The 288358-nt window shown below is 47.4% G+C and overlaps 2 protein-coding genes and 1 long non-coding RNA gene across 3 annotated transcripts; 2 read left to right on the top strand and 1 right to left on the bottom strand.

Annotated features, from left to right (window-relative positions):
* The first annotated feature begins 22711 nt into the window (after positions 1–22711).
* Positions 22712–25518, top strand: LOC125942944 (uncharacterized). The gene is made up of 2 exons (XR_007465436.1): positions 22712–22786; positions 25353–25518. It is a non-coding gene; the product is annotated as an uncharacterized LOC125942944 (long non-coding RNA).
* A 42518-nt stretch (positions 25519–68036) lies between these two features.
* LOC119441376 (alkaline phosphatase, tissue-nonspecific isozyme) lies at positions 68037–191521 on the bottom strand. Its single transcript, XM_037705987.2, has 8 exons — positions 191299–191521; positions 118274–118609; positions 116890–117123; positions 102641–102833; positions 91437–91577; positions 90539–90730; positions 80753–80860; positions 68037–68718 (listed from the first exon to the last, which is right to left on the bottom strand). Exons 2-8 carry the CDS (start codon positions 118496–118498, stop codon positions 68432–68434), a joined length of 1380 nt encoding a protein of 459 aa, XP_037561915.1. The 5' UTR covers positions 118499–118609; positions 191299–191521; the 3' UTR covers positions 68037–68431.
* Positions 142362–144543, top strand: LOC119439940 (uncharacterized; the record flags this gene model as incomplete). The annotated part of the gene is given in 2 exon segments (XM_037704902.2): positions 142362–143105; positions 143107–144543. Coding segments are annotated over 2 exon segments (2181 nt in total), but the record flags the coding sequence as incomplete, so codon positions are not given.
* Positions 191522–288358: the final 96837 nt, after the last annotated feature.

Here is a 288358-nt window from a genome sequence, read left to right as displayed (position 1 = left end):
GGCAGACAGTACTGCATAGGCTTCTGCGGTGAAAATGCTTGTTAGGGGGTTCAATACGTCGGATTTAGAAAAAGAGGGGCCAACCGCGGCGTAAGATACGCCAGCATGGGACTTGGATGCGTCGGTATAGAATTCCGAGCACGAGTACTTCGATTGAAGTTCGCGGAAATGCATTGCAATTTCGAGGTCGGGAGCATGCTTTGTGACCTCTACAAAGGATAGATCACATTCTATCACCTGCCACTCCCAGGGCGGTGACAGCTTAGCTGGAGGCATTAGGCGATGTTCTAGAAGTGGGATATCCATCTCTTCGCTAAGTTCTTATACACGCAGTGAGAAAGGCCGCCTCATAGAGGGTCGATTATAGAAAAGCGTTGAACACTTCAAATCATTAAGGGTTGTAAAACAAGGATGTTCCCGATCGGAGTGCACTTTGAGAAAATAGGTGAAGCTGATGTATGTTCTCTGGAGGTGGAGTGACCACTCATTCGATTCCACGTATAAACTTTCGACGGGGCTTGTTCTGAATGCGCCAGTGGCCAGGCGGATACCTAGATGGTGGACAGGATCTAGTATTTTTAGCGCGCTAGGGGCGGCAGAGTGATATACTACGGCACCATAGTCCAATCGTGACCGAATGAGGCTCTTGTGAAGATTCATTAAACACTTCCTGTCGGTGCCCCAGGATGTGTGAGATAAAATTTTCAGTAAGTTCATTGTTCTTAGGCATTTCGCCTTGAGATGTTTTATGTGGTTGATGAAAGTAAGCTTACAGTCAAGTATGATGCCTAAAAATTTGTGATCTTTGTTTATAGGTATTTGTTGTCCATGCATTTCGTCAGTGGGATCTGCAACGAGACCTTTCTTCCTGGTGAAAAGAACACAAGAACTTTTGTGGGGGTTTATTTTGAACCCGTTTTCGTCTGCCCACTTTGACACTTTGTTCAACCCCTGCTGTACCTGTCTCTCGCACACTGCGAGGTTACAGGACTTGAATCCTAATTGTATATCGTCCACATAGATGGAATAAAAAATATCGGGTGGTAACGAAGCACAAAGCGTGTTCATTTTAACGATAAAGAGTGTGCAGCTGAGCACGCCTCCCTGGGGTACACCAGTTTCCTGCACAAAAGGTCGTGATAGAACATTGCCAACTCGAACACGGAATGTGCGATTCAGCAGATAACTTTCAATCATATTTAACATATTACCACGTATACCAAAGTGGGAGAGGTCTCTCAGTATTCCAAACCGCCATGTGGTGTCATAGGCCTTTTCCATGTCTAGGAATACAGACAGAAAGAACTGTTTGTGAACAAAAGCTTCGCGTATCTGCGCCTCGATACGTATCAAATGGTCAGTGGTGGACCGACCCTCGCGAAAGCCGCACTGGTATGGGTCAAGCAGTTTGTTTGATTCAAGGAAATGTAATAGGCGACGGTTTATCATTTTTTCGAAGACTTTGCAGAGACATCTTGTTAGCGCTATCGGCCGATAACTCGATACAGACGATGGATCCTTCCCCTGCTTCAGGATAGGGATCACTATGGCCTCTTTCCAGGCAGAGGGGATCTCGCCGGAAATCCATATAGAGTTATACAGACAGAGAAGGGTTTTCTTCGTTTCAGAAGGCAGGTTCTTCAACATTTCATATAATATGCGGTCAGGGCCTGGGGCAGATTGGTTGCAACAGGTGAGTGATGCCTGAAGCTCTGCTAAAGAGAAAGGCAAGTTATAAGGCTCGTTCCCGGTGCTCTTTCGGTCTAGTTTTTGTTTTTCTATTGCTGCTTTGTGTTTTGTAAATTCTGGGGAATAGTGCAATGAACTGGACACATGTTCAAAGTGTGCACCCAGGTGGTTTGCTTGGTCTTCCAAGCTGTCGCCCTGTGTGTTTACCAAAGGGAGTGAATATGTTTGTCGTCCTCTCACCTTGTTAACCCTGTTCCAGACTTTGGCCTCATCTGTATACGAGTGTATACCTGATAAAAACTTCTGCCAGCTCTCTCTTCTGGCCTGTCGGCGCGTTCTCCTGCCTTCGGACTTTACCTTCTTAAAATTGATAAGATTCTCCGCAGTAGGAGAATCGCGTAGCAACCCCCACGCTTTGTTCTGTTTTCTACGAACGTTCCTACATTCGTCGTTCCACCATGGGACACGGCGTTTGCATGCCGCACCACTTATTTCGGATATGCATTTAGAAGCGGCATCAATTATGAGGGAAGTAAAATATTCCACAGCAGCATCAGTTCCTAACGAAGACATGTTGGCCCAGGAGATGCTACTAGTAAGATTTCGAAATTTCTCCCAATCGGCTGTGTCAATCTTCCATCGAGGGGCTTGTGGTGACGGCTCAGTTTTGGTTGTTCGCAGTAGTATTGGGAAGTGATCGCTCCCGTACGGATTTTTGGTAACTTCCCATTTAAGTTCAGATAATAGAGACGGGGAAGCTATGCTAAGATCAATAGAAGAAAAGGTTCTGTTGTTAGAAGAAAAGACACGCGCCAGAGGAGAAAAGAAATTGTTCAACAAGACGACCTCGCGCATCGATACGAGAGTCGCCCCACAGACTACTGTGCGCATTGAAATCGCCAAGAACAAGATAGGGTTCTGGCAATTCATCTATAAGGGACTGAAATTCATGTTTATGTAAGTGGTAATGGGGGGGGTATGTAAAGTGAGCAGATGGTGATGAGCTTGTTTAGAAGAACAAGTCGAACTGCCACTGCTTCAAGGGGCGTTTGTAGCTGCAAACGTTGACATGCTATGCTTTTGTGAATTACAATGGCAACACCACCTGATGATGCGAGAGCATCATCGCGATCTTTACGAAACGTATCATACTGTCGGAGAAAATTTGTATGTTTCGATTTTAAGTGCGTTTCCTGTACACACAGCACTTTTGGATTGTGTTGGTAAATAAGTTCTTGGACATCGTCGAGGTTCCTAAGAAGGCCTCTGACGTTCCATTGAATGATTTGTGTATCCATAATTAAAGTAAATTGGTGCTGTGTGTACTAAAAAAGGAAATGTTGCTTTAGATTACAGAGCCCTTTCCAGGCCCTGTAACGCGGGATTTGTCCTTTCTGAAGCGGTCGAGGGAACCTCGCCGCTCCTTAGGCGCTTGGTGCGCCGTCGGGATGGGTGTGGTGTCCATTGCTTCTTGTGAAGCGCCGGACACGCGCTCTTGCGAGCGAGAAGTTTCGCGGGAAAGTCTCCCCTCGAAGGACGAGGCATTCGCGCCCACCAGCCCTGAGGTCGATGGTGCTGCCTTTGGGCCTGAGCTGCGCCGGCTGTTGCTAGCGCCAGCAGGGGCCGATGAGGGTGAGGCAGCCTTGACTGCACCCACCGTGGGAGCTGCTGGCGGGCCTGCGGGTTCGCTACACGAAGCGCAGGCTGCCACCGAGGACTGTTGTTGTGCCGGCAACCCAAGGGTAACCGGGCGTGTTTGCTGGTTGGGTGGAGTAGGCTTAGCGCCTTCCACCCTGGGGGCAGAAGCCACAAGCGACAGCTCGCTGCGTGCGGGCTGTACAGGTGGCATTAGCCGCTGCGACGCTGCCCCTTGACGCGCCACATCAGCATAAGTAGTCGTGTGGAATGGTGAGCACCTTTTGCGTGCTTCCCTGAACGATATGTTTGCACGGACTTTCAGTGTTATAATTTCCTTCTCTTTTTTCCAACTTGGACAAGACCGGGAGTACGCTGGATGCTCACCATCGCAATTAACGCAGTGAGGTGTGGCCTCGCAATTGTCTGAGGCATGACCTTGTACTCCACACTTAGCACAGGTGAGTGACCACGGCAGCTCTGCGAGCCATGGCCGAATCTTTGACATTGGTAGCAACGCCTAGGGTTTGGTATGTAAGGTCTTACAGCTATGTTTGTGTAGCCTGTTTCAATGGTTTGTGGCAATTCGCTCAATTCAAAGGTAAGTATCAGATGTTTCGTGGGGATTTCTTTGTTGTCCCGTCTCATAACAATGCGCTGCACATTCGTGACGTTTTGCTCCTTCCATCCTTCCAACAGTTCAGTTTCAGATAGGTCGATGAGGTCTGCTTCTGATACTACACCCCGTACTGTGTTCATGGACCGATGCGCTGAAACGGTAACTGGGACATCACCAAAAGTAACAAGTTTTCCGAGTCTATTGTATTGTTCTTTGTCACGTAGTTCAAGAAGAAGGTCCCCGCTTGGCATTTTGGTAACCTTGTAGCCAGGGCCTAGCGTGTTGGTCAAGCTTTTTGCAACTACAAATGGGGATATGGTTCTTGCTAGTTTTTCGGTTCTTTGACTATGTACTACTTGGAATCGAGGGAAAATGTCTTTTGGTCTGGTGAACAAGTTTAGAATATCATCGGTGCGTCCCCTCTTCTGAGGGAGACGACCAAGAAGTCGGGGAAAAGCGGGTGTTCCCATAGCAGTTTGGTGTATTTCGGCAGCAATGGCAGCCACCCACCACGGAGTCCAACAAGGGGACGCTGCAGCACTTAACGTGTAAGGCTGCAGGCGCCAGCCGTACATTGCCGCTATAACCTTATATATAAACCCAAGGGAGGGCACCTACACAAGGTTAACCCAAGCCACCTATGGAAATTTAGGAAGTAACAGAAGAGAAGAGATGACAGGACAGTGAAGACAGAAAAATAGAGCAGAGAAAGATCGGAGAGGGGGACAGGAAAAGGCGACCACCGATTTCCCCCGGGTGGGTCAGTCCGGGGGTGCCGTCTACATGAAGCGGAGGCCAAAGAGGCCTGTTGCCTCCGCCGAGGGGCCATAAAGGTCCGAACACCCGGCATCGGCTCAACCCCCAGGATCCTCTTTTCCCCGGACACGGCTAAGCCGCGCAAGGCTACACGCGGGAGGGGCCAACCCCCATGTGCTCGGGTCCGTGGTGTCGCAACACACCAAACGCCTGCTGACGCAGACGCCCCTGCGGGGCCTCTATGAGGAGGTGGTGGGCAATGCTCCTGCGAATGCGGTACAGCTGCCCCCACCACAGAGGCCTCCAGTCCCCATCGCCACGGAGCTTCCCGGGACTTCCAAGAGGCGTTCGCCTACCTGCGCCCTGCAGCAGACGGCCGCCTGCCTCCTGGAGGAGACCCTCGGAGACAACCTCCTGGTGTTCGTCGACGGATCGGTGGTATCGGAAACCGGCTCTGCCACGGCGGCCTGCACGGCACCAGCCCTGTAGAAGAGCAGGCAGTGTCGACTGCCCAGACACGCCAGCTCGACTGCAGCGGAGGTGGCAGGCCTCCACCTGGCCGTCGACCTACTCTCCGAGGAACTCCCTGAGGTACCGGCGGCTATCCTCTGCGACTCCAAGGCAGCCCTCCTCGGCCTGCAGAGGCCAGAAAGCGCCAGTCTTGGAGTCGCACTGCTGTCCACCCGGCTGACAGCGCTGCATGACGCAGGCCACCCGGTGTCCCTGCACTGGATCCCCGCCCACGTAGGGATCCCGGGCAACGAGGCAGTCGACACCCTGGCGAAGGACGCCCACCACATAACTGTGCCCCTAAGTCGGGCCGTGACGGAGGGCGACTTCACAGGACTGAGGCTGCGGCGACACCTGGCGACCCACCACCCAGACAAACGGGTGGCACTGGGATGCCCCCCACGTCCACTCCCCCAGCGAGGCCTGGCTCGCAGGGAGACCTCACTCCTTCTCCGGCTCCGCATCGGCTGCAGCTGGACGGCAGCACGCAGCCACCGACTAGGTCGAGCGACGTCCCCGGCCTGCTCTTCCTGCGGGGAGCCGGAGACCACCGAGCATCTCCTGCTGGCCTGCCCGGCGTACCTCCAGCAGCGGGGCCCACTCCTGCAGGAGTTCCGCCGCCTGGGCCTCCCCTCTGGCAAGGAGGAAGACCTCCTCTTCCCCGGCCGACACCACCTTCCTGCACTTCGAGGCGTCGTGGAGTACCTTGACTCGTCAGGGCTCTCCGCACGCCTCTAAGACATCATTTCTGCAAGCGGGACGGCCTCGCGGCCTCCCACCCCACCCCGGGCCTAACAGGTCCGGAACAACACCCCCTGCAGTCTCTGCGGCACACCAAGGCCTTCCATCCCGGCCTGATACGTGCCGCCACAGCCTGCCGGTTTTGCTTCGCCCAGCCATGGCGACTCCACCCTATCCTCCTTTCTCCCCCAATTACCCCTTCCCGTTGGCGCTGAGCCGTGCTCCCTCAAGGGCTGCAGAAGATAGCGTCAACATTTCCCCTTTCCACATGAACCACTTACTACTACTACGAGAGAGAGAGGCGTTTTAATGGCAGAAAGGTGTAGAGGTCGGCCTGAGTGAAGTGCCTCTAGCCTGTTGGTCCACGCTGGGGAGGGGGACCAATGCGTATTTATATAAAAACGTTGCGAGGCGAGAAGGTGGGTAAGATTTCCGACGCTGCTAGACGAGTATCCCATTCTGATCTCGTCGAAAGCCTCCGAGCGGCCCCCAGAGGCACTGGCAACAGTCACCAACTCCGCGCGCGTTCGGTGCGAACGCGGGCAAAACGCCGACGGCGTCGACAACAGTTCTGCGCGCTGCTGGTACTGCTGCATGTCCAAGCAACGCCTCCTAAATCTTTTTATAGGAGGCGTTTGTCCAAGTTTATACAGCTCATAAAACTACTATCCTTACTCCGTATAGCTCTCTACTAATTTGCTATCGCAACTGACCCTTCGCCTTTCGGGAGAAACTGCGACAATTTTTATTACAATGTTCTGCAATTTTAGGGGCATATTATATATACGGTAACAGAGACAATTCATGTCGTTGGGAGTTACGTTGTCTGGCAACCCGGAAAACGCGGCGCGAAAGTACAGAGGCTAGAACGCTGGTGAAAGCGCCGCTCCATTTTCTCGTGCGGTGCTCGCGCGTCGGCGGCAACGCGGGCGTTCGTAGGGATGGTCGATTAATTATTTTATTCGATTAACGATTAATCGTTTATCGTTTTAGCCTTTAAACGATTAATTGCTTTCGATGCAGGGTTTTTCATCGATTAATCGAAATTTTTGCCGGACACTTTCAAGAAGGCTGAAACGCCGTTATCTACTTTTGTAGGGCCCTATTTTAATATTTGATAGGTGGAACCAAGTTTGAAACACAAGTGTATAAACGTTTGATAAAGGTAATCTTTACGTGGTTGAAGGTTAATTATAGTTGGCACTATACTCGCGGACAACTTTCTGTGGCAATGAAGGGAAAGCTACGGAGGCAAATCGTGCTAGAGCACTGCACGGGCCGATTTTTGCGGCCCGGGCCCGGCCCGGGCCCGTTTTTACATTGGGCGGCCCGCCCGAGCCCGATCAAAACATTTATGGCGAGACCCGAGCCCGGCCCGGGCCCGGAAATAATCTACGTTACCCGCCTGGCCCAGCCCGCCACCCCTTTACCTTAAGCCCGAGCCCGGACCGAGCCCGACTCGAAACCGGCTCGCGAACCCGGCCCGAGACCTAAAAATGCATGTTTTTCAGAGTTGAGAAGCCCGAGAATAACTCGCAGAAAGCCCGAGCCCGGCCCGGGCCCGCGTCAAAAAACCCGAGCCCGGCCCGGGCCCGCGTCAAAAAACCCGAGCCCGGCCCGGGCCCGGGTCAAAAAGCACACGCCGTGCCCGAGCCCGGCCCGAGCCCGTGAGAAAACTCCTCTACCCGGCCCGGGCTTTCGGGTGAGCCCGAGCCCGTGCAGTGCTCTAAATCGTGCACAAGTGAGAGCGCTACTGAAAAGAGTCCCGCGTTTTAATCCAGGTTCGTTTAGGCTGGGGAAGAAAAAACATAAACAGCTTATTAGTAACAGTTAAATAAGACAGAACACACCACTGAGTGTAAAAGTTTTCTTATTTTGCGGCATTTCCCTTCCGCGTCTGGGCAAACGCGAAACCGTCGCACGTGAAAGCTGCGTTGATTCAGCGTCTGTTCGTAGCAACCAAAAGCACTCTCAAACGCTGCCGGACTACTTGGCGCGGTAACCCATGTGCAGCATCCACGCGCACGTAGCTTTCCCTTTATTGCCACAGAAAGTTGTCCGCGAGTATAGTGGCTTTTGACAAGATCACCAATATATGTTATAAAATGGCACTTAGTCCAGAATAAAAAAAAATGTCGGCCCTACCACTCCGTGAAGATGGTTAATCAGCGAAGCTGAAACTTGCGGCCCCGGTATTTATCACTGGGTCAATCCCTAGAGTTCATTAAAGTATTTCTCAATTATGAGCCATAACCGTTGGACAACTAAAGTTTATTCCTATCCTATCCTACGAGGTTACACACACGTTCGGCTGCGACGGAGAGAACGTCACTGACGGTATGCCCGCTGTTCGCCGTTGTCGCTTGCGTTCGATGTTTCGAGTTTGCTCGGTGGCGTGGTTAGCAGCATTCGCCCGCCATTGCCGCTTGCGGTTCTTCGAAATCAAATTGCTTCAAAAATTAAATCTGTCCGTCATGTAAAACAATAAATGGCTCATACCCCCTTGCGCTCATAGCGCCGTAAACGCGGCCTCCCCATTGCGATGACAGAAGAGAAGTTAATTCTATGCTGTGTAAGGAAGAAGTGCGTCGTGTGGAGCTCCGCAGCCGGATCGCCAGCGCTACTGAAGTGGCGCTCGCGCTCGACGCTGTTCCCGGTGCGCCTGGCTAAACCTACGCTGTTTTGTCTTCCTGTCGGCGTCCTTCGTGTCGCCCACAGGCGTGCTAGACTTCCTTGTCATAATTGGTGGAGGTTTGCTGGGTCTCCTGTAATCCTGGAATTGCGCAGCAGCCGGATCCTTCCTGCCATCATGACCTCCGCAAGCACCACAAGCTTACTACCACCTGCTCCCCAGTCCTCCGTATGCCCCGGCACACTCCGTCAGCGGGACCCTCCCACCTTTAGCGGTGCTGATGACCACGACGTTGATGACTGGCTGTCATCATACGAACGCGTCAGTCTTAACAACAAATGGGATGACACCACGAAATTGACCACCGTCTCTTTTTACCTCACCGCAATTGCCCACTTGTGGTTTCGCAACCACGAAAGCGAAGTCCCAAGCTGGACTGTGTTCAAGACAAAGTTCAGCGAGGTCTTCGGCCGCCCTGCTGTTCAAAAGCTTCGTTCCGAACAGCGTCGGCAGTCGCGCTCCCAGCAGCCTGGTGAGACCTTTACGAGCTGTAAAGCTCGTAAAGGTCTCTGCAAACGCGTCGATGCATCCATGACTGAGGGCAATAAAATCAAGCATGTACTGAAGGCCGTCGACGAGGACGCGTTTCAGATGCTGCTTTCAAAGAGCCCCTCTACTGTAGCCCAAGTTATTGAGCTCTGCCAAAGCTACGACGAGCTCCGCTGTCAACGCCTCCTCAAACGCCGTCCAGTTCCCCATCAGGAATCGTTGTCCGGCTTGACCTCTCCTTTTCACAATTCCAACCTCCTCTCGCAGATCAAGGCTTTCGTCCGGGAAGAAGTTGCTCACCAGCTCTCCCTTATCTCCTACCCGCCGGAGTCCAATTCGTTCCTTAGTCCGACCCTACGACACGTTATAGAAGAAAAGTGTCCGAGGCCCTTCCTATGGAGCTGGCGCCTCAACTTACCGCCCCACTGACTTACGCCGACGCCGTCGCACGAACACGCCCACCGACGTTCGGGCTCCGCCTCCGATGCCTAGCCCTGTTTTTACGTCCACACCACCACGACCTCCAGTCCATCGAGCAATTAATCCCTGGCGCACAGCGGAAAATCGGCCCATCTGCTATTCTTGTGGTATTCCCGGACACGTTGCACGCCTGTGCCGCCCCCGTCCACTTCATCCACGTGACGACCCACACATAGCAGCGTACGACCATCCGTTGTCTTACGCTCCAGACTGAAATTTACCTCTTCCCCGCCTAAGCCTTCGCCAAGTTTCTGACCGCCGTTCTGCTTCTCCTCGTCGTCGCTCGCTCTCCCCGATGCGTCGACGTCCCTCTACCGCTGACACGGAAAACTAAGTGGTGCAGTTCCCGAGGCAAGAACTGCGTAATCGTCGCAACGCTCAAGCCCCCTTCTTTCGCCGCCCAACGTTATTGATGTCGCTGTTGAAGGTGTCTCTGTGCTTGCCGTCATTGACACAGGTGCCGCCATATCTGTGATTGCCGAAAAACTATGCCGTTCAATACGAAAAGTCACGACGCCTTTCTTCGGTCCATTACTCCGCACGGCCACAGCACAGAACGTCCAGCCGGTGGCTGCGTGCACCGCCAGACTTGAAACTCAAGGAGTGCTCTACATCGTCGAGTTCATCGTTCTTCCCCACTGTTCCCACGATATTATTTTAGGTTGGGATTTTCTCTCTCGTCACCAAGCTGTCATTGATTGCTCCCGTGCAGAAGTCGCCTTCTCTTCGCTTGGCAACGCCATATCTGACGACGTTTCGCTTTCCTGCACCAAGTTATCCCTCACTGACGACATCCAGATACCTCCGCACGCATCCGTTCTCGCACCTGTATCCCGTTCTATTGCCTCCGACTCTACCGTACTCTTCACACCTTCCACTGCTTTCGTTCGTCGCCACATCTCACCACTCCCAACAGCGCTGCTTGGTCTTCACGCAGGTGCTACTCACCTTCCTGTCTACAACCACTTCCCATTCCCGATTACGTTGCTTCGCAGTGAATCTCTCGCACTGTGGAGCCTGACGACACCATTACCACGTTGGAACTTCCTAATGGATCGTCCGAGGTCAACACCCTCTCCAGTAGTCCCGTACCTGCCACATCGCCTGAAGACGTTTTCAGCCACGTCATCGACAACGCCTTAAACCCCAAGCATTGCCATGACCTCCTCCGTCTTCTCGACAAATTTCGCCTTGATTTTGACAGCCATAGCACTTCTCTGGGTCAAGCGACGACTGTATGCCACCGGATTGACACCGGTGCTTACTCACTGCTACGGCAGCGACCATACCGCGTATCTTCGACACAACGACGCATCAATGATGAGCAAGTAGGTGAAATGCTCAAGCGTGGTGTCATTGAACCGTCCGACAGTCCATGTGCATCGCCAGTTGTTTTAGTTAAAAAGAAGGATGGCTCGATCCGTTTTTGCGTGGACTACCGTCGCCTAAACAAAATAACCCGAAAGGATGTTTATCCATTGCCACGGATCGATGACGCCTTAGACTGCTTACAAGGTGCAGAGTTCTTTTCCTCCCTCAATCTACGCTCTGCATGGTTATTGGCAGGTGCCTATGGCTGAAGACGATAAGCCTAAAACAGCTTTCATCACACCAGATGGCTTATACGAATTTCGTGCGATGCCATTTGGCCTTTGCAACGCGCCCGTGACTTTTGAGCGGATGATGGATACTATTCTTCGAGGCCTCAAATGGAACACGTGCTTGTGTTATTTGGATGATGTAGTAGTGTTTGCACCAGATTTTCCTACTCACCTTGATCGCTTGGAGCCGGTTTTACGCTGTCTCAGTGACGCTGGCCTCCAACTCAACCTGAAAAAAATTTCACCTTGGGGCACGCAAGCTGACAATTATCGGACATGTCGTGTCGAAGGCGGCATTCTCCCCGATGGCGCAAAGCTCCGTGCTGTTAAAGAATTCCCAAGACCAACGTCTCTAAAAAACTTGCGTAGTTTCATTCGCCTCTGCTCGTACTTCCGCCGCTTCATTCGATTTCGCTTCGATTATGGCACCGCTGACAGAGCTACTTAAGGCAGACCCCAATCTTTCCGCGTGGTCCCCGGATTGCGACGAGGCCTTCGTGACGCTACGTCACCTGCTTACAACACCACAGATGCTGCGCCATTTTAGATCCAACTGCTCCCACGAAAATCCATGCGGATGCTAGCGGCGTTGGTCTTGGCGTTGTGCTCGCCCAGCGACAGCCCGGCTACCAAGAATATGTTGTTGCTTACGCAGGGCGCACTCTTACGAAAGCTGAAGCTAATTATTCAGCCACGGAAAAGAAATGTCTAGCGATCATTTGGGACATTACAAAATTTCGTCCATACCTGTACGGCCGGTCCTTCGATGTCGTTACCGATCACCACGCACTTTGCTGGTTGTCGTCCCTCAAGGATCCCTGCGGCCGCCTAGCGCGGTGGCGCTGAGGCTCCAAGAGGCTCCAACATCCGGGTTGTCTACCGCTCAGGCAAGAAACACGCCGATGCCGATGCTCTTTCGCGATCACCGGTCCACACCGTCATTGTCAGTGTCTCCGTCCTAGACGACCCACTTCCCCCATTCGATTCTGTCGACATGCCTTTGGAACAGCGCAAGGACTCCTGGATTTCATCTTTGATAGATTACATCTCTGATTCACCTGAACGCCCACCATCCCGAGCGCTACGCCGGCAAGCTTCGCACTTCGCCATCCGCGACGGCATCGTCTATCGCCGTAACTACAGTTCCGACGGCCGCAAATGGCTGCTTGTAATACCCCGGCAGCTCCGCACTGATGTATGTGCCGCTTTCCACGCGGACCCTCAGTGTGCACACGCTGGTCTCTTCAAGACCTACACCAGACAACGTCATAGGTTTTATTGGCGCGGTATGTACACATTTGCGCAAAAGTACATTCGCTCTTGCACAGAATGTCAACGCCGCAGGTCAGCTATGCAAGCAGACGATGACGACGAACGCAGGAGCAGTGGCACGAGTGCATGCCGAGCACGAGCGCGAGCGCAACCCGAGGGGCGCCAACGAGCCAGCTGCGGAAGACGACGACGACGCTCGAGCAAATGCTGATGATTATAGTTTTGTGTACACAGGCGATTTCGCCTCGCCATATACGATTTCGCCATAGAAGTATACAAATTTAATAGCAGCAGTTGGCAAAAAAGGCAGTCGGACTGCGCAGGGTTGTTTTACTCCGCCAGCCAATCACAGAAGCACACAAAATCTTCGTCATGCGACGTTTTCAAAATGGCGTCATACTTGACACGACTGTACTTGTCGTGCTTGTACCTTCTACTATAATAGTTAAGTCAAATTTTATTTTTATGGTTACCCTTATTTAGGTAACAGGGAATCTTTGAAGTACGAACTATTTGGAGCCTCGCGGAGGAACATGCAGTGGCCGGCGGTTATGAGGGCGTGGGCGGGGCTTCACTGCAGACTTAAGTTGTATCCGACTATAGACATATAAAGCTTCGCTTTATTAAGGTACATTGCACTAGTGAATCCCAGCACAGTACAGTTAAAGAAGAATAAGAAAAATGGCAAAAGTGAAAGGTGAAGTTCAACAGAAATATGCACAATGTACACAGGGGAATAGAAAGTCAGTGGTTTAGGATTTTAAACCACATTTTTTTTCTACAGAACGAAGGAATGTCAATTGGCTGGCATGTTTGGGTGAAACCGACACCTACTTTGAATGGCACACAACCAGCATGCGAGAATATAGAACCCCATCGCTATGTCAAATACATGGTCTAAGCCGGCGCGAATTCTGTGAAACATTTTTAGTGGACTGGTAGTGGCACTACGATCGACGACTGGGTTAGCCTCCGCCCCCGCGCGGCGTGGTGACGTGTGCGAAGGGGGGGGGGGGAGAGAGGGGAGACGCTCAGGTTGGCATCACTCTGGACTAGGAAAGACAGTCGACAGTCGCTCTACCCCAGCCGCACAGACACTGCTCGTGGGCCGCCATTCCAGTATGATTTCAACATTCTCGTGCCACTCCTGTCGAACGCTCGAAAACGATTAATCGAACAGGCCTAGTCGATTAAGTCGATTAAATGAAAGGTGGAATTCAATTAAGATCAATCGTTTTGCGGGATACTTTTAATCGAATAATTCTTCATGAATTGTTCGCTCGCGAAAAGCGCGCTATGCGGTTCCAGCTTTTAGGGGAGAGGCGGGCGAGAGCCCAGAGAGTGTCGGCGGGATAGGCGGCAGAGGCCGGCAGAGCTGCGCTTAGCTGCGCTACGGTGGCGTTTAGTCACCGTAGCTGCGCTCATGCGCCGCCGTGGCAGTGTTGCCAGGTCCGACGAGCCGGCGTAGCCAAAAACTAGAGAAGTTGTAGCCCAAATGTAGCCAAACACAAAAAGTGCAAAAAATTTCGTAGCCAAATATAGCCATTTTTATTTGCAGTGTTGTTTGTGTATACATTTTCACATTAGACTACGGCACTCCTTTTTATTGCGATAGCAATTATATGGACACTCCAAAGCAGATTTCTGCCGTCGGCGTCGCCGTTGCCGTCGCCGTCGCCGTGAGGTTCCGTATGACGTCAATGGAGATGAAATCGTCGCCGCGTGCCGCCGAACGCTGTATGTGCGAGTGAAAGGGCGCGAGGGACGCGCGCTTTCACGGGGAGTGAACGCACGGCGGAGAACAAACGCGCGTTCCGCGCCGTGCTCGCTTAAGGGCTGCAGAAGTAGGCGTCTCTTTCCTCCTTTACAATCACCATATATGTAGAGCAAACGCGTAGAGCAAACGCGCCCCCCTCCCCCACGCCAGGGCGTGGGGGAGGGGGGGTGGGGGGGGGGAAGGGAGGCGACGTTTAGCTGCGGCACCAAGTACCTATTTACATCAGAGGCTCCGGCAACAGTCACCAACGCCGCACGCATTTTGTGCGAACGTGGGCAAAACGCCGACGGCGTCGACAACAGTTCTGCGTGTTGCCGGTGCTGCTGCATGTCCAAGTTTATACAGCTGATAAAGCTACTATCGTTACTCCGTATAGCTCTCTACAAATTTGCTATCGCAATTGATGCTTCGCCTTTCAGGTGAAACTGCGACAACTTTTTTTGCTCCACCCGTCGTAACAAAATGTCCGTGCCGCTGTGACGGTCGGCCATGACATCAACAACAGCGACATCATGCTTGCACAGAACATTTTATTGCGATAGCAATTATATGGACACTCCAAAGCAGATCTCTGCCGTCGGCGTCGTCGTCGCCGTCGCCGTGAGGTTCCGTATGACGTCAATGGAGATGAAATAGTCGCCGCGCGCCGCCGAACGCTGTATGTGCGAGTGAAATGGCGCGAGGGACGCGCGTTTCACGGGGAGTGAACGCACGGCGGAGAACAAACGCACGTGCAGCGCCGTGCTCCCTTAAAGGCTGCAGAATTAAGCGTCTCTTCTATACAATCACCATATATGTAGAGCAAACGCGACTTCGTCAGACACGCGAGAGGCCGCGGGGGGGGGGGCAAAGACTTCAAAGAAGGTGGCAAAGACTTCCGACGCTGCTCGACGAGTGTCCCGTTCTGATCTCGTCGAAAACCTCCGAGCCGCCCCCAGAGGCTCCTGCACCAGTCACCAACGCCGCGCGCGTTTTGTGCGAACGCGGGCAAAACGCCTGTGTGTTGCCGGTGCTGCTGCATGTCCAAGTTTGAACAGCTGATAAAACTATTATCCTTATTCCGTATAGCTCTCTACAAATTTGCTATCGCAATTGATGCTTCGCCTTTCGGGTGAAACTGCGACAACTTTGTTTATATACATTTCCAATAAACTGCTTATCAGCAAACCCCAGCAGCGAGTGTTTATAGAATAACATTGCCTGCCGAAACATAGTTGGCAAAATGTGGTGTATTATCTAGTATATATGGTGTCCCAGTAATTTTAGCCAAGCTGGTCAATGAAAATGAAAGGTTAAAAAACAACACGGTGCAAGATATATGATCATAAAAAGACCTACAGGTCAGACCTCTGAATTCAAGGCCAAATGCATGCCATTGGTCTTAAAATCGGATCTTATTTTTTGGTTGGCCGGGAAGCTCTTAAGTTCCAGCGATTCGCTGCAGAGGGCTAATCAGTGCTTTTATTTTATGACAGATAGTATTAAGTTATTATTATTTAGTTAGTTACAGTAATGTGAACTACGAACTTTGCTTTTTAGCTGTCGTGAACGCGAAGTAATGTTTACAGTCATCGATCTCTCACGTCATATCTGCCTACGGCGTAGAAATTCAGCTGTCCACTGCAGCGATCTGCGACATGCTGACGGCTTGTTTTTATTGCGATAGCAATTATATGGACACTCAAAAGCAGATTTCTGCCGTCGGCGTCGCCGTCACCGTGAGGTTCCGTATGACGTCAATGGAGATGAAATCGTCGCCGCGCGCCGAACGCTGTATGTGCGAGTGAAAGGGCGCGAGGGGCGCGGGCTTTCACGGGGAGTGAACGCACGGCGGAGAACAAACGCGCGTTCTGCGCCGTACTCGCTTAAGGGCTGCAGAAGTAGGCGTCTCTTTCCTCCTTTACAATCACCATATATGTAGAGCAAACGCGCCTTCTTTCGACGCGCGAGAGGCCGTGGGGGAGGGGGAGGGAAGGGAGACGACGTTTAGCTGCGGCACCAAGTGCCTATTTATATCAGAGGCTCCGGCAACAGTCACCAACGCTGTACGCATTTTGAGCGATCGCGGGCAAAACGCCGACGGCGTCGACAACATGTCCTGCGGCATGTCCAAGTTTATACAGCTGATAAAGCTAATATCATTACTCCGTATAGCTCTCTACAAATTTGCTATCGCAATTGATGCTTCGCCTTTCAGGTGAAACTGCGACAACTTTTTTATGAGTCTTTCGCGCTATGATATCTCGTGTTATTTGTCTCATCATCCTCTCTCGTTTCCTTGTTTTTTTCTTCTAAGTTAGCTTGGCCCCGTTTAGCTGGTACATGCTGTATATACATCCATTTACATCAACCCGGCCGCCATCTTAGGTCTCTAGCACGGCAAGAACATGCGTTAAAACAAAGTGTCAGACAACAGATGCCACTCGCTTTCTGAATAAGTGTAAGCGAAGCTTTTTATTAAAGGATTACTGCGCAAAACGGCACACCAGTGTAAAAAGCGCGCAGTCATTTTCTGCGACGAGCACGTCCCGAACGTAACTCGCTCGAAATGGTAAAAGCCGCGACGGCACACAAAGAGCAAATGTAAACAGCAAATTGATAACAGTGGTTATGCTGTGAGAGCCGGTTACTGTCAAAAAGCAAACCATGTTGATGTGCTAATAAAGTTTTAGAATAGGGGCCCCCAAAGTTTGGGGCCCCAAAGAGCTTTGCGGGTGTTAGCGTTGGGGCATGTAGGAGTGAAGAGTTTTAGAATAGGCGTTTCGCTAGGGTGGCTAGAATGACAGGAAAAAAGTTTTGGCGTCGACTTGGACGAGTTGGCTATCTGGCTATATTTGGGCTACTGAAAATCTGCGACTTGGCTTTGTTTGGGCTATAGGATCCCTTACAAAAATTTTTGTAGAACGTCTATATAAAGTGTATAGACATTTGTCTATGAAGTCAAGACTTTTTGTAGACATTTCTTCAGACTAGTCTACAGACAGTCTATGGACTTATGGTCATACACTAATAGTAGACTAGTGTACAAAATGTCTGAGTATTTAGACTGACTATAGACTGTCTACAGATCAATGAAATTTCACTTTTGTAGACAAATGTCTGTAGAATGTCTATAGACAAAAGTCTATGGGCTTATATTGTTCTGCTTCTGTAAAAATAAGTCCATAAAATGTCTATAGACAGATGTCTAAGGACTATCTATAGACTATTCCTATAGACCAGTCTATAGACAGTCTATGGACTTATGACCATACACTTTTTGTAGACTAGTCTACAAAATGTCTGAGTCTATCGACTGACTACAGACGGCCTATATATCAATGAAAATTCACTTTTGTAGACAAATGTCTGCAGAGTGTCTATAGTCAAGTCTATAGGCTTATATAGTTTTACTTTTGTAGACATAAGTCTATGAAATGTCTATAGACTATAAACTATTCCTATAGACCAGTCTAAAGTCTGTCTATGGCCTTACACTTTTTGTAGAATGTGGTACAGTCTCTCTACAGAGAGTTCCTGTAGATCAGTCTATAGCTAATCTATAGACTTCAGCCTTACAATTTTACAGGGTGTCCCAGCTAACTTAAATTTAGTGAAGCTGTTCAATGAAAAATAACATTAAGAAAAGACGGTGCAATAAGATCCGATTTTAAGACCAATGGCGTGCATTCGGCCTTGAATTCAGAGGTCTGACCTGTAGGTCTTTTTATGATCATATATCTTGCACCGTGTTGTTTTTTAACCTTTGATTTTCATTGACCAGCTTGGCTAAAATTACTGGGACACCATATATACTAGATAATACACCACATTTTGCCAACTATGTTTCGGCAGGCAATGTTATTCTATAAACACTCGCTGCTGGGGTTTGCTGATAAGCAGTTTATTGGAAATGTATATAAAAAATTGTCGCAGTTTCACCCGAAAGGCGAAGCATCAATTGTGATAGCAAATTTGTAGAGAGCTATATGGAATAAGGATAGTAGTTTTATCAGCTGTTCAAACTTGGACATGCAGCAGCACCGGCAACAGACAGAACTGTTGTCGACGCGGTCGGCGTTTTGCCCGCGTTCGCACAAAACGCGCGCGGCGTTGGTGACTGTTGCAGGAGCCTCTGGGGGCGGCTCGGAGGTTTTCGACGAGATCAGAACGGGACACTCGTCGAGCAGCGTCGGAAGTCTTTAAGTCTTTGCCATCTTCTTTGAAGTCTTTGTCCCCCCACGGCCTTTCGCGTGTCTGACGAAGTCGCGTTTGCTCTACATATATGGTGATTGTAAAGGAGGAAAGAGACGCTTAATTCTGCAGCCTTTAAGGGAGCACGCCGCTGCACGCGCGTTTGTTCTCCGCCGTGCGTTCACTCCCCGTGAAAGCGTCCCTCGCGCCCTTTCACTCGCACATACAGCATTCGGCGGCGCGCGGCGACTATTCATCTCCAGTGACGTCATACGGAACCTCACGGCGACGGCGACGACGACGCCGACGGCAGAAATCTGCTTTGGAGTGTCCATATAATTGCTATCGCAATAAAGTTTATTGTATCCAGTATGCATATGGGAACATACATAGGGAACTGTACATAGAAAAGCATGCATGCAGATGGAAGCAGTCCCAAATCTAAAATGTATGCAGCAGTGAATCATTAAGTAAAGCTGCATGAGCATTTCTGTAATTGCACATTGAAGAAAGTTTAGTCGCATGCAATGCATTCGCTTGAATGAAATCTACTATCTACAAGTTAGTTAAAATTTTTGTTTACATATGGCGGCAACAAAATTTTGAACGTATATTATGCATGTGTACCTGTTGCTTCCCATCTGCATTTATGCATTCATGTTACTAGATTAATAATGATCCTGAACCAGCTGCACTCTCATATGTTGCAGAAACAAATAGTTCAAGCAATTCCACTAGTGCAGACTCATGCAGTGCAAAAAAGAAAACAAGTGCACCGATATTGAATTAACTGTTATTATTGAACGATATAATACATTAATTTATTAAAATGCATGTCTTATGCTATCATTAAAAGAGAATATTTACATATTTACAGCTGCTTCCCCTTGGCAAGCACGGTTGCCAGGCTGGCCTTGACTTTCGTGTCAGCCGTTCCGAAGGTGCTGCAGGTGCATGCTGCAAATATGTACATACAACCATGTGAGGCAAAAACAACAAATGTGTATTCTTTGTACGTTCATTAATCAGCTTAATATATTCGTTCAAACCACTTAAGTCAATCCTTAATACGGTTTAACTATGCCTAATGGCTGCTTGTCAATACAAAACAGTACTATCGCATAATGTTTCACTCACCGTATGATGAACAATTAAACTGTTAAAATTGCTGCTGGCGCTAGCAACAGTATGTTACTTTTTATGAGAAGGCCATATAACACATTAATGTACTTAATTAACCCAAACGATCTCTATATTAATTGCTGAAACTAGGCTACCCAGTTGGACTGTTTACATTTTTGGCTGGTAATTAAATATACCGGCGCGGAATGATATGATCAGAAGAGTGACGAGTATTGAACGTATCATGCCAAAGATTGTAATTTTCCTTAATACACATTTAAATGTCTTTCTCGTACTCTTAACTGATACATCATTGGCCATAACTTCAATAGAAGGCAGGTGGATTGATTGTGTTGATATGGTCACTTCGTTTCCTATAGATAATCATATCTTTTGGGCATGCTGACACGGTTGCAAGTTAGGTATACCACATGAACACCAGAAATACCCCGTGAGCACTTTCTGTGTTATGGCACGACACATATGCACCTCCTGGGAAACAAAACTGAAACTGTCATTACAATAAATGCTATCACAGTAAATAATTTAAGGCGCTCTATAACATAAGTATTTTTACTAGTAGAGTTTCGAGGTTCAGGACACTTAGGTAATGCAGAAAGATTGAGTAAGAAATGTCCCCCCCCCCCCCCATGTGATGCATCCTTCACTTTCATTTCTTTTTCAGAAAATGGTACCAATTTATAATTTTTTGGGAGGTGAAATGCTTCAAAAATATGCTTTAGGCAGCGATTCTGTTGAAACATTGTATGGAAATAACAAGACAGCATACCTATGTTGACATTTTCATTTTCCCTGATCTTTTTCCAAGCTTTCACTGGCTGTTTTCATGAAAATTCCCTGGCAGTCTATGACACCCGCAGTTTAGGGGCAATAAAAATATTGTGGTTTAATGCTTGCCAAATTACTGCCAGGACATAATTGTAATTATAACGAATAACACGTCAGTCACTTGAAATGCACTATAAGATTCAGCTGAATTGAAGGACTTGTTTAATAAAGCTGACAAGGGCTTGGCCAAGTTCGTAATTCATGGCAACACGAGCACAGCACATAAAATCTTCAAACTCTCTTTAAACCCATTGGCTTCAGTTTCAAACGTGTAAAGGGTGCTTCCCCGAGCCACTAATTTATTGTTCTCCAATTCTTTCGGTTAAGTTGCAAAGCTGCGATTGACTGAGCTTATCGCGAGTTTCGTGCTCTGAAAGCTTTTGCGGTTATATATATTTATACTGGTTGCCAGGAGCCCCATAAATACTTCTACTTTTGACTTACGAAAACGGCAGCACACGCTGCTGATGCATGCCTCGAAACACGGCCTTTCATCTGAGTACGCTAGCATTTATTCAACTGTACGTCTCTTTTAGACAATTCGTCACTCTAGCATAATTCCGAGGTATATACATAAAGCGCTTTAGACGAGTTTTATTAGACAGGCAGCGCAGCGTTTATGGCCGCCGATCGAGCGCCACAAAACGAGACCTGCCCACAGTACGCCGCTTAACACACACAATCCGCGCTTATTTCTGCTCAGTATCCACGTTAAACATGGTGTATTTCCTTTTTCACGGACACTGACAATCACGGTAAAATGAACAAGCGCGAGCGATCGGTTGCGGTTAAACATTCCCTATACTAGAATCGAGAACCCGAGCGCGTTTACAAACCAAACGACAAATCGACACTACGCCCGAGCAACGCCTCCTATAAAGTCTTCATAGGAGGCGTTGGCCCGAGTCGCCTACATTACATGATCGCCGGTTCGCGCTACGAAATACGCTCACCTAGTCATGAGCTAGTGCCGGAAAACATCTTCGCTAAAACTTACCGTTCAGTGTAGTTGACGTGTGATGCCACAAAGTCGAGACGAATACACAGACACCAAGGTGCAGGCAGCTCACCAGCAGCAACAAGCGTTCACTTGCCTGGCGCAGCCGTTGGGAATTCAAATCGACGCGGACAGATGGCGCGCCGCCGTTGCTGCCGCTGCGCAGGCGCAGCCGCTCCGGCCGATGACGGCGTGCGTGCTTCGAGAAATCCGAGCGCCTTTGCCCTTTTCTTTTCATTTTTTAACACGAAAGTGTTTTATGCCGGGGTCCACCAAGACTTCACTGACGTATTTCCGTCACGGAAATACGTCAGGTTACAATGTACACGAACATAATACAAAGAAAGAAACCAGAAGAAAAAGTTCCACAAACATGCAAAATTCGGAAATCGAACCCACGACCTCTCGGTCCGCGACGATAGATCGCCGAGCGTTTAACCCATTGCGCCACAAACGCATTTGCAGAGAGCTACACAGACGCGCCTTATATATCTAACACTCCTCCGTGTACCCGCGCTCTTGCTCGGGGCGGTGCCGCCGCCTACGAGCAGAAAAGAAAAGTACTGCATTATGACACTAACGCGCACCGACAGTGAAAGCTTCGGTGGTCTCAGCACTACGACGCCTCGATGCCAGCATTCGAAGGGACGCTGGCATCAAGAAGCACTACCAACGCCACCTAGGTGGCGTTCACCGTACTCAGCACAGCGGAGCGTGGCCTCCGCAATTAGCTCTGAAAATGTTTCTGAAGTTGATCGCGGAGGCTGCAATTACGACGCGCTGTACGCGCTGATTTGACTCGGTGACGATTCAGTTACGTGCTTTGTCTTGCGCGTTGTATTAGTGTGTCAGTTACGTGCTTCGTCTTTCGCGTTGTGCTAGCGTGTGCAGCGTAGTGCAGCTTCCATATGCACGACGGTTGCTCATGGTCATCGACGTTGGTAGTCGTGATGGAGGAGACGTGCCACCAGGCGTCAGCGTGGGTGCATCAACGCCTAAGGGCGCTTTAGCCACAAAACACCAATAGACATTATATATCAATGTGCAATAAACATTACACTACTTCTGTGAAGACACGTTTCACTTTCGTGTTCTATACCGATTCCTATATAAGAGGGATCAACCACATTTTTTAAATGTCGCTTTCTCTCTCTCTGCGTTCCATGCACGCGAAACCGGTTGCTTTTACTAGAGTGTGCTAAGATAAGGCCGTGACTGCTGCGACCAGGGTCGCAGCAAACAAAAGGTGCCCAAAACGTTTGCTGCAACCCATGACGTCACGTCCGCTATAACCCATGATGTCACGTCCGTTTATTTTCATGGCGGCTGTTTTTCGGGGCCGGTCGCGTTGTGAAGCGGTCCGTATTGCGTGCCTTCTTACAGAGTAAGTAATCCATTTTACCACTCTATATGCATCTAATAAAAGGTTGGGGCTGTCAGCTGCTTGATGTGTTGCCGTTAGTTATCTTGCGCGCATATTTTGCCTCGTGGCCGCGTCAAATTGCAGCCGGCCCGTGGAATGGGCCGTGGCATCCCATATAAAGCTATAAAGCTGATCCTCCGTCAGGATCGTTAGTACGTGTACAGAACCATCCAGTAGTGTGGTTCAGTGAATGATGCGTGAGAAAACGAGGACGCAAGAAAATCCTGGCATGGTGAGCTGTTCCGCCAGATCGTGTTTTTGCGCGAGATGGTCGAACAGCTTTGCTACTGCTTTTCTACAGCTTTGCTGCATTTCATTTAATCATCACCTGCATTCTTTTTAATAAGACAAATGGCATTACTGCGCGAAAGAGCGTCTCGGAAGTTTCCCAACAGCCAATGCCGCCGTGCCTGTTGCATGCACGCTAACCAGCTACACGCTGTCCTGATGCAGTTGGAACGATTATGACGCAGTATCAGCCTGCTACTGCGGGCTGCAGGATCACGATGACAATAAAATTAAAATAACTAAAGAAACTAATGCAGTAAGTGTGGTGTTCAAACGTTGCCAAGCGTGATAAGCCGACCTGCCTCGGAAGATGCGTTGAATGAATCGGCTTTCTAAAGTCAGCTTCGCCGCAGTAGACGTGTTACGCGGTGAAGCTTACCCAAAATTTATTGCAGTGAAGCATACCAAAAGTGAAAGGGGCCGCTATCACGGGACATGTATATGTTCCTTAACTACGTACGCGCGCACTCGCCTTCGCCCATCACATTACGCGCGCCCAGGAGCGTAATAAGTGTATTGGCAGGTGTACTCACACATATGAAAACTGCCAAGAAAAGCTGGTTAAGGCAAGCTCTCTTGTCGAAACGTTTGCACCAGCCTGTTCGACCACTGTTATATCACCGCAGTTTGTGTATTGCGGTGAAGCATACCGATAGTGGGTAGGGGTCACGCGAATCGGGAGTGTAGGGTTTCAGCCAGCGACGAATCCTACCATTCTCAACGTTCTAGTCTCAAGAAAGCTCATTTTTGCGCCAGGATGACGTTTCGACAACTTTTGTTGGCTGTTGGTGATGACACAACTCTTTTACAGATAACATTCTCTAAGCCTTTTGAAATGACAGGGAGCACTGACACCGGACGATAATTTGACATGTCATTTCTGTCCCCTGATTTAAACAGTGCAGTCAGCTTCGCCTGTTGCATTTTTGTAGGGTAAACGCCAGTAGACAAGCAAACATTGAATACGTGGGTGAAAACAGGCACTTTGCTTTGTTCAGTACCTGTCATACTGCTATTAAATTTTCCTTTCCTTTTAAAGTGCTTACGTACATCACATCGCAAGGAGTCACTGTGTAATTAGTGGCCTCGTCATGTTAAAAAACCAGGCTCTACTCAAGAGAGGTTGGGGTTAAGTACCTGTGAATTTTTTTTAGAGGGGTAGTTTTCTGAGAAGAAATCAGATGCCAGAAACAGACCTGTGGTATCCTGGGTTTGAGTATTTAACAGTGGAAAGGATACAAAATACATTATATTTCTTGTCTGAAACCAACAAGTAAGTGAAATATGTAAATATATTAAATAGCGTCCATGGAGCAACTGCAAGCTGTGCACACCTAGACCCAAAACGCGCTTCTCTTGCTCCAGTCCATGCAGGCTGTCAGCTGCTTTGTTGAAGCCTCTAGTACATTCTCAGTGGTGCAGTAATTTTTGTCTGCATTTTGCTCAAGTGTGCCCTAGACATAATTGAGTGATTTGCAGTTGCAACTGGACTGCAGCCTCAGCTTGGGAGACCAGTGGTAGGGCACATTTTGTAAAACTAAGCTACACATAGCATTACCAGTTTGAGCAGAGACCTGTTTATATATGTGTCGTCTTTAGCATCTAGATTTTTTACCATGAATTTAGAAAAATGTCCAGCACATCGAGTCCCTAGATTTGAAATGCTGTATAAGTTGTCTTCTTGTTCATTGCGGTTGCGCATAACTTCTGTCCAAATAGGAGAGCACTTCTGCATAGCACATCAAGGACCATTCTTATTAACATGCCTTCCTTTTATTTATCTTACCTACAATCAAGAGCACACGTATATAGCACATGAATGTGCTGTGCTTGAACTTGACTTACATTGCCATGTTTAGTAGCACAGTGCTCATAGTCGTTGTTGGTTCATTCAAGCTAAGCATTACTACAACCTTTAACTGTAGGTATTATGGTGTGAGAGCAGAGAAATGGATATGAAAAGACAGTTGAGCACATTAAGGTAACATCTTTTTGTGTGTGAAAAGGTGAAAGATACACAAAATGGGATAGAACACGTGCACTTTCATCTTTTCTCACAACAACAACAACAACAAAAAAAAAAAACGTCGGAGGAATAAGGTTCCTTCACTGTGCCATAGAAACTATATGTTTGCTCTCAAATGTAATTCTGATTCGTTGGATTTGTTCTTGTGCTGTTTTTCTTGAGTGTGCTTTACTTTTTACACGTCAATGTTTCAAACTCGTTTTTTTTTGACAGACTGAACATCCCACGTCTTGGTTTGACTTCCTGGTACAGGATACTTGCAGTTGGCATGGAGTGGTGAAGCAGCATGGTGTACTTTTATTAAAAGCACAGATTTCACCAGTATAGAAGCAGTTCATCAAAAAAAACATGTGTGCTGAAAATAAAGTGTTCCTACCCAGATTCCTCAGTGTCTAATTATGCTTGTATCTCTGTGTTCTCTTCAGCAAAACCACTTATATGGGGAATTGATTGTGATAAGTGCTTGTGAGAGTTTTCAGGAAGAGCTTTGGACCCTTTTTACTGGTGCACAGGTAAAATGTGCACATGCTGTAAAATTGAAACACCAGGTGGAGTAGCAAACACCAATGCTTGATGTGGCATTTGTCGGGCTTGTGTGTCGGCACATTTTCCATACAACGATATACTCTAGGACAGCATGCTAGCACTACAAAGCACCCATCTTTTATGTTAGGTATAAATTACTGCAAGCTCTTTAAAGATGGTCACAAGAGAAATGCTGGCTTTAATTCAAAACTAAAGGTGAAGGAAGCTGTGCAAATGTATTGAGAAATTATGCAATCTGTGCCGTTTACTCAGTTCAGGTAACGTCCAAACGTGCCATAAGGCCTTGATAGCTGAAACCTGAGTAACAACTGGTAATGGCAATTAAAGAATCTTGTTACACCTCTAAAAATGAGGCAGTGAAATGAAATTAGTGTCACCATTCCTTTTTGTTAGGACTTCGTTTGGGTTGAATATACTGATTGTAACAACACAAAGTGGAGGGGGTGATGCACATTAGAGAAATGCTAGTATATTTTTATATTCCACCTTCTCTACATTCCAAGTGCAGTAAAGTTACCATGGAAAGCTACAGTCCCTATTGCAAAAACCAGCGTCTTCCAGTGCCTTCCAGCGTGAAACCAGCGCGTTTTTTGACACTGGGTGGCACTGGGAACGCTGGCGCACGCTGGCGCACGCTGGAGTCACTGGGAGTCACTGCGACACTGGTGAGATTGCTGGAGAAGTGCTGGGTCACACTGGACGAGACGCTGGTGTCACTGCTATGACGCTGGGGCGCACTGGTGTGCGCTGTACACGCGCTGGAGTTCGCTGGCTCGTACTGGGGACTGCGCTGGTTTCGTTTGTGCTGCACTGCCGGAGTATAGGCGCTGTTAAATATTAAATGCTTGATACAATTTTATGGGCATCTCCTGTCCAAAAACAGACTCCTGTCCTAAATATAGCGCTATAAGTTGGGATCATAAATGTCTATTTCGTGTCGGCGGTGCTGCAGCTTGGAATAAAGGTGCGTGATGCTAGCCCATGCATATGCTACACTTGAGATCACTTTCGCTTTGTACATTTCCCTTTTGACTGTGAGGATAGCTGTATTCGGGAACGAAATTACGCAAACGCAGATAACGCCTCGTTTTCTAGTAGTTTGTACGCAATCGATGACTGCGAGTTGTCGCAGTGTTGTACAGTCGACACGAAACCGAGCAGCCGTTCAGCCGCGTTCGAACGGACCTCAGAAAGCCTGCCGCTGATTGATATTATCGCACCGACAACAAAGCCGGGATGATTCGTGCGCTTCCACTTTCCCTGCTGTACTAAAAATAATAGTTAAAAGGTTCTGAATCTCAAATACAAACATTTTCGCATCCGCCCGGTACCCACACCGAGATCGTTCGCTTCAACCGAAGGTTAAGCCTACCGTACGTGACCGCCGAGTTTGTCTACACTCTATCGGCCCGTCTGGGCTGAGGAATCAACAAGTCTAACGAGTCTAATCACTCTGTAGTTCACCTTTCCCATCGGTGTTTTTAAACAGACCATTATTTCGTTTGTACAGTGTCAGCATAACAAGCGATGAGCACCGATATGACGTTATAAACATACCTATATGTGCTCTCGCCGAAGGCTGTCAACCGCATTAACCGACCGTTTCTCTTACGGAGATATGTGCTTAAACATACGTGTCGATGGAAAAGCATTGTCGAGTTATGGAAATGTTGCATGACCGTTGCGCGAAGAATAAGAAACGGCTGTAAAAATTGGCAGTAACGGCCCGTACAACATTCCGGGTGGGCGGTTCATTTAAGACTTTTTTTGTTGTTAATATACCAATCGCAAAAGCAAATCAGTGTTGCAGCACTTCCAGGCATACTATGCAATACGGACAACTTTTTCGTTCTGATAGAGGCGTAAGTTTTAGTTGAAGGCGATATTGCATCTACCATGTCTGTGCGAGACCTCTGCGCAAAGCTACAAATGTGTCTGCGCGTTGACATGGCAAAATATGAAGGTGTAACCGTCGATCACCTTTGCTGTTCGCACTTTATCTCGAACCGCTCTGTTTGGCCATTGACCACAGTGAAGCTATTACGGGTTTCAGGCTGCAGACAGCACACGTAAAGATGTTGGCTTACGCAGATGATGTTGCCGTATTCTGCTCGGACAGTGAGAGCATCAAACAAGCCACTAATATCGTTTGTGAATTTTGTGACTGCACCGGTGCCCAAATAAACTGGGATAAGAGTTACGGGTTTTGGCATGACGACTGGAATGTCACGCCAGAGCACTTCTCTCGCTTACGTTGGTCGACAACTCCAACGCGTTACCTAGGCGTGCCACTTGAATCTTATCGTGAGCCAGAAGCGTACTGGTCTGACCAGGCGCAATGCGCGAAAGAAAAGTCTACTGCGTGGCAAGGCAGGCAATTGTCTATTTTTTCACGGGCTACTGTCTGCAACATTTTTCTCATTTCGAAAATCTGGTATGTGATGAATGTGTTATGTGCATCCCGAATTAGCATACAAAAACTCCACCGTGTTTTTGCTGTTTTTATTTGGGCATCCACCTGGGAGCGGACTAGCCGAACAAATTTGTTTCGCCCTGTTAAGAAAGGAGGGCTTGGTCTTGTTCATTTGTTTTTGAGCCAGGTTGTCTCACGATTTGTGTATTTACGGGATCAAAATCACCAGTTCCTCCGTACTGTCATGCAATTGAGGCTGCGGCGACTACTCCCGGAACTTATAGTGTCGTCGCGTGAAATGATTAACGGTTCTGTAACCGGGTACCTACGCGAAGTGGTTCTCTCGTTCAGGTTGCTGAACGCACGATTTTCTTTAGAGTATTTATTTAATGTTAGGAAGGAAAAACTATATAAGGACCTAGTGGAAAACATGCTCCCAGAGCCCTTGTACCGTATCCCACATAGCGGAGGCCCAGGACAAGATGTGCTCAAACGAGTAAAGAAAATGCTTATACAACCATCAGTTAAAACCTTCTTCTTTCAGTTGCACACGAACACACTAGCTGTTAAAACCTGGCTTAAAGATAAAGGCATCTTTGTACCCTGGACTACTGACTGCTCCTTATGCAAGAAACCAGAAACGATCGAGCACGCATTTCTAGATTGTTGGGACCCAATCTTTCACTGGGATGTGCTTCAGCGCACATTAAAGAAACAATTACCCCTTGACCCATATGGCATTCGTTTCTTGCCGGTAGACGTATCCGAGGATATTCCGTACGATTTGATCATGGTCCTGGGACTCCACGCCTTGTGGAAAACGAGAATGGAATATCGGCATGCTGATGAAAATGTACGCCCTGTTCGCGAACATTTTATCGAAAGTGTTGTGCGTGTGCGAGATGTGTATCGTGCTCTAGCCGATCCACCAGACTGGATCCCTGTATTTGATGTGTTGGCTTGTATGAAAAGATTTTAATGCCGCGGTAGCCAAAGTCTGGCTGCCACGTTTTGTTCCCTGTAACGTGTTATTTCGGCAATAAAGAAAAAGAAAATCGGTGTGGCGTAGTGGTCAGATACTCGGATTGGGATCTGTAGGGCGGAGGTTCGAATCCTGGCGAACGTTTTTTTTGTTTTACTTTTTTTTCTTCTTTTTTTATTGCGTTACAACGTTCTCTGTTTCTTTCTGTATTCGAAAAAATATATAAAGTAGCCAGGCATCACGTATTTCTCGCTCTAGAGCTGCATTTCGCACCAGTACCCCGCGCCCAGCGCCTCCCAGTATGCCGCGCCTTGCCAGCGTCCCAGTATCGAGCGCGCGACACTGGGCCCATAATCAGGCATGGCACTGGGCACTGGATACTGGGTTTTGCAATAGGGGTGAAGCCATTGGTTGAGTCTGTATGGTGGCAATCACCAACCTAACTGCTTTGGGTTTATAGTGCCTTACTTGTACATACCTATTTAAGCGTTGAGCTATTTCAACATTGATTAAGGTAACCAACATATGAACAAGTAGTTTACTGAGTAAATTACATGGGGAAGGGCAGAAACATAGGACAGAGCACAGGGGGTGTATTCTGCAAGTGTCAACCAAATGGACATAACCATTTCAACTGCTGCTTAAGTTCTGATTGGCTGGGCTGGGGCACACGTGAGAGGGAGACAGGTGCCCCAGTCAATCAGCGTTTCAGCAACAGATGAAACGGATGTGTCCACTAGATGAATACATTCAGAACACCCCCCCCCCCCCCCGCAGTTCTGTCTGTGACCAACATGCCTGGTATGGCACCCTTGCTTTCAATATCCGTCTTTATCAGCAAAAGTGGGAAAGAGCCACGTTTGTGCATGAAACGTTTTCCTGAGGTTGTCTGCCTTGAAGCCCATGGTGGTAATCACAGGAAACAGGGCGGATCCAGAGTAGCACCAAAGGAGAAGCCTTTATCAAGACAAATATGGAGGGGGGTTACTGCATGCTCAAATTTGTGAGCTCACAAGTTTGCCAAGGCCGCGTCGTGTCGGTAGTTGATGAAGACTACATGAGAGAGAGAGAGAGATAAATGAGATGCGAAAGGCAGGGAGGTTAACCGGAAGGTAACTATCCATTAACATGGTTAATGAATAACCACATAGGCTAAAATTATTTAGGTACTGTTTAGGAGGACTACATATTTGCTGGAAATCTCTGAAAATAATTGTGCAAGCGCAGAATAACACCCTCCACTAGTGGTGACGTCCTTGAAGGAATGAATATGTATCAGTTGTACCTGTGTGTTGAATAAAGTAACATAAAAAAACTTGGCAATAGAAACTAAATTCAGAGTAGTGCTCCAAATACATTGCCTCTTCTTTAGGACTAGATGAATGCAATTATATTATAATAAACAATTGAAAATCGAATGCCAACCACAAAAAAATGTTATAAATGTTTTAGCTCCAACTGAGAGCCATGATTGTGAACAAAGCTCCAGTTGAACCATCTCTAATTTTTCATTTTCATGATTTGTGTTTAAACTACTTACCATGCCTCTTTCGACCAGACCAGACGAGCTTTCGTCAAACTCTTTACTACTTCAATGCAAATAATTAGAGGTTGGCAAATGTAATTTTTTTCTAATGGGAATAGGAAGTGTCGAATAGTCGAATACAGATGAATACATTTACAGCAGGCTTATTTATCTTGATATAATTAAGCACCGTGCTTGTACCGACTACAAAAAAAAGAAAAATACTGATAAGAATCAGGGAAGATTAGGATTACTTTTAAACACAAGTTCACTAATTGTGATTTAAAAAACTGCACAAACACCTCTCAAAATTTTTAGGGCCTGGTGGCAAACAAGAGTTCTAAGAATAAATAGCTGCTGTATGACTAGCTGATAAAGGTACTAAATAAATGGTTGTGGCAGAAAAAAAAACGGAAGACAAAAGCTGCAGAAGGACTATTTTGCTGTAAAGACATGTAAAAGGACAGGTTGCAAGGAAAAAATCACTGGTTATAAAAAATTTACATGCTCAGACTGTGAATAAAAAGAAATGATAGGCTATAATCAAAAATCAGGAGTTGTCATGTAGCCTTCCATCATGAAACCAAAAACACAGTTTGCATTACTAATTTTGTTTCTGCATTGCTTCGAAAACTTTTGTTGTTTCACTTGTGATAATTTGGATCACTTTGTTAGCAGATGGTGAACAGTAACAACTTTAACAGTCGGTTACTGCGAAGTATTTGGCTAGTTTTATTTAATCAAAAATGCTGAATAGTTGATTATTTTAGAATACGAATAGTTAGCATGTAACGTTCGATTCATATCCAAAACTTCAAATATTCTTCCACCCCTACAAATAATACTTCCTTTACCAGTGTTCATGCCAAAGCACCCCCCTCCCCCCTCCTTAATATGTACTCGGCATCCACCTCTACAATCCTGAGGCATACTGACATTATGCCGTGTGGCAACCCAAGCAAATAAAAAAAATCCTGAGGCATGATTAGATTTGCATTGTGTGGTAAGTACCAGTCTGCAATAGTTTGGATCTGTCGGCTGTGCTGAGTAATTGTACATCACATACTTGTAACAGTCAAGTAGTGCTTCTCAAGAATCGTGTTCGAACTGCACGCACTAAAACATAAGCTGGGATATTCAAAAGACAAGTACGTGTTTTGCTTGCCAATCAACGTTTAGTGTGCTCATTTATGTTAGGTGTGCTGTTAAACGAATATTGTAATTTGCTAATGCAAAGAAAAAACAAGCCAGTATCTCTTGCTTTATAAATATATGCACTGAACCAAGCAAGTAATTAACGAAGAAGAACATCAGAAATAAACACAAATATGTGTGCGCTTACCGGCATAAAATAATTCTCAATGCAATATTTCATTGAGGCATGCAACTTGAATTAAAGCCAGGTCACAGGCTTTCCAAAGCATTCCCTAACTTGTATGTGTTGCTCAGCAACATTCAAGAAGCTTTCACCAGGTTGATTTTTATTTTGAATAACTTAATAGTAAATGAAAGGGAAGCCATCAGGGTAAGTCATAGAGAAGACGGATACCTAGGTTCAATGATAAACTAAAACACCAAAATGGAACTATTAGACAGTCCAGAGGATCAGCAAAACTGACATAGATTGGAAAAACTGGAAAGATGCATCATGGTGTATATTTATGTCATACAGGTACCAGTCAAGTTGAAAGATTTTTACTTTCTAATAAACTTATACGGCAATACATGGCCAACAATACTGTTTAGGGAACTGAAACAATTTTAATAAAGTCATCTAGAAGTCAGGGCAGAGAAGGGACGGAAGTGAGGATGCTAAAGTGGATGAAGTGGAAGCAGAATGTGAAGATACGCCTTAAAAAATGACATCCAACACACGCATAAAGGTGGCAAAGTTTGGACTCAATGTTCAAGAAGAAGTTGAATATGACAATTTATTAGAATACATACATGAGAGGGCAGCAGCAATACAGCCGACATAACTGTCATGCAAGAGGAAAGGATGCTAGTCTAAACATTAACAGTTGATCAGAAAATGATTAAGCATGGGTGCAGTCTTATGTAGAATTCCGTATGGTATGCACGATGTCAGAGGTGAATCTCATAAAGAACCGTGGCCTTACACGCCTCAAATATAAAATGATGTGGGCTAAGATGAGTGTATAATTAAGTACAGCATCAAGAGGGGGCGTCCTCCAAAAAAGAGAACAAGAGGGAGAGAGATTTTCGACGTAACAGATACAAGTCATACGTATCACAATCAACTCCAACATGTCTCGGGGAAGACACAAACTGAATCTGCCAATGGTGTAGCAAAATGGTGTGTGTATATATATATATATATATATATATACATACATATATATACACACATACGTACATACATACAAACATACATACATACATACATGCATACATACATACATAGATACATACATACATATATTCCGGTGTGATAGGCGTAAAGTACTATATTTTTTCATACTGCGTTACCCTTTGAACTTGGGCCATTGCTGTTTTAATATAGCAGTTGCCAACTGGCAGATAAAACGTAAATCTGCGCAACTAAGTCTACGACTGGAATATAATAATATAGCCATTTGCTGCTTGTAATTAATAACCACCTCTTTCTTTTTGCACGCAAATAGTACGCTGATATTCCCGAAAGAGCATCATACAGTAGCTTATTTGTGTTTGTTAAATAGGGTACAAAAATGCTTTACTCAAATCTGCATACTATATTTGTTTGTACGATTGATTAGTTGGTGAACTTGTCGATGAGGACTTTATATTTACTGCTGCAGCAAGATACTGGCAATGTTACATGACTGAAATGTTGCGATCTCACTCATTATGTACATGGCCCCTTCATACATGACTGACGGCGCACTGTCAATAAATGTGTCGAAGTCAGATAATTTTATTCCATGGAGCTGGATAATCTCTTTAAAGGATGCAGAGAAGACAGGAATATCCTTTGTTGCATTGTTTAGGGAGTCCTTGTTTAATTCGGAGTAATAAAATTTTGGCTTGATGTACAGTCAGTATAATGCCACATTTTTTCATAAAAGATTTAAATTACTGGCCCAAACCACATGAACAAGTTAATTACTAGCTGCAGGCATAACAAGAATTAAGGAAAAACTGCTACTTAACCATAGCTGACACAACACAGCATTGAACATCTGCGAAAAAGTGCCTTTGTGCGGTCTCTTTAGTAAAGCTATGATGCGTAGCAGTACAGTATTATCATATGTATCATGTTTAGCAGTAGTGGGAGGTCTTAAATAAGAAAAATGAAGCACCTAAACACTTAGCCTAATGGCATGCCAGAAGTTACAAAAGACAGATTTGTGAATTGGGGTTGTAAACATATACAAATTGTACTTGGTCACGAAGTAAGCATTCAGTGCATTTTAGTAATTGCAATCAGTCAATATTAATTTCACTTAACTTCAGGAGAAGGAGTCAGTGGCACAATGTATCAGACGTTCGAAAGCTAAAAGGATACATTCAACGCAAGAACCAAGTTCAAGAGTGGAGATCAAGTTAGTGAACATGACAATAGTTGTGTTTTGCATGAGAGAGAAGGTTCTTATGGCAATTATGCTGACATTTGCTGAAGAAACCATTTTGTTACTGAGTTAAGTATTACTGTGGAGCTTGAAATAAGTGATGTAGTGGTGGGTCGTAGCAGCAGGGAGGCTTGGCCTGGTGATCAAGGCCAGCAATTGCTCTGCCCGAGTGTCTCCTACGATACTACTGCGGTACGTCACCACATGCATTCTGTTCTAGAACCTTAGAGGCAATGCTGATCAGGGTGATTGACCTGTCGAATGCCGACTACAGTATGATTATGCCAGTGTGAGAACGATCGTATGTTTGACGATGGGATCACAATTCTTGAGTCACGACGACTCAGGCATAATGACCATGGGATGACGGCTGCATGCGTGACGACGACTGCGTCATCTACGACACAGCGTGAAGGCCGTGTCAAAGGGGTGATAATACGATGAATTCTAAATGGCAACACAATGCCAACCACAGTGTGAAGACAGTAATCGGTGACGGTGAACGATGACGCGTCCGAGGACATGTCCAATTGAATGTCGGTGAGCAGTTCTTCGAATTTTGCACTGTGAGTAATGTACCATAGTGGTATGTGCTGCCCGAGCCAGCAAGCAGCAGCAACAGCTTGCGATGCCAACGCCATATGCCACCAACGTCCTGCATGTCGACAGACCGAGGATGTAGCAGCGGTCACCAAGGCCGGCAGGCGCGCGCAGCAGCTAAGCCAAGTGGGCATGAGAAAGAGAGAGAGATACGGACCGCGCGCTCACTTGTGAGAGGGAGGATGACGTGGCGTTGAGGCGATGCCCTCTCCTCTCCCGCAATACCTGAGGCCCTAGCGAGCAGCAGGTGTTCCCTTTCGTTGGGCCCGCTCTACCCCGTCGAGGCGCGTTTGTGACGTGGCATCCCCAGCCAATGACAATTTAGATGCCGTTTCGCCGAGACGACAGATGCCGGCTTTTTCGCTCAATGGGCTATTTGATGCTTTCGCATCAATCATCGCCACAGAATAACGACGATGGCGTGTTTATGTAGAGCTCACGTACGTTCGCGCTTCGTCTGCGCGCGCTGTTTAATACAAATTGCTTATAAGCAATGTTTATAAGCAATTGCTTATAAGCAATTGCTTATCGCAACCGCGGCGGCTGTAGCTGCTTTGATTGGATACTTTGGTTATAAAGTACAGTAAGTCTAGTTAATGAATTTTATTGGTATATATCTGACGTTTTATAATTTTGTTAAATCAAGAACTTCGTTAAATCGAAACAACTTGATTAGATCATGCAACATACTATAAAATGTATGCCAGAGCCAAAAGTATGTCTTTTTTGCCTACATTCGCACTAATTGTAGCAGTTGAGCCTGCACTCTGCCTTCATGGGAGAAATAATTAAACATTCTTAAAAGCTATATACGTCAATGATGCTAAAATCACCAGAATTCAATTAGACCTACTATACACATATTTTGCTTTTTAATTATAGTAAATCAGGCACGACGTTTTGATACTAGGTTTCCAGTGCTCATGAATGTGACAGCTAGAGTATCGAGTGGCATGTAGTGCAGCGCAGTGAAAACAAGGATACGAGAAGAAACGGAACGCAGACATAATTAATTGCTTATGTCTGTGTTTCGTTGCTTATGGTATCCTTGCTTTTGCTGCAGTACACTACATGCCATTCCATGATGATCAACCAACAAGCCTACATTGCCACCCTTGTAGAGAACAGAAAATTTAATTTAATCAATATTTGAATGTGTATATATATCTTGTTGTACAGCTCCTTGAGTCATGGTGCCCACATCATTTGTGGGTGCAAATTCTTTTTGTCAATTCTGTCCAATATAGCGGCAAGAAAAAAAATCACAGCATATCCACGGGGTGAATGATGATGAGTGGGCGAAGCTCCGGAGGGAATCATCGGATCTCCCGCTTAAGGGGACGCTAGCACAAACGCGTTAGAAACGTGCAGTACTCTCTAGAAAGGGGGAGCGGCCACAGCGTCTTACGCAGCCATTTACACATGCCGGAGCGTGCACCGCGTTTGCCGACGCCATCACATGACTGCTGAGAGAGTATACCCCCCCGTAGAGATGGGCAAAACGGCTCACTTCAGTGAGCGGCTCGGAACGGCTCCGCTCACTGAAATGAACCGGTTCATTTGAACGGCTCACCAGTTCACTTAAACGTGTAACCTGTGTTATGCATATTCTATAGTTATGTGGCTTTGAAAAAAAAAACGATATATGCATAATTTAATAACCGTGTTATTGGTATTTTCGCTATGTTTAGAGAATATTTTTACATATATTAAAAGCGTGAATGCTTAGTTGTAATGAAGCTTTCTTTTCTGATATTGGGGATAAGATGCTTATGATACTGTGACAGGCAGAATGCGACGTACTTTTTTCAAAAAGAAAAAAAAAACAATGTAACTTCATCGTCATTAAAGAAGCTTGTCCGTTCTCGTGGTACTTTAAAATCACCTTTTGTCAAACTAAGAACACAAAATGATTGTACATTATGTGTCAACTTTATTCATTCATTCACATACGCACGTTCACTATAATATCAGTAAGCTGTAAGGGCATGCAAAATGAATGTAGAAATCATTTCTTGAAGTACAATACAAAAATCATACGAAAGATCCACAAAACTGCCGCACGTACCTTTCGTTTTTTGTTTTTCTCTTGAGTGCACGCGCGATACTGGCGATCATGCCATCATGCACCAGGACAAAAAAGAAAAAAAAAAGAGAAATGAAGTTCTATTACAAAACAACAGATCACTGGCCTCGTTTTATTGACGTGCTAATGATACGCGCTCAGAAAATGCACGGCAGGTGGATGTCATGGGCGACATTTTCATGACTACACTAATTAGCCCAAATGACGACCAGGACGTAAACTGTACGTTCATCTCTTGTCGTTAAAGGGCCCCTAAACCACCCAGAGGTCGAAATTTAGTTGTGGTGTTGCAGTTGTGCACGAGTCTACAACGAACACGTAGCCGCGAGAATTCTTCGAAATGGTGCCGTAATAGCGGAGTTACACGCGTTTGATGATCGAAAAACGGTCCTCGCTCGTTTCGCTCTTTCCTTCGCTACTCTCCTCATCGGCTAGTCTCCCCTCCTCGCCGAGTGCTCCTCGAAAGGTCACGTGACATACGTCATCGCCAACGCGCTTCTCAAAACACTGCATACTTCCGGTCACGTCCACGCTAGCGGCACATATACCGACGGCGAACCAACCGTCCACCAGTGCCGTAGAACGTCTGCCGCGCGAGAGGTGTCCAAAGTAGACGGCAGTTCGGCCGGCGCCCCGCCCGCTGCACCATCAATGGCCCAATCGACGACCGCGAACCTGCGCGCCTCCGCCACCGGCAACTAAAACATCAGCTGCAGCCGGGAGACGACGGGCTCGGCTGTGCTCGCATCGCATCCGACGGCGCCGCTAATATCAGCGTATTTTTCTTCTTTGTGTATTGTATTTTTCTTCTTTCTTCAGCGCACGATGTGCGATCGGTGAGAGTCGTGCAACATCCTTCGAACAGCAGCAGGCAACGAACAGTACCATCCTTTGCCAATTAAGACTTCTTTTCTTCTCCCCTCGGTGGCATCGGGTGCCACACCATAAGAAGCACAAAAACCAAGGGGACTGCTGCGCACACCACACACTGCGAGCGAGTACCAGTAGCGCGAGTCGGCCCACACCAGCCACCATTCGTCGGTCAGAAATCTAAAAACATCGAAACCCAGCAGAAGACCCAGCTCTGACGGAACGGTTCGGCACGGCTCATTCAAGAAGAGAGAACCGGCTTCCTCACTCCGAAAGAACCGCCAATCACTTACTCAACCACGGCTCCCTCGGTCTTCAAAAGAGCGGCCCGCTCCTGAGCGCTCAGGAGCGAGCCGGGTCTTTTGAAGAGCGAGTGAGCCGTGGCGAAAAGAGCGGCTGGCTCCTGAGCGCTCAGGAGCGAGCCGGGTCTTTTGAAGAGCGAGTGAGCCGTGGCGAAAAGAGCGGCTGGCTCCTGAGCGCTCAGGAGCGAGCCGGGTCTTTTGAAGAGCGAGTGAGCCGTGGCGAAAAGAGCGGCTGGCTCCTGAGCGCTCAGGAGCGAGCCGGGTCTTTTGAAGAGCGAGTGAGCCGTGGCGAAAAGAGCGGCTGGCTCCTGAGCGCTCAGGAGCGAGCCGGGTCTTTTGAAGAGCGAGTGAGCCGTGGCGAAAAGAACGGCTGGCTCCTGAGCGCTCAGGAGCGAGCCGGGTCTTTTGAAGAGCGAGTGAGCCGTGGCGAAAAGAGCGGCTGGCTCCTGAGCGCTCAGGAGCGAGCCGGGTCTTTTGAAGAGCGAGTGAGCCGTGGCGAAAAGAGCGGCTGGCTCCTGAGCGCTCAGGAGCGAGCCGGGTCTTTTGAAGAGCGAGTGAGCCGTGGCGAAAAGAACGGCTGGCTCCTGAGCGCTCAGGAGCGAGCCGGGTCTTTTGAAGAGCGAGTGAGCCGTGGCGAAAAGAGCGGCTGGCTCCTGAGCGCTCAGGAGCGAGCCGGGTCTTTTGAAGAGCGAGTGAGCCGTGGCGAAAAGAGCGGCTGGCTCCTGAGCGCTCAGGAGCGAGCCGGATCTTTTGAAGAGCGAGTGAGCCGTGGCGAAAAGAGCGGCTGGCTCCTGAGCGCTCAGGAGCGAGCCGGGTCTTTTGAAGAGCGAGTGAGCCGTGGCGAAAAGAGCGGCTGGCTCCTGAGCGCTCAGGAGCGAGCCGGATCTTTTGAAGAGCGAGTGAGCCGTGGCGAAAAGAGCGGCTGGCTCCTGAGCGCTCAGGAGCGAGCCGGATCTTTTGAGCCGCTCTTTTGATGAGCGGCGGTTCTTTCGTTCTTCAGCCGAAGGCGAGGGGGTGAAGGCGACTCTCGCGAGGAAGGGCGGGAGGGCAGTTGCTTTCTCATACCGCCAATAGATGGCGCGGAAGTCGCACCCAGCAGAAGAGCCGGCTCTGACGGAACGCATCGGCACGGCTCTCTGAACGCGTGAGAACCGAATCCCTTTCTCCAAAAGAACCGCCGCTCATTTTTACTGAACGGCCGCTCACTCGCTCTTTAAAAAGAGCCGCTCACAAGATCCGGCTCGCTCCTGAGCGACCCATCTCTACCCCCCCGTATTCATAAACGCTCCTCGACTTGAACTTGACTTGCCACCGCCTTGGGCAGCGCGTTCGAAACGCGTTGAAGGTAAGGCGGACAGGCCACAGCGTCTTACACCAGCTTCTTACACGGGCCGTAACGCGCTAGCACAAACGCGTTAGAAACGCGCTAGAAACGCGGCCTTTCGTTAATATTGGGTATTTATTGCCATCGTTGTGCGTGTGTCTATGTGCGCTTCGTGGCGTAGTGGGCTAACGCCGCGCGCTCGGAAGCGAGGGGTCCCTGGGTTCGATTCCGCGCTACGGACACAACTTCGGATTTTTCTTTCTCATTTTTCTCAGACTGGTTACACACTACTACTACGACGACGGGGACGGAACGGGTGCCGCTATAAGGAGCTTCGCTCCTAAAAACAAATACAGAAACTGAGCTCGGGTCAATTGATGCTGTTTACCCAGTGTTACTCCAGTTCATTCAATCAGGCTGCAGAGTACTGCTATACACATGACAGCTTTACTAAAGGGACCACACAAAGGCACTTTTCCGCACATGTTCAATGCTGTGTTGTGTCAGCTATGGTGAAGTAGCAGTTTTTCCTTAATTCTTGTTATGCCTGCAGCTAGTAATTAACTTGTTCATGTGGTTTGGGCCAGTAATGTAAATCTTTTATGAAAAAATGTGGCATTATACTGACTGTAAATCAGGCCAAAATTTTATCACTCCGTATTAAACAAGGACTCCCTAAACAATGCAACAAAGGGTATTCCTGTCTTCTCTGCATCCTTTAAAGAGATTATCCAGCTCCATGGAATAAAATTATCTGACTTCGACACATTTATTGACAGTGCGCCGTCAGTCATGTATGAAGGGGCCATGCACATACTGAGTGAGATCGCAACATTTCAGTCATGTAACATTGCCAGTATCTTGCTGCAACAGTAAATATAAAGTCCTCATCGACAAGTTCACCAACTAATCAATCATACAAACAAATATAGTATGCAGATTTGAGCAAAGCATTTTTGTACCCTATTTAACAAACACAAATAAGCTACTGTATGATGCTCTTTCGGGAATATCAGCGTACTATTTGCGTGCAAAAAGAAAGAGGTGGTTATTAATTACAAGCAGCAAATGGCTATATTATTATATTCCAGTCGTAGACTTAGTTGCGCAGATTTACGTTTTATCTGCCAGTTGGCAACTGGTATATTAAAACAGCAATGGCCCAAGTTCAAAGGGTAACACAGTATAAAAAAAATATAGTACTTTAAGCCTATCACACCGGAATATATGTATGTATGTATCTATGTATGTATGTATGTATGTATGTATGTATGTATGTATGCATGTACGTATGTGTGTATATATATATATATATATATATATATATATATATACACACACCATTTTGCCTACACCATTGGCAGATTCAGTTTGTGTCTTCCCCGAGACATGTTGGAGTTAATTGTGATACGTATGACTTGTATCTGTTACGTCGAAAATCTCTCTCCCTCTTGTTCTCTTTTTTGGAGGAGGCCCCCTCTTGATGCTATCCTTAATTATACACTCATCTTAGCCCACATCATTTTATATTTGAGGTGTGTAAGGCCACGGTTCTTTATGAGATTCAACTCTCACATCGTGCATACCATACGGAATTCTACATAAGCCTGCACCTATGCTTAATCATTTTCTGATCAACTGTTAATGTTTAGACTAGCATCCTTTCCTCTTGCATGACAGTTATCTCGGCTGTATTGCTGCTGCCCTCTCATGTATGTATTCTAATAAATTGTCATATTCAACTTCTTTTTGAACATTGAGTCCAATCTTTGCCACCTTTATGCGTGTGTTGGATGTCATTTTTTAAGACGTATCTTCACATTCTGCTTCCACTTCATCCACTTTAGCATCCTCACTTCAGTCCCTTCTCTGTCCTGACTTCTAGATGACTTTATTAAAATTGTTTCAGTTCCCTAAACAGTATTGCTGGCCATGTATTGTCGTATAAGTTTATTAGAAAGTAAAAATCTTTCAACTTGACTGGGACCTCTATAACATAAATACACACCATGATGCATCTTTCCAGTTTTTCCAATCTATGTCAGTTTTGCTGATCCTCTGGATTGTCTAATAGTTCCATTTTGGTGTTTTAGTTTATCATTGAACCTAGGTATCCGTCTTCTCTATGACTTACCCTCATGGCTTCCCTTTCATTTACTATTAAGTTATTCAAAAGAAAAATCAACCTGGTGAAAGCTTCTTGAATGTTGCTGAGCAACACATACAAGTTAGAGAATGCTTTGGAAAGCCTGTGACCTGGCTTTAATTCAAGTTGCATGCCTCAATGAAATATTGCATTGAGAATTATTTTATGCCGGTAAGTGCACACATATTTGTGTTTATTTCTGATGTTCTTCTTCGTTAATTACTTGCTTGGTTCAGTGCACATATTTATAAAGCAAGAGATACTGGCTTGTTTTTTCTTTCCATTAGCAAATTACAATATTCGTTTAACAGCACACCTAACATAAATGAGCACACTAAACGTTGATTGGCAAGCAAAACACGTACTTGTCTTTTGAATATCCCAGCTTATGTTTTAGTGCGTGCAGTTCGAACACGATTCTTGAGAAGCACTACTTGACTGTTACAAGTATGTGATGTACAATTACTCAGCACAGCCGACAGATCCAAACTATTGCAGACTGGTACTTGCCACACAATGCAAATCGAATCATGCCTCAGGATTTTTTTTTATTTGCTTGGGTTGCCACACGGCATAATGTCAGTATGCCTCAGGATTGTAGAGGTGGATGCCGAGTACATATTAAGGAGGGGGGGGGGGCTTTGGCATGAACACTGGTAAAGGAAGTATTATTTGTAGGGGTGGAAGAATATTTGAAGTTTTGGATATGAATTGAACGTTACATGCTAACTATTCGTATTCTAAAATAATCAACTATTCAGCATTTTTGATTAAATAAAACTAGCCAAATACTTCGCAGTAACCGACTGTTAAAGTTGTTACTGTTCACCATCTGCTAACAAAGTATCCCAAATTATCACAAGTGAAACAACAAAAGTTTTCGAAGCAATGCAGAAACAAAATTGGTAATGCAAACTGTGTTTTTGGTTTCATGATGGAAGGCTACATGACAACTCCTGATTTTCGATTATAGCCTATCATTTATTTTTATTCACAGTCTGAGCATGTAAATTTTTTATAACCAGTGATTTTTTTCTTGCAACCTGTCCTTTTACATGTCTTTACAGCAAAATAGTCCTTCTGCAGCTTTTGTCTTCCGTTTTTTTTTCTGCCACAACCTTTTATTTAGTACTTTTTTACAGCTAGTCATACAGCAGCTATTTATTCTTAGAACTCTTGTTTGCCACCAGGCTCTAAAGATTTTGAGAGGTGTTTGTGCAGTTTTTTAAATCACAATTAGTGAACTTGTGTTTAAAAGTAATCCTAATCTTCCCTGATAGTTAGCAGTATTTTTCTTTTTTTTGTAGTCAGTACAAGCACGGTGCTTAATTATATCAAGATAAATAAGCCTGCTGTAAATGTATTCATCTGTATTCGACTATTCGACACTTACTATTCCCATCAGAAAAAACTTACATTTGCCAACCTCTAATTATTTGCATTGAAGTAGTGAAGAGTTTGAAGAAAGCTCGTCTGGACTGGTCGAAAGAGGCATGGTAAGTAGTTTAAACACAAATCATGAAAATGAAAAATTAGAGATGGTTCAACTGGAGCTTTGTTCACAATCATGGCTCTCAGGTAGGAGCTAAAACATTTATAACATTTTTTTTGTGGTTGGCATTCGATTTTCAATTGATTATTATAATTAATTGCATTCATCTAGTCCTAAAGAAGAGGCAATGTATTCGGAGTACTACTCTGAATTTAGTTTCTATTGCCAAGTTTTTTATGTAACTTTATTCACCACACAGGTACAACTGATACATATTCATTCCTTCAAGGACGTCACCACTAGTGGAGGGTGTTATTCTGCGCTTGCACAATTATTTTCAGAGATTTCCAGCAAATATGTAGTCCTCCTAAACAGTACCTAAATAATTTTAGCCTATGTGGTTATTCATTAACCATGTTAATGGATAGTTACCTTCCGGTTAACCTCCCTGCCTTTCGCATCTCATTTATCTCTCTCTCATGTAGTCTTCCTCAACTACCGACACGACGCGGCCTTGGCAAACTTGTGAGCTCACAAATTTGAGCATGCAGTAACCCCCCTCCATATTTGTCTTGATAAAGGCTTCTCCTTTGGTGCTACTCTGGATCCGCCCTGTTTCCTGTGATTACCACCATGGGCTTCAAGGCAGACAACCTCAGGAAAACGTTTCATGCACAAACGTGGCTCTTACCCACTTTTGCTGATAAAGACGGATATTGAAAGCAAGGGTGCCATACCAGGCATGTTGGTCACAGACAGAACTGTGGGGGGGGGGGGGTGTTCTGAAAGTATTCATCTAGTGGACACATCCATTTCATCTGTTGCTGAAACGTTGATTGACTGGGGCACCTGTCTCCCTCTCACGTGTGCCCCAGCCCAGGCAATCAGAACTTAAGCAGCAGTTGAAATGGTTATGTCCATTTGATTGACACTTGCAGAATACACCCCCTGTGCTCTGTCCTATCATTCTGCCCTTCCCCATGTAATTTACTCAGTAAACTACTTGTTCATATGTTGGTTACCTTAATCAATGTTCAAATAGCTCAACGCTTAAATAGGTATGTACAAGTAAGGCACTATAAACCCAAAGCAGTTAGGTTGGTGATTGCCACCATACAGACTCAACCAATGGCTTCACTGTAGCTTTCCATGGTAACTTTACTGCACTTTGAATGTAGAGAAGGTGGAATATAAAAATAGACTAGCATTTCTCTAATGTGCATCACCCCCTCCACTTTGTGTTGTTACAATCAGTATATTCAACCCAAACGAAGTCCTAACAAAAAGGAATTATGACACTAATTTCATTTCACTGCCTCATTTTTTAGAGGTGTAACAAGATTCTTTAATTGCCATTACCAGTTGTTACTCAGGTTTCAGCTATAAAGGCCTTATGGCACGTTTGGACGTTACCTGAACTGAGTAAACGGCACAGATTGCATAATTTCTAAATACATTTGCACAGCTTCCTTCACCTTTAGTTTTGAATTAAAGCCAGCATTTCTCTTGTGACCATCTTTAAAGAGCTTGCAGTTTTTTATACCTAACATAAAAGATGGGTGCTTTGTAGTGCTAGCATGCTGTCCTAGAGTATATTGTTGTATGGAAAATGTGCCGACACACAAGCCCGACAAATGCCACATTAAGCATTGGTGTTTGCTACTCCACCTGGTGTTTCAATTTTACAGCATGTGCACATTTTACCTGTGCACCAGTAAAAAGGGTCCAAAGCTCTTCCTGAAAACTCTCACAAGCACTTATCACAATCAATTCCCCATATAAGTGGTTTTGCTGAAGAGAACACAGGGATACAAGCATAATTAGACACTGAGGAATCTGGGTAGGAACACTTTATTTTCAGCACACATGTTTTTTTTTTGATGAACTGCTTCTATACTGGTGAAATCTGTGCTTTTAATAAAAGTACACCATGCTGCTTCACCACTCCATGCCAACTGCAAGTATCCTGTACCAGGAAGTCAAACCAAGACGTGGGATGTTCAGTCTGTCAAAAAAAAACGAGTTTGAAACATTGACGTGTAAAAAGTAAAGCACACTCAAGAAAAACAGCACAAGAACAAATCCAACGAATCAGAATTACATTTGAGAGCAAACATATAGTTTCTATGGCACAGTGAAGGAACCTTATTCCTCCGACGTTTTTTTTTGTTGTTGTTGTTTTGAGAAAAGATGAAAGTGCACGTGTTCTATCCCATTTTGTGTATCTTTCACCTTTTCACACACAAAAAGATGTTACCTTAATGTGCTCAACTGTCTTTTCATATCCATTTCTCTGCTCTCACACCATAATACCTACAGTTAAAGGTTGTAGTAATGCTTAGCTTGAATGAACCAACACCAACTATGAGCACTGTGCTACTAAACATGGCAATGTAAGTCAAGTTCAAGCACAGCACATTCATGTGCTATATACGTGTGCTCTTGATTGTAGGTAAGATAAATAAAAGGAAGGCATGTTAATAAGAATGGTCCTTGATGTGCTATGCAGAAGTGCTCTCCTATTTGGACAGAAGTCAAGCGCAACCGCAATGAACAAGAAGACAACTTATACAGCATTTCAAATCTAGGGACTCGATGTGCTGCACATTTTTCTGAATTCATGGTAAAAAATCTAGATGCTAAAGACGACACATATATTGTCACGCGCTAAGGCAAGATCAATCAACAGTGCTAGCAGCCAGACCCGAAGAATGCCAGACACGAAAAGACGGTTCTCCAGCTGGCGCGGGATCTTCGACTTCGTCGTCTTCTTCGCCGTTCTTGCTGGGCACGCAATGCTGATCGTTTGCTGGCTCAAAACACCAGGTGGCATTATTCCCCCTCCCAATGAAGCATCGACTCGATGCTCAACCACAAGACGTACACGGAAAGTACATAAATTAGGTAAGACACACACACACAAAAAAAATGGAAACGCGCTAGCCCACATACGGACATGAACACGAGGCGAAAAATGCGTTCTGTGGTCGGGAACAAAAAAAACAATCGCTTCGCAGTTCTTCGGAGGACGTCGCGACTACAGCAAAAAAAGAAAAAAAAAGTTTGTTTACCACTACACTGTATGAACATCACTGTGTGAAATACGGCTTGAGGCGGACGACATGTACAATCTCTGGGCGTGGTAATCGGCGCTTGGGTGATGACAGGTCTCCGTCTGGAATCACTTCATAGTTCACGTCACTGACACGCCTTAATACTCTGTACGGTCCGAAGTACTTGCTCAGGAGTTTCTCGCTGAGGCCTCGCCGTCTAATGGGGGTCCAAACCCAAACTTGGTCACCGGGCTCATAGGTAACTTGTCGATGGTGGAGATTGTACCTTATTGCATCTGTACACTGCTGCTGTCTTATGTGCACACGGGCCAGTTGACGTGCTTCCTCGGCGCGCTGAATGTACTCCTCGACGTCAGGGGCTAACTGGTCGGGCTGATCGATGTCGTCATACGGAATCATGGCGTCGAGCATAGTTTGAACATCTCGACCATAAACGAGGCGAAACGGCGTGAATCGTGTAGTTTCCTGCGTGGCAGTGTTGTACCCAAACGTTACGTACGGCAGGATTTCGTCCCACGTTTTGTGCGGCACATCCACGTACATAGAGATCATGTCTGCCAGTGTTCTGTTTAGTCTTTCTGTCAAGCCGTTAGTCTGAGGGTCGTATGCAGTGGCCTTTCGATGACTCGTGTAACTCAACTTAAAGATGTCGTCCAGAAGCTTCGCCGTAAACGCCGTCCCTCGGTCAGTGATGATGAATGACGGTGCGCCATGCCGAAGCACAATGTGATGCATAAAAAACTGGGCAACCTCAGATGCTGTCCCGCGTGGTAGTGCCTTCGTCTCAGCGTAACGCGTCAAGTAATCGGTTGCGACAATGATCCACTTATTGCCGGAGGAAGACAAGGGAAATGGGCCAAGAAGGTCCATTCCAACTTGATCAAACGGCGTACGCGGGGGGTCGATGGGTTGTAGAAGGCCTGCAGGCTTGAAGGGTGGTGACTTGCGGCGCTGGCATTCACGACATCCTTTCACGTAGCGTTTGACGCAAGCAGTCAGTCTAGGCCAGTAGTACAGTTGTCGTACCCTGTCCAGAGTCCTTGAGTAGCCCAAGTGACCAGATGGCGGCTCGTCGTGGCAGGCTAATAGGATGTCGTCGCGAAGGTCTTGAGGCACTACTAGAAGATGTGGTTTGTCGCCGGCACCTGTGTTTCTTTTGTATAAGATGCCCTCTCGTAGGCAAAATGACGACAACCGTCGCGAAATAGGGCGAGGAATGGACGCGATGTCGCCTTCTAAGTGATCGATGATGGGCCTTAACTCAGCGTCCGATCGCTGTTTAGCGAGCAGATCCGGACGGCTGAGGGCTCCCAGGAAGGCGCTGTCATCTTCCTCGTCAGGATTCTGGGATTCAACAGGTGCTCGTGAGAGCGTGTCAGCATCTTCATGTTTTCTGCCAGACTTGTATACGATGGTGATGTTAAATTCCTGGAGTCGCAGACTCCAACGTGCCAATCGTCCAGAAGGGTCTCGGAGGTTGGCCAACCAGCACAAAGCGTGATGATTGGTCACAACTTTAAATGGCCGCCCGTAGAGATACGGCCTAAACTTTGTAGTAGCCCAAATGACCGCGAGGCACTCCTTCTCTGTGGTGGAATAAATGGACTCGGCGCGTGACAGAGTGCGGCTCGCGTAAGCTATAACTCGTTCAGTCCCGTCTTGCCTTTGCACCAGGATAGCTCCGAGACCAATATTGCTGGCGTCAGTGCGTACTTCTGTGTCAGCGTCCTCATCGAAATGACCGAGCACGGGAGGAGAAGACAATCGACGTTGTAGCTCGGCAAAGGCGGTCTGTTGTTCATCAGTCCAGAGGAATGGCGAGTCGTCACGCGTAAGGCGAAATAGCGGCTCTGCAATCTTCGAAAAATTTTCAATGAAGCGTCGATAATATGCGCACAAGCCCAAAAATCGTCTGACACTTTTCTTGTCGGTTGGAGCTGGAAAAGCAGCTACGGCAGCAGTCTTCTCGGGATCGGGCCGAACACCTGCCGCGCTCACGACGTGACCGAGAAACTTCAGTTCCTCGTAACCGAAATGGCATTTCTCTGGCTTGAGGGTAAGGTCAGCCGATCGAATGGCTTCGAGTACGTTCCGAAGGCGTCGAAGGTGCTCGTCAAAAGTTTCCGAAAAGACAACGACATCATCGAGATAGACGAGGCAGCTTTTCCATTTGAGGTCAGCGAGAACGGTATTCATCATTCGCTGGAATGTGGCTGGAGCGGAACAGAGGCCGAAAGGAAGTACTCTAAATTCGTAAAGGCCGTCCGGAGTCACAAAGGCAGTTTTCTCGCGGTCCCGCTCATCTACTTCAATTTGCCAGTAGCCACTTTTCAGATCGATAGAGGAGAAATACTTCGCGCGCCTCAGCCTGTCCAGAGAATCGTCGACACGAGGCAGGTCTCTGCTCAAACTGGTAATGCTATGTGTAGCTTAGTTTTACAAAATGTGCCCTACCACTGGTCTCCCAAGCTGAGGCTGCAGTCCAGTTGCAACTGCAAATCACTCAATTATGTCTAGGGCACACTTGAGCAATGCAGACAAAAATTACTGCACCACTGAGAATGTACTAGAGGCTTCAACAAAGCAGCTGACAGCCTGCATGGACTGGAGCAAGAGAAGCGCGTTTTGGGTCTAGGTGTGCACAGCTTGCAGTTGCTCCATGGACGCTATTTAATATATTTACATATTTCACTTACTTGTTGGTTTCAGACAAGAAATATAATGTATTTTGTATCCTGTCCACTGTTAAATACTCAAACCCAGGATACCACAGGTCTGTTTCTGGCATATGATTTCTTCTCAGAAAACTACCCCTCTAAAAAAATTTCACAGGTACTTAACCCCAACCTCTCTTGAGTAGAGCCTGGTTTTTTAACATGACAAGGCCACTAATTACACAGTGACTCCTTGCGATGTGATGCACGTAAGCACTTTAAAAGGAAAGAAAAATTTAATAGCAGTATGACAGGTACAGAACAAAGCAAAGTGACTGTTTTCACCCACGTATTCAATGTTTGCTTGTCTACTGGCGTTTACCCTACAAAAATGCAACAAGCGAAGCTGACTGCACTGTTTAAATCAGGGGACAGAAATGACATGTCAAATTATCGGCCGGTGGCAGTGCTCCCTGTCATTTCAAAAGGCTTAGAGAATGTTATCTGTAAAAGAGTTGTGTCATCACCAACAGCCAACAAAAGTTGTCGAAACGTCATCCTGGCGCAAAAATGAGCTTTGTTGAGACTAGAACGTTGAGACTGGTAGGATTCGTCGCTGGCTGAAACCCTACACTCCCGATTCGCGTGACCCCTACCCACTATCGGTATGCTTCACCGCAATACACAAACTGCGGTGATATAACAGTGGTCGAACAGGCTGGTGCAAACGTTTCGACAAGAGAGCTTGCCTTAACCAGCTTTTCTTGGCAGTTTTCATATATGTGAGTACACCTGCCAATACACTTATTACGCTCCTGGGCGCGCGTAATGTGATGGGCGAAGGCGAGTGCGCGCGTACATAGTTAAGGAACATATACATGTCCCGTGATAGCGGCCCCTTTCACTTTTGGTATGCTTCACTGCAATAATTTTTGGGTAAGCTTCACCGCGTAACACGTCTACTGCGGCGAAGCTGACTTTAGAAAGCCGATTCATTCAACGCATCTTACGATGCAGGTCCGCTTATCACGCTTGGCAACGTTTGAACACCACACTTACTGCATTAATTTCTTTAGTTATTTTAATTGTATTGTGATCGTGATCCTGCAGCCCGCAGTAGCAGGCTGATACTGCGTCATAATCGTTCCAACTGCATCAGGACAGCGTGTAGCTGGTAAGCGTGCATGCAACAGGCACGGCGGCATTGGCTGTTGTTGGGAAACTTCCGAGACGCTCTTTCGCGCAGTAATGCCATTTGTCTTATTAAAAAGAATGCAGGTGATGATTAAATGAAATGCAGCAAAGCTGTAGAAAAGCAGTAGCAAAGCTGTTCGACCATCTCGCGCAAAAACACGATCTGGCGGAACAGCTCACCATGCCAGGATTTTCTTGCGTCCTCGTTTTTTCACGCATCATTCACTGAACCACACTACTGGATGGTTCTGTACACGTACTAACGATCCTGACGGAGGATCAGCTTTATAGCTTTATATGGGATGCCACGGCCCATTCCACGGGCCGGCTGCAATTTGACGCGGCCACGAGGCAAAATATGCGCGCAAGATAACTAACGGCAACACATCAAGCAGCTGACAGCCCCAACCTTTTATTAGATGCATATAGAGTGGTAAAATGGATTACTTACTCTGTAAGAAGGCACGCAATACGGACCGCTTCACAACGCGACCGGCCCCGAAAAACAGCCGCCATGAAAATAAACGGACGTGACATCATGGGTTATAGCGGACGTGACGTCATGGGTTGCAGCAAACGTTTTGGGCACCTTTTGTTTGCTGCGACCGGGTCGCACCAATGGCGGCCGCTAGATGAAGGTCGAGTGGGCCGAACGGCGCTCTCCCGCTGAGGCGCCGCGTGTGGACAAATTATGCGAGGGTGCTGCGAGCGAACTGGATTGGGGCGGAGACGCGCTCCGCGGCATATTCAACGTACTTTCGCTGCGGGCGCCGAGGGCGATTGCGTATAGTACGCTCTTAAAATAGTGCTTTATTTTAACTGCAAATTTATGTTTACACCATCTTGCTAAACATATATATTTGAGGCATTGATTATACAACCTGTCGTCTTCGGTTTTGCTGTCGTTGTCAAGCGCGTCGTCTGCTAGCGAGCGCGCGTTCGCTACGCGGATGCTGGCGGCGCCCAGTTTTTCTCGCAGAACGTGTGTGTAGTACATTTTTTTTTGTTTTAGTTGGTTTGGTGCGCCCATGACTCTTGACGGCGGGCACCAAAGGTAGTTTTAGCCAAGTGAACCATTGTTTTTAACACTGCCTTCTAAAGCAACTGGCATCTCTGCAACATGAAGCTACGTAGGAAAATTTTATTACTGATAGCGTGTCATTTTACGCGCGCTTCTTGTCGGTGGATATTGATCAGGAACAATGATCTAAGAAAACAATATTAAAGTGCAATAAACCAGGTTTATTAGCTGCGTGGCGCGAAGAATGACCGATGTATTTCTGCGTAAAGAAATCAAAGGGTACATTGAGAATGGTACAAATGGTACAGTGAGAACTCCCGACCGTGCACGTTTGCATACGAAACACACGTATTAGTGAATACTGCACATAAAACTCTCATTAGCAGAATTAATATTCATAGCAGGCAATTAAAACTATATATATATATATATATATATGTATATATATATATTGTTACAGTGCGTCAAAGGTAGTGGAGCGGCAGCATCAGCAGCAACAACATTAGGAGAGCAGCGAGGAAGAGAAGGACGACGTGTAGTATCGGCACCCTCTTGCCCTACGGCTCTCTGCAATAAACGCCTTCTACACACCCCCGTAACAGAGTGGTGGAAGGTGCTGGGTATCTAAGCACCCAACGACGGAATCGCTACCCCCTGAACCTCGTCGCAGCCGTCGACTGGCGGGACTTCCACCATCCTCAACAGCAGGCATGTCCCGAGAAACTGAAGCTCCGAGACCGACGGGCTCTTCGCAACCGTACAAGGAGCCACCCAGCTTTGCCGGGACTGGCGGTGAGGATGTGGACGAGTGGTTGAAGCAGTACCGACGGGTGAGCAAACGGCTGGGACTCCACCTCTCAGCTGTCAAATGTTGTGTTCTCGCTCACGAACACTGCTCTCATGTGGTACGACAACCACGAGAACACGCTTACGACCTGGGATACATTTGTCCAAGAACTGAAAAGGTGCTTTGGGGATTCCGCAGCGAGGAAGAAGCGAGCTGAACAGACTCTGTCCCAAAGGGCCCAACTCTCTGGCGAGACATGTACCATGTACATAGAAGAGGTCCTCAAGCTATGTAGACTCGTGGATTCAAGCATGTCTGATGAAGATAAGGTGGGTCATCTTCTCAAGGGCATAGCTGAAGATGTATATCAGTTCTTGATTGCTAAAGAAAACCTGACATCTGTGGCCGACGTCATCCAACATTGTCGCACGTTTGAAGCACTGAAGATGCGTCGCGTGGCACCGAAATTTGGCCGTTTGGCTAATGTGCCGACATTGGCCTGCGTTGACGCGAGCACACCATCCGATCTCTCGTCTACAATACGACAGATAGTTCGGGAAGAGCTCCTCCGGTGCCACGAAATCGGCCGTTATGGTAGCGGCGACTCACGAGGCAACGAACCCGGACTACCAGCTACGTCGTGGCAACCCTCTATTAATGTGGCGAACGTGGACGATTATAGAGCTGTGCTTCCGTCTGCACCCACCAACCGGCCACGCTTCAACAACGAGCAGCAGCACCCCACTTCTTATCCGGCGCAGCGGTACCGTACCACTTATTCGGGGTACAGAGAATACGACGATCATGACCGATACCCCATGCTCGGTGGCGGAAATGAAGGCTTTGAGCAGCACCGTGAATTTCGGCCTCCTCGTGTGTGCTATAGTTGCGGGGTCCCTGGCCACATCGCCAGGTTTTGCGACCGCCGCCGACCTTTCCGAGAACCTTCACGAGCGACGTACCAGTCAAATTATCGACCCTTTTCCGCGTCATGGCCTCCACGCCCGCCAACCAATCATGGAATTCGCCAAGGTAGCTTCCGGAACCCGTCACCAGCCTCCGATCGCAGCTTAACGCCACCGCCTGCTCCACGTACTCGGCGGTCTCCATCGCCGCGGCGTCGCCGGCTATCCCCACCACCGGAAAACTAGGCAGTGCGGCCGATGGGGGTGAGGTCGCTGGATACCGTTCGCTGCCAGCCGACATTCCTCCGCCAGTTTTCATGCTGAAAAACAAAGTGCACGTGCTTGTTGACGATATACCTACAATGGCTCTTGTGGATACTGGGGCAACAATTTCCGTGATGAGCTTAAATTTTAAAGCCCTACTGGGACAAAAAGTGATGTTTTCGTGGAACAATATTTCCACGTTTCGTAGTGTTAGTGGTGACACGCTGTGCCCGATTGGTGTTTGTACTGCGGATGTGTGTTTGTGTGGCAAAGTATTTACCACTGAATTCGCCGTTATTCCTCGATCCACGCATGATGTTATTTTAGGCATCGATTTCTTGCAGGAGTGTGGTGCAACCGTTGACTGTCGAAGTGGGGAGCTTTCGGTACAACGCGAGGTTATAACAGGACTCATGGAGAACTCGCCACGTGAAGAAGGTGCCTTTTGTGTTTCGGAGGACATCGTCATTCCCCCACTATGCGCTGTATGCGTTCCGGTCATTTGCTTTGGTGCCAACCCCGCCACATTTGATGCCGCGACGGAGCCGCTTCATTCGGCCTGTGTAAAGAAGAACGTTTTGGTTCCGCATTGTTTAGTATCGGTAGTTGAAGGACACTCTGGATTATGGGCAATGAACTATGCGGCCCAGCCCATACTTCTCCCTTCTGGCATGAAGCTCGCTCTCTTCAAAGAAGAGACACCGGCGTTACTGGCTGTACTCGGAGCTGCAGACGAGTCCCTCGATCCCTGCCCATCGGACTCGAAACTACTTCAGATGGTGAGCAAGTCGCTTAGCACGAGTGAGCGCTACACGTTACTGGCTGTTCTATCCAAGCACTCGCAAGTGTTTGACTTTTCGCAGACTGACACGACGTCCCAAATTCCGACATCTCGAGTACGCCATCGTATAAATACCGGATCAGCGCACCCTATACGACAGAAGCCGTACAGAGTATCCCCGACTGAGCGCAAGATAATTGGCGAGCAAGTTCAGGAAATGCTGAACAGAGGGATAATTCAGGTGTCCGCGAGTCCCTGGGCTGCACCTGTCATCCTCGTTAAAAAGAAAGATGACAGTTGGCGATTTTGTGTTGATTATCGGCGGCTAAACAATGTTACCAAGAAAGATGTCTACCCACTTCCGCGTATAGATGATGCCTTAGACTGCCTTCATTCGGCTTCTTACTTTTCTTCTGTAGACTTGAGATCCGGCTACTGGCAAATCCCGATGCATACCGAGGATAAGGAAAAAACAGCGTTCGTAACACCCGATGGACTTTTTGAATTCAATGTCATGCCGTTCGGCTTGTGCAACGCACCCGCCACCTTCGAACGATTCATGGATACTATTCTGCGAGGTCTAAAGTGGGAAATATGCATGTGCTACCTCGACGATGTTATTATTTTTGGACGCACATTTCACGAGCACAACACGCGCCTTGGTATTGTACTCAGCTGCATACAGAAGGCTTGTCTTGTGCTCAACTCTAAAAAGTGTCATTTTGGTGAGCGCCAAGCCTTGGTGTTGGGACATCTTGTGGACAAAGACGGCGTCAGGCCTGACCCTGCGAAGACAGAGGCTGTTGAAGCGTTTGAACCACCTCAGTCCGTCAAACAACTTCGCAGCTTTTTAGGACTCTGCTCCTATTTTCGACGGTTCATTCCTCGATTTGCTGACGTCGCTTATCCCTTGACCAGCCTCCTGCACAAGAACGCCGCTTTCGAGTGGACGCCTGATTGTTCTGCTTCCTTTCGACAGCTGAAGTTTCTGCTGACGTCGCGACCAATCCTCCGACACTTCAATCCTTCCGCGCCAACAGAAGTCCACACAGATGCGAGTGGTGTAGGTCTTGGTGCTGTTCTGATTCAGCGCGTTGATGACAAAGAACACGTCATCGCCTACGCAAGATGGTCATTATGCAAACCCGAGCGTAACTACACGTTGACTGAGCAGGAATGTCTTGCTGTCATTTTTGCGGTGCAGCGATTTCGATCGTACCTGTATAGGCGTCACTTTACGATCGTCACAGACCATCATTCTTTGTGCTGGCTCGTGAATCTTCGCGATCCATCTGGACGCCTTGCACGATGGGCCCTGCGTCTGCAAGAGTACAGCTTCACTGTATCCTACAAGAGCGGCCGACGACATGCTGATGCCGATTGCCTTTCCCGGATGCCTCTTAGTACAACGGAATGCGACGCCGAAAGTTTCGACCACCTCATCGCATCCGTACACCGTGATTTCCCAGATGCCACAACCTTCGCAAGAGAGCAACGTGATGACCCGAGTTTAAAGCCACTTTTCTCTGCAGCGAAAGAGTCGACATCATGTAGTTTTTGTGTTCGGGATGGACTCTTGTATAAGAAGAATTTTTCCGCGATAGGTGCACCGTTTCTTCTGGTGGTGCCAGAAGCCCTCCGCTCTTCTGTTTTGCGCGTCGTGCACGATGATCCAACTTCAGGTCATTTAGGCTCCACGCGGACACTCCATCGAGCCAAAGAAAGGTTTTACTGGCCTCAAATGCGCAAGACCACGGAGACATACGTAGCCACTTGCGCCGAGTGTCAAAGTCACAAGAGACCTACTGCAGCTCCAGCCGGTTTCTTACAGCCTGTGGTGCCACCCAGTTCCCCCTTTGAGCAAGTCGGCATTGATCTCATAGGACCGTTCCCACGTTCTTCCACAGGCAACCGCTGGATCATAGTATGTGCCGACTACCTGACTCGGTTCTGCGAGACGGCAGCACTACCCTCTGCAACTGCAGGCGAGGTTTCCCAGTTTATGCTACATTGCATTATACTTCGGCATGGTCCACCTCGAGTGATCATTAGCGACCGTGGCCGTCAGTTCACAGCTGATGTTGTTGAAGAACTTCTACGTTTGTGCGCCTCCAACCTGCGACACTCAACGCCTTACCACCCGCAAACTAATGGGCTGACAGAACGCACGAACAGAACACTTGTGAACATGATTTCCATGTACGTAAGCTCGGACCACAAGAACTGGGACGAAGTATTGCCGTTCGTCACATACGCATACAACACCGCGCAACATGAGACCACTGGATACAGTCCGTTTTTCCTGCTCTACGCTCGTCCGCCGAGGTACACTTTGGACACGATCTTCCCTTTTGGCAGTCACGACGACGCTTGTATCGCGGAAACTCTCTGCCGAGCAGAGGAGGCTCGGCGCATCGCTCGATTACGTACTCTAGCTTCGCAAAAGCAGTACAAATCCCGATACGATAGTCGACATCGGCAAGTCACTTACGAACCGGGTGACCTCGTGTGGCTATGGACTCCCGTGCGTAAACGCGGTCTATGTCAAAAACTGCTCGCTGACTATGGTGGACCGTTTATTGTGCTTGAACGTCTCAGCGAGGTGAATTATAGAATTGCGCGCCTCACTTCCAGTGGGAGACGGTCATCCAGGACCGACATCACGCATGTAGCCCGCCTGAAGCCGTTTATTCAACGAAAGCCCCACTGACCACTCGCCCGGAGGGCTTCGTCTGCGAGAGGAGCCATGTTACAGTGCGTCAAAGGTAGTGGAGCGGCAGCATCAGCAGCAACAACATTAGGAGAGCAGCGAGGAAGAGAAGGACGACGTGTAGTATCGGCACCCTCTTGCCCTACGGCTCTCTGCAATAAACGCCTTCTACACACCCCCGTAACAATATATATATATATATATATATATATATATATATATATATATATGCAAGTGTTATTGATAAGCTGTACGACGCCGAACAGTCGTTTCCGTACGAATGTAAGGCATAACAGCACTATTGCAGTCTCAAAGGCGAGTTACCGATGCAAGTGCGGACTGTTATTCCGAATGATTGTGCTGCCGGAGAGTTGTGGCTGTTGCGCAGAGGCGCAGTTCCTGAGAGAATTAACGCAGGGGTGTTAATAAGTCCGGCTAATAAGCTGCTAATAAGCCCTGCTAATAAGTGTAATAAGCTGTCATTCAATATAAATGCCCCGTTTTGGGGCAGCCTGTAAATCTGCTAACTTGATTCAGGCAAGGAAAACTTTTTTTTGACAGTCTCACCATCTTTGCAACCCATTAAAACTGGGTGCCCCATGTGGTACCACACTTATCTTCTTGAGCGAACGCAGCAGATCTACACATATCTGTACGTGTATGTGAGGTAGGCCGTTTCTCTAATTGCTTCATTATTGTCGTTATGATAGTGCGCTGAATAACTGAAAGCAGCCGTTTATAATATACAAGCTGCTTAGTTGAGCGGACAGACATTTGGGAATGGCATTACATTTATGTATGAAATATAGGATAAGCGTAACATGTTTTTCTCGGAAATCAGACTCGAGAATAATTTATTTTGTTTACACTCCTAGAAAAAAGACGAAGAACGCAGCCACCTGTCTTTTTATTTTTTAGTTCAAACAAATTTGTGGGTTTCGATGGAGGCGAAATGCAAAAACGCCCGTGTGCTTGCGTTGTAGTGCACGTTAAAGAACCCCAGGTGGTCAAAATTAATCCGGAGCCCTCCACTACGGCGTGCCTCATAATCAGAACTGGTTTTGGCACGTAAAACCCCAGAATCAATCAATCAATCAAATTTGTGGGTTTTATGTGGCAAAACCACGATATGAGTATGAGGCACCCGGTTTAGATTTCCCCACCTGGGGCTTTTTAACGTGCACCTAAATAGAAGTACACGAGTGTTTTCCATTTGTTCCCATCGAATTCCGCGACGGATTGAACCCGCGAGCTCCAGTTTAGCAGCGCAACGCCGTATCCACTATACCGGGTGTTCGAAATAAAGGGTTAGGGAATTTTTTAAAATCTCCTGTGGCAGTTAGCACAATTCTCATTGTTGAGCTGGATTATTTGAAGAGGCGGACATTAGTAGCACGAGAAATCGAAACACCTATTCAACTTATTAACAAAATTGATTAATGAGCTTCTTAGTTAATTACTTTACGACACATATTGGAATTTACGAATCGTAGCCGGTGAGGTTGCAAAACGCATCCACTTGAAATGAATTTCCAGAATGACACCGACCGCGATAAAGGACCCCGTACCAATTACTCCGCATTCTGTTACGCGAGTAAGGCGGAAACTTAAATAGAATGTTGCGCTGCAGTTTTTTTCAATAACAATGCTTCCCGTAAATATGAGTACCAGCCGCGGGGGCTCAGTTAGCTAAGGCGTTGCGCTGCTGAGGACGAGGTCGCGGAATCGAATCCCGGCCGCGGCGGCCGCATTTCGGTGGAGGCGAAATGCAAGAAGCCCGTGTGCTTGCGTTGTAGTGGACATTAATGAACCCCAGGTGGTCAAAATTAATCCGGAGCCCTCCACTACGGCGTACCTTATAATCAGCTAGAACTGGTTTTGGCACGTAAAAAAACCCAAAAGAAGAAAGAAATATGAGTACAAGGTACCGGATGGGGCAGATATGCTTTACTTGTTTGAAGCGGCAAGCAGCAAGGTTACATATGTTTCTGCGTTTGCGTTTCGCAAGACCTACTGATGGAAAACTTTATGCGGAACAATACACACGAGAGATACATGCTGCTTGAAGAACGAGAAAAATATTTGTTCTCCAAAGGGAACCGTACAATAGCATAGTAGAATGAAAGCCGACACTGCGGCCGCAATGCACGCGCATCACCGAGCGGCATTAAAAAATAAAATGAAGAGAAAGAAAGGCATTTATTCTTAAGACATATATACATGTCATATTCGATTATGAACACCATTTGAGAGGTCTTAACGCAAATACCAGCGCGCGAAGTAGTGCGAATGACCCTGCTGAGCAGTATCGCCAGCAGTTTCCAACGGCGCGACCTTGATGAGGCCCAATCCAGTTCGATCGCAGCGCCGCCACAGTATTTTTCCACGTCGGGCGCCTCACTGCAAAGCATGCGCCGCCCCAGCCGCTCGTCCCACTCGACCATATTCTAGTACACTCTACTTTTACCTTCCATTTTTCAGTTCTTTCGATGGGAGAAGGAAATGCCTTGGCGCGCTGTATTACAAACGCTGTGGGCTATCGCATGGAGCAGGAGCGCACACTTGGATGAACGCAGTGTTTGTAAAAACCGTTAGCACGCACGTTAGGCGCTAGCATTAGGGCCAACGACGATTAGTAATGCAGTGCATTTTTAGCATAGCTTCCAACGTACCGCCAAATGGGATACCTGCGCACATGTTAGGGCACATTTGTCTGTTCCGGTGATATGTCAAAGCAATCAATACACTAATGACGTACGCATATGCTCGGCCGCACACGCATATAACGCCTGGAAAGGACTGGATGGGCTCAGAGTATCTGGCGCACACTGTAAGTGAACGAGAAGCTTTATTGAATTTATAACGCGGGATATCAGTCTGCGTGAACCACCCGATTTAAGTGATGCAGCCTAGATATGGGGAGAACCTAAAGAGTATCTGAGAATCAGACGACACATAAGGCGCACACCACATACGCGACATCGGTTCATCGCACACTAACAAATTCTGCGTTGTCAGCATACACATTACAAGTCTCTGTGCTGTTAACATGATGCCTGTTTGTAATGCGCTTCTCGCAAAAACTGGCATTCATAACCTCTATTTAGATGATTGGATCGGCATTTTGCTTTCTTTATTTTACTGCCGCAAAAGTAATGCTATGAAAAACAACTGTAAAGACTGTCTTGGGATTGCCGAGAGCGACTACGGAGGTCATATAATGTGGTGAACAAATGCGAAAGTATATACACCATGTCTATAATAAACTCTACAAAAAGGCTTTAAAGAAATGTCAGCAGTATATACAATCCCAGTGGCTTATATCAAACGTAGATCCGTATTATCCGCCTGTACCTCCGCTTGGTTACAGCGTACACGGGTTGGGCCGAGTTTAACGACTTTTTTCTATAGACGGCAAGTAAACCTGAAGCAATCAGACTTTTACAATATCGGCTGTCCTTTCGTTCATCTCACAGCTTACCGCAATCGGTATACGATCTGTTCGCTCGAGTTAACATGATCTTTGGTGATGTCCCACCCTATAGCCTTCATCGGGGGGGGGGGGGGGTATAGGAAACCATTAAAAATAATTTCAAACACACAGAAGTATTTATTCCGCCTCCGTGTGGTTCGCAAGGAAAAATTATTGTCGGGGATGCATTCCCGACTAACTAGGGTGCCGGGCCCGGAGGTTACATGTTAAAAACCAGTGCAATACTGGATGAAACTCGCCGAGCAGACTCTTAAACACCTAATTATCTGGTAAAATAATAATTAAGGACTGCGTAATTCAATGACAGAGATGCCATGGTGACCTTTATTGCTTTTCTCGGTAGACATTCTATAAACTGGCAATCGGCTAAAGAAATAGCAAATAGAAAAACTTTTGCATATAAACGGCGTATAGACCGCTAATATAGACAAAAAAGAACACAGTTTAACGACTTTTGTGAAGACTCAATTTATAGACGGGGAATAGATAAAAGAAGTAGACACCTTATCAACTTTCGCATATAGAAAATCTATAAACCGGGCGTATCAACACCTTATCGACTGTCGCCTATAGACAGTCCTTAGACACAGAATGAACAAGAATAAACAGACACGGTATCGACTTTGGTCAATAGGTAGTCTATAGAGCGGAAGATCACAATAAGAAACAAAGAACTTATCGACTTCTTTCTGTAGACCGACTATAGAATGGAAATAGACAAAAAGAAATAAAAATCTTATTAACTTTTGTCTGTGGACAGTCTATAGACAATGTATGGACAAGAATAAATAGAGACCGTATCGACTTTTTTCTATGGGTTGTCTATAGAGAAGTAGACAAAAATGAACAAACATCTTATCGACTTCTTTCTGTAGACCGACTATAGAATGAGAGCAGACAAAAAGAAATAAAAATCTTATTAACATTTGTCTACAGGCGGTCTATAGACAATGAATGGACAAGAATAAATAGAGGCTGTATAGACATTTTTCTATAGATAGTCTATAGAGAGGAAGTAGACACAAAGAAACAGACATCTTATCGACTTTTTTCTATAGACTGTCTATAGAATGTGAGTAGACAAAATGAAATAAAAATATGATCAACTTTTGTCTATAGACAGTCTATAGATTATTTATCAACAAAAGAACAAAAGAAAGGGAAAGTTGTCTACAAGAAGTCTATAGACATTCTACAGTAAGTCTAAACTCATTTTTGTAAGGGCATGGCGCCCTAATCTACGCTCCAGCGGTGTCTCTGATCGAGTAGAAAGAAATCTCGAAGGCTATGTTTTAGCCGTCTGAGCCGGCAGCGCGGTTGTGCCTTAGTGCGTGCGCAAAATGCCCACTGCCCCCCTCCCCTCACTCTCTGCACCGTTGTCTGAGCCGGTGGCTTTGATCTTTGATGCACTTAAACTTACAGCACGCTTCATCGTCAGACACCCGATCTCCGGGTGTCGGGATAAGCCTGGGAGCAGAGGGTTTTTCACAGTACATTGTACTAGCATGGCTATGCTCAGAAAGGGAGAGCAACAAATTAGGGTCAGGCAGTCGTGGCGCCGACGTGGGGGAAAGGAAGGGAAGTAGAAGAGACGCTCCAGCGTGTTCACGGTCATGGTTTCTGGGTGAAATATCGCGCGGCGCACGAGCTTTCGACCTTTCAATCTCAAGCTTTCGATCTCACGATAAGCTTTACTGCAATTTTCCTTTTCTGCGAGATGAACTTTCGTTCGTGCTTACATTCGAGATTCATTTGGATAGGTTGTACTTAAGATCGGATCCTCCTCGGAGAGGAGAATCGAACCTTGGGGAAGTGGGCCGAGTATGCGAGAAATTATAAAAAAGAATGAGAAAAAGACCCCGAGTTCAAAGGAGGGTCCTGATGCTTCTACTTATAGATGGCTTGCCCGTAACGTCATAGATGCAGGTACTCATTGTGCTAATATCGAAACATGTTTCCCACGATGACATCAGTGCACCACGTCACTTGAACGTCACCTACCGTGTTAGCATAGCAGCTGTGGTGTCATGCTGGTGGCTCGAAGACGCGGGTTTGGTTCCTGCCACGGCAGCCGCATTTCGATCGAGGCGAAATGCAGCAACGCCCGTGTACTTCGATTTAGGTGCACGTTAAGGAAACCCAGATGGTCAAAATTAACCCGGAGTCCCCCACTGCGTCATGCCTCCCAATCATATCATGGTTTTGGTACGTAGACCCCCAGCACATCAACACAGCTTGCTTCTTCACAGTAACCGGTTTTCACGGGATAAACACTGTTCTCGATTTGTCGTTTACATTTGCTCTTTGCGCGCCGTTGCGGCTTTTACCATTTCGAGCGAGTTATGTTTGGGACGTGCTCATCGCCAAAAACGACTGCGCACTTTTTCACCGGTGTGCCGTTCTGCGCAGTAATATTTTAAAACTTCGCTTACATCGATTCAGGCACATCTGTTACATCGAGTGGCGCATCTGTTGTCCGTCACTTTTTTAACGCATGTTCTTGCCGTGCTAGAGACCTAAGATGACGGCCAGGTAGATGTAAATGGACAGTATATAGAGCACGTACCAGCTAATCTGGGACCGGCTAACTGAAAAAAAGAAACAACGAGAAAGCAAGGTAGCACGATGAGACAAATAACGCGAGATATCATAGCGCGGAAGACTGGTTTTGGCTCATAAAAAAGGAAGCCGTGGGCGCGTCGCCGTCGCCGACAACTGGACAACTGAACTTGTTCTACGCGTTAGGCAGAGGTCAATTGAGAGGTGGATGATGCTGAACATTATTTTGCCCTCACGACAGCTAAACGCAGAGTGTATAGTTAATATTACTGCAAATAAATAAAAATAATCACTTAGTACTATCTGTCATAAAATAAAAGCACTGCAATTTTGCCCTCTGCAGCGATTCGCTAGAACTTGAGAGCTTCTGGGACCAACCAAAAAGTGTTCTGTGTGCAAGCATGATGTCGCTGTTGTTGAGGTCAAGGGTCGACCGCAACGGCGGCACGCACATTTTGTTGCGACGAAAAAAGGATTGCCCTAGTCGAATGCGAAAATTTTTACACAGGAAAAACTGCAAATAAAAATGGCTATATTTGGCTACGAAATTTTTATGCTCTTTTTTCGGTTTGGCTACATTTGGACTACAGTTTCTCTAGCTTTGGGCTACGCCGCCTCGTCCGACCTGGCAACACTGATACCAGCTGTGGCAGCAGCGATAGCGCGGCGGTGGCGTGATGGCGCGGCACACCTTTCTAGTACTGCCGCAGTCTTTCCAATACTAGCACAGATGACGTACACGAGTATAGGCCTAGCTACAACGAAGTTTATCTCTCGACATAGGTAAGTTCAAGCTACCTACAACCAAGAGACGCAATTAATCGACCAGCTTCGCGGTGTCTTGAGCTTTGTGCGGCCTAGTGCAAGGTTTTTTTTCATATAGCTCTAAAATTTTCTCATTGACACTTTTCTTCTAACTATAATAATTGAGACGTTGAATAAATATTTAAGACTAATTACCTAATTAGGTGGAATGAAAAAATAATCTGAGCACCTCCAAGCGATGGCAAACAACATTACCTTGGTTTGGTCCAGCTACGTGTCATTTGCATATTTTTAAAGTTTGGCCCTAGTTAAGTGAAGCACCCTGTATAGACGAACATCAGGTGCGTCTCAACAGCGGTAAAAGTTGTGCGAGTGCAAGCGCCCTTTGCATTTGTATCGAGGGTGAAATTCCAACCTCTGACCGCCAGGGGGCGAAATAACGTTGGCGATTGCCTTGCAGTTATCTTGAAATAGCGCCAAGTTCCCATCCGGGTCTAGTAAAAATATTCAGTAAAACACAGCACAAATTGTATAGGAACGCTCATTTAATCCGCACGTAACAACGTTGTTTATACAGATAGATTATCACAGTGTTCCTCTTGCGTCGCTTTGTTTAAAGATGTCATTTACAAAGTTCTATTCGACAGAGATGGAACATAGCAAACAGCGCGGTGGGATGTAAAATATGTTGGGATAACAGCGTTCATTGCGAACAAATTGCCATGGTTGGCTGAAACTAAAAGCAAAAGGAAATCTTGAAGCTCTAAAGTAAAGTAAGAAATGGTAAGCCTTGACATTAAAATGCCTCAACAATAACTGGTCCGATGGAAAGCACGTTGCTGCCTAATGCGGTCTATTCGTTTAGAACAGCCCATACCAAAATACAGGATGCACACATGCACCAAGCTTCTGTGCAATAGCAAGGCACAATGTGTCGCCAAATAGGCAGTCGTACAAATTAAAGAGACGCATGACAGAAGAAACAATCGCCACACAACACCCGTCAGGCGATCAACCTTGCGCCAGTCGATTCGCGCAGTAATTTTCAATGCACTGTAACTAAAATAATCATCCTACTTTTGCCTAACTGGAATGGAATGCCCATAACACGAGTGGTGTTCTTGAAATGTGTTCTCTTATTTCATATTCCAATCTAATGAAGAGCCTGTGCATAGTGGCTATGAATGGGGGTACAGATATTCTGCATATTGAGCACTGCAGCGTCTGCTGCTCGTTACTTAATTGCAGAGCGTTGGAAAAATCCACCGTTTATACGACGAACGAGCTAATGTTTTTTTATATAAAGGTGTGATGACTAGCAAGCTAGACATCACATATTTAGAGGATTAAAATAGATTAAGGTTCATCGGCTTTGAAAATCAAAGGTGTACGTGATGTAATAAGGAGTGCTGAATTAAACAAAAATATCAGTATATCGCAAAAGGAATCACTTTTACGAAAATAACGTCTAAGTGCATATTCTACGGGTTCAGGTGCTGAAGTTTTACTGCGGAGGTTTCTAGCTTAAGCAGGCACTACGTGTTCAAAACAACAAGTAGCACACCAAGGAACACAGGCACGTCATACGTAGTTCTGTCTCCTGCATTTCAGTGCTCGTATATAAGTGTTCACTTGAACTACTGGCCTCTATATTCGTGTATACAAGTTGAGGCGATGCAGCAGTGTGGCAGTTTTTATATGCGTAACTCAAGACTCATTATTTTCACGCTACTACATGCAAGTGAGGGGCACAATATACAACACTTCTTATTTACCATAGTTGTGAGATAGTAGAGTGTTTTAACATGCAAGTGCAACCAGCACAACGATTTACCAATGGTTTCATCAAATAAGAAAGAAAACGACACAATTATGCGTAATAAAGATTATTTTATGCCAGCCAGAATATTAAAGGCTAATTACAAAGAAACTTTCTCTACGCACAGGCTACAGTAGTACTAGTACTACACTTTGATTCCTGAGTGACTTCTACAACTATGTCAAGAATCGACAGCTTCATTTGCCAAGGCGCAGTAAGTGTACTGAAGCACTGAGCCATGCAAAAGCCAAATTGTATGTGTTCCGGTTGTTTCTACAGCGACGCTGTCTATGGCTAGGTTTCTATGCGTTTTTCGTGCCCGTCAACAGATCTGCCTGTGCCAAAACTCAGCTCCTGAATTTGATGCGAAATCGCTTCATTATAAGCAAAACCTTATACGTCTCATCATTTGGATATGCATTTTGATTAAATTAGTTATCAATAGTCACCATCTTCAAGATCAGTAGACTCTCTGGTAAATAATAAGCGTTTCTCAGAGATTTACGGCTGTGAGGCCCACATCGGCCATGTGTACGTTCACACCGGCCTCTTTTTTTTTTTTTTCGTCATTCCAATCTCGCGCATGCCTAGTTTCCTTCCGCTCTCCCGGGGCGGCGGCACCGTCGTGCGTTGCCGGCATGCAGGAAGGAAAGCAAGCTGCCATTCTCCATTTTGAATTTCACTTCTCTCGTCGCAATGGGGATGCCGCGCACTCCCAAGGAGCAGCGTGCTTACGAATAGCGACAGCGAGAACAGATTCGAGAATGCGATCGGCGGCGGCGGGCGACAAACACCGATGAAGATCATTCCCTAGAGGCAAGCCGCAAGCGGCTCACCATGGAAGACGACGCAAGTCGTGTGCTCTCAGTCGTGTGCCAAACAGCTTCGCTGGTGATCCACCTTCACAGAGTGTAATACCTCTACATGTTTAACTCTATTGTTCTCATAAGTAGTCTTGGACAGAGGGCAATCTAAAGGATTATTCTGAGCAAGGATCTCCTTGAGGTAAAATATAATAAGAATAATTGACTGCATGAGATTTGCAAACGCTTCAGCGCCATGTAGTGCAAGAACTGGTAGATATCAGAATAGAAACCATCACAAAATATAGCGCACGAGAATCCAAAGTGAATGCCAGTCTCCATCACTGTCGCCATGTAAAAAACAGTAAACATTTGCCAAACACACACAGCCCAGCTCTATGAGTAATGCTATCTTTAGAGTAAATGCATGCTTCATTCTCATCCGTACAGGGTACAGTGAATAGAACTGACAAAGATAGGAAAGCAACACATATTCTTGCTAATGTTCCTCATAGCTTGCACACTTCTCTTCCAACGCCACCCATGAACATTAAAAGCCGATAAGACCATCTCGCAAAAACGTTCACAATGAAAACAAGCCACTCTAACAAAGCTCCGAAAGCTGGGACATGTATTCCGATAATTCCTTTCGACAACACGATCCTATACAATATCCCAACAAGATGCTAGGATCCACTTCATTCGTATCGAGATGCTCGTAGTACGAAACTTTCTCAAGAGCACTATCAATGCACCGGAAAGACTAGAACGTGCGTGCCAAAGCGGAAACGATTTTTTCGCAGTCGCGTAACACGTTGTCTCAAGGGCCTTAGCACATCGCCACTTCGCTAAACGCTTCCAAAAGCGTGGCTCCCGCTTTATTTTCACTCAATATTCATGCTCTATTCAGGTTGATTGAGATTGAAATCACTTTATTTTACCATACTGGCACATTAGTACATAACAAAAATGTACCTAAATGGTGAGGATAGTGGGAAAAAAGCTGCATTCTGTCAGCTTGACTAGCCCCGCCACCCCCTGCTTACAAAGGCAGCAACGGAAACAAGCTCACACAGAAAAATTCTAAGTAATTTTCACGTTTCAAAGTGCGAAAACATTCACGATATCATAGATAAAATAATATTTTTCGATAACGTGAGTAAACTTGCATCTGCTTGTTCAAATGTGCTCGGACGGCAATACTGTAATAATTGCAGTCCATAATTAGTTCGCGGCCATCAACACATACCAACGGTTAGCATGTCTTGTTAAACGTAAGGAGGGATTAAGAGTTAAACTTGCTGAAGTGCGAATGTGGCATTTCTTTAAAAAAATTAATTCGGATCTAAAAGCTGTCAAGAGGCGATATTAGTATAGGGTTGTATCTTTTAAAACATTATATTTGGCAAACAATTCGGACGTGTGCGCATTGTACGATAGACCTGCAATGCAACGCAACCCGTATTTTTTGCAATATGATTCAGTTGTGCAACGATTTATCAGTACCAGTAGCCCTGAATAGATGATAATAACGCAGATGAGGAGAGTAAGTAAGCTTAAGTACGGTTGAGAGTATCGCCTAAGTAAACAGCTTGAAGTAAATGCACCTTCCAGAGCATAACTTCATCATAGTGATCGAAGTCAACCACACTAGTCCCTGTAAAAATTGCCGTACGTCTACTTGCCGCGTTATCCGAAAGCAAATTTTTCCCGGTGCATATTTTCTTTTTTTAAGGTCTTGTAGCTTCGCACTGCGCCCAAAGCGGTTCTTGGCTATGTGTAACACGCGATATGTGCATTTGAGCCACATCGGCAATCCAAGGATCATATGCTGAAGCTCATAGTTCATTTTGACTAACACGAAGAAACATGTAAGACGCCGTGTTTGCCGTACATGTTTCTTCGTTTAGGTCCCGTCAGTAACGCGCTTTCGCAACTAATAATGGATTGCCAAGTCGCCCAAGTTCACAACTTCTTAAGCTCATAGTTCGTGTTTCTAACTGCACGCAGCTTGAGCACGCAAATCGTAAGAATAAAACAATTTGTGAAAGCTTGCGTTAGCCAGTTCTGATACTGAACGACATGACGAGCGAAAATCTGTCAAATGCCTAAGCCTTTACTTGCGTGTAAACTTAGGCCAAAAATTATTACGGACATCACTCCGTGTTAGTGCAAAAATTTACGCCCTCTCGTTAAAAGCGTATATGCTGCCATCTTCGAAACACTAGGATGTCGGGTATTACGGACACTTTTTTTGCCCGCCTTTTGCCGCACCCAATTAACGTCGGCAAACATGCCTTACAAACGGCAAACATGTCGTCACAGCCACCTCGCTGTTGTCAGTGTTACCGTACCATTACCATTTAAGTAGTACTGTTATAAACTTGCCGTAATAATAAGTCAGGAATATAGATATTCGGCCACTTAATGCCGGTCACAACTTGCACAAAATAACGCGCCGCCGACTATCCTCGTTTTGTTCCCTCGTTCTGCCTTCTGGCGACCCACGCTTCAAATGCGTGACCGCCAGAGGCAACCAAATACATGCAGGCGCACACGGCGAAAAGAAACGTCGTCAGGGCGGAGACAGCAGTCCTTAGTCGGGTCACCGCAGCAGGAGGGCGCCGAGCGCCGAGGCAATCACGGCGAACAGCTGAGCCGCCGGGATCGCGGCTGCGCCGGTACCCGTAGTTTTATCGGGCGTGGCACACTTGTCGCCCTTAAAGCGGCCGATGCAGGCAGCGTGCGCCATCACGTGGGGGATGTACGACTGGTCATGAACGCCGGTGTAGAGGTGCGCCCACGGCCCCGTGGCGTACACCGCCACGTCCTCGCCACCGTGGGTCTCCTGCTTGAGCGGGAAGGCCGACCGTTGCACGTAGTCGGGCTTCGCTACACCACGGAGGAGGGAGACCATTAATATGAAATAAAATTGTTTATTTGCCATCCTGTACATTTACAGATGGGGGGACTGTAGAAAAAAAGCTATCCATCAACAGCTTGACGTGTCTACAATCCCTGCGTCTGCAGAGAGGCAGCATAACATATGCGCACATACATATATGCGCACATGCATATATAACATATGCGCACATACATATATAGTTGACGTGCCATGTTGCCGCACGAACACGCACTTCAATTCATTCATTCCCACAACATGCAACGACTGGAACGGCCTTCCCGCTTCCATTGTTCACTCGTAAATATGCACGCATTCAAACAAGCCCTTGCTAACCACTTTTTGTAACCTCACTACGCTGCTAAAATGTGTTACTTTTTTTTGTGTTGATACTACCCACTCCTCTCTGTAATGCCTCGGCCTTGAGAGAAAATAAATGAAATGAAATACACACATATACATACATACACAGGGTGTTTCAGCGAGCACTTTCAAAATTTATTTAAGCCTACCTGTGGCAGATAGCTTAATTCTAGTTAATCTGCTGGTCTACTCCAAGAGGCCGACATTACTTGCACAAAAAATTGAAATGCATAATTGACTAATCCACGAAAATTTAGTAATTAAGTTTTTAATTAATTACCTGATGGCCCATATTGCAATTTGCAAATTGTACCCGTAAAGTTTGCAAGGCGCATTCACTTGAAAATAATTCTCAGGATGACATAAGTTTCGAGATAATAATTCCCGAACTTTGCGGAGAAATGCGATGTCGTCCATGTAACGTTTTGTTAAGAAAGCAACTGGAACGCAATGCATTTCTTTGCAAAGCTCGGGACTTAATATCTCGAAACTGGTGTCATCCCGAGAATTCATTCCTAGTTGATCCGCCTTGCGAATTGCAAGGCTATAATTTGTAAATTGCAAAATTGGCCATCAGGTAATTAGTTATTAGGAACTGAATTAGTGAATTTTTGTTAATTATTCGATTATGCATTTCTTTTTCTTGTGCAAGTAACGTCCGACTCTTCGAGTAGACCAGCTCATGAACTAGAATTGTGCTATCTGCCACAGGCAACCTTTAAGGATTTTTGAAAGTGTTCGCTGAAACACCCTGTATATAGCTGTATACATAACTTCACTGACAAGTTTCTCACTCACACTTTGCTTCATGTCAAGAACCAAATGCAAAAACACAGATACATAACGCGACCAGTTATTACATCAAAACCGTATGGTGATGACCGCAGGATGATGGTGACGTAAAACGATCAAATCGGACCGAATTATAGTAATTTAACAGTGTTGGTATTATGTATTTAAGGCATTGTTTCCTATCGTTTGAATGTGGTGTTGGTACTAACCAATCCTCAAAGTGGATTGTAACGTAATTTGGAGCATTTCTCTGAAGTTGGGCTAGAGTACGCAGGTTGCTGATATTTCGATGCATTTCCAGTTTCTATACATGACTCAGGCGATATCTGTAGGGATTGTGAGCTCGGATCACACCAGAATTATTAAAGAAAGTTATTGTCGATGCTGTGTAGGAAGCATTATATGCGTGGCGGAGATCCTTCTTTTGTAACAGGTGAATATGTTCTAGATTGGTGGGTGTTGTGTTACCCCACACTAATTGGCAATAGTATGGGGCATTGTTCTTTCTCAAGCACTCTTCAAAAACATTCCCTCGTAGGCATTCTCTTTCATTTTTTGCGCTTAGTATAGGTACAGTCGCGAGCAAAAGTTTGTGGGCCAAAGGTGCCACGATTTAATTCTTTTCTTCGCATCCTGGGCATTCCGGCTGAAATGAAGAGCGCACGCCTACGTGCACGTGTTTGCCCAATACAACGTATTGAGCAAATTCGAGGCCGCGGAGCTGCGCTTGAATATAGTTAAATTTTTTGCTGATGCCATGATCTCCAAACTTTTGCTCGCGACTGTACATTTTTTTTTGTGTGTGTGCAAAGTTCTCTCAACGTTCCGCGTGCCTGTTTAGTGGGAGCGCATGTAATGGGCTCCATTCTTCTAGTTTCCGATTGTTCTAGCTACTGTAAAGGAGAGACACCGAGCCACAGCACCCGTTCCGAGGCCGGCTGTTCTATTCTATGCCTCGTCGTCTTCTCTCCCTTCGCGCCCGCTTTGGGAGCGCCTGAGGCCAAGTTCACTTCATCTTCACACTCGGCTGCAAGTTTCCGGCGCGCTTGCAACCAGGCAACTTGTCCAGGGAGTGAGGTCGTCGTTGGTGAGCCGTCCACCGCGCCACCAGCTTCTCTGGCGGGCGGCACTGACTGCAGCACGCTGGTCACAGGTCTCGCCGACGATTATTCAGTTGCAGATGTGCACGTACGGCAGCAGGTTCTGGACAATGAACTCCTGCTCTGCTCAGCTGTCGCGTGCGTATTTTCCGTGTTGCCGCTGAGTGACGACGTTTCGTCGTTGCGCTTGGATCAGCCGCGCTAGAGGAAAAACCGCGAGCGTTGCGTACGTGACTGGCCTTTTCCGCGTCTCTTTCGTCGTCTTGCGCGTCTTGCGCGTGCGGGCAGGTCTTTGATGAGGATGACCTTCAGCCAGGCCTCCCTCCGTGCGCTGTGAATGGCCGCGAATTCGGCCAATGACAGCGGAGACATGCAAAGATGTGGCTCCGACGAGTCAGGAATCACGTCCCTGCTACGATCCGCGGAAAGGTCGGGTGCCTGGAGTGGTCGCACCGGTGCCTCCATGCACCCCGGCGTTGAAGTGTTCGGGAGTGAGTGAAAAACATTTATTGTCACTATATACAAAGATAGAGTTTGGGACGAGCCAGAAGGGCCCGCCCCGTACAAAGTCTAGGAGCCGTTTCACTGACTGCAGTGGACCGACAGTGGTCTCGGTCTCTGGAAGTGATGGCCTGGTGTCGGAAGTCGACGCAGAGTCCGAGCCCCGTGGTGGTAAAAATGGCTCGAATTCTGGGTGTACAGCGGGGTAGATGGCGAGGCGACCTGCTAAAACCATTCCGGGTGCAGCTACAGCGGCGAGATGCTGCGGATTCCTAGCTCCGCAGGGTTTGCGTCGCAGCAGCTCATCTGGCGTAGACTGCCACGTGAAAGTAGCAACGGTGACTTGCTGCGTGTACAGAGCTTGTGGTGGAGCCGGTGGTGTCGGTTTGTGATGCGCCACCCGGGTCGATGCAGGAGCGGTGGTCGCCATGCGCTTCCAACCGTCTGTGGTGGAGCCGGTGTCTGCGGTGGGGCAGCCTGCGGCCCTTTCTGTCCAGGCGTTGTTGGGAACTACTGCCGTGTCAAGGTGGTGCTCCTCAGGAGCTCCGGCCGCAGACCAGTGCTGGACGGGCTCTTTGCACGCACAAGTGAGCGGGGCAAAAGCAGCGATCAGAGCTGCACTCCATTCAGGCCAGGACCGCTGCCTTCATAGTTTTCCCACGCCTTGGCGGCACCTCGAAGTCGCCCCGCGGCAACCAGCCATGTCGTGTTGTCGAGCCAGGCATGGCGTGCGCCGAGCGCATTGGCTGCTTGCAGCCACAGAAAGGGCTCATTCTCAAATCCGTGGAACTCCGGTAGTTCCCAGGCAACCGGTTATGGAAAGACTGCTAGAGGAAACCCGGAAGTGGCTGAAACAATGTCGTCCAGCTGCTGTGACAGCAGTGAGATGGCTCGCATGGCGTCGGTTAAGCTGCCCGTTGAGCCGCCCGTTGAGCCAGGGGCAGAATCCGCGCACCCTGAGGCGGCGGCAGCGGCCGCAGTACTCGGGCCAGCCGGACCAGTGGCCAAGGGAGCGTGAATGGCATCCGTTGAACCAGAGCTGGTGGCGGCCGCGGTACTCACTGTAGCCGTAAGCATGGCCAGGGGAGCGTGAACGGCATCCCTTGTTGGCTGAGTTGTCGATGATGTCGTGGGGCAGTGATCCAGAGTACGGGAAGCGTGGACGGCATTCCCTGGCCGCACGAGGCACCCACGACGGCGAGGATCCATGTCCAAGGCAGCGTGAACGGCATGCCTTGGGGGCTTGGGGATCCAGGTGGTCCCAGGTGTGGCATTCATGACAAAGGAAGCGTTGACGGCGCTCCCTCGCCAGACGGACCCTGGACGGCGAGATGCCGGAGGACGAAAGGCCTCCGCAGCACGGTGCTCAAGGCTGGAGCGCCTTAATACGGTGCTTTCGTCGACTGCGCCATTGTAAAGTAGAGACACCGAGACACAACACCCGTTCCGGGGCCGGCTGTTCTATTCTCTGCCTCGTCGTATTTCTCCCTTCGCGCCCGCTTTGGGAGCGCCCTAGGACAAGTTCACTTCATCTTCACACTACTCAGAGGAACTGCTGTGTTCATGCTCCTACGATACAATGAGGGATTCGCTACTTGGCTGAGTGTCAGAGACGTTGTGACTCCATTGTGTGGTCAGAACCTCAGTGGTGCAGGTCTAACATGGACCGTTCCGTTAACTCCAGGAACCCTGCAGGTACACTATAGTCATTCCGAGGAAATACATTCAACTGTAGTTGAAAATATCCTGTCAGACGAGTGAGACAGATGAGCGTCTTTACCTGCTCCGGAGCTGTCTAAAAGAGTTACAGGTTTAGACTACAAGGCAGCCCCCCAAATCGTACAAAGTTCTATTGAAGAGTAATAGTTCTGACCTGCTGCACAGCTTGCGTGCAACTGTATTCCCAGGTGGATATGGGCCCCATAAGGCGTTCCTGCCGTGTAGTTTTTCCTACCTGCTGGATGCACGCTTGAATTTTAACTTCTGTTAGGTTAAGCTGCATGCTCAGGGGAAACAGACGAATTGTCCATAGCGCAGTTCACCAGAAGAAGAAGAAGAACGATAACTTTATTGATAGTCTGGCGAGTTATTCGGGGATTTGGGCGACAACCCCTGCCTAGGCGTCGGCCACGAGACCTTGAGCTCTGGCGGCTTCCTCGGCCCGCTGGAAGGCCCAAAGTTGGTCTTCGAGGGCGGAGTTGAGCAGCGTAGTCTCCCAACGCGTTCGGTACGAGGTTGCGTGGCTCTCTGGAAGCCCCCTGTTCGCACTACCATAACACGTGTTCCAGGGTTGCCTTGACCTCACAAAACTTGCATTAGTTTGACGAATAAAGCTCTGAGTAACAGAGATTCAAGATCACCGGGTTTACAAACGTTGCTGTCTGCAGCTGTCGCCGTGCGACCGCCTGTCTCTTGTTCAGTTTCTGGTGTGGTGGCGGAAATTTGCACCTCGCCAGTCTGTAGTGTTGTGTTATTTCTCTGTAACTCATCAGGCGATCCTCCCGCTCCCACCCCTCACCAGACGTCGCGGCCGAGGCGGCGGTAGTGTCGCTGGCGGCTCGTTCCGTAAGTCCTCGAGCCGCCCCGTGCGCCACCTCGTTTCCGGCGAGCGAGGTGGTGTGGGCGGGCGCCCATAGGATGTAAACTTTTTTATTTTCAGTTTGGCCCACGAGAAGTATTCGTAACGCCTCGGGGGAGATGCTGCCGTTGGCGTAGGTGCTAACTACCGTCTGGGAGTCGCTGATGATCACTTCGACCGCAGTGATGGCCACCGCTCTATAGCACGATGGCCACATCCTCCGCTGTCTCCCCGTGCACCGTGCGTAGCGTTACGCTTGTCTTGCAAGTGTTGTCGTGATCTAACACCACGGCCACACCTGCGCGCGTACCTGGCCACGTCCACGAACAGAGGCGTACCAACTGTTTCTCGAGTGGGGGGCAAACCGCAGATCCAACTCTCTCTCTTTATCTCTCCATATATACATATATATATATATATATATATATATATATATATATATATATAATTAAAAATAAGTGAAAAAGCCTGGAAATGCATCTGTCAGGTATTTTTATTCGTGACAATAGACATATTTCTCAATAACACATCGAGGCCCGAAAAGTTATTTGAATTTGCATTTCTTGTCGCGATAAAATCTATATGTGATGCAGGTACAAACGGCATTGAGTGCCCAGAGGTCCCTGATCCAACGCAGTAGCAGCAGTGTAGCTCAAAAAATATGCACATTTGTTTCAGTCAATTTTGCTGATTAAACAAATAATTTTAGTTGGTGTTTAAGTCTACAGCATAAATGTAGCGCTAGTTAAGGTAATAGTACTGTCGAGGTTACACAGAACGAAGTACAATCAACATAAATTACTCTCAATACTAAAAAGAAAAAGACGGCAGAGGTGTGCGAACTTGCTGAATTACAACCCGATTTTTAGTGAAGCTGATTTTTTTCGAACAGTTGCACTAAATGTTTCAGTTTCCTGTAATTACATCGCATACTTTGAAAAGTTACCCATATATTAGTGTTCCGTTTAGACCTTGTACCCGTTTAATGCTTTGAAGCACTTCTTGCTGGAAATAAAAAAAAAACAGTAATTCATCAATACACATCTTACTTCGTCACAAAATTTAATTATCCCCAGATATAAACAAGATGCCTTGTTTACCTCGCCGAGGACACCGGAGAAGCCATCTATACGCATCCCGTATGATGCACGGGAACAAATGGGAAAACACGGGTTTAGTAATTATCTGCAACCCTTGCATTTAAGCAGGAAAGTGAGATTTTCGCAACGCATTGCGCTTAAAATTCTCCCTAATTTCATGGAAATTCAAGTCCATATCTCATGCAATTGTTTTAGGAGTTGGGGAAAGCGGCGGTATGGCACCATGGAACACTTCAATATGTAACTTTCTACAAAGGCTTGCAATGAACCTACACCGCAAAAACATTTATCGCTAGTCACTCAGGATATTGTTTCGTACTTCGAATAAATATTAACACCGTGCCCCGCATAGTTTACTGAGGATACCGGGATCAACAACTAAATTCCCTGTATAAACATAAAAACTGGGGGAAAGCGAGTATTCAGTAGCGGTTTTTCGAGTACGCAAGCAACCACCACAGTTCGAATTTTCGGAACACGTCACAATAAGGTGGTCTTCAATTCTTCCAAGTCTAAAATATCTCCTGTTCTTTCTGCTGCCGGGAAACAAGTAGTAGGGTAGCCCTTATTCATAAACGGCCTGAAAATAGAGCACTGCACGGGCCGATTTTTTCAGCCCGGGCCCGGCCCGGGCCCGTTTTTACGTTGAGCTGCCCGCCCGAACCCGATCAAAACTTTTATGGCGAGACCCGGGCCCGAAATAATCTACGTTACCCGCCCGGCCCGGCCCGCCACCCCTCTACCTTAGGCCCGAGCCCGGCCCGAGCCCGGCTCGAAATCGGCCCGAACCCGGCCCGAGACCGAAAAATATATGTTTTTCAGAGTTGATACGCCCGAGAATAACTCGCTGCACGTTACATGGACACCACCAGAAAGCCCGAGCCCGACCCGGGCCCGCGTCAAAAAACCGGAGCCCGGCCCGGGCCCGGGTCAAAAAGCACACGTCGTGCCCGAGCCCGGCCCGAGCCCCAGAAAAAACTGCTCTACCTGAAAATGAAATCGATAAAAGCAGAAGTGACAGAGGCCTTTAGAAAAAATTCAGTTAAGTGTTCTATTGGCACTGAAATGGCTTTGCACGTTCGACCGAGGTCACTTTCACGAACGTATCACCTCGCAGGCCCTCATGTAATGTTCCGTTCTGGGATCTTTGAGGTATCATGAATAAATGAACTTGCATATAAAAACCTAATCCGTTCTAAACTATAATATGCCAGTGCTATCTATGACAGCCACCAGGTTAATATGAGTATTTCCCTTGAATCGGTTCAGAACCGTGCTGCCAGGTTCATTCTTTCTGGCTACTCCTATAATACAAGCGTCTCAGCCTTAAAATTCCTGTTGTGTCTTCCCTCGCTCACCTCCCGCCGCAAAAGTGCTCGTCTTTTTTTATTTTTTAGGTTATTTCATTCGCTGCCCGCCGGTAATCAAATCATCATTCCAGCGCATCGTTTCTCCCTCCATACGCATCCCAATGCTGTGCATCCACCACGCGCCCATTCCACCATGTATCAGCGTTCTTTTTTTCTGCACACAGCCCGAGAATGGAATACCCTTCCTTCTGTCATCGCCCTAATCACCGACATTTCCCGTTTCAAAACTGACATTGAAGACCATCTTTCAAGTCACGCCACCTAACATGTCCCGCCATTTTTCTACGTGCCCACCCCTCACGTAATGTCCCGTTCTGGGACCTTTGAGGTATCATGAATAAATGAATAAATAAATAAAGAAATATACGATAAGTCGTGATTACACAACGAAATTCGGCAGTTAGACCTGTAAGTGGTTTGATTAGACTTTTGATGGTGATAACGTATATATATTTATACTGCAACGCTACGTAAACTATCTCTGGACGGAGATTCAATAGTTCCAGCATTTGATAATCCAACCATTTCATGCAGTAAGGCACACCCATCGTTGGGCGCGGCTGATTAAAATAATTTATCCGGACCTCTCCCCTCGCCCGAAGTTTAAATATATCAAGCCGATTGTTTTGTTGTTTCAAGTATGGTTAGGCGGTAATTTGTAACTGCGGGAACTGTCCAGCACCAGGACTTCTGCGCAATGCAAGCGTGTATGGCGAATCTCGCGCGTCGCCCGCTACAGCGCGTCACGAGGAGGCACAATACTCGCTGCCCAAAGCGGGGATACGTAGTAAAGAAAAGCAATATTAACGTGGTGACTCCATTAAGAAATAAAATTTAGCTTCAGCTGTTTTGTTGGACTTTCCAGTGTTTAGCCGAAAGTGCCCGCTTTCGAAAGTGGGGCGGGGGGCAAATGGCACACTTTGCCCCCCCCCCCCACACTTTTGACAGTGGGGGGGGGCAAGTGCCCCCCCCCCCCTCCCCGGTAGATACGCCTATGTCCACGAACACCGCGTCTTCACAGTTGCCGTACTTCCTCTGTACGTCCTGCGCTCTCTTTTCCCTTCTACCCCTCTGGTATTCCGGATGCATGTTCTTCAGTAGCGGAGGGACGACCAACCTGTCCCTCAGGCTGCTCAGTACGTCGACTTTGACGCCGTGTTGAGCGTGATACCCGAAGCCTAACTTCTCTAGTATGTATCTGCCCGTCCTGCTCTTGGCAAGGCGTTCGCACTGCACTATGTTCTGTGCCTTTATCAATTCCCCAGCTATTGTTAAATTACATCGCGTCTCAGTTGACCAGAGACGTGACTTATTTAACAATAGCTGCCACGACACTGCGTCCTCTGTGAGAATGACCGCACCGACAAAGCTTTTTGATTGGCCCGTACGACAGCGGCCGATGCGCTAACGTTGCGCTCTAGTGAACAGATTTAATTTCTAGAGTATGCTTCGTGAGTCGGTAGTCATACATTGGCCATGTGGGCCTCGAAAGCTTTCGGGAACACAAGCACACGTTCAACCACGCCTGATTTACACCCCATTTACGCGCTCAAAAACAAACTCCAACGGGCTTTACAGTGTCCCATACTTCGCGTTGCGTTCATTATAGGCATTAGAGAGCGATCACTGGGTGTTATTTATTTACCGTTTTATTGCGATAGCAATTTATGGACACTTCAACCGGATTTCTGCCGTCGGCGTCGTCGTCGCCGTCGCCGTCGCCGTCGCCGTGACGTTCCGTATAGATAAAATCTTCGCCGCGCGCCGTATGCCCCGCGGAAGCGTGGGGGGACGCGCTCTATCACGGAGAGCGAACGCACTCAATCTCCCCCGCGCAAACAAGGAAGCGGAAAGCCAGCGCCGGAGGGAGCAGGGGGGGGGGGGGGGCACTCTTCTGCCAACAACCGCGCTCGTCCGCACAGTCTCTTATCTCTCCCACGCGCAAGCCAGGAAGCGGGAAGCCAGCGCCGGAGGGAGCATGGGGGGGGGCAGGCGCACTTCTACGCTTCCACAACCGCGCTCGTCGTTCGTTCGACCGCACCGTCTCTTATCTCCACACGGCTCTGCCCTTTATGCCGCTGAGTTTCCGTTGATAGACCGCACGTACCTTCGCCCGCTGCGCGGGCGAAGATACGTTGCGCTGCCAGCGTTTTTGACAGTCGTTGTCTGCAGTCATTCAGTGTGATCTATTCATGTTTGTTTGTGCGCGCTCACACCACGCTTGTTCATTCAGTTAGTAATAGTCGGGCCACATTTTCCAACGCACGCTACACATGCAATGCTGCCCAGATCGGCAGTGCAGCACTACAGGTGTGTCCCTTCGCACGCGCTGCCCACGGGCAGCGCTTCTCATCAACACCACCATTTCACACGCGCCTTCTCGTGGTCATCGAGTCTCTCTTCATGTCGGTCTACTTACGCCGCAGCACACCTGCTTACTTAATCAGCTCATGTTTACTACAATTCATATTGCTACCAAGGCCGCTCACCTTACTTCGTATGACATTGCTGTGTTGCTATCGCATTCATTGCTTCGCCCTTAGGGCGAAACTGTGACATTTTTTCTCACTTCCCGGTAATCCTATGTAATTGGCAAACCTGTAGTCATGATGAGACATTCTCGCACTATATTTTGTAGATGCCTACGATACAATGAGGAGATGACTTTAGGACTGCCATCACAGTAAAGAGCTGCACTAAACGCTGCGCTGATTCGATTAATCCATTTAGTACGGTCTTTCAAGATAGGCTGCGAAAATAATGCTGGCTAGTGGGCCCGATTTACTTCCCGTCCCTCTCTTCTTAGATTTTCTTTCTTTTATTCCACGCACAGTGAACATAACGTAACAAACCACACCAATTTCTGCTAAAGCGACCTTGAGTTATTAACTTTGTTTTTCTCTTTTGTGTCCACACACTTAAACATACCTCCAACATTTGCACTCAAATCGGAAATAAGCTATTCCTCAGCGTGTCGCGAACGTCTGTCCTCGTGAAGGGGTGCCAGGTGGATAATTTTTTATTCAATATATAAAATAGGCCTTCTCACGATATAGAGCCCCAAAATAAAGTGCCTCACGAAAAACGCTTCAAATGTCCCAGACGCAATTGGCTTACTCAATCCCCAGACACGAACATTAAAGCTGTTTGTTTGTAAAATAAATTAAATTAATTGGGAGTACTCTAGTCTTCTCCGGTCAATGTTCAAACTAATTTCTCAAATCATTTGAGCTTGCCCTGTCTAAATATCTGTTACCATAAAATACAAATAATTGTGCGAATTCTTTGCTTATCTCATCTTTTGCTTAGGCCGGTAGTGTCACATTTTCTGCAGTAATCGTTATGTCCGATGCTTCTTTCTTTTTTCTGCTATCCTTTATTTTTGCCTTCAAAAGTACAAGAACATTAAGGAAAAAAAATAAAGTGCGGTGTCAACATCTTCACTGACTAGTCAAGAAGCAACGCAGCGTAATTTTACAACATCAGCTAAGGTGCTACGACACCTTAGTTGTGTGTGTATATGTCCCTTTGTTTTCGTTGCTGCGTCAACTTTTTATCTTCTCTCATACCTCCTGCATGTCTCGTTTGTGCAGCTTCAAAATGGAGGTATCAAATTCGCGCAGGTGGTGACCCTGCATGTCCATCGTGCTCAATATTCATTTTTCATGTTTAACGAGTTCTGAATATTTTTGTAAGACACAGTCAACTTATAAGAGTTGACATCAAACGCCAACCTGTAAGACACAATTTAACTTGAAGACACCACACGATGAAAATACTCACGCAAGATGAAATCATGCAGGTCTGGGCACGTATTTGGTAAAAAGGGCTAACGCTAAAATTGTTCGTTAGAACGAATGGCAACCAGTCCTGATGTTGGACATAATATTAGGAAAGGAGGCCGGCCAATGAGCAATTACGCACGGAAAATTTTCCAAATACGGCCAAACACGGCATTTAGTGTACAGGCTTATCGTAGGGACACTAGCGAGTGAAGAAAAAAGAACTAAATTACGCTGACATATTCAAACATTTTTTTGAATAAAGCAGATAATTGGTGGAGGCTGTGCACATCAACGCATAAGATAAGTGCGCATTGCTCAATAAGTGTGCTACAAATGTGAGTATATGTGCAAAGCAGAGACAAATTCAGGGGCGTCGAATAGATAAACAGAAACAACAAAGAATGATGGGAAAGTTTGCATGAAAAGGCTGCTTACCAACTTCTTCGTTGGTGAAGTTTTCTTTGGAGGTTGAAAAACCAGGGCCATTTCCATAGGTGATGACAGTAAACGGCAGATGGTTGACGTCTGAATACCCAGCAATACCTGCAGAAGTATGTACAGAATACATACAGAAGCAGTGGTTAGGCTAGTACATAATTTTTAGGACTTTGTTACTAAAGAGCGAAGCCGCTAAATCTTGCAAATGTTAAAGCTACAGAAAATGTTAAAACGAGTGAGTGAGTGAATGAGTTGAATGAAATTGCAAATGTTGGCGTCTACTGTGCCTCTTGCTTCTACAGAATCAAAGGAAGAAAACATCATGTGACACGTACGGACAATTAAGCACATTTCACAAACGTGCTTAAAAGCTCAATATATATAAACAGCAACAAAACGGCACGTTCTGCAGTTCCTGCAGTTAAAAGCAAGTAATTTATTGAAGGTAATTGAATAATACAGCAATAAACCGACCAATTTCCGACCTGAGCAACGTATGTTCGGCGTAAGCAAGTATCGAACTTCACATCGACTAGTCTAAAACCCAGTGTATGATTTTCATACACATAAACGCGTCATCCACATGGCACCGCAACATCTTTTGAAACTGATGTTCTTTCTCATTTCTTTAGAGAGAATTGCTTGGTGTCAAGTTAAACTGTCACCTTAAGTTTAATACATGCTGACATGATGTCAAAGAAGATTGATTTTCGATTAAGGGTAATAATTTTAACAGGCTCCTATTTCCCACTACGTATAACTTCACTTTATTAGGTATTTAGACATTAACTCTTACGATAATGCGCTCAGTCTGGAGAAACACACATTCCACGCACATACTTTATCGGCGACATTTATAAAACGAAACTGTGAGCATTATCAATTTTTGTTGCCATACGACATACGCAGTACAAATTTACGGCTCTTCCGTGAACATTATGTCACGTGCTTCAGCCCAAATTGACTTTAGTAATACAGACACTTTTCACCATCTATTTGGTTCATTATAAACGAGATGGCAGTTCCAGCACGTTCAGACTAAGGTTTTATTTAGGGTCCTTAGTCCAGCAAAGAGTTACTAAAGGGAGCCATTCCTTGCCTCAAGGCCCACCGGGTAGCCTCAGCGGCGGTTCGATTGCTATCGCTTCGGCCGCGTCCCAATGAGAGTGTAATGCAAAAAATGCTCCTGTACATAGACAAAGGCACAAGTTAAAAAACGGTAAGCGGTCGAACTGAATCCCGAACTCCTACACTGTGGACGCGGAGACCACCAGCCGAGACCCGTCCAAGTCCGATGCAGCAGCACATGGCAGCCACGAAAATGGAGATCCACATTCATAGCGCGATGTATCTTCGGTACAAGGTTGCTGGTGCTGGCGCGAGCGCCGCTTCGTTGTACGCCCTGGCCCGGTGTACCTGGGCGGACATTGCGGTGCGGGCATTCATCGCAAGCCGCCCTCGTCCCCAGTCATCGTCAACCACTGCAACAGCTACCGTATCTGGACGGCAGCCACACAGGACTGTGCTGCCTATAGACGTGGAAACCACCAGTTCCTGCCGGAGTGTTCCCATCGCATCTGTCCGGAGGCTTTGTGAACTCCTTCCATCACGCTATTTACCCCACCGTAGGGATGTGTGAATCCTCGAGTCCCATGACGGTCGCACGCGCAATAAACGTCACGTCGAATGCAAGAGTGAGAAAGTTTGGGGAGAGGAGGAAGAGAGAGAGACGTTTTAATGGCAGAAAGGTGGAGAGGTCGGCCTGAGTGAAGTGCCTCTAGCCTGCTACTCCACGCTGGGGAAGGGGGTTGGGGGAATAACAGAGATCGGATGTGAAGAGGAAGTATGATGCTGGTATGGTGAACACGATGATGAGTTCCCATCGTGGTGAACACGATGACTTCCCAGAACAGCACAGTCACCTTCGCGGGCAGAGGTAGATGCTACTACAGCTGTAGCCAGAAGACTGTCTATAGCTTGCATAATTTTTGCAGCTGTTAGCGCCACTGGCGTATTCAAACCAGTCAGTAGCAGCTGCAGGGCGTCGATTATTTGACGCAGCATCGCTTTGATGACAGAGTCCAACGGTGATTTTTCAGTGCATTGTCCTTGCTCGCGCTGACAGTCTAAGGCCCGTCTACGCTTCCTTTAGCGCGCGCCGCACGGGTATTGCATGCGCTATTTTTATTATTATTATTATTATTATTATTATTATTATTATTATTATTATTATTATTTATTTAATACCCACAGCGCCCATTCAGGCATTACAGTGGGGGGGTACAGAAGAAAAACAAGCATAAAATAAAAATTGCAGATTTGCAGAAATTTGTGTAAATGAAAAATAGATTATTATACGTCGACACGAAAGCATACGGCCGCATTGCACACAGCCACGTAGAACACAGGCGCGTTGCAGATGTCGCATGAAAAAAAAAGTACAGAAAGCACAATGATAACAAAGATTCATAATAAAAAGGCAAAGAACAAGCGAAGAATAGCATCAACACGCGGTAGTGATAAAGGGTACAATACAACAAAAAAGCAGCACTAAAAGAAAAGAATATCATTTGCAACTAGGATTCTGTATCGGTCATGGTGATTGTTAGACATAACCGCGATATATATCAAGCGTTAGTGTTCAAAGGATTTTATCGTTTTTAATGCAGAAAAGAACTTGTTAGTACACGAGATTTCTACAACTGAGGAAGGTAGTCGGTTCCACTGACTGATGGTTCTTGGAAAAAAAAGAGCTGCTAAAGGCCGATGTATTACATTTGTATTCTCTAATCTTGTGTCCATGATCTTTGCGTGCTGATGTGTAGTGAGGCTGGTTAATGTATACGTCACGGGGAATTCGAGTATGAAAATGATATATGCTGTGTAAAAGCTTCAATCGAAATGACGCTCTTCGGTGCTGCAGAGATTCCCATTTTAGCATCGCCTTAGATTTCGTTGCGCTAAACTTCCTGTCGTACATTGGTATATCAAGTACATATCTTGCCGCCATGGACTGAACTTTTTCTAGCTTATCTTTGTTAGTTACTGCTAAAGGATACCACACACAGCACGCCTATTCCAGCGCTGACCTAACGTATGATTTATATAGTAACTCCCGGGTTTGTTGTGGAAACGCACGTGTATTTCGTCGTAAAAATCCCAAGCTCCGGCAAGCTTTGCCAACAGTATAATCCACATGCCGATTCCATGATAAAGAGGGGCAAAAGTAAACGCCTAGGTATTTATATTCACATACCGTTTTCACCGGAGAGCAGTTTATTGTGTATTCAAAATTTCCAGGTTTTTTCTTCCTGGAGAACCTCATGCATACCGTTTTCTTAAGATTCGGTTTCATTTCCCATCGCTCACACCACGCGTGTATGGCACATAAGTCGTTTTGAATTATGAAGCAGTCATTTTCAGAGGTAATCTTACGGTATAATATGCAGTCATCTGCAAATAGCCTAATATGGGATTGTACGTTTTCATTAATGTCTTTGATATAAAGTAGGAAAAGAAGAGGCCCCAGAACTGATCCCTGAGGTACCCCTGACGTAACATCAGTTATTGCAGATTGTTTGCCGTTTACGACTACGTATTGTCGCCTCTCACGTAAATATTCAGCGATCCACGCAATAACTTGAGGATTAATATTAAAACTGGTTAGTTTTTGCAGTAGCAAGTAATGTGAGACGGTGTCGAACGCTTTTTGAAAGTCGAGAAAAATACAGTCGACCGATGATTTGTCGTCCAGTGCTGCCGCTAAGACATGTGTGAACTCTACTAGTTGTGTGACGCACGATAGTCCCTGTCTAAATCCGTGCTGATTTGGGTTAAATAAAGAATTACTATCTATATGTTTGACTATGGCGGTATATAAAACGTGTTCTAGAACTTTACTGCACACGGAAGTGAGTGAAATGGGACGGTAGTTATTGATAACATTGCGCGGGCCAGTTTTATGTATAGGAGCGACCGATGCCATTTTCCAATCAGCGGGAAGAGAACTGTGTTCTAACGATTTTTCAAAAGTAAGTTTCAAGTACAGAGATACTGTATGAGAGCAAGACTTCAATATAAAATTAAGTAAACAATCAGGGCCCACGGCCTTTGTACAATCTAAGTCACGAAGTAGTAATTCAAGGCCTCGAGATTCGATCACTATACTAGGCATGGGTGTGGATACGTCTGTCAACAATTTAATATCTTTCTGAGGATCTGTTGGGGCAGAGAAAACTAATGTAAAATAAAGATTGAACAACTTGGCCTTTTCTGAGGCGTTGCAAATGATAGTATCGCCACTGGTCAAAGCTGGAATTGAAATGTTGTCTTTTTTTATTTCGTTTTATATTGACGCCGTGAAGCTTCCAAAGTTCCTTCGGATTTTGCTTTATTTTACTTTGTATTGTTTCAAAGTAGGCTGTTTTTTTTTTGGACTGTAGCATTGTTCACTTCATGCGTTGCCAGTTTTAGTTTACATAGGTTCTCTTTTGAAGGGTTTCGTTTGAATGAACGGTAAATTCTTTGTCTACGCTTCACTAAAACGTCCAGTGCTTTAGTGTACCATGGCTTACTTCTATTACGCCTTCTAGTCAATACCCATGACGGCACAAATCGGTTTCGCAGCTCAAAAATTTTGTCTTTAAACAGAACCCATAGGTTTTCTACTGAATACTCATCCGCAAGCGTTTCGAACACAACGAAATATGCTTCCAGTGAAGTATTGATTGCTTGGATATCAGCCTTGGCGTAATTGTACATGCACCGATTCTTCTCACTGTAAACACTTACATGTTTCATATTTATTTCGCATAGCACGACATCATGATCACTTATCCCTGGTAGTACTTCAGTGTTCTCGACCATTTCTGGCATAATTGTGAAAAAAAAAGATCTAGGATATGACTTCCTCGCGTAGGTTTCAACACGGTTTGTCTTAATGAAAGGAGGTTCATAAAATCAGCAATTTCAGATTTGAAACTAGGGGAGCTTCCAGAGGATATCGGTTGTTCATTCCAGTTGAGATCAGGTAAAGTCCCCGCCCACAATCACGTAATCGGATGCAATTTTTGTAACTGTAGCAGTGAAATGACACAATTCTCTAGCTGAACCAGTTGGCGGCCGGTAGAAGGAGCAGACTGATAGTGATTTGCCGTTCGAGAGTTTCAGCTGACACCAAACTGCTTCACTCTTATCATCTATAACATTTATGCGTGTAGAAGGAATGCGCTGGTCTACCAAGATAAAAACACCACCTCCGTGATAATTCCTATCCTTTCTATAACATGTAAAGTTATCAGGAAATACTTCAGAGCTCGCTACGTCTTTATCGAGCCATGATTCGGTACCAATAATTACACTTGGTTTGACCATGCGCACTAAGTTATCGAAAACATCAACTTTGTTTTTAATGCTCCTACAGTTGACTACCAAAAAAGAAAGTGAAGTCGACAAGGATTTATTGGGTCATTTGCACGGCACAACCTTGTCTGAAGGATCATCATAGATGTACTTGATGCCGTCTATGTAAAGGATGTCATGCTTTAGTTGCACACGTGCGTCCGTGCTTTTATGTTCCTGAGCGCACCGCCACAAATTTCGCCTTCTCTTGCGCACTGGCTCGGAAAAGTCTTCCGACATACTGATACCTGTATCTTTCAAATTTTTGGCCTTTCTTAAAATCAAGTGCTTTTCTTTCAGTGACCCAAATCTTGCAATCAAGGGTCGAGTTTTTCCTTCTCGAAATTTTCCAAGTCGATGGGCTTTTTCTATCGATTCAGGGTTAACTTGTAATTTCGTCGAGCATACTTCCTTCAGAAGTGATTCAGAAGATGACCAAGATTCGCGAACATTTGCATCAGGTATGCCGTAGAACACAAGGTTATGCTGCCTACTACGATTTTCAAGATCATCAATCTTATTTTGGAGCAACTGTATCGCCCTGTGCTGTGTATGGTAGTGTGCGGTGCATTCCGTAATGGCGGCTTCTAAGTTTGCCAATATTGACATTTTTCCTTCCATTGACGACACACGTGCAGTCAAATCATTCATAGCTGCCTTCTGTTCCGCTTGATTCATCTCAATAGTATTAAGCTTTCGAACAATCACGTTTTGCCCATCCAAGATTTTCTGTAGTGTCGCATCAGTGTGAGGGCCGGGATTCACTTCAATGTCACCACAGAGTATTACCAATAGGAAATAAAAGGCAAAACGACGCAACAACAAAATGCGACGCCGTGAGCGGTTTCTGGCATCGGAGTGCATGCGTACACAGTTATACAGGGTACGGGGTGGAACCGGCACGATAAGAACCGGACATTTTTTACCAGGTAAACATTCACAACGTGCACGAGAAGCAGAACGTGCGTGAGCGGCACTGACATAGCACTGCCGGTTCCACGCCCCAGAGAGACAGTGCAGTCTAACGCCTTTTGTAGGCTGGTGATAGTGGCTGTGAACCAAGGTTCGTTGACTGTTGCTGGACATATGCCGGATTCCACTGTAGTGGGCGTCACCGGCCCATGATTGAGTGCTTTGAAGATTTCTTCACTGTTGCATGCGAATACTTCGGTGATGTTGACGATAATCCCGTGGCTGTCCCATTTGTGGCCTGTTGCAAGCGCTCTGGAGCTACATACAACCTGCACGAGAAGCAGAACGTGCGTGAGCGGCACTGACATATCACTGCCGGTTCCACGCCCCAGAGAGACAGTGCAGTCTACCGCCTTTTGTAGGCTGGTGATAGTGGCTGTGAACCAAGGTTCGTTGACTGTTGCTGGACATATGCCGGATTCCACTGTAATGGGCGTCACCGGTCCATGATTGAGTGCTTTGAAGATTTCTTCACTGTTGCATGTGAATACTTCGGTGATGTTGACGATAATCCCGTGGCTGTCCCATTTGTGGCCTGTTGAAAGCGCTCTGGAGCTACATACAACCTGCACGAGAAGCAGAACGTGCGTGAGCGGCACTGACATAGCACTGCCGGTTCCACGCCCCAGAGAGACAGTGCAGTCTACCGCCTTTTGTAGGCTGGTGATAGTGGCTGTGAACCAAGGTTCGTTGACTGTTGCTGGACATATGCGGATTCCACTGTAGTGGGCGTCACCGGCCCATGATTGAGTGCTTTGAAGATTTCTTCACTGTTGCATGCGAATACTTCGGTGATGTTGACGATAATCCCGTGGCTGTCCCATTTGTGGCCTGTTGCAAGCGCTCTGGAGCTACATACAACCTGCACGAGAAGCAGAACGTGCGTGAGCGGCACTGACATATCACTGCCGGTTCCACGCCCCAGAGAGACAGTGCAGTCTACCGCCTTTTGTAGGCTGGTGATAGTGGCTGTGAACCAAGGTTCGTTGACTGTTGCTCGACATATGCCGGATTCCACTGTAATGGGCGTCACCGGTCCATGATTGAGTGCTTTGAAAATTTCTTCACTGTTGCATGTGAATACTTCGGTGATGTTGACGATAATCCCGTGGCTGTCCCATTTGTGGCCTGTTGAAAGCACTCTGGAGCTACATACAACCTGCACGAGAAGCAGAACGTGCGTGAGCGGCACTGACATAGCACTGCCGGTTCCACGCCCCAGAGAGACAGTGCAGTCTACCGCCTTTTGTAGGCTGGTGATAGTGGCTGTGAACCAAGGTTCGTTGACTGTTGCTGGACATATGCCAGATTCCACTGTAGTGGGCGTCACCGGTCCATGATTGAGTGCTTTGAAGATTTCTTCACTGTTGCATGCGAATACTTCGGTGATGTTGACGATAATCCCGTGGCTGTCCCATTTGTGGCCTGTTGAAAGCGCTCTGGAGCTACATACAACCTGCACGAGAAGCAGAACGTGCGTGAGCGGCACTGACATAGCACTGCCGGTTCCACGCCCCAGAGAGACAGTGCAGTCTACCGCCTTTTGTAGGCTGGTGATAGTGGCTGTGAACCAAGGTTCGTTGACTGTTGCTCGACATATGCCGGATTCCACTGTAATGGGCGTCACCGGTCCATGATTGAGTGCTTTGAAGATTTCTTCACTGTTGCATGTGAATACTTCGGTGATGTTGACGATAATCCCGTGGCTGTCCCATTTGTGGCCTGTTGAAAGCGCTCTGGAGCTACATACAACCTGCACGAGAAGCAGAACGTGCGTGAGCGGCACTGACATAGCACTGCCGGTTCCACGCCCCAGAGAGACAGTGCAGTCTACCGCCTTTTGTAGGCTGGTGATAGTGGCTGTGAACCAAGGTTCGTTGACTGTTGCTGGACATATGCCGGATTCCACTGTAATGGGCTTCACCGGTCCATGATTGAGTGCTTTGAAGATTTCTTCACTGTTGCATGCGAATACTTCGGTGATGTTGACGATAATCCCGTGGCTGTCCCATTTGTGGCCTGTTGAAAGCGCTCTGGAGCTACATACAACCTGCACGAGAAGCAGAACGTGCGTGAGCGGCACTGACATAGCACTGCCGGTTCCACGCCACCGGGCTTGTAATGTCACATCCCTCGGAGATTACCCGAGCATCTTTGGTACCCTGCAAGCAGCAAGTGCGGAAGGCTCTGCCGCCGCTTCCTTTTTTCCGCACGCGTTTAGTCGACCACGTTCCTGACGTGACAGTCACCGCAGCCGCCCGTACACCAGCTGGAAGTGGGAAACCCTTCTTAGCGTGTTATTCTCTTCGAGGGAACTCTAAGTTATGTATGCTATAGTTAGTCTGCCCACTCGAAGTGTCGGTTACAAGCGTAATAGATGCTTTCCGAGTGTAGACGTGGTTGTCGTTCGTGGTTTCATCGAGCTTGTACCGGACTTCGGTGGATGAGCAGACGTACGCCAACCGCTATCCGTGGTGTGCTGAGGCATAGCGCCGTTGGCATCCTCCTTTATCCTTAGTCTATAGCCAGCGTTTAGTACTTGAGCACTTTATACGCTGGTTGTGTTCCCCTGCTACGAGGTGAAGGGCAGCACATATTTAATCATTTCAGCAATGGCGCAGCTCTCCGTGTGATTTAGCCGGCACAGTTGGTTGTAGGCACGTTGGCCGAGTGCAGCTTTCATTTATCCGGATGCGCAGTATCTTAGTCACCTTAGCTCTGCTCTGATCGTTTGAAGCTACCGAATGAGCCCAGGTGCAGACAAGAAATGGTTACAGCACTTTTTTCCTAGCTTTTGAGCCAGGTTACTGGCCAATGTAATAGCAGTTATTTACCAGTTTGTTCACATATACGTTAATCGTCATTTGTCAGTGACTCTGAAATTTAGTTATTTTCATTCACACTGGGAAACCCGCCACGGTCGCTCAGTGGCTATGGCTTTCTGTTGCTGAGTACGAGGTAGCGGGTCCGATTCCCGACACTGGCCACATCATTTTGATGCCGGCGAAATGCACAATGGTCGTATACTCAGACTGAGGTCCAAGGCAAGGAAACACAGGTGATCGAACTTAATCCGGAGGATTCCACTACGGTGTTTGTCCCAGTCACAGTTTTGCTTTTGGACACGATACACCTAATATCAGTGAGTGAATGAATGAATGAATGAATGAATGAATCGATCAATCACATTAAAAAACACTGAAATTAAAATGTTCGACCCTTCTTGTGGCTTTTTACGAACTGCTTCGAAAACTCCAGAGTTCTGGGTCATGGGGAACGTGATGGCTTGAGAAAACAAAGTGCTGAATGCGGAGCGAAGAAAATCCCGAGGCAGTTTTCCTAGGCGCGCGTTTCGTGTAAGCTGCTCAGGTGTGCGCGCTTTCTGAAAGCGCGCAACCGCAATGCACTCACCGAGGATGTTGGTGCCTCTCTTCGGGTACCCGCCCATGGTGAACGTGTGAGAGTGGTCGGCCGTCACCACCAGCAGGGAGTCGTCCATCTTGAGCGTGTCGCGCGTCTCCTGAACGGCCTGGTCGAACTCCAGGGCTTCTTCCAGGGCCGATCCACCCTTGCTTTTGTGGTGGGCCATGTCGATGCGCGCTCCTGTTCCGGTAACACGGGAAGGAATAAAGACACTCGTTCGACACCTACGATACCAGGCAATTGTTTTAATCTTGTTTTGAAATCTCGCTCGTTATTAGAGTGATATGCAGCACGCAAAAGGGTAACCTGTTCTTGGTTTGTCTGAAAAATACGCTGTTCATTGAACTCAATAAAAAACACGTTTCGTGCAGTTACCATTCCCTCCACTTTTATTGCTGTTCTACGAGGGCAGAGGGAACACCCATTAATAAAGTTTACCAGTTCAATACAATAATACGACATGGCTGCCCACATTCGATCTCCATTAATAAGATATAACGTCGCGGAAGGGTCCGGGTACTCCCAGCGTGGGAATAAAATGACATACAAGTTAAAGGCAGTAATTCAGGGTAGTTCGTCTGTCATACTGGGATCATAAGTAGCGTTAAAATCAATAGGACACAAGTAAGAAAGACAACACTTTGCGCTATGTGTGCTGCACCGTGTCCTTTAAACACTAGTTGGGATCCAAGATTAAAGATGGGTGTAACTGTCGCGATTTTGCAAATCAAGAACGTGTCAAGAACTAAAGAACTAGTATTAGAAAAAAAAGTTCTCAAAAGCGTCGCGCTGTAGCTTTACTCATGCGCAGAGTGGATACAATTAACGAGAGGAATCCCAGAATGACGAAGTGAAAGAATGTGGCCTGCAGGTGTCGTTTGCTTACCTTCGACGAGCAGCACGAACCCCTTGGGCGCTTTCTTAAGGATCTCCACAGCGACTCTGGTCATCTCCGGCAGGGTGGGCTTTGTGGAGTCAGGAGTGCTGCGCTCGATCACGTAGGGCACGTGGTCGTTGTCGAAGATCCCTGCCGGAAGAAACGCAGACGTGAAGCACGGAAACCACAACAAGCTGCACAGACTAACAGTCATAGGGGAAATAAATTCAACATCATCAACATCATCAGCTTATTTTGATGTCCACTGGCAGGACAACCTCCTGCCAGTAGCGCACCCAGGATCTCTGCCAGGGGGGGGGGGGGGTTGACAGTTTGCCAATACCATCTAAACAGCATTAATTTCGATTTCTTCACGGGAAATTGTCAATAAAATGCGCTTTTTGCGAGTGTGCAGACGATTGCGCGTCTTACATCTTAGTTGCAGTACTCAAATGCGTAAGGAAAGAAAAGGGGTTAAACAAAAGGGGGGGCTAAGTCGGCCTCAGGGGGGGGTTCCAACCCCCGAATCCCCCCCCGTCGGTGCGCCACTGCCTCCTGCGACCTTCAATTACCCCTGTGTGCTGATTCCAACTTGCGCCTGCAAATTTCCTAATTCCATCACCCCAACTAACTTTATGCCGTCCTGGACTGCGCTTCCTTTCCCTTGGCACCCATTCTGTAATTCTAACGCTCCACGTGTTATCTACTCTAGGCATTACATGGCCTGGTCATCTCCATTTAGTTCTCTTTATCTCCATTAGGATACCGGCTATCCCCGTTTGCTCTCTGATCGACACCGCTCCCTTCCTGTCTATTAACGTTATGCCTAACGTTTTTCGTTGAATCGCTCTTTGCGCGGTCCTTAACTTGTTCTCGAGCTTCTTTGTTAACCTGCAAATTTCTGCCTCATATGTTACCACCGGTAGAATGCAATGAGTGCACAGTTTTTTTTTTTGAAAGACAGTGGTAAGCTCCCAGTCAGGATTTGGTAATGCTTGCCGTATGCACTCCATCCCGTTTTTATTCTTCTGTAAATTTCATTTTCATGATCCGGGTCCCCTGTGAGTGACTGACAAAAAAACATACTTCTGCACAGACTCTAGAGGCTCACTGGCCACCCTGAATTTGTGTGTCTCGCGTTCCATTGCGAGACTATTCAACATTTCTTTGTATTCTGCATATTTATCTCCAAACCCCACTCTTGCACTTTCTCGGTTAAGGTCCTCAATCATTCGATGCAATCGTTCCCAGGGTTGCTGCAACAAGGCAAAATCGAATGCTGTCGAGATCTTCACCGAGATATAGCTGAGGTATTTGTTGCCAATATATTTTTTAAAAATCACCAGGATAATTTCCAATACCATCAGGGCAATACTTGACTTTAATCAACCAAGAAAACAGACTGGCTTCAGGAAGAGATCTGCTACAATGGATCACATCCATGTCATTATTCAGGTAATTAAGAAATCGGCTGAGTACAATGAACCTCTCTATATGAGTTTCATAGATTATGAAAAGGCGTTTGATTCAGTAGATTTGATGCATTGCGTAATGAAGGAATAGCGGAGGCGTACGTGAATATCTTGAGAAATATCTAGAAAGATTGCACAGCTACCTTGGTTCTTGACAAAAAAAAACAGAAGCCTACCTATCAGGAAAGGGTCAGGTAAGGAGACACAATCTCCAATGCTATTCGCTGCATGCTTAGAAGAAGTATTGGAGCTATTAGACTGGGAAGATTTAGAAGTGAGTATCCTCGGGGAATGTCTCGGAGAAATTCGGGCAGCAGCAGTGGCGGTTGGCGTGGTTGAATCGCGTCTAAATGCACGACTGAAATTTTTGCAGTTCATCATCGCTTGACGCTGGGCGCTGTCGGACAAGATTACGTCACAACAAGCTGTTCACACCAAGGATCGCCGAGACACGTGACCCTTATTACTGACGGAGCCTACAAAAGGATCGACGCTTGGCCAACGGACTCATTCGGGCAGCAGCAGTGGCGGTTGGCGTGGTTGAATCGCGTCTAAATGCACGACTGAAATTTTTGCAGTTCATCATCGCTTGACGCTGGGCGCTGTCGGACAAGATTACGTCACAACAAGCTGCTGCCACCAAGGATCGCCGAGACACGTGACCCTTACTACTGACGGAGCCTACAAAAGGATCGACGCTTGGCCAACGGACTCATTCGGGCAGCAGCAGTGGCGGTTGGCGTGGTTGAATCGCGTCTAAATGCACGACTGAAATTTTTGCAGGTTAGTGAAAATTGTCTGCAATATTGTTTTGCATTCATATATTTTACTCGCTATTCCCGCTGCTGCTGCTGCTGCTCTGACCGCTGCTTTGGTTGCTTTTTTCATGTCAATCGTTTCTCTTGAGCAAAAATGACTGCAGAGGCCTGTTCCTTTTGTCACACAGTGTTTAGTGAGGATGATGTCGTCATGCAATGTGCTGACTGCCGCGGTGACTTCCATGTCGGAAAATGTAGCGGCATCACTGCTAGGTCGTTTAAGATGATGAAAGATGCGACCAATAAGTCACTTAGATGTCCTACATGTAAGCTTTCTGTAGGGAACTCTGACACAGCGGGCCAATCTGTGAACCTTCAAAGTGAGCTTGCGGAAATAAACAAAAAACTGTCACAAATGCAAACCCTAGAGGCAAAGTTGGATAAACTGATGGGCTTGAAAGAAACTGTGAAGAACATCGAAAGGTCGGTGCAGCATTTGTCTGATACCTACGATAACCTTAAAGACGCTGTAGATCGGCAGGAACAAGGTATCGGTGAATTACGCCGCCGAATGGAGGCTGTTGAACAGTCGCAAGGTGTGACAATGCTGTCAAAGTTAAAACAAGAAGTGAACGCTCTCGAACAGTACAACCGCAGACAGAATATGGAAATTCACGGTTCGGCTCAACGGGATGGCGAAAATCTGATAACAGAAATAAATAAGATTGCCACGCAGCTTGACTTGCCGCCACTATCTCAAAAAGATATTGACGGAATTCACCGTCTATGTTAAAAAGAGGGTAGAGACCCTGTCGCTCTTGTTCGTTTTTCCACCAGAACACTGAAGACTGCATGGTTCGAAAAGAAAAAAAAATCTTAGGAGCAAAACACAGGGCATTCAATTCTTTGATAACCTGACTGCAGCGAACAAGCGATTACTTTGGCTTGCCAAGAACAAGGCAAGGGAAATGAACTATCAATTCGTTTGGAGTTCACAGGGAACTATCTTTGTGCGCAAGCAGCCGAATGCTCGAGCGATAAGGCTGGCCACGGAAAGCGACTTAGACGAAATCGTCTAAGATTAACGCATCGCCAACTTCTACAAACATGGAACCGTATCACGATGTTACATCTTTCAACGACTAGGTAGTGAAGAACAGCTGTTTTCATGAAAAGGGGCTTAAACTGTTTCACATAAACGCACAAAGTTTAAGAAATAAGCAAGCAGATATCGAGACATATCTGTCGCAGCTAAATTGTTGTTTTGATTTCCTAGCTTTTTCAGAGACGTGGTACGCGGGTGAGTATGACGTAATACATTTCTCGGGTTACAAGCACATTTCAATTTATCGCTCAAGAAATCGAGGCGGTGGCGTATCTTTATATGCTCGCGAATGTCACGGTTGCGTAATATTGCCGGAATTTACACGCGTGACCGATGATTTTGAATGTATTGCTGCAATTTCGCGAAATATTCTGATTGTTGTTGTCTACCGCCCACCGCAAGGTGTCTAACAGGACTGCTTGATTATATGGACTCAGTACTTGAACTTGCCAACATGAAGAAATTGCACTCGATTATTCTTGGTGACTTCAATGTTGACTTACTTTCAGAAAGTAACGAAAGTATCCAACTCATTGAAACTATGCTAGCAAATGGTTGTGAAAACCTTATTGAAATTCCTACTCGGATAACACCGAATTCGAAGACATTGATTGATTTATGTTTTTCTTCGGTCACAAAAATGAAACATGTTCCGGAGTGCTCAGTTCTGGTATAAGTGATCATCTGCCGATTTAAGCTGCGTTACCATTTCATGTGCGCACTGATCAAAATCGCGACTTTAAGCGAGTCATAAATAACCAAAGCATACGGCTATTTCAAACCTTGCTTTCCAATGCGAATTGGTCTGATGTTTATGCTCAAGCGAATCCCTCTGCATCATACGACCTATTTGTATCCAAAGTAAAACAAATATACAATGACGCATTTCCTTTCGCCCCTGTGGTCAATCATAAAAAAGCTAGAAAGGAATGGGTAAATCATGACCTATATAAGCGCATTCAACACAGAGACAAATTATTCACTAAATTCTTAAATACCCGTAACCCTGAAATATTTAAAGAGTTTAAACAAGTCAGGAACAAACTGAATAGTGATCTGAAGAAAGCGAAATCTGAGTACTACACACGTCGATTTGAAAGTTCTATGAGTGATGGTCGTAGAATGTGGAACATATACCGCGAGATAATAGGTTCCTCTACACAGAATGTGCCGTCAGAAATTGTTGTAAATGATGTTAAATTTTGTGGAAACAGCGCAGCTAATTTATTTAATAATCATTTTATCAATGCTGGTGCTTCAACCTTTACATCAGATTTTCTCCCAAATCGAAATAGTAAAAGTTACATGGATAATCGTGTCAGCGAGACGATTTTTCTTGCACCTACAACTGAAAGCGAGATTTTTTCCATTCTCAATTCCTTGAGCAACAAATCAGCCGCTGGTGAGGACGGCATCAAAGCTCAACCTATTAAAGCAGCTGCTCACATAACATGCGGTCCGTTGGAACACATCTGTAACAGTATACTTTCCACTGGAGTTTTTCCTGAAAAAATGAAGATAGCTCGGTGTTGCTGTGATTTTTAAGGGCGGAAATCACAACGACCTCAACAATTACAGACCCATTTCGGTATTGCCATTATTTTCAAAAGTCGCTGGGCGTATTATACATAAGCGCCTAAATGGTTTTCTGCTGGATAAAGGTATTATTTCGGATAAGCAATATGGCTTCCAGAAAAATAAATCAACCGAAATGGCATTATTAAGAATCAGAGATACAATTATAAATAATATTGAAGAAAGAAAGCTTACCATAGGTATATTTTTAGATTTTCGCAAGGCCTTTGATTCTATCAAACATAAAATATTACTAGATAAGCTCCAAGTATATGGCGTTCGAGGCACAGCGTTAGAACTTATGAATAGTTACCTTGAATCTCGATTGCAATATACTTCATTGCAAGGTTACACTTCGGAAAAAACGTAATTAAATATGGGGTACCACAAGGTTCGATTTTAGGGCCATTACTGTTTATTGTGTATATAAATGAAATAGTAAACGTTCCATTAACAGATGAAATAATAATGTACGCGGATGACACTAATGTTTTCTTTTCTGGTGTTAACCTTCAGGAACTAGAAGTTGCCGCAAATTCTTGGTTAGAAGAACTTCACAAATGGCTACATTTAAACCAGCTCAGTCTAAATGCGAAAAAAACTAAGTTTATGGTGTTTTATGCAAGGAATAAAGAAATAAGTTACGATGTTAAACTTTACTACTGTGGATCGCAACTAGAACATGTGTCAAGTCATTCTTTTCTAGGAGTTATATTTCATAAAAACTTAAGCTGGACAGAGCACATAAATAAGGTACGCACTAAAGTTGCACGGTCAGTTGCTTTGCTACAACGAATCCGGTACTATGTGCCTGTAAGGCTTGTCAGACAACTGTACTTTTCGCTGGTACATTCCCATCTTAGCTATGGCTTATTAGTATGGGGAAACGCCAATAAAACCGATATAGAAAAACTAGCGGTATTACAACGACGAGCTGTTCGTTTGCTTAGGTCTTCTAATCAATACATAGGATCTTCTAAACTAATGATGCGCTACAATATCCTTAATATTAGAAACTCTTACCAAGCAAAGATCTGCATTCGGTTGTTTAAAGATATCTCCAGCAATTTTGCGACATTTTCAAACCGGTACCTCAGTAGAAACACAGGGTACAGCTTACGCCACACCTCAATAGTAGCGAAGAAACCCAGGACAAACTATGGCATGCAAACTATCGAATATGAAACCATGCGTTTATGTAATACGTACCCTAACATTGTTGATGTCGCTAGAGATTGTAGAACTATTCGCCAATTTAAACACTTCATAGTGAACATGTTTCTCTCTTCTGATCTAGATATGCTGTACAAATGTTAATGCAAACAGTGAATTCTTCAGTGTTAAAGGTGCTTGGTTGTTGCATTAGTGATGTAATAATTAAATTCTTTAAATGTTACTTTTATGTTAGTCATGTATTAACTCGTTTGTATGTTATTTTACAAGCAAATGGTGTTCTGCAGAGTGCTTCAAAGATTGTTTTGTATGTAGTTATGAAATGTCTGTTTTACAAACTGCTTTTGTAACTTGCAAATTCCGCTATCTCTGCTGCCCCAGCGAGGTAAGGCCTAGTCAGGAGATTTAAGCCCTCCTTTTGCCTTACCTCGCGGGCAAACCTTGTACCTGTTTTGCCCGAATAAAATTAAAAAAAATTAAGCAGATCCAATGCACATGCTGGTATCTATGTGAAGAGAACCATTGTATAATCTTCGGGTTGAAGAGGAGCTTTAGCTTAGGCTAAGGCTCCTATCCAATACATGGGACACGAAAAAATCATTTTTCTCGGCAACCACTGCAACAAGTTCCATGAGGCTTGTTGCATTTGAAACGAATAGTTCAATTCTAGTGATTTTTGGAAGATGACTTTTTATTTAGGCTGCAAATTCTTAAATAAAAATTGTTGGAAATTTTCTGAAAATGAAACAAGAGTGCAACTCTGACAGGAATGAAATATAATCATACATCTAGAACGGACGAAATTGATGTATTATGCATGGCCCTTAAATACACCATTGTTACGTGAGTAGAAATTTCGCCATACCATTATAAACATCATTAGATATTCACATAAGGTAAAAATAAATCATGAAATTTGTCCGCTTTGAACAACCTGAAAAACGCAATTTATAGAACTGGGATATCTGTTATTGGTGTCGAGTTACTCATTTGTAAAGTTCGTGGTCGTATTTTTTCTTCAAACTTAGCGATTTCTTAGCAATTTTCGCAAAAAGAATTAGGCCTTAAATCAATATTCACTAGAATTCAACTTCCTCGTAAATTTATTGATGTACACGCTTACGTTGCTTCACGTGCTACTGCTGACAACAATGGGATGAAGACCATGGAATGACGATGACGACACGGTTCACGACGGCGTGACAACACCGGCGTAACGATGATACGACACGACATGACATGAGCCCGTTTTTTTTTTTGGACTTGCATTCGGAGCACGTATATTTAAGCGTCGTAGAAGAGGTCTGCCCTAAAGTTTCGTGTAGTATGCTTGAAAAATTTATTTCACAAACTTTCAGATTAATGGGGTTACTTTCAAAAAAGTCGCTGTTTCGCTCTAAAGACGAAGCATCGATTGCGAAGGATAGTACCTTTATCAGCCGTATAAACTTGTAAACATTGGCTCACTAATGAGTAGAACGCCCCCCAAACTCCTCGCACGGTGGAGAAGAAAACGCGCGTCGCATCGAGTCGCATAGGGCTCCGCATAGTCGCATAGGGCTCTGCAGTTTCATGAGTTTTCTATGGGATTTTCGATATAAATTAGCCGAAAATACTTCCACCAGCAGTCTAACGTTCTAAGAAACGTATCGAAACCACCCGCGTGGAAATCCGACCACCAGGTACCCCAGGAAGATTCTTGGAAGTTTCGCCGCCACGGGAGCCGCTAACCGTAATCGGCTGCGGCAACCGCTCGCTTCGCCGGCTGGGATTCCCGTGGCGGCCCGAGGCCTAACCATGGCAAACGAAGCGACTACGATCGTCGAGCCCCTCCATGCAACCTCCGGCGGACCCGAAGAAGAGCACATGAACCAGACTAACGAACCGGTGAGCCAAGAAACTCTATACCATAACACCATGATAGAAGATATTAACTGGCAATCAGTTCGAACACAAAAGCAACGCAAGCAAGAAGTTTTGGAGAGGCGACGCCGTAGCGTGAAGTCCCACGACCGCGCAACCCCTGCTACGAACTCATCAACAACGCGGAGAGTCCCTAGACCTCCACCCCTCCCGAAATATGACTACAAGAGAATCATTAGTCCAAATCAAGGACTACCATTTAAAAACGTGCTCACTCGCACGAGCGATCATCAACGCGTGCCAGAACGAGTTCACGGATGACCAATTTATCTTGAGAGTCAACCCGGGAGCCTATGGACGCAGTATGAAGAGGTCGCCGAAAAAGCACGACCCATCCCCACCCTAACACTTAGCGGCAGAAGTCACGCAGTGCGCGCATACACCGCCCACGAAGAAGGCACCCTCAGGATAGTGGTACATGAAATATCCTTGCACACAACCACCCTCATAGCCCACCTCAGAGTTAGAACACAATGGGTGTAAATCCTTACAGCCAGTATGGTCGGCGCCACCCAAAGTGCAGCGCTGAGCTTCATTGGTCATTGGGCCCCTTATACCACAATTTGTTTACTGCCACGGAGGTGAACGCTGCTACCCATTTAGACCGACGCTCCAAGTCTGGAATACCTGCAGGAAAAAGGGTCACCGTACAGACCTGTGCCCAAACCGGGGCCCAGGTCGGTGCCCGGAAGCGTCACGATCAGCGAAAGCAGCACGATCTGTTCCTGGAACTGCAGGCACATTAAAAGCCAACACGCATTCCTCTCGCTATACGTGCAGGGGCGCTAGTCCTGCCGGACATTATCTGCCTGCAATAGGCGGGAGAGCAGCCAAAACCGATTATGGGGTATGAAGTACACAACGACCCCACACCCTAGGGTGGCCACGCTCGTCCGCAATGATTTGGCAAAAACCCTAACAGTACTTCCCGGTGAGGAAATCCCAAATCTCATCAACACGATATGGTCCGTCAAGAAGGGGAGGCCAGAACAGGTCGTATGCAAAGTATACATAGTCCCTCCTCCCCCCCCCCCCCGACAAAAAGTCGGACTTCGCGTCACTATTCCGGCATCTACAGGGAATGCTGAAACATCGCGATCGCCTAGTTATAACCGGAGATTTCAATGCAAAAGACAACACGTGGGGCTACCCAAAAGCAGACGTCAAGGGCACCACGTTCCTAGAAACCATAAAGCGCGACGGCTACACACTAATTACTGTACCAGGTGCACCTGGTACAGTAATCACTGCCAGCAGGGAGATGACTCCTGATCTCACCATAACCAACGATACCGTAGGAACTAAGTGGAGAGTCCTAAACGACTCACCAGGTAGAGTCACTACATTATCGAAATCACCAGCGCCTCGGCCAAACTACGCCCACCCCTGGGGAAGGCCTAAATTACAAATTGGCCTAAGTTCTGGGAGAGGCAAAAGACTGAATTACACATACGTCCACCCTTCCCGGAACATCAAGGCCACTCAAGCACGATCAAGGAGTGGGCCCTACGCATCAAATAATTATATGACGCCAACACGAAAGTCTACCAAACCGATACCGGCAGGCGGGAAATCGACAACCATCTAATACACTTATTGGAAGTATGCAGAGACCTCACCAAAAAAAAATTGTCGCAGTTTCACCCGAAAGGCGGAGCACCAATTGCGATAGCAAATTATTAGAGAGCTATACGGAGTAAGGATGGTAGTTTTATCAGCTGTATAAACTTGGACATGCAGCAGCACCAGCAACGCGCAGAACTGTTGTCGACGCCGTCGGCGTTTTGCCCGCGTTCGCACCAAACGCGCGCGGCATTTTATATATAAATACGTATTTGGTGCCGCAGCTAAACATCGCCTACTCCCTCTCCCTCCCGTCCCCCCACACCCTTTCGCGCGACAGAAAATGTTGCGTTTGCTCTCTGTATATGGAAAGGAGGAAAGAGACGCTTAATTCTGCAGCCCTTCAGGGAGCACGGCGCAGAACGCGCGTTTGCTCTCCGACGTGCGTTCGCTCCCCTTGAAAGCGCGCGTCCCTCGCGCCCTTTCACTCGCATATACAGCATCCGGAGCGCGGCGACGATTTTATCGCCGTTGACGTCATACGGAACCCCACGGCGACGGCGACGGCAGAAATCTTCTTTGGAGTGTCCATATAATTTCTATGGCAATAAGATGGCGAAAACAGAAGCTAAATCGCAAACTTGGGCTTCGGATTGCAAACATCACAATACAGGCCAGCAATTATGCCCTGAAGGTACATGGGGACAATTTGCGCACGTTCTGCGATTCGCTTAAAGGCACGCTCAGCACCAAAAAGACGTATAACATACTCCGCAGCATCCTCGATCCTTCAAGTACCAAAACAGACACAAACACCATACAAAGACTCGTCGGCGAATATGCGGGAACTCAGTACCAACTCATACAGGAACTCCAGAAAAGATACACGGGCATCCGAACCGGGCATCCGAAACCATATCCTCATTATAAGGGACCTCCGAACGAGAGACGCGCACCCATCACGTATGCAGAGGTATACGCGGCAGCACAGAGCTTCAAGAAAATACGTCAACAGGCTGTGACGCACCAGCGTCATCTTGAGCAACCTAAGCGATCCAACTCTCTGAGCCTTTACACAGCAGCTAAACGAAGAAATCTGACACCGGGCGGAAAGACGAACGCGTGATGTACACATCCCCCTTAATTCGCTTAGTCTACTTCGCTTAGTCATCCCTCTTAATTCGCTTGCTCAACCGCTCACTTCGCTTAGTCATCCCCCTTGATTCGCTTAGTGTAGTTTGCTTAGTCATCCCTCTTAATTCCAAAGGTCGAGGGTTCGACTACCACCCAAGGTCGTGGGTTCGAGGGCCTTAATTACCTCTATCTTAATAAACTGTACCTTAATTACCTTCGCCATTATTAACACGAAAGGTCTTGGATTCGACTCCCAACAAAGGCCGAGAGTTCTACTCCCACCAAAGGTCGAGGGTTCGTAGCCTTAATTAACACCAAAGGTCGAGGGTTCGCAGGCTCTTTTGTACTTTTCGCGTCGTCGACACCTTTTCGCTCAAGGCCGACTGACTCATGAGACATATGAGACATGAGTGTCATGAGACATGACTCATGAGACATGAGTGTAAGTATGTGGTATGTGGTTCGCCTTAATAAAGAAAAGACTGTGCCATGTATGTTCTCAGGGCTCACCGAGCAGGAACTCAGTCTTTCCTGGCATGACAGAGAGCAGCTGCTGACGGTTCCACACGTAGCTGGCATTTCCCATTTTGGACCTAGCCTCGTGCCAGTCCTTGATCAGGTCTTTGCCATCCTTGCGCATGCCATCTTTGCCTTCCTCGTCTTGGGTGGCACGGAACATCTTCCTTCCACCACCAAGGATCACCTGATAAGGGACAGATCATTGCGCATGAAGCTCACTACGCATGCTGCAAGGAATCTCGGCGAAACGATATCTGAGGATTTTTGCTGAGTCAACACCGTTTCATAATAACATTTGTCGCGCACACAGTACTACAGCACGAAGCTTGGGCATGTTGGAATCGCATATTTCACTGCACAGCGTGGAGAGAGAGAGAGAAAGAGAAAGAACTTAAAGGAAGCTGAATACTGTTATATGCAGGCAATACTCAGCACCAATGAACAAGAAAAGGGCACTTTACCAGTGGCGCACCGACGGGGGGAGGGGGGGGGGTCGTAACCTTCCCCTGAGGCGGACCTAACCACCCCTATTGTATAGCACCTATTCTTCCCTTGCGCATTTGAGTACTGCAACTAAGATGTAAGACGCGCAAACTGTCAACCCCCCTGGCAGAGATCCTGGGTGCGCTACTGCACTATACATTAGCATTAGGCAGACCATAAATTCACCCTATTATGCCGTTGTTTCTTCCTCTGTCGGCTTCAGTTCAGCGTCCTTGATGATGACCTCAAACCATGTCTTTCTTTTTGTGCGCCTGTTGTCTTCATCTTCTCTACAAACGTACTCATTGAGTTGTTAGCGCTGTGTGGGCTTTCTTCCTCGTGATCGTTTTTTTTTCTCGTTTTTTTTCTGTAAACTGGAGGTGACATCCTTTGATTCAGGGGCGTAGAACCGATCAAGAACCCTGCCCCGGACAAAATTAATGACTAGGCAACTGTATTGAAAAACATAACACTAACACCCGCCTAATCGCTCAACTTGTCGCGCTTTGCTCGTAGTCCCCAAAGAGTGACATTTGTCCCAGTGAGCGCAGAGACTTGCAATGGAGACAATATAAAAACAACATTTCGTTATGCATCCTATTTAAGTCTCCTGTCCTTATCATCCCAGCTGCAAATGGGTGTCGCATCAGACAACAAATGACCCATTTTAACAGACATTTTATTCGGAGAAAATCACATCTGTAACGCCACACCCAAACGTCTACTGGATAACACCTTTGTTTCGGCGGGGTCTCAGCTGGTGTCTAACAAAAGAACGGATCGATATGATTAAGCTACGTACGAGCGAGGAACAAGGAGAAGAAAAAGACAGGGAAAGACAACACAAGGTGAGCCAGTGTAAGTATCGACTGGCTACAGTGTGGTGGAGCAAGTGGTAAATGGAATAAATGTGACGGAAAGAAAAAGAAGAAAGCTAAAAAACGCACACAATAACGCGATGCAACGCACTACAACTTTCAAAGTCGGTCGCACAATTCACAGAAGTCCTTAAGAATCTGAGCAGTGCATTTAAGGCCTCGAGTGCCCAAACCCGTCTAGACCACTGCCCTATAGGACTTTTTCCTCCGTCAAGAGGCGATCGTCCAGATTTTAGAACGCGATCGCGAGCTTTTTTTTTGTCACACCGTAACAGGGACAGTCGCAGAGGAGGTGCTCGATCGTCCCCTCGCTGCCAGCTGCCACAGTAGTCGCAATCAGGGCTGTCGGTCTTTCCAATGCGAAAGAAATATATGTTTGTGAGTGCCACGCCGAGCCAAAGGCGGCATAGAAGTGTAGATTTTACTCTTGGTATCCCTACTGGAAAACAGAGTCGCAGACGTCAATCAAATATGTGAAGACTTGCGTTGGTAAATTATCTTGTGTCCCACAGTGTCAGTGTAATCTCGCTCGCTATCGATCGAAGCCTCGTGGCTGTATCTGTTCTCAACAGTGGCACTGGTATACAGTGACATGGGGGTGGGCTGATTGGGCAGCGTCATCCGAGCGCTTGTTACCAGAAATTCCTGCACTGATAAAGTTATTCAATGAATGAAATACGATGTTGTGGCCCTCGCCTGATGGTAAAATAGTCGGATGTCTGCGACTAGCTGCTCGCTAGTCCGTGATTGAACCGGGACAGCAGACATTTGAGAGCTGCCTTTGAGACAAAATATGGACCATGACTGGGATGGTTTGTGACCAATAATCTCCAAAGCAGCACCGATAGCTGTGAGTTGTGCAACCAGCGATGATTTAATATCAGACGTCCTGAACTGGACGATAATAGATTTCGCGGGATTACCACGGTTCCAGCTGAGCGGAAACGGAACCGTCCATGTAAACGTATAGGCGTTCACTGTGCTTCTTATGCAGGAATAAAAGTACGCTTTATTTGAGAGCGACAGCTGCCAACTTCGTTTTCGTTTTGATGCCGCCAGAAATTACAAGACGGCCATGCAGCGTGTGCAGGCACCACATCGGAAAAACTCAACGACCAAACCCTGGCCGTCCAGAGTGCCCGCGATCGGGCCGTCAAGCTCGGCTTGCCGGTCCGTACGTGGGACTAGCCGGGTGGCGCGGGGTGTCCCCTGCGTCTTCTCTGGACCTCAATAAAGTTATTTCACTCACTCACTCACCACATCGGTAGGGATGGTCGTGCTGCAGGCTTGAAATTCGATGGCAAATTTCCGCGGTTGGCGATGAGAATCGTGCTAAATGCTGTGTGAGGTGTAGCGGCAGGAAGGCAGGCGCGATGATGCAATGCAAGTCGGGTGAAGTGCCTGATGTGCATCTCTAAATCGTTGATTTGAATGGACGTATTGATGGGGTTGTCATGCGCGGTGGCTATTGGTGCTGCTGTGGATGCACACCTGGGAAGGCCAAGACGTATTCGCAGAGCTTGGGCTTGCACAAGCTGGAGGGCACGAAGTTGGTCCTACCGGTCCCACCCAATACAGGCAAGCTATAGCGTAGGAGGACCAAGAATAGTGTGCTATAAATTTGGAGCATCGCTGTCACAGACGCACCTCACGACTTTCCCGCGAGAAATCAGAGGACATGGGTGATTATGCATGGTTAGCTTTTCTTTTTCAGATAGGAGACTTGAGGGTCTCGGAAGAAGTCACGATTTTTTTACAGGCTTCAACGGATTTCTAGTATCGTTCGCCTAGATGGTTTTAGCAGTAACATAAATTACAGCGATAACACTTCGTGGACAACCGTGGGTCTTATTTGATCTCATACAGCTGTACAACTTGTTTATACTTCATCCCCTGCTACACAGCACACCAGTACCCAACAGCTGACCACGTGATGTCAAAAGGCCACCCGTATGCATCAGCAGTGATCTCGAAAGTAATGTTTCTTTTTTTGTAATGATTCTCATCGCCAACTTCCCAGTTGCATGAATCCCAAAGGGGAGTGCTTTCACGTAGATGTTTGGTCTCCTCTCGGTAATTCTATGCACAATATGAATTGATCCGTCGTTTACTCATCGAATTCTCCAAATGACTTTCTGAGGTGGTTGAATCGGCGCCAACCTGTCGAACCGTAACGCGAACGTACAGCACAAACGCAGCACTGGAAAACCAGTGTCGCGTGTGAAATGCGTATAAAATACGCAAGGTGCTCAAAAAGGTACTTTGTGAATGTGTGTGTGTGTGTGTGTGTGTGTGTGCAATGTTTTTGTGGAGGCTTCTGTAGAGTCTACGATATTGCTGAGGCACCGGTTAAAGGGATAATTTAGCGCACACGCATGTGATGCCTACAATTTGCTCTTGGCGTTCGATACGCGTAGCGGTCTTCAGAAGTGTTTAGTTATGCGGTCGGGTCAAAGCGGCCAATTCAGAAATCGCGACCGCAAAGCGGAGCTTGGAATATTTCACTGTCTCTAGGCAACATTTACGACCACAACTTCCCCGCCACCTGTGTTTTAAACATCCGGTGACTAATACGGTGGCACAACATGAAGACAACAGATGACTTAGAATGGATGTTATGTTTCTATGGAAGGGGCCAAAAACGTCACAGACACAGGTATGGAACGCCCGCTTTTACGACTAATAAAGGCTTCATAGTCCTACCACGCCAATATCCTTTCCATGTACTTAGGTGATAAAATGCGCGTATCTTGTTCCCGACTTTTCACTGCACGTTCAAGGCTCGTTCAACTACTGTGTGCAGCAGTATCACCTGGTGGCCCGTCACTTCGAGACCCGAGAACAACGACACCCTTTTACAGTGAAGCTGTCTACGGCTAGGCCATAGCATCCACACAGAAAAACTATCATCAGCAATGGCTCGAGCGTCATCGTCTTCTTCCACAGCTAGCTCCTTGGCGCCCCTCAGCATACCGCGCGAACCCACTCGTGCCGCTGCTCACGCGTTCGTCGTCTTTTTCTACAGCTGGCTACTTTGCCGCTCATCATTCCAGCGTAGAATTTCATCTGTCATCGTGATGGGAAGGCCGCGTTTACGGAGATATGAGCCATTGCTTAAGGGGGTATGAGCCATTCATTGTCTTACGTGAAAGACAGATTTAATACCAGAGGTGATACGCGAATGCTATCATCATCTGCAATGGCCCGAGCTTCCTCGTCTTCTTCCACAGCTGGCTCTGTTGTCGGTGATCATTCCAGCGTAGAATTTCACTTCTGTCGTCCTAATGGGGAGGCTGCATTTATGGGGGTATGAACCATTTCTTAAGGGGGTATGAGCCATTCATTGTCTTACGTAACTGACATATTTAATTTTGAGCAATTCAATTTCGAAGAATAGCAAGCGGCAATGGCGGGGAATGCTGCTTACCACGCCGCCGAGCAAACTCGAGACATTGAACACAAACGACAACGGCATACTGCGGGCATACCATCTGTGACGTCATTGTCGCCATCGCTGCCGAACGTGTGTGTAACCTCATAACTGAGAAATTCTTTAATGAACCCTCGGGATTAACCGAGTGTTAAACACCGCGTCCGGACTTTCAGCTTTGCTGGTAACAATCTTCGCGGAGTGGAAGAGCCGACGAATTATTTTTCCTTTATTGCAAGAAGAAAAAAAAATATGTCTCAGTTTCGCCCGAAATGCGAAGCATCAATTGCGATAGCAAATTAGCAGAGAGCTATTCGGAGTAGCGATAGTAGTTTTATCGGCTGCATAAAGTTGGACACATTCACTTACTAACTGAATTAACAAGCGTGGTGCCAGCGCGCACAAGCACACATGAATAGATCACACTCGATGACTGCAGACAACCACTGTCAAAACGCTGGCAGCAAGCGCAGCCGCCGCAGCGAGCGAAGGTTCGTGCGGTCTATCGCTTCAACGGAAACTGAGCGGCCGAATGCACAGCGCATACAAAGGTCAGAGCCGTGTGGAGATCGCTTGCAAGATACGGTGCGCGCGACAACGCCGGCAGCCCATATCGGCGCGAACACAATAAAGAACCAAGCGCAATGCGCTAAGTACGTGAACGCATTTGTTGGCAGAGTAGAAGCCACCCCTCCCTCCCGCCCACGCTACCTTCCCGCTTTGCTCTTTTCGCGTGGGAGATTGCTTCGCCAGTTGCCCTTGCGCCCGGTTACAAGATACGCATTTGGTACCGCAGCAAAGCGTCACCCCCCCTCCCTCCCTCCCATGCCACCACGGCGTTTCGCGCCACGGAAGTCGCGTTTGCTTTCCGCCGTGCGTTCGCTCTCCGTGATAGCGCGCGTCTCACGCGCGCTTTCACTCGCACATACGGCGCGCGGCCACGATTTTATCGCCCTTGAACTTTATACGGCACCTTACGCAGACGGCGACGGCAGAAATCTGCTTGAAGTGTCCATATAATTGCTATCGCAAAAAGCGCTTAACCTTGCACTCGGCCTCGGAACGTTGAAAGAGCGAAGTTGGACGATCGTAGCCCAGCATTATCCAGAAATGCGCGCGAACTTTTCATCTTATTTCTCATGATGATGATACCTTCTTTTCGCGCGTCTCAGACTTACGGCCGTCACTGCGCGTTGCATAGCGCAGCTGGCAACACCGACACCACGTTCCAATGCCGACAACGCGTTCCAGCACACCTGCTCCGTGAATGCGTCTCTCTCTCTCTCTCTCGGACTTACGGCCGTCACTGCGCGTTGTATAGCGCAGTTTGCAACACCGACACCGCGTTCCAATGCCGACACTGCGTTCCACCGCGTTGCAATGTCGACAACGCGTTCCAGCAGACTCGCTCCGTGAATGCATCTCTCTCTCTCTCTCGCTGTCATTTTATTTATCTCTCTCCCGAGCATAGCGCGCAAAACCTCTTCTTCGCCTCGCAGTGCATTCGCACGAGCGCTTCCGAACACGCCAGCTGCGTACGAAGACGACGACGCTCGAACGCAAGCATATGGTTCGCATAAATGCATGTTTTGCAAGCGTGGCTGTATAGCCTAGTGGCAACACCTTCCCTATAGAGATGCCTGCGGCGTCGCTCGCTCACTCACTATAACCGTCGTGCTTTGAGTTGCGGTCGGTTGTCAAGAAATGGCGCCAGCTACTTCCCTATCTCCGCCAAGAGGGTTGGGGTGGTGTGGTGCCGCGGCGGTAGCGGCGTCGGCGGCAGCTGTTCTGGGTAACATAGATGTCCTGGGGGCCATAGCGACACGTCTGTTCAGTTGCACTTGAACAAACTTATTGTGTTCTGGCCACTTTAAATCGAATTTTTTTGTTTCTGGCACTCGCAATCAACGCGGAAGGCGTGGTCTGCCGTAGAGACGTCATCTGCTACGGCGCGCGCTCACGGCCACGCTGCCATGTGGTGGTGTGCGCATGCGCGCATGTGTTGCATGCGACCACCGCAAAGATCGCTAGCTACCACCTCAAGTGAAAAGGAGGAACATGTCTACCATGAGCGTTTCGATGTGTTTCGTAGGCAGCAGGTTTTTGGCGCACGCGGTAGGTATCCATCTAGAGGAGGCGTTGCTAGTGGTTACGACGATTGCCTTGGGACCGTGGGTACGGGGGTTCGAATCCCGCCTCGGCAAGAAAGTTCATTTCCTTTTCTTTCTTCATAGTTGATGATGATAGTTTCTTGATACGAACCACAAGTTACGGCTGGCTTAAACAGCTTTGCTGTTAAAAGAAAGAAGAAAGTCACGCGATACGGAAGACCTAAACTCCTAAAAAAACAGAATATTCATACCTGCCGCCGAGTGCGTTGCGCATCTGATCCACTGGCTTGGGCAGTAGTTCGCCAAAAGCGTTTCATCCAGGCGATCTGCGTTATGACAGCCCATGTTTTAGTCCCTTAGTTAATTTTTTAATGTTCCCACAAAAATTCGGAAATCTCTGAGCTTTCCGCGTATGCGTGTCTCGTTCACGTATGCAGATTTCCTTAATTTTTGGAATAATGTACCAGACTATGTGGCTCAGTACGAATACATTTTTGTTGTTTATTATGACTTGCGACTTCGTTTTCCTTGTCAAACAAAGCTTTGACGAAGAGACAGTTCGTTGGTAACCCGCATCATTAGGATTACGTCCGTTCGTTTATTCCCTGTTGCATTTTAGGCAGTTAGTGCTTAAATGCAAACACATATTTTTAAACTGAGCTAATTAAAAAAGAAAGCCCGATTTCTAATTTTGCAAACGAATTCCGAACGCCGCAATTACCTTCAGTGAATCAGGTTTTCCTGACGCAGATGCTGACGCGCGCTGCGTTAACTCACTTTGTGGTAAGCAAACACACGAGTGCCGCTCATAGGACCAGAGAATAGCTCCTAGCCGAGCAACAGACGAGCCTCGCCACGCACGCCCGCTCCGAGCGCTCATGTTTACGACAGTGCGTTCAGCGGCCACGTCGAACGGCGCACATTCAAATCCGCCGGCGCACACGCTGGCTTTTCAAAACACCGGAGCTGACGCGCCTCTTTAAAAGCTGCCTGTCGACCATCATGCGCCGCTTCGCTTGAAAGAGACGCACCACAGGGAGGCCCTCATTACGTATTTTTATCTTTCTCTCTCCAAAAACATCTCCCATTTTCGTTGTTTTCTTTTGCCTTCGTTTTCTCTGCCATCCACCTTTCACGCGGAAGGCACAGAGCTGCGACGGTGTTGCAGGCGACCTGGACACAAGGAAAACGGGGAGACGTGAAGAGAGAGAAGCAACCGAAGAGGGTGAGAACCGCTTTCCTTCAGCAGATTCCGGTCGTGCAGACTGCCTTGCGTCAGTGTCACGGACAGCTCGCCGGAGACGCATTGCACGCGATGTGGAAGGCGATTGGCAACGCTCGCATTACTCGGAAAGTGGCGCCAATGTGCATACGCTAACGCGACGCCAATTCGCTCGATACTCGCCGTTCGTGAAGCGAATGAACAAACTACACGCTGATGGCGTTAAACCTAGCTGACATGCACAAAGCAGTCTCGCGGAAGATTGCGCTCGTGCTGCGCCTTGACAGAAGACCATCACAGCATTATCAGCATAGGCATAAATTAATTCTTTTGCCGAGTTTTTAGATCAATTAGCGACACGGCAATGTGCCTAGCAAGGGACGAGGCCGAAGGCCTGAGGATGAATGCGTCTCAGAGCGACAGGCGGAACATAATCCATAACGACGGCTGTAGACAACCTGCTGTGTCTGGTCCGTGGGCATGCTAGGCGATCACCAGGAAAGCGTCTGGATGATTCAATAAAGCAGAGAAAGAGAGGCTCAACCTCTCTCTCTCGGCTTTATAGAGAGAGAGAGAAACGTACCAGTGTAGTTTCGTAAACATTAAGTTCGTTCAGCAAGACGCAACAGTAGGCTTTCGTTTTATTTTTAGAGCGCAGCTCATAGGTGCCCGATCCTGCGGCGTGCGTCGGCGTTGGCGTCGTCACCTTTAACTGAGCGAACGAGCGCAGCGAAGGATGAAAGAGCGAACGTGGAGCGCAGTGGGGGTTGAAAGACGCGAGTAGGAAAGCAGAGAGGAGAGTGCAGCGAAACCATGAGGCGGAAACCGTAGCAGGGTATGGCGAAAGCGTGAGAAAAAAATTCATAGCCCTTCCACTACTATGAAGATGGAAGCCTGCGAAGCTGTGGCTATTGTGGGTCTGGTGTAGTGAATATTGCCACCATGGTGACAATGGGCTATCGTCGTTGGGCATCGCCCAACCGAACATGCCTACCATGAGCGTTTCGAAGTGTTTCGAAGGCATTGCAGGGGGAACGTACACAGTCGCGATCACCATACCGTGAAATCGTTTTGTTAAAGACGGCTATGCCAATCGCGGCGCGCACACGAGCGCTAACGCGCTTACGTTGTTGCTAGGGTGATCTACGTCACGTAATGAAGAAACAGACGTAAGATGCGGCGAAAACCGCGGTATAAAGCACTTTTTACAGCGTAAGCTGTTATGGGCACATTCCGATAGCCGTTTCGGTTCGCGATGATGCCGCCGCCGGCGTTTGGCGGCCGTAACCGCTATCGCCGGAAATGCGAAAAAAGTACCCGCTCTCCGCCGGAATTGAGCCCAGGACCGCTGCATGGGAGTCGGATACTTTACCACTGAGCCACGCAAGCGCTTGCTATCACGCAGGAGAAATATTCCATTTAAGCGCGCAGGCGCAGACGACCCGAGCCTCCGCCAGTAGGGTGGTGCCATCTAGTCAAAGTGCCTGCAACCACCGACGAGGTGCGCAATCATTCAGACGAGGCGCGCAATCAACGCTATCCCGATGTTAGATGTGCGCCACGTATTCTGGGTAACTCTTCGGTACACGTTTTGACGTCTCCTCGCAAGGTACGAACCGCTGCTGAAGAAGTGAATCGTAGAGCTACGTGCGCGGCTACAACCAATCATCATCGGGGTCAGCAGAGTGCTGTGCAGAGAACATTACAAACTGCAGCTCGCCGTCGACGCCGAGTGAACAGTTGAGATCGCTCTCATCAAAACGAGACGAAAAGACTTTGCCGCGAAGGCCCTGTTGTGCGTGGTGCCGAAATTGGGGCTACTCTGTCGCCGCTCAACCAGCTTACGCTGTGACTGTGCTGCGTGTGCCACGCAGGCCTGTGACGTTTTACAATCCTAAGTTTGAAAACGCCGCCATCCCGGCGTTTTCATAGACTCCACGAGGTGTCGCAATGTGTCTGAAATTGTGCACTACCCTTCTGGTTTTCTACGGATGCAACCTCCTGGAACCTAGCCTATAACAGCTTCACTGTAAAAATCATCTTGGTAACAGAACTGCTACTACCAGCGTTGCTCCAAGGTCAAATTACACGATGCCGCTCAGAGCGTTCTATACAATTACCCTCTTATCACAGATGTTTCAATAAGATTCAGGTAAAAGGACTCGAGATGGGATTTGCTTCCATTGGTTGGCATATGCCTAATAAATGATTCAAGTTGAACGAACAGTTAAAGTTCTTACACTGCGAGGGTCAGTTCGAATGCCTTGCTCTACACAGTGGAGAGTGTCTGAAATTGTTGTACACTACACTTTCGGTTTTCTACGGATGCAATCTCCTGGAACCTAGCCTATAACAGCTTCGCTATAAAAAAGTCGCAGTTTCGCCCGAAAAAAATTCAATTATGGGGTTTTACGTGCCAAAATCAGTTCTGATTATGAGGCACGCCGTAGTGGGGGACTCCGGAAATTTTGACCACCTGAGGTTCTTTAACGTGAGCTTCGCCCGAAAGGCGAAGCACCAATCGCGATAGAAAAAGGCGAAGCACCAATCGCGATAGCAAATTAGTGGAGAGCTATACGGAATAGTGATAGTAGTTTTATCGGCTGCGTAAACTTGGACACATTCGCTTACTACCCGAATTACCATGCTTGGTGTCAGCGCGCACAAGCAAACATGATTAGATTACACTCGATGACCGCAGACAACCACTGTCGAAACGCTGGTATGAGCAAGCGTGACAGCAGCAGCGAGCGAAGGTTCGTGCGTTCTATCGCTTGAACAGAAACTGAGCGGCGAAAGCACAGTGTATTCAAAGGTAAGAGCAGTGTGGAGATCGCTTTCAAGATCCGGTGCGCGCGACCGCCGCTGCCGTGCAAAGTACAAGTACGCAGTTGCTGGCAGAATAGACCTTTTCACAAACCGACGTTTGAGCAGCGCCATTGGCCGACACGGGTGACGTCTAGCGTCAGAACATGTTATGCCGCCATTTTGGACTGTGCGCCTTGCGAGAGCAGGCCGGCCGCACTTCGGTTGTGTGATCTTCGCCGCGCATAATTTCGATTGTTTTATTCCGCTTCGCTTGTCTTGTGCCGCTTGACTTGTTACATGTTTCACATGCTCGTGTGAGCGCTCAGTGTAGTGTGCCATGGCAACAGCAAGCCCAGCCAGTGGATGTGGTGTTTCGTCGTCGGTAGCGGCGGCAGCCGCGTCTGCTTCGTCGAGAACTGGCGTGCTAATCAGCGGTATATGTCATTGTTATTGCTGGGCACATGTGACCGTATCGTCGATTGAATCTGATCACCATTACGTTTCGCGGTTGAGGGTTGCCTCATTTAGCGAAAGCAGGCGCGTACGTAGCTGTCGGGCAACGCTTAGAACCAGGCGCCGGCGGCCCGACGACGCGTGTCAGTGGTTGGTAGATAGGCGATGGTTACTCCATACGCTTCCGACGCAACTGAACAGCTCAATCATGCACAATTTATTGGATCTGGTGCAGTGCAGGGTGCTTATAACCAAATGTCAAAGCATAAGCGTGGCGATCGAGTAGCGCGGTATACCTGCAGCGAACCGATGCGCGACAGTGATCACCTATGCCAGCGCAACTGATACAGCCCAGGTGCTACATTTTTATTTTAGTATTTAGTATTTATTTATTTATACATACTGTCAATGCCAATAGGGATTATAACATGACTTGTTATAAAGATATATTTGTTTACCTATTTTTTACGTTTGTTTACCTGGAATGGCTTTTCTTTCGAATGTCTGAATTTGGAACAAGCTTCGCTCACGGTGAACCTTAACGTAGATCGTGCGCGAAGTTTGTATTGAAGATATCGCGTACGGCAAGAATTGTTCGTGTGCGCTATCTCTGAAGCGAAATAAGCCAATAATATTGCAGCATTAGGGCCATCTCTGCTCTTTCTCTTGTTTCCCTTACACTTTCTCACTGTGCTAGGTTCATAATAAAGTAATGTCGAGTCATAACAATTGTCTAAATACATATGGATATGACTGTAAACCACTACTGACCATGAGTGAAAAGCGCTTAGTGGTCAGCGAAGCAGTCACTGCACGCACGTATTTCACTTGATCGACTGTGCGATTTTTTTTTTCGTTACTGTTATTCTTGCAAGCATGATGCTATTGTCCGCGTACCCATGCGAATACCGTTTTTTACTTTCTTACTTGCGCGGGCTCACATAGCGCGTTTCTACGCCACGCACAGTTAGCGCATTACGGTTCCCGAACTCTAGCAATGGCGCTAGGCCGCGCTGATGAGGTTGACACGTTCGTTTTTGCGTACTCTTGCTGCCCAAGCACATATACAACGCTCAAAGATGGGTGAGCTCGATGCAGCACAACACTGTTGAAGTTAATTACCTTTATGGGCAGGGCCGCGCAGGGTGCGTGTGAACGCAGAGACAATGTTTTGGTGGACACAGGGTCTGCATACATCTTCCATGGGACACGATTTTTCCAGATCGCTGCGAAGTCTATTTACCGACTAGTTCTCTCGCAGAGTGCTCCAATTTGTCTTATACTGGTGTCACAAGGCCACTTTTGAAGCGATCCTGACCGATCTGGATCGGAATATTCGACCGCGATTGGCTCCCTTCCGCAGATTGAGCAAAGAAGCCAATCGCGACCAAGAAATTCGACCCATATCGGGCTCGATCACGATCAAAAGTGCGCCGTGTGACCCCCATATTAGGCACTGGAATGAAGTCGTGTTTGAAAGAATAACAAATGTAGCCTCTGCCACTATATACGAGAAAATATTGCATCGAAGAGCTGACAATTCTGGCAACCTAGTGGGAAATGTGCCGAAAAGAGTTTACCAAAGTGCGTTATCTTACTGATGTGTGCATTGGTTGACATTAGACTGAAATGCCAAGTCTTCAGGTGATGCAGGAAACCGGCGAAGCGTGAACATACCACATCGCGGCAGTGGTCTCGCGGAGTGCTGTGTTGTGGACACACTTAGTCCTCAAAATCGTTATTTTCCGCTGGTTTTTTGTGCACCCATAAACTGCACAGTGCTGGCCTGTAGACTTTTGATGAGTATATATGCATTATTTACGATCGTAAGTCATTTGTGACAAAAATAAATGGAAACATCGAAGGAAAGCTACAACTCCGCAATGCAAGTGCAAGGCAAGCTCACAGTCCAGAGCGAACAGGCAACACTGACACATACTCTCCACGCCAGACCGTCGGAAGCGCCCTCGTGAAAACGTCTATAGAAGCCGCACCCCCTCCCTCCCGCGCTGCCGTCCCGCTTTCCTCTATTCGCCTGGGAGAATAAGTCGCACGGTGCCCTAGTACCCGATCGCAAGATGCGCATTTGGTGCCGCAGCTAAACGTCACCTCTGCTTCCTCCTTTCCATCTCTCCACGGCCTTTCGCACGATGGAAGACGTCGCGTTTGCTCTCCGCCGTACGTTCGCGCTTCGTGAAAGCGCGCGTCCCTCGCCCGCTTTCGCTCGCACATACGGCGCGGAGCGGCGGTTTTATCGCCCTTGGACTTTATACGGAACCTCGTGGCGGCGACGGCAGAAATCCGCTTGGAGTCTCCATATAATTGATATCGCAATAAAAAGCGTAGTGCGGCGACGATAGCTACGAAATAGCGCCAGAGCGGCGCGCGTCGACTGGGAGGTCTTTCGGCGGCGGCTGCTGTGAATCGCGCCAACGCCTCACCCACGCGCTGGCCTTACGCGCTAGCTCTCACGATCTCTAGATTAGCGAGACACTTCGATCGATCTACAACGTCCCGCACGATACGTGCCGCAGCTGTCCGAGGTACGAGGCCTTGCGTGCGTGCCGCCATTGGTGTAGCCGTCTTTAATAAAACGCTTTGACGGTACGGTCATCGCGACTGTGTACGTTCCCCCCATGCCAGCCAATATATCGAGAAATTAAAACACGTATAGAGCGGCGCTCAGATTTCGCATTACGGAGTAGCGTAATCGTCGGTGAATTTGTTTTGTTCTCAATGAATCTGTAGAAAATAACCCGTTGTACTGCAGTTCATCATATAGTTGCCGTGCCTCCGATAATGGTGCATGCACTACCGCGACGAGTCTTTTGGCGAGTAAAAGCACGCGCCTCTACCTTGAAGCCGGCGCCGGGATTGCGATGGATGAGCTGGTAGGCGATGTCCTCGGCGTGGCATCTTTCAGGCACTACTGCTTCCCAGTCGCGGTGGCCCGAGTGCGCGTAGCTTCCAGCAGGCGTGGCGTCCGTCACCTTGGACGTGGTCACGAAACCCGTCCACATGCCGGCATCCTGTGCCCACTGCATGATGCTAGGCAAGTGCTTGCTCGTGTCGTTGTGGCAGACGCCGCTCTGTGGAGGACACACACGAGAGAGCACACAGTGCTCGTTTTTGCCACGTATGCGACAGTAGCCGACATTGTTCTTTCCCGCTAACATCTGCTTACACGCTGACGTCAAAAAAGAGAGACAAGACGGGTGGAATTAGACGACGCAGCTGGCGCACATTTTAGAAGCAGACATTTTATCTTTTGGGCAGGCGTGTGTGCGCACGTGTAGAGCTCAATGTGCAATATTATGCATACAAAAAGACATTGAAAAAAGAGGGACGAAGCTGAACACCTTCGATGATTTTTTATACGCAGTATTTTTCAGTATAGCTTAGCGTTTCTGATGTTAGTCTAGCGGGCAATGGAACTATAGCTTGAAAAATTTGAAGTACACTTCGCAAATTCCAAACTGTGTTTTCCGAAAGACTGTGGTCGTTCGACTGACTATGCAAAGTCTTTTTGTGATTGCTGAGAGAGTGTCAGGGAGAGAGGCCACAGCTGGCACCGTTCCAGGGCACGAACTGACGGACGGTCGGATGCCGCCGCTGTGCCATCACGTGATTGGTGAGAGAGTGTGAGGGGGAGAAGCCACAGCTGGCACCATTCCAGGACACGGACGGACAGACGGTCGGACACCGCGAGTATCAGCCATTAAATCCTTTCGCCTTAATAACAACTTCATAGCGTTTCAGCATCGTTTACCAAAGACAGCCGGTAAATGCTGGCCCGCCAACAAAAGTAAGTCAGGCTTAACCTTTTGAAACTGCCGCACTGGAGAGGCCAACAGCTCTTAGGAAGTTTATTATAGGCAGTTCCTCCTAATTCTTCTTTTGGTCTCTTCTACGTAATTTCTCTGAGCACATCACTACAAAACAGAGACCCGTGCTTCTGGCCAACTTAAGGGGGTGTCAACGTTCTGAAAAAAAAAATAACTCACAAAACATTCATAAGCTCAGGTGGAGGTGCCGTGACCGACCACTGGTCATTCATTTAAGGTTTACGCACGTGCAAGCATAAACAAAGTGCATTCGCCTACGTGTTTGCTCTTCGTGGGCTCGGAGTGCTTCAAGATAAATGTTTGTAGTATGTTTTTCGTTTTTTTGTGTGGCCAACCAACATTCAGTGCTACAGTCACTGAGCCCCAGAGTCATCCACGGGAATTGTGCACGAACCTTGACGCGAGAGTCCACGCCGAGTGTTTCGACGTTGGCCTTGACGCCACAGAGGTAGGCGGTGGCCGTGTTCGCCGAGTCCGAGGTCTGCACGTCCAGGCCGTAGGTCTTGGAGAGGGAGAGGTGCGGGAACTGGTCCCACGAGAGCTTCTGCTCCTCGCCGCTCGTCTTGTGCAGCCGTTGGCCCTTGTAGATGCGCGCCGCGGTCACCGTGGGGATGCCCATGCCGTCACCCAGGAAGAGCACCACGTTGCGCGCACGGCCCACAGTTGGGCTGACGCGCCAGCCGCTCCCCAATGCCCTTGGCTGCCTCCTGGTACCAGTGATTCTTGTCAGCTGCAAGAAGGTAATGAGAAGAGACGGATCGAAACGTTATGATGGTTTACAGGTGCTAAGTGATGCGTTTGTTTGCGGTATGTTTATTTTGACCTAACCCCTTTCACGCCAACTTGGGACACTGGAGATCTGCCAACCTCTTTCATGCAAAATTCAGCCCCTGGGCATGTGTCGCTCTTCAACAAGAACAACAATAAAAACGATTTAAATTTATCTCGTCTTGGGTGAAATCCATCCGGCGTCACACAGATTCCTCAAGCACAGCAGTTATGCGATTTAGAGAGTTGCACAACAAATTTCGTTCTTTCTTACGTGCTAGTGTATTATGTGTAACACTGCATGCGACAACTGTACGAGCACTAGCCAGCACATCAGACATTGATGGCCTGAAAAGGACAATGTGTACATCTTGAAACACAGAAAAAAACACAAACATTTTGCACTTAGAAGAATGGCCATGACCGGCAACTGATCAAATTGGTCAAACGTAATACGGTGTTCCCACTGCGGCGTTCCTCAGAATCACATCGTGCTTTTGACATGCATTACCCAAGATGCTATGTTTAATTTTTAGGCATCCCATCGAAATGTGATTACAGTCCGGCTAAAATTTGTTATGCCGTGCATGTGCTTCAAATAACCAATCCCCTCAGCAAACTGAAATTTATAATTAAAAGTGGGTTGAGCATTTCGGCCCAACATACGTGCCTTCCAAGAACTATTTAGTTTAAATAGGAAAAACAGATTAAATGACATGTCAGCTTCAGGGGTGCGATCAAATATCGAATGGCGTGCCCATTCTTCAGAGTAGTTTGAAACAGTAAGGACAATATTACATCTCTACAACTTACGACGCAATGATTCGCATTTTGAAGTATATCACAAAGTCGAAAGTTTAAAGACGATAAAAAATGAATATCTGCCAACCTGTTTCAAGCAACATTGAGCCCCTGGGTATCAGTCGCTCTTCAACAACAACATTTTTTCAACCGCCAAGTTCTCACAGGTGGCGTTTCACAGTGCACTTTAAAGAAAATATGGCGAACTTGATGTGGTGCATTTGCTTGTGCGACAAATAGTTCGTCGTTTCTTCTTTTTTTCTGTGATATTTCATACTTAATACTACGATCATACACCCAAGTTATTTTGTCAATGCTTTGTGTAGCCCAGTAGTTTCGTCCCAATATTCTGAGCGTCCTTCTGTGTGGGGTTTTGCCTGTGAAGTATATTTCGCTGGGGACTTCTTTTTTGTTCTGCTTCCTTTTGAATACCCCTACACATTGTCAGGAAAGCGACTATGCAAACATTTATTTTTCATTTTTACACGGCCCCTTTACGACGGCGCTATCTGTACGTTCTCTGGTTTGTCAGGGCATGGCGTGCTTCAGCGGGTGCGCAACATGCCCCTATTTCCATGTACAAAAACAACTTTCTTTGGATTGCTGAGCCACACATGTACTCGATATGTACCTCTTTTCAAAGCGTTGCTTTCACTACAAGTTGGGTCACTGCGTATCTGTCACTGAGTATGAGCCAATGCTAAAAAAATTATGTTATATATCTCCTCTGCTGGGTGGAATCGAACCCGCGTCATAAGTGTTAAGACAATCTTGTATGAATACATATTCAGACGTGCACCACGCACGGATTTCGTAGTCGCAGCGTGTCCCGAGGGAGTGCAAGAGAGGAGCCCTTTTGCAGTACATGCCTCATATGTGACGCGTTTCGGTGGTAGAAATACGATGCATTGTTGCATACCTTCACTGCTAATCGCATTATGATTGATAGTCATCCCAAATTGGTTTCTTCCTACATTTTGTTGCACTGATGTATATCCCGGTAATTCTGAATATTTTTATGTACAGTGTTTTGTTTGATTCAGCCGGTATTTGTCATTCAATTGAGAACTTGAAAGTCTCCAGATGTGCTGGCGTCGACGATTTTTGAAAGATGCAACGCTGCATTCATCTTTGATTCCTTGCGACTTTTCAGAGTCATCGCATGGCTATATGCGACACCAAATGATTGGACGGTGGGGAGAGTGGTTTCTCTGCATAAATCAGAGTTGCGCATGCGCAGTATGGGTGCGGGCGCCGCAGAACGGACACTGCCCCGAGCATACGATGCTCTCGCACCTAAAAGTAATAATAAATATACAAAGATTCATTCGATCCTTGTAAAAGTGAGACAACTTGACCTAAGCAGGATGAACAGAGGCAGTTGGTAAATACGTTCTGGGGAGCCCCGCGACGTGGAGGAAGGTTCGTGAAAGGGCAAAAATTATAATTCACCAGACTCTACTGCAAGGGACAAAAAAAACTTATGGGAGTTTTTTGAGAAACGAAATTTTCACAGTGGAAGCAGCTGTCTCGTTCATAAATAGGTAGATGAGACGGTGTAATGACGTGGCGGGTAGCCTATGGTACCTTATCGCATCAGTAAAAGGCTGGCCAGCCAGAAGGGCGAATTGCGCCGTCCGTACAATTGGTCATTTCGTTTTAATATTTGCTACACAAAGTGTAAATGTATTTCTATTGATTGAATGCCCTCGAAGTGTCGACAAGTCAGTGGAGAAAGAATACCAGGAGAGCTGTCAACATGGTATGAGTTCTTCTATTTCTCACTCTTTTTGTCTCGCAGCTACGACATTTATACGTTATCATTAGAATGCTTGCCGTGACGACGAGTAGTTCGTTTCAAGGCGGTTTGCTATTCTAAATTAATTGTTCATCCGGTTATTTACCAATTTTCTCTGATGCTTCTCGCGCAGGTTTCGTCCTAGACCCCACTTACTGTTTTTTTCTAACCTTTTGCGATTCTTAGCAAATGTTGCACGGTGGGTACGTACCGTTCCTATACTGAGAAACCAAATCAAGTCACGCTCCTTCATGACAATACCGCGTTCCCACCTATGTTATGAGATTATTCTGCACAAAACTTTCCTTGTTCCTGTATCTTTGCAAGCGCGTGCAGTTTACGCCCGCATATTTTTCGAAAACAGCCTCCTCCCCTACCCACGTCGTCCAGTACACATACCCAAAACAAGGGCTGGAGTGCCTGAAGGCCTTCCATAGACTATCGCCTAGTATTTTAAAAAGCACACTATCAAAAGCGACATATTGAATCAGAGTCCGGGGTTTATAACAGATGACATAGGAATTGTTAGGATGAAAGCAGTCTAGGTTTTTAACCTGTGTTGATGTTTCCGGGCTTTCTCTTAGTGTAGACACATACTTTTCATTCTACGTTCTCGGGCTAGTTATACATATTCAGAGGGTGGAAACAGGACCAAAAACAAGATTGACAGCGACGAGGGAGGTCCCGGGACAGCATCTGTCCTGTGCCCTGCCGCGTCCCTGCGAATTTTGTGCTCGTTCTCACTCTCTAAATAAACATATGCTTATGTATCTTTTGCGTGAAATAACTTGAAGCACACCATGCGCCTAATGTCGGAGCGCAGAGTTGCAGTCCAGCTTTCTACTATTCATCGCTGTAACACCCGCATTATTGATTCAAGCTCTCGAAAATAGATGAACAGCAAGATTAGTTTGAAGTTTTGCCCGTGTTACCGAGTAATAGTTCATACGAATTTTGTCATTCTTTTGAAAATTGTCATAGGACCGATAGTTGAAAAACGGTGAAAACAAAGATGTACGCATCGCATTAATGAAAGGGTCGCTTCACCTATATTGCGACATGTGCGCTCGATGGGTATATTTAGAGCGGTAGCTTTCTTGGGATCTTCTTCCCGCTTTGCAGTTCGTGTGTGTGTTTCCGGCTGGCCGTTTGTGAACTTGACATGGTATATATATATATATATATATATATATATATATATATATATATATATAACATTTTAGATTGTCATTTTACAAACCGTTTTTCTCGAACGATTAGGCTACGCACGTATGCCTACAAAGGCAGAATTGAACGCCTAAAATTACCCTCATCCAAGCAACGCTTTGAGACGCTTTGTGCGTCAGGCACATTGACTAGCTGCAAACTTACCTATAAGAATTGAGCGCGCTCATCTTCTAGCTGACGATGAAGATCGACACAACGGGAAGCGTTCGTCGCCGAAATGCACTGGACGTTTCTCATTGTACAGGGACGCTGTGGCGCGTTTCTATACAAGGTCAAGCAGGTCGTGTCGTGTGATTGATGAATAAATGTTTCAGTCCCTCTGGAAGGTCCACTAAGGTGGCTGAGTGACGCGCTCACCACTGAAACCTGCAGCGTGCCACTTCGCCTTTCTGGCTCACCGAAATTCACTACCCGGAGCACTCCCGCAATCTTCCCACACCTGTCTGGCGGAACTCCAATGAGGCCCTGGGCAGTGATCCTTATATCCTAACTATAGAGTTTGACTTTACCAAAAAATGTTGCAGTGGCTTAGCTCGGCTATGCCAGGATATACGTAGCGTTAGCAAAGGTTCAACTTATTATTCTTAGCTTTCCTGGTTGTCTAGATTGTCAAGGATTAGCTTGATTGTCATGCTTACTGCTGCTCCAATGACACACACAAACGCCAGTCAGAAGCGCAGCGGCTCCAGCGCAGTGTCAGACGGCGACTGCACAGCGAGCGCGCGCCGGCGCCAGTGCGTCTACCACGGCTACGACGGCACTCCTCTGGAATGCGCAGACCGGCGGCGGTGAGTCGCGCGCGGCGGCGGCGGAGTGCGCGAGAGGTGCCGGCTCCGGTGGCTCCGGTGCGCAAGCCGTGTGACACCACTGATCCTTGCGCATGCGCAGCACGGCTCTTGATGTGCTGCGCGAAACGGGCTTGGCTAGGCCAGTGTAGCAAACGCTACAAAAAGCTAAAAACTACTGTGTCCGGATGACTAGCTGAGATAATCTTCGTAAGCACAGAGAGGCCAAAACATTAGAGTCCCTTTTTAACCTCCACACATGGATGACAGAACTCAAGCAGGACGTCCAAGCTTTTACGCAAAAGTTCGACGCCACCCCTGAAACTCCCATTGCAGATAGTAGGTTAGCGCACCCACTTCAAGCACAAAACAGTATTCTCACGCGCTGGAAAACGCAGAAACAGAATCAAAACTTTAACTCAAACTGGCACAACTTCAAAAACAAATAGAAGAGCAAAGTGCCGCCCTTAGTTAATCTAATTGGCACCAAATATGCGACGGACTACGAGGTAATATTTCCAACTCCAGGGCCTGGTATCTTCTTCGACATATGATAGACCCCACTCAAACTAAAAAGCAAACCCGACTTACACTAAAAAGGCTTACTCATAAAAAATTGTAATCAGCAAGCACTCTTAAGCGAACTTCAGTCAACTTATACCACTGTAGACCAAGCAGTATCATATCCCGATTACATAGGCCCCGATCAACCCTCCCTCGACGCCCCTATTATGGAGGTTGAAGTCAGAACAGCGCTCATTAAGCTCCGAAACTCAACTTCTGGAGATGACCAAATCGCGAATGTCATGCTCAGAAACCTAGATGACCGTTCTGTTTGCCTTCTCACCGAGTACCTCAATAAATGCTGGGAAACGGGGGAGCTACCTGCTGAAGGGAAGCATGGAAAAATAATTTTTATCCTCAAACCCAATAAGCCCATTAATGCCGAAAATATCCGTCCCATCTCTGTGACTTCGTACCTGGGCAAACTCTATGAGCATGTCATCTTCACCCGTCTCACCCAACACATGGAATCCCATGGACTATATCCCCATAGCATGGTAGGATTTCGACCTCATCTCTCGGCACAGGACACCCTGCTACAGATTTCATATGCCATCCTCAATGATATGTTACAACACATCAGAGCAATCCTGGCAGTAGACCTCACTAAAGCATTTGACAAGGTTAAGCACAGTGTCATCCTGCAGAGCATCCAAGAGCTGCAGTTAGAAACTAAGACCTATAACTATATTCGGGCCTCTCTAAACGGGCACACCACCTCACAGCATATAGATGATATACAGACGACCTCATTCACCCTTGGTAACATTGGCACCCCGCAAGGAGCGGTGTTATCCCCATTCCTGTTCAATATTACCCTCATTCCCCTGGCAAAGGCTCTCAGCCTCATCCCACACTTGGGACACACACTTTACGCGGAAGATATCACGGTTTGGATCACATACGGCTCGGATGGCGACATAGAATCGACACTTCAAGAAGCAGCCACAGCTATAGCTACCCACGCAGCAAACACTGGCCTTGAATGCTCCCCCACAAAGTCAGCACTCCTCATACTCCCGTCGCGGCACGTCCCTATCAGCCCCATCGTGATTTAACTGCATGACACTCCCATACTACAAACAAGCACACTCCGCCTTCTTGGCCTGTACAGACAGGACACGGGAAAAACAATCTTGCCCTGAAATCACTAAAACATTCCACTTACTCCGTCATCCATCTTAGAAGGATTTCATACTCGCGAGCCGGTTTAGACGAAGCAGACAATATCAAGGTGCTGCATGCCTTTGTGCTCAGTCGCATTCTCTACGCATCTCCTTACCTGAACCACTCCAGTGCGGACAAAGATAAAATCAACGCTTTAATCCGCCTGGCTACCAAAGCAGCGCTAAACCTACCAAAGAACACTAGCACGGACAGGCTGTTAAAATTAGAAATGCACAAAAATATACAAGAACTTATAGAGGCACATCGACAAGCACAATACTTTCGCCTGGCTCGCATTGAAACAGGACGCCATATACTGGACTCTCTCGGAATTCGCATACCCGCACATGTTGTAGATTTGATATCTCTCCCTCGCGCCATGCGCGCCGCACTTATCACCAAACCCCTCCCTAAGAACGTCCACCCAGAGCACCATCAATCCCGTCCCGTCACGCAAGCCGAAGCTCTCCATAACGCATATGACACTTTAGCGGATGTGCGCTGGGGGGACGCCACGTGTGGTCCAGACTGTTCTGTAGCTGTGGCTTATCATCCATCAGCCCTCCCACTCACCCACTTGATAGACTCCCCCTGTACCCCGGAAGAAGCTGAGGAAGCTGATATTGACCTAGGAATCGCTTAAATCAATGTGGCTTACATAGTTAGTGACTCTAAAACAGCCATTCTTAACTTTGCAAGCAGACGCGTCCATTTCCCAGCGTGGCAAATATTGAGAATGTGCCTTCAAAATTCTGGTAGACGTATGGAGCTCGTGTGGGTGCCGGCTCACTGTGGCAATCCCGGAAATGAGGCCGCCGATAACATAGCCCGAGGAATTGTAAGCCGGGCAAATGGCGACCCCAGCCGGGATTTCTCGAGGGAGCGGGTGCACACGTTCTCCGAAATTACCCAACAAGCACGCCTTGCCCGTCGACTCTACCCTCCTCCCCACCCCCGACTTTCCCACTCCCAACAAATCCTCTGGAGGCGACTCCAGACCCGAACTGTTCCCACCCCTCAGCTCCTATCCCACTTCCGCCCCGTTTCGCCAGAGTGCACTCTCTGTGGAGAGTCGCGCGCCGCCTTAGACAACATCCCCTTCGGCTGCCCTGCCGATCCTCCCCCGCAGGGAGAGCCCGCCATCGGAACATGGGAGGAATGGGAGGCCCTCCTTGCGTCGCAGGGCCTGGACACCCAACTTCGCTGCGTGAACCGGGGTGCCAGTGCTATGGCCCTACGTGGCCTGGACACATGCGCGTAATGTGAGGGCTGTGCGGTGACCCTGGGCCCTTGAAGGGTCCAAACTCTCTCGCTTAATCAAGTTTTCCATCCATCCATTGACCGATTGTTAAGGGCTCTAAAGTCCAATTTCCATCACTATACCGCTCCAGTAAAAATTTGGACAACGCTCCTATAAATAAAAAAAAAATGTTGCAGTTTCACCCGAGAGGTGAAGCATCATACCACTTATATTCCCCCTGGAAAAACGTCTTTCCAACAATGCAATTCAGTTTAAAAGTGAAGCCGACTTTAAGGGGATCAGTGTAAGCTTGGTCTTTGTAAGCTGGCTTTCCCACGTTCAGTGTTGCAATGAATGAAGTCTACTTGCCGTATGCGATCGATGCGTTTCGAACGGATCCCTATAACGCTATCGCGTTCTACTCTTAAAGGCGAAGCTTAAGCGTCCTCCCAGTTTTTATATAGTTACGCATTTGGTGCCACAGCTTAACGTCGCCTCCCCTCCCTCCCTCTTGCCCCCTACGACCTTTCGCGCGACGGAAGAAGTCGCGTTTGCTCTCTCTATATATGGTGATTGTAAAGGAGGAAAGAGACATTTAATTCTGCAGCCCTTCAGGGAGCTCAGCGCAGAACGCGCATTTGTTCTCCGCCGTGCGTTCGCTCCCCGTGAAAGTGCGCATCCCTCGCGCGCTTTCACTCTCACATACAGCATACGGCGCGCGGCGGTGATTTAATCGCCGCTGACGTCATAGAGAACCTCACGGCGACGGCGACGGCAGAAATTCGCTTTGAGTGTCGATATAATTGCTATCGCAATAAAAGAGCCTGCTTTGTGCGGTTGTGAACACGAGATTAACACCCTTTTGGGGCGTTAGTCTGTTAAAAAGAAGAAAAAGAGCCACAACTAAGAGTAACACGGTGCTAGTACGCTGCCTCTCAAACATCCAAAAAGCTGCAAAATACAGCTGCTGCTTAGTGAGAGCAATTGTGTTGACCTGAGAAAATGCACCGGTCGAAGACAAAATGTGAACTCTGGTAATGTCCAGTTTCTGCGAAATTATTCTGTGAAAGAAAATGAAATTATCCTTACTGTATAAAAAATGCTTCTCTATTCGTACGCTTTCGTCCCTTCATCCTACCGAGGGCTCGCCCAAATTAAAAAATAATAATAAAGAAATGAGATCTAGTAGGACGTTCCATCAAAGTTAACGCAAAATAACTAACTTTCAACTCATCTGTTTCACGGGAATTGTTGCTTGCTGTCAGAAAACTGGTCGAAAAGTGATAATTACGTACTCATAATATTCAGTGATTTCGCTTCATGACACGGCGACAAAGTTCTGAACTCCAATAAGGTTTTGCCGTGGCCATTCAACATTCGTAATTAGGGCATTCGCAATTACGGCATTCCGCTGTACCAAGACCCAGAATATCTGAGGCATGCTTTTGCCGTGCTTCGGGCGCTTAAAGACTGGTAACGTCATTGCCGCCATGCTTTTAAACATCTCTAAGTATAAAAGTAATACTACTTGACAAGAATACATTTCAGCATTGTCTTGCGCTGGGCGCTATGAAGCAAATTTTCGTCTTTGAAAGCGGCAAGTGCTATCTGATGTTCTTGTGCGAAATACTGTCACGTAGTAGTGACGCTGAAGTAAACAGTCGTAAAACTGTGTATGACGAAACTGGTTCTTTATTGGGCGAACCTGTGCCCACAAAAGCAAGCTGCACTCGAAGCACAACGAAAGCGGCGAACACAGTTGGCGATCAGTCCAAAATCTGCTCAGCGGCGAAACGCGTCGGCTTTTATACATGAGTCATCGAATGTTCCAGATTATTCCCTGGTGTCCGCGCGTCTTCCAGAAAGTTCTAGACAATTCGCGTCGGTCATACAATCAGATAACATAAGCGTCGGTGAAAACAGGCAACGGAAAGAAGCATCGATAACGTTCTAGAAACTTCCGATACAGGCGCGTCCTGCGCCGAGCAATAACGTTTAACAATTTGTTAGCCAATGGAAAGCGGCCATTAGTGAAAGATAAACATGTATAAGCAGTCCTTGTATTGCAGGAGCAGAGCTTTTAGTTGTTCTTTATTATGCCTGGGAAGGTTCTGATTGAAGTCGAAAGTTGGTTCAGGTACTACAGTCGTCGTTGCAGGTGCACTAGAATCCGTAAAGGCGAAAGCACTGCTGAGTTGTACTATTTCGCCGATGTAGGCGACGGTGGTGCCTTTGTTAATGTGCTTGTAATCGTGGCTGAAGTTCGTGAGCATCACCCTTGCTTTGCTTTCACGTAGCTCACCTATGCCTCTAGCGACGCAAATTTCACGGTCGAGCAGTAAGTGATGATCGCCCTCGATGACGCCCTCCATGTCTGCCGGCACTTCGGTACCGACGGAAATCATTACGCTGGAGCGAGGCGGAACGGCGACTTCTTCTTCTAGCACATTCATGGCATGGTAACTGATGTTTGTATCCGGTGGTATCGCGTTGTACGTTGAAAGCGTTATCGACTTGGACCTTAAGTCGATGACTGCACCATCTTCGTTTAGAAAGTCTATGCCTACAATAACATCCCTGGAGCAGTACTGCAGGATTACGAAGCTCGCCGGGTAAGTGCGGTTGTTTACCGTGACTCGCGCTGTGCAGATTCCAGCCGGCTTTATTAGGTGGCCTCCCGCTGTCCGAATACCGGGTACTTGCCAGGCCGTCTTCACCTTCTTTAACTTGGCGGCGAACGCGCCACTGAAGACGGAATAGTCGGCGCCAGTGTCGACGAGAGCAGTGACGTTATGACCATCGATGAGCACGTCTAGATCGGTAGACCTGCGTCTGGCATTGCGGTTAATTCGTGGCGTCGGATCACGGCTGCGTCGGCTTGCTCTGCTGCTGCTACGTCGCGTCTGAAGGTCTTCTTTCGGCGGCGAAGTGCTGCCAAGGCTGTTGCTAGGCGGCGTGCTGATATCTCGTCGTGATGATTCGCGAATCGTCGTCGTCGTCGGCGGCGGCGGCGGAGGAGGATCTTCGGCATTGCGTCGTACAGCAACCGCACCTCCATCGGTTGCTGCCTTTAGTTTCCCGGGTAAGGGCTGGGAGATCGGCCCCGGGTGGGACCGGTGCACTGACGGCGATGCGGCAAGATGTAGCGGCCTGGTGACCGCGAGCGTGAGGGTCGTCGTGGTTGCCACTGGTCTCCGGCGAGGTAGTCGGCGATGTCGCGCGGTCGTTCACCTCGCTCTAGACGCGGCGCGTTGACGGCGAACCCTCGTAGGCCCATCTCGCGGTATGGGCATCGGCGGTAGACATGGCCGGCTTCCCCGCAGTGATAGCAGAGCGGGCGGTAGTCGGAGGCGCGCCAAATGTCCGTCTTCCTTTGGTAACTGCGCTGGGCGACGGGCGGGCGTGCTGGCGGCGGCGGCGGTGGACGACGGAACTGCGGCGTTACGGGGCCCTGGCGCGAGCGCGGAGGGGGGCCTTGACGACGGGCGACGGCACGTAGGTCATCGCTTCCGGCTGGGGTTGCGGCGATTCGGGAAGTCCTAGCGATTGCTGGATTTCCTCCCGCACGATATCGGCGATGGAAGCAACTTGAGGTTGCGACGACGGTAGCAACTTGTGCAGCTCTTCGCGAACTATCGCCCTGATGGTGTCTCGTAGGTCGTGGGAGAGTTCTTGGACTTCGGCGTACTGTGGTGTCGAACAGCGATTGTATTGCCGGTTTCGCATGTCCAGTGCTTTCTAGATCGTCGTAGCCTCCGAGAGAAAGTCTTGGACTGTCGTTGGTGGATTCCGCACCAGTCCGGCGAATAGCTCCTGCTTAACTCCCCGCATGAGCAACCGAACTTTCTCGTCTTCTGGCATAGCGGGGTCGGCGTGCCGGAATAATCGAGTCATTTCTTCAGTGTACATACCGATGCTCTCATTCGGGAGCTGTACACGGTTTTCCAGCAAGGCTGCAGCTCTTTCTTTACGGACGACGCTCGTGAAGGCGTCCAGGAATGCGGCTCGGAAGAGGTCCCAGGTTGTTAGTGCACGCTCCCTATTCTCGAACCAGGTTCTGGCGCCATCTTCAAGCGAGAAGTAAACATGGCGCAGCTTGTCGTCGCAGTCCCACTTGTTGAACGTAGCGACTGGGTATTATGCCTCCAGCCAGCTTTCGGGGTCTTCACATGGCGAAACGCGGAAAGTCGGCGGCTCCCTGGGTTGTTACATCACGACTGCAGATGTTGGCGCAGGGGCTGTCATGGTAATTGCTGCCGAGGTCGTGACTTTTGTCCGCTTGGTCTTGTCAGGTAGGGGTTCGTACCGCGGTGGCAAGTTCAATAGCCTACGGCTAGCACTCGCTGGTCGGGGTAGGCGTCGACGTCTTCTGGACGGTTTGGGCTTGGCTCACGGCTGGATGGGGGAGTCCGGTGGAAGGACATAAAAGCACCTCCACCAGATGTCACGTAGTAGTGACGCTGAAGTAAACAGACGTAAAACTGTGTATGACGAAACTGGTTCTTTATTGGGCGAACGTGTGCCCACAAGAGCAAGCTACAATCGAAGCACAACGAAAGCGGCGAATACAGTCAGCGATCGTCGAAAATCTGCGCAGCGGCGAAACGCGTCGGCTTTTATACATGAGTCATCGAATGTTCCAGATTATTCCCTGGTGCCCGCGCGTCTTCCAGAAAGTTCTAGATAATTCGCATTGGTCATACAATCAGATAACATACGCGTCGGTGAAAACAGGCAACGGAAAGAAGCATCGATAACGTTCTAGAAACTTTCGATACAGGCGCGTCCTGCGCCGAGCGATAACGTTTAACGATTTGTTAGCCGATGGAAAGCGGCCACTAGTCAAAGGTAAACATGTATAAGTGTCAATACAATAACCTTGAAATGACCGTGAGAACCATGAAATTTACCCTATGGGATATTATTTTTCTTTTTTTTATTATATTTGGAGAAAAAGCCGTTTTCTTAACAATAGTTTTCTCAAAAAATAAAATTATACAGCCCCTAACAGCATCTCAAAATTAAGGCGGCTGTTTGTAAGGTTCTTTTTCGACCTCGGACAAAAGGTACGTTCCTCCCTCTAAGTGCAGTCCCCCAAGAAGGGGATGCGCGCACAAAGGCCTGTCACACCTAATCATCGAGGAGAATTCAAGGTGTCATTCAACCCTCGCAAGGAAGGGGGCTGCGCACCGTTCGGCGGTGGTCAAGGCGAGCTGGTGGATGGAAAGAATGTCACAAGCCTCCTTCGCGCATGCGCACAAACTTGCACGTGGTCCGAGTCGAGCCAAAAAGGAGCCCATCGTCATCGATACCACTTCCTTTGCCACGCTGGCGTGGTACGGTCGGTGCGATGTAGGGGTGTTTGGTCGCGTTTTGTATCAGCTTTTAGCTATTTTTGCTGCTGTTTGGGCTTATGCTGTGTTGTGGCTGATGCATCAATACAAGAGTACTTCCAGGCACACGTGGATGCGTAATTTGTGACGGAAATAGCCAACTAGCACCGTGCTTGCGAAGGCGACGGGGTTTTCTTCGTTCCGTGATGTGAAAGTTTCTGCAACTTCTTTGCCAGCTTTTCAAGACAGCACTGCGCCGAAGTTCTGTCTCCAAACTATAATAAAAGGTATGTGCTTTTCCATCATTTTTCATAAACAGTTTTTTTATTTCAGTTTCTCATACCGCATTTTGGCAGGTTGTTGTTACAAGCGCGAAATGCAATGACGGAAAATGTTTTAAAAACGATCTTTTTACAAACTTGAACTATTGCGCGTCGTGCCGTTCGCTTGAAGTGGCTATAAACGCGAAGCGTAAAACACGAGGTTCTGACAGAGGTCACGAGTGCTTCATTTTGGGTAAATAATGTATGATCATGAACTAACTCTTTGCTCTTGCCTAACTGCTACTCATTTCCTTTTTTTAGGATACAACGCCCAGAATCTCACAGCAACAAGCTGACAAAAAGAAACATTTCCATAATAGCTAAGGTGCAACTACAACTAACGCCCAGAATGCTGAAGCTGCTTCGCATAACTACAGTCTCATTTCTGCGGTTCCCAAGTCTGACTGATTGAATAATGTAATAAATGTGTGATGCAATCTTCGCAACGCTTCCAATTTGTCATATCTTTATTTTCAGTAGCTCCTTTCGCAACCTGTGGCTTCAGCTGCACATCGCGTCAAGAGCTTAGATAATTTATCATCACTCAAGTAAGATCCCGTAAACACATACATATGGTGACAGACGTTAATAGCGTCCAATAAATGAAATGAATATTTGCGGCTCTGAGCATTATAGGGTGGTATGCTGGTGTACTGGGTGATCTGAAGTTATAAACTTTCAGGTTAGCATAAATTGATAAGCAGCGTTGAACATGTTTTTATTCACATACTGTGACCAACTGTGGACAATGTTTCTAGATTCTCTAAAGGAAAAATGTTCATAGGAGGTTTGAAATAATTCACAGTCATAATGAGGCCTAAAAAATATCAGTAGAAAGCTGGTAGGATGTTGACAGTCTAGAAACATGTTTATATTCAATGTTGGTGGCCAATTGTTAGAACAATGTTACTAGGGTGTCAAAAGAAAGTGCTAGTAAATTGTTAACAGGAAGTTGACAGACAGCCTATGAACATGCTTCAATTTAATTAATGTTAATAGGAGGTCTAAAGAAATGCGTTTCTAGACAGTTAATAGGAAGTTTACAGACGCCCTATGAACATGTTTCTAAATAATGTTGGCGGCCATTTGCTTCTAGGGTGTTACTAGGGAGTTGTTAGGAAACCTAAAGACCGATGGAAGGATTTCTATTGATTGTTGGTAGGTTCTAGTAACAATACTCTAAAGGCGGCCTAAAAAATATTGATAGAAATTTTTATAAGGGACGTGTGCACAACATACGCGTCTTAATGTCTTCGCTCAGCTTTTCCAAAACTTATTCATTTCTGTTGAAAAGAGCAAGTACCGCACTTTAGCTCTTCTGGAAAGAGCGTCTATAAAAACGGCGCCGTGACGTTTATTTTCTAAATGACCCAGGTCTAGTTTGCTTCTCTCGACTTCACAACTATTACACCAGCCTTTATGGGATGCACTAGGGCAGCTTCAACTTTATGCATCGCGCCTATTGAAACTCATGGGAGCGGACAAGACGAGAAAGAAGAAGACGGCGGGCTCCAAAGGCGCGCGCGCTAAGAAAGCAATAAAAAGAAAAGAAAAAGAAGAATCGATTTCGTTCGCATCGAACGCAGCTGTCTCGTCTCATTTCTGCGACATGGTGCCGTGACCAGGATTTAGCGGCTACTCCTCTTCTGACTGGCCACGGACTACCAGAACGACGGTCTGGCCACAGAAGACGGACGAAGAGGAGGCCTGGGAGCGAACCAATGGCAGCGAGACGAGACATCGACGGCAAGGAGCGGCACGGACACAGAAGGCGACCAAGATTCGGATGACGTCTCGCCGCTAGAATCTGTAAGCGACCAGCAGTTTCCTCAGTTATTCAACATGGACAGAGAAGTGATTCTGAAGAAGCGAAAAACGCTTAGGACGCAAATAACAAACCTAGTGAGCGATGCTGAAAAGAAACTGGAGGAGAATCACGATCCTACAGCGATGTCGCTGATAGCCAGCCAGATTAAAGGTACTGCAGACTCGCTAAAGAAAGCTGACGAGCAGATGGAGCAGTTCATAACACCCGAAACAGCTGACTCGAAGTTTACGAAAACAAATGAGTACGAGTTAAAGATATTAAGTGTTCTGCACAACATCAACGCGTACCTTTCTCGGCAAGAAGTACGGCAAACAGCGAGGGAGCAACCTAACTTTATTGCCGAAGCTAGACAACCGCAGCAAGCAACAATAGTGAAGCTACCAAAGCTAGAACTAATGAAGTTTGACAGCGATAAAATGAAATGCTGTACAGCTGTACAAACAGCTGTACACGAAAGAACCGACTTGAACGAAAATCAGAAATTTACGTACCTTCTGTCATCACTAACCGGAAAAGTGGCAGCTTACGTGGAGGGACTACAGTTTTCCGACAGTATGGCAACGCCATTGATCTACTCAAGCAAAGGGACGGAAAAGATGACGTGCTGGTAGAAATGCACATGAAAGAACTGACTAGCTTGAATGCAGTAGCAAGCTGCAACGACCTTGACGGTTTAAGAAAGCTGTCACAAAAGGTGCAAGTGCACATACGTGGTTTGGAATCCTTAGGATTGAAAAGCGAGTCCTATGCATCGATGTTGCTTCCGATCCTGAAAAGAGCTTTGCCAGTGGATATGTACATTGGATTCCAGTTAAAACAAAGAGAAGTGATCAGTGGATCTTCATCACGAGGTCAGAATGTGGCTTTACGTCAAGAAGATATTCTTATGCGCTTGATGAAATACATCGAAGATCAAGTAGAATGCAGAGAGGAATTGTCAACAGAAAGGAGCGAAAGCTACAGCAACAGAACTGAGAGTGAGCAGCATACACGAACTGTTAATTTTCAAAGTACAGCTGCAAAGTGTTGCATATTTTGCGAGAATGCTACTCATTATACTGATGATTGTATGAAAACGATGCCTTATGAAGACAAGAAAATCAAGCTCCGAGAGGCAAACAGATGTTTCCGCTGTACCAGGCCTCGCCATACTGCTAAAATATGTAAGGCAAACATCAGGTGCGAGATATGTCGAAAATTGCATGCGACCTCTATGTGCCGAAGCAAAGAACTGACAGCACAGTGTACAACATCTACTCTTGGTGAAAGTGAAAATCAGGAAGAGAAAACATCTACTTGCCAGTTTATGAACAACTCATCAAGTGTATTTCTGCAGACTGCAGTTGCATTAGCAGAAGGTAGAAGGCAGTCATGTTATTGTCGTGTTCTACTGGATACTGGCAGTCAAAGATACTGAAAAGCCTATCTGAGAAACTTGGCTGTAAGGTTAAAGGAAAAGAAAGACTCACGATAGGCTCATTCGGAGGAGGTCAAAATGAAAGAGTCATGAATTCAGTTGAACTAAAACTGAAAAGTATCTCCAGTAGTGAAGAAGTACTGGAAGCACTGGAGGTAGACAATTTCAAAAGAAAGATTACAGTTCCTGCCTATTTCACTGCAAAAGAAGTATGAAGATGACGGATTCAAGCTGGCTGACGGTTCATGTAAAAGCACATAATGCATAGAAATTGGAATACTTATTGGATCAGACCAGTATTGACAAGTAATGACAGGTCGGATCCGAAGACTAGAAGAAAGGTTGACAGCAGCAGAAACCATATTCGACTGGACAGTACAAGGTCAAGCTAGGATATCAGCAACAATAATGGAGAAGTCAACCGTAATGGTACTTAACGTCAAGGTGGATAGCTGCGACATACATACAGAACTCAGCCGTTTCTGGGATATTGAAAATCTAGGCATAAAGTGCCCTGAGAAAGAAACCAGGAGAGAAGAGGAAGTGATTCAGCACTTCAAGAGGCACTTAAAATTTGGAGAAGCGATATTCTGTCAGACTTACATGGAAACATAACGCAGAACTTGATGAAAACAAGATCGTAGCTATGAACAGATTACGACAACTCACTCGACGGCTACAGAAGGACGAAAGCGTACTCCGGCGCTACGACAGTGCGATCAGAGATTATTTAAATAGTGGAGTAGCAGAAGTGGTCGACGAAAAAAGTAGACCGATGACACACTGCTACTACATGCCGCATCAGGCAGTAATAAGGGAAGATCGACAAACCACAAAGATAAGAATTGTATTTGATGCGTCTTCATCGTCGACAAAAGGGTTTTCTTTAAACGATAACCTCGAAACAGGACCGAATCTCAATTGTGATCTGGTGCATATGCTGATGAACTTCCGACACCATCACATAGCAATGACAGCTGATATAGAGAAAGCATTCCTGCAGATTTCAATACACGAAGAAGATAGAGACGCATTGCGTCTTCTTTGGTGGGACAGAATTCCAAGTGGTAGCAACGCAAAAGTCGTGACATGGAGAATGTCAAGAGTTACGTTTGGAACAGCTCCGAATGCTTTCTTACTTGCAGCAACTGTACAAAACTACCTATGCAAGTTGGAAGATAGCTTTCCCGAAACGATTAAGCAGCTGAAGAACAACATTTACGTCGACGACGTGATACTGAGAGCCAACTCACCAGAAGAAGCCGAAAAACTTTATAAAGAGTCAAAAGACATTTTTCAAGAGGCGTCAATGACACTCAGAAAGTTCAAAACGAATGAGCCTGGATTACAGCGAACTATAAATATACAAGAGAAAAACACAGACATGGAAACATCAACCCAGATAAAGGTACTTGGCATCAGATGGAATTACGAGGAAGATAGATTGTACCTCCCATCTTTTGACATAAAGGACATCGATAAGAGCGGTCCAATTACGAAGAGGCAAATGCTACAGCTAACAGCAAGAATATACGATCCTCTGGACGTCTTCACTCCATTCACAGTGACAGCTAAGCGACAAATACAAAACAAGTGGAGGAAGGGAACATCTTGGGACGACCCACTACCAGAAGATGAAACGGCGTCGTGGATGAACTGGATTCAAGAGCTACGATTAATACAAAACTTCAGCATACCTAGATGGTTTGATATTAACCAAGGCAGCCAGCCTCGTCACACGGATCCTCATTTGTTTTCCGATGCAAGCCTGTACGCTTACGGTACAGCAGCCTACTTGATAAATACCTACGAAAACCAAAAACAGTCTGTGCTACTCATAGCAAAAGGACGAATAGCTCCAATGAAAGAAATGTCTTTGCCAGGACTCGAGCTAATGGCTGCGACGCTATCTGCACGCCTCTCTGAATATATCAGAAGAGGATTTGTAAGAAAACTCAACGAAACGAGATATTGGACAGACTCGACCATTGTTCTAAGTTGGTTACGCGGAAAGAAAAAACGCGACAATTTTGTCGAAAACAGAGTGAAGGAGATAAAGGAGAAAACGAAACTGTCAGAGTGGAATTACGTTGCAAGTGAAGAAAACCCAGCTGATTTGATGACTAGACGTGTAAGCGCGGAGCGTCCGATAAACTTAAAAATATGGTGGCATGGTCCAAAATGGTCAGTTTTGAAAAAGAAAACGAGAGAACAAACCGAAGCAGAAGACGACACTGAGCGTGGTGAAAGTTATGCGATTAACACATGCACCTCAACTGCGGCAGTGATTGACGCGGAGAAGTATTGCACATACATACGATTACTCAGAGTCACAGCTTGGGTTCTCAGTTATATCCGGAATATACGAAAAAAGAGACCGATCATCGGAGATCTGAGTTTTGAGGAACTGAAGAATGCCGAGAGGACAATAATCAAGCTAGAACAACAACACATACGAGAAAACATCGTACACAGCAAGAGCATTCCTATGAAGACAACAAGGATGTTTCTTCATGGTACGGAAGTCTTTGAAAACGATCAAGGTCTGATAAGACACAAAGGTCGGCTACTCCAAAGTGGATCATCATACAACGAAAGACATCCTATTGTGCTGCCAAAGTGGACGGCTGGTACAAAGCTGCTGGTACGCCATATCCATCAACTCACGCTGCACGGAGGAATAAGCGTCACATTATCACAGCTTCGAACTAAGTACTGGATAATACAAGGAAGCCAGCTCGTGAAGAAGCTAATTCATGGATGTCTAAAGTGCCAACGATTTGACGCCAGACCGCTACACCAAGAAACACCACCACTTCCTGCTGACAGAGTCAACGAGCGACAACCATTTAAAGTGATCGGAGTGGATTTCGCGGGTCCGTTACTTATAAAGGACGCGATGAAAGGTACTACAACACAGTATGTTGCAATATTTGTATGTGCTGCTACACGAGCTGTACATCTCGAAGTTGTGGACAAACCGACAACAGAAGCATTCTTACATGCATTCCGAAGATTTACAGCGAGACGAGGGCTATGTTGCATCATTTACAGTGACAACGCAAGGACGTTCAAGAAGGCCAAGAGAGACATCAATCGTATGATTAAAGAACTACAGGAAGAAGTCTACAAAAGAGCAAGCCAAGGGCATTAAATCAAATGGAAGTACATCGCAGAACAAGCGCCTTGGTGGGGTGGCTTTTATGAAAGGATGGTACGAAGCATGAAATCAACGATGAGGAAAGTTATTGGAAAAAGACTGTTATCAAGAGAAGAGATGCAAACACTAACAACTGACGTTGAAGCTGCCCTTAATAACAGACCGTTGACCTATGTATACAGCGAACCGGATGAGCCTCTACCTATTGTGCCGGCTGATATAATAGGTAGAAAGCATAGGATCAAAGACAGTACAGAAGGTGAAAAAAAGATCAGCATAGAAGAAATGTGTAGAAATAAGCAAACAATTATGAAACATTGGTGGAAAAGATGGAACAAAGAATATATGAAAGAACTGAGAGAGCAGTGTAACGCAAGAAAGCAAGAAATGACAGTGAACCAAGGAGATATTGTTTTGATCGGTGCACGTAGTCCTAGATCCTTCTGGAACCTGGCTAAGGTCATTGAAGTATATTCTGGAGTCGACGGGAATCCGCGGTCCTGTCTCTTAAAATCCAAAGGAAAGCTCGTTCGGAGACCTGTTCAACACCTTTACACACTCGAAGGTTGCTTCCACTGATGAAAAGGAAACTTTTCACGGCCGGAAGCTATTGAAACTCATGGGAGCGGACAAGACGAGAAAGAAGAAGACGGCGGGCTCCAAAGGCACGCGCGCTAAGAAAGCAATAAAAAGAAAATGAAAAGAAGAATCGTGATTTCGTTCGCATCGAACGCAGCTGTCTCATCTCGTTTCTGCGACAGCGCCATTTGCCAGCGCTAGAGAACTGGATAAAATCTACAGCGTTCAAATTGCATTGTCGCTGAATAAATTAACAGATAGCCTCGCGTGAAAATAGACCGGCGCGTGACACTCTGGTGTCATCGTTTTAGGTGCGAAGCACCTTATGCGGCCAGGTTATCGGCGTCTCCTGTCGTAGTCACGGTAAGCAAGCGGCTCGTGCTCGTGCTCGGCACGCGCTCGTGCCACTGCTTCCGCGTTCGTCGTCATCGTCTTTTACAGCTGGTTGCGTTACCGCTCATCATTCCAGCGTACAATTTCACTTCTCTTCTGTCGTCGTAATGGGGAGGCCGCGTTTACGGGGTTATGATCCATTGCTTAAGGCAGTATGAGCCCATTAACGGTGCACCACTGCATGCTTCGCACCTCCACAGGTTTCACGTTATTGGTGCTGCATTTCGCTCAATGGGTCATTTGACACTTACTCATATGTCTCAAGATCATAAATTAATTTACTTCGCTTGGAATAAAAATGATAGTAATGATAGAAGGCAAAAGTCATCGCCAATTCTCATTAGAGACTTCCGTCGGGCAGATGACGCCGCTGTAATTGATTACTTGGACACACATCTTTCCATCGCAAATAACAATTTCAAATCATTATGGGAACTTTTTCGCGGTGCTATTGAGTACTGTGTCAAAACATTTTTTGCACTTATGAAAACCTACAAACGCCGATTTAATCCTTGGATTAATCGTGATATTATACATACTAAGTGCAAAATTAACAGACTGCGCAAGTAGCACAAATCTTCAACGCCCCAGTTTGTCGAATTAAAGCAAAAATTGGTAACAAAAATTAACAAAGCCAGACACATGTTCTTTCAAGAAAACCTAGAAGAATATATAAGATCAGACCCCGCGGAACGCGGCAAGCGTTTCAAGGAGGAATGTGGTGCTCGCGTCGCGCTCTGCATCATCCATCCAAATTGTCCTAGAAATCGTCTCATCCGCAAGAATAGGCTGCTCTTTGGAACTGGCAAGTCGCCTGCTTTCTTCCGATACGATTATTTTCATCCTACACCCCAACTGCTAAATAATATCGCCACTTCAAGTTTGGAAGCTGTGACGGCGTCGCTAGCCCTAACCTATACCACCGCTGCACGCCTGTATGGCTGACGAGACGCCGGCGTTAGATTGCACCTCCATTCCAACCTCTATCGAGTGGGATGACCCTGAAGGAGAATGGACAACGCCCGAAAATGTCCGAAAGCCTCGACTTGCTGCCCGCCCAAGTTTTGACCTCCATGCGGTCGGTGTCCACCTGCCAGCGTTACCTTCCGCCACCTCCGCAGAGCTGCTGGACATTCTCCCAGCTTTCATACGAGCGGGAAAGCTACCGGCGGATACTTGTGCCGACGTTTCAGTCCATCTACGTAATCGCAACCACCTCGCCATTCTCAAGGCCCACCACATGGAACTCGTCAGCCGCCTTCTCAGCGTTGAGAGTATCGTGCTAGCTGGCCGCATATATGCCGTAGCTTCATACCTCGCAGCTACCACCAACTCGTGCCGCGGGGTTATCTACGGAGTCGCCCCTGATGCTACCCCCGAAGAACTTCTGCGTGATTTAGACTGTTATCAAGCCGATATCCCACTGGCCCGCCGCGTGGGAAACGCAAACTCCGCCCTGATCACGTTCGCCGGTATGCACATTCTGTTTTCCGTGTACTACCAGCGACTCGAATTCCGCTGCCATCCCCATAAGCCTCGAGCCCATCATTACACTATCTGCCTGCAATATGGACATCGCACGTGTGCCTGTCCCGGAAACCAGCGTCTGTGCCCCACCTGCTCCACACCCATCACCGAGCCTGATGAACCACATTCCTACTCACCTAGGTGTCTTCAATTTCAAGGCCATCACACTCCCTTTGCAGAAATATGCCCAGTTTGGAAGCAACGGGATGAAGCTTGCGCCAACGCGGCCAAGAAGCAGCGCCTCCAACACAGACAGCAGTGGAAGGGTCTGACCACGTCACACCCGATAATTCAGTGGAACTGCCGTAGCCTCTCCACAAACCGCACCCCCTTACAGCGATGGCTCCTTACGCAAACCACACTACTTCACTTAATCCTTCTACAAGAAACAAGGCATACCAAAAACATCCCAGGCTACCGAGCTCTGCACGCCGACCCCGCCGCGCCGCTGTCGTCCGTTTATATTCGCCGGGATATCGCTGATGAAGTGGAAGATATTCTATCCACGTTACCTCCATATTTAACAGCCCTTTCGTATTACCCAGACCATCCGAACCCACCTCTCACACTTGTAATCTCTACAATCCCCCAAATTCTACCACAATTATCTCTCCTCTCTTTCATTTTCTTCGATCCTTTCCAAACCACCGTGACATTATTCTTGGCGGAGACTTCAATGCCCCAAATACCATCTGGGGTTACCCAAACACTCTGCGCCCTGGCCGCCTTCTTCACGCACACACTATGCAGCAATAATATACACTCATCAATACACCAGACACACCCACACGAGACGGAAACGCGACTCAACGTCATACAACGTCTGACCTCACCTTTCACCATGGCCACAATCTTCCAGAGACTTGGCAAGTTATTCCGGACACCCTCCTATTCGACCATCACATAATTGAAATTAAACCGACCCTCACTCACAAACCCAAGAAAACGCATCACCCAGACTAACCGGGACCTTTTTCGTCGCCTGCGAAACCAGGAGTGAGCTCCCAACTATGATGTGTGGGTGGACTCGCTACGGCGAACGCGGTCCCAGGCCACAACCACTACAGAAGCTAACCCTCCGTCGGACCACCCTGACCCACACCTCATGCGTATCTGGAGAGGCCGTAAACGTCTCCTTAGTCGCATCAGTACTCAACCTCACAACATCCAACTTAGACAAACCTTAGGCACACTCAACACTGACATACTAATTCACTGCTCCCCCCTGACAGAACAAATTGGAATCGCATATGCGATTCGATCAATGATACTCTTCCCTCCACACTAAATCAGCCTGGTTGTTCCTCCGGTCCCTTCTTGGCCCTAAACCTGCTCCTATCCCCACAATACAAAAGCATCTCTCCGAGCATGGTGCTACTTCCCTTCTTCAACAGGTCACGGATATGTACATCCCTCCCCCGCTTTCTTCCCTGCACCCTGAGTACACAGGGCGTCCCAATAGCGATCTGGACAGCCCCTTCACTCTGCCGGACCTGGAACGAGCCTAGGCTCAAAAAAAGGGTGGTACCACTCCGGGTGTGGGACCACATCACTTACTCGCTGTTGAAGAACATGCCTGATTCGGATAAAGAAGTTCTTTTACACAAAATAAATGAACACAGGACCACCGGCACTCTTCCTGTTGAATGGACCTCTTCCATCATTACTCTCATACCAAAGCCCGGCAAGCCCGCCACACTCTCCAACCTGCGACTCATTTCACTTACTTCCTATGTCGGAAAAACCATGGAACGCATGGTATTCGCACGTCTTACGGATATTCTCGACGATATTCACTTCCTTTCACACAATCAGATTCGTTTCCGCTCCCACATGTCTACTGAAGACCTCTTTCTCCTTCTCCAGGAAACTTTATTTCAACCTTCGAGGTGTCAAGTTAACGCACTTGTCACTGTGGACGTCCGCAAGGCCTTCGATACCTCACTTCATGACGCTATCCTCTCCCCCCTCGAAGACACCGGCTGTGGATCCCGACTCTATTGTTACGTTTCTTTTCTCCGCTCTCGACAAGCTCAGTTCCGACTCGGGACCACGTTGTCCCCGCCCATCGCGCTCACCCGCGGAACACCTCAAGGTGCCGTGCTCTCTCCAACCCTCTTTAATCTCAGGCTAGCCACTCTCGCAAAATCCTTGTCGGAGATTTCGCACCTACAGTCAATTCTCTATGCTGATGACATAACCCTTTGGTGTACTCACGGCTCACCGGGGGAGGTGGAATTCACATTACAATCCGGCCTCAACCTCATTTCCGAATTCCTTTCCCGCCCTGGTATGCAAGCGGCTCCAGAGAAATCTGTCGCTGCTGCTCCTTTCCGCTACAAAGTACCAACGGTCTGTAAACTCCCTCCTTAATCTCACTCTCGCCGGTACTCCCATCCCCCACACGTCATCCTGCCGGGTTTTAGGCCTTTCCCTCCAAGACCAATCTTTCGCCCGCGCAATACAGTCCACAATCACCACATGCCACCAAGTAACTCACTTAGTCCGACGAGTGGTCAAGCGGCGCGGCGGCCTCGACGAATGCAGAGCCAATCAACTTGTAACAGCCTTTGCCTTGAACAAAATACTTTATTCCCTGCCATACTGCACACTTACGCAGACGCAAATGCATCGCATTCAATCGGATTTAAACAGTCTCTATAAAGCTGCCCTACATCTTCCGACACACGCATCCACAGCCAAACTATACGCAACAGGCCTATTTCTTCCCCTTGCAGAGCTCTTGCGCCTCCATAGGGATCGACAACTTGGCCGCCTATCCAGCTCTGCGCAGGGTCATTGGCTACTGCAGCGGGCTGGCATCCGGCCCATTGACTTTCCTCTGTACACCCCTCAACGACCTCTTCCCAGCAATCTCCGCTGTGCCCCTACTCCCTCCAATATGACCCCACATCTTCATGAGGGACGACGACAAGCCCGCGCTCACTTCCCCGAGCCTTTTCCACCGGACACTGTCACATGCTACGTCGACGCAGCGTATTACCAAACTCATGGCTCCACTGCTTGTGTGACAATGCCGACCCCCCTTGGCATTCCCATCACTTCCACCGCTGGCCCCTTCTCACTTCCTACTTCTTCTCTATCCCTTGAATTGGCCGCGATCGTTCACGTGACGCACGAACTAACCCTTCTTCCTCCCTCTCCTCGGTATCGCATTTGCTCAGACTCCATGGCAGCAATCAGGGCTCTTCGCGACAACAGACTTCCCGATAATCTGCATGACGACCTTTCTGACGCTCTCTCCCTTCTCTCCCCTGCTTTGGTCACTGTGGTGTGGGTGCCAGGGCATGCGGGGATTATCGGCAATAAGCTCGCTCATGAGCTTGCCCGCGAGATTAATAGCTGGGCGCCGACAATCCTCTGGCCTTGCCCGGCCATAGCGGACGAGGCACACTTTTATAAGAAAACTCTGAAGCAGCACTACATACACCTCCGGCATTCATTGCAGACGCTTCCGCCACCACACCCTCGTCTCTCCACTGTCCAAGTACGCACCCTCAGGGCCATCCAGCTCAACACCTTGATCACTCCAGCACGCCTATACCTTTATCGTTACCGCTCAGACCCCTCATGTCCCAACTGCCCCTCTACGTACGCAAATGTAGAGCACATCATTTTCTCTTGCCCCGCGGCCCTACAATCCCCTCACTACCCTAACCCCCCACCTCCCCACTGGCGGGTGTGGTTGGCGTCGGCGGCCTTCACTGACCAGCTGGCCATGGTCCTCCTGGCGGAGGAATATCTATAGGTCTTAGTCTGGCTTGGAACAAAGTCTTTCTCTCTCTCTCTCAGACCCCGCCAAATTTTGGCGTTATTTAGGCCGTGCTAAAAACGAAATAACTGTGGATACCATTCCTGTGGGGCAAGTAAGAATTCTTGTAAGCATGAAGAAACGTGCACTATGCTACAACAAATTTTCTTCACGGACATTTTTTCCACATAACTTCCACAATATCCACATAACTGCCATTCCTGTGACCAATGCCATAGAGATTGCCAATCCTTTTAAACATACACGATTGATTCAGGGTCTCTTTTGCCGCAGAATGTAACTATATCACTGGCAGGAGTGCTTGAAAGTTGCTCAATATTAACCCTAAGAAATCATCTGGGCCCGATGCCTTTCCTAACGCGTTCTTAAGGCATCACGCTGAACAAATATTTGGCTTCCTTACCCACATATTTCAATTATCAGTTAATTCTAGCGTCATACCTCTCGACTGGAGTAAGGCACGCGTTGTCGCGATTTTCAAAAAAGGCGATCTCTTGTCGATAAAAAACTACCCTCCTGTTTTGATTACCAGCACTTACTGCAAATTATTAAAACGCAATGTTGCCAACTACATTTATGAGTTTTTGGTGCAAGAAAATGTGTTGTCGTCATACCAGCATGGTTTTAGAAAGAATATGTCGACTGTCACGCAACTTGTGCCAACTGTTCACGAGTTCTGCCATGTTCTTGATGTGTCTGGCCAAATCGGTGAATTATTTTTAGAGTTCTTCAAGGCATTTGACACAGTGTCCCACGCTAGGCTTATGCTTAAATTGGAATGTCTAGGACTCCCATCCAGAATTGTTCATTGGAGAAAAGCATATTTGCATAACAGAACTCAGTTTGTTGAGGTGCGTGGATGCTTCTCCGATGTGTTGCGAGTTGCATCTGGTGTTCCGCAGGGCAATGTGTTAGGGCCAATGTTGTTTTTAATTGATATTAATGATTTAGTTACCATAATTCCAAAAGAAGTAGGTGTGAGATTGTTTGCGGGCGAGTGTGTAGTTTTTAAAGAAATATCGTCTAGAACCGAGCAAGTTTTGCTTCAGAAGACTTTGCAGTCAATATATGAATGGTGCCAGTAGTGGGGCAAGCAGCTAAACGTGGAGAAAACAGTACTCTTACGTATAACAAGAAAGAAGCCACCTACTACATTTTCGTATAGTCTTCGTAATAATTCAGTCTGTCAAGTTAACAACTACAAATATCCGGGTGTCACTCTAACTGATGAACTTACATGGTCTAGTCATAATTCAAGCATTTGTACTAGAGCACTGCACGGGCCGATTTTTGCGGCCCGGCCCGGGCCCGTTTTCACATTGGGCGGCCCGTCCGAGCCCGATCAAAACTTTTATGGCGAGACCCGGGCCCATAATCTACGTTACCCGCCCGGCCCGGCCCGCCACCCCTTTGCCTTAAGCCCGAGCCCGGCCCGAGCCCGACTCGAAACCGGCCCGAACCCGGCCCGAGACTGAAAAAAAAAACATATTTTCAGAGTTGAGAAGCCCGAGAATAACTCGCAGAAAGCCCGAGCCCGGCCCGGGCCCGCGTCAAAAAACCCGAGCCCGGCCCGGGCCTGGGTCAAAAAGCACACGCCGTGCCCGAGCCCGGCCCGAGCCCGTGAAAAAACTCCTCTACCCGGCCCACGGGCCGGGCCGGGCCCGGGCTTTCGGGTAAGCCCGAGCCCGTGCAGTGCTCTAATTTGTACATCTGCGCTCAGGCAACTTCGGACTCTGAAGAGAAAACTAAAAAATGCTCCTATAAGTACAAAATTGCTAGCTTATAATGGTTGTGTTAGGTCGAAGGTCGAATACGCAGCGGTCATTTGGGATCCTCATACTAAAAAAGATATTTCAATATGGCAAAGAATTCAAAGGAAAGCAATAAGATTGATTTTGTGAAAGTATAAAAGGTACGATTCGCCATCTTCACTCATGCAACAACATATTTCAACATTGGAGGCCCGTCGGAAAGTTTGTCGCTTAGCCTTTTTGCACAAAATTATTTCAAGAAAGGTAAATATTAATTTGTCTGATTGTGTTAAGCCAGCCATTAGAACGAAAACAAGGCGATTTCACCCACACTTACTAGCTCCAATATTTGCCGACTGAAGGATTTAAGCATAGTTATTTTCCCAGGACTGTTGCTGATTGTAATTTGTTGCCAATTGAAGTGTTCGATTCAGATAATGTTATCAGGGAAATAGCAGAACATTTTTTGTAGTCCTCTCCACTGTACAATACTGCTGCTGCGTGTTATGTTCGACTTGTTTGGGAATGTTGACGTACTTATTTGTTTTCAATGTACAGTCGCGATCAAAAGTTTGGAGACCAAATGTGCCGCAATTTTTCATTTTTGTTTCGCAGCCTGGGCATTCCGGCTGAAATCAAGTGCGCAAGCGTACGCGCGCTTGTTTGGCCAATGCAATGCATTAAACCAATTCCAGGCCACGCAGCTACGCTTGAATATATCTTAATCTTTTTTGCTGGTACCGTGGTCTCCAAACTTTTGATCGCGACTGTACATTACTTCGATGCTTTCTCAAGGCAGATTTAATATGTTTTACCTGTTTAGATTAAGAAGCTCTATAAATATGTTCTCTTGGCATATTCGTAGACAAACCTGCTCTTGTGCTGTATATAGTCCGCCTCCTGCTTGGGCCAGAGCTATGGCTCGCAGTATTTGTAAATAAAGTAATAAAACAAATAAATAAAATAAAAATAAAATTTCATTCACCGCTCAAACCGAGCCTACGACTTAACTCGTGCTAACTGTAATAACTAATAAAAATTTAAACAGTAAGAAATAAGTCGATAATGGGCAAATTGCTGAGATAGTTAAAGAAAACAATGATTGTTTCGCTAATACTTCATGGCAAAAGACATCATCAAGCTTGTCCTAAAATAATACTAGTGACGGCTTGGCCTCACGCATTTTTTCATCAGAAGGGCCCTTGACATTTGGTGGGTCTGGCGAATTGTATTGTAAGGTTGCTCTGTGATTTTTGCACATATATTAATTTGCACAGTGTTGCCAGGTTTGGCTATATTGTCACGGGTATAAACTATTTACAGAATGTATTTACAGGAGATAGACAGCAGCTGAGAACACAGAGAGGCTGTTGCCACTTCGTCCTCTTCTCCTTCGTCGACCTTGTCTGTTTTCCTCACCGTAACACAACCCCCGGCGGAAAAAGCACCGTCCCGGTGCTTCAGATGGGGCCATCGGGAAGGGCACAATAGGGCTTAAGCCGAGAGACGTGTACGATGTCGGGTGATGAGGAACCAGTTGGCACGACGGATGTCACTGGGATGATCTCATAGGTGACATTGGTCACTTGACGTAGAACGCGGTAAGGACCTTTGTAGCACGGAAGGAGTTTCTCAGAGAGCCCCACACGTCGGCAAGGGGACCAAATGAGTATGAGAGAGCCTGGTGCAAAGTATGTCTCACGATGGCGGCAATTGTAAGTGTGCTTTTGAGTTTACTGCGATGCCAACAAACGAGTACGGGCAAGCTGGCGCGCATGGTCAGCGTGGGCGATGGCATCGCGCGCATACTCGGTCTGTGAGTTCCGCACCAAGGGGAGCGAAGCATCCAATAGTAATACAGCGTCACGACCGAAGAGCAAGTAAAAGGGGGATTACCCAGCAGTATCGTGGCGTGACGAATTATAGGCGAACATGACATAGGGTAGCGCAATATCCCAGTCCTTGTGGTCGGGTGAGACGTATTTGGATAGCATGTCAGTGATGGTCCGATTAAGTCGCTCAGTAAGGCCGTTGGTCTGGGGATGATAGGACGTAGCGAGTTTGTGCTTGGTAGAACAGGAGCGTAGGATATCGGCGATGACTTGGGAGAGGAAAGTGCGGCCACGGTCGGTAAAGAGCTGTCGCGGGGCGCCATGGACTAAAATGATATCCCGGAGTAGGAAATCGGCCACGTCAGTTGCGCAGCTCGTGGGAAGCGCTCGAGTGATGGCGTAGCGCGTCGCGTAATCAGTAGCCACAGCGATCCACCTGTTGCCGGAGCTGGACTCAGGAAAAGGGCTAAGGAGATCCAAACCCACGCGGAAGAATGGCTCAGTTGGAATCTCGATCGGCTGTAAGTACCCGGCAGGAAGCACTGCTGGCTTTTTCCGATGTTGGCAGGACTTGCAAGCAGCTACGTATCGCCGTACGGAGCGCGGGAGGCCGGGCCAGTAGAAGCGGCGGCGCACGCGGTCGTAAGTGCGAGCAACCCCAAGGTGTCCGGCAGTAGGTGCATCATGCAGCTCCTGAAGCACGGTTAAGCGGAGGTGTTGGGGAACGACAAATAGAAGGGCAGGACCGTCAGGGTGAAAATTGCGGCGGTACAATATCCCGTCTTTGAGGACGAACCACCGTAACGATGGATCAGTGGGAGCAGAGTGCACTCGGTCAATGAGGGTCCTCAAGGTAGCGTCATGGCGTTGCTCGTGGGCCATGTCCAAAAGCTGGGAAATGGAAAGAACACTTGCGGAAGCATCCGTGTCGGCGTTGGCGGGCGTGGGTACAGGGTAACGGGACAAGCAGTCAGCGTCATTGTGTAGGCGACCAGACTTGTACACCACAGAATAGGAATACTCCTGTAGCCGCAAAGCCCATCGTCCAAGCCTCCCTGTGGGATCTTTTAAGGAGGAAAGCCAACAGAGGGTGTGGTGGTCCGTTACAAGAGAAAATGGCCTGCCGTATAAATAGGGGCGGAATTTTGCTACTGCCCACACAAGTGCCAAACATTCGCGCTCGGTAATAGAGTAATTCCGCTCCGCAGGTGACAAAAGACGGCTAGCGTACGCGATAACACGTTGACGGCCGTGCTGAACTTGTGCCAAGACGGCACCGACGCCGTGGCCACTGGCATCGGTGCGCACCTCTGTAGGGGCTGACGTATCGAAGTGTCCTAGAATCGGCGGGGTGGTGAGTATGGTGGTAAGGCGAGAAAAGGCGGCGGCCTGAGAGTCTCCCCATGAAAACGGCACATTTTTCTTCAGAAGATCCGTCAGAGGGTGTGCTATGGTGGCGAAATCTTTAACAAAGCGACGGAAGTAGGAGCAAAGGCCCACGAAACTGCGGACATCTTTTTCGGACTGTGGGACAGGAAAATCTTTCACGGCTCGAATTTTCTCCGGGTCCGGTCGGATGCCAGACGCATTGACGACATGGCCAAGGACTGTAATTTCACGGTGGCCGAAGTTACATTTCTTCGAGTTGAGCTGCAGACCGGCCTTGCGAAAAACATGCAAGTACAGCTGAAAGGCGCTCAAGGTGTGTGCTGAAAGTGGGCGAGAACACAATAACATCATCTAGGTAGCAGAGGCAAGTCGACCACTTGAATCGTATAGGCAATCAAGGGCGTCATCTATACGAGGTAGTGGGTAGACGTCTTTCGTCGTGATGCGGTTGAGGTGCCGGTAGTCGACGCAGAATCTCCATGTGCCGTCCTTCTTCTTTACTAGCACAACAGGTGACGCCCAGGGACTTGACGATGGTTCAATGATGTCTTTCGCGAGCATATTGTCCACTTCCGTTTTGATGACTTGGCGCTCCGAAGCTGAAACTCGGTAGGGTCGCCGATGGATGGGAGGATTATCGCCTGTATGTATACAGTGTTTGACAAGAAACGTTTGGCCTAAGGGACGGTTGTTTAGGTCGAATATATCCTTGAACGAAAGCAATAAACTGCAGAGCTGTTCAGCCTCCACAGGCGTAAGACGCGGGGCGATCATTTTCGTAATGTCGTGGTCAGTACAATTTGTAGACCGGAAAGGTTCACAGGACGTGTCGACGGCAAAAGTTTCAACGCAGTGAACTTCTAAAGCAATGATCGTAGCCAGGGTAATATCTTTAGGCAGAATTTGCTTCGTAAGCCCGAAATTCACCACAGGGAGGTAGGTGCGATTGTCTTTGACTCTCAGTATTGTATGCGGGACGGTAACGTTATGGCTGAGAACGATGGCAGTTATTGGAGCAGAGATGTAATCACCATCGGGAACTGGCATAGATGGCGCCATTTCGATGTATTGCAAGGCCTGTGGTGGAACAAGAACAAAATCAGTCGGTCTCAGGCGAATTTCGTGAGGTGTGGTAGGGTCGTCCAGCAGAGGCAGGTCAAGACGCACAGTACTTGAAGAACAATCGATGAGCGCTGAATGGGCAGAGAGGAAGTCAAGGCCTAGTATGAGGTCATGGGGGCATTGGTCAAGCAAAGTGAAAAGTACGACAGTATGGCGGCCGGAAATGCTCACGCGTGCAGTACACAATCCGACCACGGCCACCATGCTGCCGTCGGCGATTCGTGCGACCCGCGTAACGGCAGGCGTAACAGTTTTCCTTAAATGGCGGCGAAGGCGGCTGGTCATAATCGATATCTGTGCTCCGGTATCTATGAGTGTTGTGACGGGTGTGCCATCAACGTGGACGTCGAGAAGGTTACGTTTCGTAAACAGCGTCAAAGGAGGATTTTGCGGCGTATTCGACATTGCAGCACTACCCCGAGGTGCCGCATCGCCTAGTTTTCCGGCTGGGATGGTCCTGGGTAGGTCGGCGAGGGCGAGCGGTGAAACTGGGGCGGACGTGGCTGGCGACGTTGAGGCGAGGGCGAGCGAGTATAGCGGCGAGGAGAGGTAGCGGCGTCGGAAGCGTCGTAGAAGCGACGGGGTGAAGAAGTGCGGGGCGAACTTGTATTCCAGAACGTGTTTCGAGGCGGGGACGACCAATGGCTACGGCAGTGACGGAAAACGTGACCGATTCGGCCGCAGCAGAAACAGATCGGCCTGCCATCAGGTGTACGCCAGTCCGACGGATTCCGGGCACTGTAGGGATAACGGGCACTGGAGGGTGGAGCGCGATAGGACCGAGGCATAGGGGCAGGGCCGGGGTCAGGACGACTCAAGGAGCAGGCGCTGGGGAGACCCATATTAGCAATTTCCTGGCGAACCACGGATTGAATCAGCGATATCGTCTCAGCAGTGTTGGTCCAAGACGTCGGTTGAGGCGAGATAGGAAACGCAGCTTCGAATTCGCGGCGCACAATGCGGGTCACGTTTTCACTTGGTGGTGGCACGCTAGATTGGTCGGTTAGGTTGGTGCAAGAAGAGGTCGCTGCAGTATTTGGAAGCCGTGTACACTGATTATGTATACGGCGGCTCTTCGCCTGCTCGAAACGGCGGCATTCCTTCATGATGGCGTCGACGGTCGATAAGTTTCTGAAGACCAGAAGGTTGAATGCGTCGTCCGCGATACCCTTGATAATGTGGCCAACCTTGTCCTCCTCTGGCATTGACGTGTCGATTTTATGACAGAGGGCGAGGACGTCCTGAATGTAGGAGACGTACGACTCGGTAGTAGTTTGGGCACGCGTGGCGAGTTGTTGCTTGGCGGCTAGCTGTCGACCGGTCGGATTGCCAAAAACGTCGGACAGCTTCTCTTTAAACAACTCCCAGCTGGTGAGCTCTTCTTCGTGTGTATAATACCACGTTCTCGGTGTTCCAACAAGGTAGAACACGACATTGGCCAGCATTATGGTAGGATCCCACCTGTTCACCTTGCAGACGCGCTCGTACATCTTTAACCATTCTTCTACGTCAACACCATTGAGGCCGTTGAACTTGCCGGGGTCTTGCGGCTGAGGTAGAGCAACGTACTGGGTCTGCGTAGTCGGGGATGCAGCTGCAGACGCGGTGCCTGCCGCTGAATGCATGTTCTCGGGCTGGGTGAGACGTCCGCTGCGGAGCTCCGTGGCGAAGACGCGTACCCCGCACCTCTCACCAAAATGTCACGGGTATAAACTATTTACAGAATGTATTTACAGGAGATAGACAGCAGCTGAGAACACAGAGAGGTTGTTGCCACTTCGTCCTCTTCTCCTTCGTCGACCTTTTCTGTTTTCCTCACCGTAACAATATATAGCCAAACTGGCCTACAGGAAAGAAGTTTTGGCGTCGACTTGGACGAGTAGGCTATGTGGCTATATTTGGGCTACTGAAAATCTGCGACTTGGCTTTGTTTGGGCTATAAGTGGTGCCCTAATCCAGGCTCCAGAGGTGCCTCTGATCGGGTAGAAGCAAATCTCGAAGGCTATGTTTTAGCTGGCTGAGCCAGCCGCGTGGCTGTGCGTGTATGCATGCGCGAAATGACACCCCCCCCCCCCACCCCTTCCCATCCCTCTCTGCGCCGCCGTTTGAGCCGGTGGCTTTGATCTTTGATGCACTTAAACTTACACCTCGCTTGAGCGTTATGCAGCCGATCGCAGGACAGCGGGATGAACCTGAGAGTAGTGGGTTTTTCACAGTACACTGTACTAACATGGCTAGGCTCAGGAAGGGAGAGCAGTAACATAGGGTTGGGGCCGTCGGGCGATCATGGCGCCGATATAAAAGAAGGGTAGCACGGGTGGATGGCACGCCCCAGTGTGTTTATGGCCATGTATTAATTCTGGGTGAAGTATCGTGCCGGGCACAGCTTTCGACCTACTCGACTTATCTCGCGCGAAGCTTTAGTGCCATCTTCATTCTCCTGCTAGATGAATTTTTGTCCGTGCTTACATTCGAGATTCATTTCGATAGGTTGGACGTAAGATAGGATCCTCCTCCGAGAGGTGAATCGAAACATGGGGAAGTGGGCCAAGTATGCGAGAACGTATAAAAAAGAAGGGAGCAAGACCCCTAGCCAAATGTGGGTTCTGGTGCTTTTACTTCTAGATGCATGGTTTGCCCGTAATTTCACGGATGAAGAAACTCATTCTGCTATTATAGAAACATGTTTGCCACAATGACATCAGTGCACCACGTCACATGAACTTCACCCATCGTGTTAGCTCAGCTTGTGTGGTGTCGCGCTGCTGGCTTGAGGACGCGGGTTTGATTCCCGGCTATGGCGGCCGCATTTCGATCAAGATGAAATGCAGGAACACCCGTGTACTTAGATTTAGGTGTACGTTCAAGAACCCAAAGTGGCCAAAATTAATCCGGAGTCCCCCACTGCGCTTGCGCAAGACGCTAACTGTGTTTGGGTTTTGCGTCGGGTACGCAATTTCATCGATTTAGCGGGAGCCCCAAAAGCTGCCACAAAAGCTTTCGTCAACAAATATGGCGACGCCCATCGAAGCGACGGCTCTAACCTAGTGCCCAACTGGGCTCGATTCGTGGTAACGCGTAAAGTTCGTAAGCTAGAGAAGTGATTGCTGTTATCGCTTTCTCTCAACTAGCATGTGTAATGAAGACTGATTCATTAGACGCCGCTGATTCCGAATTCGATTGTCGATTTCATGGCTCGTAGACCTAACACGGATTGACTTGGCTGGGTGAAGGTAGGTAAAGTTGGTTACTCAAAACTAAGCGCAACAAGTTGCTTGCTGCTGATAGAATAAGTTCTAAATTGTAATTAAGCACAAAAATCTAAATTACTGTTCTTATCATGAAATGGTATATTTTATTTTCATATTTATGCCCCAGCGCTAACACCCACAAAGCTATTAGGGGCCCCCAACTTTGGGGGCCCCTATTCTAAAACTTTATTAGCACATCAACAAGGTATGCTTTTTGACAGTAATCGGTTTTCACAGCGTAACCACTGTTATCAATTTGTTGTTTACCTTTGCTCTTTGTGCGCCGTCACGGCTTTTAACATTTCGAACGAGTTACGTTCGGGACGTGCTCGTCGCCGAAAACGACTACGCGCTTCTTACTCTAGTATGCCGGTTTGCGCAGTAATCTTTTAAAGCTCCGCTTACACCGATTCAGACAGTGAGTGGCATTTGTTGTCTGTCCCTTTTCTTAACGCATGTTCTTGGCGTGCTAGAGACCTAAGATGACGGCCAGGTAGATGTAAATGGACAGTATATAGAGCACGTACCGGCTAATCTGGGACCGGCTAATTGAAAAAAAAAACCAGAAAGCAAGGTAGCACGATGAGAAAAATAACGCGAGATATCATAGCGCGGAAGACTGGTTTTGGCTCATATAAAAGGAAGCCGTGGGCGCGTCGCCGTCGCCGACAACTGGACAACTGAACTTGTTCTACGCGTTAGGCAGAGGTCAATTGAGAGGTGGATGATGCCGAACATCATTTTGCCCTCGCGACAGCTAAACGCAGAGTGTATAGTTAATATTACTGCAAATAATATTTGATGGTTGATGTAAATGGACAGAATATCGAGCATGACCAGCTAACCCGAGCCAAGCTGATAGACTTCTACGCCGTATAGGCAGATATGACGCGAGAGTTCGATGACGCTAAACATTATTTTGCGTTCCCGACAGCTAAAAAGCAGAGTTCGTAGTTAATATTACTGTAAATATCTAAAAATAATAAGTTAGTACTATCTGTCATAAAATAAAAGCACTGATTTCGCCCTCTGCAGCGATTCGCTGGAACTTAGCTTCCGGGCCCAATCAAAAAGTGTTCTGTGCAAGCATGATGTCGCTGTTGTTGATGTCAAGGGCTGACCGTCACGGCGGCACGGACATTTTGTTACCACGGGTTGTGCAAGAAAAGATTGCTGTATTTGAATGTCAAAATGTATGCTAAAATAAAACTGCAAATAAAAATGGCTATATTTGGCTACGAAATATTTCGTACTTTTTTATGTTTGGCTACATTTGGGCTACAACTTCTCTGGCTTTTGGCTACGCCGCCTCGTCGGACCTGGCAACACTGTCTCCCGCTGGCATGTGCAATGTTTCAGGCTGTCATGTTGAGTCACGGGCTTATAGAATTCAGTGCTTGAAAGACCGTTTCAGAAGCTCCGTCAGGACATTGCAAATTTCTCCAGCATATTTCTGCTAGCGCAATTTATTCCCGCAGATTGCTTTTAATACACCCAACACTTCGCAAATCTCCAATATTTTAGTCTTCCAGTCATCATTTATCCCTACAATAACTTATTTTATACACCTACCACTTTACAAATATTAAGTGTCTTAGTCTTCCCTTGAACATCGATTAGCACGTGCTATACGTGAGAATTACCTGGATGCCGCTAAACCCCACCTACAACATCAAATATTCTTCGGAATGGTTTCCTTGGGACTGTTTATCCGCAGCGTCCGCTAGCGTTCAACGCCCCATGTCGCAGAAAATCCGGCGTCGGCGTTAAGCATCGGCGTCTGGCGGAAATAATCATGGCCAACCACATCATCTCGAACCACACCGACCACACAGGCCCTCCACGTGGCGCAAGGCGTTAGTGAACAAAAATTGATTTTCTCAAAGTAAAATCCGTCAGAAAAATCGTAAATTACGACTTAACCACAACCTAAAGGCGTGATAGCGTCGGATTGTAATATGAATATACGAGAAAAAAATCCTGATAAGCAGCCAGGGATCTTTTAATTCTATCACGTTCCACTCTTAAAGGCGAAGCTTAAGCGTCTTCCAATTCTGATGGTGTTTCCCTGCACATTAGTTCTAGGCAACATTGAGCGGAATGTTGAAAACCGAGGCTTTCTAAATTTTGGACACGCGCGCGCCTCGGGGCCACCGCAAACAATTATTAAAACAATAAAAAAAGGTCCTAGGGCCTCCACATTTTAACATAAGACGGTTGAAATTGCTACTGTAAAAATGTCTTCCCAGCAATGCATTTTGTGTGTCAAAGTGAAGCCGGCTTTAAGGGGAAGCTGGCTTTCCCACGTTGTGTGTTGCAATGAAGCCTACTCATAAAGAAAAATGTGATTCGAACGGAGCCCATTAGCACTGTCGCGTTGCGCTCTTAATGGCGAAGCTTAAGCATCCTCCAAAATTTTGTCATTACTCGTGAATCTCGATGCACACGGTATAGTTCTGAAGCGAATTATTTTTCGGAGCTCTAAAGCGCAACTAACACTACTTTGGTATTTTGAAAAAAAAACAATAAAACTGTCAGCCCTTCCACTGGGGTGGAGACGGAAGACCAGCGAAGCTTTACTATGGTGCGAATTATGTATTTCCATTTATGACTATTAAGATGTGATGGTGTAATTAGTTATTTGAACTATTAAAGAATGAGAAATATATTGTTACGCTGCGCGGTGGAGCAGAAGAGGAGATGAAAGATCTGCGCGTGTGTTATAAGATGCCTGACTGCCTGCGATCTCGTCTCTAAGCGCCCTCGATCATCTTGTAAATAAACCTATCTCATCCGTAACAATATAATCCGGTGGTTTTCATTTCTTTAGTGACCACAGGGACTATGGCCTTATGGTCGCTACGGTACACCGCCATAGGGTGTACGGCAAAGGATGGAACGTTCTTCATGAACACATCACCAACGAAGCGCGCATTCGGTGCGAACGTGGGCAAAACTCCACCGCCGTCGGCAACAGTTGTGCGCGTCGTTTGTGTGACCGCACACAACTGCTGTCACAACGCTGGCTACGTGACGGAACGGTTAAGCGCCGTTGTCGACACTTTTAAGCTGGAACCGCATGGCACGTTTTTCGCAAGCGAAAAACGCGACGCGTGGCAAGCGCCCGTGTTGCTGCCGACGCGCGAGCACCCGCACAAGAAAATGAAGCGCCGCCTTCGCGTCGCATTTTTCGGGTTGCCAGACAACATAACTCCCAACGACATGAATCTCTGTTACCGCATATACAATATGCCCTTAAAATTACAGAACACTGCAATAAAAATAATCTTCGTGTAATTAGACAGCGATATTTTTTCCAAAGTTTATTTATCAAGCTTCATTTCAAACAGCAAGATCGTGTGCGAAACTGCGACTATGTACCTTCCGCATGCGGAGCGGCCGCTGCTTGTTTACAACAAGACGTAGAAAATAGAGTGTTGGCCGCTTACTACCCAGCAGACGAGGCGATTGCTACTATTAAGGGGGATGCCTCGTGGAAGGTTGCTTTGTCCATTCTGGGTGAACACGATGCGCGAACAAAATTGCGGTAGCACGTATTTCCTTCGACGCGGGCGCCAGTTCTGCCGAGAAAAAAAAAGTTCCGCCAAGGAGGTTCCGCCGAAATGCATAGGGTGCCTCGATGCCCAGCGCCGCCGTCCAGGGTGGAGACAACCCCGCTGGCGCCGCCATATTGAGTCACACGAGCTGAGACTCAGCTACGCTTGCGTTTATAAATAGTGTTACCCGCGGCGCACTTCCAAGTGATTTGCCTTGATGAGGATTTTTTTATCGGTATCGCATCTGCACATCTTTATAACCAATAGCCGTTAACTCGTCGAAGGTCCAAGACGTAAATTTATGGCGCCGGGAACATGCCCCAAGTTGCCTAATTCAATTTACCTTTAACATGCGTGTGTATGTTTGAAATAGGCACTATTTTTTTTAGCGCTTCAATGCTTGGTATATAAGGTTCGCGACCCCCTGTGTGTGGAAGTTTTTCTTTTTCGCTGTTGTATTTTGGTTTACACGTCACGCCTCCTTTACCGTAGCCAGCCACTCGCGCACGGCGGTTAGTTACCCTTGCGTTGCGCGTGCTCTTCGCGTTCGTTGCAATTATTTGACGATATCTACGCGCAATTTTGCTTTTTCTTGCCCACAAAACTGTGTACTGACAGGATTAAGCTGGTGTAAAAACAACTGCGATGTGAAAATAAGGTTTAGTTAGTGCTGTAGAGAAACATGTAACGTAACTTGTCTGTGTCAATCTTGCGTAGTACACACAATAAACCAAACGATGCACAAAATACATTTACTTATGTCTAGTACAATCAATCATGAAAGAGATATGTACATGAAAAATTATATGTACTGTGTGGCGCCTGAAGGTTATGTTGATAGACGAGATAAAAAAAATTCGCAAGGTAGGCTCGACACACAATTCGGGATAGTGAGTTTTTTTTTTTAATTTATCCATTACATGGGGGGGGGGGGGTTCAAGTGAGTACATCAACCTTATTACACGCAATATAAATCGAAAACAAGAATGCAAACAAGAAAACGCAACCGCGGGTAATATTAATCAACATATTGCCACGTTTCTTCCACGGCGACCTTTATGAAGACGTGGAAGACTGGCTGGCCGACTTTAAACGAGTAGCAGATTGCAACGAGTGGGACGACCGAGCGAAATTAAAGAATGCGTATTTCAGCCTCGAGGACGGTGCTCGCACCTGGTTCCAGAACCGCGAAGAGGCCCTGACATCATGGCGTGAGTTACGTCGGCGGCTCTTGGACACGTACTCGAGCCCCGATCGCCGAGAGCGAGCAGAACGGGCCCTCCAATCGTGTGCTCAGAAGCCCAATGAAAGTGTTCTGATGTACGTTGAAGACATGACACGTCTCTTCAGGCGAGCCGACCCTAGCATGTTCGAAGACAAGAAGCTCCGTCATTTGATGCGGGGTGTCAAAGAACAGCTCTTCGGTGGGCTTGTTCGTAACCCGCCGAGGACGGTTACCGAGTTCCTCGCAGAAGCCGTTGCTATGGAAAAGGCGCTGCAGCAGCGGTCGAACCAGTATGACCGGCAAGTGAATGTTGCTTCGACAACCATCGGTCTGGGAGCTTTCGCGACTGACATTGAAGTGCTCCGCGAGCTAATACGATCGGTAGTCCGCGACGAGCTGCAACAGCTGCACCGGGCGCAGCAGCCTACGGTCAACTGCATCGCTGACATCGTGCGTGACGAAGTGCAGCATGCACTCGGGGTACCTCAACCTCGCCCCGAATACATCCAGCCAGAATACATCAGCTACCATCGAATGCGTCGCATCAGCCAAACACATCGATGGCGAGTACAGAGCATCTTATAATAACCATTAGAACACTGATAACTACATTGAAAAAATGAATAACACTGCATACATATCGCGTACAAAAACCGTAAATGAAACTAAGACAGTCAAATACAGATTAGCAATGTTTTTCACTTCGAAAATATAGTCCATGATGATGTAGGGCTGTTGACTTTAACAGACGGCGCCCATCCTGTCGATTTCGCTCGTACTGGTCCTCTTCAAAGTGTTTCTAAGTACAAGTAAAACAACAAAAGTGATTATTGATATGAAAAGTTGTCTTGTAAATACAGAGAACCCATTACAGTGCTTAAAGATAAATTTTTGCAGAAGTAATGCTGTATTACCTCGCTTCACACGTTTCGAAGAAATGCACAGGCTACAACAGACACCATGCCAGAAAGCGCCGAAACATTTTGGTTCCATGATGCCCCTTAACTCTACTACAACTGGGCATACCGTGCACAGGCATTTAAAGACCGTCACAGTACCCACTACGATCGGGAATGAGCACGAATGACCATCGGCTTACGAGCACCACGCTACAAATATATTCGTCTAAAAAATCAGCTATATAACGTAACAACATGAGATCCGCAAAATATCTGCTGAAGAAGAAGTAGTTTATTGATGTGAAAAAGTAGAGAGGTTGGCCGGAATATGGAGCATCTGGCCTGGGAATATGGTGCACGTGGCAATGCTTCGCTTGCCACGTGCACAACAGCCGCTCTCCCCAGAAGAAGCACTGCGTTCTTTAGTCCCAAATAACCAGTAGCGAAAACAGAAACTGAGGGAAAAAGAAACAAGAGACACACGATGTGTGCTTCCCGTGAAAAAGTAAAATAGGTGGTTTACATGACGATTTGTAGCTAATGTAAGGCTATTTCGCGGCGAAGCATTTTCGTCAGTTCTTAAAATAAGGGTACTATTCGCATAGACTGCGCTGATCAAAACGGCAAAAGCCTATGCGATGCGCGCTCGCAAACCACAGGCTACTCAGCATCCGTGCAGTGCTTAGTTCGTGAGCGAACGTAGGTACGTGAACGAGGATCAGAGAATACTTTCTTATTTATGAAAAACACGATGCGATAGTCTAAACTTTCTTGACACTTACCTCGCAAATGTAGGAGCTATCCGTTGCCTTCCAGTGATACCGCTTTACTTGGGCTTCCCATCTCTTCCTTCACTTTGGGTCCCGGGAGAAGCGTAAACAACGAAGCCCTTTACGCGTCGATCCGGTGCACTTGGGAACACAACAGCCCATCATGTCGACTCGATGCACTTGACAAGCTTGTCATTCATGCGGCTGAACACTGTCCAGCAAGTAGAAGCGTCAGCGAAGCATCTGCGCGCACTGTGTCTCGAACTAAGCACCGGCACCAAGCACTCGCAACCGCTCTCTGTGACTCAAGATGGCGTCGCAGCGAGAAAGCGGCGGCGCGGGTGCGGTCAAAGGATGGCACCACCCTGAACGGCGGCGCTGGCATCGAGGCACCCTAGAGATGCAAGGAGAGCACGGCCATCTGGTGGCAAAACCAAAATGCCACGTGACTGCACTCTGATTGGCGGACGCGCACGCGACGCGCCGCGCTATAATGCCTAGAATATACTGGTTAGTGTGCCCAAGGACGTTATAAAAAAACTTCTGGAGTGGAGATGCCGCGCCGCCGCTGACGCCAGCAACCGCCATATTGCTCCGGGCAGAAAACGCAGCTGCGCCGCTTGGGCCCTTGCGGTAGTTCGGCAGTTGCGTCATTTATCCTCTCTTCTGCGTTTGTAAGGGAACATCCAAGCTCTGCTGAACGGAATGGTGAAAGCCTGCGTCGCCTTCGGCTGCACGAATCGTGCGAAGCAAAAGTCAGGAGTAATGTTTCACGTGTAAGTATAGCGCGAAAAAGCCTTCAATATCTCGGCCATTGCTGTGCACTATCTCCGTCGAGGAGCGCTGTTGTATATGAAATCTACCTTTTAACTGGCGAATATAGGCTGAAACGAGCTTTTTTCTGCGTATGTTTTTGTTGCGACAGGTTCCCGAAAGAGAAAACGCTGCGTGACGCATGGCAGCCCGCTGTTTGCAGAGATGGCTCGGCGCCTAAATATTCGGATGTTCTTTGCTCGGTGCACTTTGAAGAGGGTTGTTTGACAGGCCTGGTCATACGACAAGGCTACGACAGGGCAGCATTTCAACCATTTTTCCAGCGTTCCCCGCACATCTGCATAAAAAAGCGAGTTCGTAAGAAATGCTTGATGTTCGTATACATTTTCAGTGCGCTTGCATATGGGATTCCGCTTGTCCAGAGGAATTATTTACTACTTATTTATATAAAATGATACAGCTCTCAGACCTGGCGGACATCGTAGCTGCGTCTCACAAGTTGACTGTCTATAAGCCTGCATAAATATCGGCACGCAACTGTTTTGCATCAAAACAAGAAAATAACTGACGTAACTGGTAAATAAAGAGTACTGCCAGTCACATATCGTGTGTGTAACAACACGATATGTGCCTGGAGCAACAACTGTTCTTTTGTAGTCATAGGTATCCTATCTTGGCGTAATTTAACTTAGGTTGGATCGCGAATATTACCGTTTTCTGAGATCAAGTTACTGTTGCATGCCGTCGTGTAAAGTTCTATACAAATCAGAGTTCATACAAATTCGTCTATTGCGAACTCACGATCTTTACAATATTTAAAAGCCATTATTCGTAGTTACTGAACCATGCGCCTTAAGAAGTGACATTATCAGCATGCCTTTAATTTTGGGCATTGGTGCAATTTTTTGTTTTTGCGCAGCCAAAAATATGTTTGTTTTGATGTGTTTCCATTTTATATATGCCTGTTTGGTATTGTTTTCCTATAGTATACACTGTGATGCACCAGGTAGTTATGCAATATTTTTATTCATTTTTTCCACTTTGTTTTATGTTGTTTTATGCTTATTTTATCAAAATAGCCAGGACATAATAAAAATTTATTTACCACTTTACTGAATTCAGCTTGTACTTCGTGTCACTTCGGTAATGTGGCCAGCTGATGCGCATAAAAGGCGCTACCAGCTTCCGCCCATGTATTCTTGCAATTAACAACTGCCTTGTTCATTTATCCTGAACCTGACATGACAAAGATTACTGGGGATTCCTAATGATACAACTAGGCGACTGAAAGCTCTAGCGTCGCTAACTCAATGATACGACAGCCGCTTTCCACTTGTTTTACGGAGTCTTCGTCACTTCAATTCGTGACAAGTTTTTCAATAAAAAGTCCGTCTAAATTCGCCTAATTCACCTCTCTGTGCACCTATTATCGCGTCAGTTCAATTGCGTAATCACTTTTAAACTGTTAAATGTGGCTTTCTCATCATCAACTAGAACAGCACCGCGTGTTCTTTCCATCATTACCTTTCGTTAAACTCCTATCACCCAGCTAAACCCCTTTAATCCACCATTATTTACTGCTAATTCAACACTATTACAGTCTTAATACACTTCATTCACCTCTCTGTATTCTTTTGTTACTTCTATTCACATGCTTAATAAACATTGTATACTTAATAGTGGTTTTGCGCGCGTTATCGCCTCTTATCCAATAAGAAGATCATTTCGTGTCAACAACAGGGTTTTTGAAACGGCCTTGAGACGGACACCCCACCATGAGGTATGCATGAAAGGCTGTCGCATTAAAAAAACATCTGGGCTAAATAAATCATAGTATTTCTCCCGCTTTCATCATAAAACGCCACCACGAAAGCGCACTCGTTACGCTACCAGCGCGCAAGCAGCGCTCGCTCTTGCCCGGAGCAAGATGGCCGCCAACCGGTTTCCCAGGCTTCAGCCGGTCGAATGGGCGCGCATAGGGGATCTCCACTCCAGAAGTTTTTTTATAACCTCCTTGAGTGTTCCGAGGGCGGACTTGGAGAAGGCCCCGACGTTGATGATTTGCGGTGGCGCCCGCTTGGGTGCGCTGCTGTGCGAGTGGGTGCATCTGCGTTCAATCCGCGCGCTCCCCAAGCGCTGCGAGGCTTTTAGTAAGCCGAGCAGCGCGAAGGAAACTTTTACTTTTTCCTTGTATTTGGAGCGTTCTTTACAAAACGCTTTGTACGATAAGAACTACGTGATTTCCTTCACAGTGCACGCATTTTGCAATACCAAATTAAACATTTAAAAAATAAATTATGGGGTTTTACGTGCCAAAACCACGATCTGATTATGAGGCAGGCCGTAGTGGGGGACTCCGGAAATTTGGACCACCTGGGGTTCTTTAGCGTGCAGCTAAATCTAAGTCCACGGGGGTTTTCGCATTTCGCCCCCATCGAAATGCGGTTGCAATACCAAATATAGATCACTTTGTGACGCTCCCGCCCGCAAGTAACTCAACTTGTCAGTAACCACCCAACCGATTATTTTTATTTACTTTGCTCTTGAGAGCAAGAAATATCGCAGAAAGTCCAAGAACCCTTACCACATAGCCTTCATTCGACCAGACTTGAAGTGAAAACAAAGAATGACAACAATGTCAAGCAATAACCTGACACTAAAGCAACGTCTGAGATTCTGAAGAGCCTTGTTACGCTGGAAATCAGAAGTTGAAATCGAAAAAAATACGGCAGTGAAATTTAAAGCGACACCCTCGATTTGTTTTAAATAAACATTGATATTTAAAAATGCCTCTAAAGGGCTGTCTTTGTTGAAGACAAATAATGAACAACTTAATGAAAATCCTACTTATTACAGCAATAAAATAACTACACAGAACTTATATTAGCTTTTCAAAAACTGTTATAATGACATACCTTAACGTAAAAATATTGCCGTTTCAAATTTTAGGGCACCTGTTGTGCTTACAATGAACGCACAACATTAAAAACTAACATTTTCTTATATCTACTACTTTAAATTGTTTCTCATGAAGGGCTTAACCCACAATACTACAACCACAATTTATCATACGTCAACCGATCGCAAGAGCTCCCTCATAATTCAACTAACCCACTTACCAGATAGCTCAGTGAGATGTTAAGAACTGAAGCACTGTATTCAACGCAGCACGTAAAGGCTGGTATGCCCAAAGCATGCAACCGGTTTCTCATTTTGCATCCTGAATAAACAAGCTACTTCTAACAAAGCTGTATTTTACACCACTGCTTAGGGGCTCTGTCCCAAAGAGTCGGGCCAGTGGTAAGTGTATGAATTAGATATAAGGATATGTGGAAACTATAAAAATTACAAAAAAATATCAAAAACAAAAATCGGGGCAAGTTTGCATTTACTGCAGACATCAAACACAAATTACTTTATTTGCAGAACATTGAACACAATAATCGAACAAATCAGGTACAACAGAAAGGGGTCAGACCAGAATTATACGCACTTCACGCTACTGGCAGCGGCGCAACTTAAGGAATTTTTGTCGCTGCCTTTGTTCAGGCCCTTAACAAGAAATCTGAACCTTAACAAGACATAGAATTTGACCACTTCGGACAAATTTTCTTTTTCATGGCTAGAGCAGCCAAGCTGTGGCATGCAGTGAGAGTGAACGTAGGCACTTTGCGAAATCGAGCAAACTCTCTTCATGCAGAATGTTGTTGCTAAAGAAGACGGTGAATTCGTCCTCGATTAGCTTAACTGCAGTGGAGAGGGCGGAACTAGGATAAACAAGCCCACCATTGTCAAAATGAGCGGTAAAGTGAGAGCTCTCATCCATGTTTGCATCATTTGGTGTCACACAAAGGCAAGATGCGCAGTGTGGGCATGCATTTATTGCGATTGTTTTTCTCGCCACATAGCCGGCAGCATAGTAGATCAAGGGAGCGTTACTTTTCCTTTCTACGTACCCGGCATGATCATTCTTGAACAGAACACTGTCAATGGCCTCCTCAACTTCATCAACCTTTCCATGGTCAAATAACTCATCAATAATGTTCAAAAGTGGTAGTGCCCCGGTGCTAGACTGTGATGTAGGTGCTTCGCTCAACAGTGCTTTGATAACATCTGGTGAGCAGTTTGTTCCTCTCGGTGGTTTTTCAAGGTTATAAAACGACATTAAGTTAAGTTACCAGAAACTGTGACACGGTAGGGTGGTCATTACAACCGGATGACTGCCTTATAATGCCGAAAATATTTTCCAATTTGTCTTGACTTAGACGCGACGTGAAGAGGTAGTTGTCCCCTACAGTGGAGCTAAGATAAGATAGCAAGTATAACGTACTTCTGATCGTAACCCTTAGCCCACAAGCCGTGTTGTCAGTGAGAAATCTGCCCCCAGCTGGTTCCGCGTGCCGATCCCATGCGTTTAGGTAATCTAAGAAATCTGCTAGGAACATTTTGTCTACATTACCAGGCTTCAGAGCCTTTTGGCTCGTCCTTGAGGTCATTATGTGGATAAGCCGGTTCATTCGCTTGATGAATTCCTTTGTTGGTTGCACATTTGTGTACACGGAATGTATACGTTTCCTGTGCGCATAAAGTCCTTTGATCACCTGATCTCCAAAAAGTTAGAACGCTAAATCTACTCTCATTTTTTCAAAAGAATTCGGCTTCAGGTGTGCAGTCGTTATGTTGGGCATAGCTTTCAGTGTAACATTGTCACGGTCCGACTCCCAGGCTGTCTCGATAATACCACTGTGAACGTGGCCAAACGGGGTCAGGTAACCCTTAGACACAAATCCATTCCGCAGATTTTTCAAAAGGTGTGGAAAGTCTGAGACGAAGAAAAGTTGTCTTTTAGGGTCCACAGGGTGCTTCTTACTGCTTCTCAGATGAACAGCAGAACCTGTTAAAAACATATTTTGTACATTATTTAAGTACGAAATGATGCGAGAACGGAAGTTTTTAAACCCAGCAACACATACTTAACGTTATGTAGTTGAAGCCTAGATAGTGTCCGAGTGTAATAGAGTAGCACATTTTTTATATTTACAACTGCGACAGGATATCAAGCTTTAAGCTTTTGATTATATTATTAGGAAAACAGAAAATACACACTTTACTATTATGAATCCATTGCCGCCTACATTTTAAGAAGTTCCAATTATACAATAAATGAAGAGAACTTGTTAGGCAACTATATGTGGAAATTTCAAGCAACTTAAATTTTGCTTTTAGGATGTTCATTATGCCTACACACAGGCTGACAGTATTAGTAAATGAGCAAAATTAATAATTTGCTCACCATGTATGCCAAAGATCCACCACATGCTTCTGTTCCAGCTTGCGCCGTCACAAGTCACGGAGTCAACATACAAGCCTGCTTGTTCAGCCAGGACGGTACATTCGACTATAATTTTTGCCAGCGTGGCTGCTTTTACATTGGCTTTCGAGGCAAAAATGCCAAGGATTTGTCTCCAGCTCCCTGAAAAATGGACGGGACCAATGATAGTGTCAGATAACCATGTTGTTGATGCCATGAGTTTGACAGCAGACTCTGCTAAAACAACTTATCGGTGTAGGGTTGAAACAGCACAACCATCCCGTGGTCTGCAAGCACACCCTTGTGGTCACTGGCCGTGTGATCCCCAAGATCCACGAAGCCTTCAATGTTACCTGAACTGTTACAAAAAGCATCATTACACATCATGCGGAACGTAAGCTGTCATAATGCAGCAAATAAAATGCAATCTTGCTTTTTTATCTGAATTGTAGAAATAACGTAAAGCTACAAGATTGACTTGTTGGAAGCAGTTTTGAAACTCACCGGCTGCCTTCACATTGAGATGTTCCGAGAGTTTAATCTCGTCCACAAGCAGGCCCTCATGGCGGCTGAAGGTGTGCATGCTTTTGGTCTTTTCGCTTAAAGCCGCAAAATCATTGGTGTTCAGACCAAAACCACCCTTGAATCGTTGCGGAAACTTCTGCAAGCAACTTCGCCCAGGCAGAATCATAATGCTTTGCTTCCGAAGGTGCTCGTAGAGCTTTGGGCTCCGAATTCTCATTAGCAACCATTCGACAATCCACTCATTATCATAAGTCATGCCTTTAAGAGATTTTTCGTCTTGCAGCCAGGACACAAGTTCTCACAGCTAGCTGCTGCTTCTTCGGGAGTGACTGTATGTTTGCCTCAAGAGCTTCTTCGCTCAATACATTGTTTTGCTCCTTCATTTGAGTCACCTGCTGCTGAACATTGGCCAGGATTTTCTTTGTCCTTCTCAAAGCACGAGAAATATTCTTGCACTTTTTTTGTCATTGCAAGGATCACTTGTCGTTTTTCTTCTGTACATGTTGTTCTGCGAGAGCTTTCGTAAATATTTGCAGTGGAAGCATGAGTTTCCTTTGGCATCGGTGGTCAGCAAGCATTTCTTTGCAAAGTACATACTTCTGTATGAAGTGTGCTTGCCTGCAACAGGTATCATGCCACATCCATTGCAAAGGTCAGGCAGAGAAACTTCTTTGATCAATGCCTCTGCCTCATGGCAGGCTGTGAGCACACGCTTTTCCTTTTCCCTTCCTCGGAAGTGAATTGTGGCGATTACAGAACCGTGCTCACGCAAAGGTTTCCCAAAAGTCACCATTCTTTCGATGAATAGCTTAGAGAAGTCACCGGCTTCAGTCTCGCAACAGGCATAACGTAAAGTGTCATTTGACGCAGCAGGCAACATTATCCATGTCACTGGAATCAGAACTCCATCGAACGGGTGCTGAACATCACACATAGCTTGGGCACGGCAACTGTGGTATGACTTCACCTCACACATTGATCTTGTAGCAAGGCATGGCTGCTCGGAATCGGAACGCTTCTGGAGTTCCTCCGATGCACCTCCATATGCGACGCAATGAGTCTACCCGCGTCTCGTCATCGTCGACTGCAGAACACAACTCGGGATCCGCCAGCTCGACATTTCTCTACCGTTTTTTAGGTGCCGGTCCTTGGTCGCAAAGATTTCGCACCTTCCTTTTCACCGTCTTCTTAGGCACAAGATGCGTTGGGTAATTTTCGAAAACTGTAGGAACAGCATCGGGCTTCAGACGTGGTTTCTCTCGGGTGAGTTCGTTCACGACACCGTTCACCGTAATCTGAAAAGATCGTTCGATGCAGTCCTTCTCAAAATGTCTTTCGCACACGACAGCCTTCGGCGTGAGCCTTCTGTCTGCCCTCTTGATCCTACTTTCCCATTCAGCAAGCCGTGCTGGGGCTGGCGGTGAACAAAGACACCTTTTCTTCGTCCGAGCGATAACGTACCGCTTCGGCACAACGGCACAAAACACGTCCTTTCTTTGCATTGCCGCTTAGCCTTTAACATCTCAGGATGTTGCTGCTGCTCACATTTAACGTCTTCTAAATTTACAATCCAAGAAACGATGCCTGTGAAACACTGATTTCACACGTATGAAATTACCTAAGCAATCGGGCGAGGCTTCGGCAGCGATGGGGCGACAGGTGCTTGGCGGCTTCCATGCACCCACACGGCACGCAGCGCCCCTTACGGCCCCTGCGCGCAGTCATCACGGGCGGGGCCACCCTCTCCCGTACGGAATGCGCGCGCTCCGCACACTAGCCAGTATATTCTAGGACTATAGCCCCCCGAAGCGTTTTTTACTCCGAGTAGAACTCGTAGTTTTTTTCTACTCCGATTTCGTGATGGATCCTGCTGGACACGCGTCAGAATGACGCACGCGTCCCACCATCCGCGCGTCAATCGCGCCTGAAATCGTGCCATGCGGTTCCGGAGGGGAGAGGCGGGTGAGAGCCCAGAGAGAGTACGTGGCACAGGCGGCAGAGGACAGCGGGGCTGCGTGCATGCGCCGCAGTGGGAGAGCGGGCATGCACACGCAGTCTAGGGTGCCTCGATGCCCTCTTCGCCCGTCGCTCCTCTTTCAGTGGGAAGTCGCGTTTGCTCGCCGCCGTGCGTTCGCTCCCCGTGAAAGCGCGCGTGCCTCGCCCTCGCGCGCTTTCACTAGCACATGCAGCATACGGCCAATGATAGTTTTTTTTTTTTCTATTGCCGGGCGCGACTATCGAAGAGTGATCCCTTAGCAGCTTCGCTGTAATATATCTGGGCTGCTACGTGTCAAAACCGCGATATGTTTATGAGGCAAGCCGTAGGGGGGAACTCCAGATTAATGTTGACCACCTGGGGTTCCTTAAGGTGCACACAATGCACGGTACACAGACGTTTTTTTTTCTTTCACCCCCACTCGAATTGCAGCTGCCGTAGCCGATATTTCATCCCGTGCTCTCCGGCTTTGCAGCGGAACGCGAAAGTCACTGCGCCACGACGGCTGGATTTTGGTAATTTTATTATAGGCACCTAATTTCTCAGCACCCTCTTCACTTTGCCTAGATTAGCCTTCGCGTGTCCTATATATCACCCAGATTCCATTACAATAACTCCAATGGCTCTCAGCATGAACTTCAGCTTACATTTGAAGCGAACGTATTTCGTCGTATATAGTGGCAAAACAGGTAATGCTTCAAAAAGGAGACAAAGGATGCGCCCGCCTAAGCATTGATTGCACAGTATAAAACAGTTGCAGGGCAAGGCCATTTCAGGAAGTGTCCAATTCCTGTATTAGCTTGATGTGAGTAAGATTGCAATGTCCTGGGTCTGAAGATTCTCCGCAAGCGCTCTACTAAGTGTAGCCGACTTTTAGTGTCGTATAGTCGTATAGAGGTAGTTGCAACAGATACACGGTTTATGCGCAACCGCAATATGTGCACGTGGCTTACGCGTCTTCTATCTTGTTCGAAAACTGCAGCTAGTGCAGACTCATCAGTTACAATTGCGAAAGTAACGGTTACGTTCCGCTATAGGGTTGCCACAGCATTCCTGTCCTCTAATCTCTGCTTGCCTAACGCAATTCACATTTTCGCTTTTATACTGAAGAAAGCATTTCCGCGCTGACTTTTACCCTGGAACATGAAGCTACAACAAAGCGTTATCTGCTTCTATACCATATTTTACGACGCAATATAGGAGGCTTTATGTCGGCACCGATACGCTGACTCCGTCGTGTCTCGCCGCCTGAGATAAAATATTTAACGTCAGCAGCCACGTGAACCAGCGACTGTATCGCACGTCTGGAAGCCGCAGTGGGCCTATCTATCACGCCTGCATCCCAAGGGTGACCCCGACAACTATGGCACAGCACATGTGTTCATGCGCCCGGACGAGCCCCTTGGCATAGCTTAAGATAAGACAACCTAATTGGGCAAGGTGAACAGCGCTGCGATGATAACGACATACCACACTGACGCCGTCTGTCTCAAGGACAGTAAAATCTTTCACCTGTAATCTGAAGCCGTCACTTTCAAGGACGCAGAAGCGCTAAGCCGGTTGCAGAAGAACAGCCACGTATCATCAGCATGGACGGCTATTCCGTTTCGACACTGATTCTTCCAAAGCGCTCATTCTTCCAGAGCTTATCGCCCCAAGTCTAAGGGTGATAAAATCGTCGCCTCGTGCCCTATGCTGTATGTGCGAGTGACAACGTACGAGGGTGAGCTGGCGATCGTGGTTCAATCTCGCGAACGCAAGAGAGGGAAGCCGCAAGGAAGCGCGCAGTCTTCCAGTCGCGCTCAACGCTCCGTAAGGAAAGGGGGGGGGGGGGGGGGGGGCGTTCTAATTCTGCGCGCGCCCGCCCGGGTCGCACTCATGGAGGAAGAAAATATAGGATGGAGCATTACGTCACGCAGCCAGCCTTGGCAAGCGAACGCTTCGTGTAGCCAGCAGTGGTGGCCCAACACGTGACCTCTTGCGTCGAGATCACGGAAAATCCGAGATTTGCCGAGATGTTTGGTTACTCGTAGTTTTTATTCGTTGCGCGCTCGGCTCGCAGCTGCACACAAAAAGATTGGCTGCACACATGCAGGAAGCAACAAGATTTTTCCTCGTTACGTTTTCCCCCCTTGTTTTTGTTTATTTCAAGAGTTTCTAATAGTTTCGAATGGGTATCGAAAAAAAAAAGAAACAGCCGGGAGTACTAAAACCTACCAGGAGCTGTGACGTTTCCATCTCGTGTTGGGCCACCAGAGTCGGCGAAAATCCCATTTCAACAGAAACTTCTGGTGCCTCAGGAGCGTTGTCTCGACGTCCCAAAGCTTGACGCGGTCTCACAGAGCAAGAGGCTCTCTAACGTGGTCAGAGTTCAGGCGTTTATGTGCAACAAATGTAAGTGCCTGCGCCGCATATTAGGGATTAATCCCCGCCACGCTCTAATTGTGACAAGAAAGCGTCTGCAGCGCTTGATTACAGCGCAAGTTGAAGGAATGCGGCTATCAAAGCAGCGCGACTGCACTCTTACTGCGAGCCTTTCTTTAAGGTTTCGTACTAGCTGAGCAATCGCGTTCTTCACGGGTAGCGATTCCTTACCGCTTGCAGTGTGAATTATATGAATGCAGATAAGGAAAAACAAAGGGTCTTGAACGCTGTGCTACTGCATGGTGGTAGGCACTCACTCGTGCAAAACTAGCAGATTATCTATAGCATAATCAAATATATCCAAGCTGCCGCCTCTGAATTCAAACTTTACATCTTACGAATAATTTGCTTGGACAAATTTTCGCCAGCAGCGAAGTTTGCTTTCGAGGAGGCCGAAATTATTTCCTCTATATACCATTGTGAAACCGGTAAGCGGATCTGGCTTATGCGAAACTTATTACCACAGAATGGTTTCCACAGAATTTATTGCGACAACGAAATATTGTGTGAACATTTCACAAAGCCTGCCTCACAGTCGCCTGTTGTTAGGCCTAGCACCTATACCTTTGTTAACTTATATGAACAGTCTGAATTCTGGACTTCTTCGTCTGCTCATTAAAATTTAACTCCAATCTAGAAGTTCTACAAAAATGTCCCTCCCAGGCAGCACACCAGCAATGGTCCAAGCATGGCCCCAATTCTGACAGAAATTGGTACCAGTCCTTAACCAACCCAGGTATATTGGCAAAGTGCAACCCAATCCAATGCTGGCCCAGAGTTGAAATCAAGATAGGCCCAATATTACGTCGATGCAGCACCTATTGTGTTGCGTAGTACCAGCGCTGAGCCATATCGTTGCCATTATTAATGCCAGATTTCGGCCAATGCCCTGTGCATGACGAATATTGTAAATATGCTGGCTCCAGACACTGCAGCCATTATTATCGCGACCCTTTTGCTATAGTGGCATTTTTGATAGCAATTGTGCCCATACTGGCTACATCGATTGTAGCTAGAAAAACGCGATAGAAATATACTAGGTCAAGAATCAAACGTTCTCTACAGATGCCAATAATAATAAAAGAATAGTGAAAGACAATTTTATAACAGTTTATTTACTAATAAATAAGCACAAACAGGCATTTTTCGTGGACCTAAATGGGTGACGCTGGGTTATGTTAAAACAGTATATTTGCAGCAAATACCAAACAGCCATTTCTCGGGAAGCTAGGCGCATGACGGTGGATTATGCAGTGCCCTGAGGATAAGAGTTAGGCAGGGTGCCGAGGACGGTGGGCTGGCCAGGGCTTTCAGGGCAGGGAGCTGACGTGGGTGGGCTGGTTGGTGAGCGCTCGGATGACGGCGGGCTGGTCAGGCCCCTGAGGACCGCGATAACGCAGTGGTTTCGTTGCATTTGCTGCCACCTCCCTCAGCGACTTATTTGGAGGAGATGCTTGCACTGGAAAATAAAAACAAATATCAGAGATATCAGAGATGACATAGTGCTGCTAGCATACAATGCAAGAGATTTACAGACACTTGACAATATGTGTGGCAACGAAGCAACAAATCTAGACCTTAGGTTTAGCACAGAGAAATCGAGAATCATTATTTTTGATGAAGAGACGAGTAACTACGTGGTGTCAATTCAACAGCAAGTCATACCCATAGTCAAGCAATATAAATACTTCGGCGTATACATAAACGAAGGAAAGGCTTACTGAAGCACCCACCAAGACAACCTGAAAATAAAGGGGAAGTGGAATGGGCAGCAACGCTGAAACATGGAGCACTGTGGGGCCACAATAAGTATGAGGTGGTGCGTGAAATATGGAAAGGAGTAATGGTGCCAGCGCTAACATTCGCAAATGGCATTCTATGCTTATAATCGGACAACCTGTCGGGGTTGGAAGTTACCAAAGATCGGTAAACTGGTTGGATTTGGGAGCCCACGGTAAAAGCACAATGAGGCAGTGTAGGGTGACATGGGTTGGGCCTCTTTCGAAGTCAGAGAGCAAAACCACCGAGCAAAATTAGTTTTTAGCGCGATCGCGCTTAGGGAACCGTGTCGCATAAAACCCGGCGTCGGCAACCGGCATGTGATCACACGTGGCGGAGAAAATCACCCAACCACATTGGCTGCGCAGGCCCTCCCCGTGGTGCAAGGTTTTGGTGAACAAAAATTGAATTTCTCACAGTGAAATCCGTCAGAAAAATAGTGAAGTACGACTTTACCATTCGGCATTGGATTCGCCGTCGGATTGTTTACCAATCGGCGTCGGATTGTAATTTGAATGTACGAGTAACCCAATTCTGCTACGAGGAAAACTCCTATACGAACCCCCTTTTCAGCATTTCTACCGGACCTGCGCGCGTCGGGGCAATGGCAAACAATTAATAAAATAACATTAAAAGGTGCGGGGGCATTCATATTTTAATATAAGACCACATATATGGCCCCTGGAAAAACGTCTTTCCAGCGATGCATTTCAATTTAAAAGTGAAGCCGACCTTAAGGGAATCGGTGTAAGCTTGGTCTTTGTAAGCTGGCTTCCCACGTTGAGTGTTGCAGTGAACGAAGCCTACTTGCCATATGCGAACGGGTCCCGATAACGCTATCACGTTCTACTCTTAAAGGCGAAGCTTAAGCGTCCTCCAATTTTATAGAAAGACTCGGGAACATGGATGAAAATAAATGGGCGGCTAAAGTGCACAAGTATCTGTACCTGAAAAGTGCGGACATAGAATGGAGGAAGAGGTCAAGAAGTTGGCAGCCAAGTACAGGATAATCGAAATTGTAAATAGACAACCAGGAGTCATCAGAAAGAAAGTGGGAGAAATAGAGACAGTGAATTGGATGCAAAGAACGGAAACTAAAAAAAAAACACCATGGAGATTTACAAGAATGAGAAGAAAGAATTAGAAGGGAAAATCTGTATGATAACACAAAGGGCATTGCCTTGCTATTTAAGGCTCGAGCTGGTTGCCTCAAAACCAAAACATACCAGAGAAAATATCCGGAACTAGATGAGGCATGTGTATGCTGTAGTAAAGATCCGAGACCACTCACCACATCCTAATGGAATGCGAAGGGATTCACCCAGCGGTAACCGTAGGTAACGTACCTCTTCCAGAAGCGCTCGGGTTTAAGTGGTAGGCTACATCAACCGAGCAGTCGTAGAGAGAAGCAAGAGAGGATTAGAGTATTGGTGGAAAAAAAGCAGGGAGGAGATTGATACGACCTGATCTCGTAAAATCATAGGTAGCGGTACAAGGTAAATGAAATAAAAAAACGAAAAAGAATAATAAGAGGTATACAAAAATGCTAGATAAAGCACATGTATAGTATACCTGATTAAATCAAACAGGCTAGGTGACTATTTGTCACCGCCCCGTTTCAAAGGGGATGCCATGAAATCATCATCCTCATCATCATGCCATTGAAAAAAAGGGGGGGGGGGAATAGAAGTTTGAGCAGAGAGTTCGAAGGGGTGAATCAATAAATTTGGCTGCAATGAATTTGTGAGGCCAACGGTATTGAACATTTCAACATATAAGGCATATTATGTAGAAGGTGTTACAGAGAACATTTACAACACAAACACAAAATGCGCAGGATGCGTCCATCTTGTTTACACCTCTCACCTAGTCAACGTAGCAATTTAGAATTAAAGAAGTGCAACAAAACTTATTACAGCATAAAATGCTTAGTTTCAAATACTGTAGATACAAAGCGGCCTTCGTGCAAAATTTTACATGTGAAATCCGAGAAGTTGCATCAGGAAGCACTAGAAAAAATTGGAATTTATACAGGGTACGACAAAAATACTGCCGCGTGCGTTTGCAGGAAATGGTGCTTGACCTGGAACAGTGAGAACAACCGCGGTTCCTCGGAATGACTAGCAGGATCAGGCAGCACCCATGGCATGATAAAATAAAAGTCCTGGAATTTGGGTGAAATTCACAAACAAAGATTTACAAGTGTTCTACACTGGGCACTATTCAGAGGTTGTTAATAAGTTAAGTTAGGCAATTAAGGTGCTCTACCTTATCCAGGGCTGTTTCAGTATTATATATAAGGCGTGATAATGCTTGGGTTGGCAGCAGTTTTTAGCATTCATCCTAATACAGCATAAAATAATCGTCAATCCACCTCACAGCGTTTCTTTTCAGTAAACGTTGAAAGATCTACACCAGAAATGTATCAGCACCTAAATTCACGAGCGCAAAAAATAAATAAAATAAGATAGCTGATTTCGATTATTCTTTCGGCTGTGCGCTCACTTACTGCGATAGCATCATTTTCCAGCAGTAAAGACCACGGTTTTACTTTCAATGGCCTTTTTCCTTAAATAATTGCGTTCCTCCACTACGGGAACTCGACAACTATCTAGCGGTTATATGAAAATGTATTCGTTTAAATAAATGGCATTGGAAAATTTATATTGTCACATTTGTAATGTAATCACTACACACAAATAGCTGTCCTAAATTTCTAGTCAACCTAAATTTATAATACGCACATCACTTTCCCATGATAATAGAAGGCAAACGCAACATAACATTGCAATCGCCACGACAAACCATGCTCTGGGCCATCCCAAATCGATGCAGTGCAGAGCAACGTGAATGAAAAAAAAATTGCAACGCTAAGAAAGCACAAAACTATATTAAATTTTAAAACTTCAACAGTGATATTGTTACGGGGATGTTGCAAGTATAGACAGAATGTATTTAGAATATTTATACAAGCAGAGTTAATGTGGTCAAGATGGCTGACCAGCAACAACACGTTAGCAGCCAGCGTCTCACGACCTTCTTTTCTCTTCTTTTATCCTTCAGTAACAGGACCCCCAGGTGTTGAAGCACCGTCTCGGCGCATGACAGGCGAAGAACTATGAGCGAAGTCTGTCTTCAGTCGCGAAACACGCACGATATCAACAGGCGTCGGACTTGAGGACGGATCAAACTGTAACGGCGAGATCTGGTAATTGACGTCGTTAAGTTGACGTAGGACTTCACAAGGCCCTGTGTAGCGAGTGAGAAGCTTCTGGGAGAGGCCCACATGGCGACATGGTGACCAAAGGAGCACCCAAGCACCTGGGGCGAACATAACATCGCGATGGCGCCAATCGTAGCGCTGTTTTTGTGTAACCTGCGATGCCTTTAGACGAGATCGGGTGACTTGACGCGGTGTGCGAGCGCGATCGATGATTTCACGAGCGTAATCAGTTGCAACACGTGGCGCAGAAGGTAGGATGGTGTGAAATGGCAATGTGGGGTCGCGACCATACGAAAGATAAGAGGGTGAATATCCTGCGGTGTCATGTCGGGACGAGTTATACGCGAATGTCACGTAAGCCAGCGGGCCGTCCCAGTCGCGGTGATCGTTGGAGACGTACATAGACAGCATCTCTGTGAGTGTTCGGTTGAGACGTTCCGTAAGACCGTTCGTTTGTGGGTGGTAGGCGGTGGACCGCTTATGCTCTGTGACACAAGAGCGGAGGAGGTCGTCGACAACTCGAGACAAGAACGAGCGGCCGCGGTCTGTAAGTAACTGTCGAGGCGCATCGTGGTGGAGAATGACGTCGTGGCGGAGAAACATGCAGCACGTGACGTCGGCGCTGCCAGATTGCATTCCGGCGAAGATGGGCTGCAAGGATTCGTCGCGTTGTTGTCCAGGGAGCATGTTGCTTATGTCAGTGAAAGCCATCACGCAGATCTCCGGATCATGCGCAACAGGATCAGGAGGATCCACAGGTTGACGAGAAAGGCAGTCAGTGTCCTTGTGCAAACGTCCAGATTTGTAGATAGCCAGAAATGAAAATTCCTGGAGCCACAAAGTTCTGCGACTAAGCCATCCTGTCGGGTCCCGAATGGCGACACAGCAGAGGGCATGGTGGTCTGTACTGACCGACAACGTTCGGCCATACAAATATGGCCGGAACTTGGCGACAGCCCAAACTAAAGCCAAGCACTCCCGCTCGGTGATGTAGTACTTTCTCTTCGAAGGCGACAGCAGCCAGCTGGCGCGAGCTATCATGCACTCGGTACCATTCTGCTGCTGGGCGAGAACAGCGCCTATGCCGTGGCCACTTGCGTCAGTGTGGACTTCGGTCGGTGCAGGTGGATCAAAGTGGGCAAGTATGGGAAGGGTGGTCAGAAATCCGATGAGAGCGGCGAACGCGTGAGCCTTCTCCGGCCCCATGAGCATGGCGTGTTCTTTAGAAGATCTGTTAAAGGCCGAGCAACGTTGCCAAAGTTTTTCACAAAACGGCGAAAGTAAGAACACAGGCCGATGAAGCAGCGCACGTCAGACGCAGAACGTGGCACAGGGAAACTGCGAACGGCAGGAGCTCTTTCCGGATCTGGTTGTACACCGGATGCTTTAACGAGATGTCCCAACACGGTTATCTGACGGCACCCGAATTGACATTTCGTGGATCTCAGCCGACAGCCGGCTTTTCGGAAGACCGCAAGAATTGCAGCGAGTCGGGTAAGGTGGCTGCTGAACATGGGAGAAAAAAACAATAACGTCGTGAGGATAACAAAGACAGGTGATTCATTTGTAGCCTCGAGTCCATCATTCGTTCAAATTTCGTAGGAGCATTGCATAGGTCGAAGGGCACTACTTTGAACTGATATAAACCATCAGGTGTCATGAAGGCAATATTCTCGCGGACCATTTCATCAACAGAAATCTGCCACTAGCCGGATCGAAGATCAATGGGCGAGAAGTATTTAGCTCCGTGCAAAAAGTCGAGGGCGTCATCGATGCGTGGTAGTGGGTAGATGTCTTTTCGCCTAATATTGTTTAAGTGGCGATAGTCGACGCAAGAACGTCTGGTACGATCTTTTTTTCTTCACAAGGACGACAAGCGAAGCCCAAGGATTGGCTGATAGTTCGACGACCCCTTTGCTGCGCATTTCGATCACTTCTGAATGGATGACTCTGCGTTCAGCATGCGATACACGATAGGGACGCCGACGAATAGGATTCGTGTCTCAAGTGTTTACACTGGGGTGAACAACGGATGTTTGGCCTAAAGACCTGTCGCCGAAATCAAAGATGTCACTGCACGATTCGAGCAGGAGACGTATGGCCTTGGCTTGAGCAGACGTAAGGTCAGGTGCAATCATTTTCGCGATGTCATCCATGAATTGTGAGGTTTTACGTGCCAAAACTACGATCTGATTATGAGGCACGCCGTAGTGGGGGACTCCGGAAATTTGAACCACCTGGGGTTCTTTAACCTGCACCTAAATCTAAGTACACGGGTGTTTTGGCATTTTGCCCCCATCAAAATGCGGCCGCCGTGGGTGGATTTGATCCCGCGACCTCGTGCTCAGCAGCCCAACACCATAGCCACTGAGAAAGTCATCCATGAAGTAACCAGAGCTGTGAACTGCAATTGGCGCTAATAAACCATTCTCGGCATTCAGACTCTTAATGTCAAACTCGGAAGTACTAGAAACGCTGGCCAAGAACATGTCGGCCGGAAGCACTTGATGGCACAGGCTGAAATTAAGAAGCGGAAGAACGACACCGTTATTGGTAACCGTGACCAGCGTATGCGGAACAGCAACGTTCCGATTCAAAAGCACGTAGACGATGGGGCGAAGAACATATTCACCGTCAGGAACCTGTGACTGCGTGGCCAAAGCGACGTATGTGAATACCTCGGGTGACAGACGCACACCTTGAAGCGTGTATAGGCGCGGTGGGGTGGTGCTCGGAGCATCACGAGTTGAGAAAGTTCCCACAGAAGGAGGCTGGTTGCGCCGTCGATGCGAGCAGAATGATTGGATAAAAAGTCCAACCCAAAGTTAATGACGTGAGGGCAGTTATCGATCACAGCAAACAGAACAGAAGTAGGGCGGCCGGCTATACTTAAACAGCACACGTTCCAAGAACAACCAGCACGTCGCCGTCGTCCACACGAAGCACTTGTGCCGCTGCAGAGGTGAAGACCTTCTTTATTCGTCTACACAGGCTAGCACTTATCACAGATACGTGGGCTACAGTGTCGACGAGTGGTTGGACAGGTACGCTGTCTACTTTAACATCAATTACACGTCTCGTTGTGGGCACAGGCAGAAGATTTACTGCAGTAGTAGTCAATGCAGCCCCACCTCCGAAGGCTGCATTTCTTATATTTACGAAAGGTCGCGGCCGAAAGCTTTCAGGGGACTAAAGGCGACGTGGCTGTGGCGAACAGGAAGATGCGTGACATGTTTGCGATGAACGAGACTGGTGTCCGCACGGCGATGGTGAGCGACTCAGGCGCGTAGCCAAGGGGGGGGCTGATGGGGCTTCAGCCCCACCCCGAAATTTTTTCGAGCTGGCATGCACCGCCGACCAAAACTACCACCGACGCCGGCAATCATTCTGGCATTTTGTCTACAATGTCCTTTTCACGCTCGAAAATACATTTCGGCACGAACATTGCGAACTCGGGCTGGATTTCGTGACAACGCCCTTGCACCTGGAGTCACGTAACGCAAGGAGCCCCATCCGAGCATAAACATTCAACGGCTTTTCGATAGCGAGCGGGCGCGTTGCGGCATCTCGAAGCGGCCGCGGAATATACGGAGCGCATGGATTTCAATTACGAAACTTTATGGGTATAAAGTTCTCAAACTTTTGACGCGAAAGGTGCGCTCAAATTTCCAAAGGCATGCTTTAAAAGATTTTCAATTCTAGAACTTTATGGGGTTACTGTTCTTATAAACTTGGGCCAACATGCGCGCACTGGAACGCTCGTGTCCAAGCCGTTCCATAAATGGAAGCGCGAACTCGCAATCTCCCACACACACGAAGATGCTAAATATCACCGTGACTGTCAGCTAGCAGCTGATAATTTTCTCCAAACATTTTCAGGAAGCGTGCCCAATGTGATTGATCAGCTGGACCAGGGTAGGCAAAGTAAAATATGAGAAAACAGAAGAAAGTGAACGGCCTATTATTGAGGATTTTTTTTTTTGCGGGCGACAAGGTCTGGCTCTCCGTGGCCACAGGGACAGGGGCCCTATGGATTTAAGCAATGCCCCTGCTGAAAATAAAGGCATTTTCAGAGTGCTTCTTCGCATGCGAGCTGATTGTGGAGATACATATCTGAAGAACCATTTGGAAAGTTGCCCCAGTATTGCCTCGTATTTAAGCCCAGACGCACAAAACCAAATTAAAGAAATTTGTGGTGACATTATCAAAGAAAGCTTAGAATCAAAAGCAGGCTGCTTCTCCATACTTCCTGATGAAACGACGGACTTCGCCGGAATCGAACAGCCTACTGTTTCTGCAAGGTACCTAAACAAGTATGCCAACGACATCAAGGGAGTGTTTTAGGTTTTAGCACCAGAATAGATGCCCATCTCTCACTGCGACAGCAGGTTCTATGTAAATGTGTAAATACTGCTGCAGCTTCTAGTCACCCTTCCAGTGACCACTGCCAGCGCAGAGAGCATATTTTTTAGCAAGAGTTTACTAAAAACTACTTGCGCTCTACAATGTCTGTGGAACGCATGGTTAGGCTGGCGCTTCTATACACCCACAGAGACTGTCGGCACCAACGTGACCACTTCGCTCAATTTTCCCGCCGAGAGAAGTTTGTCCTTTAGATAGCGAAGCAGCAAATATCAATGCAAGTAAAAAGCACTGTTTCTTCAGGTCCATAAGTTCTTAATTATGAAAACGTATGACCGCTCATTAGCTTTTAAAACCGCAGAAATTTTCGCCGTTTATTCTAGCAGTTAGCATCATGATCACAATTATCACGCGAATACAAAAATTATGAGGATACCAATAACCAATTTTGACCGACCTTGCTCATTGAAAGCCCGGCCCACGCGGCGTTCGCCAAAAACACTCGGATATTGGGTAGTTCAACTTACCGCATCATCTGTGGCCTTCGTTTGTCCTTTTCTTTCCTTTTCAGCTACCTGATTTTATTTCTTTTTGAAACGAAGGAATGCCCTCCTTTAATTTTGGGTGCAGAATAATTGTTGGCGTTGTGCAGGCAGGTAAATTACACATTTTCGTACTGATTTATGCATTACTCCTCTATTATTCTACCCACATGGCACTGTCGCGACCGCTGCATGGCCCAAGTACATATCACGATTTCTTGCCAGGATCATCTGTCTTTCTGTGCTCAAAGTTTACTATCGGTGACTGAGCAACATGTTTATTTGTCGTATTTGACGCATTATATACACTGACGTTTGCTTAAATACGTAGATTTATTGGAGACTGATACGTATTTTTAAATATCTTGTTGCGAGGTTTTGTGTATACAAGCAGTGAACTTTGTTCCAGCGACTCTTTTTTTGCCCTTTAGCGAGTTGTATCTTCGCATTTGTATATTCCATTCTATCTTCGCATTTCTAATATATACTTTGCGGAACTCCCACTTTTATTGCGATAGCAATTATATGGACACTCAAAAGCAGATTTCTGCCGTCGGCGTCGCCGTCGCCGTCGGCGTCGCCGTCGCCGTCGCCGTGAGGTTCCGTATGACGTCATTTGGAGATGAAATCGTCGCCGCGCGCCGAACGCTGTATGTGCGAGTGAAAGGGCGCGAGGGGCGCGTCTTTCACGGGGAGTGAACGCACGGCGGAGAACAAACGCGCGTTCTGCGCCGTGCTCGCTTAAGGGCTGCAGAAGTAGGCGTCTCTTTTCTCCTTTACAATCACCATATATGTAGAGCAAACGCGCCTTCTTCGGACGCGCGAGAGGCCGTGGGGGAGGGGGAGGGAAGGGAGGCGACGTTTAGCTGCGGCACCAAGTGCCTATTTATATCAGAGGCTCCAGCAACAGTCACCAACGCCGCACGCATTTTGAGCTAACGCGGGCAAAACGCCGATGGCGTCGACAACAGTTCTGCGTGTTGTTGCTACCAAAGCCGCTCACATTACTTCGTATGACATTGCTGTGTTGCTATCGCATTCATTGCTTCGCCCTTAGGGTGAAACTGTGACATTTTTTATTTGTACTCACTGCTGCGAGTATTATCTCGGTGTAATTACAATACACGACGACTTACAGCTGCTCCTGCGCAATCGATTGCAACGAGGGATAGCGTCATTGAGGTTTCTTCCTGGCCGTTGCATATGTAGAAAAATGTAAACAAGGTTCTTGAATGACAAAGATTCATCAAAATATTTGTCCTCAACTTACTCATTTCATGGTCTTTACGTTTTTCATATAAGCTGCATGCACTGCTTTGCTGGTTTCGAACTGATATTGACCCTTTTTGCGGTGATCCCGTGGGCGCTGCCATATTTGATCACGTGGTGACGCGTCCATTGCTTGCCTCAACTGCTTCCGTTGCCTCCTTGTTTACAATGGAAGTGTAGGACGCCGCCACGGCTTAGAAAACCTCTGTTTTCGGAGATATCGTAGACGGTGACTAGGTGGATGACACGAAGCTTTGATCACAGCTTCAGAGAACATGCAAAAGCGCTTTCGGAGCTGATTGAGCTATGTCCAAACGGCGCAGGCAGTTTATATGGTGCTTCTTCTAAAAGCGGGGCTAAATATGCATTCCAAGATTTGCGATTATGAATTCAGTCAGGATTAGTGTGTTTTGCTCTTTGTTCTTTATTCAGCAAATATTTTGAAGCAGTGGCTTGTCAGTTTCTGACTCAGTGAAGTTCCTCGGTGCGGCCACTATCTGATTATTTTCTGCCTAATCACTGGCGGGTGTGCTCAGTTCCGAATCCGATAGATTTGTTCTTGCTGCGCACAAGGCTTGAAACGTAGCTGTTTTGTACATTGTAATACCTTGTAGCAAATATATATTACAGCTAGTAACTTGCTTACTCTTGTGTACCGTCACGAAACATTCAGCTTCGACCATTGGTGCGCCATAGGTGTAGTCCGTCATTTATTGTGCGTATACAGTGCGCATATATTCAAGTGTGCGTCCATTCACTTATTCTTGATACGTCGGCGATAGAGTGGGCGTAAGGTTTCCTGCCATTTGGACAGATGTGTATAGATAACGTGCGCGAAACTTACTATGACACAGGAAGCGGCGCTACTCCCTTTGTCATTGTTTAACGAGTGGTACTCACTGTTGCCGACGTTCTGGGGATGAAGCCCTTTCTTTGAAGGTTAGCGATACAAGGCTGGCGGATGAGCAAATTTCTGTATCCTCTAGGAAAGCCGTACATCAGGAAGTGCCGGTAACACGTTCGGACAGTTGCAGCAGCGGTCCGCGAACTTCGCCACACAGATTCATTCTATTCCTTAACATGCCACTCACTATTTTTGCATCCAACTACTGCACACGTCTTCAATCCACATGATTCAATCTAGCATGATTGGAGCACAGTGTGTTAGCGAAAACTCAGTTGCATTTCCGACAGGCTGCTGATCGCACAGAAGCAAGGCAGAAGCGGTAATGGTTTCGTATTCGTGCGCGGTCGCTGAGGAGAGGTATGGCGCGCCGCCGTGAGCGCCATCTCGTTTCTCTAAAACAAACTGCTCCGCGAAAAGGGTCAATAGTTCTAAAGTTCATGTCATGGTTTCTTTACTTATTAATTACACAAAAAAAACACGGAAGCATTAATATCAGTTATTTTTGCCACAATTTTTGGGGCATACGAATATATTCTGTTATGAAAACATACATATTTTAATGGACAGTGCATAGCGTTCAATAATTCGTTTGCAGCATCTAATATACAATGAAATTTGCAATGCAGTTATTCATGCATTTGATCCCTCGACAAATTCTATAAGGAGGAGGCGGCGCTGCAACCTGAGCCCCCCCCCCCCCCCCCCCCCCCCGAACAACATTTCTGGCTACGCCACTGGAGCGACTGTACCACTTGTTCCTGGCAGAGTTGTCGGCGCTGTTAGACTCGGCGGTGGGTGAAACGCGACAGGTATTTCCATCAACACGGCTAACGTTCATCGGCATGTGAGGTGTTGAGGGCCACGAGTTGTGACAGGATCGGGCGACATGACCAATGCGACGACCGGTGAAACACATCGGCTGGTCGCCCACAGTTCTCCACTCAGTCGGGTTGCGATAACGCGTACAGAAGGGTCGGGGGGGGGGGGGGGGAGCGAAAATAGTAGAAGCGCGTTCGTTGACTCGGGGGTTGGCGACAGCTCATACAGAAAGTAGACCAATGTTTTCAAGTTCCTGGCGAACGATGGCTTGTACGAGGGGAACTGAAAGGGGTAGCATCAGGGCTACGCGAACAGAGAGATGCGGGCGCCATCGCTTCCAGTTCACGTCAAACGATTCGCACTACGTCCTCTCATGGCGACGCATGCTGCTGTGCGGGCGTTTGCCACGTTACCCGACAGATACTGCCGCAACGTCGACGTTGCGGCAGTTGCGGCAGTATCGGGAAGTCTGGCGAATGGTTGCAGGACGCGTCGGCTTTGGCCTGCTCGAATTGTCGGCACTCTTTGATGATAGGAACAACTGTAGAGCAGCTTTTGCACCTGAGCAGATTAAAGGCGTTGCCAGCGATTCCCTTCAGCACGTGCCCGACCTTCTCAGCTTCTGTCATATCGCGATCGGCTTTACGACAAAGCGCCTGCACTTCCTGGATGTACGAGACAAAGGACTCCGTGGGGGATTGGGCACGGGAGGCCAGTTACTGTTTTGCGGCAATTTTACGGCCGGCTGGTTTGCCAAACAACTCCTTTAACTTCTCTTTGCATTGGTCCTAGCTGGTTAGCTTCTCTTCGTGGTTTTCGTACCACACATTTGCAGTGCCTCTTAGGTACAGCAACAGGTTAGCTAGCAAAGGCGTAGGGTCTCATCTCTTGAGTCCACTCATGCCAACCACTCTTCAACGTACATAGCCACCCACTCTTCAACGTCGGCGCCATCGGTCCCGAAGGATGTTCTGGGATCCTTGGGTTGCACAAACACAACCGATGGGGACACAGACGTAGCTGGCGACGGTGACTTTGGAGGCAGCAACGACGTTGATCCCGCGTGTCATGGTGGGGACGGTGATGCGACGTAGAGCACTGCACGGGCCGATTTTTGCAGCCCGGGCCCGGCCCGGGCCCGTTTTTACATTGGGCGGCCCGCCCGAGCCCGATCAAAACTTTTATGGCGAGACCCGGGCCCGGCCCGGGCCCGGAAATAATCTACGTTACCCGCCCGGCCCGGCCCGCCACCCCTTTACCTTAAGCCCGAGCCCGGCCCGAGCCCGGCCGAGCCCGGCTCGAGCCCGGCTCGAAACCGGCCCGAACCCGGCCCGAGACCGAAAAATACATGTTTTTCAGAGTTAAGAAGCCCGAGAATAACTCGCAGAAAGCCCGAGCCCGGCCCGGGCCCGCGTCAAAAAACCCGAGCCCGGCCCGGGCCCGGGTCAAAAAGCACACGCCGTGCCCGAGCCCGGCCCGAGCCCGTGAAAAAACTGCTCTACCCGGCCCGGCCCGGGCTTTCGGGTAAGCCCGAGCCCGTGCAGTGCTCTAATGCGACGTCCACTGCGGAGCTCCGGACCCAGCACGTCCCCCCAGTATGTTACGGGACGGGATGTTGGGAGTGTAGACAATGTATTTACAATATATATATATATATATATATATATATATATATATATATATATATATAAGCAGAATTAATGTGGTCAAGAAGGCTGACCAGCAACAACACATAGCAGCCAGCGTCTCACGATCTTCTCCTTTCTCTCTCTTCTTTTATCCTTCCGTAACAATATGCACAGAAATCGTGGAATTAAAGCGCCAAGAAAAATCGCTCGAGTAGCTGGACATAATTTTTAAGGCAACAGTATCCTGAAATTTAGTTCATTGAAACAAGCTTACTTGTAAAACATACAACACAATGCACCGTTTTCTAATTGACTTCATGTAGCGCCTTAGAAAATGTACAACATGCTCAAAACACATGCACTCACCTTTGTACGATCGGCGTTCCTGTGTTACCGAGTTCATCCCAAACCGAAGATGGTTGTCGCCAGCGCCAACTTTCTTTAATCTGTTGCCCTTTGGCTATAATTAGCTATCACTCGCAAACATCCGTGGCAAAATTGCTGCGTTTTTTAAGATGTAGGATTAGCAGTAGGAATGACGACCGCAAGGGAGCATTCCTCACGATAGCTGTGCGCCGACAAGAACGGGCAAGACTGCAAGCACTCACGCCACCTAGTCGGTATGCTAGCCATGCATAGAAGGAAAGGGTGCGAGGAAATGTTGAATCGAGAAAACGGCGTAAACGTTACACTCTCCACGGCTATCCTCGGGCGGCAGGGACGGAGAGCGACAAGACAGACAATACTGCCTCCCCCCCCCCCCCCCCGCACACTCCGCCAGGATGCCTGCGCGGCCTATTCTACTTAGCAGCATGGAGCTGCCTGAGCGCTTCACTCATGAGCGCTGACTAGGTTTACGTGGGTGTGTGAGGGAGGGGGGGGGGGCGTGGCAAGGTTGAAGGACAGAAAAGAAGGCACAAAAGAAAGCGAAAAAACAATCATATGCCAAAGACAGGCAAGGACGAGAGGGTATCGACACGGACAAGCGCTAACTTTTAAACAAAATTTTCTTTCCGTCAGAGGCATCCATATAAGGAGTTTACCACACATGCGCAACATAAACCCATTGAAATATAAGCATGATTATTACTTCACCGCAACATTCCGCGCATGAACCTATCTTCGCTGCTAAAAAAGAAATAGAAGTTTCACTAACACACGCGTTCCATCTCGAGGCAATATAAAACGGTTCCATCAGCTATATAGCAGTGTAATTCTTGATTCTGCCGAGAATCTTGATCCTCCAAAGCCGCGGAAAGCACATACAAAATCTAAAATGCGCAGGCACACGCGCAATACCGTTGTGTCTTATCGAAAGCTGATGTTCCATTGCACGATCAGTGAATCAGCGGCTAGTTTGCCCGATATACGACTTCCCCTGCTTGCTACGGTGTGCATTGGCTTTACTCATAGGGAGGCGCATTTCGGTGTTCACGGAATGCAAAAACGCCTTTGTACCATGCATAGGCTGCACGGGAAAAACCCACAGGTGGTTACGATATATCCTAATCCACTACGACTTGCCTCATAATCATATTGTGGTTTAGGAACCTAAAGCCCTAGATTTTAAGTTTGTATTGATTTTTTAAACGTCAGTTAAGCTTAGCAAGTCATACAAAAATACATTTACAAAATCAGGAACAAAAAAGTTGCAGTGCTTAGCTCGGCTATGCCAGGATATACGTAGGGTTAGAAAAGGTTCAGCTGATTATTCTTAGCTTTCCTGGTTGTCTCCTACGCTCAACCGCTAATTGCCAGGCAACTACTTCGGGATCCGATGAGTCAAGCTTCTCCGTTCTTCTGCGCTGTTGAGCAGCATTTGCGCTTTCCTTCTCCATGGCTATACCACACTGGCAAACGCCAGTCAGAAGCGCAGCGGCTCCAGCGCAGTGTCAGACGGCGACTGCACAGCGAGCGCGCGCCGGCGCCAGTGCGTCTACCACGGCTACGACGTCACTCCTCTGGAATGCGCAGACCGGCGGCGGTGAGTCGCGCGCGACGGCGGCGGAGTGCGCGAGAGGTGCCGGCTCCGGTGGCTCCGGTGCGCATGCCGTGTGACATCACTGATCCTTGCGCATGCGCAGCACGGCTCTTGATGTGCCGCGCGAAACGGGCTTGGCTAGGCCAGTGTAGCTTTACGCTACAAAAGTTTCCTTACTACAAGCCCTGTGTTGTTCCAAGAAAGCCAACTGTGGTATCAGGTCGCGCACGTGCGAGGCGGCCGAGACGTGCGAGGCGGCCGAACGCGAGACCTACGTGGTGAGGCCTACCCGCCGTGGCGCTGAGCGCCGTAGAGACAAGAGACGACTTCTTCCTTTGGGGGCCAGACGACGACTGCATTAGTTTATTTGGAGAGCTGGAAAGGATCAGCGCGAGCTGATTACAACATTAGGCGCGGCTGGGTGCCAGTGGTCAGGATCAATTCGAAACCGATATAAGGCAGAACACAACACCAACTTCGTAACCCATGTTGGCAAATACACAGGAATATCGGTCCAATAATCCCGGCCTTGTTGAACAGCAGCGCTAATATTTTTTGCTGCATGTGCAAAGAGGGCCAGCGTTGGATGTCTATCAGAGTGGCCCAGCCGATATTCGATCCACGCTGTTAATCTTATTCCATGATTGGGCCAGGAATCAGAACAGCACAGCCCATATTGGAACTATGCTGTTAATCTTAGGCCATTATTCGGCCAGGAACTGCCAATACGTATCGAACGTTGGCCCGAGCTGACGTGCCTCCCTCTCAGCATAAAAAAGAGCTTGGGTCACATCATTACACCGATTAGCTCTGAAAGTTTTAATAACCTTATTTACTGAAAGCAATAATGTATGTCTGTATTAGCACTTAGTATGTACGTCCTTGTGTGCTTATTTATTTCGCATTATTCGATTGAATTGATTTATTGATTTGTGTTTATTCGTAGAACATGCAGCATGTGGCCTTTTGCTGCTGTTCTACTGTATATTGATTGTTTGATCATGTTTACGGATTGTACTTCATTGCTGGAACATTTGTTATATATCACCCCATGTCATCATCCCTTGATTATGGATAAATTTATTGTTTGTGGAGAAGCCGGCGACACAACAGTTTCCAACATTTGATCCAAATAAATCATTCACTCTGCGTGAGTTTGGGCATGAGAACTGTTGTTCGAACAAAAATACGCTGTGCGCTTATTGGAATTTTAGAATGCTGTTGAGGCAATAGCCGGTACAACCACGCCGCTGTACGGGTAAAGTGCATACATGTACATATCCAAAGCAGGTCGTTGCGGTACTTCTGTTTTACCTGGCCGCGTAATAATGGCAGTGTGGGCCTCGGCTTTCTCTCTGGTATTTCGTGCCGAGTAACGAGCACGTGCTATGTACTACGTGCCGACAAAAAAAATATGCGAGCACAAAAAGAGTCGTCTGCTTTCGCACTGTTTCACGTTTGAAGTTGTCACAATGGTCGACTCCCAGCGAAGACGTCCTAGCGGTCAAGTATCCATCCTTGTGCAACGAGCGTCGTTGCACGAGCATTTTTTGCACGTGCTCCAGAAAACAAAGTTTGAAGCTAGTCAAGAAGATTTTTGCGCTTCTCCGAAAAGACGTAATGCACAGAAATGACGGCTTTTTTAAAGCGAAGCGCTCTAGGCAAACTCTCCCCGACAGTGCTGATCGTGGCTGCTTCCGAGGGCTGCCGCTTATGTCTTGCTCACTAAGGTCCCACACCAGATGTCAATCTTATAATGAATCGGCTTATATTGCGCACCATCTGAACCATTACCCCAGCATACGTGTGCCATTGGCCGGCTCTGTTTCATACGAAACCTTGCAGTGAGAAATCAAACGGCAACTAAATATCCTCAGTGTAATTCATATATGCCTTCAAGCACATAATTCGTTCAATAAAGCGATGCTTCTTATGCCTTGTTCGCCGAGGTTTGGCGCGTCTGCTCGGTTGGCTTTTTCCCCAATAAAGTGGACCGTCCTGTGAGATAGTGCGACGGTGAATTGTCACCGGGTTGATTCGGTAGATGGCGCGATGAAACGTGGGCCAATTCCGAAGACTAATCCGCGGCTGCGTAGATCGCATGAGTCGCCATGCCATGGTGGTGGTTTCCCTGTCTTGCTAATTTCTAGGTCAGGCACTTAGTTGCTATGCTGAAAAATACATTGCCGAAGATTAACAGATTTATAGCATTTAATTAACCGCTTCATATATTCGAAATTGTGCGTTGGATCTGGATAACCTTGCTTGTTCGTTTAGGCAGATCGTTCTTGCAACGCTTGCGTAATTACCCATACAATAAAGATTTCGTGTTAGAAAAACGTTTGCCGGGCAGACACGGACGTTAGAAAAACGTTTGCCGGGCAGACACGGACACAAGAGGGAAAAAGCGTTTGTGTTGTCCGTTTCCATCTTCTTGAGTTCCTTGTCTGCACGCCTAATTTTTTCCAACGTGATAATAATAATAGTAATAACTGTTGATTCACAAATAATATCGTTCGATGCTAAGCGTTCTTTCGTGCTGTTTTGTCTCAACGTACTGGGAAGAAGCTTTATGATTTTTAAACCGTAATTCTTGTTCTAATCTCATACGAAGTCAATTGAAGTGTGGAAGCTTTCGATATTATAGCATAATATTCGAAGAGTCAGTTAATCAGACTTCATGAAATTGCGGAATGCAAGCTTCTTCTCTTAGAGGAAATGTAACTCTTCGCATCAGCCCCGTCTGGCAAGCAAAAAAGTGTCGTTCCGCAAGACTTGACGATGGATCAAACGAAGGTGGCAAATTACGTAGAAAGGAGTGGGAAACAACATGGTCTCTACATAGAAGTAATCGTATGTATTTTTGATCGCTTGGCATCGCCTGGCATGAAGCTCTTCGGAAAGTTCTCTGCGAACAAGTTTAATACAGTGTTCAATGTCTGCACATGCATGATACTATGCTAACGATTCTTGCTCGATTCTGCTGGCAAGTTCAAGGCAGCGCAGAATACGATTCCGGCAGCGAAAGAACGCTGGCCCATATCGACGGAATGTTAGAACCTGTGGTGAACTTCGGAATATAGAATCCGGCCGGATCAATCAGTCTGTGTGGTAGTTTAACCTCGCAATCGGCAAGTCGGGCGCTGGTGTACTGCATGGTCGCCCACGCGGTTCGGTCAGAGCCGCTACATTCTACTAGAACGCGAATCCAAGATTGCTTTCGATCCTTACTGACGAGCACGAGAAGCGCTAAACGCGGCCCCAACGAACAATTGCCGAGCTTGCAGTGGGGGCCGATTATGTGTGGCACTGCGCAAGTGCGGCTTCCGCGCTAACCGGAATCGTCGAAGTGGAGGTGCGGCAGACGTGACGGCACTCACCTTCTACGGCCGCATTCCGGTTGCGGAAAGAGTCGTCCGTCGTGGTGACGTCGTGCGCAGAGCTGACGACGGCGGCGGCGCACACTAACAACAGCCCTGCTCGCGACGTGGCCATGATCCTGCTTGCTCGACTCGCCGCCCGCGACTGCTTCGAGTTTGAGCTTCCGTCGGTGCGCGCGCGACCGAACGGGCTGCCGGAGCTGGGCGCACGCGGCTCCCGAGTGCCGGGCGGCTGCGGCGTGCGGACCTCGGCTACTGCAGGCGAGGAGGCCCTCACGGAGAGGGCGCTGGCAGCGGCAGCCCCGCGACACGTGTAGCTGCCACAGAGAGAAAGAAATTCAACAAAATTCAACAGTTCAACGCGGCAAAAACTGGCAACAGGAAATACAGCACGCTAGTAATAATGCCATCCCTTAGCTGGCGCGAGCATAGAAAAAAAATGTGAAATGAAGTTAAGAGACATTGTTCTATCTTTTTTTTTTCTCAATAGAACTAAGAAGGTTTGCGTATAAATGAAGTTAAACTTTGCGACTTTTTTCTTGCGTTACCTAGCGATAGACCAACTAGGCACGCCAGATGCGCCAGATGCATGCGTCATGCGCCAGACACGCCAGCAAAGCGAGTGAGGCCGGCTGCGCATGTAAGGGTTTGCCTGGTCGGTGACCCGTCTGTCTTTTTCTTTTTTTACAGCGTAAGCTGTTATGGGCTCATTCCACAGAGTTAATATAACTGACTCTAGAAGCAAAGCTGGGCCGAAGAAGGAGGGACCGCTAGGGCGCCGGCTTCTTGTCGGCGCCATCTTGTAACTTGTCAATGTGGCCAGCGCAATTATTTTTGAGAGATGAAAACAAGTATAGGTCGCCTTATGCTGTGTCATAAAAAACAAATACCTGATGGCGTTATGAAGGTGATGTGTGAATATTAAGCTTACAGGAAGGGCTTGCTAACGTAATTTATGCAATTCACGATGTACTCATTCATTCAATAACGCGAGTTTCGGTTGCGGATAGTTTTTATTTGTGTTTTCGGATGCGTGGTAGTTCCTTTATGGGTGTTCTGTGGTTTCGTTTGGTATAGTTTAGCTCTGATATGTGATCGCGCGACAGCATCGGTTGACGTGATGGCACCTTCGTGCCTTTTTTGCAAGACTAAAGCTCAAAAGGCTCTGGTATTTGCCTTCACAGGTAAGTAAACGTGTCTGACTTGTTCAGAACATCACGCGAGTCGACAGCTTTCGTGATTCATCGCAATCGTTCGAGAAGCATCATAGTAGCGCATTTTTTACCTATTGATCGTCAAGTGACACTTGTGCCAGCAGACAGGGAAGCCTTAACAGCTATACGGTATTTTCCCTAGTGCGTGACCGTTGAAAACCACATACCGCCGGAAATATTAATAGGATCATCCTTGGGTTGCGTAAATGCCAGCTCTACGGCCAACACCTCCCACACCCACGCGCACACGGCGGCACATGCACTACAAGCTGTAAGTTGCCAGATTAAAACTGATTACTATCGCCAAGTCTAGCAAGCGTTTCAGGAGCTGCCAAAATCATAGTATCATAATGGCGGTGCTCTTGCGGTGACCGATTTCAGTGCATGGGCCCTATGGGCAGCTTGTCCTCTAGAGTCAGTATATTAACTCTGTGGCTCATTCCAATAGCCGTTTCGGGTCGCGATGATGCCGCCGCCGGCGTCCTCCGCGTAACCGTTATCGCCAGAAACGCGACAAAGGTAACCGATTCCCGCCGCGATCGAACCAGCACCCGCTGCGTGGGAGCCGGATACTCTACCACTGAGCCACGCAAGCGCTTGCTATCGGGCCGTCCAAAATACCCTATTTTTGTGTATTTTTATTAGTATACCCTATTTTTGAGACGACTCGAGCCTCCGCCAGTATGGTGGCGCCATCTAGGTAAGTTGCCTGCAAACGCAGCGTTGGCAGACGCAGACGACAAACGTTACTAGACGACGATATGCGATTCAGACGAGGCGCGTAATCAACGCGCTCCCGAGCTGCAGAGCCTCCGCCAGTATGGTGGCGCCATACAGTTGATGTACCTGCAAATGCGGCGCACCCGACATGTAAGTCGACGCCGGGCGGACAGTTCAGATCGTTATCGTCAAAACGAGGCGAACAGACTGCCGCGAAGACCCTATTGTTCGTGGTGCCCAAATTGGAGCTACTCTTGAGCCGCTCCACCAGCTTGCGCTTTGACTGTGCTCCTTGTGCCGCGCAGGCCTGTGACTTTTTTTTAAATGTAGCCTTGTTTGCTGGGCTCCTACTGAATTCTTGCGTTCCTTCTACACTTCCACATGGCACCACTGCACTATTGGACTACGCCGTGACTGCCGAAACTGCGCCGTGCCAACAAAATGGCCGAGACGCCGCGAAGACTAAAAAGACGTCAAAAATGCTCTGATTGACGCCACATTTCTCGGAGAGGTTCCTGGAAACTATGGGCTCAGAGACGTGGCATCAGAGCCAGTGGCAAGCTGACGCTGTCAGAGACGACACGGGGTTCAAGAGCCATTACTGCCCGAAGCCCCAGGCCAACTGAACGCCGCTCCTCGCGCTCCGGCCCCAAGCTGACTGCGTGTGGCATGTGCGCATGAGCCAGGCCCAGATGGTGATGATGACGGCACAGCAGCGCAGCCATGCAGCCGGCATGCTTATACTGCCCTCTCCCCTGAGGATCACAGATGCATGTCGAGGAGGTCCTCCATGGGCGCTTGTGGCTCAGGGGGAGCAAGGGCCTCCACACCCGGGGGATGCTCCTGGTGAGCTCCAAAGGCATCCTCTCGAAGAAGGCGTGGTCGCAAGGACCGGAGGAGAGCAACAGCGGCCTCCACAGTGCCTGGAACGGGCGGCTGAAGGCCAGGATTGCAAAGCGCAGAGGCGGCGAGCCTGGCCTGGTGGAGATACTCCGCTTGATGAACACACCAGAATATTTCTGCAACGCGGCATAAGGGGCAGACTATGCGGGCTTCCCCTAGCGTGCAGAAAGGAGGCTGCTCGGAGGGATATCTCTCTGTGAGGAGAAGGCCCCGGAACGGCTCTGGAACCAGCTCTGGCGCGTCCCCGATGAGTGGCCGTGGCTGCAACTCCCAAGGCAGCCGCGCGACCCGACCGACGGAGCTGTTCATACGATCAAGGCCCGGCCAGGTTGCGATGGTGTGGCGGCCACCTGGCAGTGTACGGCGAGAAGGATAGGGGTAGTACCGGTTGTGGGTCCGTGGACACTGGCGGCACTGGCGTTCAGAATATGGGCAGTGCGTTGCATGAAATTTCTGGCGTGGCAATGCTATTAGGAAACTTCATATGTCGACCTTGACATCTTGCAGGTTCAGTGTTGAATAAGCCAGCAGAGGGGGTCACGAGAATACCGTGAAACGTAAGAATGAATCGAAATATTATAGTGCTTGAGCTCCGAGACATGTACTGGTGCGACTAAGGTGCCGGTTGTGGTGTCTCCATGCTTGCGTGAAATAACAAATGGACCATGCCATCGAGGTGCTAAAGCCATCGAAATGTTGCTACACGCGTATGGTATTTGATTGTTTGAACGAGGCGCGCAGCCGCCATCACTCGAGAAAAGAAGAGGAAGAAGGAGCTGGGCTCACGCTGTGAATCTAACCGGTCAGCGCTTCAACCGCTGTTGTAAATACAACCTGTAAATAGTTGGTAGTCTTACTGACTCGTCCTTCGCGTAACATTCTGGTGGAGGTGGAACGTTCCCCGTCCTCGCCACGAAGCTCCGAAGCGGCCGCACCATCGTCTTCTCAGCCATGGCTTCCGATGGAAACAACTCGTCGTCACCTACACCTGCGGCGCCAACCACAACATACGTTACGGTTCCTAGTCTCCGTGATCTTGGGACATTCTCCGCCCAAAATGACGTTGACGTCGACGACTGGCTCAGCATGTATGAGCGTGTTAGCCGAAGCCACCACTGGGACCCTAGCATCATGCTTGCCAATGTGATCTTTTATCTGGACGGAACACCGCGTGTCTGGTTTCGAACCCATGAGGTTGAGCTGTCCAGCTGGCACACTTTCAAAGAGAGGCTTCGCGACCTATTCGGTAACCCGTCAGGTCGCCAACAGGCTGCGCGAAAACAGCTTGCTTCCCGTGTCCAGTCGTCGACAGAATCGTGTCTCCTACATACAGGAAGTGCTCGCGCTTTGCCGGAAAGTCGACGAGCACATGACTGAGGTTGACAAAGTGGGCCATATCCTAAAAGGCATCACGGACGACGCCTTCAATTTGCTCGTCTATAACGACGTTTCTACTGTCGAAGCCATCGTCAAAGAATGCCGCCGCTTCGAGGTAGCAAAAGCCGCCGCGTCGTCCCACAGTTTTCCCGGCTCCCAAACACGCCTCCCAAAACACTCTTGCTCCGCTCTTCCTGCCACACGACCATTTCAAGAGAACGTCACGCGTATCGTTCGCCGTGAGATTAAAGCGGCGAGTCCGACCCCCCTTCATCCTCGACCTCTCGACGGTACCTTTGACCCAGCGGCCCCTACTATTTCCGTTCTACAAGCGGTTCTGCGGCAAGAAATTGCAAACCTTGGCATCCCTACCGCCTGCTCTGTCTCCCGACCTGATTCGGCACCCATTCCTAGGTCCACAACCTTTAATTACGAGTATTTCGCTCCCAGACCACGCAATCCTGCTGAATGGCGAACACCTGACGACAAACCGATCTGCTTCCGCTGCCGCCGAGTTGGTCACGTATCCGCCACTGCCGCACCACCTGGATGCCGCCGTACCGGAGCTCATTCCCTGCTCCTCGCCCATACGCCGACGCTTGCCGTTACTCACCTCGCCGTCCGTACCCTACTTCTGATGCCCCTGACAGCCGTTCCTCCGGGCGATCGCCGTCGCCTCAACGCCGTCGCTCCCCGTGACCCCAACCTCGCCGCTTTTCCTAGCCAAACCGCTGAACGAAAAACTAGGCCATGCAGCTCTTGGTGGTAGTGCTGCATCACGTTCGTGCCGGTCCAAATCCTCCGTTGACGCTCCTCACTAACACGAACCTCATTGAAGTAGACGTAGATGGTGTCCCGTTGACGGCATTGATTGATACTGAAGCCCAAGTGCCCATAATGAACGCTAACCTATGTCGTCGCCTCAAAAAGTTCTTACGCCTGCTGTGACTCGAGCTGTACGCGTACGCACTGTTGCCGTCTGTGGTATGTGCACTGCTCGCGTAGGAATTGCTGGACGCCAAGTTCCTGTCCTGTTCACCGTGCTGACCAGTTGCTTTCATGACCTAATCTTCGGGCTAGACTTTCTGACGACGCATTCTGCCCTCATCGACTGTTTCACCGGTAAGCTATGCCTCGAGCTTCCTCTTCTTTCCGACGTTCGCCCCGAACAACCAAACACCCTATTCACTACAGCGTTTGTTCGGTAACCTCCAAAAGCCCTAACCTTCATCGAATTGGCCTCAACAGCAACCGTGCCTGATGGCGACTATGTTCTCACCCCTATTCGTGATGTCCTCCTGGCGCACGACATCTCTGTGCCACACTGCGTCGTTACCCTTGCCGCTAATCGGATGTGTCTCCCCGTTGTCAATTTTGGCTTGACGAAGCAAGTGTTACCTGAAGGCATAGCGGTGGCCACGCTCCGGTCAGTGACAGACGACCACGTCACTGCTTTTGCAGCCGACGCGTCTCCAGATCCTTCTGATTACCCGCAGGATGCCTTGAACCTCGACGGCCCATTACGTCGCATGGTCGCTTCGGACTTCACCCCTGACCAAGCAGCCGCCCTATATCGCCTTTTAATTTACTACCGCGACATATTTGACACTGATAATCGCCCACTTGGTCAGACGCCCCTTGTTAAGCATAGGATAAACACTGGTGATGCTGTTCCCATTCACCGCCGACCATATCGCGTGTCGATGGCAGATCGGCAAGTTATTCAGCAGGAAGTCAACAAGATGCTCGCCAAAGGCATTGTTGAGCCCTCGTCGAGTCCTTGGGCGTCGCCGGTCGTGCTCGTCAAAAAGAAAGATGACGCGTGGCGTTTCTGCGTTGATTACCGCCACCTAAACCGAATAACTAAAAAGGACGTTTACCCGTTACCACGAATTGACGACGCTCTTGATTGTCTTCACGGTGCCAAATACTTTTCGTCCATTGACCTTCGATCTGGTTATTGGCAGATTTCCGTCGATGAGCAAGACCAAGAAAAGACCGCTTTCGTCACTCCTGATGGCCTCTACCAATTTAAGGTTATGCCGTTTGGTTTATTCAATGCCCCCGCCACGTTCGAACGGGTGATGGACTCTCTGCTTCGAAGTTTCAAATGGTCAACTTGCCTTTGTTACCTCTACGACGTCCTTGTGTTTTCTCCTACGTTTAAGACGCACCTTGAGCGCGTCGCAGCTATCCTTGACGTCTTCCGCAAGGCTGGGCTCCAATTAAACTCATCGAAGTGCCACTTCGGGCGCCGACAGATTACAGTGCTCGGCCATCTCGTCGATGCTTTTGGAGTACAACCCGACCCGGAGGAGGTTCGAGCAGTAACAGCTTTTCCTGTAACTTAGTCTGTCAAAGACGTCCGGAGTTATGTGGGGCTCTGCTCTTATTTCAGACGGTTCGTGAAAGATTTCGCAGCAATCGCTCGACTACTCACTGAACCTCTGAAGAAAGACGTGCCTTTTACGTGGGGTTCCCCTCAGGCTGCTGCATTTTCACGCCTTATCACGATTGTGACCAATCCACTGATATTGGCCCACTTTGACCCGTCCGCACCTACAGAGGTCCGAACCGATGCCAGTGGTTATGGGATCGGCGCAGTCTTAGCGCAACGGCAACACGGACACGACCGCGTTATAGCCTACGCTAGCCGGCTCCTGACAACTGCAGAGCGCAGCTATACAATTACCGAGCGCGAATGTCTTGCTCTCGTCTGGGCTGTTTCAAAGTTCCGCCCATATTTATATGGCAAGCCCTTCTCAGTAATCACAGACCATCATGCGCTGTGTTGGCTTTCGTCGCTCAAGGATCCTGCTGACAGGCTCGTTCGTTGGGCTCTCCGACTGCAAGAATATCCCTACACAGTGACGTACAAGTCGGGACGCCAACACCAGGACGCAGATTGCCTCTCTCGCTACCCAGTCGAAGACCCAACCTCTTCGTCTGAACCCGACACCGACGCCTGCGTTCTCTCTGTTTTGTAGCGTTAGCTACACTGGCCTAGCCAAGCCCGTTTCGCGCGGCACATCAAGAGCCGTGCTGCGCATGCGCAAGGATCAGTGATGTCACACGGCTTGCGCACCGGAGCCACCGGTGCCAGCACCTCTCGCGCACTCCGCCGCCGCCGCGCGCGACTCACCGCCGCCGGTCTGCGCATTCCAGAGGAGTGACGTCGTAGCCGTGGTAGACGCACTGGCGCCGGCGCGCGCTCGCTGTGCAGTCGCCGTCTGACACTGCGCTGGAGCCGCTGCGCTTCTGACTGGCGTTTGCCAGTGTGGTATAGCCATGGAGAAGGAGAGCGCAAATGCTGCTCAACAGAGCAGAAGAACGGAGAAGCTTGACTCATCGGATCCCGAAGTAGTTGCCTGGCAATTAGCGGTTGAGCGTAGGAGACAACCAGGAAATCTAAGAATAATCAGCTGAACCTTTGCTAACGCTACGTATATCCTGGCATAGCCGAGCTAAGCCACTGCAACTTTTTTTCCACTGGTCCATGTCGCCGACGAGCAGCGCCGTGACCTGTCCTTGCGTATCATCATTGATCGCCTGGAATCGTCACTTGCCGACAGCTCCCTTGGCTTATTCACACTTCAAGATGGCGTACTCTACCGCCACAACGTTCACCCCGACGGCCCAGCATTACTCCTTGTGATCCCTAAACACCTTCGCTCGGCTCTTCTCCAAGAACTTCACTACCTCCCCACTGCCGGTCACCTCGGTGTGTCACGTACCTACGACCGGATCCGTCGACGCTGCTTTTGGCCAGGGCTTGCTCGCTCCGTTCAAAGATACGTAGCTTCGTGTGAGAAATGCCAGCGACGCAAGACACCGTCGACGCTCCCTGCTGGCTACCTTCAACCAATTGACATTCCCGCGGAACCATTCTTTCGGGTTGGTTTAGATTTACTTGGTCCTTTTTCTCTTTCTACCTCTGGGAACAGGTGGATCGCTGTGGCCACAGATTACGCCACGCGCTACGCCATCACCCGAGCGCTCCCTACAAGCTGCGCCACAGATGTTGCCGATTTTATTCTACGCGACGTGATTTTATTACGTGGAGCTCCGCGACAACTTCTCACAGACCGTGGCCGGACATTCCTGTCAAAAGTTATCACGGACATCCTGCAGTCCTGTGCCACGAGGCACAAGCTATCCACGTCATACCATCCGCAAACAAATGGCCTCACGGAGCGTCTTAATCGCACTCTCACAGACATGCTCGCGAAGTATGTCTCTTCAGACCGCACTGACTGGGACCTCGCTCTACCGTTTGTCACCTTTGCGTACAATTCTTCGCGCCACGACACAGCCGGTTATTCGCCATTTTCCCTTCTGTTCGGCCGAGAACCAGCGCTGCCCCTCGACACAACCCTCCCTGTTCACGCAGCACACACCAGTGAATATGCACTTGATGCCGTCGCCCGCGCTGCCCACGCAAGGCAAATTGCCCGTGACCGCCTTCTGCACTCCCAAGAGAGTCAAAGGCGTTTGTACGACCAGCGACACCGAGTCGTGCACTTACCGCCTGGTTCTTTGGTGCTTCTATGGTCTTCGTCGCGTCAGGTGGGCCTGTCAGAAAAAACTGCTGTCTCGTTGCACAGGCCCCTACCGAGTGCTTTCGTGCCGTGACTCACCGTAAGCTACGAGATCGCCCCTGACGCCCCATCAGCTTCCCACTCCAGTGATATCGTGCACGTTACACGACTGAAGCAGTATCACCCACCCAGTAATGACATTTCGACGCTCTGGGACGTCGCTTCTGCCGCCGGGGGATTATGCTACACGCGTATGGTATTTGGTTGTTTGAACGAGGCGCGCGGGCGCCATCACTCGAGAAAAGAAGAAGAACGAGCTGGGCTCGCGCTGTGAATCTAACCGGTCAGCGCTGCAACCTGCAAATTTCTGGCGTGGCAATGCTATTAAGAAACTTCATATGTCGACCTTGACATCTTGCAGGTTCAGTGTTGAATGAGCCAGCAGAGGGGGTCACGAGAATACCGTGAAACTTAAGAAGGGATCGAAATATTATAGTGCTTGAGCTCCGAGACATGTACTGGTGCAACTAAGGTGCCGGTTGTGGTGTCTCCATGCTTGCGTGAAATAACAAATGGACCATGCCATCGAGGTGCTAAAGCCAGTGAAATATCTTTAGCCGAGTTGCTCAAATCATGTGTACGGCGTAATACTAGGCCACCTAGTTCGTCCTGAACGTCACGGCGGTGTGAGTTATATTGGCGTGTTTGCTCGAGCAGAGCATTGCTCACGAGGGGCAGTGATAGCGGTTGTAAGCCTCTTACGCCGTGCATTTATGAAACGACTGTTATCGGAATAGCCCGAGTCTGACGGTACCGAGGTATGGGTTAGTCCAAATGAAATTTCCCTGCCAAAGTTCAGATATACAGGCGTAAAACCAATGGATCTGTTCACCGTGGTATGCTTCTTAAATGCAATTTCCTAGAGCTTAGCATGCCATAATGTGCAATAAGCATTGACCTCAGGGCCGGTATTTTGTAGCGATGCATTATGCTTTATTCTATACTAGTCTTATCATCCACCGCTCACGGCCGGCTGATCCCGTGGATAACGTAAGCCGATCGTCGCTCTGACCACTGACCAAGCGCGAAAAGCTAGAAAAGGCATTAGCATCGGAAAGGCATTGCTACAAAATACCGGCCCAGGTTTCTGTTGATGCGTTCGGTTACGTTAGCCTGTGGATGGTATGGCGTTGTCTTTTTGTGTTCGATGCCAAAGGCAGAACACGCCTCGCGTATGTGCGACTCGTGAATTAAGTGGCGTTGTTGGTTATCAATTGTGGTGGGAAACCAAAACGCGAGAAGACATCGAGGAGACAGCGCCAAATATGCCGCGATGTAAGTGAACGCAAAAGGTATAAGTCAACCCACTTCGTATAGTGCTCAGAGAGAGAAAGACGTTTATTAAATATTAAAAAGTGGTCAGTAACCACCAATAAGTAGCGGTTTCCCCGCAGAGTACGGAGGAAAGTGCCCATTACACCACACGTGACGATTTTTCAGGGGCTTTGATTAAGAACTGGCTGCATCAAGCCCGGTGGCAGACCACGTGGTTTTACTCGACAAATCGAGGAGCTTCGTGCATGTCGTAAAACTTCCTGCCGCATGCCTGGCCAAGTAGCAGTCTGACATAACTTATATGTCTTGCTGACAGAACTGTGATTAACCGAAGCAGAGTCGTGGAAGTAAGTAATGAAGGCTGTTCTGCGACTTTTCGGGATCACTACGCGAATAGGGGAGTTAGCGTCACCCTCGTCAGCTTGTAGAATGTAGCGAAGCAGAAGGCCATCGTCAGCGAGTACATAAGAACCAAACTCCCCGATGGTACACGACTGCGCACTAGAGCCGCCTAACTGTTCGAGGACGCGCTGCGCCTAGAAGAGGCGTTTCCTGCTCACCAAGGTACCCCATCGCGAGTCTGTCAACAGCAGCAACGAGAGAAGGTGACTCCTGGTAGGAAGAAGGCTCTGGCAAAGGCGCACGTAGAAGTATATCAACAACTTAGTTTTGTGCACCAGTGCGATGTTCCATGGTAAAATGATATTTGTGCAATCTTAATATCCGGTGAGCAAGTCAATCTACTGGATTCTGTAAACGCTGCAGCCAAGTAAGCGCCCTATGGTGTGTTTGGACAGTAAAAAAGGCACTGTCCAAGTACATGTCAAATTTTTTAAGCGCGAGTACAATGGCAAGACATTCGCGCTGTGTAATTCTTTTTCATCGGCTATTAGAGTTTGACTTACGAAAGCAACTGGCCGTAACTCACCCTCGAATTTGTGTAGTAAAACAGCGCCTAGGCCATAGTTGGTAACGTCTGTTTGTAGCCCAAATGGTTTAAGTGGGGGAGTTTTAGAGCTGTGGTCTCAGCAATTGCACTGGTCAGTGTTCTAAATGCATTGTGCTGAGGTGCCCCCCACTCCATTTTACGCCTTTTCGCCCTAGTTAATTAAGCGGAACCATGAGCTCTGCGCAGCGTAGTATGAATGAACGGTAGAACGAAATCAGTCCCAGAAAACGCTGCAAGCTCTTGACGTGTGCGGTCAAAAGTATTCTGCAGTGACGCGAAGCTTCGCGTCATCAGGACGAAGCTGACCGTCGTGCACAATAAAACCGAGCAAGTATGCTGTTGAGCACGCTAATTGGACTCCCTTGGGGTTCACGGTAAGCCGCGCTCTCTGCAGTTTCTGAAAAACGATGGCAAGGTGTTCTAGATGTTTCTCAAAATTGCGTGAAAAGATAACTTTATTCATATATGCCATTGCAAATTTGTGCTGTACATCATCGAGAACAATATCCATTAGGCGTTGAAAAGAACTAGGCGAGTTCTTCAAGTCAAATTGCATGCTGACAAATTCGAAGAGTCCTTCATAGCAAGTGAAATGCTGTTTTGGGGATGTCAGCGGGTTTCATTTCAATTTGGAGAAATCCCCGAGAGCCATCAAGTGTAGTGAACATTCTTGCACTACCTAGACTTGATAGAATTGACTCAATTGAGGGAAAGAGAAAAGCGTCCCGAATAGTGGCATCGTTTAGGCGTCGATAGTCTACGCATAAGCAAGCTGTGCCATCTTCTTTTGGCGCTAGAACGACAGGAGAAGCCGAATGACTCTGGAACGGTCGTACAACACCATCTGCTGCCGGGCAACATCCAGGCGAGCAACATCCAGACAAAATCCAGGCAACATCCAGGATGAGTAAAAAATAAACTAGGACAACTGCCTTCCACTTCTTAAACAAACTAGAATTTTGTACCGTAATAGGGACCGTAGTACTAGGGAGCTGTTTGGCGCATTTAAGATAAAAACTGCACGAGGGTGTGTAAGCGACCCTTCAGTGTCACTAGCTGATCGCGAGATAGGGTTTTTAGATGCTAGTTTGTGACGTCAACTTATCCATGGTTGGATGGCCAATCAGATGTATTCGTGTTCCTCTGTTTATATGTCATTTTCACCTATTAACCACTCAGTTGCGATTCTGCGCATGTCTTGTTTGCCTCGTCGTTGTCCGTGTCAGTGAGCGCAGAAAAGTTTACCATGGTACATTTCGGTCTGGATGGGAATCTGTTATGTCGTCGACGGCGGCCCGGGTGGCGGCGCCAAGGGGGATTCCGCCCCAGGCGGTCGGCCGACGACATGGAATTAAAGACAGATGCACAATCAAAGAACACATCATACGATCCCCGTTTAATCATGGTGACGCCTGTATAAATAGGCATGACACCAGGTGACGCCAACAGCGCTTGGTCACGGCTACTCTGGGGCCTCCCAGTCGGCGAATGAATGGACAGCATCACATCATCTCTTCCTTGAAAGAAACACAGCACTCATAAGAGTAAACAGTAGCTGTACACAACAAAAAACACGGAAACAATGTACCCAGTAAAAGAAAGTACACACCACAAGAAAATGTACTGTGAGCTAGGTTAAGTAACATGGTGTCCAAACAGATCCCAAGCTTTCCGACGTCTTATTGCCCATCCATCCAAGTCATCTGCACAAGCCGCAGATGGTTCACGCACTCGTAAGTCGGAATTTTCAGGCCCGCTGGTGCAGCGACTTCTAGCCGACGCTGGAAGTAGTGAACTAGTAGTAGCGTCCCGTGGTTCACGAAAGTAATGTGGACACTGTGGACCGATGCCCATCAGCAGGAGCATGGGGTATGGGTGCAAGGACCCGTTGACCCACAAGGCTGCGTCGTACATGACAGGACGACGTCCGTAGAAGTCCTGCACAGTTGACGCCCACAGGAGCCGTATCTGGCTCGGTTGGTCCGTCGCCCGACAAGTCAGGCAGTGAAGTGAACTGCGGCTTGGTTGGGGAATTGGGGAAACATGGTTGGGGAATTTGGCTTAAAGATGTAATGGGGCATATGCATTGAAGTATTCTTCGGAGAAGTAGGCATCGAAGCAGTATTCTTCAAGGACGTACGCATCGGAGACGTAGGCCTAGGACTAGGAGGCATTGGAGTGGGCCTCGTTGGAATAATGATCTGAAGAGACGGTGTCAGAAGAGACGGTGTAGGAGGAATAATCGAACGGGCACCCAGATGAGTCTCCTCGGGGCACTCGGCTCTCGTAGGGGCACGTGTAAATGAGATGCTGAGAACTGTAGGAGTCTCTCGAGCGTCGGTGTCTTGCGTTCCAACTATGCCCTTTTTTGATGCCAATCCAGTGGAACGGCACACGGCTTCTATGTACGCCCATTTTCCACAGCTGAAACAAACTGCATCTCGAGCTGGACAGGACGGTGAAATTGCGAGGTGATACCTGGACCCGTAGCGGTAGCAGGTGGTTGATGGTCGGGCAGCGCGGGTTCCATGTTGGCTCCTACCGGATTCCAGCCGGGGATTCCGCTCGTGCCGCTGACCGCCATATTGTTGGTCTACTCTGCAACGGAATCCGATCGAATTTGCTTGCGCCGTTGTAAATTGCCCCAAGTTCTGACCACACTGCTCGTCCTTCCTTGCTGATGATTCATGGAGCGTTGTTACGAAGTGTCGCTCTAGCATCTTTAGCAACTCCTCGTACACATTCGTGGACTCCGCGATCGATGAATATTTGGTCTTCCCCGCCTGCGTCTGGGCGTCTTGGAGCTCGAAATATGTATGTAGGCCCTCAACCCCTAGAGCGGTCAGAATAATCCTCTTTTTGAAATCAGCAGTGGGGTCTCCGGCCAGTCCCACATAGACTTGGAAAACGCGACGCCACTACGCCCACGGTATGGGGGACAGACCCGGCGCCGGCAAAAAAGGCGATGGCGAAATTCCACAAAGCATGGTGGTAGGCTGAACAGGGTCGTCGTCTGAGTAGGAGTACTGTGGAGCACAGGTAAGGCTGCAATGGCCTAGGCCTCAGTAGCAGGAGCGGTCTGCAGCGTATAAGTTCACGTCAGCATTGATAAAAAATGGAGGATGCTTAAGCTTCGCCTTTAAGACGGGAACGCGATAGCATTCAAAGATCCCTGGCTGCTTATCAGGCTTCCCGGGAACTACAGCTTTCAGTAGGTTGGCCCATATTACATTTCCATAGTCTGAGGCAGGGTAAACAAGAGGTCTGAAGACCTCTGGGGTTGACGTCCTAGAGGTAAAGAAGCACGTGGACAGCCTTGAGTCCAGTTTAAAATTCCTGAATGATCTGGTTGACAAGCTGCACAGTGAAAATGTCTCTATTGTGGCAGAAAACAAAGCCCTTAAAACGCGATAGCGTTATCGGGACCTATTCGCATCGCATCGTTCACATACCGCAAGTAGGCTCCATTCACTGCAACACTGAAGGTGGGAAAGCCAGCTTACAAAGACCAAGCTTACACCGATCCCCTTGAAGTCGGCTTCACTTCTAAACTGATATGCATTGCTGGAAAGACGTTTTTCCAGGGAGAATATAACTGGTCTTATATTAAATGTGAAGGTGCCAGCTCCTTTTTTAATTATTTTATTGTGTGCTATTGCCCCGACGCGCGCAGGTCTGGTAGAAATGCTGGAAAAGTGGTTTGTGTTTGATTTTCCTCGTAGCAGAATTAGGTTTATTCGTACATTCAAATTACAATCCGTCGTCGACTGGTAAACAATCCGACGGCGAATCCAACGGCGAATGGTAAAGTCGTACTTTACCATTTTTTGACAAATTTCACTGTGAGAAATTCAATTTTTGCTCACGAAAACCTTGCACCACGTGGAGCGCCTGCGCGGTCGATGTGATTGGATGATTTTCTCCGCCACCCTTGATCACATGCCGGTTGTCGAGGCCAAATTTTCTGTGACACGGGGCCCTAAACGCTATCACGTTAAAACTGAGAGCTGCTGACTTTCGCGCAGGGTCTCTGAGCACGATCAGTGCTCTCGCATTAAATATATCGAGATCAGGGGTATCCCCTGTACTCAAGGCGAGGACTGTGTTGCTGTAATGGAGACAGTTGGCGGAAAAATTGTATGTCCCGTGACTTCCTCTGATCTCGATGTTCTTCATCGAGTCTCTACTAAAGATAACGGCAAGATGAACTTAATTGCAAGATTCTGTTCTCGAGCAAAAAAAGAATGATTTTACCAGCAAGGCACGAAAGGCAAGGCTGTGCCTGAGTGACATTGGCAAATATGACAGCTACTTCCGCATATTTGTTAATGACCACTTGACACCACAAAATAAGGAACTCTTTTCCAAAGCACTGGCGCTAAAAAAGGTAACAACTGGAAGCACTTATTTACGGCTAATTGTCAAAATAAGGCTATAAAGGCAAATAAGAGCCGCGTTTGTCACATTACTGAGGCGTCTGACCCTTCTGTTTTCGACTAACTGTCTGTATTCTGACCCTTAAATGCCATTACCATCCACCATGGATTCTTACCTGTCAACATTTGCACTGAATACATTCATGTCGCGCGACTACCATTCAATCATTCACTTCAATGCTAGGAGTCTCCGCAAGCATTTCGATGAATATGAGAACCTTTTTTCAAACCTTAACACCTTTTCAATAATATGGATGTCTGAAACTGGCTTGGTAATCATGACGAGGACACATTCTGCTCTAACTCATACGTTTCTGAATATTCTCACAGAGAGGCGACTAGCCACAGTGGTGCAGCTATATTTGTATCATCGAACATTCCATACAAGCGCCGGCATGACCTGGAGTTAAATATTACTAACTGTGAATCAGTATTTGCTGAATTTGATTCAACCGTCTTCTGCATAGACCACAACTTAATGTTAGGCTGCATTTATCGCTCACCTTCTTTTTTGGTTACTGATCTCTGTAAAGTCCTTGATCAAGCCATGGAAAACATATCGTGTGCCAACTGCAATGCAGTTAACATGGGCGATATCAACATTAACCTCACAGATACCACTTAATCTAATTCTTCTAATTATTCAAGCACCTTTCATAGTTTTAGGTATGAATGTTCAAATACTCTCCCTATTCGCTGTCTTAACAATGTTGATGGCAGCTTGATTGGTCACGCATTATTTGACCCACCGGATGCAGGCATTGTTAACAACGACATTACCGATCACTACGCTATTCTACGCTTGCGCAATCACTCAGCCTTAAGAAACGTTTAATACTACAGAGATATACTTGACAAAGAAATGTTCCTTGCTAGCTTAACTAAAACTGATTGGTCGGAATTGTATCATCTAATAATCGCCAAAAGCTTTTTCACGGTTTCTAACGACACTTTTTATCGTATATCAAGTCTCACTTTCTTAAGAAAATGCAGGAAAAAGGTAGCATTGCCGCAAAACGCATGGCTGACAGATAACCTTCTGAAAGCCACGCGGTCTCAGAAAATTTGTATAAAAATACAAAAAGCAACTTTTTGATACTAAACTACTTGCCCGTAAAAAATAATCTAACTCACTTTGTGATCATCTAAGAAGTGCGAAGAGGGATTATAATGAAAAAAAATTGCAATGTTCTAATTACACTAGGAAAAGTCGGAAATAATTAACACCTTCTTAAACCGCAACACCCAAAACGTCATTTAGAGAATCATGCACAATAACAGGGCATACAGTAATCCACTTGGTATTGTTAATGTCTTTTGTGATGCTTTCTTCAATTGCACTTCTGATGCCGCTCGGTGCTTTAACATGTCATTTAACCGCCTACCTCATTCTTCCTTTTTCAAACTACGCCTGATGAAGTAATTTTAATAATTAGGTCCCTTAAAGCCACTTGTGCTGGTCTCGATAATATTAACGCTTGCCATAATAAAATGATTGCACTACATATTGGTAACGTTATCTCCGCTATCATTAACTTTATTTTTTAAACCCGCTGTCTTCCCACGTGAACTCAAACGCGGTCGAGTCTTTCCTGTCTTCAAAAAAGGTGATCACATGCTCATGCAGAATTATAGAGTAATTTACGTTGTACATTTTAAATGCGAAGCATTTCTTGGCGAACATTTGCTACTTTGACAGTATCTATCTATCTGTCTAGCCGCCTATGTCTTTGTGCTCTCATCGTCATTCTGTGAACTTGGCATGTGCCAAAATTGGCATACTATGACAAGAGTATATAACGAACATAAATGATATGTCACGACATGAATATCATGACATGCGTGTCATGTAGGTCATGAAACAGCCCTCTACGTCTTGGTGCTCTCATTGTCGTTTCTTTATGTTGGTAGGTACAAAATTGGCATAGTATGACAGGAGTGTATGACAAACATAAGTGATAGGTCATGACATAAATGTCATGACATGCGTGTTATATAGGGCATGACAATTACCCAGCAAAAACGATTAACACTCAAAAACCAATGAAATGGGTTCGGATGGGGGTACTAAGTGAAGGAAACACTAAAGGAGGCTGGTAGAAGTCATAGTCATGCGCATGACTCAGCAAAAATGACAATGACTCAGCGAAAAAAAGATAAGCACTCAAAAACCACTGGAATGGGTTCGCACGTGGGCGCTAAGTGAAGCTAGTAGAGATCATAGTCATGAGCATGACTCAGCACAAATGACAACGACTCAGCGAAAAAAGATTAATACTCAAAAACTACTGAAATGGGTTCGGACGTGGGAACTAAGCGAAGGAGACATTAAAGGATTGCGGTAGAAGTCATAGTCGTGACCATAACTCATCAAAAATGAAAATGACTCAGCGTACCACAATCTAGCACGCTCCGCATGCTCCAGATGGGGTCCTACCCCTCTAGGGGCTTTCTGAACAAGCTTCACCCGACATTGATCCATTCTGGCCAGATTGTGGCACTGAATCTTGCTCATTAAATCACATGCTCTGGCACTGCCCTGTGTTACAGGATTTTAACCAAGAAGAAGACTGGACGAAGGCTATCACAGATCCCAGACAAGACGTCCCACTCCTGGCTGTTCAGAGGGCCCGTGAACGAGCGGAGAGGCACGGCCTCTCTGTTCCGACATAGGACTAGCCTGCGGCTAGCAGGCCCCCGGGCCAAGCTTCACAGGACCTAAATAAAGTGTTTACTACTACTACTACTACTACTACTACTACTACTACTTAGCGTAAAAAGATTAACACTCAAAAACAAAAGGAATGGGTTCGGATGTGCTACTAAGTGAAAAAAAAGGCTAAATGTTGATGGTCGAAGTCATAGTCATGAGCATGACTAAGGTTTCGCCTTAAGGTCTCTTAAGTGTAGCTAAAGGGACTCTTGAGGACTTAAGGCATTAAAGTCATGACATGCGTGTCATCTAGGTCATGAAAGCCGCCTACGTCTTGGTGCTCTCATGGTCGTTTCGCTGACTTGGGAGGCTCCCCGCACACTGCTTCGTATAACATCGATTCCCACAGGGCGTGGGATATGCCGTCTTTTTAATAAAGAAATTGAAAAAGCTATCGAAAACCAGGGGGGGGGGGTCTAACCATATATTTAAATAAATTTAGTACTGCTTCTTCCTATCAGTTTGGCTTTCGCTTCTGGCTTTTTAACTAATCTAGCCCTGCTAGCTCTTACTGAATATCTTTAAAAAGCGATTGATGAAGGTAAATTTGCAGCCTCCATATTTTTTGAACTATACAAAGCCTTCAATTCCAATTTCAATTTTATTTTTCAACATCAGAAGACAATGATGTTGTGGGCAGTGGTCAAAAATCCTCAAAAAAGCTTGAAAGCGTCCACTGACGTTCACATTTTACAGCGGACACTCCAACAGTGCAACAAAAGAAGATAACAATGTACATATCACAATATTAAACAATCGAAGAAGTACATAAAAAATGAACTCATGACGCAATAATTCTGAGTAGCGTGCACTAATAAGAAAACAATTCAAATAACTAGGCATATTACAAGATTTACAAAAATCTACACTTATAGTACACAACATGTGAAAAACAGGATCTAAAAATAACGGGACCAATATAGTGCATACGCATCAGAAGTTATTTATTAAGAAGACGTAGTAACTGCATGCACAATCTTTGATCACCATAGCGGGTTCTGAAACGAGGAATGTCCCACATTTCGTGAAATCGAGTGTCACGCGTGTTTTGGTTGTATGTCAAACAGGCAATAGTCTGGAGCGAATTGTATTTTTTCCTTAGTTCCATTTCGTAGCCATTAATGAGTGTACGCTCGTAAAGGTTAGGTAGTGAAACTAAATGCGACTCTCTGAATAGAGGCTCAGAACGGCTTCCGTATGAAGCATTCTCGATCGTTCGAATAGCCTTTTTTGTATTGTGTACTTTTTAATGTTACAAACAGTTGTAGCACTAGGTAGCAGTAGCTTAAAACTGACCTAAATAGAGCGTTATAGATAAGAAGCTTCACACTTGCTGGGACTGAATAACGTAGTTTAGAAAGTATCTCGAGATAACTTAGTTGCTGTAGCTTCGACGTGAGGGTCCCATGACACATGCTCTTCAAAAAGAACGCATAAACACTTAACTGTAGGCACTAGTTCCACATATAAATTTCCAAACTTCAGCGCAACTTCTATATCAATTTTACATTTTTGGGCCTAAAAAGAACAGCTTTTGTCTTGGCAGTGTTTACTACAAGGAAATTGGCAGTAGACCAGACTGATAATTTCATAATTCGTTTCCTTTATGAAGTGCATCACTTGGGTTCCTCGCTGTTATTAGTAAAGTGCTGTCATCAGCGTAGATAACAAACTTAGCGCAGTTATCAATGTTAAAGAGGTCATTATTATATAAGCAAATCAATAGAGGCCCCAGGATGCTTCCTTGGGGCACTCCTGATGTTAAAGCTCCTAAGTCAGATGAATAGTTATTAACAATTACATTCTGCTGGCGGTAATGTAGGTAAGATCGAATTAATTGTAAAAATACACCACGGCAGCCATAGTGGCTGAGCTTTTCGATTAAAGTGACATGGTTAATAAGGTCGAATGCCTTTGAGTAATCAACGAATATACACACACCTCTCGTTCGAAGGCGTCTAGTGTTATTTCCTTTTGTGTCAAAAGAGCATGCTCTGTCGAAAGACCTTTTTAAAAACCAAACGGCGATGGTGTTATTAGGTTATGCTTATTAGAAAAAGAAGTCATACGAACATGAAATATTTTTTCTAAACCTTTCGAAAATACTGGCCAAATGGTTATAGGTCTGTAGTGGGCAAGCAGGATCTTATCTCCGCCTTTGTGCAGAACTAAGACCTTTGCAACTTGTAACCCCTCAGGAAAAACTGCGTCAGTGAAGATATAATTGAAGAAGTATTCCAGTACAGGGGCAATTATGTCAATGACATATTTATTTAGACGGATTTGAATTCCATTAACGCCACAGTAGTTAGTGTTATTTATGGGTCTAAATAGACATTAATTATTTCGTCTACATACGTCGGAAACAGCAAATCACTTTCCTTATGCCAGTGACCCATGCATTGTGCGTACTTTGGGTCATGCGCCCGATGTGTTAGGGACACGAAATAATTAATAAAAGTATTTGCTAAGTACACGTCTCAAATTGTATTGCCATCTATGCTAATCTCTGTTAATGTATTCGCCTTGTTCTCGCGGCGCCCGAGGAACCTATTCAGTCGCTTCCAGGCTAGGTCCGTTTTTTTTTATTTCCTCAAAGTTAAACAGGTTGTTTAAATATTTTCGTCTTTCACTTCATAAAAGGCTGTTGACCTTATTTCTCTGTACTTAAAGATTTTAATAGATTCCGTGCTCTTCGTAGTTATGAAGACTTTGAATAATGTATTTTTCTTGCGTATCTGTTTCATGCAGTTCTTAGTTATCCATGGTTTTTTTGCTTTTGCGGTAAGGTTTTAGAATTCTGTATAAAATACATTTATCATAGAAAGACTTGAACATGCCAAAGAAAGAATCATAAGCAACTTCAGGCTCTTTGATGCCATAAACATTAAACCAATCAATTGTTGACAGTTCCCTACGGAAAGCATTAAGGCTATATTGATTAATATCTCTTACGACTATGTCGGTACTGTCTTTGTTCGCAGCTGCGCATGCATTATGATTGGCGATCAGAAATATGGGCAGGTGATCACTAATATGTGCGCTTACTACACCTGACCAAAGACCTGAATCATCAAGGTTTGTGACAAAGAGGTCAATTAAAGTAGGTTAGTTATTAAAAATTCTTGTAGGTAAATTTATTACGTTTGAAAAACCATTTATATCGAGGGTTCTGCTCAGTTCCCTAGCATGTGCAGAAACATTTCATAGGTTGATATTCAGGTCGCCTGCCAGAACCAATTTTGAAGCCATTGTCGTTAAGCCAACTTAGGTAATTGTCAAGGAAAGAAATAAAACACGGAAAGCTTCGCGCCGGGGGCCGATAAAGAACACCAAAAACAATATCATTACATTGTACACTCAACTATTCATAATCATCTGTATTGCAGGCTCTATGAGACGGCAAGTTAGCTTATTTTTCACCATTAGCACCACGACGCCTCCTAAACGTGAAGAACGGTTTAAGAAGTAGGATGTGTAACCTGGGGGCCTATAAACATCAGAATAATTCCTATACCACGTTTCTGTCATCATGAAAACATCAGGCTCAAAACCAAATTCAGCAATCAGAGCAAGAATATTATCTTCCTTATTTCGTGCAGACTGTGCATTGAGGTGAATGAAAGTCAATTTTTCTAGATTGTCAGCGTGCAGCACGCGAACTTCACTTTTAATGACAATAATTAACACTATTAACACAACATCAGTATCACAACACAACAATGGATAATACACTATTAATCACAATAATTACTTGCGCTATACTCTAAATCATAGGAACAACTGGTCATCCACTACTTTTAATCCAGAGAATTTACAATATAGAAAATAAGTCGTTAACATGTCTGGGTACTACTCTGAGCAAGTCACTATCAACGTATGTGTACCGCAGGGGTCCATATTAGGCCCCCTACTTTTCCTAATTTATATTATTGATTTGTCTAGTTGCCTCTCCTCATCGAAGTACATTCTGTCTCCTGATGACACTACATTTAACTGTAACAATTGTGTAACAACGCTAACAAGAAAGCTAAACGAAGATATTGTGCCAATCTGCACGTGGTCTGACCATAATAAGTTGCAGATTAGCCATAATAAGACAAACTTTGTCGTCTTAACATCGCATCAGCAATCGCCTGGGAACCTGCAATCCATTTCTATCAACTATCATCTATAAACTGCATTTCATTATTGCACTATTTAGGTGTGAATTTGATCGCCACCTTAAATTACACCTTCAAATAGCTAACGTAAAAAATGGCATATGGAATACACGTTCTAATTAAAGCGTGACCATATTTCGCGTTTTCTACTCTCACGTCTCTTTATTATGCTTTTATTTATTCCACTATAACATCGAATCATGGGGAAACATAAGTCCCCTAACGTCATTGCGAGTCATTGAAAAACGAGATATTCGTCTAATAACATTTTCATATCGAAGCATTAGCGCCAATCAGTTATTACATGCACATAATATTTTAAAATGTGGCTGGTCTTGTTAAATATAACCTCGCCATTTTTGTTTATAGAGCATTAAACAGTAATATTCCAGTAACCATCATACCAAAGATGTCTCCTATAAACAATACTAGATTTGCAGAGAATATGAACTTTATTTTACTCAGCGTTCGCACCAAGTACGGCCAGCAATGATTACACTTTCCAGCTTTATCTCTCGGGAAAACATTACCATTTTATATCAAATTGTTGAAAGTTCACAGGTTTCATACAGAACTTTTGCACTTCCTTTTAGCTTCTTCGAACTCTCATATTTCAGTGTAGTAGGTGTTTATTGTTTTTTTAACTTTAACTGTGTTTCTCTGCTTGTTTCCCGCAATTTTTCTTCTCATTTTCTTGAAAAAGGTACCTTTGCAGTTTTCCCTATTCTTGGCTAATGCGCAGCCCTGTTATTATTTAATGCATTCAACTGCTGGTTTTCTGTTCATTTATGCCTTGTGTCCTAAAACCTTTTATTATCGTAAACTTTACACGTTTTCATTGTTGTTTGTATTAATAATTGTTGTCATCATGCGCAGAAGGTCCCATTTCAGTTTTTAACTACGGGTCCTCCTTCTCTATATAATTATCATTCAATTATCCACGTTTGTCTTGAATAAACTGATTCTGATTCTGTAGGCATTTAACTTTACTTAAGAAGGGATGTTTCCAAAGCTTCCGAGAAATTAGACTTTACTGTACTCTTACACAGATGAAATTCCTACAAGGTTCCCAGTTTAAGCTTTGTGTAAGAATTACCCAACAACATACGAGATTTTCAAAGTTTGACAATGTCTGCAGTGTAGTAATTGCTAGTAGTTTTTGATTTTTGCGGCATCCAATTTCATTCTTTTCTTTGTAGAGTTCACTGAATTGTTAAGCTTGATTAGGTCTTCTGATTAATCTTGCATAAACCATGAATCACCACCAGGTAAGCACATCTGAACCGACAGAGGCATTCAGGACTGGATATTATTCATGTAAAATATGAATAGGAAAGGTGCCAGCAGTGAGCCTTGTAATAGCCTAGCAGAAACATTTATGTAGTCAGAACACCCATTCAAAACAACGCATTTCTTCGATATTCCATCCACACTCGACCGAAAATTCAACCAAAAAGCAAATAGTCTAAAACGGTAACAGCTAATACGTTATTAGCCTACTACGTTGCTTTATAGGGGCAACCAATAGTGTATCTGATTGCTGACATTCAATGGCTCAGTCCAAAATCCAATAGCGCAGTACAAAAAATAGTCATGCTATCATTATTGTTATAACTGCCTTGTTGTTCCTTGGCATTGCTCATCCAGTTACTTCCAATATGAATGAATTGGCACCCAGAGCCCCATCAAACCCAAATGTGATTTAGTGCCAATTACAATACAAATTTGAACACTAACATGGATTACCTTAGTGATGCCACAACAATTTACAAGGCTACAAAGTTTTTATACAAGTGTCACACGGTGCACATTCGATCGCCATCGAGCCTGATCGGGGTCAAATTTCTCGTCCGCGATTGGCTACTTTGCACGAGCTGTTTAAAGGAGACGGATTGCAGTCAAGAAATTTGATCCTATAATGCTTGTGTGACATCAGTTGTAAAGTTGTAGTACAGTGGCAGTGGACCTAACATGTGTATTTTTACTAGTCCATCAGCAAGCGCAATCACAATGTACCTGGTGTCCAATGTAATTGAGGACATAATGACAACTTCAGAAATAGCATCAATATTTCAGACAAGATTCGGTATAGTCTTTCCAAATTATTTTTGCAATCCTTTTGCTGCTTTTTTATAATATTGGCAAATGAAACATCTTCAGCCTCAATTACTGATTGAATTCGGTTTCGATAATGTCTATACACTCGGATCAGATACTGCGTGTTGATGCTGACTAGTGCTTCCGCATTAGCAGGCTTTAGCAAGTTTTTATCGTGTGGCTCTTCATTAGTCTTTCTATCAGTGACACCAGCCATACATAGCGGCGTACAGGTTTAGATATTCGAAACACGGACGCCATATTGAGGGTGAAGTGGTCACTGAAGTTCTCAACCAGCCGTTCATGGGTGGCGCAGGCACTGTAGGTGAGAGAAAATCCATAACTTAGGAGTGGTACCTCATAATATTATGCACAGGAAGCTTGTTTTTTTTATTCTGCCACCTCAAACTTATTGTCAGTGCCCATAATCGGCTTTGCAGGGTTCTCTCTCATCACGACCTCCACCGGGTAGAAAAATCAACCGTCTGAATTACGTCTGATCATTGGTAGAGCTTAATTATCTTTTTCATAAATAATTGGGCACAAACTCTTGCCTCACCCTAGAAAAAAAAAGATGTTTGGCGACATTCGAGAAGGTGGGGATCTCGAAGTTGCTTTGGTTGGCGTGCAAGGCAACTAGGGGGATTTACTGCTTTATATCCAGTGTGACGCTCAAAGCTGATACCCTGAAATAAATGCGCTAGATAGGTGACAGAGGGGTTGGTGCAGAACATGTTAAGTGCCTTGACAGATAGAACGAGATTGTTAATGCCTATGCTGATTAAAGCCATGTCCTGAAATACCTCGCATACCCGGTATATGATATAACTGGCAAAGGTTTGTGCACCTAATCTAAATGTAACGTACAGACTAAGTTGTATTCAAGGCAAGTTCCCCAATTGAGCGACAAAAACACTAAACTCCTGTGGTACAAATAAATATCTTATAAAAATATATAAAACTATTAAGTTACAAGAAGTTTGTGCTGTAATTTTTACTAGGGTAGAACTGTGTTCTTGAGTATACATATGGCCGTAACTTCTGAAAAAATCTAAAAATACTGGAGGAATTTGCCCTCTATCATTCACGGGTTGATTCTCAGTTATGGCTTTTGATATGTAGCCATTGAGAGACCCTGCGAAGAACATGAGACACGAAATTTTGCTCTAATAATCTGGCACTGTTGCACAGTAGCTCGGTGGTTAGTGCGCTCGACTCCAAAATACACATTGCTTCAGCGGCATGGGTTCATATTCCAGTGGAGGCTGTTGTGGAGAAATGTTCTCTTTCTTGAAGCTGTGGCAACGGTGAAGCTGAAGATCATGAGGTGGCATGACAATGATAAGAATCATCGCAGTGTGTCAATGACAACGACAATGGTTGTCGTCAGAGTACAAGAATGGACGGATGGATGGGACGAGCTGGACAGACAGACAGACGGACGCACAAGGCTAACTCAGTTTTGAGCACTTAACTACTGTTGCAGTAAAGAAAAATGGTTACAGTAAAGAACGTAATCAGAATTGCATCATGGGCAAGTCGGATTTCAGCGAGACCAAAGTAAGGACATTGAAAGTTTAGAAGCGATACACACAAAACTAATGGCCATGATGTTCACATGTAGCGAGAGACACATACTTGGAAGGTACTACGTTCGCCTTTGAGGCACACGTGCGAGAACGCAGTGAAAATGACGTGCTTACATCACTTCCGCTAGGACAATATCATGGCCAGTGCCCTATGAACACAAAATGGCATATTCAAAAGTCAAGTGCCATCTGTTCCTTACAGAAAGCACAATCCACCATCCTCCCCATGGCATGCCAAAACGAAAGTGCTCGCTGGATAGCATATCTACATGTGCAGCTGCTCATTTCGCCTGTGTGCAGCGGTGTCTTCTTCCTACTGTGCCCTGCTCAGAGCAAAGCCATTCATTTGCGGCAACAAGGTTGGGGTATTTTATTGCGATAGTAACTATATGGACACTTCAACCGGATTTCTGCCGTCGGCGTCGCCGTCGCCGTAGCCGTCGCCGTGAGGTTCCGTATAGATAAAATCTTCACCGCGCGCCGTATGCCCGAGCGGAAGCGTGCGGGGACGCGCGCTATCACGGAGAGCGAACGCACTCAATCTCCCACGCACAAACAACGCAGCGGGAAGCCAGCGCTGGAGGGAGCGGGCGCGGGGGGGGGGGGGGGGGGGGCACTTCTACTGTGCCAACAACCGCGCTCGTCGCTCGACCGCACGGTCTCTTATCTCTCCCACGCGCAAGCAAGGAAGCGGGAAGGAAGCCCCCCCCCCCCCCGCCGGAGGGAGCGGGGGGGGGGGGGGCGCACTTCTCCTCTACCAACAACCGCGCTCGTCGCTCGCCGCACCGTCTCTTATCTCCACACGGCTCTGACCTTCATCCACAGTGCATTCGCCGCTCAGTTTCTGTTGAAGCGATAGACCGCACGTACCTTCGCCCGCTGCAGCGTATGGGCTTGCTGCCAGCGTTTTCACAGTCGTTGTCTGCAGTCATTCAGTGTGATCTATTTATGTTTGTTTGTGCACGCTCACACCACGCTTGTTCATTCAGTTAGTAATAGTCGGGCCACATTTTCCAACGCACGCTACACATGTAATGCTGTCCGGATCGGCAGTGCAGCGCTACAGGTGTGTCCCTTCGCACGCGCGTTGCCCACGGGAAGCGCTTCTCATCAACACCGCCGTTTCACACGCGCCTTCTCGTGCTCATCGAGTCTCTCTTCATGTCGGTCTACTTACGCCGCAGCACACCTGCTTACTTAATCAGCTCATGTTTACTACAATTCATATTGCTACCAAAGCCGCTCACCTTACTTCGTATGACATTGCTGTGTTGCTATCGCATTCATTGCTTCGCCCTTAGGGCGAAACTGTGACATTTTTTTTTCTTGCAACAATATTTTTGCAACAAGTAAAAAGGTAAACAAGCCTTTGTAATGGTGGTAGACGTAGTCCCCGCATACTGGGGGCCGGTATTAATGCAATCAGCACTATTGGCCTACTTTATACACTTTTCCGGGTCGGGCTGTCTAATTGTCTATGTGTCTAGCATTTTCCAGCCAACGGGGGTCACTGGATAGTCCGTGGTCAGTCAGCAATAATGGTGCACCGTTCGCATGTGCAGAGTTTGGTGAATTCACCATGCAATGGCAGTTCACACACAAGACCTCCAGCCCAAACCACCCAATGTAATGGTGGAGAGTGCGGTCGAAACGGCTAAGTCTTCGTTGAAGAGAGCATTAGAAAGTAGTCATGACTCGCAGCTGTGCTTCCTCGACCATCGAAACACGCCATGCCAAAACAGAAAGGCAAGTCTGGTCCAAATGATGATGGGTCGAAGAACTAGAATCACCCTTCCGTCAACTGATACGCAGCTAAAACCACGCGCTCTACACCAGCCCGTTCATTGTCACAAAAAGACACAACGAATGAAAGATGACTACAACAAGACAGCATGGCATCTACGGCCACTAAAGGCGACACCGTGAGAGTGCAGCCATTCACGTCCGGAGCATCTTGGCAAAAAGGTGTCGTCGTTCAACCAGTAACGACTAGGTCACACAACATAGATGTGCAAATTAACACATTAAGGAGAAATACAGCACACTTTCTACATATGCCTGAACCAACTGAGACCGTGATAAATGAGAGTACAACGGGTGCTGAACAACTGAATCAGCCGTCCACACAATCACCTGGGTCTGGTGTTACCCCTACAGCAAAAGCAAAGGAAGTGCACCAATCAGAAACTCGGCAACCAGCAGAGCAGCGCACGCCACCACCTGTAAGAAAGAAACTTTTGCTTCGACACGTAAGTGACTTTGTTGTCTCATAGACACTACTCTAGCTTCCTCAAAAGAAAGAGGATGTTGCATTATGGGCAGTTTTGGTTCTAGTGGCCACACTATAACCATCATCAATAAAGCCTGTAGCAGGAAAGCGGCCGAACTAGGAAGATGGAACTCAGTAGCAGCTGCTTGCCCGAGCTGTCTCTTTGCACTCGAGCAAAGGCCTCAAACAGGCTGGATCTGGGGATTCACACTAAGCATCACAAGAAAGACGGCCTATCAACACCTTCAGTATTTATGGACGTATGTAAAGCCCATAACTGCATGCTACAGACTTCTACCATCAGTCAAAAAGAAGGAATGTGCATCATGGGCTACGCCTTGCCTTTTTTCCACAAGTTCCTTACCCATAGCATTATCGGAGCGCAACTTGAAATTACAGAATATGTACTGCAAGGTAACTTCTGGGCGAATTGGTGTTTAGTGTAAGACATGATTTTGTAGCGAAAAAACTCACATAAGGAAAAAAATATTGCAAGAAAAGAGTAGACAGAAAGGCAGGTGCTACACGAAAGACGCCTTTCTGCCTGCCATTTCTTTCATGGTTTTTCATTTCCTAAATTTCACCACTACAAGATCGTGTCATAAGGAGTATGAGGGGCGCATTTCTTGCGTGCCACAAGTAAGCGTCCTGCTGTCCTTGTAGTGCTAGACTTTCATGGCTGCCCTTTCCAAAGCAATCGATCTTTGCCAAACATCGATTAGGATATCAGTTTATGCTGATGGTACCTGTCTTTAGGTATCAGCATTGAAGTTTACCACATAGCTAAAGGGGCAGTGTTTGCCTCTTCACTTCGGCAGAAAAATTGTGTTTTCTACTCTATCCTGGCTCAAAAACTGGAAGCTACATGGTGGCAGGTGAAGTTCTTAAGACATCCAATTCGATGTGCCAACAGTGAGTCAGCACACTCATACGGGGATAAGCTGTTCAATATGCTACAGTGTCACCATTGCAAATGCTTAATGTACTTAATTGTGTAGCAAGGCTTGCATTGGAATAACCACTTTAAGTTCCTGCTGAAGTCAGAAAATTCTAACAGAACCCATCTCACCATGACTGTCAACGTTAATTCATTTAGCGTTCAAGCAATGTAGTGAACCACCGTAATGCTTAAGGTATCCTTATTTAGAATGTGGTCATTCTGAAATTTCCATTGCCTCTGCTATGTGCGACATACACTGTATCCGGGATCGGTCCACTTTAACATAACGCTTGTTAGCCAGGGTCAGCCATGACCCTGACTGCATAACGACAACGCAGTGATGGCAATGGAATGATGAAGGAATGACGTCGATGACATGACGTAAGTGGTACGGCAATACCATCACAACAATTTTGATTAAAATTCTCAAATGAAGACAATGGTATAACTACGACAGCATGACGCCAGTGGCATGAGAACAAAGGAATGAAAAGTGTCTGACGACGCTGGCATGACGACGACTCTATGACAACTACGGTATGAAAAAATAGGATGCCAAAGCTAGAATGATGCCGATGCAAAGACCATGACGACATCACGACGACTAATAACAAATGCATGACAACGACTGAATGGCAAAAATGGCATGGCAACAATGATAAAACCAAGATTGGACGATGACAATATATCATTATGGAAAGACCGGGAAGAAATAACGTTTATTGAAAGACGGAGACGGTATTACAATGCTGTGACGACATTGGGATGACATTTCTGTCATGATGACGCTGGTATGCCAACAACATAAAGACAATTGGATGATGATGACTGTATGACGACGATGGTGTGACATAGCAGGCATGACGAAAGTCTGATGACGAAGCTGTAATGGCATTGGTGGAGCAACCATGATGGTATCACTACAATGAACACAAATTTAAACACTGGATTGGCGTAACAGGCTACATGGATAGATAAACTCATAGTGCAATAAATAGGCAAAGAATGTTAATCACATTATTGCTGCAATTGTGACCAGCTGAAACCTTTAACAAGTATTGCTGACATCTCTAATCTCAATGGGAAAGCCAGCATGAATGCTTAGAAATGGGCCAGAAGAAATATCTCCACTTGTGATTGGGTATACCCCGCCCAGCTTCCTGCATGAAACTGCTACACAAAGTTGAATCATCTTCTTCTTTCTGGGGTTTTACGAGCCAAAACCAGATCTGATTATGAGGTACGCCGTAGTGGAGGGCTCCGGATTAATTTTGACCACCTGGGATTCTTTAACGTGCACTACAACGATAGCACACAGGCGTTTTTGCATTTCGCCTCCATCGAAATGCGGCCGGCGGGACCGGGATTCGATCCCGCGACCTCGTGCTCAGCAGCGCAACGCCTTAGCTGACTGAGTCACCCCGGCGGGTGATTACGTTCCTGTGTCTTACCGAGTCTGCTTCTTAAAAAAATGTCACAGTTTCGCCCTTAAGGGCGAAGCAATGAATGCGATAGCAACACAGCAATGTCATACGAAGTAAGGTGTGAGCGGCTTTGGTAGCAATATGAATTGTAGTAAACATGAGCTGATTAAGTAAGCAGGTGTGCTGCGGCGTAAGTAGACCGACATGAAGAGAGACTCGATGACCACGAGAAGGCGCGTGTGAAAGGGTGGTGTTGATGAGAAGCGCTTGCCGTGGGCAGCGCGTGCGAAGGGACACACCTGTAGCGCTGCACTGCCGATCCGAGCAGCATTGCATGTGTAGCGTGCGTTGGAAAATGTGGCCCGACTATTACTAACTGAATGAACAAGTGTGGTGTGAGCGCCCACAAACAAACGAGCGCGCGCAAACAAACATGAATAGATCACACTGAATGACTGCAGACAACGACCGTCAAAACTCTGGCAGCAAGCAGATACGCCGCAGCGGCGAAGGTACGTGCGGTCTATCGCTTCAACGGAAACTGAGCGGCGAATGCACGGCGCATAAAGATCAGAGCCGTGTGGAGATAAGAGACGGTGCGAGCGAGCGACGAGCGCGGTTGTTGGCAGAGTGGAAGTGCGCCCCCCCCCGCTCCCTCTGGCGCTGGCTTCCCGCTTCCTTGCTTGCGCGTGGGAGATTGAGTGCGTTCGCTCTCCTTGATAGCGCGCGTCCCCGCACGCTTCCGCTCGGGCATACGGCGCGCGGTGAAGATTTTATCTATCGGGAACCTGACGGAGACGGCGACGGCGACGACGACGGCGACGCCGTCGGCAGAAATCCGGTTGAAGTGTCCATATAATTGCTATCGCAATAAAACAAATCTTCAAAGAATGCGTGCCAGGCCTCAATCTTATTTTCATGCTGCCCTAAATGAGCTACATGTTTAGACTCAACAGCCCAAAAACAATGCAAATCCATCTGCCCTCAATATTCACAGATGTCCATTGCACCATTATGCTTCCCCACTTGTACACTAAAGCTCCCCAAGTCATTTGCAGACACCTCACCATAAGTGCTGAAGCACTTTCTAGGACTATCTACAAGTATGCAGACTGTGTAGTGCACATGCAGGCACGAGCGCAGCAGCAAATTGATTTTTACGCTTGGCATTGCATGCTTCTGTCTGGACCATTTGGTATCAACGATCGCAGAGTGTGCCACATTTTCCAACATGATGATGTGCCCTGCTCAGGATGGCGCGATATTCACAGATTTGAAATCGGCAAGTCAGCAACCATCTCGTGGAGTACCTTCCAACAAGTTTTCTATGTAGCCACTAGCACTGGTTAAGGAGCTCGGATGAAGTTGTTTCACTATCAGATTTCAGTAGATACCCCCTCACATAGACATTTGTTGCAACGAAAGAGCAGATACACCAGCAAGCCAAGCGCTGCCGAGGACCCCAAGAATCAATGTACCTAAGAGAACCTATTATGAATGTCTCAAATAAGAGCATTTACACCCGCTTCCTATGCACCTGGACACTGCTGCATAGTTAATGCGTACCCAAAGGACTGACCTGTACAGAATCCATGCTGTTGTAGAAATTTCGGATAAGATTGGCACACTACACGTTAAGAAGTCAAGAAAGCGTGTTGGCGACCTCGCTGCCGTTGGCGCAGAGCTTTCTAGGTTCTGCACTGAGTCCATTGGAGTCCGCCGGTGCTTCAATGCACAGAGAAAGAGGTTATTTGAAAGATTGCGCAGAAGACGGTTCACTCATTCGTGTGTGCATCCACTAGTGCTCCAGGGAAGACAGCGAACAGTGCAAAAGAAAGTCTCATGCCTCTTCGTCTTCGAATTTATTGTGTGGCTGTGGACTTATGTACAAATGGTAGCCCACTTTGTTGTCAAAACTAACACTTAGGTGGACTGTGAACCCATGCACAAATATAAAATTTTGTATTCCAGAAAGCCACACACAGGTGAATAAGTTGCCATAGTGAGCTGTCAGTCTTACATGACTCGTGTTACATAACTGAGGAAATCCTTTGACATGTTATCAGGACAAATATTCAGAGGTGGCTCTAAAGTGGGGCGAAGGGCGAGGCGACTGACCCTTCCAAATATTTTCACCAGCTCGCCACCTACCACTCACTTTACAATGCCAAGTGATGGAGTAACTTCCTGCAGCCTGTTCTTGTATGCAGGAAATAAAGTACTGCGGGCAACGTAAATGTCTTGCTTCTCAGTGGACACCTGAACCGTCCCGCAGCCTTGAGAAAGATACAGGCTAAGAGAAAAGATAGGGGAGAGTAAAGTCACAGTGAAATATAGTCAGAAGATAAGAGGAGAAACTTGAAAAGAGGACAAATATAAATACATGCCCGTAAATATCTTTAAAATAAGTCACAGTTTCGCCCTAAGAGCGAAGCAATGAATGCGATAGCAACACAGCAATGCCATACGAAGTAAGGTGAGCGGCTTCGGTAGCAATATGAATTGTAGTAAACATGAGCTGATTAAGTAAGCAGGTGTGCTGCGCCGTAAGTAGACCGACATGAAGAGAGACTCGATGACCACGAGAAGGCGCCTGTGAAACGGTGGTGTTGATGAGAAGCGCTTCCCGTGGGCAGCGCGTGCGAAGGGACACACCTGTAGCGCTGCACTACCGATCCGGGCAGCATTGCATGTGTAGCGTGCGTTGGAAAATGTGGCCCGACTATTACTAACTGAATGAACAAGCGTGGTGTGAGCGCACAAACAAACATGAATAGATCACACTGAATCACTGCAGACAACGACTGTCAAAACGCTGGCAGCAAGCAGCGGGCGAAGGTACGTGCGGTCTATCGCTTCAACAGAAACTGAGCGGCGAATGCACGGCGCATAAAGGTCAGAGCCGTGTGGAGATAAGCGACGAACGCGGTTGCTGGCAGAATAGAAGCGTTGTTAGGTACAACACCAGGCCCGTCTCCACCAGGAATTTCGCCAGGCTGGCATGGGCACTTTCATAAGACCGCGCTGTGCCCTCGGGAAAGAGCAGCGAAATCTTGGAGTCTGTTGCAAACCCCAAGTTGCTAAAGGTAGACAGGAGATTGCGGTGCACAGGGCTACGAAGCAGAACTTCTAGACTTCCATATGCTCAACAATCGGTTCTAGCTATTCCTAGCTGCTGTCGGTAGGTGTCGCTTCGAATGTAGCATATGCAAAGGCACAGTATGACGGCTGATTGCTGGCATATGAGCCCAGGGCTGCAGATAAGCTTCAGTAGGTTCCTCCTTAGCAACATAGTTATCGGAATGTTGCGCCAGGCTTGTATCGCCTCATGTGCATCATCTGTGGTGAGGACACAAGTGCTCAGTGGGAGCGCATGTGCCGCAGTCGGAAGGGGATAAGCCTCCTAAATATTGCTCTGCGCCCCAACGCAGAAATTCTGGCAGCAGCCTTGCAGACAGGTTGTGTGGTCCTGGAAGCTGCGAATACTAATATGGCTGCTGGCTCAGCTAGTCATTCCAGAGCACCCTCACTCGCGCCTAGACTAGTCTCTGCGGTGACCAGCATTGTGGTGGTGGTGATAATTGTCCATTACTCTACTCACATGTCCACGTACACCTAACTTATCGAAGAAGAGTTTTCACGAGTTCAGGCATTGCAGCAACCTCACAGACTGCTGTGAGCGGAGTGCCCAGCCTTTCCAGTGAGATGCTGGTCTGACAAGGGCAGTGATGTGTGTTCAAAGACCTGAAGGCATTTCCATGAGTATTGCAAATTGACTTTACATGTGTGTACAGCATGAGAACTCGGTGCAGCTGCAGGCGGCATAACTATGCCTGGATGCTCTGCCAGCTGTCCTGTACCGGATATTAAAGCTCTTCGCTTCTCATTCACTTACTTTCTTCTGTTGCCGACATTCAGATGTGTTGCTCTAATTGTATTTCAGTAGTGTTGGAATCATAGAAAGGCCTTTGATCGTCTACTCAATAGAAACTAAGCCAGAGGGTATCCTTCAGGCCCAAGAGTTGCTGTGTGTCAAGAAGGCTTCCGCAGTGTTTCGTGACGCCCGTAGCTTGTTCTTCACAATTTGACCAGCACTCTCAGCCTCGCCGTAGATTTAGGAATACTTTGGTTTCACTCCGCATACCCTCAAGGATTGTTTGAATTCAGTAGAACTAAACTAAGGTGGGTTGCCCGACTGAAGCACATTTGAGATGCCATAACCAGCAAATAATTAAAACGTTTGAAGATATCATTGTGTTGCTTGTAGCTTCTGCAGCTGAATAGGCTTCTAATAATAGTCCACAGAAATAATGTAGGGTCCATTATATTGCTAGTTCACAGTTTCTTACTTTCCATGTGTCCGCAGTGATGCAGTGAGACCAGAAGCACACTCGCAGCTGCTCTTGTATCGACCTTGAACCAGATTGGGCATCTCTCGACCAATACGACAACAAATCAGGCATAGCTTGCTTTGGAGAATATTCTGCATGAGCTGTTCCGTGATTACTGATTGCATGTGCAAGCTGCATCATGTTGTGGCGTACTAACTTGCAGACTATGTTTTAACGCCCCAAGTTCCTACAATGTCTGTACTGCTCACCTTAAGCTTGACGCGGATTTTTGAATTGCACTGGGCTACAGCTGCACCATAGACATGTATGACTGATGATGTCCGGATACTGTGTGTTGATTTACCAGAGTTCCATGATATGTTTCCATATGCTTGGTGCCCCCTTGAGCCTAGGTGGCTCAATACCTGTAGTAGCTGACATAGCCAGCCATAGCTCTTTCTGTTTATCATAACTACCAATGTTCTGAAAACGTCCACAACTGGCTGCAGTGTGTAAATTTGCAGCCTATCTGCTGCTTTATCGCTCACCATACTGTCTAAAACTCTAACTACCAAGCGATCATGAATGAGGCGATCTTTTAGAGAACCAGTCACACGTTTTCGCAGCCCCCCCCCCTCGCCTTTGTGTGGGTGGATAATGAATGACTGCATTTTTTTTGCCAGTTGAGTGACAGTTAAACTTGGCCCTTTCAAATATGACATTAGTACAGAAAACAAAGTGCTCTGCAAACTTGCCCTTTGCAATGGTGTAGTTGTTAAGCGTTGTGTCCACGAGTTTCAAAGATGCAAGCATGAACACATCACACTCGATGACCGCGGATACTCGCTGTCAAAACGCTGGGGTGAGAAAACGCGGCAGCAGCAGCGAGCGAAGTGACTTTTGAGCAGTCTCTCGCTTCAACGCAAACTGAGCAAGGTCCATTCACATGGTCGCGAAGGTGAGGCCAAAATACGGTTTCATGCCAATGAGCAGCCACATCAATTATGCTCGCGCGATTAAAGCGCGTCCACATCTAGCGGGGCAAAACACTATTGGTTGAAAATTATTCATCCAATACATCTCCAATTAAAACTTTTGAAAAAGTACAGGCAATTCGTTTAGAATAGACGAATGTGAATTCACAAGGTGTTTGCTTCCATATACGAATACTTATGAGTACGAAACTGTAAGCCTTTCTGAAGTGCACTCGTGGTGATGCGTGCTGAGATATGCCGAGATTGTATAACCGTATTTAACACTGTAATGTCGTCAAAACTCTCTTATGCGTAGCCATAAAAAGTAATGGCTATATGTATAGTTTTAACCATATAATATTTCATAAGTAAGTTCATTCTTGAACTGCATTTTCTCTAAATATTATGTTCTAGCTTGGTTTTCAGTATCGGAGAAATACTACAGGTGGCACACGTGATTTGTTAGGGAAGAATAAAGTGTGTTTTGTGAATAATTGCAATGTAATGCTGATTTTATTTTAACACCGAAATACCAGATGTGTGTTGGTACTAATGACATGGATATGGGGGTGGGGGCTACTTCGTTCAAAGTCTGTCAACCCATTTCTCTGAATTTATGCACACTCTCAAGGCTCACCAGTGTAATGTGTGCCGTTGTAGATGTAGGTCTATAAATATAGGCGGGTGTATTCCCGTTAGATCCTGTCGCAATGCTGAAGTAAATGTTCTCACTTACTACGCTTCATTTGTACCCGCCGCGGTGGCTCAGTCAGCCAAGGCATTGCGCTGCTGAGCATGAGGTCGCGGGATCAAATCCCGGCCACGGTGACCGCATTTCGATGGAGGCGAAATGCAAAAACGCCCGTGTGCTTGCATTGTAGTGCACGTTAAAGAACCCCATGTGGTCAAAATTAATCTGGAGCCCTCCACTACGGCGTGCCTCATAATCGGAACTGGTTTTGACACGTAAAACTACAGAAAGACGTACGCTTCATTTGTATTGTTGTTTGCTCAATATACGCGATGTCATAGCGATGTGATGTGAGCTGGCGCAGTTGACTACATTGCGCAACAAGCCTCGAACGACAAATGTTGATTTTTTTCTGCCGAGAAGTTGGCCCCACGAAATGTAGATGGCGTTGACGTGTCTCCACGAGCCGCCATTGTAGGGCGTATAGGCTATGGCAGCTTTGCTACCATGAGTACATACCTTGAACTGGGCGCCGAGAACACACCGCACGCACAAAGCTACGAGCCAACTCTGCCCCAACGCAGCTTGCTCTCAAGATACGGCCGCGCGACCGCGCGCAGCCGCCACATACGCAGTTGCAGTCGGAGTAAAATGCCGCCCCCCCCACCTATTTCCCCCCCCCCTGGTTCCTCGAACCGTTGGGTGCCTCGCGCGCGACGAAAAACTACGCACTTCCTGCCCACTTTCCTCCCGTTCACGCGGGCGAGATTCAGCCGCGATCCCCAACTCACCCTTGCACGTTTTCACTCGCACATGCAGCATACGGCGCGCAGCGATGATTTTATCGCCCTTGGACTTTATACGGAACCTCACGTCGACGGCGACGCCGACAGCAGAAATGTCCCTGGAATGTCGATGTAATTGCTATCGCTATATTAATAAAGGCGAGACCGTGGCCCAGTGAGGTTTACAGTTTTCATAATAACGCTTTGTGTACACTGTGTATGCGCCAAATTCTCAATTCTCTTCACTGCAATACACTGTATGCTTCCACGTATTACACAGATGCATTGCGTTGAAGTGATGAGAAATTACCGGTTTCCTTTTTTATATGACTTAACAATCACAGCAGTCTACGTTTATTTTAATAAGAGACGAGATAATTACGTGTTAGCCACGCCTTTGCCTTCATTGATAGCGTATCGCCTTGATTTCCGTACAAGGAAATCTTATTCCACGCACAAGGCATGGTCAGAGCAAAAGCCGCGCGAGTAACAGCAGAAAGTGCTTATGATTTAAGAATGGCTTGAAGGCGTATGGACACACATCAGCAAATATATGCGTTCTTCTCATTGCGCATCGCATGTGCTCAGTCACTCTGTGTGTCACCGAATTATTTTAGACAAGTGCGCGCACCGCGTAACGTTTCCGGCCTAAGTCTTACCTGGTCGGAACTAGCGTTCTCGGAAATATGCACTTTGAACTGCCAGAAAAGCTTACCGTGTCGTCGCTATTTTTGTGGCCTCAACGCATGGCTCGATCATCCCCCTGTCTTCTTCCTTTTCGCTGTGGCCGTGTCCACTTTCTGCATGAACGCTTTTCAGTGCCGTTGAATCCGGAGCGAGACGGCTTTCTGAAGCGAAGCGTAGCGTTGTGAAAGGCGTGTGCACAAGCCTTGCGCAGTGTTTCTTGAAGCATTTCAAGTTGCGTCACGTGCCTCGGATACGTCACAATGCAAGGAATGCCTGTTCCTATCACCAAATGGGTGTCAGTGCCCGCTGCTTCACCGTGTTCACCGCAGCGGCAGCCAGCTTCGGAGCGCAAACAAATTCAAATCTCGGAGGCGAAGTCAGAGGCCGCAGCCCTGGGTGCCACCATGCTAGCGGAAGTGGCCTGCGGCGAGACCCAATAGCCGTGCATCTCTGACGAGACTAGGTTCAGGGGCTCCATTCTCGACACGCACGGCGGCTGCACGGCCACCGTTATCCGCCGTGTTGGCTCTCCTACTAGCTGTCGAGAGGTCACGTGTTTTGACATTTTTGCCGGAGAACCGACGTTTTGCAACACGGAATTTTTTTATCAAGATGTCGAAACGTGACGTGGAGCTGCTAATTTTATTGACTAACACCTTTTTCTGGTCCTTTGCAGCTATATTGCGACGTTAGAGATTCAAAGAAGAAAAAAAAAGCTAACCAACCCTTCCTTAACCGGAAAATGGGGGTAAGAAAATCTTGTCCTGGGTGCACCTAAACTAACCATGATGCGACTGCTGCGACGGAGAGAACGACGTAACTGACGGTATGCCCGCAGTCCGCCGTTGTCGCTTGCGTTCGATCTCTCGAGTTTGCTCTGCGGCGTGGTTAGTAGCATTCGCCCACCATTGCCGCTTGAGATCCTTCGAAATAAATTGCTCGAAGCATAAATTTGTCGGTTACGTAAGATAATGAGTGGCTCATACCCCCGTAAACGCGGCCTCCCCATTACGACGACAAAAGAGAAGTTAAATTCTACGCTGGAATGATTAGCGGCATTTGACGATATCTTCCCCTCGAATGCTAAACTAATGCCATTCCAATATTTAAATGACCAATTACAAGATTACCTCTCTCACCAGGAAACAAACAATATAATAGCCACGGACGCTTCAATGTTAAACGAAAAGGCTGGCGTAGGCATCTTTTCTCCTTCTCTTAGTTGGTCCTTTTCTATTCGCCTTCCGGATTACACGACTATTTTCATAGCAGAATTATTGGCGATTGTTTTAGCACTGCGCAAACTACCCCCGAATCAATTATCAGCTGTCGTAGTAACAGACTCTCGGTCGGTATGTGTGTCGCTTTCCTCGGCAACGAATTCAACTATCTTAAATGTGTTTCAAAATTTAATCCCTACAACGTTACAAAAAATTAAGTTACTCTGGGTTCCTGGACACTGCGGTTTATACATAAACGAAATGGCAGATTTATTAGCCAGAACATCTTTAAATGGACCTGTGCTTCATATTTTACCGGATACAGCTTACGTCACTGCATTGAGATTCAGAACGTTTAGCCTACGAAATGACTTAATCAAATTATCGCTGATCCCATCTACAGACTTTCAGCATCTCGGTTTTGGCTGGAATAATCAGTGGTGTCCTTCTCGGCAGTTAGAAGTTACATTCTCCAAATTACGCTGTCGCATCCCGGAATTGAATTTCTATTTACACAGAGCTGGTCTGACGATGTCCCCTCTGTGCCAAAATTGTAAGGAAATTGAAACAATAGACCACTACTTTTTATCATGCCGACGTTATTCAAACCAGAGAACGAAATTACTCGAAGCTCCACTCTGCAAAATTGGATTAAGATTAAGTACACCAGTATTATTATCATTTGGGGCCTCCTCCCTCGGCTATTGTCACAGAGACGTTTGTTGCGCAGTCTTTCAATTTTTAACAGAAACAAGACGATTACCCTGTTAATTATAGTAACCTTATTCTACCTATCAGATCAGTATTCATTTCACTGAAATTTGTTTCTCCAAATTCGTTAGTAACATTTAGCGGCAACACAGCCAGCTGTGGAAACAGACGATGACGTGGGAGTAGTGGCACGAGCGCAAACCGAGGGGCGTCAGCGAGCCAGCTGCGGAAGAAGATGACAACTCTGGAGCCAATGCTGACGATGATAGTTTTTTGCGTAAACATTCGCCACCAAAATTTGTACTTTATAACACGCTTCGCTTAAAAAGTTAGTGAGTGGTAGCGTGCAGAAGGGCCCGTGCAATGCACCTGTAATTTCGAGAAAATTTGGTGGCGATCCAAGACAGCCGCCATGCCAGCTTGCGGATTGGCTGAAAGAATATCCCGTGAAAATTTTCAAAGGAACGGCCGTTTCGTAAACATCAATTTAACGTTGCATGACGTTGTGCTAGGTCGCCATTGCAGAAATTTCGCGCCATCATTTGTGGTGCGACGAGCCAAGCGAATAATGGTAATGAGCGGCCATATGCAGCATGCGCATATGGCTGCTCATTATATGGCCGGAAAGTGCAGCAGGCGTATCGCTGCATTTTCCCTATCATTTGGGGCCATGAAAACTTTTTGTTCGTAACGCGTGCTCATGGAATTTGCATCGCTCTCTGGTGGTGTTGGCATTTGTGTTTTGGGCCATCATTTTTTAAACACGTTTATTTTAAATAATAATGGTTGAACATTACGACTTTTGGCACTTTTCACTGCTGCGTTTACATGCTAATTGAGATTAGTGACTTTTCACATCATCAGAGGTTATGAAAACGGCGGCTTTTTAATTTATCAAGCGAAATGTACGCAAGGTGGCACTTTGATGTTTCCTCACGTAAGCCCCCTGAATAAAAAGTCGCCGTTTCTCCCGAAAGACGAAGCATCGATTGCGATAGCAAATTAGTAGATAGCTATACGAAGCAAGGATAATCATATAATTGACCGTATAATGTTGTAAACATTCGCTTACTAACTAAATAGAACCCGCCGTGGTTGCTCAGTGGCTATGGTGTTGGGCTGCTGAGCAAGAGGTCGCGGGATCAAATCCCGGCCACGGCGGCTGCATTTCGATGGGGGCGAAATGCGAAAACACCCGTGTATACTTAGATTTAGGTGCACGTTAAAGAACCCCAGGTGGTCCAAATTTCCGGAGTCAGATCCTGGTTTTGACAAGTAAAACCCCATAATTTCCAACTAAATAGACAAGCACGGTGTCACGCGTGCACAGGTAAACATGAACACATCTCGTTTGATGACCGCGGAAACTCATTGTGAAAACGCCGGAGTGAGAAAGCGCGCCAGCAGCAGCGGGCAAATTAACCTTCGCGCTGTCTCTCGTCTCGCTTCAACGCGAACTAAACGTCGAAAGCACAGCGCATACGAAGCTACCGAAACTCGGTGCATGCACTTTGTACCCATCGCAGATCGCTTTGAAGATGAGGCCCCCGCTGGCGCGCACTTCGCCTATATCGCAGATCGCTTTCAAGATACGGCGCCCGCGACCGTATTGTGAGCACCACCCGACGTAGCGGAATGCATCCCTCCCTCTCCATCTCCGTCGCATCGCCCCCGCCTTGCGCACGAAAGGACGCGCACTTCCGGCCTGCCTTCCTCTGTCGCGTGCGCTACATTGAGCCGCGATTGCCGGCTCACCCTCATACGCTTTCACTCGCACACACAGCGTACGGCGCGCGGCGACAATTTTATCGCCGTTGAACTTTATACGGAACCTCACGGCGACGCCGATTGCAGAAATGCGCTTGGAGTGCCCATATAATTGATATCGCAATAATACAGAAGAAATGGCAATACCTGTGTCAGGTAAGGCGAAGACAACCAGTGAAAGTCGGGCATTCCGTATATCGGACATACGGCGGATGTGGAACATCCTTTCTGCCGCAGGCAGAAAAATCGGTCCCTTCGGTTCCCTTCGGTTCCCACTACATAACGAGGATCCCGAATCCGGCAACATTGATGCCTTCAAGTAGCATGCGTGGGTTTATTGACCAGTTGCCTTCACTGAAAAAGATCACGTACAAGTGATGCCTGCTACAGAAAGGATATTCAAAGCAGTAAAACTCCTTGGGATGTTCCACATCCGCCGCCAAGGTTTGTGAGTGGTGACACTGGCTAACACTCGTATAGTTAGTTCTAGTAGTAAAACAAATACTCCAGAAAGTGGAACGGCGCCGCGGTAGCTCAATTGGTAAGAGTCTCGCACGCGTATTTCGAAGACTTGGGCTCATTCTCCACCTGCGGCAAGTAGTTTTTTGATCAATTTTCATTACCATTATTTATCATTTCTTTACTTCATTTAGTAAGTACAAGAAATTTCCCCTATGTTGTCCTTTATGTCTGTTTGTTGGCTTCTTATATGTGTGTCTGTATGTACCCATGCTTCATTGTTTTTCTCTGCTTATGTTTCTATATTATTAGCTGTTTATACATTCATTTTGTTGCTGTGCTCAATTGTGCACTGTTGATGTTATATAATCACTATACTTCTGTGTAATTATTGTTACGTGTTGCTGATGCCCAAGGCTATTTACAATTTATTTACACGGAAGCCAACGGAAGCCAAGATGTCAGTGCTATATCGCGCTAGATCATCCGTTTTGACACCTGTGCTAAGGTACAAGTGGCGGGAAACGGCCACGCACATGGAGCCAAACCACCACGCACACGGAGCCAAAGCAAATGCTGATGATGATAGCTTTTTCTACACGCGGACACGGTCAGCCCTCAACAGCTTCGCTGTAATAAGATCTCGCCCATAGGGATCAGCTACGCTATTGCCCATGAGCATACGTAGCTCATGAGCACGTAGCATACCTGAGGTGAGGCAGATGGGTTGAAGTGGGCCAGGATTGGAGGTGTTGTAAGGAGAGTAGGGAGATGAGAAAATTATGCGGCATGATCAGGACTCCAAGAAAACGGCACGTCTTTCTTCAAGAGGTCGGTAAGGGAACGTGCAATGATCGAAAAGCCCTTTACAAAGCGCCGGAAATAGGAGCACAGCCCTACAAAACTACGAACGTCCTTTGTAGACTTCGGGACAGGAAAGTTCGGAACGGTCCGAATTTTGTCCGGGTCAGGTTGCACGCCTCTGGCATTCACGAGGTGTCCAAGGACTGTGATTTGGCGGCGAGCGAAGTGTTTGAAGAGTTCAACTGGAGACTGGCCCGGCGAACACACCAAGAATGGGTAAAAGACTATCGAGATGCGTGTCGAATGTGGGCAGAGAACGATGACGTCGTCCAGATAGCACAAACAGGTGGACCACTTTAACCCCTGAAGCATAGAGTCCATCATTCGTTCGAAGTTGACCGGCGGTTTACAGAGACCGAAAGGCGTCACCTTGAACTGATAAAAACCGTCCGCCGGAGCGTGAGTCGACAGTCGAAAAATAGGTGGCACCCTAGTCTAGAGCGTCATCAATACGCGGCAAAGGGTAAACGTCATTTTTTTGTGATTTTCTTCAGGTGGCGATAATCCACACAAAAGCGGCACGTTCCATTCTTCTTTTTGACAAGTACGACGGGAGAAGCCCAGGGACTACAGGAACGCGTGATAATGTCATTTTCAAGCATCTTTTTACAGCGTAAGCTGTTATGGGCTCATTCCAATAGCCTTTTCGGTTCGCGGGGAAGCCGCCGCCGGCGTTGGGCCGTAACCGCTATAGCCGGAAATGCGAATAAAAGTACGCGCTCTCCGCCGGGATCAAATCCAGGCCCAGTGCGTGGGAGTCGGATACTTTACCACTGAGCCACGCAAGCACTTGCTATCAGGCAGCAGAAATATTCCATTTAAACACGCCCTATAGGCAGGTGCGCAGGCGCAGACGACCCGAGCCTCCGACAGTATGGTGGCGCCATCTAGTTAAAGTGCCTGCAACCGCCGCACGCACAGGCGCAGACGAAGAGTTGCGATTCAGACGAGGCGCGCAATGAACGCTATAACGCGATGTTAGATGTGTGCCACGTATTCTGGGTACCTCTTCGGTACACGTTAAGACGTCTCCTCGCAAGGTACGAACCGCTACTGAAGAAGCGAATAGTAGAGCTACGTGCGCGGCTACAACCAGGCATCATTGGGCTCAGCAGACTGCTGTGCAGAGGGCATTACAAGCCGCAGCTCGCCGTCGACGCCGGGCGTACAGTTCAGATCGTTCTCGTCAAAATCGAGGTGAAGACACTTTGCCGCGAAGACCCTGTTGTGCGTGGTGCCGAAATTGGAGCTACTCTTGCACCGCTCAACCAGCTTACGCTGTCACTGTGCTGCGTGTGCCACGCAGGCCTATGACTTTGTATTTCCTGCTGGATAACTGCTCGTTCCGACGCAGAAACATGATATGTACTTCGGTGAATAGGGTTCGCATCGCCATTATTTATGCGATGGGTAACGACGGGCTATTGACTGAAGGGTCGATTGTCAAAGTCATAAATGTCGCTATAGTCTTCGAGAACGCGGCAGAGGGCTTCAGCTTGAGCAGGTGTAAGGTCAGAGGAAACCAGTCTTCTCAATGTGGACGCCGCTGCCGTAGGATGATGTCGCGGTATGGGCTGAGCTGTAACAATCTTTGACTGTGAAGGGCTTGACCTGATCATCCTGCAGAACGCTAATCGCAGCCAATGAGATCCCCTGTGGCACGACTTGAGTGGTTAGCGCGAAATTGACAAGGGGAAGGCAGGTTCGGTTGCCAGTAATTGTCAGCACAGTGTAACACCATGGCAACACCATGGGTAAGCCTAACGGCCGGAATTTGTGCGATCATGTAATTGCCGTAAGGTACAGCTGGTTTGGAAAACAAGTCGATGCGTGTCACAAATTTAGGCAATAGGCGAATAGAATCCATGCAGCTTAACCGGCTTCGAGGCGGGTACACAGGGTCGGCAAGAAGAGGCAAATCAAGGCGAAGTGAGCCGACCGAACAGTCAATGAGGGCAGAATGACTGGCGAGAAAATACAGACCGTGAGGGCAATGCACGATGACGATGAAGAGAAGGACGATGTGCCGCTCAGCAATGGTGAGTCGGGCAGAGCATGTGCCAACAATAGCGACAATCTCTCCGTCGGTGACTCGTTCGGGTCAGGTCGGGGCAGGCGTCAGAACTTCTTTAGCCGACGGCGAAGAGCAGCACTCATAATGGACACATGCGCCCCAGTGTCAACGAACGCGCACACAGGAACATTGTCAACAAGGACGTCCAAAAGATTCTGGTTCGCAGGTGGTCAAAATTATTCCGAGCCCTTTACTACAGCGTGCCTCATCATCAGAACTGGTTTTGGCACGTAAAAACCCAGAAAGAAGGGTAAGGTCAAGCGAGGATTTCGTGCCAATCTCGTCAATGCAGCTCCACCTTCAGAAGGTTCACTGTCTAGTTTTCCGGTCGGGGGTGCTGCGAATAGGTCGGAGAAGGAGCACGGCGTGACGGGGGTGAACGAGATTGACGGCGGGAGGGACAAGGTGAGCGGGAGTAGCGGGGTCGTGTCGGAGGTGTCACAGGGTCAGATGATGGGTCGGGCATAGAAGGAGCCAATGAAAAGGACGAAGGTAACAGTCGGAAGAATAGCGTGTCGAAGAAGTCCAGCGGCTGCAGCAGCGGCGAGCAATATGCCCAATGCGTCGGCAGTTAAAACAGATTGGCTTGTAATCCACTGTGCGCCATTCGGACGGGTTGCGCTGTCCATAGGGGGGTTAAGAGGTGCGAGGTGGGAACGTGCATGAATAAAGAGGTTCCGAACACACGGGACGAACGGAGTGCATGCCGACGTTTGAGAACTCTTGACGGACGACAGCCTGTACCAAGGAGATCGTCGCGGGAGAATAATCAGATGACGGGAATGATGGGGCCACCGGTTGTGCTGTTTCAACTTCACGACGAATGATACAGGTTAACTTGTCACATCGCGAAAGCTGGCGGAAGAGGTCGTCACAAGGTGACGTAGCAGCTGTGCTGATAAGTCGCGTGATGTGTTGAGATACCCAGCGGCTTTTAGTATGCTCGAGACGGCAGTACTCCTTGATATTCGTATCGATGCTGGTCCCCTTGTTAAACACCAGTAAATTGAAGGCGTCGTCAGCAATGCCTTTGGGGACGTGATTAACCTTATCGTCCTCCGACATGTTCGGGTCGGCCTTGGTACAAAGGGCCAATACGTCGAGAATGTACGATACGCAGGACTCGGTCGACGTCTGTATACGTGTGGCAAGGGCCTTCATGGCATTGAGTTGGCGAGCGAACGTATGGCCAAAAAGGTCGCGGAGCTTCTCTTTGAAGAGATCCCAGCTTGAGATATCCTCTTCGTAAGTCTGGAACCATTCTCGTAGAGCGGCGCCGAGGTAGAAACGAACGTTTGCACGCATAAAAATGTCGCAGTTTCACCGGAAGGCGAAGCAACAACTGCGACAGCAAATTAGTAGAGAGCTATATGGAGTAAGGAAAGTAGTTTTATCAGCTGTATAATCTTGGACATGCAACAGCACCAGCAACGCGCAGAACTGTTGTCGACGCCGTCAGTGTTTTGCCCGCGTTCGCACCGAACGCGTGTGGCGTTGGTGACTGTTGCCAGTGGCTCTGGGGGCGGCTCGGAGGTTTTATTGCGATAGCAATTATATGGACACTCCAAAGCAGATTTCTGCCGTCGGCGTCGCCGTCGCCGTGAGGTTCCGTATGACGTCAATGGAGATGAAATCGTCGCCGAACACTGTATGTGCGAGTGAAAGGGCGCGAGGGACGCGCGCTTTCACGGGGAGTGAACGCACGGCGGAGAACAAACGCGCGTTCTGTGCCGTGCTCCCTTAAGGGCTGCAGAAGTACGCGTCTCTTTCCTCCTTTACAATCACCATATATGTAGAGCAAACGCGCCTTCTTCTGACGCAAGAAAAGCCGTGGGGGGAGGGGGAGGGAAGGGAGGCGACGTTTAGTTGCGGCACCAAGTGCCTATTTATATCAGAGGCTCCGGCAACACTCACCAACGCCGCACGCATTTTGTGCGAACGCGGGCAAAGCGCCGACGGCGTCGACAACAGTTCTGCGTGCTGCCAGTGCTGCTGCATGTCCAAGTTTATACAGCTGATAAAGCTACTATCATTACTCCGTATAGCTCTCTACAAATTTGCTATCGCAATTGATGCTTCGCCTTTCAGGTGAAACTGCGACAACTTTTTCAACGAGATCAGAACGGGACACTCGTCGAGCAGCGCTTTTACCACCTTCTTTACCACCTTCTCGCCTCGCAACGTTTTTATATAAATACGCATTTGGTGCCCCAGCTAAACGTCGCCTCCCTTCCCTCCCCCCACGCCTTTCGCGCGACGGAATATGTCGAGTTTGCTCTCAGCCGTGCGTTCGCTCCCGTGAAAGCGCGCGTCCCTCGCGCGCTTCACTCGCACATACAGCAACGGCGCACGACGACGATTTCATCGCTGTTGGACTCTATACGAACCATCACCTCGACGGCGACGATGACGCCGACGGCAGAAATCCGCTTGAAGTGTACATATAATCGCTATCGCAATAATAGTCGGATCCCACCTGTGACTGGCGCTGACACGTTCGTACAAGCGGAGTCAGTCGTCAACATCAGGACTGCCGACGTCGGTGAAAACACCAGAATACCGAGGGGGGGGAAACGGTGACGTACGTAGGGGCTAAAGGGGTAGACGCTTGCGTAGATGAAGTGCCGCCAGCAGGAGCCGAAGTAGACTTGTCGCCCTTGCAACCGCTGGGAAGCTCCATGGCGGGTATGGGGAACGTCCACCTCCACCAAATAATGGTACGTGTAGCTGATACCCAAGGCTATTTACAATTTATTTACACGGAAGCCAACGGAGACCAATATGAAGACGCTATATGAAGCGGTAAAACATCGTGTTCCTCCCTCTTCAGTGCAGCCACACTGTTGCAGCTGTTCCGGTCATTATGTTTGTACTTACATGTGCATTTCAAAATAAGATTATTCTTGCTCATTTCTGTGTAATCTTCAACTATCAAATGTTTGAATAATTTCTTCTTATATGTTCATTTGTATTTTTCTTAATCGTAAGTGTTAGGTGATATGATGTCGTTATTTACTTCTGTTATGTTAATTTGCATTGTCCCGCTATTTTTATCCAAGTTGCCAATCGTCAGGGGTGGCAGCAGGGGGGGGGGAGGCATGGGGGGGGAGCGCCCGCCTGGCAAACATTTTTGCCTGCCCCCCCTTTGCCCCCCAAGAGCTCCGAAAAGCTGACCCAAGTTAGATGGCATAAAACAAAATGTTTATTTTGATGTCTTATAATTTGAAGGCAGATGCATGAGAGCAGCGCTGCTTACAAAGGATGGCCTACTTTATAAGCATAACAATTTATTATAGAAAATTTCTGATCACCAGCAATTACCGTCTCACTTGTGATAGAACAGGCGCTTGAAGTACAGCGTGAACTGCCGCAATAATATAAAAATGGTTCCAGCGGTTCTAAATAGATTTAAAAGTGGACTACACTGTGTTTTCTCTTGTACTGTCACAGCGCAGGCATTGTCATCCGTGGTTGTGACGAAATCTTCGAGCACTTCTTCTTTACCTGTCATCGCTTTGAAAGACACTCCATAGGGTGCTGTCCGAGGCCACGTCAGTGGCCTAGCTTATGTAGTGAACATTATATAGTCGGAAAGCTGTTATTTGCTTTTGTGTAACCTGCTGTACTCAATGACCAAATGTGACACTGACTGACATGTCTATTGCGTGCTCTATTTTTGCAGTTGTCTCTCCTCTTCTATTTGTTTTTGTTATTTGTACTCATATATGTTTTGTTACTGTTTTTCTATTTTCAACGTCTAGAATCACCAGCCGGTACCACAAGGGATGCTCTAATTTTTTTGTTCTTGTAATATAGGGCGTCTTTACCAAAGTTGGAATGAATATGCACATTGCTTAGTCATGTTAGTTCTCTCTCCTTCTGTGAAATTACTCTTTTGAATCTACATTGTAATCTAGTCAACTGATTGATGCTGCTGGGTACCTGTTTTTTTCTTTATTTAATACTGTTCTTTATGTATGTGCTGTACTATATATATACGCTGCTGTTAAAGATTTTAGCCATCGAGCAATTGGTATCCGCATCGCAACCCTGTTGTGCTTTCGGACGAGTGTGCTGACAATACTAAACAAATGTTCGCATTTTGTTATATCGTTTCATTCTTAAATGACGCAAAGAAAGGATGCCAAATAACTACAAAGTCCAGTTGTTAAAATAGCCGCAGTTTCGCCCGAAAGCCGAAGCATCGGTTGCGATAGCAAATTAGTAGACAGCTGTACGAAGTAAGTAAGGATAGTACTTTTATCGGCCGTGTAAAGTTGTAACCATTGGCTTACTAACTAAATAAACAAGCACGGTGTCACGCGCGCACATGAAAACATGAACTGATCTCGCTAGATGGCCCCGTAAACTCGTCAAAACGCTGGAGTGAGAAAGCGCGCCTGCGGCAGCGAGCAAATTGACCTTCGCGCTGTGTCTCGTTTCAACGCGAACTAAACGTCGAAAGCACAGCGCATACGAAGCTACCGGCACTCGATGCCTGCACTTTTCCGATCGCAGATCGCTTTGAAGATGAGCTCCCCGCGGACGCACACTGCGACCACATCGGAGATCGCTTTCAAGATACGGCGCCCGCGCGGCAGCCTGTGAGCAGCAGCCGCTGGAGCCGAACGCAACCGCCCACCTCTCCGTCTCCGCTTCCCCGTGCCACGCTCGAGAACGAAGACCGCGCGCTTCCGGCCGCCTGCACAGAAGCATTGGTCTGAGAAATGATTGACATCTATTGGATATACTCAGCCTCGATATCTATTACGTTGCACTTACCTCAGCAGCCCACCGTGCATGTTAATTGGAGTCTTCAGCGACTGAAAGAAGCGCAAGTGCCATGTCACAAGAGTTATCTCGGACTTCCAGTCAATTTATGTGAACATTTATGAAATAAGAGAGGAAAGTGGGAGGGAGTTAAACATGGTCAAAATAAAACGCATAAGTTCCCCGCCTCCCAGCCCCTCCCCCCCCCCCCTACCCAACTCACTTCTCGTGGGTTCCCGCCAGTGAAACAATCCTGGTGCCGCCCTTCCACAATTTTATACATGTACGAACAGGAGGTCCCCCGGACAGTTTTTACTTTGGGACCTCCTTCTGTATTACTATTAGTTTGTAATTGTAATAATGCCTCATAATAATAGATGGTTGCTTGATTGATTGATAAACTCAGGGAAGATCTAGCCATTTGTGTTAGTGTACTAACTGCGAATCCATTTGAGTAGAAGTGTGGAATTCTCCTTCTCAGCCTAAAAAATTTGTTCTTGGCTGCATCTAAAGTTCGCCATCATCGTCAGCTTCAGACTTTTGCACTGAATTTAGCACTCTCCTTAATAGTATTGCGCTTGAAAATAAGAATGTTATAGTTGTCGGCGATATCAAAATAAACATTCATTACCCCTCTGATCCCCACTCCAGTGAATATACTAACTGTTTTCAGGGATATGGATATGAGTCCCTTATAACACTACCCTCTCGTTGATTTCCTGGATCTTCTAACCCCCTTATGGACCACGTGTTTTATAATATTATTACACCACACGACTGCGGTGTTCATGAACCTAATATAACTGGCCATTATCCAATCTTTTTCCCCTTTCAGCATGACTCGTCGAATGCTGTTCGCTCGCTTAAAAAACAATACTTAACAAACAACAGTTCAATGTGCGGATTGATTAAATAAAATGGTCCTCCATAACAAATAAAACCGACTCTAATACCGCATTTGACGAGTTTTCGACAGCAATCCATCGGTGTATAAGTGAATCTTCTAGAGAAGTAAAATGTCACAGGAACTTCTCGGTTAATCACAGCCAATGGCTGACTAGCAGTTTAGTGAAATGTGTGCGCAGAAAGTAAAATTTGTACAAAAAAAGTAAAAAAAACGTACTTTTAACATGCGGTTAAAATCACAGTGCAACAGGTACTGCAACACACTTTACAAATCATTAAAGGAAGCTAAAAAAACTACTATGAATGTAAAAATTTTAAGGCTTGTAATGACTTGAAACAGCAATGGAAGATAATAAATTCTATTTTTAATAAGAATGACAACCAGATGAACAATAGTGGAAAATCATTCCAGTTTTTTACTCACTAATTCATTAGATATTGCTTACACATTGAATGAATTCTTTTGCAGTAATAAATCTAATCATGCTGTCACTGCTCGAAGACCATTTTAACGTTGCTAACAATATTTTTACCTTTTTTGTACAGGCCCGAATGAAGTCGTAAACATAATGAATTCTCTAAAAGTATGCAGTGCAGTTGTTGATGAGATTCATTCCGCGAATGTAAAAAGGATAGCGCATCCTAACAAGGTAACTAATTAACTAATTAAAATAACAAAATTATTCGCTAATAACCTACCTAACCGTAATAACTAAGCAAATAAATTAACTTGCTAACTAATCAATTAATAACTAACTAACACACTGAACTAGCTAACCTAACATAACCGACTTATCCAACTAACCATACAATATGCAAATCGATACAGCCGAACGAAACAGCTTGCGCAAGGAAAGCTACTGCGGGGAGGGGACGACATCAATCATACAGCAGTGCCGTGTATAATTTAAACACAAACGCACTGCACATAAAATTATTTTGCTAAATGTTCCCGTTGCATGCTCACTCTAAAAACATGCTGAAATAAATGTGGAAGAGGCGCCTTTCCTCGCGAAAGATTTGCATGATCGCGCAGCCCTGCAATCTGGCGCGATAGATTGTTTGCTTTCTACTTACGCCAGTGCCTCTGGTACCACCTTCTGTCCGTATATAAAACTTTGGGGGAAGTTTCATGACCACATGAAAAATATTGAAGGACCATGGTATGACCTAGACCTGCAAATTGCCGTGGACGAACCCAGTGAAACCACTTCTTCCCTAGGACACCCGCATCATGTCCCAATGCCCATGCATCATTTCAGATACAAAAAGGACATCCGCGGGGCGTCTTCTTTCGAATATCCCAGTGGTTAAACCGGAAACTCCGGCTATGAATCACGCAGATATCAGAAGAAGCCAGAGATTACGCGACCGAGCTGACGCAGCAAAATTGGGTACAGTTTTGCACCTCGCTCAAGGGTACACTGAGTACGGCGAAGACGTGGGCCATCCTGCGTTGCCTGATCGAGCCCGACAAGGCCAAATCGACAACCAGTCTGAGGTTTCAAAAAATCGCTCACAAATTCCCCGGGAATGACGAGGACACCCTATAAACCAGATACCTGGGTAGCGACCCCATACGACCCTGCATCCTAAAATACGAAGGGCAACCAAGACCAGAACTGGACGCTCCGATCACGGAGGAAGAAATCTATGCCGCGGCACGAGCCTCACAGCGCAACCTCCCGGGGCTGACAAAATCAGCAATGCCATGATTAGAAACCTGAGCCCAATGCACATCCTGGACTTGACTGAATACCTAAACGAGCAACTCTGGAGCAAGGGCCACGTACCGAACGAACTTCGTACCTCCGAACTTCGTACCTCGGCAAGCTGTACGAGAGTGTCATCGGAGCCCGCCTCCAACACGACATAGAGGACGGTGACCTCTTCCCGCACACATGCCTGGTTTCAGGACGGGACTTTCTGCGCAAGATGCTTTCCTAATCCTAAAGGATGAAGTTCTCAAGGGCATCCCGAAGGGAGGAGAACACCTCCCGCTCGCACTCGACCTGAAAGGGGCCTTCGATAACATCTCTCACGAGACCATTCTCAAGGGTCTGAGCGACATCAGCTGCGGGGAGCACATCTATAATTATGTTAAATCGTTCCCGACGGGCCGGATGGCAACAATCGGAATAGGCCAGACTCGATGGGATACGATCGACGTACCGAACAAATTAAGGAACGCCCCTTAGGGCGTTCCTTTGTTCGGTACGTCGAGTCTCCCTGATTTTCTTCAACGTCGTGATGCTAGCGCTGAACAAAGCGCAGAGGATCCCGGACCTAGGTTACGCCCTATACGCAGACTAAATCACGCTCTGGGCCACCAAGGGCTCCTTTTCGCGAAAAGAGGCGACCCTTCAGGAGGCTGCGACGACCGTAGAGAGATTTGCGGTAGCGAGCTGGATGCGTTGCAAGCCCGAGAAGTCCGAGGTGATCCGGGTTCACGGAGGAGGAAGTTACAAGGCCCCCGGCCCTATCGAAATCTATCTAGAGGGCCACAAGATCACGGACAGCAGTAATACTAGGATTCTGGGTTTTTGGATCCAGAGCAACCTGAAAGCCTCCCACACCATCCAAACCCTAAGTTCATCTACCAACCAGATCTCGCGGATTATCATACGAATCACAAGAAGCCGCAAGGGCATGCGAGAAGAGGACACGCTCCACCTCGTCCAGGCTCTGGTGATCAGCAGAGTAACGTATAGCATGCCGTATCACTACCACAGCTAAACAAACGCGACCAAGAACAAGTCGATGCCATCATCAGAGGCGCGTACAAAACGGTCCTGGGTCTCCCTGTTGCCACCTCAAACGAGAAGTTAGCGGCTCTCGGGATCCACAACACTTTCGCTGAGCTGTCGGACGCGGTAATGGCTTATCAAAAAGCCAGAATACAGAACACGGCGGCGGGCAGAGCCATCCTCCACCAGACCGGAACGGCAACGGAGCTTCGTTCCATCGATGAGCAACGATCACTCCCGCCCGAGTTCAGAAGCAAGATCAAGGTGAACCCCATACCAAAGCACATGAGTCATGAACTCCACGAAGGACGACGCGAGGCTCGCGTCGACAGACAGCGCCGACAATTCAAGGGTGACCCGTACGTAACGTACGTGGACGTTGCGGCGTACCCTGCAGGCGGCCTTTTCGTGGTAGCCGCCATGAACGGAAGAGACAACTCCTTGATCTTTGCGGCCTCCGTCAAGGCAGAGACCCCAGCTGCGGCTGAGACCAGTGCCGTGCGCTAGTGATAAAACAACATGACAGGGTGGGCAGGGAAGTTCATGTCGTTACAGGCCCGCCGTAACTTTACGAACGGACGAACACGGCTGCTGGTGGCTCAGATTCTAGGCCCGAGGCTGCAAGGATCCCATCAAATCGCGTGGACGCCGGGCCACGCGGGGCTGGAGGGGAACGAAAGGGCGACCGCCTTAGCTCGAGCGCTAATCAACCGAGTGGGGCGAAACCAATCGTCGCATCAATCTCCACCCTTTACCTTCGTGCCCCTGCCATCCAATTACTGCGACCGACTCGACATCCAACGACTCAAGCGCAGGATTTATCCTCCTCCTTACAAAAAGCTCAGCACTGAAGACGCTGTAGCTCTCAGACTTATCCAAACACATTCCCAAACTTACACAGATACAGCAAAATATACCCACAAACATGTCGCGGCATTTGCCCCTGGTGCGGCGACACACGCCCTACACTCTTTCACATCTCGTGGGGGTGCGGGGGCAAACCTCAACACTTAAAGACGCCTAGCACGTCATTTGAGCGGTGGGAGGTACAGCTGACCGGCGATACCCTGGCGGGATAAGAAGCTCTCGTCTAGCAAGTACGTCGAGCAGTCATGGCCAATGGAGTCCTGGAATGAGGACACCACCCACTCGTCCTCAAGATCAACAACCTCGATGGTCAAATAAATGTTTTCTCTCTCTCTCTCTGTCTCGAACATCCCAGCCCGGATGTCCTAAGATTATCCAGTATTATCCGTGTTCGTCATAATCGTGAATATTGGTCCTTTAATTGAGGCTTTGTCTTTGAGTTTCCTCGTAATGACGCTTTCTGGCGTGTTCGAGTTATAATCCGGAGCTATCGTGTCAGCAGCTCGCGTGTACGTCGTACTTCACGAATCTTCTGACACACTTCTCTTTGAAAAGTTTAGTTAGTTCACTAAGTCACTTGTGCTTCGCGGAAGGCCTTGAAGAATAAGAGTTTGCTGCACTACTTTACACGTGCGTGCGCCCGTAACGTGTGCAGAAAATTTATTTCTTCTTTATGCACGGGTACTCTGCCCGTTTCATCTGTCGCACAGCGTGTGCTGCGACCATAACAGACATAATGGCGAGCACTGTGCAAAAGTCCTTGACATGTTCGTAAAAAACGTCTAGAAGCTATCTGTGTTGGTCCTTATATAAGTAGATATAAGTATAAAATAGCAACTTAGGTGTTTTGCCTTGTTTTATACGGTTAGATATCTAGCGCCCGAAATGACCACAGAGCGTGCATTTAAATAACGCCTACCACGTACGTAACACGTACCACGTACATCCTAGCATTTTTTTATAATATCACACGAGCGTCAACCGGACGCCGTGACAGCGGCCTTGTACCGGCGATGGATGGCGGGATTGGCCACTTTACGCGCGGTCGTGCACTGCGAATTTTAGTTCTAATGTATTATGCTGCGCTGTTCGCTTCCGGAGTGCCCCTCACCGCTACAAGGCCACTGAAACGCCGTGCGGTCGACGCTCGCGTGTATTGTTAAAACATTGCAAGGGTGTACATGCACCTAACACGTGCATTCCTTAGGTCTGTCATTATACCATCCTGAAAGGTGCACATTTCCGTCAGCCGCACATGTGTCACAGCGCTGCATTCTGGTCGTAGCACTTATACATATTTCACGAAAAAAGAACATCAAGCGAACGTAAAGAATGTCTCTAGACTCGTGCGACCAGAGGTATGTGACCATACCAATAAGAACCAAGGAATGTACAATGTTAATTGATCAAACAGAAATTGTTCAAAACAAAGTCAAAGGTTTGACGTGTCAAAATCAAGATCTAATTATGAAGCACACCATTCGTGGAGACTCCGGATTAATTTTGACTACCTGTGGTTCATAACGGGTGCATTCAATCTAAGAACACCAGCGTGGTTGCTTTTCGCTCCTATCAAACCCGTGAACTCAGCAACGCGATTTTATAGCCACTAAGCTACCGCGGCACGTAACAGAAAACATGTGCCTACGCTGAGCAGCTGCGTAAATTTAGTGTGAGCCTAAGTTTGAGACAGATGGGTAGGTGAGTCAAATTATATATTTTTGGCGCAGAGGATCGCACGCAGTAACGCGGGTTTCTATACATGGCCGGCTTTCCGCAGGGTGTTACGGTGTGTTTTTGTCGAGGTGCCAGTCAAACTCAACGCCAGCGCGTTATTTGCCAGTGTTTTGCATCTACCTAAATCTGCGCATTGAGCCGCATCACAATTGCGCTGTCAGGTGTTCAATAAAGTAGTAAAAAAACCGGCAGGTCCCAGCCACGCGGCAGCCCTGTGGGAATCGATGTTATGCGAAGCAGTGTGCGGGGAGCCTACCAAGTTAACGAAACGACCATGAGAGCACCAAGACGTAGGCGGCTGTTTCATGACCTGCATGACACGCATGTCATGGCATTCATGTCATGCGTCCTCAGGAGTTCCTTTAGCTGCGTCTAAGAGACCTTAAGGCGAAAGCCATAGTCATGTTCATGACTATGACTTTGACCATCAACCTTTAGCCTTTTCCTTCACTTAGTACCACATCCGAACCCATTGCATTGGTTTCTGAGTGTTATTTTTTTCGCTAAGTCATTCTTATTTTTGATGAGTCATGGTCATGACTATGACTTCTATTAGCGTTCTTTAGTGTTTCATTTACTAAGTACTCACGTCCGAACCCATTTCAGTGGTTTTTGAGTGGTAATCTTTTTTTCGCTGAGTCATTGTCATTTTTGCTGAGTCATGGTCATTACTATGACTTTTACCACAATCATTTAGTGTTTCCTTCACTAAGTGCCCACGTCCGAACCCAACTCAGTGGTTTTTGAGTGTTATTTTTTTCGCCCAGTCATTGTCATTTTTGCTGAGTCATGCTCATGACAATGACTTCTACCAGTATCCTTTAGTGTTTTCTTTACTTAGTACCCACGTCCGAACCCATTTCAGTGGTTTTTGAGCGTTAATCTTTTTCGCTGGGTCATTGTCATGAGCAACATGACATTGATGTCATGACCTCCTATCACTTATGTTCTTCATACACTGTTGTCATACTCTGCCAATTTTGGTATCTACGATGTTATCAAGACATCCATGAGAGCAACAAGACGTAGGCAGCTGTTTCATGACCTACATGACACGCATGTCATATCAGTCATGTCATGACATATCATTTATGTACGTCATACACTCTTGTCATAGTATGCCAATTTTGGTACATAGCAAGTTAACGAAACGACCGTGAGAGCACAAAGACGTAGGCGGCTAGATAGATAGATAGGTGCAGTCAAACTAGCAAATGTTCGCCAAGAAATGCTTCGCATTTAAAAACGGCAGAATCGCAAACTGATTAATTCCTAATGTGTTACGCTTTACCGCGTCGTGTACTCAGCGGTTGTGAGACGGCATCGTGTATTCTAACGCTCTTTAAAATGAATATATATGTATATATATATATATATATATATATATATATATATATATATATATATATATATATGTCGTAGTGAAGAAGAGGGACGATGCAGTGGGGCATCCTTACCAGTGCTGTCTAGTGGGGCAGTCTCCCCAGCGCATCGCTCGGACTACGCCGCTCGCGCTCGCGGTTCCCCGAACTGATCGCACGGTCAGCCCTAACGCTTGCGTGGAATAAACGCGTTTACAAGGGGTGGAGGTGCGGGGTATCAATCCCCGTACCCGTTTTTGGCTGTTCGGCGGTTTCGGATAAAGGCTGTTTTCGGCCGATCGACTTCTTCCATGGGCACTTGCCAATACCCGGAGCGCAAATCCAGAGATGAAAGGTACTCGGCTCCTTGCAGGCAGTCAATTGCGTCGTCAATGCGTGGCAGTTGACCACCTTACGCGATACGCTGAAACTCCGGCGCTTCCGACAGCTACTGCGCGCGACGTTGCCTCTTTCCTGCTTCGTCAGTTCATCCTACGTCATGGGCCACCCCAGCAGCTTCTTATTGACCGCGGACGTGTCTTTCTCTCGGAAATAGTTAGAGCTGTTCTCAAAGAGTACCACATTGTTCATCGCACAACAAGGGCGTACCATCTTCAAATCAATATACTCACGGAACAATTCAACCGTACGCTCGGCGACATGCTCTCAATGTACGTCTCCTCCGACCACACGAATGGGACGCCATTCTGCCCTTCGTCCCCTATGCGTACAATACCGCTACGCAAAGCCCTACTGGTTTTTCGCCATATTTCTTATTGTACGGCCGGCACCCATCGCACACCATCGACACAATGCTACCTTACCGGCCCGACGCATCTGAATGTGCGCCCATTTCTGATACGGTGAGACATGCCGAAGAGTGCCGCGACTTCGCCCGGGCCTTTACCTCCAATGACCAAGAGCGCCAGAAGAACACTCGCGGTGACACCACCTCTGCGCCCACCTTTCTTCCTGGAGCACTTGTGGGGCTCTCAGTTCTTTCCGCTGCACCTGGTCTGTCTTCCAAGTTAATGCCCAAGTATGAAGGTCCCTACCGCATCACCCGTCACCTATGTGATTGAGCCTGTTGAACCGTCTTCGGACATGCGCCGTCGAGGACGCGACATTGTCAACGTCGAGCGCCTCAAGCCGTATTATGATCCCCTAATAGTGACGAACTGTTAGGTCGCCGGACGGCTCCCTTTTTCGTCCCCGGGGAAATTGTAGTGAAGAAGAGGGACGATGCAGTGGGGCATCCTTACCAGCGCTGTCTAGTGGGGCAGTCTCTCCAGCGCATCGCTCGGACTACGGCGCTCGCGCTCGCGGTTCCCTGAACTGATCGGACGGTCATCCCTAACCCTTGCGTACAACAAAAGTCATTACAATATATATATACGTTCAAAAGCGACAACTAAAATGGGAGCTAGGAATATTCATGTGCGCTTTGGTGGGAGAGCAGCATATCACGGCTCTCATCCAGGCTTGTTCTTCTGAACGAATTGAAGCATTTTGATTTTTCGATTAATTAGAGAGCTGCTTCACCCAGTAATTTAGAACATAGGTTTGAACTGTGCTATCTGCCACAAAGAATTAAAAAAATGTCGCAATTTCACCCGAAAGGCATAGCGTCAATTGCGATAGCAACTTAGTAGAGAGCTATACGGAGTAAGGATCGTAGTTTTATCAGCTGTATAAACTTGGACATGCAGCAGCACCAGCAACGCGCAGAACTGTTGTCGACGCCGTCGGCGTTTTGCCCGCGTTCGCATCGAACGCGCGAGGTGTTGGTGACTGTTGGCGTTGCCTCTGGGGGCGGGTCGGAGGTTTTCGGCGAGATCAGAACGGGACAATCGTCGAGCAGCGTCGGAAGTCTTAACCACCTTCTCGCCTCGCAATGTTTTTATATAATTACGCATCTGGTGCCGCAGGTAAACGTCGCCTCTCCTCCCTCCCTTCCTCCCTCCCGTCCCCCCACGGCCTTTTGCGCGACGGAAGAAGTCGTCTTTGCTCTCTATATATGGTGATTGTAAAGGAGGAAAGAGACGCTTAATTCTGCAGCCCTTCAGGGAGCACGGCGCAGAACCAATGCCTCCTAAAACTTCAAGGCCTGCGCCCCAAAATTTGACGTCTTGCTTGCTGACAGATTTTGTCGCACACGCCGCATAAATTCGTTTAATGTAATGAAAAAGACATGGGCGTTAAAATATAATAGACCTCTCTTTATTAGGATCAAGTAATACGTGCGTTTTGTATTTTGAGAACGTTTTGAAGTTTAAATTTGTTTTGGAGTGCGCAACGGCGGTTCCTATGCATGGCGCACGCAAACAGCTGTTCGTAGCTGGTTGTTCAGCGCTGTGTGTTGTCTCACGTTTCTTCTATGTGTCGCTCTGCCTGCGCTACACCAAATTGCAAGATCACCTTTCATACAGCTACCCTCACCACATATGCAGTGTTCGGCATTCGGCAGCAGCGACGTCGTCATGTCAGCACAACGAGATCCTCGCGCTACCCGTGCTCAGCGTCCACTTCTGGAGAAATGATGTGTGTATATCGGTCGTGATTCGCATAAGCGGCGCCTGCTCCTGACCATATTCTTGCACCAAACACAGTAACAGTCGCCAACCCGAAAGCCCACGTCTGCCCCAGAAGGAAGCCGCAAATGATCTGTATGTGATTACTGAACGTGGAATAGAAATTGTGTTGTGAAACTCAACCTCGGCGCTAGCCTGCCTGTTCGTCCATCGCGGCGCGTGTGCTGTGATTATATATAGATGTCCTCTCTGAATATTTCTGCAGGCGCAAAAGCAGACACATCAATTTTTTTGAAGAGCTACCGTCATTTGTGCAGAAACTTGTGCATGACATCATAGAATTCCTAAAGACACGCCTGTAGTCTACTTTGTTGTGTGTCTCGCGCTGTTAGTTTACTCTGGACCTCCAACAAGAAGGCCATATCAATACGTATTATGCATAATGCAGGAACGTAGGCCCACGGCATGCTGGCTGGCGCACTTCCAGTAGGGTTTTCCCCCTTACCTCTCACGGTTAGCCTGTATTGTGCAAAGAAATATCATTAGTCTATTATTTTCAATGTTATTAAATTTTATAGTTCCTTCACTGTTTTTAGCAATCACTCAGATTTCTTGAGCTAGTCATGTGTTTAACCAGTATCAGATTAACATTTCTGAAATATGCTAATGGGAGTCCTTCCAAGCTAGATTACTCAGGCAAAGTAATAAAGTACAAAGGAAAGCCTCAATGTTCATTTCTGTCTGGTATTCCCAAACAGATTCAAGTCGCACAATTTTATGCCCGCTTGAGTTGCCTGCAGTTCAATGCTCAAAGCTGGAAAAGCCAGCCGATTCCTTTTCTTTATGTTGAAAGGCTGCTTCAATGTTGATAGCAAGCTATAATTATTCATTTAGAAAGTGTTAAGCAATGACTATATCTCTAAACTAATCCATGTAATCTTTTACTTGGACAAGATTAAGTTTTCTTCCTCCCTCTCGTTAACAGTGTTGGAATGAAACTGCTCTTTCATAAGTTTCATGATCCAAACATTGTGGATTTTGTCCGCATCCTATAGTGTCTTTGTGTTACTATCATGTTCTGATCAAGCACCAATTTTTTTATCTGGCCTTCTTGCTGTACTTTGTTTTCTGGCAGACTATATAAATCTCCTCATTTTCACAATAAACCTTAGTTGGCAGTTGTGATATAAAGGTTATAAACAGGAATAACGTGCCTTAGAAAGGCTTGCCAACGTTTCGATATGCCCCCTTTTTAGTTGGAAGCTGGCACTCATCCCTGTCTGCTGTCCTCCGGTTGATACTGCTTCATGCTGATACTGTGCCCTTGCAACATTTATGTGTGTGTGTCTGTGTATCATAGATTTGGACGTGAAATCAGGGCCTTGTGCAGGGGCATCGTTCTCCTCCTGTGCAGCCTCATGAATTCATTAACTAGTCCTTATGCTGGGCTCATGAGCCCACTTGTGCCTTGGAATATCTGCATGGCTATGTATCCTGTAATGTAATCTCTTGGCCATGTGCTTGCAATTTGCATGTCAGTCACCCGATTTCCCTAACAATCTTGTGTATCCCCAGGCCCTGGCAGTTTCTGGTGAATCCATGCAGGCATGGATTCACCAGAAACTGCCCGAAACTGGCATGCAGTTTTAGTCTGCAAATTTGCACTGCAAGTGCTGCTTTTGATTGCGTTCAGTTCAGCTTCTCTGGGTATAGGAGGTCCTTGAATGGTCGCTACATGCGTGGTATTTAATTTTATGTAGTGCCATACTTCTGTTATACTGTTATTGCCTCATTAGTTATTCTATGTGCCTGATGTCTGTTGGTGTCTTCATGATTAGCAACCTCCTCTGTGTGCTTTGCAGCTGCATATAGTCTCCTCGCCTAAATATGCCCACATTGCACGGTATTGGCTTATTGTGTGTCGAGTTCAGGTGCGCCTGAGTTTGTGTTTCTGAAGGGAGTTTAAGTCGTCTTTGCAGCTCATATGCTGTCATAAGATCTTGCAACCAGGTCCGAGCTCTTGAGGCAATGAATTTGTGGCGCAGGCTGCACCTATACTCTGTATAGGTGCTTGTCCGTGTGCTCTTACTCGTAGAGGTCTTCAAGCATTGTGAAGTTGGAAAGACCTGTCAGTACCTGTATGCCTGTATTTGATGAGTTGTCTCTTTTTGTGCGCTGCTGGTAATTCATACCGTGCAATACCTTGGACACAAGTACAGCATCTGCGATCTTAGATATTATCTGCTTGTCCACCACCCATGATTTTGAGATTATTCTTTTCACCAGGTGTAGAATTTGGGTCCAGGCGTGGCATAATTGTTTCACCCACATGCTGGTTCTGCCGTCTTGGTCTTATATTAGCTGAGGATTTGGAGATGTTGACTTGTGAGTATATTTGTCCAGCTATGTAAAGTACAATGTGCAACCTGGGGTAGTTCTTGATTCTAGTCATATTTCCAACGTCGATGTCCACTGACTTATCAGAAAGCAAGAAAGCAAGTCTGCAATGTTGCCGAGAGCTTGTTTCATCGTTCTTGATTTTTGTGTGAGATCGCTTTCCCGTAGACTGTAGTACTTCTTGTAGGATGCCCGTAATGTTGGTGTGGGTAGGCCAAATATACCTCGAACTCTCATCTGAAATTTTCTGTCTTTCAAAAAGATTACAGTTGAACGTAAGTGCTCTACCACAAATTTTCTTCGTTTCTCCTATTAAAGTAGCATAACGTAGTGTATTAAAAGCCATCGTGATGTTGATATCAATAGTTAGCAACATATTTGCGCGTAGTGCAGGAGCACTAGCAAATTCAAGTTCAATAGCAACCTGGGACTTGTCCGTTGGTCAGGGGTCTTACCTGGTTTCGGGATTGGTACTACTATACCTGTGTTACTATACAGCCGGATCATTCTTACAAATATAAAGCTTGCAAGATCATTCTTGCAAACTATAATGTTGGAATGTATCCTTTCACTCGTGTGTAGCGAGTCACTTATCATTTAATGATCACTTATTTATGAACCAGCCTGACTTCCGGGGGAACTTGCGAAACGCAGTTATTCAAATGCTATATGTTGATTGTGTTAAAGGCTATGGAAAGGTACAGCAAAAATTCTTCATCTTCGAAATGAAAGTAATTGCCATTGATTTCTCCGTGATCCCCTGCATAGCAGCGTTTCTTTGAAGCCATTTTCAATACATTGTTAGCAGCAGCAGAACATCCTCTGATGTTCCAGTGCATTACGGAGTTCGTTAAGCAATAATGCTTAATGTTTTGCCTATATATATCAATGATAAGCCTGATGGCTTTTTCATCTACTGTGCATAAGTTTATCGATGATTGTGTGATAAACAAAGTTCATGGTGCAATGACATATCATGTAATGCACATTGCTTTTTCTGTTATTGTGTGATATATTGGTAAGTTACCATTTCACGGTACTTTGCTGCACAACGTGGACAAACTAAATTCATGGTGCACTATATGGCTTATAAGTATGAATACTTCGACGAGCAAGCGCACGACTTTGCTACTAGGAAAAGCTCTCAAGGGCTAGTGTATCTATACTGTTCCTTTGATAAATATTTGGGTGTTCTTCTCACTTGCTCATTATACGATACTTAACAGCCTGCCAGCTCTACATCTCTACATTGGGCTGCCTTTGCCATCCTTTGTGCGCCTCTTAAAAGTGTGAGTTGCCTTGAAAATTTTAATTAGGTCAGAGCTTGAATATGCATCCGTAATAAAAATTCCCATTCAGAAACCCTGACAAATTGTTTAAAACATTTACAAAACAAAGCAGCTCGTCTTATTCTTCCATCAAAATTAATTTAAATTGTGGGGTTCTACGTGCCATATTCACGATCTGATTATGAGGCACGCCATAGTGAGGGACTCGGAATTAATGCTGACAACCTGGGGTTCTTTGCTGTGCACTCGATGCAGAGCACACAGGTGGTTTTGCAGTTTGCACCAGTTAAAATGTGGCCGCAGCGGCCGGGATTACGTCCCGAGACTTCCTGCTTAGCAGCGCAATGCCATAACCACTAAGCCTCCATGAAGGGTACCATTTTATTTTTGCCTTTTACATCAGGCAAGGCAGTGTTTGCTGTAAATTAGGCTCTGTCTACAAGGTTTTGCTGATAGATACTCTCTTCATTCTTTCATAAGCAGTATTACACAATGCCCTCTATAATGTTTCTGCTGCTTACTGCCCCCTCATATATGCCCGAAGGAACAACTCTTGAAGGTCTTCTTGCTGCTGTGTGCGTGATAAAGTAATTATATCTTTTGTCTTCTATACAGAGTTTGTCCGGACGGGGTTTGTCCGGAAAGTAGTAAATTAAAAAAAAAACTTTATTCACAATTTTGACACATCAACTTAATAGTTTTCAAAATATACTGCTTGTGCATCAATACAGCGTTTCCATCGACTCTTCCGATCACTGAAGGCTCCCCGGAACGCAGAAACTGGAATGCTCTTCAGCTGCCTCGTTAGGCCCTCTTGAATGGCCTGGACCGAGCCGTGGCGCCCTCTTTTCATGACCCTTTTCAGTCGGGGGAAGAGGAAGGCTGAAGGAGTGATATCTGGGCTGTAGGGTGGCTGGGGAAGCTGTATGATGCCATGTTTGGTCACGAATTCCATGACAGCAAAGGCGGTGTGGCTCGGCGCATTGTCGTCATGGAGCCTCCATGATCCTGGTCCCGACCGTTGCTCACCTTAAACGTGCTCTCCCCCCCCCCCCCGAAACAGTTTGTTCCACTCAAAAACACTTGATCGACCCATGGCATCACTCCATAAGCAGTCTTGATCATGCCATGGTTACCATTTGCAGTTTCACCCATTCTGACGCAAAACTTCACCGCATAGTGCGCTCTGACAATCGATTCATTGTGCAGATGACAAGGCACTTTGAAAGGGGTTCACCTTAAACTCGATCTACACTCTGTGAAAGCTTGGAGGCGACTGGTGACTGGTGCACTCGTAGCTAAGACCCCCCACCACCCAACCAGTGCAGTAACATCCCCTTCCTTCACCACGTTTTGGCGGGAAAAAAACTGTCCTACTACGTCCCAGACAAACCCTGTACATCTGTAGAACCAGCTACCTGATAGAGTACGTTCTATGCCTGATCATGTTTATTTCTGCAGTGCTGTTGCACAATACATACTGACGTAATGAATGTTTTGCACATTCGAAGTAACAGAAAGATGCTTGTTTTACAATTGTCTCCTTTGCTTTTTGTTGGCGTTACCATTGCTTGTTATATTTTGCACATGCATGCCTTTGGAAGTTTAAGGGTTGAATAAATGATGATGAACTAAATCTAAGTGCAAGAGCTTTTTTTTCACCTCGGACTCCTATCTAAATGCGATCGCCACAAGTGGCAATTCAACCCCTCACCTTCCATGTCCACAGTGGCTGGTGAATAAATTAAAGAAAAATTTTGTTGTCGACAGATTAGTTTTTTTCTTGCCTGCATGTACGTAAAAATTGCAATAAATGAGTCTGTCATTGCAAAAGAAGCTGTTTGTGGCTCATTATTGAATAATAAACTGCATATTGTGTATACTTGAAATGCAGAAATTTCTGTTGAAATACCAGGGTGAAATGTTCTTGCAAGTAGCATGGTACTTCATTACTTAGACAGTAATCCGAGAGGATATCGTTATACATGGTTAATGTGATCACAAACTTATTAGAAATTGCTATTGGAAACATTTAGGCAAGGATGTTTCTGCACACTTGATTAACTGTGGACGTGCAAGAACCATTCATACTTCAAAGGTGCAATCGTTCAGAAGAAGAGTTGCATAACTGGCTCACTTCACAGTTTTGATTTACTTTTCTTTAACGTGTCCTCTACTGTTCCATCTACATAACAGGCTATTTGACTGCATTTCACACTGTTGCACAAGTTTTACGCAACCGTGCAGGAAGATGCGTTGTCAGTGTGCCACTATAGCAAGCAAATAATGTAACTGCATAGTTAATTACCGTTAATAATATTATGGGGTTTTACGTGCGGCCGCCGTGGCTAGGATTTGATCCCGCGACCTCGTCCTTAGCAGCCCAAAACCATAGCCACTAAGCAACCACGGCGGGTGTTGATTACGGTTCAAAGTGAGGATAAATAGGATAAAAAGTCCTCAATATATTCAAGAGCTACAAATTCTCAATTCAAATTCAGTTTGGTCCACGTACTTTCTACCACAATCTAAAGGAATCTCACAAACGACTCTTGCCCGACAACCTACGTATTCGTTCACGTGTTTTGTGAAACAGGCCGGTGCCTTTCAAAAACGAATCCGATGCTCGTGTGTCACACACGATCTTTTAGGCTGACTAGGTATCAAGCGCTGCCATGCATGGTTGATAATCATGGGTGCAATAGCTTTCTAACGTGGCTACTGATTTACCCGCGTTCAAAACGATTGATACGGATAAACGGTTCCTGACTGCAGTACTTGAAAAGGAATGCTAAAACAGAGTTATCCATGGTCACATTCCCTTTGTTTTAAGCAGTAATAAACAACAACACACGAGAAAATGTAGTACAAGGTTCCGGCGACGCGCACATTCCTCAGACGGCGAAAAAAGCACAGTTCAACTGGGGACAGCGTCACAGGTGACGGACGCTAAATTGACAGAGAAAGCAGGGATGACGACTTCAGCAGCGACAACCACTTTAGCAGACGGGCCAGAGTCATCGAAGGTTGTGGCACGTGTGGCACATAACGGAGACAAGGCGAGTTGGGAACGAGCGCAGTCAACAGCTGCATGATGCGCGGAATGTTCCAGCCCAGGATAACGTCATGCGACGCATGAGAAAGAACACAAATTCGACAATGTAGAGCGCATCTTGAATTAAAACACGAGGTGCAGGTGGCCGAAGGCTTGACGTGTTGTGAGCTCGCAGTGTGTAGCGAAATATCAAAAATCGGAGTCGTCACCTTGTTCAGTTTGCGGCATAGAACTTCACTAATCACGCAAACAGCTTCTCCTGTGTTGACAAGATCGTTCGTCGTGACAGCGTCTATAAACACTCCGATCTCGTTAGGCGGCGAAAGATGAGGCCTGGAAAATTTCGACGACGGCGCAGTTCTTGCCTCAGGAACTGCAGCTGTTAGTTTTCCTCTTGGGCATGGTTGGAACGGCGAATCATGGGGGAAAGAGGGCGGCGGCGGGGAGAAGGAGATTGACGTAAACTGAAGGCGGGGCGACGTGAATACGAGTCCGTTGCGTCAGGTGTAAGACGGTGTGTACCTGATTGAGGGACATGGCTAAGGTTGGCACCATTGCGAAAATACAGTCCGCGGCGGCGACAGAGGCGCGCAACATATCCCGGAATACCGCAAGCGTAGCACACTGGCCGGTTGCCCGGAGTGCGCCAGGGGTTTACATGTGGTCTCGGATGAGAGAACGGTACGTAAATCGACCGTACCGGACTTGGGGACCGGTAGAAGTTGGTGGCTGGGCTGGATGGCACTGGCGTTGGTTGGGCATGAGCATGTGTAAGGACCTCAGCATCAGTGAGCAGTGCCGTAACTTGGGGCGGCGAAGTGGTGGAGGGGAGGGCCTCCGCAATTTGCGTCTGGATAACCCGACGAAGCGACTCGTCCAGTGTGGTGAGAGGCTCGGTGACCGATGCCACAAGAGAGAGTTGACGTGCAACTTCCTCGCGTATATATTGCTGAATTTGAGGCAGCAAGGAAGTGTAGTCAATACCAGCGCTACTGGGATCTAAAGCTCAAAGGTCAGCCGCTTGCATTCTAGGGCGACATGTGGAGATGCGTTGTTTACGCAGCTTCTTGATACTTTGGCAAAGTTCAATAACTTGAGTAACGCTCTGTCGGTTTTTGACCCTGAGAATATGAAAGGCGTCATCGTCTATGCCTTTCATGATGTGTTTGATTCTTTCAGGTTTCGACATGGGCGCATTCACCCGCCTACAGAGGCCGAAGACATCCTAAATGTATCTTGCGAAGGTCTCACCAATTTGTTGAGATCGACCGCGGAGGCTGTGTTCAGCGCGAAGCTTGGGCACGGCTGGCCGGCCGAAAAACGAAACGAGGGTCTCTTTGAAAGCTGACCAGGTAGTAAAATCAGCTTCGTGGTTCTTGACCACAGGTTATACACGTCGGTAAGATAAAAGTTGACATGAGTCAGCTTCACGCAGTCGTCCCGGTCGTTTGTTGTGAGCGCTAGCGCGTTCATACTCGGCCAGCCAGTCTTCCACGTCGTGACCGTTAGTGTCACCGAAGACTGGAGGATCACGCTGACGAAGCACCCCAGAGCACACGACAGATGTGAAAGCGGGAGCCGCTAGCGAGGGCCCGGCGTCTTCAGTCATTGCGAAGGCGTACGGCAGGTAGCGTACGGCTGCGGAGTTCCAGGACGCTGAAGGGGACTACCCCGCACCTCCACCAAATGCAACAAGCGTATTCTTCAGGTAGACTTGGAGAGCACTTGACGAAGCTGTTAAACAAGTGGCTCAGTTGAAAACCGACCTAGCGCGAACCACACGATCGTCAACGTCTTCTTCCACACCGGCACAGAGCTGGTGCCGCTGTGCTCCGGTAAAAATTTAATAGCCAACATTGACAGCTCGATATATCTTTGTTGCAGTGGTTTTCTCATTAAATTGTGTTATTTTTGACACAGCCGCCGTATTCCGACGCTCTTCGAGCCACATTTTGCGCGGTTCGCCACATTTCTGAGCATCTCCTCGCTTTCTTTGCGCAAGCAAAACCACAGACTTCAATGCAAATGCGTGAAGAAGCTTCTCGATCACATTATGGCGTTTAGGCAGTTCTGTGAAACTGCAAGGCTTATCAGCTTTTCGATATCATCAAATTCACCTAGTGAGAGTGAGTTTGTCGCGCTTTATTCGGTGCAGCCAGATGACACGGGGCTTGCGGTCGCTCTTTCCGATAAATTGGTATTGTTAAATTGCGAAAAATGCTTTCCCAGACTCCCTGCAGTTGCTGCACACAATAGCCCAGCACCCGGGCATCTCCATTCATTTTGTTTCTAGTCTACGAAACTTACATGGGCCCTAAATTACACCAAATGCAAAATCCGACCTCGTCAATGACTCATACGCGCGGCGTGTGCGAGCAATGCCTTTGTCTGCTTGTCCGCTCCGGCGCCGCGGCGTGCACCATCTACGGCGGAAAGTGATCACCTGACGGCAACTGACCAATCGGCGGCGTGGCGGCGGAGAAAAGGGCTGCGCTATTTTCCAGGTTTCAGTGACCTTAGACTGGCCACCCGGTCAGCGCCTTCTAACGGGGCGAAGCCATACAGAAACGTATAGGTAAAGAGCGGAAACTCCCGTAGGGCCCTGCGGCCGAGCTACTTCACTGCCGCCAGCGCCGCGAGCGGCTGGTCAGACGGCTAATTTGGTCTTCGAGATTATGGACGCGTGGTTCAGCTCTTTCTTGGTTTTGGTTTCGATAGCAATGCTTTCAATTCTGGTTTATCATTGGCTGTGAAAATGTTCAACTACGTCTACATTGGAGCACAGGAGCTTTAATATTTCATTTTTAAGCATGCCTACGTACATACATAATAAGCTCGCGGATCGCAACTTTTTTACTGGAAAGACCGCCAGGCTTCTCGAAGAACCTAAACAAGGCTTAATTATCTAATGCAGATTGGTAAAATATTGCCATCGGAGCTGTTCTTATTGCAATTTCTTGCCGTTCTTGAGCCGCTTTCCTCAGTTGCACGCAACAGGAAGCAGTGGTCCCATACAAAACTGGTCATTTTTCGTTTACATTGGGAATTGCACAGAAAAAACTACGGCATCACACACTTGATGAAGACAAACACACATACCAAAGACAAAGACCACAACAAGAACGTTTTATCCATGACAAGCAACGCGTAAAGTAAAACTGGCACTTGCGAACCGGGCCAGACGCATGTATTATGTACATCATCATCATCAGCAACAGCAACGGCCTATATTTATCTCCACTGCAGGACAAAGGCCTCTCCCTGTGATATCCAATTACCCCTGTCTTGCGCTAGCTGATTCCAACTTGGGCCTGCCAATTTCCTAACTTCATCACCCCACCTAGTTTTCTGCCGTCCTGCCGTATTATGCATATACAGTGAAGTAAAGACCCTTCACAAAACGATCCCAAATGTGCATTACTCTGTCGAGCCGCGCTAAATAAAACGTTTGTACGGTGATACGCGTGAATAACAGATAAATTCTGTGCTTTAAACCCAACCTATTGCTAGTGACCTTTGAAAAATTACGCGTTGCAAGTAATGCCCACGCTCTACCACAAAAGACGGGTGCAAAAACACACGGGTGGCTGCGGGGTAAACAGACGCCACGGCTCTTATACTATGTTACACGTGCAAAATATGCTTACCCAGAATAACAAATGTCTTTATTTATTTTTTTATTTATTTATTTATTTATTCAGAGTACCTTACAGGTGCCTCATCAGAGCATAGTGCAAGGGGGGCTTTAGATGGTTAATTATAAGATAACATAGGGTGACAAATACACAACAAATGATATGATACATATGTGTGGTAAATAGCAAAGTGACTTTGGCATCATAAGCCAAGCAAAGCCAACAAGGCATCATAACACGCGAAAAATAGGAACATGAGCTAAAGTGTGTAAAAAAAGTGCTTATTATAATCACAATGCTCATTATCAATTGAGAATACAGATATCTGGATTAAAACAAGTTATACAATGCTTAACATAAAATTATTTTTACCATGGAAAAAGAAAAACAGGCGAGAAGATGTCCAAAACAAATAAATACGGTATACAAGTATTGAACAGTTAGAACGCAAGCATGAAATCTTCATGCAGACAGCTATGGAATGCTCCGCGATCTGCAATGGAGGCGATATCGTCAGGAAGAACGTTCCAAAGTGAAATGTCACGCGGCCACGCTGATGAGTTAAACGCTTGTGTTTTACCAAACATACGCTTGACGCTAACGTGATTATGGAGCCGTCGAGACATGCGTGTTGGAGTTTCCAAGGGTAAGACAGGTGGCCATGCAGCAAGCATAAAATGGAAGTGGAACGACGAATTTGAAGAGGGTGCAGTGAATTCTCAAGTTGAATTTTCGTAATGCTAAACTTGTGGCCATGATTTCTAGAAATGAACCAGGCAGCCTGGTTTTGTACGCGTTCTAATTAAGAGATTAAGTAATCTTGGTGGGGGGAGGGACCAGATCGATGAAGCGAATTCCAACTGTGGGCGAATGAACGTTAGGTACGCCAACTTGCGAATGTTAGTCGGTGATTTACGCCGATTGCGTCGAGTGTAGCCAAGCGTTTTGGACGCCTTAGCACAGATAGCAGTTATGTGGGGTGACCATGAAAGGCTTTGAGTCAGGTGTATGCCTAGATATTTGTATTACTGAACACGATTGATGGCAGCGTGGTTAATATAGAAGGAAAAATCTGAGTTGGAGTTTTCGTAACTGAAAGGAACGAGTTTGCATTTGCCCGAGTTTAGAACCATTTGCCATTTACTACACCACATACTTATTAGGTTAATGTCATTTTGCAGAATAACATGATCATCTGGAGAACTTATTTTTCTGTAAACAATAAAATCATCAGCGAATAGTCTTATACTTGAAGAAATGTCATTGGGCAGATCATTTATGTAAATTAGGAAAAGTAGAGGGCCTAGGACGCTGCCCTGAGGGAATCCTGAAGTTACATCAGCCAGAGAGGAAGCACAGGTATTATTAAAAAAAATGTTGACGAAATGATAAAAATTTTAAATCCAAGATAAACTACTAGAGTCAAGTCCAAGGGAATGTAATGTTGAAAACAGCCAGCAATGACCAACACGGTCAAAAGCTTTGGAAAACTTAAGAAAAATGCAGTCAGTTTGTAAGTTATTGCCCATGCTAAAGCTCAAGTCGATTGTAAACTCAAGCAATTGCGTATCACAGGACAGAGTTTTTCTAAAGCCACGTTGATTAATGAAAAAGAAATGATTAGACTCCAGGTGGCTCTAGACGTGCGGTGCGATAATATGTTCCAGCAACTTACATGAAATGCATGTTAAGGGCGGTAGTTATCTGGTACTTTTTGCTTCCTGCTTTGAATACTGGAATAACCTTAGCCACCTTCCTCTTAGCCACCTTTCAATCGTCTTTAAGCGATTGACCGGTCGACAATGATTGCCTAAATATGTAGCACAAAATTTGACTAGATAGGGGTAGGGCATTTTTTAATATTTTAGCGTTAAGATTATACTGGCTGAGGTAGATAGTTTGAGGTTATTTATAAGACTTGCAATGCCTTCAGCTGACACCGTTATAGGTTTCATATATGGACAATCTAGTTCCGGAGCCAAGGGCACGTTAAGACAACCTTTCTTCGTGAATACTGATTTAAAAAAGTTATTGAACTCAGATGAGCACTGCTAGTCCGTTAAAGGAATATTTCTTATGATTGAAGGGACAAATTTGTTGCGCTGTACTATCAGGTGATATGGTTTTCCAAAACTTTCTTGGGTTTGAGTGTAAAAGGGAGGGAAGGTCACATGAGTTGTACTTGTCTTTAGCTGGGCATATAGCTGAAGTATAGTCTTTCAGGCATGCCTTGTACTTGTCCCAGGTACTGGGACAAGTACAAGTGGCTGGCTGGGTGAACGCTTGGCAGCTGTATAAAACCGTTTCTTTTTGTTTCGTAGTCTGCGCAGTGACGAGTTGAACCAAGGATTTTGTAGCGTTAGCTACACTGGCCTAGCCAAGCCCGTTTCGCGCGGCACATCAAGAGCCGTGCTGCGCATGCGCAAGGATCTGTGATGTCACACGGCTTGCACACCGGAGCCACCGGAGCCCGCACCTCTCGCGCACTCCGCCGCCGCCGCGCGCGACTCACCGCCGCCGGTCTGCGCATTCCTGAGGAGTGACGTCGTAGCCGTGGTAGACGCACTGGCGCCGGCGCGCGCTCGCTGTGCAGTCGCCGTCTGACACTGCGCTGGTGCCGCTGCGCTTCTGACTGGCGTTTGCCAGTGTGGTATAGCCATGGAGAAGGAGAGCGCAAATGCTGCTCAACAGCGCAGAAGAACGGAGAAGCTTGACTCATCGGATCATGAAGTAGTTGCCTGGCAATTAGCGGTTCAGCGTAGGAGACAACCAGGAAAGCTAAGAATCATCAGCTGAACCTTTGCTAACGCTACGTATATCCTGGCATAGCCGAGCTAAGCCACTGCAACTTTTTTTTGTTATCATGTGAAATGTAAATAAGAGGCACATGCTTGTCAACTGAATCTAACATCTTATTCTTGAAAACCAGCCAGTTTTCATCCACAGACTGCAACGTAAAAGATGATATAAAATAGTGATGGAGCACTCCACGCCGTCTGGCGGGTGATCAGGCCCTTCCTTGCTCGGCCGCGAAACGGCTCGAGTGTCCACTCTTTAAGTAGGTATATTTCTCTATGGCGAAGCGACGATCGCAGCAAGAGTAGGGTATGCGTACGAAGTTCCGTCGAAGCGGAAGTTTAATTTGCTAGGCTCTTCTCACTAGCACGACACAACCCATGGCACGATTATTTCGGTGCAAGCATTCCGGCTTATCGTAGATAGCAGGAGCGTGTGTTCCTGCTTTGCGTGCCGAGCGCTTGTCCATAACGTGCGAACAGAAAATGTGGGCCGATCATGGCGGTGTTCAGAAAGGGTCCAAGCGCAATGGCGCATACTCCTGGGAACTCTGACCCACTACAGGTACAGACCCAGGGCGGCATCGCAACAACGAGGCAGCAGCAGATCCAGGTCCGAGAGCAGAACCAGTTCCAAGAGCAGAACTAGGTCCGGCAGTAGGTGGAAAACCCTGAGTCACGTGAGCTCCAAGGAGCAACAGGTGAGCTGGGCAGAACGCTACCTCCAGAAGTCACCGAGGCAAAATGACAAAAGCAAGCCACACATACAGCCATCACGAGACGCAGACACAAACACGAACGACACTGCGCAGGCGCTTGCGGCCCAAGGGCAGGAACTGCGCGTAGAGATAGCCGAATTGCGCGCGCAGCTACAGGAGGAACAAAGCCGAAGCAAGCCACCAGCGCAAAAAAGTTCGCCCAAACCTCGAACACCGCCGCCGAGCGCACGTGCACTTCCTCGGTAATGCAAGAGATCGTCGAAGAAATCAACAACGAGACGCCACCCAAGCCGCGTCCGACAGCGCAACCGCTCGAAGCGAGAGTAATGGCCTGCTACAGAGGTATTCAGGAAAACAGGAAAGCCATCCAAGAGCTACATCTCCAAATGTAGAAGGCCTTCGATGAGCTTCGACAGATGATAACACGATGTTTTCACCCCTCTGGTAAATAATCAACGCCACAAGAAGCCATGAGTCTATCCACACTGTGAGGCAGCCCTCCAGCAAATGCTACAAGAAGATCAAAATGGCCAGAAAACCGAATGATCAAAATGGAGGCATCACCGTTTGGCAGTGGAATTGTCGTGGCTTCACTCGCAAGAGGGCGACGCTGCTGCAGTACATTACCAAACAAGACACACCACCGGATATAATAGCCTTACACGAAACAGGAAATTCACCAAGAATCACCGGGTATCACACTCATGCGACAGCAGAAGCACGTACGGTCACACTCATGAGCAAACACCTCACTGCAATAGACGACACTTATGCGGACACGGGAATCGATCACGTGTTCACAGAAATAGTACCGCAGCGCAGGGAAAGCACGAGTATTTTTATACTTAGTATATACAGCGCGCCGAAGGAAACGCTGGGACCCCTTGACAACTTGGTGCAGGCAAGCGAGGCAGCTAGCTAGCTGGACAAAACGGCCTCCTCATATTAGGCGACTTCAACGCGGCGCGCGAGGTGCGGGGGTACGTCAGACATACCAAAAAGGGAACAACCTTGTACAACGTCCTACAACACCACCGACTTACGACAGTGACGGGTTCGACATATCCAGCGAGAGTAGGCCACAGCATGGCCCGCGACACCTGTCCCAATCTTGCGCTCGTCGAGACTTCGGAACGTCGAGTGGGAAAGCACGAACGAGACGCTAGGGAGCGCCCACTTCATACTCGACATCTCGGTTCATGTGGGAAATTTCCCAAGAAGAACGATACACTCCACCAAATTCACTGACAGGGTAAAGTTACGGAGCGAAACAGAAACGCAAGAAGCCCCAGCGATAATCGATCTGAAGGGCTGGGATAGAGAACTGCATGAATCGGTAGCTAAACACTCCACGGAGAATCCGGCAGTCGATCCGCGCCTCTTAAGCCTGTTGCACATGCAAGCGAAAACGCTCGCCATTCCTCCCGCCACGCACGACATACTGGATCAGATATCCCCGGCAGGCCCAAAAGCCATACTGGGTTTATACCTAACCAAATCGTTCGACAAGAAATCGCAAGTCGCGATACTCGAGGCTCTGCAACAACTCGGGGTGGGGGCGAAAATATAGAACTACGTAAAAGATTTCCTCAGCAGCGGAACGGCTAACCTACACCTAGGGGGGCTAAAGTCCTACACAGTTCGGCTTGGCAGCCGAGGTACACCCCAAGGATCGGTACTGTCACCATTTCTCTTTAACATAGTCATGGCAAACTTGACATCAAAGCTGAATCGCATACCCGATCTCAAACACGGTATTTACGCGGACGACATTACTCTCTGGGTTAACCAGGGAAATGACGCGCACATAGAGGAACTTTACAAACAGTAGTAACGACAGTTCAGGACTATGTCCGCACAAGAGGTCTGGCTAGCTCTCCAGAAAAATCAGAGCTACTCCTCCCACGCGGTCTACGAAGTAAGAACAACGCACGTAGTCCCCAAAGCAAAATTCTTGTGAGGGCAAACGGCCATCCCATCCCAGAAGTTTCTAAGCTTAGAATACTGGGCCTCCTGATCCAAAACACAGGCAGAAACTTGGAAACACTAGGCAAACTGGAGAGTACTATGCTACAAACACTGCGAGTGATTATGAGAATCAGCAACAAACATGCGGGCATGAAAGAAGTGCACCTGCACCGATTGGCTCACACATTCGTGCTCAGCAGGGTTACCTACATCCTACCATACCTTCGCCTAACATCGGCAGAGAAGGCTAGGGTAGAAACATTACTGCGAAAAGTATACAAAGTGGCCACAGGACTCCCGACGCGTAGATAAACGGCCAAGCTATTTGTCCTAGGCGTACACAACACCCTGGACGAGATAACAGAAGCGCATCTTACGTCTCAATACGAAAGGCTGTCACAGACATCAGCGGGCCATTTCACGTTAACAGAAAAGGGGATCAGATGCACACTGACAATGACCCCTAAAGAAGACATTTCCTTGGAGCAGCGGCAACACTTTAAGATCGCGCCCATACCTCGCAACATGCACCCTACCGACCACACAAACGGAAGAGCAGATAGGGCCAAAACACTCCACACGAAGTTTCAAGCAAATAAGGCCGTAACGTACGTGGACGTGGCGGAAGTACCAAACCGATCGGCCTTCTCAATGGCAGTAGTGAATAACGAAGGACGACTCATGTCTCATCGATATAAGCGGCTAATTCAGAGTTGTCGGAAGAAGCGGCCATAGCATTGGCTATCGCTACCACCACCAGTACCATAATAATAAGCGACTCCAAATCTGCAGTCCGAAATTTCGCACGGCGTCCAATATCCCCTACCGCCAAATCCATCCTCTATCGCAATCGTAACCACCGCACCATCCAAATCATGTGGACTCCGGCCCACGAGTCGCTTCCCGGTAACGAGGCCGCCCACAACCAGGCTCATCCTCCGAGCCGAATGCCATCGACCAACCGGGGACGAGGTTATCGGAGCCGAGAGCCCGGGACTGTCGGCGCGCGACCGCATGGTAACATATCTTTCCTTCTCCACTCTTTCCTTCCTTCCTTCCTTCCTTCAGGAGATACCACAACATTACCGTCTAGCCAGATTAGTTTACCCTTCAGCGCACAAAACACTTAAGAAGAGACAGGAAATCGTTTGGAGGGAACTCCAAACGAATACCTTCCCAACCCATTTTATTCTATCGCGCATTAATCCGTCAATATAGTCCAGCTGTTGTAAACTCTGACAAAGAGAGAACGCAAACATCTACCACATACTCTGGCGCTACTGTCAAAACGCGGCAACCTAATAATACTGAGGGTTCGCATATCACTACCTCTCAGCAGTGGAAGGCCAGGCTGCTCAGCTACGACCAGGAAACGCAAGCCTGGGTGACGGAGTGGGCAGAGGCAGCCGCCAGGGCACAAGGTCTCCTGGCCGCCTGACCAGCACTGGGCTTTCGCACGCTGAACTTAAGCTCCGTGTCATCATCATCATCATCAGCCTATATTTATGCCCACTGCAGGACGAAGGCCTCTCCCTGCGATCTCCAATTACCTCTGTCTTGCGCTAGCGTATTCCAACTTGCGCCTGCGAATTTCCTAACCTCATCATCCCACCTGACTTTCTGCCGTCCTCGACTGCGCTTCCCTTCTCTTGGTATCCATTCTGTAACCCTAATGGTCCACCGGTTATCCATCCTAGGCATTACATGGCCTGCCCAGCTCCATTTCTTCCGCTTAATGTCAACTAGAATATCGTCTACCCCCGTTTGTTCTCTGATCCACACCGCTCTCTTCCTGTCTCTTAACGTTACTCGTAAGATTTTTCGTTCCATCGTTCTTTGTGCAGTCCTTAACTTGTTCTCGAGCTTCTTTGTTAACCTCCAAGTTTCTGCTCCATATGTTAGCACCGGTAGAATGCAATGATTGTACACTTTTCTTTTCAACGACAGTGGTAAGCTCCCAGTCAGGATTTCGCAATGCCTGCCGTATGCACTCCAACCCAATTTTATTCTTCTGTAAATTTCTTTCTCATGATCAGGGTCTCCTGTGAGTAATTGACCTAGATAAGCATATTCCTTTACGGACTCTAGAGGCTGACTGGCGATCCTGAATTCTTGTTCCCTTGCCAGGCTATTGAACATTATCTTTGCCTTCTGCATATTCATCTTCAACCCAATACTTGCACTTTCTCGATTAAGGTCCTCAATCATTTGTTATAATTTCTCTCCACTGTTGTTCAATAGGACAATGTCATCTGAAACCGAAGGTTGCTGAGATATTCGCCGTCGATCCTCACTCCTAATCCTTCCCAGTCTAAGAGCTTGAATACTTCTTCTAAGCATGCAGTGAATAGCATTGGAGAGATTGTGTCTCCTTGCCTGACCCCTTTCTTGATAGGTAACTTTCTACTTTTCTTGTAGAGAACCAAGGTAGCTGTGGAATCCTGGTAGATGTTTGCTAAGATATGCACGTATGCCTCCTCTACTCCTTGGTTACGCAATGCCTCTATGACTGCTGGTATCTCTACTGAATCGAATGCCTTTTCATAATCTATGAAAGCCATATAGGGAGGTTGATTGTACTGGGCAGATTTCTCGATTACCTGATTGATGGCATGGATATGGTCCATCGTAGAATATCCCTTCCTGAAGCCAGCCTTTTCTCTTGGTTGGCTGAAGTCAAGTGTTGTCCTGATTCTATTGGAAATTATCTTGGTGAATATTTTATACAATACTGAAAGCAAGCTAGTGGGTCTGTAATTCTTCAATTCTTTAACGTCTCCCTTCTTATGGATAAGTATAATGTTGGCGTTCTTCCAGCTCTCTGGTACACTTGAAGTTGTGAGGCATTGCGTATAAAGGGCCGCAAGCTTTTCAAGCATGATATCTCCTCCATCTTTGATTAAATCTACTGTTATTCCGTCTTCTCCAGGTACTTTTCCCCTGGTCATGTCTTTCAAGGCCCTTCTAACTTCATCGCTAGTTATAGAAGGAGCTTCTGTATCCGGTTCATCACTATTTCGAATGAAAGTAGCTTGGCTGTTTTGGCTACTGTACAGGTCAGTATAGAATTCTTCTGCAGCTTTTACTATATCATTGAAATTGCTGATGATATTACCATGCTTATCTTTCAGTGCATACATCTCGCCTTGTCCTATGCCTAGTTTTCTTACTGATTTCATGCTGCGTCCATATTTTACGGCTTCCTCAATTTTTCCCACGTTATAATTTCGAATATCCCTTACTTTCTTCTTGTTGATCAGTTTTGACAGTTGAGCGAATTCTATCTGATCTCTTGAGTTGGACACTTTCATGTTTTGTCGTTTCTTTATTAGGTCCTTTGTTTCTAGGAAGAGCTTCCCTGCAGGTTGCTTTGGTGCCTTACCTCCCACTTCAATTGCTGCTTCTGAGATCAGCCTAGTTACGGTTTCAATCATTAGCTCTATGTTATCTTCATCTTCCTGTTCTAAAGCTGCATATTTGTTTGCGAGCACCAGCCTGAATTGGCCTGCTTTCACCCTTACGGCGTCTAGGTTGGCCGGTTTCCTCTTGACTAATTTCACTCTTTCTCTCTTCAAATTGAGAGAAATCCTAGACCTAACAAACCTATGGTCACTACACTTTACCTTACCTAACACTTCTACATTCTGCACTATGCTTGGATCGGCAGAGAGTATGAGATCTATTTCATTCCTTGTTTCTGCATTAGGGCTTTTCGAGGCCCACTTCCTGTTGCTGCGCTTCCTGTAGAAGGTATTCATTATTCGGAGCCTATTCCTTTCCGCGAATTCCACCAACATCTCTCCTCTTGCATTCCTAGAATCGATGCCGTCGTTTCCAATTGCTTGCTCGCCAACCTGCTTTTTGCCCACTTTTGCATTGAAGTCACCCATGATTACAGTATACTGAGTTTGCACCTTTCTCATTGCTAATTCCACATCTTCATAAAACTGTTCTATCTCTTCATCATCGTGACTGGAAGTTGGGGCGTAGGCTTGTACTACCTTCATTTTGTACCTCCTATTCAGCTTTATTACGACGAGTGCTACCCTCTCACTAATGCCGTAAAATTCATCAATGTTGCCCGCTATGTTGTTATGGACTAGAAATCCTACCCCGGATTCTCTCTTATCTGGAAGACCTCTGTAGCAGAGGACGTGGCCCTTAGTCAGCACTGTGTAAGCCTCACCAGTTCTTTTAACCTCAGTAAGGCCAATATTGTCCCAGGCAATGCCTGATAATTCCTCAAATAGTCCTGCTAAGCTAGCCTCACTCGAGAGGGTGCGCGTGTTGAACGTTGCCAGGTTCAGTTTCCATTGGCGGCCTGTCCGTGGTGGCGTGGAGTAGAGGTAGAACACCCGACTTCAAATCTGAAGGTCGCAAGTTCGAATCCTGCTCCTTTCCACTACATTTTCAGGCGTGGAGTGGTGCCTGACACCGGCAAAGAAAAAAAAATACATATTGCCGAGAGCTAGGGGGGCTATACTAGTTCAGGTGCAACCAAACTAGGCAGGCCCACTAAGCTTCATCAAAGTCACTCCCTCACCACAACAGGAATTGGCCTCCCTGGTGCAGTATTCGGCCACTACCTCCCTGATGACTCCGACAATTAACCCATGGCCCTCAGTCCCCAGTGGCTGCGGAGCACCTGACCAAGGCGGCGGTCAGACCTGCGACGTGGCAGAGGGTGCTAAGAATCTCTGGGTCCGGACAAGCTCCATGTATATGGTGCTAAATAAATGTTTTTCCGCCTCCTCCTCCCGCCGCGGCATAGAAACCTGTTTTGAGCGGCAGCGGTGGCACGAGCGACTGGAGCGGCGTGGTTCGAGAAAGTTAGAATTTCATCGCGGCGGCAGGGGCGGCAGCGCGGCAGCGCTGCCGCCCCTGCCGCCGCGATGAAATTCACACAAGCTTTCCCGCACTATTCACAAGCTTTCCCGCACTATTCCTCCACGTGACCTGTGGAGGAATAGTGCGGGAAAGCTTGTGCATAGGACGATATTCGCAGCGGTGGAAAATGCGCGGCGGCAATGGATGTGAAACGAAATTTCGCGAAAAGCCTCGTAGCTCGGAGCCGCTGTTCGCTCCATTCGCTCTATCGCTTGCATGTGATACAGGCTTTACACATGTGGGAAGCGCGCCAGTCTGCTGAGAAGATGGCGAAGGCAGCGGCACAATCGTAAGCTAAAAATTCGCATCGCGAAGATAACGGACTAGGCAGAGCGCTACGCAGTGCAACTTGCACGACAGAACTGGACCCGGCTCGGTAACTCCCTCCAAATAACGCTGGGCACTGCGAAGACGTGGGCCATACTCAGACATCTACTAGATCCAACCCAGAGCAAGAGAGAAAGCAAACACACGATAAGCCGAGTACTACACAACCTCGGAGGCACATACGATCATCTATTGAGTGCCCTACAATGTAGATAGATTGGCCGGCCGATACTCGGTACATAGCCAGTGGCTGACTTGGCGGGACTGGAAAACAGCGAGCTCGACTGGCACATAACGCGTGCCAAGCTGATACGAGCGATCGCAAGACTCACTCGAAACACCACCTCGGGCAAGGACGGAATCACCATCAAGTTGCTATGTAACTTTGTGGGGTCTCACATGTGCTCTTGGGACAAAGGAACGACAACACAGTAGTGCAAACAATCACAAGGGCATTTATTGCACCTTTCATACACTAATGCACACTAGCCGAATTACAACCAATAGAACATTCACACGGGCGCGCGACAAATCAAGGAAGTCCGACTCACCGCGACCCGATAGCGAGCGAATATGTTCGCCCCATGCTATGACACCATCGCCTAGTCGTTCACGTGTACAGTCACGCGAACGGTGGCGCGCTCGAACGATCCGTGTTCGTCCATACCGGTGTCCTGCTTTAAGCCTCGCGCGACGGTCGCGCGAAGCGGGCCGGCGCACGCGCGAAGCGTTCGTGCGTGTTGGTCGCCGATCCCAAGCCAAAGAGAGAGCGCATCCGACCTTTTTCTCCCAAGTGACCTCGCCCATCGGTGGCGTTAGCATCGCGACACTAGCGCCATCTCTCGCAACGCGCCGCAACCACCGCCGGGCTTAGCCACGCAGAGAAGCCGGACTACAGGAGACATGCGGGGAAAACAACATCAGGGGACGCGTGAGAGTCGCGCATCCCCACATCCCCCCAACCTTAAATCACTACACATACGCCGGCGAAACATGTCACAAGGCCTATCAACGCGCGCGTCGCGAACAAAAGTTTGTACATGCGACAGTGGCGCCGCCGAGTAAATGTCCACGCGTTATCCACAACGTGCGAGCTGACATTGACTCTGGGGTTCACCGCTGGTGTCCGTTGGTCACAGCACCATGTCTGCAGATTCGATGGCACGACTCCAGCCCAGGACTCCGGAAACGGCGACGCAGAAGTCGGCACGAGCAAGCGTCGCTTGCGCCGACGCGCCCTGCCGGCGAGAGCCGCTGTAGCCGTTGGTGACTGCCGGCTCTTTTCCCAGCCGCCGAGGGTTGCGAGCCGGACATTGGCGGCCGCCGAAGTCGCTGCGCCGAATTGACCACAGGCATCTCCAAAGCCTAGGGTAGCTCGATTGTAGTCCGGGGCAGCAGCGCTGACGATGTGCAGGTGACAGCAAACCAGGGGTGACTCCGCTCACGCTGCGTACACTCAACGCACTCGACAAACACTAAAGTAGTGCAAGGGAGAGGAATTCGGCATACACATCGCCCACGTGGTACGATGTTCAATTCGGCTAGCGAAATTTCGGACGGCATTTCAGATGCTAAGTTCACGTGAACAAAGCTTGCTTTCTTGAGTCGAACGAGTAATTTCAATTCGTGCGAGGCGAACTAATGAGTGAAGCAATGTGCGACATCTCAACACCACGGTCCACCAGGTTGTGTCCCTCAACGTGCGACAGGCGGCTTTGTTAAGCCTTAGGCCTAATGCGTTGCTACTTTGACAACAACCGGCATCCAAAAGAAAAAAAAAACAACACCCAAAATGGGCACAAGAACAGGCAGCCGCGAGGAGACGTTAGCTCTGTGAGGTGGTCCTACTCCGCTCGGTGCACACAGCATCCGAGTTGACGGCGCCCACCGTCCCAGACGGTGTCGGAGCGCCCGGTGCCAGGCCGCAATACCAGTCAGCCCGTAGCGGCACCCGTGGCCCGCGGCCACCGGGCTCCCTGAGCCGCGACTTCCGAAGTCAAAGAGATAGAAGAAGCTATTTACATAAGAAATTCGGACCACCCACGAGGCTTCCATACTCACTCGCTTCAGGCTTGCCAATGCTCCGCGGGCGCTAGGCCTCGCTCTCCCAGGATGCAGACCACGTGGCTCTCGTACCGACGAGTGTACTTCAAAACACTCGCGAAAAGGCTTAGCATGTTGAAAAGTTCAAACATGCTACAGCAACCGTCGCCTCTCTCAAGAAAGCACGCCGCCGACACTAGCGATCAAAATCCACGCTAGGACTACGCTTCGGTTGAAACATCTCGAACCGAGCAAAACTGTTAAAATTATCGTCCGATGCCCCAAGAGCCCCACGTTGGGCAGCCAGATGTGGGGTCTCACGTGTGCTCTTGGGACAAAGGAACGACAACACAGTAGTGCAAACAATCACAAGGGCATTTATTGCACCTTTCATACACTAATGCACACTTGCCGAATTACAACCAATAGAACATTCACACGGGCGCACGACAAATCAAGGAAGTCCGACTCACCGCGACCCGATAGCGAGCGAATATGTTCGCCCCATGCTATGACACCATCGCCTAGTCGTTCACGTGTACAGTCACGCGAACGGTGGCGCGCTCGAACGATCCGTGTTCGTCCATACCGGTGTCCTGCTCTAAGCCTCGCGCGACGGTCGCGCGAAGCGGGCCGGCGCACGCGCGAAGCGTTCGTGCGTGTTGGTCGCCGATCCCAAGCCAAAGAGAGAGCGCCTCCGACCTTTTTCTCCCAAGTGACCTCGCCCATCGGTGGCGTTAGCATCGCGACACTAGCGCCATCTCTCGCAACGCGCCGCAACCACCGCCGGGCTTAGTGACGCAGAGAAGCCGGACTACAGGAGACATGCGGGGAAAACAACATCAGGGGACGCGTGAGAGTCGCGCATCCCCACAACCTGGACGATGCAACCGTGCAGGAAATACTGGAATTCTTCAATGCACACTGGAGCAGAGGGACCTTACATCAATTCAAGCATACGGAGATTACGCTGATACCAAAGCCGGGAAAAACGCTCTGCCTGGAGAACTCAAGGCCCATATCGCTCACGTCTTGCCTCGGTAAATTGATGGAACGCGTGATCTTAGACACGCTACAGACGCATCTCGAAGAACGTCAACTGATCTCGAACTCAATGTTTGCTTTTCGGCCCAATTTATGAACGCAAGACAAGCTTGTGCAGCTCAAAGAGGAAGTACTGACTGCAGCAACGCCGTGCTGCCCAAAAGCAATTCTCGCACTAGACCTAAAGGGGACCTTTGACAATGTGGGGCACGAAGCCATACTAGCCAATCTCAGTGACAAGAATTGCGGCCGACGAACGTACAGATACGTGAGGGCTTTTCTCACAGATCGTACATCCACAAAACGGCGGGGAAGTCTGAGGTCACAGCGAGGAGACACACCTAACAGAGGAACCCAACAAGGAGCAGTGCTGTCATCGACACTTTTCAACGTGGCCATGATGAAACTCCAAGCCCAACTCGATAAAATACCGGGGATCAGACATGCCTTGTATGCAGACGATATCACGATATGGACAGTCGGAGGGTGCATATAACAGCAAGAGGCATTACAGGAGGCAGTAGACGTCATAGCAAGGCACGCGGAGACATGCAGACTGCAATGCTCGCCGGAGAAGGCGGAGGTCCTCATAATCGAGAAGTGCTCACGATGAAGATCAACAGCCCAGGCACCAACCATCCACCTGCGAATAGGTCGTAGAGAAATCACCAAGCTGGACAGACTTCGTATCCTCGGCTTACACTTACAAATATACGGGGACGGAAGATACGCCATACAGAAGCTACAACACACGGCCACGCATATCTTGCGCATGATGCAACGAATTACTAGCACGAAGAGAGACTCAAGGAACAGGACCTGATCCGACTAGTGCCGGCTCTGATTGCGAACCGCATAGCGTACTCGGCACCATTTTTAAATTTCAGTAACGCGAAAGTGGAGGTACTCGACCGGCTGATACGCAAGTCGTATAAGCAAGCGCTCGGACTCCCACCCGGAACGGCTACTTTTCGCCTCGAGGAGGCAGGGGTGTACAACAACGCACGGGAAATCATAGAGGCCCACCTGCTAAGCCAGAAGGAAAGGCTACTACGTACAACAGCAGGACGCTGCGTCTTGGAACGTCTTGGATATTCTATACGGAAAACTAGCGCACTGCCAAAAATCCCAACACGAATACAAGAAACTCTGCTCCTCGCACCGATATTCAGGAACATGCCCCCAAACTTCCACATCGGACGGCGACAAGCCCGAGCGCAGGCGCTCGCGAGAATATATGAAGACCACCCCAATATCTTGTACGTATAGATGCGGCCAGCACCGCAAGAAGCACCGAGTTCGTCACAAGCATAGTCGACAATCACGGGACCGAAAAAAGGCGTCGTCGGTTTCCAGAGCGAGCGGTGCGGAGGCAGAGGAACTAGCGATAGCGTTAGCCATCACGACGAGACCGCCCGGGGAGTGTGTCATAGTTCTGACGGACTCTCAGACGGCATGCAGAATTTATTCCAGGGCCAAGATTTCCAGGTCCGCACATTGCATTCTGAATGGAGGGCACCAGCTCCCACATACATACAAATCGTGTGGACTCCGGGGCATGAGTCCTTACGCGGCAATTCGCCGGCACAAGCGCCCGAGCGCATGCACACCGGGAGCCGCTAGAGGGCCGCGTCGAGCAGTTCCATCCCGAGCCCATACCATTAACCTACACGTGCACCCTACAACACTATCGCCTTTCACGAAGAACACTACCACCGCCACACAGTGCTCTGATGCGAGAGGAAGCCATAATATGGCGAAACCTGGAAAAAAACGCATATCCACATTCGAGTCTCTACCACTCCATACACCCTGCGCTGTATTCCTATAAATGTCCACACCTGCGATCAATGCGCAACACTATACCACATGGTATGGCCTTGCGCAAACACAACCACAGCTCACACCCATAACACACCCCACCACACGGCATTGGAGGGCAGCGCTGTCCAGCTTCGGCTCAACGGACGAGCTCAAACAGGTCAACCGAGCGAAAAGGGTAGCTAAGGCCGCTGGACTCCTGGACTGAGGGGACTACACACTGAAGAGCGGAGGGGCTACCTACGCTTGTGTGCTCTTTTGCATAAAGTTTATTAGATTTAGGTGCACGTTAAAGAACCCCAGGTGGTCAAAATTTCCGGAGTCCCCCACTACGGCGTGCCTCATAATCAGAACTGGTTTTGGCATGTAAAACCCCATAATTTAATTTTTAATTTTTTTGCATACAGTTTATTGCCTCTCTCTCTGTGAACTAGCGAAGCTGAGCCTGGCGAAGTGCTAAGCATGGTTCGGACTACTTAAGCTTGGTCAGCCATCGAGAGCCAATCAATAGCGAATTGATAATCAATCAATAATCTATTAATTCCGTAAAATGCAGGGGATGACTTGATTGTGCTTAGACTAGCCCAACTACGTTACCAATAGCTTTCGATAGCCCATCGATAGACAGTCAATAGCTAATCAATAATCGATCAATAAATTCCAGCTAATGCTGGGTTGACTTCGTAATGCATAGCCTAGCCCAAAAGCCAGATATTAATAAGAAACTATCAAGAAATAAAAATAACCTTTCTTGCCGAGGCAGGACTCAAACCCGCGTGCCCACGGTCCCAAAGCGAGCGTCGTAACCACTATAGGCTATAAAGCTTTTTTAATATGGTATTTATTACAATGAATGAAATGTTGTATGTGCACGAACTATTTACAATAATATGAGCACAAGGTGGACATAAGTAATCACACAGCAACGCCGTCCTTCACAGCAAAAACTTGAAAGGTGAATATAAACACCTAATCAAAAGTGGATACCAACCCGGCTGACATTCTTCTTGGTCGTAAAGGTCTGCATGATGATCTGAGAGAAATGCGATCTTGGGGAAATTGTTCTTTCTGCATTTCGGTCTTGCATACGAGATTTCTGTAGGATATGCAGGCCTATCCGTAAGAACATATCGAATGGAACATCATCACACGCAGCAACAAGCTATCGGATACTGTGAGAATTTAGATAAAAATATTTTTGCAAATTTAGGCTATAAAGCGACGCTTGCGGAAAATGCATTTATGCGAGCATTATGTTGTTGTTGTTGTTGCCTCAAAACATGGCTCGTACGATTGCGTTCGAGAGTCGTCGTCTTCGCCCACAGCTGGCGCGTTCGCACGCTCGTGCTTTGCGACATAGGCGGAAAGTGTTCATTTTCCCGGGGGGGGGGGGGGGGGGGGCTGGGGCCCGACCAGCTTGCCCAAGCGGTCATATATATATATATATATATATATATATATATATATATAATATATATATATATATATATATATATATAGTTCAATTTCATAACCTGAGTCCCCTCGTACCACAACGAGACTCGCGTCTCTCGGATGAGCCATGCGAAATGCCGATTAAGTTATTCACGTTAGGGAGATATGTGTGATTTGTGCCTATAAGTCGCACAACTACACATAAATGAAAACAGCCATGTAACGATTTGTGAAAGTTTCAATATACAAAGACACAGTCAAGAAATAGTCAGTTGAAAAGATAAGACATAACATATATAAAACACACACAATATATAACAATTTCTGTACACAACTTATGACTACAATTATTAGCATAAAACAACGTGACTCCATGTTGCAATACTTTATTTACTTGTCAAAGCATGCCTTATGCCACTGGTTTCATTTATTTCCCGGCGGCGGAATAAATGATTATAGAGTAATAAATTATCAGGCGCAGAAATACACAGTCATATTAACGAATAAATAAATAAGACACAACGATATCTCAACAGTGGGAAAGGGCACGAGAGGAAGTAGTAAGAGCGTGGATTGCGTTTTTTAGCAGCTAATGCAGTATATGACAAATAAATATTAATAAGGAAAAAGCACAACATAGACTGGGAAGCTTTAGCAATAGCGCAACGAAGCGTCTTTGCGTACCCAAAAGGCCTCACCCTACTTGCCCTGTCATGCACCCCGTTTTCGTTCCTGGAAATAACTTTTTGCTTTGTTTTCTTAGCCAAATGGTTAGCTTTAACTTGCGAGTTGGCAACTTTCTCTTTCCTATTAAAGACATTATTTCGTTGTCTGATGGAATGGTTTCACCTTGAGGGAAAATGTGTTCATTCGGGCACTTGTTCTAGCAACGAAGTCGTCGGCAATCTTATTTAAATTGATTTTGCGGGAGAGTTCTGTGTGAGTGTGCAAAATGGCCAGATGGTTCAAACGGGCTTGTCCAGTCGTCGACCGCAGGTACGTTTTCACTCGCCGAAGACAAAAAAGGACCTCTAGGATGTGCTTGACGAGACTGGTATGGTCAACGCATTTTTTGTTAGCTTGGCCATTTCCGGCAAAAGGTTTCGCAGGTGTTCGCCCTTCTCCCCCGAAAACATCTGCACGATGTCCTAGAATGTGTGCAATGGTGCCGACTTTTGTTGGCTTACGATGTCAATGAGCATGTCTCTGTGCAAAATCAGCCGTCCTCGTTAAAGGTCATCACCGTAGAAATTTGTCATGTATGCTTCGTCGTGCTTTCCTGTGGCAAACTGCTCAATGTGTGACATATGCTGCCACATCTGAGGTGGATATCTGTCGCTTAACGAGGACAGTATAGTGTTAAGTACTTCGTAGTACCTCTGGCGGTACATGTCCTCCGCTGATGTGAACACGTGAGCTGAGGAACCTTCTTGATAGCGGTGTGAAATTCTCTTTCGCCTAGCAGCTGGAACACACGGGTCCTCAACTCCTACTTTTCCTGCCTCTGCCAACACCTCCTCCCAAACCAAGAAAAAACTTTGCCTCAGTTCAGCGACGCTTGCAGTGACGGAATTCACCATTTTCTCCGCTTGGTCAAACTTGAGCGTTCTTTTTTGTAAGGCGGTATTCAGTGCTTCCATTCGTGAAAATACTTTTGTCAGAAGCGTAAACATGAAAAACGATTCAAACTTGAACAGCATCCTTAAAAATCCGCTGGCTTTCGCACCGGCCTCAGTTCGCTCTTCGGATGCTGTTTCAGAAAAAAACGTTATGAGACTGCTATAATTTAAAAGAACTGATCGCAGTGATGAAGCCTTTAGCGTCCACCTTGTCGGGCAGAATTTTCGCAAGTTCACATATTCTTCTACGTGAATCTCTTGAAAAGAAGCAACGCGCTTTGGAGAGCAGGTCACGAAGTTTATCAGTTCAGTGACGGCGTAAGGAAAATCACGGCACATGTCTACTTTCTGGCCAACATCATGCAAAACCAAATTCAGGATGTGCGCTAGGCAGTGTACACATAGAGCGCGAGGTTCCTGTTCTTGCATGAGAGCTTGTACTCCTCGGTGCTTTCATCTCATGTTGGCCGAACCATCATAGCACTGCCCGCGGCACTTTTCAATTGGCAGATTAAATCTACAAAGAATGACTTTCAATATAGCAAAGACGCTCGTCGCTGTGGTGTCCGTCGCGTTGAAAAACCCACAGAACAGCTCCTCTACTTCCAGGCTTTCTTTGACCACCCGAAAACAAACTGAAAGTTTTTCTTTGACAGAAATGTCTGCTGTCTCGTCCATAATGACAGCGTAGTGCTCTGCCGCACGAACTTCGTCTGTGATACTGTGAGTGAACGAAGGATTTCATGTGCCATGAGTTCCACCATCTCGTTTAAAAACTGGTGAGAAATCCGTTTGTATTTTGTGCCTTAAAGCCACGAACGCAATGAAGGAATATCATTAGCCCGGAGTTCCAGCAGCTGCCTCAAATTACTCTCTGTGTCTTCGTGGCCACGTATTGCTAAGCCTTGGGTCGACAGGTACAGTAGTGACGACATTGTTGCTAGGAGAGCCTGTCGGGCGTCGTCCATTTCTTTCGCCTTTCCCTTGGCGTAAGCATATGCCACATTCGCGCTGCCTTTTGCAGCTACGACGGCATTACATGCCTCCTAATGAAAATTAGACCTCTCATGGGATTTAAATCTGTCAATTGCCTTTTTCCAGTTTGAGAAACCATTTTTCACAAATGCCAGGTAAGAATCCTTGTCTTGGGAAGTGTTAGGGAGCGGCAGTTTCATCTCTGATGCTGTGCAACAGGTCTCGCAAAACGCCTTATCACTGTGGGCATTGTAAGATAACCACTTGTAGGTACTTTTCCGGGTAGGCTGGAAGCGCCGCCCTTGTTTTTCTGTAGATGGTGCATCAGAAACCTCGCCGATGGATCGAATTTTTGAAGGACCGGCTTCTGCAGTGCACACAGAGCTTGTTGTGCTAGTGTCATCAGCGCGCGGTGGAGCTTCAGCGACTGAACTGGAAATGCTGGATGAGGGACGGCTCTCGTCGCAGTCTTCACCGGGGGCTTTCCGTTTCCTGATCAGATATTTTTCCATTGCTTTTGAACAGTCTGCAAGGGAAATGAATAACATTCTGAATAGACGCTCGCATAAACATACAAAGTTTGGTATAATATTCATATTCAGAGTTGGTCAAGCGCGTAGGAACCCTGCTCAATTTTTAAAAAGACAAAAGAATCTTGACCATTTCTAGAAGCATGAAGAATTATCCCGCGGTAAAAAACGCCAATTTTCACACACAAAAAAAAAAATAGGTTTTGCTAGTCTGAATCACGGTGCCGCCTTTGGCAATGAGTTGTGAAAATTTTCCGCTACCCATAATATCATTTAGTGTGCGCTGCAATAAAGGTATGCGTCTTCTTGAAATTAGAAATACATTTCTTCAGAATATGGGCCGACCAGCATGCGAATAATTTTATACCCTCACGTGCCAACGAATATGGGTCGATCAACCTACAATTGTCTACAAGCTATACGCGAATACACATGGCATACGTACTATCACGATGAAATGAAATGCGAACAGTGGAGCGCGTGGCCGAAGCATAACAAGCCTGAAGGTATAGGGCGCATCGTCCAGTTATCACCATTGACAGGCGCGCTCGTCCGGTTTGATCGTGCTGTGCGATGATGCACCCCCTATACTGCGATATATTTGTTTGCGCTGTCCAATTTGCGATGTCATCATTACTGCGCCGTCAAATTTTCTCTTTTTGAAATAAAAGACAAGCAGAACACAAACAAAAATATCACAGCATAATCGTCGGTCGCGAATAACCAGACACTTGTGATCTCTGCAGCTACATTATTATTGCCAACAAAAATATAAAGCAGATAAGACGTTTCATGTAAAAAGAAATGCATGTGCTATATTTGTGAAGTACATCCACACGTAATGTTATTTTAATTCTTTGAGCGCACTGCCGCACGACGGTGGCATAAGATAACACGCTCCATCTCCTGTTCCTAGTCCCTCAAAGGGCCACCGGGCCATGATTGCCCCGTTAGATCGCTCACAGGGGTGCAGACGGTGCAGTTACTTTGTTTACAGGCGCCGTGACACCGTGGTACATTAAACCGCAGTCGGTGCGTTTCTTTTGCCGAGAGCCGCGAAAACAAATTGTTTCGATGAGCGATGCGCCAAGCGAATATGCAGCTTGCTTTTTCTTACGCCTGAGTGTCTACCCACTTTCGTTGCTGGCGCTCCCATGCGCGTTTTAACTTTCGTCATGGCAATGTGTGCTGGCTTCAGTGCGAAGGAGCACGGGCTCATAATTTGACACAGAAATGACTTTTCGGGCGCGGGAGCGGCATGAGGACGCTGAACAAAGTATCACACGTTAAAGAACTACCACAAAGATGCAGATCACGGCTGTTGTGAAAATTGTTGCAGTTTCACCTGAAAGGCGAAGCATCAATTGCGATAGCAAATTTGTAGAGAGCTATACGGAGTAATGATAGTAGCTTTATCAACTGTATAAACTTGGACATGCAGCAGCACCGGCAACACGCAGAACTGTTGTCGACGCCGTCGGCGTTTTGCCCGCGTTCGCACAAAATGCGTACGGCGTTGGTTACTGTTGCCGGAGCCTCTGATATAAACAGGCACTTGATGCCGCAGCTAGACGTCGCCTCCCTTCTCTCCCCCTCCCCCCCCCTCCCCGCCACGGCCTTTCGCGCGTCGGAAGAAGGCGCGTTTGTTCTACATATATGGTGATTGTAAAGGAGGAAAGAAACTTCTGCAGCCCTTAAGGGAGCACGGCGCAGAACGCGCGTTTCTTCTTCGCCGTGCGTTCACTCCCCGTGAAAGTGCGCGTCCCTCGCGCCCTTTCACTCGCACATACAGCGTTCGGCGCGCGGCGACGTTGGCGCTGAGCCGTGCTCCCTCAAGGGCTGCAGAAGATAGCGCCAACCTTTCCCTTTCCCTCAAGAACCACTTATCATCGGCGACGATTTCATCTCCACTGACGTCATACGGAACCTCACGGCAACGGCGACGGCGACGCCGACGGCAGAATTCTGCTTTGGAGTGCCCATATAATTTCTATCGAAATAATAGAAATACGCTGTGTGGCTGTTAGCATGTTTGTGAATACGTTGTGCAGCATGACCATACATTTTGGAATACATTATTCAAAGTACATACAAAGCCATTTTGTCAATCTATGGCCACTTGAGCAAACTGTTGCTATTTTTAAACGCTATTCTCTCAATTTCTCAAAATGGAATAATAGATCTGCCACTGGGAACCAATTTTGCGAGAACGAATAATCCTCAAAAGCCGATTCTCTACGCGATCAAGCATTCCGCGCCTACATGATCCTTACATAAACACAGTAGTTGTCTTACACAGTAATTGCTTTACACAATCAAAACCACGCACGTTCAGTTTTCACTTGTTCCTGAAGGTTCCCTCACTGCCTCCTCGGCTCGTATTAGCGCCTGATAAGTTTTGCCAATTGAATACCTCGTACATGCCTTATTGTAGGAGCACTCTCTCTGTAAGACTGCCGTCCTGGTACAGAACGCCTCAGAACTATGCGATAGCACCCACTTTTTCCTTTTATTAAAACTTACCGCCGCGCAATGTTCATAAAGACGCACCCCTCCATTAGAACGAGATCAAACAATTTTCCGAATCAGTCAGCGCCGACCACTTTTGGTCACTCTGGGTGGCTTAAGCGCGGGCACTTGCGCTCCTGCTGACGTGGTAGCCGACTACGCGCGGCGCGTATCTGCTAGTTTGTAGTGACTGCGGCTGTCGTGCGCCTGAGGAGTACTACATACGCGGGTCGCGCGCTTTATTTTGGCGGTAATCTGCGCGCGGTACCTTGAAAGCGATCCGCAGACGGCTACCTTTGTACGCGCTGTGTTTTTGCCGCTCAGTTTCCGTTGAAGCGATAGACAGTACGAAGATCACTGCTTGCTGCTGCTGGTGCCGCACTTTCATACGCCAGCGTATTGACGGTTAGGGTCAGAGGTCATCGAGTGTGCTGTGTTCATGTTTGCTTGGGCGCGCTGACAACATGCTTGATAAGTCAGTTAGTAAGCAAATGTTTGCAAGTTTATACGGCCGATAAAACTACTATCCTTACTTCATATAGCTGTCTACTAATTTTCTATTGCAATCGATCCTTCGCCGTTTGGGCGACACTGCGCCTCTTTCTTTTTTTCTTCTTTTTACGTTTAGTGCGAATATAAGCGCTGCTGCGCATGGCGGCTATTGATTCTGATTGCCAGTGAATCCGGCTTAGCCTCACTTCAGTTACTGAGTAAATTATTTTTATTTATGACCGCTGCAGGCATGTGGGGATGTTTCCATCCCTAATAAATGTTGTAAATTATTAGAACAGTTTTTGGTTGGTTTTTTTTTCGTGAGTCGTTAGCATTGCCTACTGGAAATAGTAGCAATACTCAGATACACAACATTCATGTGCATTTCACACGCCGCTCATAAAAGACTCTGCTGAAGGGGCCACTGAAGACTGCAGGTTTGTCTTTTTCAGGGTCAAAAAAGCACGCAAAGCAATTTGAAGAGAGATGAACATTCTTCTTCTGTGGGGGGTTTTACGTACCAAAACCAGTTCTGATTATGGACACGCCGTAGTGGAGGGCTCCGGATTAATTTTGATCACCTGGGGTTGTTTAACGTGCAGTAAAACGAAAGCACACGGGCGTTTTTGCATTTTGCCTCCATGGAAATACAGCCGCCGCGGCCGGGATTTCATCATCATCAGCCTATATTTTATGTCCACTGCAGGACGAAGGCCTCTCCCTGCGATCTCCAATTATTTCTGTATTCCAAGCGTATTCCAACTTGGAGGCGCAAGTAGGAATACGCTAGCGCAAGGTAGGGGTAATGATAGGAGGTCAACATAGAGCAACGTATTCATTCTCCAGGCATAACCTATCCTTACAATTAGAAATAATTGTTACTTGGCTAAATCCTTCCCTTTAAAAAATGTAACAAACTTATTCCTGTGTATATATTTTGTAATGAAGAAGACAGACAAGACGACGACGAAGCAGTCAGCAAGCAAGCCACAGTGTTAGTGCTAACCACGCGCCCCAAGCTTGCGCTTGCCCGGATTTTGACTGCTGGTCGCCTCGCCGCTTCTTGACGTTCGCCTGACGTTTCTCGAATTCATCGACGTTTACACGTGAATAAATCACGTTGCATTTGGTGGAGGCTGCGTGGGTCCCCCGCACCAACCTGGAACTCCGCTCCCGGACGCTCCCTTCGGTTCCTGCACCCATGATGGTCAACGACACCTCGACTCAGACTGACCCTTCGGCAGCGCCTGCCACCTGCAGCGCCGTGTACCGTGAGCGGGTTCCGCCCATCTTCAACGGCTCAGGTGACTCCGACGTTGAAGACTGGTTGTCGACATACGAGCGGGTCAGCTCCAATAACAAATGGGACGATTCATCGAAGTTGAGTCACGTCATGTTTTATCTCGCGGACATCGCGCAACTGTGGTATCGCAACCACGAGACCGACATACCCACTTGGTCCGTTTTTAAGACTTCCATTTCGGACGTCTTTGGTCGGCCTACGGCCCGCAAGCTTCGCGCAGAGCAGCGCTTGCGTGAACGTGCGCAACATCCAGGGGAGAATTACACGGGCTACATCGAGGATGTGCTGAATCTCTGCAACCGCGTCAACCCTACCATGACAGAGGGCGAGAAAATCAAGCACATACTGAAGGGCATCGAGGACGACGCTTTTCAGATGCTGCTCGCGAGAAATCCCACCACGGTCACGGCACTCGTCTCCTTGTGTCAAAGCTTTGACGAGTTGCGTAGGCAGCGCACGATCGCCCGCCAAGCCCTCATGACGCCAGACACACTATCGAGCTTGCAGCTAGCTGCCCCCTCTGCCGATCAACAGCCGCTGCTCTCTACCATCAAGGACTTTATCCGGGAAGAGGTAGCGCGTCAGCTTTCATTGCTGCCTCTCACGCACGAGCCTTCGCAGTCTTTAGCTCCGGACCTTCAACACGTCATTCGGACCCAGGTTGCTGAGGCCCTCCCGCCTGTGACTCACCAACCACCCGTCACTGCGCCACTTACCTACGCTTCCGTCGCGGCACGGCCCCCTCAACATCCTGCGCCGTATGCTCGACCTGCGATGCCGACCAATGCCTGGCCGGCGACCGCGAATGCTGCGCCGCTCGCCTTCGCGAGACCGTCGGCTCCGTTCCTCCGCCGCCCCGACGCGTGGCGAACGCCAGACAATAGGCCCATCTGCTTCGCCTGTGGTGTCGCTGGACACGTCGCCCGCCACTGTCACCGATGTCCACCTTCGCCATTCGACGTCATGGGCAGGCCTGTTCCTTCGTCTGCCCGGTCGCCACCAAGGTACGTCCCTGACGATCAGCCAGCCTATGCTAACCGCCGGTCCCTATCTCCGCGACGACGCTCCCTATCACCCATGCGTCGCCGACCTCCTACGGAGGAGGGAAACTGATCGCTGCAGTTCCGGAGGCAAGAGCTGCATGCGCGTCGAACTGCCCAAGGCCTCCATCTATTTCGCCGCAAAACATTATCGACGTCGACGTTGAAGGAACCGCCGCATTAGCGCTTATTGACACGGGGGCCACTGTTTCGGTTATCTGCGAAAACCTATGCCGCAAGATAAAAAAAGTGACCTCGTCGCTCTCGGGACTAATGCTGCGCACTGCCAGCTCACAGTGCATTGCGCCTTCAGCTGTTTGCACCGCACGTGTCGCTATTCAAGGTGAACTTTATGTCATCGAGTTTTTCGTGCTGCCGTCATGCTCCCACGACGTTATTCTCGGATGGGACTTCCTTTCACGTCATCGCGCCGTCATAGACTGCTCCCGTGCAGAAGTGGCTCTTACGCCATTGGAAACCTCTCTTTCGGTGGATAATCATCCCGACGCTCACAAACTTGTCGTTGCTGCGGACACAGATATTGCCCCTGAAACGTCGACCATTGTGCTTCTGTCCTGTACGGCCGCCCCTGACGGAACTGTTCTGTTTGCCCCATCGGAGGTACTTCTCCGCCGTCGCGGCCTACGACTGCCGTTTGCTGTACTTACGGTTGAATCGGGTGCTACTACTATGTTAGTTTCCAACTGGCTCCCATCCTCTGTTACATTACTTCGTGGAGAATCTTTGGGTCACATTCAAGGTGCCGATCTCCTGCGCTCCCTCGAGTTTGCAGAGGACCAACCCCATCTTCAACTGAATGCCATGACATCACCTGTTCCCAAACCTTCGGGTCCAGACAATTTCCACCCTTCTATTGCTGCCGATCTACCGTCAACAGAACGCAGCGAACTCCTGGCCCTTCTTCGAGACTTCCGGTCCTCCTTCGATTGCGCCCAACCATCTTTAGGTCGTACAACAAGCGTCACACACCACATTGACACCGGTTCCCATGCGCCCTTACGCCAACGAC

Source organism: Dermacentor silvarum, chromosome 2, assembly GCF_013339745.2.
Source record: "Dermacentor silvarum isolate Dsil-2018 chromosome 2, BIME_Dsil_1.4, whole genome shotgun sequence".
NCBI lineage: Eukaryota > Metazoa > Arthropoda > Arachnida > Ixodida > Ixodidae > Dermacentor > Dermacentor silvarum.
Note: the sequence above shows the minus strand (reverse complement) of the source record. Positions and strands in the feature narration are given on the sequence as shown.

Coding starts and splice junctions, on each gene's coding strand:
- LOC119441376 (XM_037705987.2), bottom strand. CDS start 118,498: ATGGGCATCCCCACGGTGACCGCGGCGCGCATCTACAAGGGCCAACGG. Junction 102,834..116,889: donor ATCCCGGCGCCGGCTTCAAG/GTAGAGGCGCGT, acceptor GTCCCTTATCAG/GTGATCCTTGGTGGTGGAAG. Junction 91,578..102,640: donor AAAGACTGAGTTCCTGCTCG/GTGAGCCCTGAG, acceptor TTCTTCCGGCAG/GGATCTTCGACAACGACCAC.